The sequence below is a fragment of the Pieris rapae genome, chromosome 13, assembly GCF_905147795.1.
Source record: "Pieris rapae chromosome 13, ilPieRapa1.1, whole genome shotgun sequence".
In the NCBI taxonomy this organism is placed as follows: Eukaryota; Metazoa; Arthropoda; class Insecta; order Lepidoptera; family Pieridae; genus Pieris; species Pieris rapae.
In genome coordinates this window covers 9,045,013-9,310,307 of record NC_059521.1, presented here as the reverse complement: position 1 = coordinate 9,310,307, position 265,295 = coordinate 9,045,013, and the positions used below count along the sequence as shown (strand labels likewise).

At 32.6% G+C, this 265,295-nt stretch overlaps 1 protein-coding gene across 3 annotated transcripts; it reads left to right on the top strand.

The window, feature by feature from the left end:
- The first annotated feature begins 54,997 nt into the window (after nucleotides 1–54,997).
- LOC110995908 (semaphorin-2A) lies at nucleotides 54,998–243,951 on the top strand. Of its 3 annotated transcripts, none has more exons than XM_022263314.2 (16): nucleotides 54,998–55,030; nucleotides 95,634–95,760; nucleotides 192,690–192,777; nucleotides 193,000–193,051; nucleotides 193,524–193,586; nucleotides 196,990–197,097; nucleotides 206,857–207,127; nucleotides 208,799–209,029; nucleotides 215,542–215,800; nucleotides 217,835–217,989; nucleotides 235,733–235,833; nucleotides 236,419–236,591; nucleotides 237,545–237,736; nucleotides 239,061–239,198; nucleotides 240,109–240,217; nucleotides 241,365–243,951. In XM_022263314.2, exons 2-16 carry the CDS (start codon nucleotides 95,661–95,663, stop codon nucleotides 241,419–241,421), a joined length of 2,097 nt encoding a protein of 698 aa, XP_022119006.2. In that variant the 5' UTR covers nucleotides 54,998–55,030; nucleotides 95,634–95,660; the 3' UTR covers nucleotides 241,422–243,951. The 3 variants fall into 3 exon arrangements, with proteins under 3 accessions (XP_022119006.2, XP_022119002.1, XP_022119003.1); XM_022263310.2 differs by lacking the exons at nucleotides 54,998–55,030; nucleotides 95,634–95,760 and adding exons at nucleotides 119,689–119,851; nucleotides 126,098–126,340; XM_022263311.2 differs by lacking the exons at nucleotides 54,998–55,030; nucleotides 95,634–95,760 and adding exons at nucleotides 119,689–119,902; nucleotides 126,098–126,340.
- The last annotated feature ends 21,344 nt before the right edge of the window (nucleotides 243,952–265,295 follow it).

The following is a 265,295-nucleotide window of genomic DNA, read 5'->3' as shown; positions in this document are numbered from 1 at the left end:
AATGATAGTTAATTTTTGGAATTGCTTTAATAAGTACCACAGAGTAATACCGCGCTCTTCTCCCCGTTTGCCACCACTTGTTTTCTTTTTACACTTGAATAGCTCTCACTGAGTATGGACCGAAGTGGCGTTGGGTGTAAATTGAAACACTTGCAAATTTACCCCATACATTATTCATGCACGAAACACCCACGCCCGGGTTTTAGTTCACGCACGAATTCTACGATCTGTATTGAGAACTTCCAAATAAAGTCAACACATGCTCTCGACTAAACAAAACCATATTGTTATAAATAAAAAATATACATGCACCGTTCTCTGCTTCTGTTCTTGGCAAAGCTAATCATGATTCGTCTTTTGTTTTGGTAGAAGATAGGTACTAATGAAATGAAAAGAAAAATAAAGAGAAAGCGATAAAAAAGTGGTCCGTGGGGACAGAGAGTCTAGTGGCTTCAGTGTACGACTCTCATACCTGAGGTAGGTTTGATCCTCGGCTGTGCACCAATGGACTTTCTCTCTATGTGCACATTTAACATTTGCTCGAACGGTGAAGGAAAACATCGTGAGGAAACCGACATGTCATGGACCCAAAAAGTCAATGACGTGTGTCAGGCACTGGAGGCTGATCACCAACTTGATTAGATTTAAAAAAGGATGATCGTGAAACAGATTCAGAAACCAAAGGCCAAGGACCTAAGAAGGTTGTAGCGCCACTGATTTATTTATTTATTTAAGTGGGGACATAGAAATAACTTGGGCTATTATATTAAACTATTCGCGAAGTCAGTCTTTTTTGTCTAACCACTCTATAATGCTATATACATTTATAAAACTGTGCACCTCTGTTACGAAATTTAATGCTTGATTAATCAACGACTTTTAATAAGGTTCTGGGGTGTGAGAGACCGACGAAGCTTGCTCTTTGAATCTCAAATACTTATTTAAGTCAACTATTACAAATAAACAAATAACTGCTAATTTTTCTGAGTACGGCTAAAAGTATATTAATGTGTTTTTTATAAATAATTTTAAATAGCCAAGGTTACTTAACTTTGAGTCAGAGATTGGCAACAAAAAGAAAAAATCAAATACAAGAAAATATCAATTACATTAGAACTTAAGCAATATATCAAAGAAAAAAGTTAAACAGTTACTTCTTCGTGCAATAGAAAAAAAAATAAAAAAGCTATTTTTCAAGAACATTAAAATTGTTACTGTTACCACTTAGTGTAATTTACAGTCATCACTATTCTTATAATAAAACCAATTTCTAACATAAAATAGACGAGTTGATTACTGAATTCCATTAATTTCTTGGCATTCTTAGAACCTTCCAATCGATAGGGGAGAATCGTGATCAGTGTGAAAAATGCGGCTTTGGTACGCGGCAATTAGAAGAAACGGGGACCAAGGGGAAAAGAAAAGTCATGTATGGAAAATACGTATATGCTGAAATTGCGAGTATTGTAGTATATTGTAATTTTAAAATCATTTCCGGGTCTGATCAGGTTCTGGGTATTGGTATCCAATTGTGTTGTGTTGTGTATTTGTAACCAAAATAAGTTTGTAGACACAGTATTGAACTAAGAAAAAGAATCTCTCGGCTCTGCCTATATATAACAATCACACTGCTCCCTTCCATCTGATATTATATATAAAAAAAATATTAATTTCCCGTTTCAAGGATTATTGTATCATATGGGTTTTCGGTAATTCATAATGTTATTCCAATTAATACATTTATTTTTGAGCCTTCTTTATTTTATTACAAATTATCGAGGTTTAATTTTAAAATATTCCCACTTTTTTTACGAATTTAAGTCAAATAACCGTTGGTTACACAAAGGTTGCACAACGGATGGGCGTCTTAGTGTCCACACTTCATATTACAAAAATCAAAAATAATTTTTTATTAATTCCAAGTTTTAAAGGTGAAAATATTTCTATGACTGTTACAATAATATTAAATTCGCACACAAATTTGTGGCCGTCATTTCCGCAATCTATTCAATGAGAATAAAATTTGTCGTGCCAAATGAAAATTGTGAAAATATTTTAGCGGTGTTGTAACGAACGGTTTGAAACACTTCACTGCTCCAATAGTGGTGTTTTAGTACTGAAAAGGCTTTCAATTTTGTACTATTTTGAAGTGAAAATCGTTTTATCGGCGTATATTGCAGTTGCCCGCTCCGCGTGTGAGATCGCTGCCGCTCATGAAAATCGGTTGGATCGTCCGAGCTATTGAATTTTCCGGTCAGTTCGTCCGATACACGCTTGCAATTTTGGTGAAAGCCCAGAGCTAGATTTTTAGTTGTAGCTTTTTGGTAACAATATTTAATTCAGAAGTTTCTTGGATTTATTGTTAGTACTTGCAGCAACTTTGTGGATACAATCGTAAAGGAAGTGCATTGTTGCAGTTCCAGATCGCACTTTACATAAGTTAATATTATATAGATTAAACCTGCCAATCAAAAAAATAAATATCTTTGGATTTCCAAGTATATAATATTAATTTGTTTATGACTTTTATTTGTACAGACTTACACTAGGGACATCCTTGTGTTGTGGTTGTCTAGATACTCTTCTGTAGTACATGCTAAACAAGAGTTTCAAATAAACCAATTTTATACAAAAGCATGTAAAATATTAATAATTTTTTATTAATATTTTAATAAATCTATTCTTGCACAGAACACTGTTGATATGATTTACAAATCAATGGCTCACAGTCTAGTTTTAAAATATATTCAACAATAAAACTTATAAAGCTTCGAATTCTTACAAGTCTTTGAAAAGACACGTTTCTTTGAGACCGTGTGAAGAGTGAACACAAACAAAGTCTAATAGCTATGTAATGTAGGTAGTGCAGAAACTCTGACTTGGGATTTAGAAATACGCCACTTGTATATGTTATGACTGGCTTTATGACACTGGTAAGGATTTTCTGGAGAACCACATTTAAGCACTTTCCAGTAACAAAGAAAGATATTTTAAAATTGTTTTAATAATATTATATTATTTTTTAACGACTAACAAGTAATAGGCGTAAGTGTACTAAATGTTCAGATTTCATCTTTTGTACATCAACCTACTACTTACATGTGTCACATGTGTTCCAAATCTTAACAGCTAAAGAATAATTTTAAATACCTGTAATTTGAATATTGATCAACTGCTGAGACGTGGTTGTTCTTAATTTAAATAGCTGAAGGTGCGCGATTCACCAACAGCTCACTAGAATAATATCACGTATGTGTGTGTGAATAGGTGTAGTATTTAAGATATTGTCTTTGAACAATAAATTAGATTTGAATATTACTCTGTGTTATTTATTTCCTTTATTTATTATTTGTGTTATTTATTACTTTCAGCCGTTCATTATCGTGGTGTGAGCCTGCTCTGTAGCTTTGAGATTATCTCACCACCTCGAACCTATGATTCTACCCGTAGGGTTCCGTCTGTTACCTTAGGCCTCTTGGTGCAGTCATCCTGTACTTATTTATCACTATTTATGTGTTAGGGTACATCTGTAGGGCTTACGTAGGGTTGTTAGATTCTTACGTCTCACACTCTCATATATTTAGTCATCTAGTGGAGCTTGCTCAGATACTCCTGACATTCAATTAATTTTAAACACACATTTCACAGTCCATTGACTAGCAGGCTGTATAATAAATGTTATAATTGTATCTCTACGAATTTCTTGAAAACTAGAAAGTTGACAGTTTTATCAACTTTCTAGTTGCATAATTGGGCATATACCAACTTAGAAATCAAGTTCAATATTAGAACCCCGCTTGGTATTTTAACAGAAATGCGTATCCACACATTTCTATATTATATATATAATAAAGGTACTCAGTTAAATATTGACGGGTTATTGAAATATGATATACTGAATCTATGTTTCTATATGTCACAATGCCAATAAATATTACTTCTATGAATCTCTAACAGTATATAGAGACAATCATTAAGATTCATAGATACTCAAGCTAATAAATAAAGAATAATGACCACAATTTCGGTCGGAAGCTTGAATAGGTATTTCATTGCACTTATTTAATCAGTTGTTAGCTAATTGGGCTTTACCTGAGTTATGGCATACTTTAGACAAATGATTATAATCAGTTATTATACCACAAAGTTAATTACAACGTTACTCGGATAGCCGTAAATTAAATCAAATTTAATTACTGTGGATTTATAACTAGCCGAAGCAAAATTTAGTTACCGACCAAATTTGTAATAGAGAATGTATTCGTTATATGTATAAATTTATTTTATAATTTAATTAGTGTTGTTTATTTTGTATATATATTTTATATATTACGTTCTAATGAAGTAAACGTGTTTATATATGACACTGTGTTTATAGGAATACTGTAAGTTTCATATTATCTGTGCAATTTAAAAAAAAAAAATATTTGCACCACAGCTTTTCTATGTCTGAGAGTCAGATTCAATATCTGTTTCATGATCGAATGTTAATCTAATAGGCAAGTAGGTGATCAACCTGTGACTGACACACGGCACCGACTTTTTGGATCTAAGGCAAGCCGGTTTTGCCACAATATTTCCCTTTCCGTTCGAGCGAATGTTAAATGCGCACATAGAAAGTCTGTGTTCCGGGAACTGCCGGGGATCGAACCTGTGACTCTGGGAATGATAGTCGCACTGTTATAATACTCTGTACAGAAATATGCTGAGTGTTGAAATCTGAAATTTTCGCCAGATCATCAATTTATAATAAAATCTCGTCGTTATAACACATTGTTTGGTTTAATTACAATCAAAATTTGAAATAAATTCATTTTTGTTTATCCTTTAAATAAAGTGTAGTTCTAACAGCACAGCCACAAGGCCACTATTTGGAATTCACCATAATTAAAAGCTCAAAGTAAATTAAAACCTGATTACAAACATTATTTCTTTATAAAGGGTTTATAAATCTTAATGAAATTTATGGCACCTTACTGCAATAATGAACAATATCAACCAAGATAAGTAGACATGAAATTAATCTCACATGTTCGTAGTTATTAATGGCCACAGTAATTATCTCCTCAAGGCTCAGGCCCCCATTAAACAACGAATAAGATTCTAAATACGTATTTGAATTTACGATTTATCATCATTAAAACTTTGACATGTTAATGAAATATGCTCTCGAGGGCAATACATTTAGTCGAATTGAGTTTATTATGAGTTTGTATGATTGTGAAATATTACTATAATTCGGATAACGTGATTAAGTATCGTTTCGCGTTTGTATATTGTTAATAGCATTACATTCTAATTATATTCAATAGATTTTTTTTAATGTTATAATTTTGGATACGGATTCCTCAGTTCTGTATCAGAACTGGATATAATTGATAAAATGTTATTATATAGTAAGTATTACGAAATTTTGTTACTAGTTTAAGGTAGAATGTAAGTTAGGATCTAACATGTAATTTATGTAAAGAAACAATTATATTTCCTATAGTTAAAATTTGACTGACAGGCCAAAACTAGCTTTCTTTTACTTTCTTTTCAAACACTTTTTTTTTCACACTTTGACTACCTTTTGTCATCTTTACGTTATTCCTATTTGTTTCTGTCTTAATTATAGCAGTTTCAGTATTATTATATATATATTTTATACAAAAGCTACACATTAGCTACACTACGGCGTAGCAGTTTTTATTTCGCCGTAGCACTCCTTTTTCCCGTAGCCACGGCCTACGGCCTAGCTTTAATACTCCAAAATTAAAATCATCAAAAATTTAAGAGTCCCCGTTCGGTTTGTTGCGTTTCAATAGCTGAATACGTGTCAATCAGACCGACAGACGGCCTAACGAGGCTACCCTGGGGCAATTAAAGTCTGCTCGCAGAACGGTCCAACGTTTGAAAACAAATAGTCCCTGTGTTATACAAGGGATTTCCTTGTACTGTTTTAGTTAACAACTGATTTTACTGATACTGATAACGCTTGGTTTAACCCAAATATCAATTTATATAGTTAATGTTACTATGCGTAAATATGGACCACACATATCTACGGGTATTATATGTATTAGTTCTTTTATTTATTTAATAGTTTCAAAATATACTATCTCTGTCGGAGTATTGGTGCCGGCATCTGAGAGACATTATTCAATTATAATTTAATAACATCAAAGTCATCATAGTTTAAAAACATGATATAGTTTATTTTATTTCTCAATCTTAATAGATCTACATTTTAACGACTATTTGATAAGTCTGTAGTAATTGAATAGTCTTTATTAATGTTAAAGTATTGATGCAAATGTCAGCTGACACTGTGGTGTTATTATCCACCATTAAATAATTGTTAATTTATATATCTAGCAACATTGACTTATTAAATAAACTATTCGTTTATTTAAACAAACGGTTTTGAATTAATTTGACTTTGATGTTATTAAATTATAATAAAGATGCGCTGATACCAGCGCCATTGTACCGACATATCGTATTAGAAAAACGCTATAGTTATGCCCATTCGTTGTTCATATTCTTGGTGCGTTCTAGAAGACTAATAAATCAAGGCATCATTTTGTTTTACTACATTTAAATACAATGTGAAATTCCAATTATATGATTTATTTACTCATCAGTATTCCGTCAGCTTGTCATAAAACAATATCCAAACAATTACATTATACACAAAAGCTAAAAACGGAATACAAATTCAAAGAAATTTATATATACATATATTACAAATTTATTCATTTCAATTCATTACAAATAAGAGTTTTTTTAATATTATTTTAGTTACATTAAATATATTTTCTAGTATTTGTCTTAAAATCTAAAGTTCTACGATACATGACTGAGTTACGTAAATAGTTTTAGACTGAGGAATTTGAAATAGTTGGGTAGTTGTCTTGTATTGTATAAAGGAGTGGTGTAAATAAGTAAAAGCGACAATAAGTCAGATCAGTCAATTAAATCGTTGCAAATAGTGCGCAGAAACATAAAAAAATCTATTAAAAACTTATTTGTTTAGCTATGAACAAAAGAATTCAGATTGAGGCCTCCCTATTAAGTCAGAGACCTGGGACAGGGAAGATTCGCTGTTCTTTAAATTTACAAAGTTTCAACAAGGGCAACAAACACCATTAGATTTAAAAATATTAAATATATGAATAATGATGACTGAGTAATTGTGTGTGTGTGAAAGACAAAACAAATCTAAGTGAAAGTGTGAAGGAAAAGATGAGTTAAGGAAAAATTTATATTAGAGGATTTAACAATGATAACATCAGGTCGAGAATGTAAGTGCGTGCTCCTATTTCACCATGCCTCCTACTGATAGACAATCTGAGATAAATCTTTGTTTTTCATTTATATTATTATTATTTATTCCTAAAGATGTCATATGGAAAATAGTATAATGGTTGCAGTTGCTTACAAATGTTCTGTAAAACAAAAAAACTTGACGATTAAAAAGAGTGGCGGAGAATTTATTGCCAGTTCTTCTTTTCCGTTCTGCGCCCTTCATTTGAGAACTGGCAGTAAATATTCAATTTGACGTTCTTGAGTGTACATTGTGTTACCTACATGAATAAATAACTTAGAATTTGAATTTGAATTTGGTCGTATTATAAAAAACCTAAAAGTAAAAACAAACTGGTTTAAATGTTCACTTACAGGCAAGTATACAAGCATTAATAAAAATACACCGTACTTTGACATTCATACACCTCGGCCACGTGTGAGAGGTTTTTACGCTCATCTTTCCTCCATAAATCTTCTCTGTCACGCGCTAGACAAACGTATCATAACTCACATACAGAGACGAGCCATAAACAAGCCAAGATACGTCGCGTGACGTCATAGCTGTACAGCGGGTGACGCAAAACACACGGTTCGCGATCCCGTGACGTCATTTGTCACTGTCACTTGTAACGGCCGGCTGAATCGCACTCCGGGTGCGTTTTGAAAACGGCTTCAATGTTATCCTCATAAAGCATGCAAAGAAATATTTTTTTTTTAATTTAAACGACGCACATTAATCCTTGTACTTTAATGTCAGATTATTGAAGTAAAATCGGAACAAGTGGATAAATTTGTGTACTTAGGGTCATTGTTGACTCCGGATGGATATGACGATATATTGAACGACGCCTATATTCCTGTATACTGGGAATAGGGTAAATGGATTGTTTCTAATGTGTAGCTAAGAAATCTCAAACGAAACTTGACTGGAGGTGCTTATCCCGATGTTAACATACGAAAGTGAATCTTGGGTTTAGCATAAAAAGAATGAGAGTAGAATTAATACCGTGAATATGAAAACGGTAAGAAGTAGGTTTGGAGCATTGCGTGATGGGATAAGTAATAGTGATATGTGACTGTGTAATACAAGACGGACGTAATGATAAGGATACGAGAGGGAACGCTTAGGTGGTTTGACCATGTACAAGAGGTGTTCAATATATAGAGAACCTAACAAAGAAAACACTATTTTTGTCCGAATAACTATTAATTCTTCAACATAGTTTTAGCTCTACACACTTAGTCCAACGATTTTCCAACTTTTCTTTGCCCTTTGAATAGTACGATTTTAGAAGAATCTCCAAATGTATATCATTCGACATTCAAGCTCTTCATTCGTCGCAAATCTCTGTCCCTGGAGCCATATTTTTAAGTTTGGAAACAGATAATAGTCGCTTGGAAATAGATAGTATACTGGATGCTTGAGAAGCGGTTAATAGGTGAGAAGAGAATAGAAGGAACCGTCGATGGTGATGTTAGTATGGGTCGGCTTTGTCGTATATAGACCAAATCCAGAGGGTACTAGAGAACGAACAAAATTCGGGAAAAAGTTGTGAGGATATAAATAAAATAAATAATGTAACTTTAATATTACATTATTTGAATTTAATTTTTTTTTACAATTTTTAAATTATAGATAAGTTATAAATTAATTGTTAACATGCTCCAATTTAAAACAAATGCATACAGATAGGTATTTAATCGAGATTAATTTATTACTTGAAATTCATACAGATTTTATACTGTTGATTCTAGTCAATCTTCGTTAAGACTAAATTAACTAAAAAGAGCGGTAATGTTGCTTCTCAAGATTAATTTTAGATTAAAATAAGACGCTAATTTCGTAACAGAATATTCTAATAACGCAACGTTGTGCAAACTTAATAATCTGTATAATATTGGGAATTGAATATTAATCTTCTTTAAAGTACTAAGACAATGTTGTAACGTCTTCTAATTCTATTTTACCTCCACAATTGAGTTTCCTAGTGGGAGTGCGATGCTGTTGCTTTCGGGGCTTCAGCCAAATAGGTAGGCATCACAGGGGCAATACCAGTACCTGTCTCTAAGAAAGCCGGTGTGAAGTGATATAATAGATTCATTTCTCTCCTCCCTTGAGTCCATCACGATCGAAAAAAGTATGAAAGTGCGATTTGAACAGAGATTCCCTAGGTACCACACATATCCGTTATGAAGAAACCTCTGGGCGTCCATCATCAGAATAGTCACACGAAAGATACCCTAGAATACTGTTCTTAGTTTTCATGTTTTTATATTCTGGAGCTATTGAGTACCTACATGTTAGATGCAGATACTTGCCTTATTAGAATTCTTAGGCTTTTGTAAAAAAGCGTTCATACTTAGGAGTTAGTTAGAACATTTGAAGCCTGGTTATGGATAAATTAATTTCTGGCTTGTTCTTATTTCACGTTAAACATTGTGAGAAAATCGATGTAGAATTAATGAAAATTTATTATTAAAGTTTTGCGTTTTTAGCGCAATATTTTACCGTTATGAGTTTTAACTCGCTTTAAATCAACTTCAGCTCCTTGTAAAAACGTTAAATGCACCCTAACGGTATGCAGATTGCATCTACGTGATTTGAAAGTCTATCACTATCAGTGACAAGCCGATTAGCAGCTTATAGGAGTCGAGGGGCTGTCCACATTGCGTCACGTTTGCATATCTAGTAAAGTCAACAGCTTTTTCGCTAAAAATGAAGGCTCGACTGTAAAACTTTGCCGTATCGTTTTTTGAGTAAGAATTTCACAGTTTTGGTTATGATTTTGAATATAATTAGTCTCTAGTAAGTCTCTTGGTCTTTTGATGCACTAATGAAATTAAACAATAAATAAATCAGTGGCGCTAAAACCTTTTTAAGTTGGGCCTGGCGTCAGGTTTCTGCCTCTGTTACATGGTTGGTCAATCGGGTTGGCAAGTTGGTTAATCAGCCTGATTACATATCGGCCTTTTCGGTGTAAGGAAAGCCGACTCACGATATTTTCCTTCACTTCCTTCTTATCCAGCGAATTTTAAATGCGCACATTTAAAGAAAGTCTATTGGTACATAAAGAACCTCAGGGAGAAGATAACGCTGACACTAGGCTGATACTCACTAATGAAATAACACAATAAAATACTTCGAAAATACCGTCAGCATGATTTAATAAACATATAAATAAAGAAAAAAGTAATTGTGTGTGCAAAGTACTTGGTTTCAAATTCAAACGCTATATTGTGTTTGATAAGTGGCATATAGGTACCAAAACTATTTGTAAAGTGAACTTTCTATAGTGTAAGAAGATCTTAAATATATTTTATATATCAATACAAAATGCCACTCCGATCCCTGAGTGTTTTGAAACCATTTTTGCCACCACTTTAAGGTTTTTTCGAACCAATTTGAATTGAGGTCCTTTAAGAAAAGAGCGAACCGATGCTTAAAACCAGCAACGCAGCAGCTTTCGGTCAGTATATGTCCATGGACATATCATTTAAAGTCAAATTAATCTTCATATTCTATCGTTAATTCAAATTTTTTTACACATTAATTCATTATAAAAATATTAAATGAAATTTTAATATTTGTAAAATTAAAATAAGACAACCATATTTTAAAACACCACATTAGGTATTACAATTTCAGTAAAATTCTAAAATAGCAACATCATTGTGCAATAACGTAATTTAATACGTAAACGTAGTAGTTAGAAACAAATCAGCTAACAATTCGTCGTTGTAGAATGCATAATAATAGGCAATATTGTGCGGCGGTGACACGATTTAATTGAAATCTATGGTGGAAAACGCCATATGTTCGAGGCTTTAATTAAGGAGCTAAATGTACTGTCAGCCAAATATCCGATGCGAAAGTTGTGATTGATGACTCCGAATAGCGATGGGTATTCGTTGGAAATGACAATTTCATCTTTATTTCCGTATGTGAACATTGAATTAGTATGAAGTACTCAATTAAACTAGCATTCTTATGAAGTGATATTCAACCTTAATAAATTGTATGTAGGTTAATACCTATAATAGTTCTAAATTCTCTTACATTCACACACATTGAATTAGTATGAAGTACTCAATTAAACTAGCATTCTTATGAAGTGATATTCAACCTTAATAAATTGTATGTAGGTATTAAATAGTTCTAAATTCTCTTACATTCACACACACAAACGCACTCATAAACTGCTTGTTTTGATCATAAATTTGATTAATCTTAAAGGTTACTTTATCTCACGATAAATTCTTATCTGTGACTTAAAACGTCTAAGGGTGGTGGACTCAGTTTCCGCACTTAAACTCTCATAAGTTCCGTTGTGCGTAAAGTCCTCGCTACCTAAGCCATCCCAGCTCCTTCCAGAACCACAGAAGTATGGGCACTGCCTTTATTCAGCAACCTCACTCTAAGAATTTCTGTACGTTGGTTAGCCACAGTAACGCTTCCTACGACTACGTGGTTGTGGCTAAAAATATTTTTTGTTTTTTTTTTTTACGGGCAAAAGGGCAGGAGTCTCATCTGATGCTAAGTGATACGCTCTTTTCTTGAAGCAGGATCTTTTTTTTATTTATGTTAACTATTATAATTCGTATTAAATAATTATTAAAAATTTAATTTGGTAAAACAATAAACTTGGCGATTAAAAAGAGTGGCGGAGAGTTTATTGCCAGTTCTTATCTTCCGTTCTACGGTTATGATAACAAGCAGTAAAAGATAAGAAGCAATATGTGTTTCTTTTTTGACGTTCATAAGTGGACATTGTACCTATATGAATCAATGATTTTGATTATAATTTTTGTTTTTGAGTGTCGAACAAAATGGCCGTTCATATCATGTAATAAAATGTATGTTTCTAGGACAGATACAAAAAGGCTGGGCAGAGTCATCATTATATTGATGTTATTAATTACTCTACACTATATGTAGTCGTGACAATTCCGAGCGATGTTTGTATGATTTAATTAAAGTATACAATTCCGTATAACTCGTAATTAAATAAACAATTGACCCCAATTTTTACCGAAATAGAAACAACTTTATGCACAAGGAAAGTTCTTCAATTAGGAAAAACGTAATGAAGCTGGAAATACATATTATAAGAGACATTCAATTAAGCCGGAAAACTCACCTTCATTAAGAGCACGAAGTAATTTGTTAAACATATAATATAAAGTGTCTGATGTAGTGTTTTTAGTCATTATACATTTTTAGATACATTGATATCATATCTTCTAAGATATTAATAAAAATAAAATCATAAGTTTTTTATTCAATCAGTCCACATGTTTATTATCGTGTCAATCACAATATTCTAATAAATATTATATTAGTATGTATTTTGTATGCAGTACAAGATATTTTAAGCATACTACATATTACATCTATAAAACTAGATTTCACACACGTTTAGTTTTTTTGGACATAGTCTCTGTTAGCGTCCAAGATTCTATGCCGTAGACCAGAAGCCAAACAAAGGCATATCAAAACATAAATAGAATAAACATATTCTATACAACGGAGGTATACCTAGGAAACTATATATATTATATAACTATTATACAGATTTAAGGCCCTAACACGAAATGCTGTTTCAGTGCTGAGAGCTGAGGCGCTCCGGTTCGTAATAAAATTAAGTTATGTAAAACATTAAATTAATGTAATTTTAAGCAATTTCAGAATCATGTTCTCTATAAAATTTCATCATAAAACGAATTCAAATTGTCAAAAATTGTCTTGATTTTATTCTATCAAGCGAAGTTATTTAAATCGTTTATCGATCTTTCAAAATGTATACATCAACAACTTAACTCCACCATAAACTTTTTCCATTGCCCAACGTTCAGAAACGATGACAAAAAATAGAAAGAAACAATGTACTTTTTTAAATAGGGCGATCGGCTAGGTCTTTAAGCTTTGACATAGGAAGCCCTTACAAAGTCGCTTCTTGCCGTCTGTTAGTCTTTGTCTTAAACTACACACTGTTACCACGCGCGTAGCTATTGCTCATAAAGCTAAATTGACTCTAAAAAGTTCCCATCCTGTAAATGACCCATTTATAAAACTATTTTCTTAATAAGTTGTTAAGCCGGAAACACTTAAGGCGAGGCACGTAATAGGAAATAATTACCTTTCTCTGCTACGTGTACCTTCGATGCACTTCCGAGATTTATACTGAGTTTTAGTATTGCACAAAGAAAATCCTTTAGTTTTCGGGAAATGTTTTATTCAGGAGATTTGGATTACTCTCTACGTTAAAGTTTGAACCCTTTTTAGATTTCAGATAGCTGATGCACGGATCTGTAGAGTTTTTGGATTGATAGTGATAGAGGATTTTCAATGTTTTGGGTAATTCTACCTGCTTTTATTTACACAAGTAGTACCTATATTATATATTTAATTAGTATATATATATTAAATATTTATAATAATAAGTATTTAATTAAATTACAACTGGAGTAAAGGTATAATTGATTTATATAAAACTAGCGGATCCGACAGACATTGTCCTGTCTACACGTCTTTAATTTCAAAATTTCAATTTTTAATAAGCCATTTTGATGAAAATTATAATTCAAATGTTATGACAATATCTAACGATCCAGCACATGGTCACACACGATATAACACAATGATAACAAAACTTTTTTTAAATTTCGGGACAGACTAAAATTAAAATTCGAATATTATTTAAAATTTGACACTGCGATGGTAGCGCCGTCTGTCGGATCCAATGTAAAACATTCCAAAATCAACAACAACTAATAAATTGAAAATTAATTAAAAAAACATTGTCCAGCGGACAAAATTGTGAATCTAAACCATTCCCAGATCCCCTTGAACACACACAAAAAATTTCGTCTAAATCGGTCCAGTCGTTTAGGAGGAGTTCAGTCACATACACACGCACACAAGAAATATATATATTAAGATTACTAGCTGCCCCGGCGAACTTCGTTTCTTCTTAACGTATATAACCTAACCTACCTTTTTAGTACATACCAACATGGAACATTTTGCTATGCTACCCGAGAGACTGTTCGGTTTTCCGGAATGATAACTTTTTCTGAAAAGTTATCATTCCGTGAAGTTGTTCTGTGAATTCTATATAAACCTAAGATAACAAAAAAAAACAACAAAAATTGTTTGGCCTAAGCGTGCTTGGTATTTTGCTTATCGCTTAGGGGTTTGAAAGATAGATAGTAGCCGATTGTCAGACCAACTGAATATGCATAATAAATTTCATACAAATCGGTCGAGTCGTTTCAGATCAGTATGGTAACTAACATTGCAACACGAGAATTTTATATATAGAGAACATGACACAATAATAATATAAGCAATTTTTTCGCATTTTTATAAGTCAGGTTTTTATTAATGTTCTATGTATGAAATCAATAGAAACGTAAGTAATTTATAGATAACATACATTTTCTCAATTGTACGAATACCGCGCGTGATTTTCATTTAAATGCATCGTATCAATTATTGCCGTAGCAAGCCTTAATATCTCTAAATATTACAGAACTCAAATTAGGGATGTTTTCAGTTAAATAGCTAATGACCAGCTTAAGTGAGTTATGTGTAATTCATGAGCACATAGTTGACCCTAATGACGTACTCATGTTAGTAATTCAGCGCATCTAGCTTTGCATTACTCGTAGATTTGGACTGATTAAATTTCCACATTCTGAGCATTCATCGAGAGAGTTTACGATTGCAATTTAGCGTAACTAATGTTTAAATATATAATGAACTTTTCTCCCATAGATACCAAATGCCAAATGGTAGTTCACCAGTGTACTAAAGGCCAGCAACACACCCGTAAAGTCTAGGTGGTTAACAGTTTATTTTAGAAGGATAAATGACACACCCATAATTGATTTTCAAGAAGTGACCTGGATGCTGTCTTTACCAACATATCCACTAAAGACTTACTTTCAAACGCATTGTATCCTGAAGTTGACAAGCGGCCTATTTAATCCGTAGTTATTGAACTTAGACTAGAAAAATATTACCATTGTTTGCATGACCTTTCGTTCATCTAACAACAGATGGCGCCTAACATTAACATTATCTGCATTATCAGTATGTATTATTATGTTATCAATAGACTGCCGGGTAACAATATTTCATGTATTATATGAAAATAAAAATACATACTTAGTGTGCATAAACTAAATTCATCTATGTCATCATCTTTGTCTCTTATGACAAATAAAACAAATCTTATTCCACGCATAGGCTAAATATAAAAAGCATCTATTAAATTAGATGGTTTTAACAAAACCATCTATCCATCATTCATTCATGATTGTGTGTGTCTTAATATAGTAGACGAAGGATAAAGTGCAATAGATAAAGACAAAGTTGTGTAAAATACTGAACACGTTCAATCTCTGGCTGAAAAAAAGATTATCGAAATGTGCAAATACAAATCGCTTATTTGGAAAAGAAATATTTAAAGACAAGCATCTAGATAAGGATGATTCTGAAGGGTTACATTAACTACAGAATAAGTTTAAAAGGCAACGCAGTCTTTCCCAATTTGTGTCACTTCTTATGAATGTCACATACAAAATTGTTAATATCTAAACTTGGTTTGCCCAGTTTAGAATCTTAAGTGATAGGTTTTAGGAAGAAATTTGTTAAAAATTGTAAGCGAAACCCAGCGAAAACATTTTAAAATATAAAATGAAAAACTGAAATTACAAATAATTACTTAAACAATAAATTTTCGTAAAGATGCCCTTAACAATCACATTGGGAAACTCTACTATAATAAAATTGAAAACCCACATTATAACCCTTAGTTTTGCAACAAAACTGTCCATGGGGGTTTTAATATTAGTTGGGATTGGCTTTAGGGTCCTAAACAAACATGTAGCGGACAAAATTTAGTGAACATCATATTAATTCAGAATGCACGATGACGATAAGAAAAGTTTTGTTTCCCTCATACGTACGCTACGAATGACAACTGAAACATCACGGGCCACTTGGAATACGTAGCACGAAATTATATTATTTAATTGCTAAATGTTTTATACAAGTAGCAAGTATTTTTTTCTCACGTTTCTTAACCAAAAAGTGTTCAAAAAAAATCGTAACCAAATTAATTAGTGGGAAGGGTGTTCAGATAACTACTCCAATATCAACCAGGGTTACTGAAAAAGCATAGTGGCTGAGAATAAGAAGTAATTAATTAAACTTTAAATGGATTATGAACTGAATTATTTTGTGTTCCTTCACTATACCTTCCAAATCCCTATTAAAATAACCCAAAAAATAACATTCAAGAATCGTTAACAAGATTTTAGGTTCTATACTTTACAGATTATGTTAATTTACAAATACTCAAGGTTATTTCTATTTTTTATTATTTATTTTATAATCAAGTGGTGCGTAACGTGTTCATGCAACGGAATGCTACGGTACGAAAATCCACGAATGTTTATGTTATGCTGATAAAAATGTTTTAGAGTCAAATATACCTTGAAATAGTTTTAAGTTAATTAAAGAACAAAAAATTATTTGTTGAAAAATCAGAAGCGGAAGAATATTAAGGTAAAACTGTATAAGCTTTAGGTAGCTACAAACCTACTTATGTCAAAAACAAATATTTTTGTGAATAGCGCCACCTAGTGTTGGTGGTAAATCAAATAATTTTGTTGAAACATAATCCGCGAATGTTCAGTAAACGTAGTTCGCGATAACACAATTTCAGTAGGCTGTCACTAGGTGGCGCTTATCTCAAATTGTTATTGTTTTATATAATTCACAGCAAATAATTTTCCTTGACTCTTAGGGCCTGTTTCACAATGTCCGGATAAGTTCCAAATAAGCTATTTATTACTTATTGGTATGATAAATAGTATTTTTGCGTTTCACGACTGTCAGATAGCGATATACGTCATGAAATTCGAAGTATCTTATTTGGAACTTTTATCTTTCGAATAATTTATGTGTTGCATAGCTATTTGGCACTTTATCCATACATTGTGAAACAGGCCCTTATTATTATTATTTAAGTTAATTGTATGAAAGTTTTATAAAAGCACGTAGAACAAGTTTTAACAAAAAAAAACAATTTTTCATATATGGTCAGATCTTATAACTTATCAAAATAAAAATAAAAGATTTATTTCTTATATTTGTTACAATAATTATTTTCGGCACTTAAAACGTCCGTACCATGAAGTCCTAACAATATTTAAGATATTATTATAATTAATAATAATTAAATAAATTTTTATCTATTTTGTTGACATTTGATTGACATTAATTTTACGTCACGCTGTGATGCGTGCTACCAACCTACTTATGCCGCCGCTTTTTTTTTATTAAAAATAAAATAAAATCAATTTGAGTAGAACGCAGTAACGATCATGTAATGTAGTGCCAGAAATATATTTGTCCAATGTTTTGAATTTCACTTTCAATTTTATTATAAAACATACATATTATATGTTTAACGTGAAAAATACGAGATGAGCAGCAAAATGTGTCTGCCCTGTACTCTACTGCTTATTATTTAACTTGAATAATTACACAGTACTGAGCCATCAGTGATAAAGTTATTCAGGCAATTAATTGCACGACCAACGAATCGTAGCCAAATTATTCATGCAAAGTGGTATTTAAGGCTTATAATTATGTGTTTATTTTACGGTTTGGATAATGGTTAATTGTCAAATTTAGCTTTAATTGACATCTCGGCGACGTTAGACATTACTCACATAATAAAGTGTACAAGCAGCAATTGTATAAGCAACATTTAGCCGCTGATTTTTTTACGAAAGGAAATTTCTAATTAGGAACAATTTCATTTAGATTATTTATATTTCAGTGAAACGAGATTGGAGTATTTTCTTAGTAAGAAAGTTGAAGAGGTTGCGTTATTAATAATTAATTCAATATTAATATAAAATTCTTATGCAATATTTCTAGCGACACGTTAATCTATAATCTTTGCCTACTAATCACACAACTACGAAACTCGCAAGTTATTTCATCCTCTAAGGATATTTTCAACCTTCGACTGTAGCCAGTGGAGTCTGAGGGCTGACTAGTCAGTGGTCAGAGTCAGAGTAAAGTTGAAGGAAACTAACCTTCCTTCACATATTTTTTTTTAATTGCTTTGATTGCAATTCTAACGTAGTCTTTTTGTAAAGCATGCTCATGATGGCGTGGTCTTGCTGACAGATGCAAGCTGAATACATATTTTTGATTGAATAACGTTTAAGTTTTAGCTCGTTAAAACGATAAATAATTAGTGTTGTTATTCGTTTCTTTCGTTAACTTTATGATACTAGCATACATAAAATACGTAATATGACAAACTGGGTTGCCACATTCTAGCAACTTAATCTACCATTAAAATTGCACTACAAACATTACTTAAAATTACCCTGCATTTGTATAATGATATTTCTACTCGTATTATCGTCACGTAAAGGCTGTGCCGGCTACTAGACGCCGTACGCCACGAAAACCGAACAATTATTTGATATACATCAGACATGATTACATTTGACATGCTATTTATATTTCCATTTGTCATACGTATAAATACGATTATTTGAAAGCTATATTGGGCCTAGCTTTTTATTAACCTTCATCCCTGGGTCGTAGGTACGAACCCCGGCTGTATTCGAACCCATGAACTATATTTTTCATGTGAACATTTAATACTTGCACAGTGAAGGAAATCATCAGTGAGGTGATTAGGCTCAAAAAATTAAACGGCAATGTGGCAGGCATAGAAGTCTGACAACCTCCTCACGTAGTAAAAATGGTAAGATAATTTTAAAAAGAAAAAAAGTTGGTTTGATTAAAATAATCTCACTAATAAATATTATTAAAATTTTTTCATAAGAAATAAATATGGCATATTTGTTTTTGCGATTATCAAAATTACACTCGCATTTAAATTATTTTGTTAAGTCTATTTTAGATATTATTACAAACAATGCGACGTACTAGTTTATAATATGCTTAATTTAATCCCAATTCAAACAATTTGTATGACTCAAAACTTAGCGATTAAAAAAAGTGGCGGAATGTTTCTTGCCTTTCTCGCCCTTGACTTGCTTAGTTAATGTAAATTTACATTTTTTGACGTTCATAAGTGTACTTGTTTACCTGTTTGTTTGTTTAAAGATATTTTGAGTTTGATTTTAATATTGAAACTACTGGCTCGCGGATTCGCTCGTAGCTGGGTTTACAGAAATATTAAATTTTACCAATAGTGTCTAAACTATACTATTACTATAGTTTTTCATTGATACAAACAAAAAGAATTTCAGTTTGTGGGGAAAGTTCATCAATGAGTGGAAAATTATGTCTCCTGCTAAAATACTTGTCGAAATTAATTTTTATATTAAGTTGAAGCACAGAAAATGTCTCTAGCGAAAATTCAATTTTCACGGGTTGACTTTGACGAAGAGAAATAAAGTAAAAGTTCATTATTTTGATTCAGATTTTGATGGCGTGTGAATTTGTCTTGAGATAGGTAAGGTTTTGAAATAATCATAAACTATTTGGTTCAATATTAATAAAAAAATGTTACTATTTATAAATAAATTGGGTAATTAATAAGTATGGTTATAACTTGATAACACCCGAGCAGGCTCATTCTTTGACTAATGAGGTATATCATGGTTTTATTAAAGTTATAACACTATTGAATCTCAAAGGTTGACTCTAAGAAACTCGGTGATAAAGCGAAAATTTGGCCCCACATGGAGTACTGTTCCTACGGGGCTCTTAGCAGGCGCTCCCCTGTACCAGCTCCTTCCGCTTTACCGTACTCAATAAAGAGCTATTCGAATCGAAAAAAATATTAAAGACTATCTGCTTCTTATGTTATGTACTATGCCCAAACTAAAATACTACGTTCTTGGCGTTGCCTAGAGATGTGGGATTTCACTGCATCTTCTACCGCATTTACCATGGAGATTTTTCAGAGGAGTTGTTCGAACCTGCAGCTCAGTTTCATGACCGGTCGTCGGGGCAGAATACGAAATTCCACCCGTAACACCTCGGCTTCGTTCCACAACTGAGTGATTCTTGAGGCACTTTCTTCATGTTGAACCAGCTGTCCACTGAAGTATTTTCTAACCAATTCGATTTAGAGCCCTCATGAAAAGATCGTACCAATTCGCGCTTAGGCAGTCCGTGTGTCCATGGGCGGTATCACTTAACATCAGATGAGCCTCCTGTCTTGTAACATTAACATTAAAAAAAATATAAAAAGTATTTGTTTAACGCGGTTCCAATGCCTCAGTAACTTAATAATTCCGCTAAGAAGTATCTAATTTCACACTACAATTTCTTAAAAAGGCTTTATGATATATATTTCTCAAGTTAATTATACCACCTTGAGGTGCACAACTCCTTCTCAAGGAAGCCTGTCACATATATTATAAGGTTATATTTCCTCACGTATCGTGTGCACAATTATTGTCTCTAATTACTGAGAATTGTAAAGGTCTCCTTTTGAAAGGTTTAGGTTCAAAGCAGGCACCTTGAAAGGGGAATAATTATCGATGTAAGACGCTGTTCAAAATGGCGTGAAATAATAATAATCACTTAGTTTAACCACATTTAAATATAATTATTTAAGACATAAAACTGTACTGTTAATATACGTATATGTTACTAGCGATTATATTATATTGTTTGTAACGAAATTAACTATTCCATATTATATTTTTGTGTCGATTCGGTTCACTCTGTGATTAAGACTATGGGTGGGCACTTATAAAATTAATCACGTTCACATTTATATATTCAATATTTGCAAACTTTAAGCAAATTAAAAAAAAAACAAAATACAGTAACAAATTTTAGAAGTAATTAAATACACAAATAATTACACGCTATGATAAAAAGCAAACAATTAATATAAATCAAATAATTTCGCTAAAGCGTTAATATACGTTCGTTATAATTTAAATACATTTATCAAACACGCCCGCAGGAAAACAAATAATTTCAAAATGTGTCACAGGTTTGACAATGTTTTAATCTCTGTTATATTATTAACATATCAGCGCATAATGAAATTCAGAGAATAAATCAACAGCGACACGTACGTAAGCCAGATCGCGTTCAGCTTAATATTTAATTATGTCACATGCGGCGTGATTGCATTTTCAATAATAAGCTTCGTTTATAATGAGAGAGCAGTTAATAAGGTATATTTATATAAAACGTAAGTGATTGCTTAAAAAAGATTATTAACGATTGGAATGATAACTATCACGAAATTAGAGAACTATCACTAAATAAATTCAAAGCCCTTTTTAAAAGTAAATTAATTAATAAAGCCTTTTATAAATGTGACGAATACTTAAATGACCCTAATCCTTGGGATTCATTTGCTCCAGTTCAAACAATTTGTATTAAAAACCTGGCGATTGAAAAGAGTGGCGGAAAGTTTCTTGCCAGTTCTTCTTACCCGCTCTACGTCCTTGACTTGCGAACTGGTTGTAAATGTAAATTGACAATTAATTTAATTTGTTTTTCTTGTCGTTCATAAGTGTACATGTTTACCTATATGAATAAAGATTTGATTTACTTGGTAAATAGTAATTTTCTAAGCCTTGTTACTACTGGAAGAAGTTCCTAATCATCCAACAGTAAAGAACCTTACCTTACGGTAACAGCATTTATTGATATAGGTGTAACACAATGTACACTTATGATCAATATAAGATTTTTTTTATAGAACAGGGGCAAACGGGCAGGAGGCTCACCATGGACACTCGATGCAAGAGGACTCGCGAGTGCGTTTCCGGCCTTTTAATAATGGTGTAATGCTTCTAATTTTAAATTTACTGCAAGTTCTTAAATCAAGTGCGTAGAGCAGAAGAGAAGAACTGGCAATAAACTGTACTGAAAATATATTACTTTCCCATTAATATCATAATATATTAAGTTACTGCCGTTTAAACATCATTTCCCAATGGTGCCGTATTTTGTTTGAAGTCGTATAGGATCGAATTCAGTCGCTATAAAAACAAATTGGATTTTAAATTTTTATTGGGACTGTTAAATGCAATTTAAGCTGAGTCAAAAAGTATGGAAACTGTTTTATCCTTAACCTCTACCTCTACATATTATATAATTATTGTATAAAAAATGTATTATCCCGGCGTCGGGACGTGACGACCCCATCGCCCGCTGATGAAGTAACCTGTAACAAAGGTAATTTCATCAGCGCAATCAGTCTCCCGCTTCCTAGTGGGGTCACCATGCTGTTCCTACCTCACCTTTGGTCTTCAGCCAAATGGGCAGACACCACTGGGGTAGTACCATTGTCTTTCAGAAAACTGACATGAAGTGATGCAAAAGGTTCGCCTTCTTGACTGGCGTTTCGTGCTGTGATTCCCGGAGACCATTAGAAATATGAAGGTGCAGAAAAACAAAAACTACTCCGAGCGTCCTCCACTGGGACATTTAGCAACCGGTAGTGGACGCACAGACTGCCCTTCGTATTCTGGGCAATTCTGCGCTCGTAAACGGAGCAATCCAAATGACTGAAATGTTACGGAGCTCAATTCCAATATCCACGCTGTCCACTACCATTTAGAGACTGCGAAGCCAGCCCTGCTCTTTCTTACCGAGACTCAGATATCCTCCTCGACGGCAGGACTGATCACCAATTTGCCTGATTTACAAATGATCATGATAGATTCATAAATCTGAGATCCAGACCTGAAAAGATTGTAGCACCATTGTTTTATTTTTTTGGAATGTGGTGAAAAATATCTGTGGTTATTTATTCCAGTACATAAGTTAAAGATTTATATAACAAGTTCTTGTCAATGAAAGTGCCAATAAGCTGTGTAGCACAAATTGTTATTCGCTAACAACCAAGCAATTTATAGTCATTTTCTCGGTACTACGTGGAAATTATCCAAGTTTTTCATAATAAAATTATGATGTCATGCAATTTTTCAATATTCAGAATGTGAAGGCTTCATATTGACTCCAGTTGGCAGCTGCCGAAGTTTGTTGAAGTCGGTCCGTGTCACGCGGTTCACTGCTTCGAAATTATTACGGAATTTGTTGGCGAACTTTTATCCGAAGAGATTTTTAAGGCACAGTATGGATTTAAACAGAAGGGATTTTTTTAGAGTAACAAGTATTTTAAATGTGGTTCTTTTATAAAACAAAGTTGCATTGTTATACATATATTAATTATTTTGCGTTTTTCGTAGAAAAATTGAAAATTACAAAAAAAAAATTGTAAACTTACAGTATTAACATGAATTTTTACCAGCATCATTTTACATCATGACTGTACAATTGTTACTTTGGCACAAGTTCAATGGCGGTAGTTGAAGGGATGTTCCAATATATTTTTAATGAAACTCTTTGTATGAATCCTGGGGTTAACTGACATTCATCTTTTACAATAAGATCAAATTGAATAAATAAATAAATTTAGTTGAACTAAATATTATCTTATTATTTCCTATAAGATACCGGTTTCTTGATCTTCTTGATTTTTAGCATAGACCTTTTAATATCATCTTCCAATCTACGATGTTGTTGATCTAGGGCACCATTAGTACACCCCACGGACCAAGGGTCTCGGCACCATAACTTCTTTGGTCTATTTTTGCTGTATTAATTCTTATCAAATGCCCAAATTAAGACCTTATAACTAATATTAATTGCGACGCTGGATTAACAAAGAACTTTTAAAGGGTTCTTAAATCTAAGTGTCACTTCTGTTATCTATAAAGAAAAGTGTAGACGACTTATTGGATATTATCGGAAACATTAATGTTTTATAAGAAAGGGCTCATTTTTGCAACAAGTTTGCGTTGTTTTCTGTATTTAGTTTACTTCTAATTAATAACTAAAAAATATATATGTAACTTTACTATTGTTAAGTTACAAAATTTAGGTTACCTAGTTCTAATTGATAAATAGCCATTTTAAAGTTCTCCGAAACAGCTTGACCGACTTCTTATGAAGTATTCTTTAAACTCTTAATTAAAAAAGTAATGGGGAACTTGAATTTTTATTTCAATCTAAAAATGCAAACTTAAAATAATTTATTCATTTAGATAACATAATGGTTACTTATAAACGTCACTAAAAATTAGATATTAAATGCTAATTGCTTGTAATTTTACATTTATTTATTACTGAAAGATATATAATATATTAAATAAATAAAATAAATATATATGTACTCAGAAAATTCCACAAAAAACTATAGAATCTATTAAGATTCTTCATTTAATAGTATTAATTGAATCCATGTATGTCCATTAAACTTAATTCATTTAATTTAGCATTTGGATTTGAAAAAATACATAGATTTTTTTTGCCAATGCGGGTTACTGCAAAAATAAAAGTATCACTGTTTCTACCAAATCTGTGCTCAGGTGCATCGATCGAGTGAACCCTCTCTAACTTCGTACCGATTCAAATATTTTCACAGAGAACAGATCAACAAGGGCACTCTCAAAGCTAAAGACTAGATTCTTGTGCGATTTTTCGGATATAAAAACCATTCGCGTATGAAGTCAAAGCGTTCGTTATCGTTTATTGACATTAACTTAACGAAGTACTTATGTTTGACTTCAATCATCTTTTATTTGGGCTTTATAAAGGGACTGCTTATATTTTATACTAAACGTTAATAATAAAACATTGAATATGAAAGTAAGACTTACTTGAATAATTTAATATCAATATTACATTAATTAAGCAACGTTAAAATAACATTATTTAAATCTAAACCTAAAAACCATCAATTTATTATATAATACCTTAAATATATTGTTTGGAGTCCCTTTAGGCAAGGTTCGGAAGATACTGACGGCGTTTCCCCTTTGAATAGTTAGACTCATTCTTTGTCCGAGGTAGCTGCCAGCTTTGCGGTCTTCTGTGATGTCCACTAACCTTTAAGCTATTTTTTTTTGCTGGTATGGGATGCAACCTGTTGTAACCTAACCTACATCACACCGCTGGCGCAGAGTCCTAAAGTTATCCTTGGCCTCAAAAACTTGAGAACGCCACCGCTTTTTAATCGCCCACAGGTCAATCTGGCACATGAAGCTGGCGGCTGCTCTACGGCGTGTTTCTTGCTGTATATGGGTCGACGGGTTGGTACATGGTCAGCATTTTGAGATATGACACACACCGATCTTCTCACTATCGCGAGATGATGTGTCCAACGGAGTATTTGAGCTTCCTAAATTATATTTGTCTATCAGGTCCTCGATCTCTTTGTTTATCCTCACTCTTCAACTTCTATTCTTCCTTTTTCTCGCCTTAGACTACCTAAATATGTTTTTTTTTGTAATCCAGTTTATTTTTTACGTTTAAGTTATTTATTTTTCATTGTAATGTTCCCCTTAAAATGTTGTGCATGCATATGCATGTATCTTGTTTTTGTATATCATGTATTTTCTGGTGCTTCGTTAGTGTGCCTTTTGAATTATTTAATGTCAAATTTTTCTAGAAAATTCTCATCTGTATTGAATTGTTGTTGATCATACGTATGCTTACATTAGCTATTCCTACAAGTATAAAGTGTACACTGCAGCAGCTAGTTTAGAAGTTGTGAGTAAACCTTTGTACCGTTTAATTAAAGCGATAATAATAGCGCGAGAATAATTATTAAAGATATTAAAACAGATAAAGTTTGCGCGTCAGCTGCTAAGTGTCGAGAACAATTCTTTTATTTAATGTCGCTTCGACGTGAAACTTGGAATTAGGGTTGAAGGCAGCTTTACTTCAACCACAGTTATTATAACTACCAATTATTATAATTTGAAAACTTTTAAATGTTATACTTAACTTGCTACAATTTGGACTTGCTTCTATTTTTATTAACACCCCATATTAGAATAGATAATTTTATAATATGTAGATGTAGCTAGTTAATAATTGTTTAAAGAACTTTATTTCTCTTTACAAAAAAAAAATATTTTATTTACATGAGAAACTTATACATATTAATATGTATATATACGACCGAAATACTAAATGATTTTTCGCCATGATTTTTTTCCTGACATTATTGTATTAGCATAGTCTGTAATAATAATGAATGCATTTCAGTATAACGTTAAAATCATTCAAACCTTCCCGAAAATTAGCTATCAACATATCGTAAGTAAAATATTATCGTAAGAATAATAAAAAAGTCGACCACAGTGAGTCTCCATCAGCCAGGTTTGCCTAAAACGTCCGGCTTCCGCTTTTCATGTTCCAATCACGCAATGCTTGAGAATATGATCGGATCCAATTGGAGTACAAGTGTGTGTTTAGCGTTTATACAAAACAGTTGCTGCCGAATATTTTAGATAATTTAAATTTGTGTGAAACAATTGCTAATATCAAATCTATATTGGGTGCTTGATTAAAGAAAGGGTAATTGAATATCGCTCAGTTTGTTTAGTCAAATGACACTACAGAAGACGTTATGTGGTGTGTAAGTGCGGTTGTAACTGCAGATGGCCCATAAACGTCTCAATGTTTAAACTTGTTCAACTTACAAGCTGGTCTCCTGGGGTGCAGTTGTAAACTAGCTCTGGCCTGCGGTTTCTCCTGCGTTATAAGGTCGTGTTGTTATAATATTGATTAATAAACCTTTTCGTAACATTTTCTATAAATGCTTCAATTGAGGTTTTATAGCCTATAATAATGTAGCTATAGATTGTTTTATTAAGAAGATATAGTATAATAAGTATGTATTAACTATTTATTACTTTGTACGCTATCAAAATAGTATCACGTATTTAAGCTCTAACACAACGTGTAGGCCAAAAATATGCAAGAAAATATGACATCACAATTTTAACACACACACAAATTATTTTAGAACATAAGTGAGTTAGCGAGGGAGAAAATCAAACAAGAATCCACAAAAAAAAAATTAAACTAAATAGAATCTTAAATATCATTAGTAGTTACACAAAGTTACGGTAAGTTGGAAGATTGTTGTTAATTATATAAATATTTTCATCAATTACTAATTATATTGTAAAAGCCCTGGACCATTAAAGGTAGCAGATAAGCGAGACAAAGAGACGTATAGAAGACTTGAAGTGTAGCAACTCTAAGATTACAAAGAACGGTTTTTTTAACAACTATGTAAGTACCTGATAATTAGGTGGATTGTTGAAAGAATTTTTGAAACTTTTTTGAAACTAAACTAAAAGTTTTAGTACATCCTATGATAATTTACGATGTTCTTTCATAAAAGTATGAAAATATTTCAAAAAAGCAGTCTATTATTATGAATGTAACTTCAAAAATCTCAATAAAAGATAAATGGCTTTTAAACGATAAAATTTAACGCCATTTCCATTTTAATTATTCTTAGTTTACGTCCCTTTTATGTCGTAATTTTTTGAGACAATTTGAGCATCGTAAATGGATATTTTACGGATTTGAGACGCCGTTAATTAATACCGTCCATTAGCATCACTTGCTTCAGAGCTCTATCCCTCTAAATGCAATTAGTTGAGACGCTGCGACCCTGTTGCCTTATTACTGATATTCACGCAGCATCTAGGTTTTACAATCGTCAGATGTACATATTTCACTAAAAAATATGTCAAACTACTGTAAAAAATTTCTGTCTGATTTTAGAAGTTATACTTCTCTTGGCGCGTTAGGGAAAATGGTGAGAGTAAATTGTTATGATGCGCGCACACCATCACAAAAAACCGACACCCTGAAGTTAGCAATAGTGAAAATTTTTAGTTTTTTATACAAACGCACTATTCACACTTCTCAATATTACACTTCTACCGTGTGTACGTAAGTACACCTGCGTTTTTTGTCTTTAGAAGTTGAGTGTTCTTTAAACATTCAATCGCAAGCTACACAATTTAATAACGCCTGTCTAGACTAGATCTGGCATTGTTTTCTTTTTAATATGTAGTAATAAAAAAGATTATAGTGTACCTTACCATTGGAACTACAACACAAACGACTACAGAAAAGATTAGTTATGAGCGTTTAACGAGCGGATATTGTCGCTAATAATAAAAGAAACACGGCTAAATCGTGCAAGTAGTATTCGTTATATATACGAAATAGCCCGCCATAGTACCACTGTACGCTGAGCACTTATTCTTGTTCTGATATGATTATTTCGCGAGAGACGAATATTATTTATTTAAAATCTGAAGAACTATTTTTTCTGAATTTTAAATATTTAATATAAATAACATTTATTATAAAAAAAAACAAAAAATAAATGACTAAATTGACCATAAAAAACCTATATTAAGTAATGTAATTATTGAAGACGATATATTCGAGACAGGATTATTAGGTTATTATCAGTAAAACAAGGTTGTTGTAATGTGAACACGCAAATGTAATATCAGTATTACAATGTTTTTCCCATGAGAATGTCTGTGCTTGCTCCTATTTCACCATGCCTACTGCTGATCCTATATCAGCAGTAGGCATGGTGAATCTTCGTTTTTAATTACTAACAAACTATTTATAACATAAGAGATCACTTTGTGTAATGGTTGCAGCTAATTACACACATTGTGAAAAACAAAAAACTTTGTAATTAAAAAGAGTAGCGGAGAGTTTATTGACAGTTCTTATCTTCCGTCCTACGACTTTGATGAGCTTGATGACCTTGAGAACTGGCAGTAAATGTAAAATTAGAAGCATTCAATGTATATTTATTGTTTGACGTTCATAAGTGTACATTGTGTTACCTAAATAAGTAAATGATTTTGAACTGATTTACAGTCGTCTTACGCGTTCAAGACTAATTCCACATTTTATATTCCGTTTTACACTTGGCAAGTTTTTCTTCAGAAAACCTTATCAGGAAATTTATTTGAGGAACTTATTAAGTGTACTTTGAACCTAACAAGATTAATTGTTTATACATATGATTTTTAAACTGCACGTGTTAGTGATAAGTAAAAAATGTGTGCGTATACTAGTACACATGTAAGAAGTAAAACTTCTTTATGCCATTATTTTTCGAAAAATGATTTACTGTAAGCAACTTTACAAAAATTGGTTAAATAAATTTAAAAAAAAAGGCTTTTATTATCATAGACATGAATACATACATACACTTATTTCATTTTCCTTATAACTACTAAGATTATTACAGAATTTCATTAATTGTAATAGAATTATTACTATCATATATCATTTGTATCATTGTCATACATTTTTGTTATTAATGGCTTATGGTAACTGAAATATGAAGTATATTGCTTAAGATGCCGCGTAACGGAAAAATGTGACGCGTAACCGAAAAATAACGGTATTTTTTTTCCAACGCCGATAAAGAAGTTTTACTTCAAATATATATTTTAAAGATAACACATCATTTGCACTAAGATATTTTTAATGTGTTAATTGTATTAACTGTATAAGCCTAAAATGGGATACCTATTATGCGTGTGTTTTATTGGTATAAGAAATAGTCTTTGTCTCTCAGATTTTTGGATATGTTTCGTGATATATTTCTTGTGACAAAGTACTCGTGCCTTCTGTGTCTGACACATGTCGACGACTTTTTGGGTCTAAGGCATGCCGGTTTCCTCACGATGTTTTCCTTCGCCATTTTCAATGACACAATGTAACAGCGCGAATCAAACGTGTTTACAAAACCTTTATCTTTTTTTACTTATTCAAAATTAATACAAAAAATTATGAGGTCGATGGATATACATTAATGTATACACTTTTTTTAATAATATCGTGAAAGATAGAAATTAAGATAATATATCACTACAACATAGTATAAAACAAAGTCGCTTTCTCTGTCCATATGTCCCTTTGTATGCTTAAATCTTTGAAACTACGCAACGGATTTTGATGCGGTTTTTTTAATAGATAGATTTAGGAAGGTTTATATGTATAATAACATCCATTAAATAGTGGAGAAGTACTGTTATTTTTGAGGTTTCTAATGTGATGTCGTAAATAATTACATTTTTTCCGCTTACATTGCAAACGCAGGCTGAACCCTACGAGTTTTATCAAAATATTGTACTAAGTATTGTACACATTGAAAAGGTCTACAGAAAAGTCCGTGATGGTATATTTCTATATGGTATATGTCGCGTATATTATCGGAGCTTTCCAGGGACGGAAATAACAATACATAATAAAAACCTGCTATTCATCAGCATTGCACCCGTGCGAAGCTGGGGCGGGTCACTAGTAAAATTTAAATACATTCACAACTTTAATATTTTATAGATCTGACTACACTAAATTAATCTAAAATAAATTGCTTTTCTTTGGTCTGGCCAAAACTTGAAAATGACTACCAATTTGGCTATGATCATGGAATATTTGTGAATGTTCAGGGAAGGTTTTAAAGGTGGAAACATAATTAGGTGGACCATTAGGTCTGGGAAAGACATGTCTGTGTAGAAATAGAATCTCAAATTTTCAAAATTATGAATGTCATATTTAGTATGCATGATTCATGTTTTAAATATGTTTATTAAGTTTTCACACTAATATAATATACGTAGGCGATACGAAGTTCACCGGGATTTGTAAATTATTCGTTTCTACCATAGAAACTGTTTAGGAAACTGTACTACTTCTGTTTAGGAAATGAATCAACTTGAAAGAAAAATAATACAATTGAAACACATCAGATACAGATCACAAAATATATATAATATATGGTCGTGTAAAGTTGTTATTGTATTATCATTTTATATAAAACTTAATATAAATGTGTAGTATTTTGTACGTTTTGCGAAGTCTTAACTTAGGTGAAAATAACATTAGGCTATCAAAGGCTCGTTGTACTGATACCACGAGTCTCCAACGCAAATTATTAGTGCCCCTCCCTTTAGACGCGCTCTGTGAAAACTCAATAGATTCATTAAGACTCTAACGAGATCTCCTAAAGAGAATTACGGGTGCTTTGTTTCGTTAAACGCGATTTTGTTCTATTTATTACAATATTTCGTGTTTCCCTCTGATACAGCTTTGTTTCATGTTTTCATAATTCAATTCTTGCAGACTGTCATTGATTTCATTATTTTCCAACGATTTAATAGTATTAGGCTTTTCTACAAAGTTTTCTTCGTCTTTAATTTAACACGATATTATGACTTCTCTCCTAAACTGCATTACTTTTCTTATATTTTACAGAATAATATAATAAAATCATTCATTAGAAAGTTCATCATGTTCATTAGAAAGCCACTGTGGTTTGTATAAATGAAACCTTGGCAATCTCGTCAGCGCGACCAATGCAAATAAAAATTAAATGAGTGTGCTTATTACTACACGACTGAAGTGAAACTTCTTTACCCACGCTTGACTTGGGGAGTAAGATGGCGAACGCGTGACTTAAGCGTTACGATAAGTGTTATCGGACAAGGCGAACGGAAGTTGGCCCGTAAGGCTTTCACTTAGAACATATATTTGCTAGCCTTACTATATATATAGTAAGGCTAGCAAATATATGTTCTCTTGCCAGGAACGATGTTTGCTTTCGATGTATAGATCCTTAAGCAGCAAAATTCTTTGTAACTTTATGAACATTTAATAATATCATTCTCGTGAATTTAAGTTATTACAATATTTAACAGAATCGCTGTAGCATTAAACGTAAATGGATTGGAAGTGTCGACTTTGGATTCGCGAATTCGGCGAAAGGTATTTTTCACGCCGACTGCAACGGGGCGATAAGGCTCTGCGAAAATGTGACCGAATTTCAATCGAAGTTATGACTTATAATGATTATAGGACCTTTATCGTTGCGCCGCATAAAATTTGCAATTTGAAAAGGTGTAACCTGCCGTAACAAATTCGGCAATCGTGGGCGATAACGATTCAGAAGATTAATCTCGAAATAAAAACTTAATGTTCGAAGGGGAATGACAATGACAATTAATATAATTTTGAAGAGTATTTTGACAGATAATCCGTTAGATAATTTTATTTGAAATTAATTTAATACTGTGTATTATTTAAATATAAGTTCAAAATAACTTTATTCATATAGGTAACCTAGTAGGTACACTTATGAATGTCAACATAAAAGATGTAACATTGATTCTAGATGTACATTTAGTACGACAGTTCACAACTCAAGGGCGTAGAACGGGCAAGAGGAACTGGCAAGAAACTCTCCGCCACTCTTTTTAATCACCAAGTTTTGAGTCATACAAGCTGTTTGAACTGAAGCAAATAAATCCTAAAGATTAGGATGATTCAAAGAATTGTCAAATTTATAAAACGCTTTATTGATTTATTTTGTTTTACGAGAGTTTTGAGTTTTGTCTTTTTAATTATTAAATTGTAAGGTTAGTTATTAGGTATATTTTTATGTATTGTGTTATTTGTTTTGAATAAATGTTATTATATGTATTTAAATATAGATTTATGACATGACATGATTATAAAAGTAAGAAGGGTTTTAACTCTCAATTTTGGTGCATAGATAGTTAAAATTTGTATCAAGTTTCTTTAATTTTAACACACTATGTAGTTGTATGTGTACGAATCGGCTTTAATATTTCAATATTCAATATTATCAGTAAACCTCCCGGCATACAATCTTTACATGAATATATAACAGTCTGTTTGCCTTATCGACAGAGCCTTATAAAGACAAAAACGTATGTTTTGTGATCGTATAATCAGAGGACATCGTATTTGTTTTATTTATTTATTATTTATTAACACTTCGTTTCATTATATAAAAAGAAAATATTAAACATAACATTTTACATTGTCAATACCATGCACTTTCAACGTCACCTGCAATCTGCAGCTGCTTTCATTAGGATGATATATTCTGAATCACGCTAACAAAATTATTTTGACCCCTAAGCATATAAAATTCGCCCTAAGCCACTAGGGACTTCAAGCCGGCCAGTCGATGGTTAGACTTTTCGAAGATTCTCCGTTTAGCTTGCAGGTCCTTCCACAGACCGTATTAAACGTGGATCAATGTGTGTATTCAAGTATCATAGAAAAACACAACTGCATCGATTCATTTCAAATGTTTTGTTACACAATAAAGATCGATAGTATTTTATAGGAAATAATTTAAAAACTTAAAGTACTTAGCAAGAGTCACAGAGAGAGTGTTCTCAATCCGGGGTGGGTGGACCGCTCGCAGCGATTGAAATTTAAAATATTGTACCCTTTGCCATTATGCGCGCTTATTCACCCTTGAAATATCCCTCGGGGCACCAGGTATTGGGGAAAATATTTTACACTTGTTACTAAAGATGTCGATTTACCTACCTTAATTTGTTTTTATCTTTATTCGCTTAGAGTCGAGATTCCCATATTAAAACCGCTTAATTAGTGTGTCGAGAATGAAAAATTGTTATTGAAACCGAGTTGATTGAACTGGCGTTTGTTAACTATGTCATTTTGTATACGACGCTAATGAAAACATGATTAATCATTGCTCATCAACGCTTTTAGTGAATCGTGATTTTGCACTTTAGGTACTGGCGACAAATATTTTGTCTTCGAACAATTTTACGTTTCATTTAATGTAATTAATTGATTTTTAAAGTTTAATTAAATAGGCTTTAAATTTAAATTTTCGAACAATGGCGATCAGCATGGATTTTTTAATTTTATTTGCCGCGTGTCTGAAGAATGACTTGGTGACAAAACCACTGTCTCTTCAACCAATACATGCGTCTGCGGCCAGGTCTTCAGGGGCAGTTCGACTGTTACGTAAGCCCTATAGGGGAAGGGGGGATCTTTGTTTATTATTGAAAATGTAATGCATAGTCGATGATTCCTACAAAAAATGAATACGTTTATGTTCTATTATTTTTGAGAGGTTTGTTTACTTTTGCTGACAAGTAGAAGGAGGGTGCATTGCAGTCTGCTTAAGTCATATTTAAACGGCCTGCTATCTGCTTACCTACCCTAAATAGGGTATATAAATTTATTCGCTGGGAAACGAACACTGGTCTTTGCTTTGATCAATTTGCATTGAAATTTAGAACTAATGCCGTAAATATGGTAATTCTCATATACAGTATAAACACACTATGGATCTGATACAATCAAGTTATACGTCAAACATTTTTAAATAATTTAGACGCAGTATAACGACGTCGATGCATCAATGGATCAAACCCCTAACAAACTGTGTCTAAGATAGGTCCCTTCTTGCCTATGATCAAAGAAACATCTATAACATTGTAGGGTTGAGCGCAACTGTTATTTATTTAAACATCGATAGTCACTGTTAGAATTCTGTTTCGATTAAATTATACGTATAAATTTACTAAGCGGTAATTAAGCAAATACCTTCACTCATTACCGCGTTACTGGCGCCCGCATTACTACACATTACTTGCAGCCCAGTGGGCAGAAGTCCGCCGTTTACTTGATAAAATAAATTTGTACAAAACAAACGCATGCAATATGAATCTTCTGAAGTCGTGCTAAGCGGCATGGAAGTGGAAAAACGGGAGCCACCCCGAGCTAATATGTGAATACTTCGCATACCTGATGATGAGCCATCGCTGACGCTACCTAAGCCTTTGTTTAAATTGCGTACGTGATTCGAAGGTATTTGTGGAAAATATAAATTCAATATTGGTTATAATTAACACTATATGGTTTAATATGATATATAAAAAAAAAACACTACATATATATTTATGATATAATATTTCTGACATAGTTTTATGCAAGTGCAAATAATTATACAGGCTGCCCCCGAGAAATTTGATTTACCTTAATATTTTTAGGTAGCCTACCTTTTTATTAGCTACGTACAACATATGCAACATTTGCATATGTTGCAGCAGTGCTCCAAAGAAGAATGACAATTATTGTATATGTTTTTGTGAGAAATAAAATAAATATATTATTATTATTATATTATATTATTTGCTATACTATCTTTTATAGACTATAAGACAGAATAAAAACCTTAATAATAAATTAAATGAAATTTTTAATTTTTTTTAAATATTTTTTTCTGCATAAAAACATCGACAAACTTCAAGGAATATTTGATAAAAAATCTTGAATTGGACCAGCCGCATTCGAGTTATGCGCTTAGCAAAATATTTTGCGATTCATTTTTATTTATGTAGATCCATGATTTCGCTATTGCTATGAATAATAATAAAAATGTATGATTACTCATATTTCTGCAACTGTTTTGTTAATATGTTTATTTATATATCTGACACAAATCATATTTTCTAATTAGCATATAGAAAAATAGTTTATACGTTTTTGAGATTAAATATTCAAAGCCTTGTTGACTTTTGTTAATATTTAATTGCCCTAAGACCAGTTGGCCTAGTGGCTTCATGTGCGACTCTCATCCCTGAGGCCGTAGCTTCAACCCTTGGCTATGCACCAATGGACTTTGGATTTTATGATAACGAAAATTAGATTGATTAAAATGAAAGATGAGGCTCAAACCGTGATACGGATACGGATACAATACGTGATACGGATTCTAAAGTTTATATTTTTCAACATTTTTTAATTGTAAAAATAAATCGAAATCTAATTTTAAACCTCAAGGCTTAGGAATATTTCGTCCCTATCACTGCTGTATATAAAAATGAGACAAGTACATATCACGAACCCAACTCAATCATTTTCCCAAACTTTTTTGTAACCACATTTCATGCTGTCGTACAGATGGACGTATTCATTAACAATGCTATGAAACCCTCAAAACCTGTTAGAAATTTGAATTTCTAACTAAATTTAAGCCGAATTGAAGTGTCAAGTATAACGAGTACCTCGATTCGCGATGGGGGGCATTCGTTAGTATAACTCTTTTGGTAAGTCGACCCCAGTTTAAGCCGACTGCAATGTTAACATTCTTTTTAATAAGGGGTTCTAGTTTTATTGGATTTTTTGTTACATCTACATATGAATAGGACCGGCTAACTGTTGAGCGGTCTTTATAAAAGTTTCTATTGTATTTTGGAATTGTTGGTTTGTGTTGTGTCTAATTAATAATATTTTATTTCCTTGGTTTGATTAATTACATTTGATTATCATAATTAATCTATACTCTCAGCTGTCAGTATTAGATGCTCTGAAAAGTTCGTAAAAAAATCAGTGGCGCTACAACCTCATTAGGCCCTGGTCTCAGATTTCTGAATCTGTTTCATGATCATTTTTAAATCTAATAGACAAGTAGGTGATCAGCCTCCAGTGACACATGTCGTCGACTTTTTGGGTCTTAGACAAGTCGGTTTCCTCACGATGTCTTCCATTGATGCACAACCCGGGATCGAACCTACGACCTCAGGTATGAGAGTCGCACGCGGAAGCCACTAGGCCAACACTGCTCAAAAGTTCGTAAGCTGACATAAAATTGCGCTCCTAGTACTAGATTAATATTCATAGTTAAAACGAGGAATAATATTTTTAATGGAGGATTAAAGGAAGGTTAAAAATATGGGTAAAAAGGCATTTCATGTGTTAATTGTGAATTTCCCATTTTTTTGGCGAAATTAAATACACTTACATTTGTACCTAAACATTACACTTTTCTAAAAAATCCTCTTTAATAGACGTAAACGCGAATTTAATATGTACAAAATTTCACCATTGAAAATAACACAAAGAAATATCAATTACAAAAACATTTTTTATTAATATCGAATCAAACTTGTGAGACAGTAGTAGTTTTATCCTTTAAATTCGACTCCAAGTATTTCCTGTCTTAAATATACTTTAAAGTTTAAAGTAACACGCATGTTGGTCGCTTTAATAAGTGCACTGCATGATAAATCGGATCAACAACTTCCCGTCCCTCTCTTATTTGAGGAAATCGGCGCTACACATCCCTGTCTTGCAGTTAAGGGTAGATTAAGTGGGACGCTCGTCGAGTAAACTTAATGAAAGTGTGGCTCAAACTCGTCATTATTGACGGCTTAGTCGAAGATAAAAAGACTTAAACATGAAACGTATGCCAACTTAAGCTGTAATTTTGAGTTGTTCTTTGTATGTACACATACGCTAACTACACTAATAAGTAAAAGGGACTTTAATGCGCTTCTTTTTCTTGCTTGTAATTTTAAGATTCTGATCAGAAAATTCTGCTGCTGCTGCATTAATTAAAAAACACTTAACAAAAAAATTGAGCGGGTACTATTGTACACACGTAAGGAGTGAAACTTCTTTATGACCTTATATTTCTAAAAAAACTACATCTATATTCTACTAAAATATATTATATATTTTTTATAAGAATTAGAATTTCATGAATTGTAATAGAATGATTACTATCAGTATTATTATATATTTTTGTTTTTAATGAATTTGAATCTCCTCGAATCAACCGTGGTAGGGACAAAAAAGATGGCGCGTAACCGAAAAATGTGACGGTAAATTTTTGTCCAACGCCGATAAAGTTTCAGTTCAAGAATGTCTATACACACATTATTTTATGTAAAATACACAGGCTATATAATACATATTCTCCATTAACCCCTGACCCCCAACTCTAATCATGCGAAGTCAAAACCAAATTTGTCTGCCCAAATCAGTCGTCTGAATTCTATGGACTGTATAAAACAAAGTACGGAAAACCAATGGTATTATTGTACTAATGTGTTGAACCCCACTCGAAATGTATTGATGAGATCACTATGTCTTTGTCAAGTTTGTTGCTTCGAAAACCAACTTCAGACCTTTTAAACGATTTCTAATACGTTACAACGGTTATCGCATTAATTACATTAAATGGTAATTGTTCTTCTAAAATGAACACTAATTACCTAAAATTGATTTAACTGCAGTTTATAGTGCAAATGTTATGGATGTATGAATATTTTAATGTTTATTATACTGATATTATTTTTGATGATTTAAGATTTGCTCGAACGGTGAAGAACATCGTGAGGAAACCGACATGTCATAGACCCAAAAAGTCGATGACGTGTGTCAGGCACTGGAGTCTGATCACCTACTTGCCTATTAGATTTAAAAATTGATCATGAAACAGATTCAAAATTGTGAGGCCAAGACCTAAAGAGGTTGTAGTGCCACTGATTTATTTATTTTATACTGATATTGGCTTGTCATTTATTAGTTCACGATTGTGATTTTTCCAGTTTAGTACCTAACCTATCCTATGCTGGTACAAAAAATATTCTTATCGTCAGAGGAACTTTATATAACAAATTTAATTCGTTTTATAAGAAAAAAACAATGAAGTAACAATTTATCCCGTAAATCCAGTTTCAAGGTATATTTGGCGCTGAATTATGTCAGAGTATAAACAAGTAAGGGTGGTAACATTAGTTCCGCACACATGCCCAATATTAATAAGTAGTACTATGGCAACACAGGCCATATGCAGTGTAATTTAATTCGGATCACGGAATAATAAGGCTAGATAATTTGCCAAAACTTTGGGCTAGAATCAATGTCCCTTTGACTGTCAATATAACATACACTATGTCCAAAGTTTAGCTTGTGGATTTCGTGTATATTGGCAAGATTTCGTCCACGGTGATAACTGTTATAGTTACTCAATTTACATACAAATTGTAATAGTAAAAACAAATTTGTATGTGTCAAAATATAGCGATTATATGGGGTGGTGAAGAGTTTTTTTGCCAGTTCTTCTTGAGTGCCATACGCTCTTGACTTGCTAGCTGGTAGTAAATGTAAATTTAGAATTATTTCAACTTTCTTTTTGACGGTCATAAGTGTACTTGTTTATATATGTAAATAGTTAAAGTTATTTGGATTTTGACTTGGGGATTCATAGGGATTTTTGAAATAAATAACAAATTAAATTTATAAAAAAATCAGTCTCCGATTAAGTAATTCATTTATTTTAAAAAAAGTTACCGTACAGGAGAGATATAGATGATTCTAATGCGTAAATGTAAATTTACATCACATACAAAACACACGTAGAAAAATGAGCATGCGATGGAAGACATTTTATAGGCATTTTTTTACACCTTGATAGAAAAGTAGAAATATTAATAAGTGATTAATTGAATATACATTATAATTATTTCTATATATACAAGAATTTTAAAAATCGGTCCAGTACTAATTGAGGCAATTTACTACAAACATACTTAAATAAAACTCTTTCCTCTTTATAATGTTTGTATAGCTTTACAAAACCGTGCCAACGCTTGGCAAGGCGCCCTGAACATTGGTACCAGAGAAAAAATAAATTCAACATTTAATAACCTAATGCAAAAATATATCGATTCTTTTTTTCATGTGAGCCCATGGACTTACATTTCCAGAAGGCTCGTTAGTGCGTTGCCGGGCTTTTAAGAAACTATATTAGCATGTAAAGGAAAATATGGTTCATAATTTTTTACGGTTTTACTTTTGTAGATATGATTTTTGTGTTCATTTCTACAAAAGTAAATATAAGTAATAGACACATTCAATGCAAAACGTTTTAATCAGTGTTTATATATGATAAATAAAATGATTCGATATTCACAAAAGCGACAACGTTGATTTCAATCAAAACTAAATTCAACCGATACATAAAATCGCATTGTTTGTTTGGTTGAATTTACTTCAAACTAACCATTGTTCTACCGTTATCAGTAATTGTGTTCTGTACGGAACATGTTTACTGTTACTCCGAATGTTTGGTTATGTCATTAGATTAAAATCTATGTAACAAAAGATCCTTTGAACAATATTTCTCTTTATTTTAGTAAATTTAAATAAGTATAATTTTATTTATTCAACTAAACATAACAATCAAATAATATAGAGTATTTATTTTCTTAGCCTACAAATTAATAATAAAAAGAAAATTAAGGTTTAACGCTGGCTGTACTGCGATACTTGTTGAGCGAGGAAACTGGTACTATCTTCCAGGCGCCGACTTAAATCTGTAATTAGTGCCTGTGCACTTGAAATCCATGGCCTAAGTGTGTACTCCAAAGAGGAGAAAATCGATGCTCTAGGGAAGACTTTTATATTAGAGTTATTAGTCGTTTATTATTCAAAGGGCCGTTAATGATAATAAATTAACCAATTTACTTTGGTGTCATATTTAAAATTTTGGCTGACCAGACTCATCCAAGAACATAGGACAATAATTGTGTACTTAAAAATATACCGTCAACAAAATAAAATTGCGTGAATGTGTGTGTATGCAAGCTTGCGCGTGAATGATATGGAAATGGCTCTATCAACATCGGCTCAATCCTGTCTCACCTCAAACCACGACAAGTAATAATTCTATTGCACCGAGATCAAGTACGGATAGCAAGAACCTCGTCGTTTTGGTATAATTTCTCAATAGTTTAAGCAAATTTGAGAGGCCAGCAACGCACTTGCGAGCCCTTTGACGATGTGAGTATCCATGGACTTAACAATAGGTGAGCCTCCGACCCATTTGCCTCCTATTACATTAAAAAAACCTCTTCGGGATTAATTCATATTCACTAGGGGGCGCTCCAAACTGGTGCTCCATCATCGCCATTTGGTGATGAAATAATAGCTGAGCGCAAGTCTCCAAAATTGTATCTATGTTTTCCTACCACGACTGACGATGACATAAGAGTTTTTTGAACTACTTATGAGTAGTTTTTCTGTTTGAGAACCATACTTCTCTAAACAGTGAGACAATTTACAAGCAAATTAGTTTGTTTTATTTATTTATATATTCCGCTGTTTTCACGAAGGGGTAGACAGATACCACGGGTCTCCACTTGCTACGGGTCCTGACATACCTCTATCGCTTCATCCGCTTTCATGACATTCACCATGCTCGTCGCTTATACTTTAACTTATTTTTTGTTAAATTAATTAAAAAATACATTATGGATACATACTTAAAATAAAACAAAAAGTTGGCGATTAAAAAAAGTGGCAGAGAGTTAATTGCCAGTTCTTCTCTTCCATTCTATACCCTTGATTTCAGAACTGGCAGTAAAGCATTTTATATATATTTCATTTTTTGACGTTCAAAAGTGTACATTGTGTCACCTATATGTATAAATGATTTAAATTTGAATTTAAATGCAGATATAAATTTGTGTTACTATAAGATATACAATAACTTTAAACAATTGTACAAATTACAATTTTCAAACATAAAAATAAATTGTCATGGTACTGTTACTGAGATTTTTTACCGAGAACACTTGCTATCATAAAATCTTCAAGTTAATTACGGTTAAGTGACTGAGGGAAATTTTAAAAGAAATCTTCCAGCTTAAATATTAAAATTACCCGGAAATATTATTAATTATAATTAAGAAAATTGCTTACCCGAAGACGATCTCTTTACTTTTCGTGTTCCACAAAAAGTTATATTATTGCTGCTTGTATATTAAATTAATAGATTCTTCGGAATGAAAATATATTCCAGCCTACAGTGGATTGGTGTTTCTGAATAAGGTCCAGATTCCTCACTCAATTGGTACTTTATAACAAAACTCTTATTTTATGTATTTTTTCAAAATCCAATTTCAATATAATTCTCCAATTTCGATTTCCAATATAGAAAAATCAAACACATTTCTTTGATCTTAATAATGTATCTTTAGCTGCCATATTTCTTATAGAACAGTTGTAAACGGGCAGTAAGCTCACCTGATGTTATATGATACCGCCGCCAATGGACACTCTTAATAACACAGAGCTTTCGAATTGGTTCGAAAATACTTCATTATGTTTAAAGAACTTTATTTCTCATTACAAAAAAAAATATTTACATGAGAAACTTAATATAATGTATATAAACGAGCGAGATACACGTCGCCATAAGCCGTCTTAATTTCAGTTAACTGTGTTCATTCTAACATGCATCTTTTTTTGAATTTGTCAAACACTCCAATATGTCATTAGACAGCTGGTTCCACATAGCTGTGGTGCACTGCAACAACTGTCTTAGAAAACACTGTGTTATGGAACGACGGAGTCACACATCATTATTTACTAGAAACTTCGTTAAATAAACAGGCTTTTTATTAAAATGTGTTATAACGAAATGTGAGTCTCTTAACCACTGAACCACTACTTATCTCCGGATAGTATGAATAGGTAATTGGTTCCTTCCCGTAAATATTAGAGACAAAGCCCGTTCTCCGGAAGTTTTACGACCAGTCTGAATTAATAAGTAAGGTGCGCTAAGCGTGAACTGTTCACATGAAACGTGTGTCACTCAATTTACTAGTTTTTTTCAGTTTATTTATATAAAAGCAAAAAAATAATCGTACCATCGAGTTTACAGTGTTAAGTTATTAAATAAAAATGTGTGCATATACTAGTGTACACACGTAAGAGGTGAAGCTTCTTTATGTCCTTTTTTTAATTGAAATTGGTTGAATAAAGTAACTTTATAAAGTATATAGTAATAATGTTACTTAAAGTTTAATAGTACCTTCAAGATATCTTAATAATTTAATTGCTTCTCCTGTAAAGTAATGAAATTGCATTTATCACATTCTGACCTACGGCCCCAGATTTATATGAAGTGTTTAAAAAAAAATAAAAAAAATACTTCGTTGCACTACCTTTTTAGGGGTGGCCGTCAGTTTTCTGAATGTGTTTCATGAACATTAAACACTAATTACATATATTAAATTGTATACTTAAGTGCCAGCGTGCGACCTGATGTTAGAACCCTAGCTGTAATGGCCTGTGTGCGTATCTATTAGTCACTTGTTTGGTAAAGGAACATATCGTCAGAAAACCGTCTTCAAAGAAAGCATATATCACGTACTTGAGTATTAGGAAAATTTGCCGCCGTTCCACAACTGCGCGTTTTTTCAAGGCATTTTTTGCCGCACACCGCCACTTTGTGGAACCAGCTGCCCACTAATGTATTAACGAACCGATTCAACTTAGCGTCCTTCAAGAAAAGAGCGTACCAAATCTTTGCCCTCTGTCATTGAGAGTGTCCATGGGCGGCGGTATCACTTAACATCAGGTGAGCCTCCTGCCCATTTGCCCCTGTTCTATAAAAAAAATTATCACTAAAGACGACGGGTTATATTGCCACTATTATGTTTATAACTCACATTTGAATCTCAAGTAGAATTTGAATATCAAGTAGTTTAACTAAATACAATTTGTTTGATCTAAACACATTTCATATAGCCAAATAACTCATTAAAAAAGTTAATCTGAAAATTATAAATCTTACGACGAACTTTTACATTCACATTAAATATTTCATTATACATTTATTTATTAACATAATGAACTTTTCTATCAGCCTTTCTACTTAGAGGTGTTTAAAAATTTAGCAGCAGACTCGACCAGTACACCCTCCAACGCTTCACTCTTAATTATTACTTTGGGAAAATTAAGAGTGTCGTTTAGCAAGAGTGCCCAAGTGAAGGCGCCTCTTCCATTTATCTAAATGTATTTTATCTTCCGAGGGTTCGGGCCCAAACTCTTGTTGGCTATCTACTCGATAATAAATGAGTAGGTATGTACGAGTGTATTCCTTTATCTAAATATCTATGAATACATTAACAAAATACAATAGAAACACATTGTCTTACTTTTGTTAGGGTATTTTTGTATCCTATCCTAGCTCCATTATTTTTATTAAACTCCCTATAGGATATATACATCTCAAGCGAATCGAATGGATTCAGTAGAAATCAGGTCGCTCTGAACTTTTCTACCCACGACGTAAGGCCTTGCCCATCAGGCATTGCTGTGTCAGTGCCTCTGGGAGGACTGCGGTGTGCAATGGAGAGCTGAAGCACTGAGGCGCGCCAGCCCATAATAACAATTAGTTATGTAAATCATTAATGAACTACTCAATTCTACCATATATTTCTTCCATTTGCCCTTTTTTAAGAAACGATGACATAAAAGGGTAAGAGAAACAAAGTTATACTTTTTTGGAGATTGGCGACCGGATAGATAGAAACTGATTGCAAAAGTAAGGCTCTTCTGCGTACGCGAAGTGGACGCCAGACCACGAAATAGCTATCAAAAAATCCCCACTCGTCACCCACTGAACGCTAACATTCCCCTCCCGCCAGCCCCGCGGTTTACTGAGAAATTTGTGTTACAGTTAAAAATCGGCACTGAACCTTTAAATACAGTGATATATTCAATTGGTACGGTTCCTGAAGGTTCCTGGGGTTCTTTAAATAGAGGATATTATTTACACTATAATAATTATACTCGTAAAAAATAATAAATGCGGTTAATGCTAAAAAGAACTTCTGTCATTTGCTAATCAATGCTAAAGAGAATGCCTATGTCTAGCGACACTAACGTGACGGAACTTCCACGATTTTATTAATCGCCACGCAACAAATAAAAAACCCAAGTGAGCCTTTGCTTTAGCTTTCTGCGTTATAAAAAGTATTATCAGTAAATACATTTTGAAATAGGTAAGATCACACGAGTTACTTTAAACGATCTCGAGGGTTGAAAATGCATTGAGATTATATCGCAGGTCACAATTTAACCCAAACATTGTGAAGATTCGCTAGCTTTTTAAAGCTTTGGGGGCAGATACTTGAATATATGCAGTTTATCGTTTCCGCTAAAGGTTATTTTACACCCCATTTAGATAGTTGAACGTTGAAACGATATTTATGCGGGTTTTACAGGGGCGAATAAAAATGCATAACATATATTAATATAAAATATTAAAATAAATAATGTACTTTTAAATAAAAATCAAAATTTAATCTTAAATGTTAAAAGACGCATCAATAAAATAATTTGGAACCAAATAAGTCTGCTATCGAATATTATATTGACGCATAAGTTAGTTCCAACATTGGTTCAAACTAATTGAAATAACAAAAACATTACCTTTGCATTGCTCCAATCAAATTCTTAACAACATTGATGAAGATCACAATGTACAATTGTAATATATTTAATCGTGTCGCATTATCTAACAAGTATAGCAGTTTCATTGTCGTTTTGAACAGAGACTGGGATCAGAACTTGTATTGTAGCGTGTTCAAAGTAATGACGTGAGGCACTAGAGTTAAGCACATTATCTATTGTAAGGTTCTTTGAGGCGTTGAGAAACCCCTTACAACCCCGCTAATAGGTGAAAGCGGCTGCATTATATCTTATAGCCTATTTCAATGACATAGACAACTTTAGACTTTCACATAATACCTGTTTAAATGTAAGTAGATAAAAATTATTTGACATTCTTAAGTCTAAGACGATCACATTGCGATGTTACTGTTTACTGTACAAGTTTTTTTGGCTTGAAAAATTAAATAGCATACTGCTGGGGTTCAAATAAACGGTTAAGAAATATTATAAACATAATAATAATAATAACCTTTATTTCCAAAAAAACCTTAAAGTTTAGGAATAATCTTTTAGTTAGGTTGTGGTTTGTCCACGGTTGGACATAGGCCTCCTCCATCCGGTTCCACTCGCGTCTGTCGCGGGCCAGGCGTGGCCAGGTGACCACGGCGACGGCTATGATGTCATCTGACCAGCATCGGTGCGGGCGGCCTACCTATATATAATATTAAACTAATAACTAGAATTAATTAATCGTCATCATCGTCAAAGGCTATACAGCCCCTTGTGGGCCAGCCTCATGAAGTACACTTCGCCATCGCAACCTATCCAGCTTTTCCCGCGTCAAACTTCGAACCCCTTTTGTTTCGAGGTCCTTGCCAACCCCATCCCAGCAGCCTCAGTTTTCTCTTGCCACCGGGTTGTGAGTTCAGTAAACACATTCAGAACGTCCAATATCTATTGGACGATGTTGGCGTCGTCATGGATGTCATAAAGTTCTTCATTGTAGCGAATAAGCCAAAATACCGGGGTCTATGAAAGATTCTACGAAGAATCATAAGTGAGCAATGGTCGCTGCAGTCTTGTTTTGTAGGCTTGGTATACTGAGATTGCGATATGAAATATCTACGATGTCTAAAGTAGCAGTGATTTGCTAAGCGTCTACTTACTAATCTCTTAGCTGGGATTATTTGAGCTCAAGTAAACAACACAAAAAATAATTATTAAAATTTTGTTGTGATATCGTTGAATAGAAAAACGTATTTTTAACTCTATTCATAGTAATTATTATGATGATAATAACTAATTTTCTATTTCATTTTATCTGTATAAAATTTGCGGATTGCTTCAAAGTACTATCATATTACAGCTCATTATTCTTGATAACTTTGACAGAAAGGCACGTAGTTGTATTAGGATAAGTTTTCTCTTTGATTTGGTTTATTAAATTAAAGTTAAAATATGTACCAGTAAACTTATTTAACATAAGCCTTTACACCAATACTCATTGCATAATATCATCGCAATTACGAACATAACAACATTGTATACTTGAACAGATTAATTTAAATCACCAATTTTAACACAATTATAATCAATGTCACAAACAGTATAATGTAACATACTTTAATTTTGTATTGTGTTAAAGCTCAAAAAACAATTCACAAATTAATGGTAAACCAATTTAGCAAAGATTTCATTTGCACTGCCAAAATTTGTGGTTGGCATTTTCATTTGGAAATTGTAGATTTTAATTTGATGAAGGGCCAAACACAGGGTATTTTTGAGATTTATTTTACTTCGTTTTGGGTGACCCAGGCAATGAACTTATAGCAATATTATTTATATTAATATAAATTTTTTGTTGTTGATAAATTTATTTAGAGAAATACAGACATTATCGTTACAGCCATATGCCAATGCGATGTCGAGAAAAAATAAAATATAAAATAGTATGATAATATTAAGAACGTACAATTAACAATATCGCTACTGTGAATTCACTATCGCCCAAACCCAATAACCTATCTTAATCAATTTTAGACTAACCAAGATAGACCGACCAAGATATCTTAATCCAAATATCGATAAAAGTGTGCCAATAACCAATGACGGATTGTAATAGCCATGTGTCGATACAAGCTATTCATGTTCTATGTGGATATACCTTTGTATGAAAATGACATTTCAACTGTGCAACAATAGAATATTGGCACAGTTGAAATGTCATTTTCTAAAGATTTTTATCTAAAGATTTTAATTTACACCAGTTTTTTAAATAATTAAAAAGCTATTTGATATGTTTCAAACATAGACATGTATATTATACATATAATATTTATTTGTACGGTTTTATTTGCTTTATTTGGTTTATATTGATTATCAAATATGAGTGTAAAGAGCGAAGAGATTGCATTCTATCTGTCGCCAAAAATGGATTGTCCTTGCAGGGTTTGGTTATTGGGATGCAGATAGGAGAAAGATGGACTGTCTTGGTCTAATCTGATTTATATATATATATATATATATAGTAGATAGTCAGAGGCATCATTCAGTAGGCGCTTTTAGTCTCACTACTAGTTAAATCAATGTAGTTCTTTGACTTCGTAATTTTACTCAAACAGAATATTTTCCAAAATCTTTTATAGCTATTATACAGCCTGTTTCCGCAGTAATGAATTACCTATTATTCCAGACAATTTCAGCGAACCCTCTTTAAAATACACGGAGTGACTACTACTATGTTTTCTATGTCTTTTTACAAATCAGCCTGCGCATTTAACAATAATCATACGTCTTGGACTTCATCATACATATTTTCAAACATTCATGTTTACTTAATCAAATTGCCATATTAAGTTTTGGTTTCCGGCTATTACTAACTACTACTAAGTTTTTTCTTAAGTTGTAATAGTACAATTTGAATTAATTACAATATTAAGAAGTAAAAATATACAGACTTGACCACTGATTTATAAAATAAGTTTAATAAAGATATTATCAAATACAAGATTCGTGTACACTCTGAATCACAAATTGGACAAATACAAGCAAATAGACAAAAGGAATGAAAAATAGTGTTTTCATGAACATTTCTCTTGATACCGTCGGACCCCTACGATTTACTCGTTGGCGCTGCATCTTTAATTAAGCCAGTTTTATTGCAAGATCCTCGTCCCTATTAATTAGAAACTTGGACCAATATATTCAGCTCCCAACTGATGTAATTACATTGTAACAAATTTTTGTTCCTTTTCGTTGTTGTTGCACATTTGTCGAGATATGTTGACTGTTGTTAAAATTGAAATATTATGATTTATTTATTTATGCAAATAGATAAACTACAATAATCCTGCAGCTGAGTTTCACATCAGAAGTCAAGCCAGAATACAATAATTTACACTTATCACTTCGACGTCCGTTGTTTCCCCGCTAAGACAGTTTTTCCGCGCACCACCACCAGGGCTCTAGATAGTTCTAGAACCAGCTGCCGACTGCAGTATTTCGGAACAATTTCGACTCAGTCTTTTAAGAATAGAACGAATATTCTAGAAATGTATATCACTAACATTCAGGGGGCCTGCACGTTTCTCCTCTGTCATATAAAATAAATATGAGAAATATTATGATTAATTTTCTTGTGATTTTGAACCTAATCCAGCAAATTATTTAGTTTTTATTTATGCTTTGAAGCTTGTTTACATTTGAAATATGGATATAGTTTAATCTAAACATCTATATAATACGTAACAGTAAATAGTGATGTTTTTTTTTATAGAACAAAGATGATGAGATTTATAGTAGAAAACAAGGGGGCAAACGGGCAGGAAGGTCACCTGATGTTAAGTGATACCGCCGCCCATGGACACTCAATGCCAGAGAGCTCGCGAGTACGTTGCAGGGCTTTCAATAACTGGTACGCTCTTTTCTCGAAGGACCCTAAGTCGAATTGGTTCGGAAATACTACAGTAGGCAGGTTCCACAAACTCTTTTTTTTATTCAATGATTCAAGTACTAACTTCTTCTTCTCATAAAATGGCTATATAAACGTCGCAACAAATCATTATTATTTCTGAAGAATAAATGAAATTCTTTAAAGAGTACTTAGCTAAAGATTTACTTTTATTTCTTGTACGGAAGATCCCAAATTTTTATTACAGGACCGCTCAAGTTTCAAACAATAAAATGGGCTATATAAACTGACCACTCGTAAACCGAAATTACTTTTTCAACAAATTAAGCAAGTTTTCGAACCAGGTGTTGAGATAAAGTGATGTGTAGCGACTCTCTTGTGTATCGTGGAAATTATAAGAAGTGTCTAAAAACAATGACATATTTCTTGTACTTTGGAAATAAACTTTTTATAACTATGTGAATTGAATATGAACATTCTGGTCACTTAGAGTAAAAATTATAACTTCCAAGTTGTAATGAAACAACTACTAACTAGGTATAACTCGCTTGAAAAATTATATTTTATTCATCATAAATTAAATAAAATAATAAATTATAAATTATTCATAATATTAAAGGTATCCAATTATAAATAAAAATCAACAAAGCTGATACACAAGTCATTATCGCCCTATTAACAAACTCCGAGTTCCTAAAGTTACAAATACCCCTGTAGGCTGTAGAATATTATCCATCTCCAATTATTGAAATATAAGAACCATAAATTTCTCAATGATTTAAAGTTATAAGCCTCCCTATATTCCTATATTAAAAAACCCTAAAAACGATTATTTGCTTCCAATCTTATGTACTAAGTTCACACTAAAATCCTACGTTCTTGGCGTTGCGTTGAGATGTGTGGTCTCTCTGCATTTTGTACCGCATTAACCATGGAATTGTTCCAAACATGGAATACCCGCAGATGACTTTCATCATCATGTCAGGGCAGAATACAAAATAGCATCCGTATCACCACCAATTTTTGGAATATGTTCGCCGTCCTGGTGGACAGAAAAACTGTGTCCAGGGTATGTTTCCACTACACCAACTTGTATTATACACCAAGTGTTATTTCCGAACCAATTCGACTTTTGTTCTTTCAAGAATAGTGCTCAACTCAACTCATAAAAGGCCGGCAAAGCACTTACGAGCCTTCTTGCAATGTGAGTGTCCATGGGCGGCGGTATCACTTAATATCAGGTGAGCCTCCTCAACACAAAAATAAATTCTAACTAAGTATCTATTGTACGTTTTAAGCAGTCAAATATTAATTATTTTCTAAAGTTTAACCCAACATTGTTTTGTTTCTCTTTTCGTTTCAATTTGCATTTATAGTCCGCGATCTCTATGCTTAAACTTTGCATATAAAATCAATAACGGACCCTCTCAAATCCATTTATGATACAACCCATAAATAAGACTTTATTTATTCTTAGTAGACACAAGACAGAAAGATCAAATAGCCTTTGTCCTTCCTCCTTACTTATTCAAACAAAATTACATATGCCGCTTCTAGATCGCCATTGCCCGAAATTTTACGCGTTGGAGATAGTGTCATGAATATAAATCTATCGTAAAGGAAGCCACCGAAAGGCCAAGAGTTTATAGTACGCTCACTTTGCATTCTTTGTGCGAGGATCCTTTATGGTCGGTTTATGGAGTCAGGTCCTTTGCATAAAGCCTCCAGTCTAAAGTTTGGATGCTCTTAAGAATCATTGATATGTTACGCCCGCAATTTCATGATCGCACATGGTGAGTCAGCGAGTTTCATTATTCACATATGCAAAATTATTATTTCTTAAATATTTATTTAGGCTACTATTGTCTTTTATTAACATAGCTTTTACACATTTAAAGAAAACACTTTTTTGTAATGAAGCTATGTATTATTAAACTTATAACTAGTTAACATAATTATATTTTTTTTCTCCGAGGTTTTGCGTGCTTTACAGCATGCGTGGTCACGGTGACTGAAGACGTGTTGAAAAGGTGTTCATGATAACTTTCAACGTTTTTAACATTAATCATACAGCCAAATGGCCGGTCCAGCCTTAAATTCCTTATCGAAATACCAATAGATCTAATATTTCATTTCTAAAGATCGACGAAGTACATTGCAAATGTGTGAACTCTCTGGGAGTCAAGGCGGAACTGATACAAAAAACCGTCATAATGCATCTTATCACGTCATATCAATGTGAACAGTACCCATCACGACAGAGAGCATCACAACACAACACGTCAGATAAATATAAATACGGCTTTTGACGTAGAAATCGGCAAACAGTACTGACAGAACTGAATAGGCCGATTTCTATATAAACACCGTAAAAGAACACAGGTGGATAAATGTATAACCTTTTGAATATGCCTTATAGAAGTTTCACATTATTAGAGCAGTAAGTAAAGTACTATTTATCGATCTTAATAGGCATTTAGAAACAATACAACAGTGGTTTCCGACTATCTGTTAAAACTCTTGGAAATAAATGAACTCTAAAAAACCAGTATTTAGCTGCTATTTTAAGTGTTAAAGTGGATATTTAGCGCGTTGGGGAATCTCTGTTAACTATTAATCCCATTTTCTTTTGCAGAGATAACGAAACTCATTTAAGATATCTCGCGACTGCCTTTCAAGCGTTTTAGGGTGCAGCCGTCTAAGAACTGTGAATGGGATGAAGTCGTTGTGCCTTATTCAAAATTATTAATAATAGTGCATGTGAACGGCATTAATTGTAATAATGAAAAAATTGCAGTGATAAATTTTTCGGCTAACCCACATGAATTTTTAAACCTATCGATTTTTTTTACATTTTTGTGGTAGCCTCATATTTAAACAACATTTAAGATATTAAATAAATATATTATTGAGCTTATTAGCCGAAATACATATTACACACACAATAATTTGAAATATTATTTGTGTTAGCATCCCATGTCAACTCCATAACAGCTGTTTTTTCATTGCTCCAATGATATCTATGTTCCTTAAAACGGGCTACGTATTTCGTCTAAGGAGACCAAAGGTTTCTCTTTACGTCTAATAAAATTTTCTTCAGAGATTCTTAATTGAAAATTCAAATTTATGCATAAGCTCCGATTGTAGCGATGGTTAAGACACGTTTTCAGAACATTTATGACTTAATCTTGTTATTTTAGGCATGGCTTTAATTTTTGTTTCAACGACGATACTTTAATTAATACCAATATTTTAGTTATATAAAAAAATCTGTCAGAGATAATATAATAAGAGAAGACTTATTATTAAATTATAAATATATACTAGTGGATCCGACAGACGTTGTCCTGTCTACGCGTCTTTAATTTCAAAATTTCAATTTTTAATAAGCCATTTTGATGAAAATTATTATTCAAATGTTATGACAATATCGGGACAGACTAAAATTAAAATTCGAATATTATTTAAAATTTGACACTGCGATGGTAGCCCCGTCTGTCGGATCCAATGTAAAACATTCCAAAATCAACAACAACTAATAAATTGAAAATTAATTAAAAAAACATTGTCCAGCGGACAAAATTGTGAATCTAAACCATTCCCAGATCCCCTTGAACACACACAAAAAATTTCGTCTAAATCGGTCCAGTCGTTTAGGAGGAGTTCAGTCACATACACACGCACACAAGAAATATTTATATTAAGATGAATGAATTATGTCAAAAGAGTTATAAATTAACAACTTTTAATAGTACTGTATATCTGTATTATCTATTTCTCCATTGAGTCCTTGGTCCTACTCCGTTATTCGGGTGCTGCACTCGTTCCTACTTCTGTCTTACCTACCTACCTTCTCATAAACAGGGGGAAATAGAGAAAGCTATACAATACAAACACGACGTTCTATAATAAAGAAAGCAACTAAAGAAAGATTACATTTAGAATACTATTTTGTTTGAAATATATGTTTAAAAAAATTCCGAGGGATTTCAAAATATATTCTATGAGTCATTAGCAAAAAATATCTACACCAATAAATCTCCACCATTTTAATTTCCAAATTAGTGAACAATTTCCAAGTAATAAGAAAGTTTTAAGTAGGATAAAGCAATTTCTCACTCCTTAGAGTTAACTATAATTACGAACTATAAGAACTAAACTTCTGCCTGATCGAACATTGAACTAAATCGAAAGATGTCGATAACATTGTTTATTGGTTTTGATTTTAATCTTATTAAGATCTACTCGTATTCAATCATGCTTCGTCTTGAACTATTTTAATAATCAGACATTGTTGTCCTCAAAATTGTCCATAGATGTGATGCTGGTCCACTCCACACAATGTATGGATATATTCCACGACCATCACATCTTTCTTTTCCAGCTCTAGCAGCATTAGAAATTTTATTGTATTATTCCAATTTTAGTGCACAATTTATAATTTATGTTATTTTAGTTGAAATAGAAAAAAAAATTAGTAGCGATTTAACTCTCTTCTCTTCTAATCCGGTACACTCTTGACAGACGGTCGTAATCGCTATGTTGTAGTAATATTAGAAATGGCAGATGTGTAGTAGTTTTATTCTAGGAGTACATTATCTTCACATATCATTATTAAACTAATATATACAAATATATTGTAAATTCTATTTTACAAGAGTAAGTGTGAAGTTTCTTGTCCATTCTTGTCCACGCGTAACTTTTAGAAGGAGCAACTAGAATCATCTGTATATTTTATTTAACGTTCAAAAGTGCCATTTTAGGTGGCGTAATCGGAATAAATGTTTGACTTTTTGTGATGCGCTTCTCGCCGTTTCTCTACCGTTGCCTATTAGAGGTCATTCTTCACTCATCCCGTGAACGTTTTACGGCAACCTTCTCTGGTCGGCGACGGGGCCTAGTGCCTTCGACCTTTCTTTGGACGACAATACTTTCTGACTGATCACCACGCCGAGATACAAACTGAAGAATATAAAGATGCGAGATTGTACTGTTGAGAACAGACGCTACTTAATGATACTTCTTTAAGAGACGTCTGTAATAGAATATTAAAAAAATATTTTGACTTACTTTAAATTAGGCTCTATCGTAACAACGTTTGGGTCATCTATTAAGTTGGACATGTCTAAGGCAAAAGTTGGTTGAAAATAATTCCATAAAAGCCTCGCTGGGTCACGTAAGAGGTCATTTGGGGGAAATTACATTTTGCCTAGCGCCCGTCGGCGACATGGGAGCCCGGTACGATTCAGCATCCTCAAATTTCATATTTCATTAAATGTGTCATAGAACATTTAAAAACGACGCCCTCATATATTTACCAATAATTTATTATAAAATGTCTACGATAATAAATCCGGTACAAATTCTTTTTTTAAACAGTTCGTTGAATCTTCAGAGTTCTATCACAATGACATAGCTTCGATTAAATTTCAGCAATATATAGATAATAAGATTAAGTTTTTTGATTAAAATTGTTACAATAGTGGATTTTCTTTTGGGTAATAAATGGGTTTTGGACTACAACGAACTGTCTATTATTATTTCACAGAGCAAAGAGAGCGGTGTAGCTAACAGTCATGGAGGCGCTAAATTTAGATAGTATTTAGATAATAAATAAAAAATTATGTAGGTATTTAGATAAATTATAGACAACTGATATTTTTATAAAAATATTATACATCGGTTAAAAGTTTACAAAAATGTATATAAAAATATAAGATACATATACAAGATTTCTATGTTATTGTCTTAAAATTTTTGCGATTACTTTCTATAGGAAATTAATATCGTGTGCTTGATAAATTAGATTTTAAAAACTATGTATACAGATTTTCTCATGGCGATATTCTTGATTGCTAACTCACTGAAAATACATAACTATCGAACACTCGAATGCTAAGTAATCCGTCACTAGGCTATACAGAACGAAATGTAATATCCAATTTAATATGAAATAAATTTCAAGTCGCAAATTATAATTTGTTAAACATCCCCGTACAATTTCGGTCGCGTGCTCCAACTTTTTATTACAATTTCATTGTTATTTAGATGTGTTTGTTTCTTGTTTCAGATTAGATTGCCGGCTTTAAAGGAACGCTAATGTGAGTTCGAGTTTTTACATTAAATCTGGACAAATTTTACACTAAAGTTTCGGGTCCAGTCCATCAACCTGTGTACCACTCAGACAGGTAGGCCTAATGGAAAACTAACCTAGTGGTCAGCGAAACTTTTGAAAGAGAAATTTTGACCAGCGGAATTATGTGCTAAAGTCAAGCTAATTTCGTCTTTTCCCATTTTCACCTAATTTTACCGCCAAATGTCGAGGTGGGTTGAACTTGGTCGGGCATCATAAATTTATTTAACGGCCCGAAGGCAATAAGAGGTAAAGTGTAAAGAGAAAAATACGATACCAACGTGCCTAGCTGTTATTGCAATTAAACAGAGGAAGTAAATCTTTCAATACGAGCCAGCGTTCGCCTCCCGTTTCCCGCCTTAATTTATCGCTTTGTTTTAGTCAGTGCCGCCAATTGACGGATTGCAATGTGTTTGATTAAAAAACTCCGCTTAGTCTTTAGCCAGAGACAGGTACTTGATGTGATAAAAAGATTCAGACCGCTATCAATGGTAATTGAAGGGAATTTATATAGTCTTTGGTATACGTGTTTTGTGTTTCAAATAAAGCTTTTTTTGACGTTTGACATTTGACTCTCGCTGTTGGGTATTTGGCAGTTAATAAGAAATCGAAAAAATAAAAGCACATAATCGTATTAATTTTAAACGGTATCCTGAAAAGTCATTTAGTATTAAACGTACAAATATATATGTATGTGCAAAAAAGTAAATAATTACTGTTGGAGTAATCACCAAATAAGAAAATCAAAAACCCCCCTTTCCCCTAAAGGGCTTACGTAATACTTAAACGGCTTGTCACCAACAAACATGGTTCTAAATAATAATGCTCTATGAAGGTGGGGGTAAGGTAGTACTGTTGGTGGATTAGTTATTTTAAGGCTTTAATGACACATCAGGGTTTGCAGTTTCTGAGGTCTATCGCTACCCCATTTTAAAGCAAGTAAATTGTACAATTTCTGCGGTAACAGGAAAATGAGGGACGAGTGTTAACATCAAATTGCTTAATGGCTCGCAAGCAAGCATTTCATTTTCCATTCGAATTGCTGCGTAATTTAGAAGTGCGTAAACGAGTGTTGCCTATTGTTTGTTCGGCTTAAAAATATTCCCTCGTGAAAAAATATTTTTTTTTCAAAACGCCCCGGAAATACCCGGCAAAATATTTCATAACGGGTCCTTTGTATAGCTTTACGAAATTAATTACTCACGCATTTACGCTGATTTTAAATTGCTGTTTGGGTATTTTTTTTAATTTATAGTGAGGGTTTAGACACAACATTTCAAACATCCGTGTGTATGGGCCTTATATTACATAGGAAAGTGTCTGCCTGCTATGGGTTCCGATTCCGCCCCGATTTACCTCATTGGAGGGTTTTGGAAATTCAAATAATATTTTAGGCAGTTTTATCGTATGCTGCAATAACGATGGAACCCGTCTGCTGTCTACAAATTCCTTTCAAATACTATATCAGCACTTTAAAATAGCGTACCAACTCCTTTCTGGTATATAAGTTCTCATTAGCTTTTTTATGTAAATGAACTATTTAACTTTAAATTATGCGCTTACATGTTTTGGTATTCTACGACTAAATCGGTGAATGCTGCAAGAAGTAGCCAGTCTCTACCTGTCGCTCAGAATCTATTTCCAGTTTAATTTTTAGGATATTTTGATAATGTTATTAATGGAATCTCGCTTTTAGCTTTAAGCGCCTTTAGCCAGCTCGGGGTGCTATGGTTAACGTAGGTCTGGTCTGGGCTTTTTCCCGCACAAGTCTCCTGCAAGATTCAGACTTTGGCTTGCGCCATCGCGACAGTGTTAGCCTCGCCCTTGTTTAGGTGATGTGAAAACAGGCTTAACTCGAAATTCGGCATGTGTATTGCATGGAACATGAGATCTTGTGTTAGTATTATATATTATAATATATATATAACTAAATTTAACCGTCGGAAAAAAGCCTATTATTATGGCTATACGCGACTATTTCAATTAGACAGGTCCGATGGTGCGGACGAACTCAAACGCTTCAAATATTCATAGCTTGCTGTATCGATTGACGCCAGTCATGAATACACCCCATTCAAAGATGTTATCGGTCACCGCGCCTATGTTATTACGGTTGCGATGAAAACAACCTGAATTCGAACGTGTAATTTGACACTTGGTGAATAGGGACAATTGCACGTCAATTATGCCAGTTTATTTATTTCTGATCATACTTATTTGATATAAGACCTGACGTATAACCGAAACTGCAAGTTATGGAACGCGCGATTTGAAGTATTGATTGATGAAATTGAAGGCAGTTTCAATCGACACTTTTCTGCAGGTAGTCTTAAAAAACACAGTATTAAATTCTAGGCTCTAGTATGTTGACTTGAGACAATTATCAAGCATGGCGGGTACGATGAAATTTATTTTTTAGGTCACAGAAAAATGATTAGGTATACAAACAATTATGAATTCCACACGGTTTCGTCATGCCATTCAGTAGTTGATTGAATGCTTATATTTTTACTACCCTCATTTTAATGTACCTACCCATTTGACGGCTTTCAACGACTCTATAATCGTCGAGGAGGAGTCTGTATCTGATTAGCTTAATATTTAAGCTTTGCATAGAGATGTAGATGCCCTAGGCATCTTCGATCGCAGTTATCATGAACTACATTATTTCGTCGCCTGCCATTTGACTTTCTGTCGCCCACCCTTTGTTAGTGGAACCAGCTGGCAGTAGACGTATTGTCAAACTGATACAACTTAGAGACCTTCAAGACTACTCAGGGCTTAGATTTATATATATTTTATAAGATACAATGCAAATACAAAATAAAAATTTCATAAATGTCAATCGTAATTACACTGATATCTACAGCGATGTAATGTAATGATGTAATGATCGTAATTTGACTGTATTATTCCTTTGTTGACCTATCCATTTCACGTTATTTACTTTGAAATCGGGTCCCCTAGCGTAGTTTGTTGATTCACTGGTTTACGGAGAGATATAAAGTTCTTTCTTGGAAGTCATGTGATTAAACTTACAAAATATAGAACCTTTTTAAAACACGTAGTAAGTATTGTTTTTGTTACTATGGTTACAAAACTATTAACTATAACTAGTATCCAACAAACATAAACAGTTTTCTTGTTTATTTGATTTTCTTATTTAATTGTATTATGTCAATTCAGTTTTATTAAGATTTATCATGCAACACTCATTTCGATATTTATAAACATAATTTTCAAATTTTAACTGTGCAAATTGTAAGTAAGTTAAACTAAAAAGCTTTTGATTGCACAAAAGTTGCAATTGTTTCCTATACCTAGCTGCCTTCAACTGGTTAGCATATTAGTCTGCAGAACTGCTGACGCTATCATCAAGCGAATATTTTTTTTATGAAATAGGAGGCAAACGGGCAGAAAGCTCATCTGATGTTAAGTTATCCTACATTACATTGCCGCATCGACACCCACATTACAAGAAGGCTCGTAAATGCGTTGCTGGCCCATAACGCTTCTTTCTTGAAGGAGTCTGACCCAAAGTCGAATCGGTTCCAAAATACTTTTCATATTATCCTCCAATGTCTCAATGGTATTATTATATTATTTTAAGTACCAAGGAGTTACCTACTAAAAAATTTAAGCATATTATATAATATTTTGTACCGTAAAAGGGTTGGTAAACATAGCTAATTACTAAGTTTTAATAATCCACTAAAATTTGAAACAAAAGCGATGAAAAAGGAAGTTACTTGGGGAAATAGTACTTAACTCTATGAATACGTCACGTCCCTTTTGGTGTAAAACTGTAAGCTTTTAACTTGTTAAAATAATTATTCTGTAAATGCTTTTAGTTGAAATCTCAATTATGTACTTTAAATTTTACCTGCATAAATACATGAATATATAAAACAATTCACACGCGATTTTAAAGCCCACTTTGTAAATTATAAATTCGGTTTTTACGAATCTGTTCTTTATTATATTTATTTTTTAATTAACTTTACGTACACACAATAATAGATTAAAGAGTTTGACTTGGTATTTTTATAGTTTAAATTCCTCATGATTAGTAAACGCGTCGTTTTGTTTTACATTCAAAACTTAATGTAAAAGTATCTTAAAATCCAAAATTTACAGAATTACTACCGCACCATAAATGTAATCATTTTACATTTATGGCAGTTTTGTCGTGTCCTGCAAAAGAGGTCTAAGTTACAGTCTTCTGTCTACTAGTATTTCCGTAAAAATACTTTTATTATCCTCAAAATAGCGTACCAATACCTTCCTGGTATAACCTATACAAATTAAATGTTTTTTTTTATACAATACATTTACATTTGGTACGTAATTGCAACATAGGCGTCTTAGGATAGAGCTAATTTGCAAAGCAATTTTGCGTTTATTTTATTTTGTAACCCATTTTACACGAGAACTAATGAAACTGATAAAATCGCAATTTATAAATTAAATATATTATTCTGAGAGTTCGTCATCACACTTTTATATCCATTAGTTATTGTAATTTTCAATAACTATTGTAAACTAATGTGATTGCAATAGCCTAAATCAAGCTAATGTAACCGCTCTATCAGATAGCTTCAACTCAATTACAATGCACTATTATGATTTGATGTAGTTAATACTGCCGCTTCTCACGTGATCTCCGCCTATCTTAATTAATTTGATTATTATTATCCAATGTAATAATCATGCGTTTGACACGATTTTGATATTCGGCCGTACTCAGAGTCGCTAATTATGAGTTAACAATTGCTTAATTCGGCTAAAGATTATATCAAGTTTACATTTAATCGGAACCGTTTCTTATAGCTCCTTCAAGCAGTTTCTAACCAAACAGCCAATTAGGTTTTATGGCTAAGTTATGAACAGTTAATAGTATGGTAAAATTTATCTATTTCCCTAACTAGTTTACATATAACTTAATAAACTGAACGGACACAAATTTAACAATTTTTTCCCGCTATACCTTTTATACCATCTTCGAAAGTTTCTCGTGGGCGTCCCTTCTTTTTCCTACTAACTGGGCCATTTCCACTTTGGTGTATGTTACTACGTCTTTTACCTTCTAAGATTCTTCTCGTTATCAGGATAAGCATCTTCCTTTATACTTTGTATTTTATTAATGCTAACATCAAACATGTTAATGAGGACTAAAGCTACTAAAAGTAAAATTTTCAAGATCTTCGCAACATTTCAAGCATACAATAAGCGATTGTATTGTCAATAGAATCTATCACGTTTATCACTTAATGTTATTAATTCATGTATTGTTATGAACTTAACATGTAAGAGCGGCAATGTACGATGCACAGGTGTTTGTTGTTTGTCTAACTGATTTAATAACTGGGCTCATAGCCAATCGAATCAGGCCCGGTTTGTATGCAGAATATCAATGGTCTACAGCGGAATAGATAGCGCAAACAGCATGGATTTAGAACCCCATAAATTGCGGAAAGATCCGTGAATATTATATTAGGAGCAGATTTTAGAGAGCAATTTAAAATGTTTTAACCTCTTCGTTGTCGAAGACTTTGAATAATGGGAAATCCTTGTAAAATATAGCTTTAGTACGTGGAATTGGAATAAGATAAGGTTATAGTTTTCTATTGTTAATATTTTTAATTTTTTTGTTGTTGAATTCAATGAAATGAATTACACATTATTAAAAAGAATAAAATATTTTTTTAAATAAATTGAGCTAATAAAAGTCAGTAGGGCTTCAAAACATGTTTCGTAATCATTATTTCTAATAAGCAAGTAAGTGATCATCACGTTTTTAACGCTGCTTTATTTAAATCAAAATGCTGGCGACTTTATTGATTATCGATCTTTAATTAACTGTCTAGAGATTCAATTAACTCTGATTCAAGTACTTCACTGTGACATTTATACAAACAGAATTCGAAGCTACGATCAGGAATGAGATTCCGCACTGTCACTATACCGATTCTTTCTCCATGTTTCATTTTATAACCAGATTATATATAGAGTAATAATAGAAGATACACAACAACTGTATATTATCTATCATCTCGCTATAGACATTAACATGACTGGGTCTGGTCCATGATCCATCCCGGCGCTGATAAGGCAAGGGCGCACGCATGAATGCGTCCAGGTACCTAAGGGTTGACTTCGACATGATTAATGATGGCGTAATGATAATGATTCAGACTGCATTCAAATCAATACCAAAGCCGAGTTATTATCTTACATGGTAATGAAACTAAATGATTAGGGAACTGAAATCTTTAGAAATTATTTTTTTATATGGGATTAGTTTGTCTAACCTTTGGCCCTCGTTAAATGTAGAGGTAAGAAAGTAGTAGAAAAAAAAATCATAATTATTAATGTATTAAATGTGTCTATACTGTGAGAGTTAACTAACATCGATCCAGCCGATCTTGAGTTATAAGTGGTGTAATTAACACGACTTGTTTTTATATATTAGATTATACTACTTTATTTTAAAAAAATCAGTGTCGCTACAACCTCTTTAGGTCTTGGCCTCAGATTTTTTGAATCTGTTTCATTTTTAAATCTAATAGGCAAGTAGGTGATCAGCCTCCAGCGCCTGACACATGTCGTCGACTTTTTGGGTCTAAGAGATGTCGGTTTCCTCACGATGTTTTCCTTCACCTTTCGAGCTAATGTTAAATGCGCACATAGAAAGAAATTCTATTGGTGTACAGCCGGGGATAGAACCTACGACCTCAGGTATGAGAGTTGCATGCTGAAGCCACTAGGCCAACACTGCTCATTACTTTATTATCTGAGATAATATCAGAACTTGATGTACCAAAAACCTTTCAACTCTTTCACAAAGTATTTATTTTTTAATAGAACAGGAGGCTCACCTGATGTTAAGTGATACCACCGCCCATGGACACTCTCGATGCTAGAGGGCTCGCGAGTGCGTTGCCGGCCTTTTAAGAATTTGTACGCTCTTTTCCTGAAGGACCCAAAGCCTAACCTTCGCAAGGAGATGGCACTATTATTATAGTAAAGATAATGCATAATCGGAAGTGGATTTTAAATTTATCTTATAATTTGTGCTGTGCATTACTTGCATCAATGCACAGCAATGCGTCCACTTTGCGTCTGTAATGAGAGAACTTGGCTCCTAGTTAGTTTGTAATTGAATGTGAATTGCAATAGTACCTTGTTAGTGGCGACGCGAGTCGTTTGAAAGCGTTTTCATTTCTTTAGTAACCTTATGTCGGATGGTTCTCACGCTTTATGAGTTGAATCCGCCGCAGAAATAATTATTTCATAAACTGAATGCCCTAGCCGCTGCGTACTTGAGAGACAAATAAAAAAAATGTCTGGCCTCGGATTTATGTTTCATTATCATTTGTCAATCTAATAGGCCTTCTGTGCCTGACACGTGCCGTCGACTTTTTCAGTCTAAGTACATCAAGTCATCAGCTATATTAAAACTATTTTTTCTTCCGATAAATGAATCTAACATTATGGGTACTCATTTTTTATGATTCGTAACATTTGAGCCAAATATCTTTTCGTACATAAATAACTTTAAATAGTGATTTTTTTAAATAAAAAATATTAAACTCATTAGTAGGGACTAACAGCTAAATTGTTTTACTCTTGTTTTGTTTTACTGTGATATAAACTAATTAAGTATTATTATTATGTTTTTAAGAGAGAAAATGATAAAAATAAATAAAATGTGATAAATGAGTATTTATCATATTTTTACGTACCAAAGAAAATGTATATATCGAAGCTACTTTTGAATAAAAATACTCAGTTTGCGAATGCTTCTACTTTATCATAGTTACGTCTGAATGCGTTCCCATTGAAAATAAACCAAATAAAAACCTTTCTTTTCGAAATCTTTTGACTGTCCTTTACCAATAGTATTTTATTATAGATTATTTACGTTTTACGTCATATTAACTAAACACGTAAAATAATTTGAGCATAATACTTGGAGCACGCCGTAATCAAATGTGTAACACTAAGTGCCCGTTTCACACTGTATGGATAAAGTACTAAATAGCTATGCAACACACTAATTAATTATATGATACTTCGCATTTCATGACAAATAGCGCTATCTAACAGTCCTACCAATAAGTAAAAAAAAGCTTATTTCGAACTTATCCGGACATTGTGAAACAGGCCCTAAATATAACCATAAAACTTATTCGTACTTAAACAATCTAGACTACGAGGCAGTCCACCGAGAAAGTTAAAGTTCACGTGCCATAAGTCAGCTCACTGCTGGATAAGCTAACTAAATCACTGAGCGGTGAATGCGAGACTTTGGTGCGGGTTGATAACGATTAAATATGGTGCGAACGTTCATACACTGTACTTATCACTCGAAATGGCGTAGAGTCGTTGATTTATCGATATTGTAACTAGGGTTGGTTAACGTTTCCAACAATTGTCAAAGTTTAGTTCTTCTATTGATTTTATATACCAGCTCTAGAAGGACGCCTCATTTCTCGCTTGAAAACGTGGTGATGAATTATTCGCCTAATAAATTTCATCTCCAAGGGTACAGAGATACTAGGTACTATGAATAAATAAAACAAAGCTAGTGAAAGAAAGCGTTCATTTTACATTCATAAATTATTTATATTTTTATTGGAATTTCGGTTTTATTTTCTGTAGATACCAAAGCAGTGTTGGCCTAGTGGTAGTAGTCATCATTTCTTGTATAATGCATTATGCAAACTTTATTTTTAGAACTTACAAATAAATCACTTGCAAAGCACGTCTAATAAATTTGCGTTAATGAATTACGAATTACTATTTAGGAATTGGTAACACAATTCGTAATCGGCGCACATTTGTATAAATGAATTGGACCTAAATATAATTAGTCCTATCGTTTACATTTCCAAACACGATTAGTATAAATAAATGTGGTATTGATAAATAGGTATGTTGTACTAACTGCTAAATAGCGTGTGACTAATGACAAGGTATCGCGAACAATGGTACCCTTTATTCGTAACAAACTATGGTGTAAAACATTTTATATACTTTTGAAATTGATACCGTGATTACTTATGCATGATATTAGATAATTAGCATCTCATTTTCTCAATAAATCTATCTAGACAACATTACAAGTTTAATAAACATTGTACGTACAATATTTATTAAACAGTAGTACCGGAAATAAAAGCTATATAGTTTTGAAACGTAGAAATGTCGATCTTTCTATACATATAATAAAACGAATGTCCCCGGCCGCATCAGTCTTTGAACGCGATAATCTCGGCTACGAAAGGGGTTTTATTGGGTTTTCAGCTTCCTGAGGGTTTTGCTTATAAGTTCAAACTCAAAATATCTTTATTCATATAGGTAAACATGTACACTTATGAACGTCAAAAAAAAACAAATTAAATTTAAAAATTACAACCAGTTCGCAAGTCAAGGGCGTAGAGCGGGTAAGAAGAACTGGCAAGAAACTTTCCGCCACTCTTTTCAATCGCCAAGTTTTTAATACAAATTGTTTGAACTGGAGCAAATCAATCCCAAGGATTAGGACCAATTAAGTATTCGCCACATTTGTAAAAGGCTTTATTAATTAATTTACTTTTAACAAGGGCTTTGAATTTATTTACTGATAGGTTAGCAGTTACTATGGTTTTATGTATATTGAATGAAATATAACAATGAATGTCGAAGACGTCGTAAATATCTTGTTAAATTACGCAAGACACGGGCAATCTTTATTTGTTTTTATAAAAAAATGATTCTTAAAAAGGAGGATAACTTAGTAATATTACTTAGATTTTTTTTAAATTGTATTTGTATTATTATAATAAATATTAAAATAATTACAATCAGTACTACTACTAAGTACACATACTACCATTATGTTCTTCTTCATGTTCAACATATATTAACCTATGTACATTATTATCTAAATAGTTAATTGTCATTATGATTAACTTTACCACAATCAAATCTGTCATAGTAATTAATGTAGCAATGTCTCGTAATTAGTCCACGTAATTAATTTAAATCGTAAAACTTTACAATATTTCTTTTAATATCGGTAGACGGTCTTCCGTCCCACATCCGGTAAGAACCGAATCCGTCTAATGAAAAAAGACAGAGCCGAAAAATCTCCATTTATTGACGCTCTTATAAAGGTAATTTTTCAATAGAAATAAACTCATAATTACTTGCACATATACAAAGATAGTCCATGTTGTGTGTAGTTCAGTGTAGTATTTCCGAAGCATACCAATTCTTGAAAGGCCGGCAACGCCCTTGCAATGTGAGTGTCCATGGTCGGTATCACTTATCATCAGATGAGCCTCCTGCCTGTGCCATAAATTCAGTGTTGTGAGACGCACGCTTACTCAAACTTAGACTGCTGAAAATAAAGGTACTCATTAGCCAACTTTAATCAAAGTCATTATTATTTTCTGTATACTCTTGGTTATAACTGGTAAGTTTTCATATTAAACTTGTCTGCCCTTATAGCATTTTTGCATGCAAGACTGTTTACCGTAGATTAGTAGCTAAGTTTTTGATTAATAGTGTAGTTAATAAAAAACTAAAGTCTAGACATGGCACAGGTTGAAGTGTTGAATGACCTTACTTTTAATACACTTTAGACAAATTTCATAATCATTATGATGTAACTATTAAATTAATCTGTAAAAATATTTTAAATTTATTCCTCAATTTTTTATTACAGAGCCTTGCACAGACTGAAACGAATTCAAAACGTCGGATTTTGTTAAACAAGTTTTAATGTCACGTTAAAAAAAACTTGGCGATTAAAAAGAGTGGCGGAGAGTTCATTGCCAGTTCTTCTCTTCCGCTCTACGCCCTTAATTTGAGAACTGGCAGTAAATGTAAAATTTGAAGCATTTATTGTATATTTCTTTATTGACGTTCAAAGGTGTACATTGTGACCTACCTACCCGTGTGCCTACCTACCTACTACATACCTATATGTGTGAATTTTGACTTTGTTTATGTTGGCTTACGAAATTTTATTTGAATATGTAGTATTAACTAAGCCGTACAATATTGTATTTCCACTCAATTTATATATTTCTACGATATAAATATTAAAGAAAAATTACTTAAAGGATAAATAAATATTCAAATTATTTTATATAAAGTTCACCCGTGATGCTATTGGCATTTGAAACAGTATTCAAAACCAATTTCCCATTTGATTGGCAATAATGATGGGGTTGCTTTGAACGTAAACCGGAAACATGCACGCAACCTCACTGTATAACTTTAATTACTTATCACTTGAATGGATATCGAGCGATTGAAATTATAATGCATAAAAGTTATATACAAATGTACTAAATGTATTGCGCATTCCGCTAGACCACGATTATTTCTATGTCGAAAAACTTTTTCCGTTATTTTTGTTTAGATATTATCATTATTATTTTAATCGAGTGGTCAATTATTATTGATGAAACGAAATCTATAAAAAATGGTTAAGTATAGGAGGAATCGAATAATTATATTTTAATTGTACTAACAAATGTAAATTGTACTTTTTAAGGCAATAGTTTTAACTGTAGCTTTTGAACTCGCTGCTGCTCAACCAAACTATTATACTTTGTCATTATGAAAAAACTATCCATTATAAGTAAATAAATGTGTTTTTTAATAAAACGGAGTTTTGAATTTATATAGAATAATATGTTTGTATACAATAATATTATATGTTACTTCTTCTACTTACTTCTACCACTTCTATGTTACTCCAGCTCCCAGTAAGGTCAAAACAGATTTCTTTAAAAAAAATGTGATAAAAACCAGTTTAACTGAAAAGTCAGGTCAAAAAAATACTTATTAAAGTATTGTATTGCCTTTTTTAAGTTAGTAATGGTAATAATTTTTGGCGCAATGTACTGAAAAAGATTTTACTCAATTTGTACCACTACAAAGTTTGCAGACATAGGTACATAGATTAAACGATAAATCCAACAGTTCTAAACTAACAATGTACAAACTAGGAACTCGGTGTAAGTAATCTAATTAGCCAATACACACAGATGCTACAATACTCCGAGAAAAAGGTTATACTGGACTAACTCAGGTTTTCCACACTGTGCGAATATTGTTTGTTTCGCAAAAATTTATATCAAATAAAGTAATTCTTCATGTCGTCTTTGGAAGAAATATTCTTCTTAATTATGGTGTATTTCGAACACAAGTTACAATGATAAAATTCGATGAACGAAATGTTTTCTATATGTTCCAGCACAGACGCATTACTTAAAACGTATCTGGTTCTTAAAAAATATGTTTCTACTTCTTTTTTCCCTTTGATTATGGTTTTTTGTGTGTTTCTGTGTGAGCGGTGATATTAGTTGTTTATACTACGTATTTGCGTGTTGTTCTCGCGAGTATGTAAGTGCGTGCTCCTATTTTACCATGCCTCCTGCTGATAGAGGACAAATCTTTGTTTTTAATTTATTTTATTATTCTTTCTGACTCAAGATGTCATACGGACCATGGTGTAATGGATGCAGCTCCTTACATTCGTTGTGTAAAAAAACTTGGCGATTAAAAAGAGTGGCGGAGAGTTAATTGCCAGTTCTTCTCTTCCGTTCTACGCCCTTGATTGAACTGGCAGTAAATGTAAAATGAGATTAATTTAATATTTCTTTTTTTTGACGTTCATAAGTGTACATTATGTTACCTATATGAATAAATGATTTCTTGATTTGATTTTATTTGTATTTTGTTAGTAATAAATGTTATGCTGTCTATTATTACAAATCACTATTAGATCTAACTCAATCCAACAGCGTTGGTCTCAACAGAAGTCTCTCGACTCTTTGCGCTCTTGTCGAAGCGATGGGCGACTTGATCTTCCGTCCCAATTTATTTTTATTCAAAAAATATTCCTTAAATAATTTAATTCTTCCACCTAACATGTTTATATTTTAAGTATAGAACTCAGTACATTAACAAAATAACGCTTTACAAAATTCAACCACAAATGTAAATAATGACGCGTATGTCAAAATTGAATTAATTAAATCGTTTCTAAACACACAGTGGATTTGCAAATACATGACCGCCATCACCCACACTGTAGGCACTGTACACGCCACAATATCGATAAATTTAATTGAATCCGCCACATAATGGACTACGTTGATAAATAGCACTAAAATCAACGTATACCTAGGTAACAATAAAAATGTTTAGAACTGGCCAGTTAGAAACATTGCTAGTGAAAACTTTTCTTAATATCTCTATAGCTTATACGTAAAGCTGAAACCACGGTTGAGCAAGAATGTCACTTTAAATAAGGGTATATTAACTAATTAAATTAGTGTTACTGAATGCCTTGAAAAACCGTAACTGATTCAACGTTTTTCTGCCTTCACACCACTCTATCCTCAGCTGTGCTGCAGCAGTGATGTTGAGACAATTAGTCTTTATTTGGTCAAACCAACGGGTAGACGACCCCGTATTTTCCTGCTACTCCTCCGTACCATTACCAGCTTGTCAAAACTATTCAGTTCTCTCCTCTCAATATGGGTAAAGTGGCTAAGCACCCGTTTGTATTTTTTAAATTTTTATAGAACAGGGGGATACCGCTCATGGACAATCTCAATGCCAGAGGGCTCGTGCGTAGCCGGCCTTTAATGAATTGGTTCGCTCTTTTCTTAAAGAACCCTCAGTCGAATTGCTTCGGAAATACTTCAAAGGGAAGCTGGTTCCACATAGCGGTATATGCTAAGGAAGTTTTGCCACGCTCAGTTGTGAAACGGCGGACGGCGAGGTGATACGAGTGGAATTTTGTATTCTTCCTCGACGTCCGATTATGAAACTCAGCAGAGATAGTCACCAGTCTTATGGTGATCTTTAGTTGGTTAAGAATAGACTTATTCATCTTGCTTTTGCAGTCTATGGTATTTGCAACATTCTCCTCCACATCTCGAATGCATGTATCTTATTCGGTCCGGTTTACGAATTTTTCTGGACTCTAGTCCTTACTTAGAGACTTAAAACAATTAAACTATTAACAAGGCCTTAGTCTTAGTACAACGTTACTTTGTGTTGTTTATATATTCAAATAACGTGACCGTAAAAAACATCTAAGCTTCAACAAAATCATACGCGTTTATACAGTACAAAGAAAGAAAAGAGCAAGTATACAAAATGCGAATCGATTGCAATGCAACCCCTTATCTCGGCGATGCGCACGTGTGAACTCGTTCAATTTTAATTTCATGCTCAAACAATGACGACATCAACCCGTCTATTATTTTGTATAGAGGGTTCAGTTCTAAATCCGAAAGATAAGCGAAGTTTTGTCGACGGCTAATTCAAGAGTGCACTCAATGAGGAGATTTTGAATAATTATGAAATCTGATATTATTAATCTGTAGCTATGTTGACAGAATATTTTGATAACGAATTGAGAACAATGGGAGAGTTGTTATTGTTTTGATTTTATTTTTAGGTTTGCCAATGTGCGTTATAGTAGAACATCTAGAACCAAACAAAAATATTAATTAATTGCATTATATTTGTAAATTATATGACATAATAAGATTAATATCAGGAATATTTATGGCGGAATATACGCATTTTTATAATTAATGTATCTAATTGTACCACTTTCATATCAAATAAACGATTTCATTTCATATTTAATAATTATTACTTATAGAATTCTTAAATATTATAATATAATTTATAAAAATCGAAAAACAATATATTTGCAAAAGATTCCAAACTGTGAGAAAATTAATTGGAGTAATAGAAATGTCATTTATTTCTATTTAATGTTGGATTTAAATGTTTAACTAACAAAAACTTTAATCGATTGATCGATAATTATTTTACATAGCATGACACCATCCACAAATCATAGCTGTCATATCGAGATCAGCTCCAGTTAAATCGGGACGTGCTCTCAAACCATGATTTCCCGAGGCCGATATGATTCACCCTCTGTCTGTGTTTATCAAAACACTTAACGATTTAATATGTTCGCTAACCCTCCCTGATACATGATAATTCCTTAACTACCCGGGTGACCTGTTTGGGAGAATGATTGATACACACACATACACATAAAGTTTGGATATCATTATTTCACTAGGTGTGCATCACGATTACACCCGTGATGTTTCCAATACGGGATAATTCAGTTTCGACCATTAACGCAAAGAATGTACCTAATAAAATATAAATACAGGAATTACACAGTCGAATTAGGTATATGGTAATTTCTTTTTTTTTGTATGTTCCATCTTGTATATATTACATCTTTGGCTATACATTATATTACGAAATAAATAAATGATTTCTATTTTATATCAAGTAGAAGTCTCAGCCGTGTTAATCAGAAAAATACACAGACTTAAATATAAAGCATTATAAAACCAGTTATGTTATTCTAAATATAATAAAATGAATGAATAAATTTTAATAACACAAGGTACCTATAGATTAACTAACTCAATTTGATTTTAATTAACTATTGAAGCCCGAGATTAGTGAGGGGCTGAATTGGTTATAACTCTGATGTTTCAAATGTTTGGCTTACATATAAAATGTATATAAAAATATGATTCCTTATTTTACTATTGTGCTATGTTGTTTTATAAGCGGTTGTATATGTGATTCTGATTTATTTTTGAAAAGTGATATACACTAATACTTAACCGCCATCGTGATTAAGTTAATGCTCTTTATTTTATTTAAAATACAAATTTGAGAGGTAGTTCTTTAAAACTTAAGACCACTCAATATAAGACAAATTCCCTAAAGAACTTTCTCCCAAACCGGGTAGTGGCCGACTGGAATAGGCTTTCGGTAAGTGTAATCAGTTCACCATCATTGAACTCTTTAAAAAATAGATTAGATTTTTTATCCATGTCTCAAAATACGCGTCAGCTTATTAAGCTGCTAGTGTGTTTAAATACATAATAATAATAATAATAGTTTTCGCTGTACGAAATTAAAAAAAATCTATCTTAAGTACCGCGATCAAACAAATAAGAAGAAGAGACTAGAAATAAAACAAACTTCAATCAATCAATAAATTTTGTATAAAATGTCCAACTTATGTCTTTATTCTACAACTACATACAGTTAATTTCTGATAAACTATGATGATTTTATTACCTATCACTTTGTTTTGTAAATAAATCTCATAGTAACTACAAAGTTCCACAAAATTTATTCCACGTAACCGTCCGAGAAAGCTTTACTACAATATTAAACTAGAATAACTGTTATATGAGACATGAGCGTCTTGCTTTGATTTTTCCATCAAGATAAAGTACGTAGCGGAGTCGTAATAGAGGAAGTTCTAATAAGAAAACTTCTAATCGACCATTTGGAAGTAGGATCGCAATGATATCCGACTAATGTACTCGCGCTCGACTCTGTAATAAGCACGCAATCTGCTGTACAGGCGAGATTTCATGTACTTTATTTAATAGTAATATTGTTATTCAAATTTTAAAGGCTTTACAGGAGGGGTACTTTCTTTAAGGATTGTTATAAATGTCCCGTGAGTGAAGAAAAATTTCATAAGAGAACTTGCCTCTTATCGTCATTAATATCTCTGCATATTCTACCGTACCTACGGACTAGCAGCTGAATTTTATCATTGGCATCATGGCATCGTCATGGCAGAGTTAGAAAAACCATCCAAATCACCTCAATGTTCGTCGATCCACTACTGAGCGTTTCTCTTGGCATTGTTTGCTGCGCACCACCAAATCGACATAGGATCTTTCAAGAAAAGAGCCTATCTATTCTTGAAATGCCGGCAACGCACTTGGACCCGTCTGGCAATGTGAGTATCTATAGGCAGCGGTATCACTCAACATCAGTTAAGACTGCTATCGTTTGTTGTTGGTTTGATTTCTGTAATTTTTACTATAATTACTAAACTAATAGATTATCAGAAATATAATATTTAGGTTTAAATAATTAGTTCCAAAGTTTAGATTTTCGTACATTTAGTTACAAATAGAACAATGGTAATTAAGTACTCCGGACATGAAAATGCGGAAAAAAATAAATATAATAAAAACAGGATAATTTGTAAATAAACCATAAAGTATAAACGTACATTGTAATATTCAATTATCAGTGTTACACAGAAGGTCACAGCAGTTATTCGCAGACTAAGCGTAATAAACGCCCACAAATCATTGCGATGGGTCTACAAATACAAATTAATTTCAGCTGAAAGCTTGAACAAACTTTGCTGGCGTACACAACCCATTCAAATTACAGTTGAAATAGAATAAGATTCACGATTTGATTTTTTACCGCATTATATTGGTTATAACTGTAATCTATTATTACAGCCAATATAATCGTTAACTGTTGGTGAACTCAGTTTCCGCACTTAGACTAGCATCAGGTCTGTTGTGCGTAAAGTCTTGGCTAAGTAAGCCAGCCTCACGCCTTCCGGAAGCTCATAATTCTTCTGGGTAATCTCACTGCTCCGAGAATTTCTGTACGTGGGTGACTGATTCCTCTGCACTGACACAGCATCTGCTCATAGGACTGCCTGTCGCGCCTAGAAATAAAAGATGATTATTGAGATGACATTGGCCCTATAATATAATCCCACACGTAGTTTGGAATTAAATTAATAATTATGATCAACACAATATGGGTGCAGACGAAACCTGTATTGCTGGTAAAAGTTAAGTCAATCTCAATTAAGTCGACGTTTTGTTTGATTTCAGAACAAGGCACTTTGAGAATTTGTTTATTTCATAGCGGTAAAATGATTATTTGCATTTCATTAGGGCTATTTATTTTAATTAAGAGGTATTTGTTAAAAATATAAGTAGTATGTATGATTATTGTACTTTGAACGGTATATTTGTGAAATTACTGTCATCAGTAAAAAAAATTAACTGTTTTATCAGACGCGTAAATGTAATTTGACGGAATAACACAACGTGTTTTAGTCAAAATAATAACAGTTAAATTCATCAACCATTCTCTATAATGAATTAGAAATAAGACAGGGCTTAGAGTTCACCTACTAAATGCTTTAAGTTTTACGGGGGTGTGAACAACACAACAACAATATGTGACTGCGAAAGCCAAGGTTGTTTGCGATACCAAGGACCAGATCTGTATGCATTGATCGACATCTTTAATTTTTTTTTATAGAACAGGGGGCAAATGGGCAGGAAGCTCAATTGTTTGCAGTGTGAGTTCACAGTATTGTATATTATGTGTTTAATATTAATTTTTATTTTTCGACATTACAGTACAGGCTTAGTACTGTAACGATAGTGTATGTATTTTTGTAAATAAATAAATATGTCGGAAGCTACCTTGTAAGCTACGAAACATAACATAAGCGAAGGTACATAGATGTGCGCCGTAGCACTATGCGTAGCATACAGTAGTATTTAAAATGCAATTCGAAGCAGGAAATAAAAGTTTTCTAGCTTTCGTTTACTACACATTTTACTTCTAAAAATAATTTGCATTACAAGTGCCTGCAACGTTACGTTTCCTAGGTATTAATACTAATATGACTAAAGTTATACATTTTCATTTTAGGTTATGTTGAAAATTAAAAATTATAAACAATCTAGTAGTTATACATCCATAATCACAAACTTTAAAATCAATAATATTAAAAACTAGAATTTTTTAAATATTTCTCTTTTTTTTAAAGAACAGGGGGCAGGAGGCTCACCTGATGTTAAGTGATACCGCCGCCCATGGACACTCTCAATGCCAGCTTTTAAGAATTTGTTTGTTAAATTGTATATGAAGTATTTTCTAATCACTTCAAACTAGATTTTGTTTGATAATAAACTATAGATTATGAACACAATTGTATAATCACCGTAGAGAACCATAATTGAATCTCAATTCAATCAGAAGCGCAAAGTGGCCAACCCGCTAAGAATAGTGTCCGGCCGGCCGATCAGAGTCGTTAATTGAAATCAAATAGAGATTAACCGTCGATTGAGAGGATCACTCGTTTGAGATCTCGGTTTAAAATAGCTTGGAATTATGAGAAGTGTTTCTATGGGAGAATTTGAGTATTAGGTTTATGATAATTTGACTAAAAATTGGCCAATGGGGCAATCTAAAGCCTTTTGTTTCTTATAACTTATATTTTATTATAATTGTAACTAAAATGTACTCTGCAATAGGTTAATAAGCTGTAACTTAAGTGTGTTCGAGCCAGTAAAGTATTTAATAAAATACAACAGAATGAAAAAAAATTGTACACAATGTAATCGTCTCTAATCTATGTAAATAAAAATGAATCGCAAAACTGAAAGACGGCAGGGTCAATTATTACAATATTACAATATTTTGTTATTATTTATTCCTTGAACCCAATTGCACGGAAAACCTAAAAAGCCTGTTTTATTTTTCTGTAATTGTGAACGCAACACTTTTCCGGGTTTTACTATGGGTGTTTTTGTTATAGTTTTGCCCGTAAAACTATTATAAAAACAGCGTAAAAACAAACCCTTTCTTCTTCCTCAAAAAGAATGTGTTTCAAGACTTAGGTCTTTACCAAATACTCATAATTATTAATAGATTAATAAATAAAATGTCTAATCGTAACTATTCAATTCCCCTCCGTTGAGCCATATACATGAAAGCCCAACTTTATACAGCATTAAATACAACCCCAATAAAAGCTATGTAATAAACACGCGTTTTAAACCAATTACCTGCTCATTTGCATAACGCAGAGTGCAGACAAAAATAGAAATTTTGTGTACATGCGTAAATGAAATTGCAAATTATTCGTTTCCATTTTGGCAGCCTGTACATTCTAAATGCGAATTTACGTGTAATTACCATTATTAAAACCAAATAAATATTCCTAACTTATGGTTGAGTTCAGCAAATGTATAAAATCCCCTTTATTATCTTCGGGTTAATCTATAAGGGAAATAATTTTACACGATTTTACCATGATCGTGTTTGGGTTGTAAAATAGCTTAAATCTAGTGTTGCCCAAAATCGGTCTTGGTCTTGCAGTCTTGGTCTTGTTCTTGCATTTTTGCAAGACCAATACCAATACCAAGACCGCCTTATCGTAGCAAGACCAATACCAAGACTGAAGCCTGCAAGACTTGAGCAAGACAATACTTAAGTCTGCAATACTCTTGCGTCTTGCAGTTAGGACAAACTGAGATTTGGGCGTTATCAAATTTTTTTAACAGATTTTCAACTTTATCGATAGAGAATTAAGGTTCAAGGTTGATTGGGAAAATGTGACGTTTTGCGAATAAACTATTGGTCGGTCGGTGTAATATATACCTACATTTGATAATTTACCGACAAAGACGCCGCGGTTTGCAACAAGTGTATCACAGCATTTGACACTGTTTGAGCGCCGCATTCGCCGACAAAGAGTACGTACAGAGGCACACAAAATTGTTACCTATTTTGGTAGGGTTGGTACAGGAGGATAAAATTAAATGACCGTAAGTAGGTATAAATTGAATGCTCTGAGTTTCTTGTACAAATTCATTCTCACACTGGCTGTCGGGCGAGATGATAATTAATAACTAAGTAGGTATTGCATCTATTGAATTGCGAATATTTTGATTTCGAAATAATCATTATTAATATCGGTAAATGATAGATAGTGAGTGATATACCTAGGTACTAAAGTGTGAGCAGCAAGATTGAAAATTGTATATGCCATGTCAGTGCTTTCGTTTTATTAACTTTAAAACGTTTAAGTTTATTTTAAAAAAGCTCTCAAGTAAGATTTAGAGTTTACTATTCAATTACGCACAATAAATTACTGAAAAACAAAAAATTATGAAAAATATATTAAGACTTAGGGAATTAGTAGAAAAAATATTCTATCGTGGATACCTAGTTATAAAAAAAGTGATAAACGTTGTGTTTACTTAATTTTATTTTTCTGTGCTAATACCAACATTGACAACCGTACCAAAATAGCTAAAAATTTAGTCCTAGACTTTGTGTTGCCGCCGTCGCTTTCATGTCAAAGGTCGCCGCCATTGCCTATGGTTCCAAAGAATAAAATAGGTTTTCGGGTGCTCAGAACGGACGTAGATTATGTTGTCCTCGCAAGGAAGATTGTAGTCGTAGGGATATTATAAAAAATTTAGTTATAATAATATACCTAGTTTATATTATTATTAAGTAATACCTATTATACCTTTTTGAAGGACATTGTACTGCAAATTTGGAAGTGGGTGATTTAAACAAACTTGAAACGTGGAAAAACTCCAAATATGAGCGACGTCATATTGCTTTACGCATTTGGTTTTAAAATCACACATTTCCAAAAAGCCGAGATTTGCAGTGTCGGTTTATCAACTTCTATCGTATCTACTCTAGTAGCTAGTAACCTCCATAAAAACAGCAGGCAACGTATAGTTCCAATAAAAAAGGAACATAATAAACAATATTATTTGCATAATTATCTACACTTTATTTTTGCGTAGGCACAAAACCTATCTGATTTTGATTCTGATACTTCTGTTTTTTAATCTTTTAAAGATTTATTCTATCTATCAAAGAATGCCGCATTTTTCTTTGTCGGTAAATAAATATGAGTTTTTATTTCAATTTCAGTCATTTCCAATTCAGTTTTGCTTCGAGTCTATCTTATTTATTATTCTCGCCCATTTACCTAGCTAGATACTCTAAATTCTTATTGCTTTCGGAGTGAATGTTTACAATTTGACATGAGTGACGAATAAATAGCAATAGGCTGATAGGTATTTACAAGTCTTGCGAGACTTGCGAGACTCTTGCTGCAAGATCAAGACCAAGACCAAGACTGAGAGCGCAATACCAATACCAAGATCAAGACCAGGTATATTGACGCAAGACCAATACCAAGACTGGTCTAAGTCTCGTCTTGGTCTTGCATTTGGGCAACACTACTTAAATCTAATAAACTAAACATTCAAAAGCAACAATAAAGCCGACCTATTATGGATTCACTCTATTTAAATGCGTTATTATTCCTTGGATACATTCTGTGTAATATTAATCTGTAGATTAATATACATTTTCTGTAGTTTTTTTATTCATAAGGGATTGTTATACGAGAAATTTTAATACATAGAAAGTATGATTCATTGGACACAGCTGTGGTTTTAAAGCTACGGATATAAAACACACGTTTAACCACTTAACTACCCTTTGAAAAAAACAATATACGTTGTATTCGGATGTAAACAGTGTTTTTTAATTACAATATACATGTGATGCAGCAATGAGAACTATGTAAAAAGCGATTCTGAATCAGACTGCTTATCACGAAAACTTTGTAGACAGCAACAAAGAACAGAACGCAGTTAGCGTTCACTCTATTTGTATCTAACACTAGTGTACATAAAACATTTAACCTTTTTAATATAACATACAATTATTACAACGAGTACATTATATACTATTGAATAGAACAAATAAAATAAAATAAAATCAGTGGCGCTACGACCTCTTTTACTAAAAACAACTGTTAATGTCCTAACTCTTACATGTATAAGTATATATTGTGTCGTTGTCATGTTTTGTTTTGTTTGTCTATATAGTTATATTGGTGAAACCTATTGTGGATACATCCAATGTGTTTATTTTTATCTTTATTTTTATTGTGATGTATCTGTTTTGTTTCCAAATAAATTATGTTACCTATATGAATAAATGATGTTTGATTTGATTGATTTGCTACTGATTTGTATAATACTTTTAAATCTGTCTAGTAATTCAAATAAGACATTTTGAACGAACTCAAGTGCTTGAAACCGAACAATGCTACTTCAATAATGCCGATCACGTTTTGTCGCCTTAAAAATACGGAGCTTAAATCCATAAAGTACCAGAAGTATTACTATTCCTTCTCAGTACTTCCTTTGAATAGTACAATATTGTATTATTAGATTTTCCCCTTGATATATGATAATTTTATTCAAAACTTTTTCTTTTATTTTAATAGTCGATTATCTTAATGGCTATTGATTTTTAAAATATGATTAATTAACTAACAATTATTTTATATATTATATGAATTTAAAATTAGAATTATACTAATAACAACTGAATTATATGATATTATTAATACATACTCTAATAAACTTCAAGCATCGTACGCTCTCGAGTATGTTAGTTACATATTTTAATGAATTTATCATTAACACGGTAATTGATTTTGATTACCAACAGTATGAAATATGAAACAGAATCTCATACCGAAGTAATGAATAGACTAAAACCTCTAATGCATTACGTCTGAAAAACGGAAAATGAATACCCTTAGGGCGGAAGAGTGGATGAGTACAGCCACATACCCATTAGCAGATATTATGATAATAAGGGAATGAGTTTGACAGAATTATGCTTGACTAATTCGCGGCTTTATTTATAAAATAGTCATAGTCTGTGATCAAAGAGGACCTGAAATCTATAGCTTACATACATAGTACGTAAATCAAAGGTAGCGTAACGATTTTTTAACGATAGTTTATTATCTATCAAGTTTGTTTTACTGCTTATTGTAAACAATATTTCCAGATGATGATTTTTGTTTCTTAGTATTAGTGACCTAGCCTATCAGAAAAAGACGTTTTTTATATAATTTGAAGTTTTTATTTATTTATTTTTATGTATTAAACAGTTTAGTAAATATCAAAACAGTTATTAGAACGCGATGGAGACTCACTGTGAACACCCCACCTAGGGGTTATAGGACATTAACTAACTAAAACAGTTATTAAAACAGTTACATATCTATTTTTTATTCACTAGGATAACCCTTGTTATAAATATGAAAAAGCCTTTAACACAGCAATCAAGTAGTGATTTCTGGAAATATTTCTGGAAATCATAAAATAAATATTGTAATGTATCTTAAATTGAAAAACAATAACTCTGATGGAACAACTATTGTTCTTACATGCCCCCTCCTGAACGGTTTGGAAAATTCGAATAATCTCATTAATCACCCATAAATTCATTGACACGTTAGCTATTACATTCCACAGATTTTAGGTTTCAATTTCTATGCCGATGAAATTGTTTGAATAACGCAACTTGGGCATTCAGGCATTCAGACAAGCTGGTATGCACAATTGATGGTCTTGCTTTATTCATTGATGTAAACATTGTGTATTGTTTTAGAATTAATAACTGACTAATAATATTTTGAGAATAATACTCTCGGTTTAATGTTCTGTAATAAATCCCAATTATTATTATTGTGCAACAAAAGTTAGTGCGTTTCGTTTGTAATTTGTTCATGTCAATATATTATTAACATTTCGAATTTTATATATATGTAGTTATATATCTATAGTAACTCAATAGTTGCTCATACTTTGAAAACGATCTTCCTCTAGTTTTTATAATTTTATTTTTCATTTTTGGTAATACTGGCGGGAGGATAGATAAAAAAACAAAGATAGTGATTTTATAAATATTTCGTCCTATTTTTTAAAATAGTAGTTCAATTTATGTGATGCTATAAAATATTCAAGTTTTTGAATTTACAGTTCTTTTACCGCGGTACAAAAATTATAAGACTATTTTTAACCACAATGCGCGCGTTTTCACACATTCACAAAAACAACGACAACGTGAAGTTAGGTAAGGTCAACATTTTAGTTTTTCACATAGTTTTTAAACATTAAAAAAAAACACTTTTTAACGGATTGAAAACATTGATTGATTGGATTGAAACGACGCGTCGGTTAAATTTAAAATTATGTTTAAATAATTATAAGTTATTTAGTTTAATACATAACTTCAATCCGTTAAAAAGTGTTTTCTTTAGATTTTTATCTTACTACGCCATTTGCTAGAAGTATAACTTCTAACGCGTACTTTATCACATTTTGTATTTTTTCATTCCGTAAAACTATTTTTATTTTTTCTTCTACAGAAAGCATCTTTGATGCATATATTTGATGTATAACAGTATAGTTAAGATAAGTAACTTTATATATATTCGTTAAAATGTAATACAAATCACAATAAAACGAAAGATTGATAAATTACGTTGTATATTTTGTTCTGACATTTTAGGAACAACCTTATTTCACACTTTATGCACAAACAGCGTTCAACGTATTAGCTTTCTGCATGTTTTCTGAATAATATAAAATCCACACTAATTTTACATGGATTTATATGATAAAAATCTTGATGTTTAGCCAATTTCTCAAAAGTTCTGAATACAAATTAGGCAAATTGCAGTGTTTTGTTTTCTTTAATATTCCTTTGTACCTGTATGGCATTAAGATTTGTGTGTGTTTCTATGGTTACGATATTCTTCAATGTATGTGGTAACCATGGTAATAAAATCTTTGATCCATGCTTTATGATAAGGATTATCTTGTCTTCTATGTCGTCTCTAGAAAATCTAACGAAGAGTTAAATAGAACTAGATTTTAAAATCATATAATAGAACAAAGTATCCTTACTTTAACAGAAGCTTAGGCCTCGTGGCAGGTTGCGACTGTAATCAGTACCAATCCGTATCGAACGTAGGTTCCATCTCCGGCTGTGCACCAATACATTTTCTATCTATGTGTGCATTTACCATCCTCTCAAGTGGTGAAGGAAAACATCGTGAGGAGACTTTTATAGCTTAGATCAAGGTGTGTGTGGGAGGTAGCTGATAACCTCCTTAGATTGACAAATTATCATGAACCAGGTACAGAAATCTAAGGCCCAGAGCTATAAAAGTTTAGCCACAGGTTATTGTCATTATGTTTATCTTTAATTTATTTACATGAGAAACTTAATATTATGTATATACGAGCGAGATAAACGTCGCCATTAGCTTTCCCAATTTTAGTCCACTATGTTCACTCTAACATACATCTTTAATGCCTTTTTGGATTTGTCATTGTTGTGTCATTATCATTATTTATTGGTGATATTGCGAATTTTACACGGTAAATGATTAAATAATTGCACACCCTCATACCTAATAGACTTCTTCAAATAATTTGTCCGCGGCTTCGGCAAAATAAACCAACTTGCTAGAAGAGTATTGCGTGTATATGATAAGCTAGTATAGACAGAATTATTATTATTATTTTAAATTAAGATACAGGTGCTATAAGTATATAGTTCTTTAATCGTCATTTTGATTACTGGGTAGATTTTATTAGTCTGTGTTAAAAAATTGTATCTAAATAATGCTTTTATTAAATTATTTTGTAATGTATGTAAGTTAGAAAAGTTATGCCTACTTTAATGTTAACACTAATGTTCCTTTGGTCACGAATCAGATAAAATGCATTGAACAAACATTGACCGTTCGCTTTTAGAATGACATCACCTTTGGTTAAAATAAACTATCACATTGAAAGGGGTACCACCCTAAATTGTTATCTGTAAATTTCCAAAGTTTTCTCATTCACTCATCCTCATATCATCTCTTCAAAGTGAAAAACCATGTTCTGAGGGGTGTGTGACAAAGATCACCTACGTCAAAGTGGGTTTGAAATTAGGCCATTATTCACGAACAGCGAGTCAGATTTTATGATAGTACTTGTTTGCCTGCTGCGATGTTTTCGTATTTATTTAAACCAAAATATTGTTTATTTTTATAACACATTTATTTTAACATCGCCAAAATGTAGCTAAATTCTGATTTAGCTATATTTTGTTTCTTTATTCTTGCTTATATTATTATATTTTTATGCTTATTTATTTTTTTTTATTTTTTTTTTTTTGATCTATTGAATAACAAGACTAGTTATTAAATCTTACATTTAGAAAAATATATTTGAATTACCTATTACGAAATTACTGTCTAAGTTCTCAAACTAACTGCGTAGAACTGCCGAATAGAACTGTGATAAGTTCTGAAACTGAATTGGAGCAATTAATAGAACACAAATATTAAGGCACTTTTTGTTCTGTATTTATGTTATATGTTTAACTAGTTATTTTAAATTTACTTAGCGTTTTAGAGGTTAGTTAACTGGAAAATAAATTAACCTCTAATAAAAGATGTTTGATAAGAGAATATGTTTATTATTTAACGTAAAAATATTAATTATCATTTCAGAAAGTATCATTTTAATATTACTTCAATAACGATTTGCATTTTTCGAAGAACTCAGTCAAAGTTTGCCCTCGAACTAATTTCCCTTCAGCCTGTACCTATTAAAAATTAAAATTGTTCTAGAATTTTCCGAACGTTGGCTTTAAATTCTTCGTATAAATACGTCTCGAAGTTTCAGAATTTCTCATATTATGTTGAAAGTCACTTCAGGTCGCATACTCGGCGCCTCTAACTCTATATTTCATACCTGGACGAGGAATGTCTGGCATTCAACATTACCTATTGGTCAGTTCTAGCATCTATGAATTATGTATAGCTTTGTTATTTGATGGACAGAGTTCCATTTTCAAAATTTCTAGAACTACTAGAATCCGGATATTTATTTCTATATATGTTTTGATATACGATTATGAATTAATTTAAAAATCCGGATTTTTTTTTATTAAATTCAATTGTTTTTCTAGGATATTTTAATTAAGATTTCTCTAGATGATTTTATAATACTAACTTAGAACTTTTAGTCATATGAGTGCACACCAACACATACAAACACTCCCGCAAGTTTAGTCTTACAATTCATAAGTGAATTATATTTATATAAACATTTGCTATTTGGAAACCATATTGCTATATCTTAATCTTTGTAATTGTTATTAGCTAAAGTTAAGTATAGTGTAAAACCGATTTCAAATAAATAAAAAAATAAAAAAAAACAATATATCATTATTAGGATAAGGATAAAATCAAAGTAGAAAAACAAATGCAACTCGTTTTCATTAAGGGTCCTTCAAGAAAAGAGCGTACCAATTCTTAAATGGCCGGCCGGCAACGCACTTGCGAGCCCTCTGGCATTGAGAGTGTCCATGGGCGGCGGTATCACTTATCATCAGGTAAGCCTCCTGCCCGTTTGCCCCCTGTTCTATAAAAAAAAGTAATTTTTTAACCGATGGACACTGAAATTTACATATGAAGTTTTAAAATAATACACGAGCGATGCAGCTGCTAAAATCCATTCTATTTTTGGACATTACAAAACTCCAGTCGAGGCGAGCGACGTTTAATTTTATTGTGACGCAACACAGCAATTAATATTTACACATGCATGATTCTTTTGTACCGTGTTATTATAAAAGTGTGAAAAGAAAGGGTTCTCTTGTTCAAGGTGTGAAACGAGTCTCGTATTACCAATAGACAAAACGATATGACAGCGAAAATATGCCTTTGTAATAAGTCCGTCATTTACCGCACATCTTTCGTACCTTTGGCATGAATTTAAAGTGCGTTTTCGTAAGAGAAAAAAGCGAGTTGTGACCTATCAAATTCCGTTCAATCAGTACTCGCAAGACCGAGAATAGACAAAGTCGTTCGCGGATTAAAGTCAGCGTAGAATACTGAACTTTATCACAAGGTGTTAAAGACTCTGGCTTTGGAAAACATCGTAACAGAAATAGGCGTAAGTGAACGCGTCAAAGTGTAAAATGAGGGGTTTTGCGCCGTGTCAGTGAAAGTCATTAGGAAAGGAATGGATGGAAATTGCGTGCATATTTACGTCTCTAAGTTAATATGAACGATGTGATGAAATGAAAATCTTCCGTTTTTTGTCTTTGCCTTTGTCACGAGTCTCATTAAAATTCGATGAGGGATTCCCCAAATTTATAAAGCGCTCGTTTATTGATTTCGAAGCGTTTAGATAAATCTGTTGGACGAAATATTTATAGGTTTCCCTCGGGAAAAATTAAGTTAAATGCCTTGTATAGTGTTAATACCTCGTTTGCCCCGCTATTATATAAAAAAATATTCTTTTTTTTGCGACTGAGGCGCAAACTAGCTTATGTGGTCTCTGGCAGAATGACCAGCACTGTGGCACAGCCACAGCACACACACATTACATACTTGAGATGAACCGAATGGTTTATTTTCAATTCAATACTCTCATTATATATTTTTTTTTTTCTATTTAATTATTTTTATTTATTGTGTTTATGTGTGTGTGATTTTTTTGTTATAAATGTCTATGTATAATTTGGATAACAATACATAATATTTATAGATAATTTTATCAGCATAAACTTTTATAGAAAATATTTCACTATCTTTTGAGTTTTGCAATATAGTTATATAGTACCGCAACCTTCTAACGGAGCAATGGGCAGCCATTTTGCATCTGATAATATTTCTTTTAGAATAATCATGGACGCATGCATACTTCCATGTCATATGGATGCCCAATGTGAATTTTCAATAAGACTCTAATAAAGAAGATACAGTACATCTAAGAGCTATCTATGCAGCTATTAAAGATAAGTTAAAAACTGTGTGATATATAATATATACAAACATAAAAAACCTCGTAAAATAACGAGTTAAAGTGCAATTGTGATGGCAGATAGGGCAAGAAGACCCTTACTTGGTAGAAAAGAAGAGGACCACGAGAAACTTAGAAAGAAACAATAAAAGGAATAGCGGAACAGATTTGGCAAAATTGTCACGAGGAAACAATTGGAAGAATTTGGAGGGGGCCTTCACTCCGTCCGAGGTCGACTACTAGTGTAAAACATTATCGACTTAGTGTAGTTTAGTGTAGTGCACAATAAATCGAATGGATTAAAGGCTATATATGTCTGTATTCCATCACTATTTTTTCATCTCCCGTACTTAACGCACATAGTAAAAATGACTATTGCTTCCAGAGTTCAAATGTATCTACCTAACTCATAATCTCCAATATTCAATCCTCAATCTAACAATAGCAGGTATCAGACGATACTTCAAACTAGATACTTGATCGTACATTTAAAATCCACTATCAGTCTCGTACTACAATGTGGGCATAATCAATGTCATAAACAGACAATGCTATCGGGGAACAAAGCCAGGCATCTGATTGTCTACAAATGCCTTTAAAATAACTGGAGAGTTGATCGATACATTGCCTGAATTCTAAAATCAAAGAATGAGCCCAAAGTTGGAAGCAAATACCTATATCGCATCTGTTAGAAACTTCCAAATAGTTTTGGTCTAGAACTATTATTCTGTTGTTCACTGTTATTGCGCATCTATCTATCTGTCATATGAGAATGAGGGAACACATTTGGTTGTTGGTGCTTCTCTTGTTTTTGCTTAATGCGAATACTTCAGATTTAAATAAAATTGATTAAAGTTCCTTTTATACATTTATCACTTTATACATATTAGCGGCGAGTCCAGGCTTCACATGAGTGCACATTTATTTTTAAAACGTAGATATTGAACTGTTCTTTAATATTGTGGATTTTTTTATATCATCTAAAGCAGCGCATGCGATGAAAGATATTTAATAGGCATTTTGTACATGTTGTGTAACATTATTTTGATTTTAGTAGGCATCCTAATTTTAAAGTGCAATTAAATTAGCCTACATTAATCAGTGATAACGTAGCATTCAAATAGTGAAAGAATTTTAAAAATCAGTACAGTACTTATTGAGCCAATTCGTTGCAAACATACTTACATACAAATCTTTCCTTTTTATAATATGAATATAGATGTATTTCGTAAACTTGTTATATGACATGAAATAATATTGGAACTCTTATAGATTCGGCTTTAAATCTATAAAATGTTCAATAAGCAGTTTGTGTTACAGTTTTGTTCGTTAAAACTCACGTTTATCATCAATAAAAATGACATAAGTTCTGTTTAAATTTACGAGTAATTGTTATAATTTTTACATTACAGAAAATATATTAATGCATAGACATGATGTAGAAATATGATTCAAAATGTTCCAGATCTTTCAATGTTCAGTTCATATAACTCCAATGAAGTGAGAGAATCGTTTTTTAAAAATGTTTTATAATCGCTTAAAAAAATCAGTGGCGTCTTGGCCTCAGCTTTCTGAATCTGTTTCATGATCATTTTTAAATCTAATAGGCAAGTATAGGTGATTAGCTTCCAGTGATTGAAACACGTCGTCGACTTTTTGGTTCTAAGGCATGTCGGTTTCCTCACGATGTTTTCCTTCACCGTTCGAGCAAATGTTAAATGCGCACATAGAAAGACAGTCCATTGGTGCACAGCCGGAGATCGAACCTACAACCTCATGGACGAGAGTCGTATGCTGAAGCCACTAGGCCAACACTGCTATATCATTTTATAAACGCTTATCAAGCATATATATTACTTTGTCTACACTCAAACTTTACAAAATTATAGTACTAAGTTTAAACTCAGGAGATCTAAGTTTGACACTATATCTTAAACATAATAAAGCCGAAGACACGAGAACTTCCACCGACGATTAATTGTTCATTAAATGATAATCTAGATATTCAAATACTGTTCAGTGTACTAGCCAGTGGACTGTAAAATGTGTGTTTAATATTTATATGTATTTAATGTCAGGAGTATATGTATAGTATATGTAATGTATGTATGAGCAAGCTACACCAACTTAATATATGAGAGGGTGAGATGTAACAACCTAACATCTCCATAGGGTTGTTAAAATATAAATAACTACGAGATGTCTGCACCAAGAGACCTAAAGTAACAGACGTAGCCCTACGGGTAGGATCAAAGGTTCGAGGTGGTGAGATAATCTCAAAGCTACAGGGCAGGCTCACACCACTACACTGAACGGGTTAAAGTAATAAATAACACAAATAATAAATAAAATAAATAAATAACACAAAGTAATATTCAAATCTAATTTATTGTTCAAAGACAATATCTTAAATACTACACCTATTCACACATACGTGATATTATTCTAGTGAGCTGTTGGTGAATCGCGCACCTTCAGCTATTTAAATTTAGAACAACCACGTCTAAGCAGTTGCTCAATATTCAAAATTCGAAGCTGAACAAATAATATAGTATATAGTATTAACAATATTCTGGAGTCACCGGTAATAGTACCACAGGATAGCTATCATCAATTGAAACCCTGGACCCAAGCGCCTTCTCCAATGGCAACAAAATTCCCATCACATTATTAAAGGGCATTCCATCCGGCCCTATCCAGTCCAATATGGCTGAAACAAGATATGTAAATATTTAATATTGTGTACGTTTTAAAACAAGAAACCTTCCATGACTGCTCACTAAAAAGAATTTACCATAGATATATGTGTGCTATGAATGTATCACGAAATAAAGCTTACAAAGCCACCAGTCTTATCATATAGTGCAAAATATTCGAAAAAATTTAGTATAAAAATAGTTTTAAGATGTCTTTTTATTTTCTAAATTGTATTCCAAGCTGTTTTGCCCTTGTCTATTTAGAATATTTAAGGTGAATAAACTCAATGTTAGAGGTGAAAATAGAAACGTCTAGGTGAGACCTACTTTATTTCAAAGAACTATAATCGGATTATTTTTTTATAGCAAAGATTTATTGTTGAACTTGTATATATAGCTTATGTACTTTTCAGCGGCCGATTTAAACATTTATTGTTCCACTGGAATAAATTACTTCGGGATATATGTGGGTTAACTAATGCACAAGCCAACGAAATGTTTTTTTAAATCAAATCAATATTATGTTTTCAACTATTCACAATTGAGTTTCAACCTTCATATATAATTTATATTAAACCAAAACATAGAACATCTTATGTCAAATAAACATTGATATACTTTCAGAAAGAAATTATTTTTTTTTTCTTCTCTAGGCCGCTTCTCTACGCCCTACGTCTCCTCTTTCAAAAGCCGGTAACGCAAAATTTAATAATCAAAACAAAACTAGTCGAACTAAGCAGAAAATTGAAAACCAATTACCCAATTGCATCCCGTTTCCTTTCGCTTAAATTTAGTTCGCTGTAACTCATATTAATCCGTACGACCATACGTTGGTCAGCCCTCCCTTATCGTTCAGGCCAAATGGATTTATTTCCATTTGATTGGTTATTCCATGTGTTCCTTCAGAAACCAGCTTAATATTGCATACATTTACCCTCCCCAACAGAATTAAATTACAACGTATCGTTTTAAGATAAGCATCTAATATTAATTTAATATTATTAAGCAATTTAATACATTCGTAATTCAAACCGATAGCATTGCAGTGCTAAAGATGTAATGAGGAGCATTCAGAAACTTTTTTTTTATAGAACCGGGGGCAAACGGGCAGGAGGCTCACCTGATGTTCAGTGATACCGGCTATGGACACTCTCGATGCCAAAGGGCTAGCGAGTGCGTTGCCGGCCTATTAAGAATTTGTACGCTCTTTTCTTGAAGGACCCTAAGTCGAATTAGATCGGAAATACTTCAGTAGGCAGCTGGTTCCATAAAATGGTGGTGCGCGGCAAGAACTGCCTTGAAAAATGCGCAGATGTGGAACCGCGGAATTAAAATCTAGCCTAAATTGATGACAAACAGCTTAAACTAAGGTAACGTTCATTAACAGTATTAGTTTAATACAATATTTTGACATGAAATCGCATTAAAAAATATTGTACAAAAAAATAAGTAATTTAAAAATATTATTAATTTTTGACTTATCTACCTGGTTTCAATAAAATACATGATATTTTGATGCTCGCTAAGCTCTCAACACTGAGAATCTTGACTGTACATCAATAGCGTTTCCACTGTGAACACAATCCAATCCATTGTGTGGTTCCAGTGTACGCAATTCACTCGTTTGTTGAAGAAAATCGGTATGTATCAAACCACACATCGACCAAGTCTCGTCATTGAAGTTTAGTTCTCAGTCATCGGGCAATCAATTTAGTTTAAGCTTGAATTTAGTTACATATTTTATATAGTGGCAAGTAGAGTTGTGTCTTCAAACATGGATAAAAAACAAGTTGGAATTACATTAAAAACACTATTTCCTTATTTTCAGAGCAGACGGTAAAGTTTAAAACCATAAGAAAGTAGTTTGTTACTGTCCAATCTAAAAACTACTCAACGGGCTATAATGAGCTTTAGTATTGAAATGTAGCTTTGAGAAATATATCTTACTCTCTCACTGTTTTTATCGTAATTTAATGCCGGGAAGGTATTTCAAAAAAGGACGATTGTTCCATTAACAGTGCCTCCAGGGGAATATGAAAGAAACACTTTATTAATATAACTAAGGTAGCCGTAACTAATACATATTTACTTCGCGGTTGTCCGCCTTTAAGATCGCAAACTCCTTCGACATGTGCCCCAATAGTTTTTTTGTATAATATGTCCTTAAATAACACTATGATATCCTATATATTTATATATATTAATATAGCATTGTGTGTCAGCCAGCAAATACAGGGGTCTTGGCTCCGAAGATGATTTTGTCCCATCCGGTACAAGACCCTTGGTCTGAGGAGCCTAGCGCTAATAAGGCTTCTTGGGGAAATATAAAAAAGGTTAGTCGACATCACTGGAGACCGCTTGAAGCTGGCAGCTACCTCGGACAAAGAATTAGTCTAGCTATTCAAAGGGGGAACGCTGCCAGCATCTTTGCAACCTTGCCTATATAGACTCCTTTTAATAATATATTTTAGTTATTACATTTTAAGTATTAATTTTTTAGTTTTTCTATTAAAATAACACTTGGATGTACGGCGAAATCAATTTTAGGTTTCCCTGAAACAAAACATTGTGTTCATAGAAGCTGGTCATTCAAAGAAAAAATTACATTATTTGCAGGAATTTATGGCCAAATAACCGATAAGCTATAAGGCGACCAAATTAGGAGTTACCACTCTACGCCTTGTTTGAACTTGCGAAAAAAGAGTATGACGTCCATAATCGAACAAAATTACCTACATAATATTTTGGATGAAAATGCAATGACACTAAATAAAGTACAACAATTGCATGTGATACTTTTGCATGATTTACGTGTAGAAAATATAATTTCTTTTATTTTAACGCTTCAAAAGCAGTTTACAGTCCAAATACAGCGTATAAGACTACTTTGATGTCAAGTGCAGTTCCAATGAATTTCTTTGTACAAAAGACCACATCGCCCTACCTTCATACACAGGTTTACTAATAAAATAGTTAGTACTTATAAATTCCATATAACCTGGAGTAATTCTTAGAATTTCATTTTAAAGAGGGTTTAAACTTATTTACAATATCAAGTTTAATCTAGACGGAGAAAACAAAACATTATAAAATACTGTTAGTCTTATTTAAAACGTTGTTGCTTTTTATAATTGGTTTATAATGTATATTTTTTTGGTTATAGCTATTGGCGCGTTAGGGGAAAAATGGTTAGAATAAATATTTACGATATTTATGTATGCGCATACCGTCACAAAAATCCGATCCCCTAGCATAGTCAACATTTTAAAATAAAAAAAATTGTATAGATTTCAGTCGAACATTCACAGTTTTTCCATCGATTGTTTGTTCCAATGAACCTAAAAGAGTCACGAGATGAATTCTTACATTTAAGAAAATCATCAAAACATTGTGGCTACGCAGTTCATGCTAAGAAATATCTCTATTCTAGGAAATCTACATTAACAGAAAATCCCCTAGAAACCAGAAGTAATTCACACAAGCTAATAGTTATGGTCTCAGTCAAGAGACTTCTTGCCACTCAAGATTAATATTAAACCAGTACCTATTCATTAATGTCTTAAAATCATCACTACTCATTTTTTATTTTTTATGGTATAGAAAATCTATTAAGACCTGGATAGCACCTCGAACACACAGATACAAAAAATGTAATCAGTAGGTACCGAGAACGTAGTCCTAAACATGATAATGTTAGAGCAAAATTTTTTACACTCCATATAAAAACTAAAAGTAGTTCGTATAGTTTAAATTACCTTATTATACGTTATTATTTCAACTTCGCAGGTGCTAAGTATGTAACATACTGCGGCATTAACGAGTATTCTCTAACTATTGTTAATGACTCTGTTGAGAGTGTAATTGCATTTTTTCAGCTCACTAATGACCTCGTCTTGTTATAAAAAAGTAACGCACTTTTCTAATTTCCATCTTTATTCTTCGTTTAATTCTTTTATACATTGTGTGAAATAATTGCTTCCTAAATTAAACACAGTAATTAGAGGTTTTGTAACAAATGTATTATTGAGGTAAAATATATATATATGCAATTTATGTTTATTTACACATTAAACATATAAACAGGTTATAGAAATTATAAGGCAACGAACTTTATCGCTAGCCAGTGAATTCTTCCAGGCAACTCTAGTATAGAAAAAAAAAACACCTAAAGGAGCAAGTGCATAAATTATTAACAAAAAAACACTAAAAATCTAAACTTAAACTAAACTAAAATCTAAAAAAATATTTTATCATTAAGATAAATGTAAAAGCTAATCTTCGTGTTAATGAATCACAATAAATATATAAGTAGCTTATTACGAGGCAGAAGATAAACAGTCAAAAAGAAGAATTTCAAATAAATTTAAAGACTGAGCTCGTCTGATAAAAAGAGGTCCAAAGCAGGAAGCTATATACCAGTGCTCTTCAGAAAACTTCAAGAGCCGTAGATTTTACGACTGGTTGTTTGCTTATAGAATGAAAATTAAAGTATACGAAACTTGTAGCTCCTTTGGTGAGGTTTTTGGTATTTTAGTTTAAACACAGAAGTCTTAAAAAGTCTTCAGTTAAAGGCAATGCTTCAGACTGACAGACAGTTTATATAGCAATTATGAATGTCCAAGATACTTAGAGTATCTTTTTTTATAGATCAGGGGGCAAACGGGCAGGAGTTAATCACTTTCTATGCCAGAGGTGCTCGCGAGTGCATGGTGTGGCAAAAACTGCCATAAAAATCGCTGGTCGACGAACATCGAGATGATACGGGTGGAATTTCATATTCTGCCTCGATGTCCGATGATGAAACTCACCTACGGTGTTAATCCGAACAATCTTTCTCAAGTCCATTATGAATTATAACAATACTTTTTATTTAAAAAAATATTCCATCTTGGTTTTTAACAGTTAGCAAATCTCTAAGGGTTTATTTATTACAAAGTAGACTATGAATTTCAGACACATACAGAATAGATACAAACTATATATTTTTACAAATTACATGTATCTACTGAAATTAGGTCCCCTCTATTTACCCCTATAATCCAGAATGTTTCCAACTTTTAAAATAAATATAAATAAGTACAAACAACTTCTCGTACACTAAATCGCATCTGGCCGCGGCAAAAGGCAAGTCAAGATATCTTGACCAACTTCTGAGCTATGTAAATACAACTTGGGGTGAATGTAGGTGAGTTTCGTATACATACTTTATAAACTTCGTGGTCTTGAACTATATTTAAATCAGAAATAATTTACAGTTTAGATTTTTAGTCCATTGAAATGTTTACAATTTGAGGGCCAAACTGAACATTTGTTAGAGAACGCAATTTTATTTATGGGACATTTAGGGGGGTCATTATAAGCTTAACCTCAAGTTTGTGGATGCGCCTTTGTCCCCCGGCCGCAAAGTTGGAAAAGGGGGTAAAAACATGCTTTTGCCCTTTTTTTTCATATCTTCTAAACTATCTAGCAGCAAATCGCTGTGCCTACAATTCTGTTTATGTGATTTTTTATCATAAATCCAATATTATAAGTAAAAATGTGAAAAAAAATCCTATTTTGCTTAATAACTTTTTTTTCTTTAGATTTTATCAAACAACTTAGAACAAAGAGGATCTTTTCTGAAGATGTTCCTATGTATTTTTTTTTTATTTTGTAAATTGGAATCGTAACAGCGCTCCAAAGTTGACAGGCACAATGCTTAAAAGCCGGATAAAACAACATATTTGCCTAACTTTTATGACACTTCGTTACATTACAATATAAAAATTGAACATAATTAATTGAAAAGGAGGGCAACTGGTTTATTTTAAGTATAAGTATTACATTTATAAAACAACTTTGTTATTTATCTTATAATACTAATGAAATTGCGTTCTCTATCAAATGTAACATTTTAATAGACTATTTATGTTTTCAAATTTTCGTTTCTGGCTAAAATTTAAAGCAAAGATTTTGCAATAATAATAATCAATAAAATAAATGTATCGCTACACTATTTTCTTAAAGGACCTTCGTTAGAATTGATTCCTATATATATTATTGAGCCGCTGGTTCCACATAATACATAAATTCTAACGCGGTGCGCACTTACTATATACTGTATACCGTATCGGATTTTCTTGGATCGATTGTTGGATTCCTTATTTTATTATACAACCAATCCAGAGCATAATATTTTTCAGAGGAAATCATCCTTCAGTTTCCAAATACCGACAGAGCAAACCACAATCAAATATGCCACTTTCTTAACTATTTTACTGAAAAAAAATATACCAGAGGCTTAAGAGAAAATGATGTGATTTATTTCGTTAGAATGAGAATACCACGTAATATCATAGACATCTAAAAGGTTGTGCATTTGCTCTGTGATTAACGCCTGCGCTAGATGTGCGTATTGACCTTGTGTTTAAAAATTAAAAAAAAAACGGACTGCGACACATATATATTAAAATTATAAAGCAATCTTAAAGTACTTCAAAATAATTCTTATTTATTTCAAACTTTAAATAATGTTAAAACGTTACATTCGACAATCAATGACCCTTTTCCAATATTTTAAAGCACTTTACATAGAACCGACTTCAAAGAAACATTTGTTATTAGACCGGATTTGATGAGAAAGTGCAAAACCACGAAAACTGTGGTTTACCTGCGAACATTGGAATTTCCTTGAATTTTAATTAATTTAGATTAGGAAATGGTATTAACTATTTAAAACGTCTCTGTGGTTAAAATAACACTTGGGGCTTCGTAAGTTTCTCGTGTTTGGGGGCCGTTCTAAGTAATTATTTACTTTTACACATATTACCCACGCGTTGTCTTAGCTTGAAAACGAAATGCATTTTCGAGCATCCCTAAAAAAAATAATGCCTATAATAATAAGAGATTAGACCTTTCCTTTATTTTCTTGACAAGAGGGGGGGGGGATAAGATGCAGTAAATACTTGAATGGACCCCCCACTTCATTGAATACCCCTTCACTGATTATTATGTAAAATATGTATTATTTTGATTTACAATGTTTGCCATATTACACATGACTAAATACATATACTCATATTTGATACACAGTGTGAAAACTTTAACAACATAATTTTTGTAGTGATTTTACAAAAACTGTATTGAAATAACACTGATAACATCAGTGAAATTTAATTATTGATGCCCTGGTCTACAACACTCTTCGGCGTCGTTTTTTCTTTATCTCTATGAGGTCGCCTGTAAGCAGTGGTTGTCGCATTCATCAATCAATATTCTAGCCCAAGAAAAATAAATTATTAATGAATTCCTAGTCTTATAACACAACTGCAGAATGAGCCGAGTAATTATCACGGACTTTCGGCTCCTTGACGCTTTAATCAGCTGTGGTGACAGACAGGCCACGCCTGCGCCAGTAATTAGAACGCCGCTCTGTTGCCTTTCACCTACAAATGATGAGCTAAATTATTTTGCGTCAATATCTTCTTAGGCTGAGGGAATAGTAGTTTTCAAAGAGATAATCTTCGGTCATGTTTATATATTTAAATTTTGTAAAGATCTAGGACTAAACGTTATTTCTTTTCACTGTGATGAAATGTCGAATTAATCAATTGTAATATATAGAAGCAGGGTTGGCCTAATAACTTCAACGTGAGACTCTCAACCCTGAAGTCGTAGGTTCGATCCCCGGCTGTGCACTTTCTTTTTATGTGCGCATTTAAGATTAATTAGGATTTGTATGTAAGTATGTTTATAACGAAAAAGCTTAAAAAGTACTGTACCGATATTAACAATTCTTATACAATTTCAATGCTACATTATCACTGATTAATATAGGTATAAACAACATGGTATCTTATTAAAACTACAATGTTAGCGGAAACTATTGGATGATAGAACAAAAAAAAGTTCCACTATGTTAAAAAACATATTCTAAAAAAATGTTTAAAAAATAGATGTCCAACCAAGCGAAGCCGGGTAAAGCTGCTAGTTTTATTATAAAACTTAAAGTGTGTGAAACTCGGTGTTGGAGAGGCAAAGTACTCAAAGCCTTCTTAACTTTCCCTCAAAGTATAAACAAAAGAAAGGCAGTATTTTTCTTTGACGTATTATACTTACTGTAATATCGGAATGAAAGCGGATTTGCGACTCTAACTTTTTCAGTTATTATTCATAAATGCAAATCCGTCTACACAAACTCGTCTTTAAAGTTGAGGGATTGGCTTAAACATATAATTGATTCTGTTCAATATTTATTTCATTTATTGATAAAATATTCTCTTTTCAATTATTCATTGTCAGCTAATTAAATTGAAGTAATATTGAATATTGCAAGATTTGGTAGAAATTTAGTTTGGTAAGAAACATATCATTTATATGAAACTTTTTATTGAGAACTGAATAAAGCATAATACAAATTCAAGTATCCTTTAGTATCACATTAGGCAAAAAGCAAATATTTGTTAGGTTCTTTATATTTCCAATTAAATAGATCATTTCTTATAAGTATTACTGTTAATAACATATATGTTTTTTACAGGTTGACCGCGTGACTAATGCACCTAAAATGGACGAAGTAGGAATAACAACCATGATATTCCTTTGGTTCGTCTCCAGTTTCATCTCTGTTAATTCTGTGAAAATTGTCATAGAACCACTCCCCAAAGGTAAGTGCCTTGTTAATCCTATTAAAAAAATATTAAAAGCCCTTATATATAAACTCGTTTTTAATTTACGAACTAAAACTGGTTGTCTATGGACTGCGATGTCGATAGACGCTTAAATAAAAAAACTCTCCAACACATTTAACATAGTTAGTTTAATACTGATTTGCCTATAACACTTAATTTATACTAAACATGTTGCCATAATCAAACTTATAGAGATGATTTTCTCTTCTCTTGCGCTATTTTTTATCTGTTTTCGGTGGCTTTGTTTTCAATATAAATTCTCGGCAAGGTGCAGATTTCTAAGGAGTTTTTATCTGCCTTCTTTCTTTTCAAAGAGCTCCTATTAATATTAATTAAAAGTTTGAATAATTGAATGAATTCCAAATTGTTCCGTTGTTGGGTTTCTCTGGAAGTGAGTCGCGGCAATAATTAAAAGTTGAGCAAAATGGGTTCGAGTCTATTATTTGTATAAGACAGGTTTTGTCTCAAAAAATTTGACAAGTCTATAGCTTGATGGATTGTATCTGTTTAAACGGGGGTGACATTTAAAAGGGACATCCAAGTCAAAGTTTAACCAAACGTAATTAATTACCCTCGTTTGAGTCCCTCATGGAAAATATTTTCCACTAGCAGCCAGATACTTCGTTTCACCTTAATGTTTTTTTAGTTAGCCTACCTTTAGTAGCAATATATGAAACATTTTGTAGTGCTTAGAGACTGTTCCGAAGTAAAAATTAAAGTACTAAATGAAAACAAGTTTTTAAAAACATATTTTAATTCTTTTTCTCCATAAATACATTCATCAGAGTTCAAAAAATTAATTATAAAACAAATAGTTAAATTGGACCAACCGCCTTCGAGTTTCGCGCTTAGTAACGTATTTTGCGATCATTCTTGAATCATTTGTGACTCCGACCTATAGCAACTATAAACTGAAAACAAATAACAAAAATATATGTTATACGTGCTCAACTATAATATGTAAAGTATATAATACAATAACCATTGTAAATTAAAAAAATATATTTGAAAAAAACTTTTTTTTTCCTTTAAATGTTTAATTTAAAAGTTTTAACGATTATATTATTCAGCTAAAATCCTTACTCGTATTTTCATGAACTGTGTCTTTTTAAGTATGCACTAGCGAAAATGTAACGAAAAAATCGTTGATAGTTAGAAACGAAATTCCCCATCGTTTTATTAGTAAAAATATATGATTAGAACTTGCGGACTGTAAATAAGGAAAAATACAGGAATATTTTTAGTCAAATAATCCGCAAAATACTGTAATAAAATTATCAAATTATAACGCCTGGTTAGCATTACAATAGTGACAAGTAATCGGCTTTCTTAATTGAATTAATAGCGTCGCGTTGAAATGTAATCTTTTAAGGCGTGTGTAATCCCTTAACGAAGTGTGTTGCCAGTCACCTTTACAAGTAATATTACCCGAAAGTTATTCTAACCTCACGGCATTCAAGGTTCAATACATTAGCATTAATATTTTCTTACTGGTTTTACTTTTTGTGTCCTTAAATAAGATTATATATGAACTTTGCAAACAAAACGGCGATTATAGCATCGGTTAAAAAACATCTGGAAGAGATCGCTCAAAAGCGATAAGGCCGCCAGTTTCCTCCTGTTCATTTTTTATATTGTAATGTAACGAAGTGTTAATAAATAAATAAATTATGATTTGTATATGTACGAAAGTATTTACGAATTAAAATATGTAGTATAATCTCTTGATTCTTGTTGTTATTATATTTTTTGTTAGCCTAGTTGCTGTGACTCGGCTAGACTTAGGCTATACTAGACTTTCTATGTGCGCATTTAACATCTGCTCGAACGGTGAATGTTTTGACCGAAAATGTCGATGGTGTATCAGGTACGGCTGATCACCTATTTGCCAGTTAGATTAACAAATGATCATGAAACGGATACAGAAATCTGAAGCCCATACATAAAAAGGTTATTGTTTTCTTTATTTTTTAGTAGTAAATATACTGTACTATGCATTTTCCGGAAGTAACAGTTTTTTTTAAAACGATCTGTTTTTATAAAGGATGTTTGCATTTAATATTGTTCGTTGTTCTATGTTGATCGTTTTTAAACAAACATCCGTTTGAAAAATAACAGGATATAACAATGTTAAAGTGTAGGTACAATTTTATATCAATTTATCAGATTAAAAAAAAATGCAAACCTAGATTCAAAAATATTTCCTGGCTAAGCTAAGCCCGCGGGAACTCATAACACTTATAATTTTTATATACGTTGCTTGCTGTTCGTTTAGAAACGTATGTATTTTAAAATCCCTTCTTTATCTCGAGTTATGGGATAGATTTAAGGAATCCAAAATAAAAAAAAGCTTAAACCTGTAAATTTATCTGTTATGGGCTAAATACAAAATCAGAGTGTTTTTTTTGGTTATTATAAATAATATAGTATAAATTAAAGGTTAGTCGATATCACAGGAGAACGAAGAGCTGGCGGCTACCTCGCACAAAGAATTAGTCAAGCTATTCAAAGGGGAAACGCTGCCAGTATCTTCGGAACCTTGCCTAAAGGGACTGCTTTTAATAATATATTTTATTTATTAAATTTTAAGGTTAGTTATTAGGTATATTAGAATTACTATTAATCATTTAATTTGTAAGATTTTTGTTCATTCAATAAAGATTATAGTTTAAATTATTGTTGTTTACTAATCTCGCCGGTGTCTCAGGTGACAGAAATAATTTAAATTAAATATAAATTAAAACGGATATTATAAATAAATTCCTTTAGATTAAGAAGCAATATTAAGTAGCAGTTAAACTTAAAAAACTGTCTTTAGTTAAACCAGTGTAATTCTGTCGGAACTTTTTGTCATGGCACATTGATCGTCAGTTGTTTTGAGCGATTCCCCAGCAAATATTTCAACGAAACGAATTGCATGTCAACATGTCTGGTCGGATCTATCGCCAATTAAAAGTATAGATGGCAGCAGGACAGAAACAAATAGCACTTCATATACTGGCGTGTATTGACGACGATTCGTCACTTTCAGTTCTGGTACATTTTGGACGATAGCTTCTGCAAATGAACAGTTTTTACAGAATTGTGAATTATTATACGACTAATTATTGTCCTAACTAAAATTTCAACTTGATTATAAAGTTTTAAACAGTGTGTGTGCGAATGATGTGTATTTGCAAGTAGAAAAGTTTAGACATTTAAAGATCTATATGTATGTAAATATGTATATAAATATAGATTCGATTCGATTACTTAACAAGTTGTTTTATCTATTGTCGTACGACATTTTAATTTAAATTTTAAAGCACGGTCAGTGCCCGCGTCTAGCACAGACGCCGATCAGAGAGCAAATGAAATTAATGAACGATTCAACATGCATGCATTACTGACAAATTGACTGTGACACATTGACAATTTACAATCTGTAGATTGTCTATGACATTGCGTGGTGTTCCCATTTTAATTAAAGAACTTATTGCATATTCTCTGACATAAATACAATTGTGCTACGTGACACCATACATTTTCGAGGTGCAAATACTTGGATAGACGGACAATACCCACTAAATCTATATCAGTTTGTTCCTAGAAGACCGCAGCAGAGGACCCAGTATCATTTTCATCTTCAACCGTGGACTCAATAAAGGATCTAGTTAGGAAGTGAATAAATAACACTTTTGAAACATTTTACCATCAAATTAGATACTTGAGACATCTCGTTGGCCTAAAAACTTTACTAAAAAATCCGTCACGAAAACTTTGAAGCTCGTTACTAAAATTGAATTCAACTGCCAATTTTTATATTTGTATATCAAATTGAAATTTACAAGCTATTTCGGAATATTGAAATTGTTTTGCTAGTTGAATAAGATTCATAGTAACTTCCAAACTTTTATATAAGAAGCATTTTATTTCGCAAAGTAATGTCGCCCATATCTTGTAAAAAGAGTTTCTAATGTCATGAGCAACTCTTGATGTCGTGGGTTTGATTCACAGCAAAACCATGGACTTTTCTATGGGCGTGTTAATTGCGCATGTCAAGCAACTAAGCAACAAACTAAGTTGTACGCCATTAGTATGTATTGCTTTGATTTCAGAAAGATTTAGGTATGTCCTCTAAAGTACTGAAACCGAAGATTAAATCAATGAATATATGATGAGGTACTCTATGACGATTTCGATTGTTTCATAATTAAATGTAAGTTTAGTAAATAAAGCAGAGAGGCCTTTGTGTCTTAAGCGTGCGACTCTCTTCGCTGAGGCCGTAGGTTCGATCCTCAACTGTGCACCAATGGACTTTCTTTCTATGTGCGCTCGAACGTTGAAGGAAAACATCGTGAGGACACCGGCTAGCCTTAGACCTGAAAAGTTCACGGCGTATTTTGGCGGTGGCAACAGTTGACAGGAGAGAGATCGCCTGACTTCTTATTTACCTATTAGATTGACAGATGATAATGAATACAGACATCTGAGGCCTAGATCCAAGAAGATTGTAGAGCTGCTGTTTTTTTATCAATAAATAAAGTGAAACGAATATCTAGTTCGGTAGAACCATTGCTAGGTTTCAGACTGCTGTACAACTAACTGACACTGGTTTCGCTAGTGGGTTGCTGGCATTTATTTAAATTAATCAGATGTGATAATAAGCAAAACTAAGGTTAATAATATATATATCTCATTTCATCGTAGTATCATTGATATAGTAAATATGATAATATTTACTATATAAAAAAAAATGTTGGTTCCTATTCCCAAAAAGTGTTAAAATATTACAGTTGACTTCAACTTAGATTTTTCGCGATTGTCATTTGTTATTCGTAGCTCATGACGTCGATCCATTAAATATAAAAGACAAAAGTCCCAAAGTCAATTGTTGTAATATATGAAGCAAACATTTTTGTTCTAAGGAATAATGAGAGAAAAATAAGACCACAAATGAAGGCTTTGTGGGCGGAATTTCCCAGGAGATAATAGAAGTATCTCCTACATGTAAACCTGCCTTAATTAAGTTCCTTTTGCGTTCTATTTATAGTATTATTTTTCAAAAACAGAACTTATTAGTTATAACCTCATTTGTCAAATGTGTTACAGCAGTTGTGGTCCGCAAGGTTTTCATAATAGTTAAATTTTTTTAAACACAACAAAATGACTCTAATTTTAAATTGACTGCCAGTTCTCAAATCAAGGGCGTAAAACGGAAGAGAAGAACTGGCAATAAATATTTCTTTATTGACGTTCATTTGGGTACATTCTGTTCTATATTATTAAATTATTTTTGAAATGTCATTAAGACTGGATCAAAGACAGTGTGATTACCAACGGGGCCCAAGCTTATAAACAATAAAACAGTAACTTATTTTCATGTGAAGTGGTCCTTTGCCCAAATAACAAGAGATACTATAGTATAAAGTTTAAAAATAAATATAATAGTGTTGAGTAAAAATCCCGTTAATATTAACAAATTTAAACCAATACAAAACAATAGGATAAGATCTCATTTCATGCCGTAATACATTTCCGATATTCAATAACATGCTCCAAACGAGTTCACGCGAAATTTCGCGATAAATTATAATAGGCTTTTTAATCCCATATTTTGCGAGCAAAAATATCATCAATTACAATTTTTTTATTATTAAAACAATATAACAAAAACAAGTCAAACATTTCGTATGACAATCTACTTGTAGATTGTATTTTAAAAATGCTGTAATTTTTTTTGTTGTTAACAAATGAATTGTTGAATCGATTAGCAGTGTTATAATGATATATATATATATATATATATGTTTTATACCCGTGCTCCTACAGTAAGGGCAAACATCGTGACGTAGCCAAGACACCGCGATTTCCGTCATTTCACAATTGAGCGTTATTCAAGGCAGTTTTTGCCGCGCACCACCACTATGTAGAACCAGCCTACCCGGACTAATTTGACTTATACTTCAAGAAATGAGCGTACCAATTCTTACATTCGCAACGCACCCGCTAGCCCACTGAAATTAAGAGTCAATACATTCGCATAATAGCATATAAGTGAAATAAGAAGTTTATTGCTATGAAAATGAATAAAAATGAATTCAATGTAACAATTGAAAAGAGTGCCTACATCTGTACCTATACACGCGGAGCGTAACTCGCACGATTTAGGAAATCACCATGCTTAATACTAAGAAAGCCGGAGTTAGCAAAATGTACAACATACAAACAACTATAATAGTGTGTATAGCAGTGAGTAATTTGCTATGTAGCAAATCAGTACAATTTTTTCAGAATAATTAATAACACATGTGATTTCATTCTACCTTCTCTAAGCTTCCGTTTACAGTTTTCCAAACACAGAATGTGAAATTCAATATTTCGCTCGAAATGTTGAAATATAATCAGTTATCGGAAGACTTAGTAAATATGCCGAGTTCCAAGGAATTTATTTGTGATATAGGCACATGAAATGCGATATAACATAAGCGTTTTATTTTTCGTTTTTATCTCAGGAAAATAATTTTCTTTGGAACTTTTACACGTGTAAAATGTTTGGTATGCAATGGCTGCCTAGTTCTCGATAGATATCTCTGGGCTACCTTAAAATTTAATGTATGTAATAGCAAGAACAGGTGACAAATTAAATACTCTAACTACTTAATTCACTTCTTTCTTGATTCACTTAAGTTAAACGAAAAATGCTCTCGCATTTTTTTATGGAATATCGCTGTTGGCCTGAATGGCCTTGATGATCAGGTCGTGTAATGGCGAGATTAGACCGGCCGGAATGGGTGCCCATATCTACTCATGTGCCATGACATAATGTTTTGTGACAATAACTGTCATAAAATTTTGCAAATGACCGCCTTCTAAAAAAATTAATATATAGATAATTTAATCTATGGATACGTTAAATTTATAGATTAAACCTGCCACTCCTAGTCCATTAAAAGTCACGACTGTAAGTGGGAATTTCGATTTCCCCTAAGTCCGACATATCTTCTGTATTCTGAACGGGAGTCTGGCTTTTCAATATCCTGCGGCACCGGACAGAAGTCGTTTGTGTGGAAAAAGAAATCTATTACCCTTGTTTACCTAAAGATAAAGTTTCGTCTCTCTACTTAAAGCCAATCACATTTTAACTTTATAAGAACAACGACTAGAATACCAAAACTTGTTCGATATTCCTGATCTAAAAATTTTATTATTTGGCGAAAAATCTTACCGAATTTTCTTAAAAATAGTTAAAGCGAAATTTAGCAAATTAATGATCTTATTAAAACAATTTTAGAGCAGTGTTGTGCTAGGGTCGTTGGTTCGATCCCCGGAATGCACCAGTAGTTACGTCTATGTACGCATGAAACACTCCGGTGAAGAAAAACATCGCGAGGCAGGCAGGATGATTGTTCTTGACTGTTACAAACACATGTACGTGTACTTGGAACATGTACACGCGATGGAAGTTATACTTCTTCGGCGTAGATAACCTTTACCATTACCTTCCGCGTCATTTTACGTTTGTAGAAAATACGACACTAACAATAGAATTTTTTTTTAAATCCATTATAGATTATTTTACGAACGAATATAATGTAATGTATTAATCTGCAAAATTATACTTATTACTTTATTAACATAACCTTTACACATTAAAAAAACACTTTTTAACGGATTGCAGATATGTATTAATATAAACTTATTTGACGTAATTTCAATTTCTTTTCTCCTAATTTATTTGTTTCGCGTGCTTTAGAGCTTGCGTGGTCACTTCTTGTGAAATAAAGTCTTTCAATCTAAATCAATCACAACAACAGACTGAGGCTGCAGTCTTCTATGTTTTTCTGTACAGTATATAACTAAAAAGAATCTCAATTTCTGCTGATGGACGTTTTTCTCACAATATTTGACTGGTGCTGTCTTGTTTATATAAATGTAATGTAAATTTACATCATGTCTACGATCCTAAAGAGAAAGATTAAATTCTGTATTTACATAAACGAGTCTGGTAAAAATATCATTTGGCATTAAGTGTAATTCGCTCTGAAGAAAGGTTGGTTTACGACTTTATTTTGCGTCTTTAATGAGTTTTGTATCTGCCTCACTTATTTTTATAAAGACTATTAATTTTATTACATTATTATTATTTATAGACGACCCGGTGAACTTACGTGAAAGATGTCAATATGTCAAAGTCAATTTGTTAGTAGTGCGTAGAATATACATTGACTTTGAGTTCAGTTCCTCATCAAGAGCATGATGAGTAAGGATACAGTCACTCGGCAGACTATTGTAAAACACATCAATCGTAATTAATCTGCGACACATAAATATATATATTGATAATTTGCTTGATGCTCAAGTATTAAAATTGCCTTACTCCCAAATATAATTTAGAGTCTATACAAGTCATAATCAAGTCAAATCAAACATCACTCTTCATATACATATATATATATATATATATTCTCACTCTTCAAGTATGACGTAGCAAAATCACTGTGGATTAACAGCGACGCTGCTTATAAAATGTATCTATTCCTAAGATTCAGATTCGAGGCTATCATATCTACGACAATTTATTTATATTATTATAAAATTAAAGGTAAGCCTTTTTGATAAATCTCTTTGCTAAACATCGAAACATTTAAAGCGTATACATATATCTTCATACTTATAGATATAAGGAATAGAAAGTATTTGTTTATGATCTATTCTTTACTTTCCTCGTCGACATACTTAGCGCTAATTCTTATCTCGAAATCTCACAAAAAAAACAGAAATGTCTCCCTTTTAAAATTATTTAAATGTTTGCTATTTGGTTAAAGGAATCGCTAAGCCTGGTAGCTACACAATTTTTTCGTTAGTAAATAATATAATAATAATAATAAAGCTTTGTAAAATGTATATACATATTAGGTACATAAAAGTGTGAAATACTAAAAAAGTTATCACTAAAAATAAAAAATAAAGTTACATAATATTGAACCCTATTATATGTATATATAATACACCTGTTCAGAAATGTATCCAAAAACCTTCCCTTCGAATTTTTCTATCATATAAACATTTTGAATATAGTTTGGTCCTAGAAATACTTCGGCTACCAACCCGTGTTTGGGTAATCTTGTCACTTTGAATTTGGCTTTATCAAAGATGTTACCTTTTCTGCGTTAGCTATGTTTTCCGAACTTTATGTGCTACAAATAAAATCCCTTTCACAACTTCACATATTTTTATGTAAAAGCTTTGTGATATTTGTAGAGAACTTATTTGAGGCAAATTGTGTGATTCATGATTGAATAACTCGTAGACGATTTATATTAATGTAATAATTGTCACGAATCGGCCTTTTATATTAAGGAAATTGTAAATACTGTAATTGCTATGATTACTTAAAAAACATATTTTAACACACAAACTTTTATATACAAATAAAAATACGACTTATAAGTAAGTTAATTTGATGAAAAATTTATACATTCTCATTAACGTACGATCTATATCATATATCTTTAAACGAACAATTCTTGTATATATAATTGGAATCTTGGAATCGGCACCAACGATTTTCATGAAATTTAGTAAACGGGGGGTTTCGGGGGCGATAAATCAATCTAGCTAGAAATCATTTCTAGAAAATATCATTTTATTCGTATTTAATCAACTTAAACATAGAACATCAAGTCATAGTCAGTCAAATAAAAACTTAAATATTATGAATATAATCTTTATCCATAATTTTATTCATATTTCATCAAAAACACAATTTATAAAAAAAACGAGCAACGCTCGGCCATCCAGGTCATTTATAATAGAAACTATTCTATTTTTGAATTCTTAAGGTGTCGTAACAAGTTGTATTTATACTCTGTGACAGAGATGCGATATAAAACTGTGTATCGTATGACTGGGCTCAGTCTGTGGAGACCGATATGATCCCACGTGCCCCAAGGGATGAACCTAATTGGACGTGGCCTTTGGGTCGCCGATTATTTAATCTTTAATACCGGTGTCTCTACGTTATTTAAGACTAAATATCGTTGACATTTTTCTTCCTTTTAACGTTTATTTACTGTATTTAATTTAGAAGAAGTTTGTATAATTTTATTCGGCGATATTTTTTGTAAAATGTTTGGATAGACTGTACGAATTTATGAATTAGTAACTTATAATTTATTGTATGCAATGTAAGAAATAATTAGTTAGTTGTACTGCCATAATCACTATAACAGACGCAATAATAATTGGCATATCCCGCATGTAGCATTTATTATTCGTATTAAGGGTTGACATCGAAATTGTATAAATTAATCAAAATCAAATGGTATAAATGACAACATAGACTAGATGATCCGGTCAACTTCGTATCACCTACGTAGTACGTATACTTGCGTCAAACCATACATATGAACCTAATTTGTCCAAAGGCTAAATCTATAGTAATAACCAACCAAGTGACCATTTTATATTTATGTAAAGACAAAAGACATCTTTTACACGCTTTATATTGAAAACGTCGTTTTTACAATTTTTCTTTGCTTGTCATTTATGTTTCCCGTCGTAAACCTTCTCTGAACTGAAAAATAATTCAACACCAAAATTTGCCAAATCGGTCCAGCCGTTCTCGAGTTTTAGCGACACTAATGAACAGCAATCATTTTTATATATAGGCGGATTAAAGCTAATAATAATACTTATAATTATTGCAACATAATTTTAAATTTATCCGACGTTTCGCGTTTTCACATCGTGCGTGGTCACGGTGACAATAATACATAGCTGCAATCCGGTAAAAAGTGTTTTCTTTAATATGTAAAAGCTATATTAATAAAAGACAATATATATACACACTTCGCGTTTACCTTTATATCAATGTATATGTAAATAAATAATAAAACAATTATATGTCTTTTGAATTATTCCTATCGTTTAATAAACGTTATCTATTGCGAAGTACGAAAACTTTATACTAAAGATTGCTTTCTGGAGGTATGGCTTATTGGGAGACGAAACCTTAATGAAGTGCTGAAAACGTATTTGTGTTAAAACAATTTTGCCTTATATCCATTGTCTTGTCGGGGCCTATTGTAATAGGACAATACGTCATGCCAATTCGTCCGGGCAATCTTAGATCTGTCTATTAGGCCCTGTCACCCGTCTCGCAGTCAATTGCACGTGACAAATGTGTCTTCATATCAGAAAGACAATATAGCGCCCTCTCTTGGTAATTTTAATCAACATTTCAGCTGAATTATTAACAGGAAATTATTTCCATTCTAGTGTAGTCCAAGTTCCTGGGTCTGTTTGCAAATTGGCGTGCTAGGATAACAAGCTGCGATATACTATTTTAATATAGTATTTAATATATGCTTTTCGAAAGACAAAACTTATGTAATACACAAATAACTAAACATAGATCCACAACTCTAAATGAGTAGAATAAATACGAAGGATTAATCACTTGTATACTACCTATACTAACATATGAATCTGAAAATTGGGCCCCCAGAAGAAAAGAAAAGAATATACAAAATAAAGAATACAGCTCTAAGACAACTAAGGTAACAGATGTTACAATAAAATTTATAAACTTAAGTGGTGACAAAGGAACTGCAGACGATAAAGAGGGAGACAACGTAGAAGTTGGATAAGCCAAATTAAAGAAACAGAAGGTGGTACATGTTATATGGGTGTACATGGTGGTACGTGGCACATTGCGACAAACACATTAAAAGAAGAAATAGAAACGTGTGTAATGTATCTGAATTAGAGGCTATTTTTATTTATCACAATTAGCAATCTATACATTTCCCAACATAAACACAAATAATGCTAAACCAATGCCAGTTCAGAGAACTTTGTCTATCGTTGCATTGGATTAACAAGTCAGACTTCAAGATCATTCCGCCCCAATATTCAATTTAACTTTGACGCTTCGTCCGTCCACAAACCCGCTTTTTGCGTGAATTATACGCGTCAATTTTTGTTGGAGCCAAGTTTGAATCTCTTTGGAATTAACTTTTGAAGCATTAAAAAGTATTCAGTCATTAGCTGTAATTGAATTTTCTTGGAGAATTATTTGTTTCCAAATCTTTGGAGTTATATAATTCTAATGTGTCTATGATTTTTGGATGTAATGCTGGTTTTCTCACTGTTTTTGCCAGCTATGTGTTAAATGTGCAGATAGATACAAATAAAGATTAATTCACAAATGCGCGTGAAAGTATAAAACACTGGGACACTCATGAATGTAATAAATGAAAAAATAATAGTGGTAATTTTTATAGTCTCTAATTTTTGTCGAATATAAAATGGAATAAGTAGTAACAATGATACAAGTAAAGAGGGTTTTAAAAAAAAATCAGTAGCGCACCAAACTTTTAAGATCTGGGCATAAGATTTTGTATCTGTTTTACCATCATTTTTCAACCTAAAGGGCAAGTAGGTCCTGAGCCTGACAAATGTCGACTATTTGAGTCTAAGGCATGCCGGTTTCCTCACGATGTTCATCTTAACCGTTCGAGCGAATGTTAACTGTTCGAATTTCGAATTTATAATGAATTTCGAATGTATACCTAAACATAGTGTTATATCAATTTCAGTATCAGCATAAAAAATTAGTTTAAATTGCTTTGTACAACTTTAACTGTCTAGACGAAGGTAAAAACGAAATAACTGTACATCTTAAAGTCATGATAATATAGATAGACCTATATCTGATGGGCTCTTTGTCAGAAGTATCAATTTTATACTCCAAGGCCGCACAGCTACCGGCGGTTTATAAACGCTTGATTTACAAAAACAGTTGTAGCGAAGTTATGTTTTCCTGCTACTTGTAAAGGTATAATTAACAAATATAAGTAACATAAATCATATGACAAAAAACAATAATTAATCTTAAAATATAGTTACTAAAATATATTATTAAAAGGATTTTCTATAGGCAAGGTTCCGAAGATACTGGCAGCGTTCCAGCTTTGTCAACATCACAGGAGACTTACGAGCTTCTACCTCCAACAAAGACTTCTATTCTAGCTAATTAAAAAATACCTAAAACCCCCTTTTTACCTCTTGTTTTATACCCATACGCAAGACAAGAAAAGACAAACATAGTTGGATACATAGGTACAATGGGTACACTCCATACAACCATGTATATGTTTCTGGTAAATTTATTTTTTACAATTAAAGAACAATTTTTTTATGGTGCCCAAATCATAGTTACCAATTGCACTATACAATTGAAATTGAAATCATAGACCAAAACATCATTCATAGCAGGTCACAAGTCGCAGTGCGGCCACTTAAAAGCTGATTGAAAAGCTCATAACGTATTTCAGGCTTGTGTGCAAGTTAGACTATCGTGCTAACAAGAATAATCATAAGCATGTTCAGTCGAGTGTTCCACAACTCCTTGGTAACAATTTGTGAACTCTAACAATCCTTTATGAGACTTCGAACATAAAGGAATATTACGTAATCGATTTTAACAATGCCTTTGAAATTACTTGAGGCTCTATTGAAATACTTGATTGATACATTCACAGAAACATAGAAATAAAAATACACTTAAGATCACACTTATCACACACAACAGGGAAGGATTGGAAATCTTGTTTTAATCTCCATTTGGGAAAGAGTGTATATTTAACATAACGCTAAATATTTAAATGTGTGGTATCCTTTTTTTCCCAAAATTATCACGTCTATTTGTTTTTATGGTGGGCCCTTTTTCAAGTTTTAACTGACAAATATAATTTGTATTTTTATTATATGTCAGGGGGCACACCATTGGCATTACAAAAACACTCACAAGTGCGTTAATCTTTTCTGGTTAATTGGAATTAGTTCTTCTCAGCTGTATTAATCCGAACAACTCTTCTCAACGCACTTTTTGATAAATGCGGTAGAATATTATGTAAGGAGACGCCACATCTCCACGGCAAGAGATAATGCTGCTCAGAAAGTGACTGGTCGTAGACTATTCGAATCGCTCTTCATTGAATACGGTCAAGTGGAAGGAACTGGTGCACTGGGGCGGACTGTCCAACGCCGAATTTGCGCTATATAGAGTTGCATTCGGTGGCCCGGAAGTATCGTCTCTTCTTGAAAACTATTGATTAATGAATTTATTTTGGATTCGAAATATATTAAATGAAATTGAAATTTTCTGTTGCAAAATGTAACACTTTATTTTATACATAGTAATAAACAAGTAGGATACAGATAACACAAAATTACATTATTAAAAGTGGGCAGCACTGAAAGATCACCAACACATGTTATTTTAATTTGTTAAATAAAATTATTGATTTGCGCCAATAAATATGATTTAAAAGATTGAAAATATCTATTAAATATTTAGTAGGTAGTTAATTATTTTTACTTTTAAAATAACAAACGAGGATTATTTTTCTGATTGTAGCTAAACAACTTAGACCCAAGCATGTGAAAATATGAACATTTTTCACAAACATTCTTCTATCCTTTGACCAAGCGTTAGTGTATCTGACAGGTAATTTCCTACTTTATAATTAAGTGTATAATTCTTTAGATGTAAAAATGTTTATAGGGTTAATATTTCAAGCACTAAGAAGTTATTTCTTTTCGAGTTACTCAAATTTATAATAAAACACAAGAGGTTTACAAAAAATTCAGTCTCTGCAAAACCAATACAGATTTATATAATTGCATACATAAAGTCAAAAAAAACCGCAAAGCAAGTCAGGACCCCAAGGTCTTTCTAGTTCTTTAATATCCGTAACTTTTTTTTTATGGTGACTTGGCCACTAATTAGAATCGCTATCGCTGGAAGAACGTAGAAACCATACAAGACAGTGATTTTTTTTTGAACTACTACTAAATTATTACTTCATACTTTATTTTTCGAAAAATACAAATAATTATTGAAATAGGAGCATATTTAAAAGGAATATAACATTGCATAAGAAATTGATAAAAATCACTTAAATTCATGACACAATTTCACATAGCAACTGTATAGAGATTTATTATGAGCACAAATGTTTATCACTATACGACCAATTTTCCAAATGGCTTTCCTCACGTAAAATCTAAAAGATAATCTCTTTATAAGTACTGTCCATTTATATATTATTAAAGCAGACTGCGGGAAGCTAAGGTTTTAAACTATGCAATATTATTTATGTAAAAAATCTAAGAATCCTTTATAAAAAAAATTACCAGTAATATGCCCTTTGAAATAACGTTTTCATTTAGTATTTTAATAGGGTTCTGAAGCGTTATAAGCTATATCGTTACGTTCATTTTAATCTCAATTAAATGAGATAAAGGCCGGGCCTGACCGCAAAGGGTCTGTTTAAAGGGTGCACTCTAAATGGAAAAATCTAACATTTTCTTTAGGCGTAACCGCCCAAATACGCAAACTTTTATACGACTTTCATTTAATTAATATTGTTCGATGAGATGAGATATTTTTGTTAATAAAATTTTGTTTTTACTTTAAAAGTAATTTGTTATGTTTTTAGGTATCGAATAGCATATATCGTAATTTATCTACGTACATTTTTTTATTTAAATTGTTATATCAACCGTTGGTGCCTACCAACCCGGAAATAATATTATTTCGCCGGAACTCAAACCTATAATATAATCATACATTGACCAAGTGATTCACAAAAGATTTTTTCGTCTTACCAACAGTTGTAACTTATCACAAGAGTTTAGTACCTACAGCAATTTACCAATGTCACCAATACATACCATAGACTTTATAAAAAGAAATAAATCTGTGGCGCTACAACCTATTTTTGTCTTGGCTCCAGATTTCTGAATCTGTTACATGATCATTTTTAAATCTAATAGGCATGTAGGTGATCAGCCTCCAGTGCCTGACACACGTCATCGACTTTTTGAGTCTAAGACATGTCGGTTTCTTCACGATAATTTTCCTTCACCGTTCGAGCAAATGTTAAATGCGCACATAGAAAGAAAATCCATTGTTGTACAGCCGGGGATCGAACCTATGACCTCAGGTAAGAGAGTCGCACGCTGAAGCCACTAGGCCAACACTGCTCTTATCATACCTCTAGTTTATCTCCATAAACTTTAAGATATACTATATAATTATGTCACAATAATACGTCGCAACGATCATAATAATCATTACTAAAATATTTGTGCAAAAGTACATAGGTCTCCTAAAGCAGGCATTCATAGAAACTCTTCACTACTGAAGCAAAATATATCTCTGCGACAGAAATCTGACATTTGTACTTTTGGTTTTGTGATTTCATTGCTATTAGGGCAGCCGAACGATTCCACGTTTATTGTCCAAGATACGAGTGGATTTGTGGAAGCAATTTCCTTTATACATTTTGTTTTGTCCTTTTTCTTGCAGTTTGATGGTCCATTTCGTGAGTTGTAGTCGAGTTCGATTTAACAGAACTCCCTCGACTGTAGCGATACGCATCTCGAGTCGTGACCGGCGAGAAAGGAAAAATGCAATTATTCAATCAAAGCACGTACTTACGATGGAACGAAAACTAATTTTGAAAGTTTTGCTGGCCGATAAAAATTCGTGATCTAACACTGAAAACTGTAGGTTAAGTTTTTTTCCTATCTAACATTTTAAAGAAGTTCCGTAACTTATACAAACGTTAATTGATAAAATTATTGATGATAATAATTACACCTAATTCTAGAAGCATACATCTTTACAAAAGATACTCACAATTAAATTTTCTATCTATCCAATAAAGAGTATATACCTCCAACTGGCTCCATCTGGATTCTTCAAACAATAAACAAATATTTGCAATAAAATAAAATTGCGACTTTAATTAAAGATAGCTATCCTATCTCTTAAGTTGGACCAGACTACTCACGGTGTGCCAATTTAATTTAAAATCGGTTAAGTAGTTAAGGAGTCGCGGACAAACAGCGTGACAGGAGATTTACATATATTAAGATAAACTACTATTTACGCAATATCACATTTAAACGAATACAAAGTACAGGAATAAATTGCGTTTAAATCTCCATTATATTATATATAAACGCTTCTATTTTGTTATAAAGCAAAGAAAAATAATGCATATGGTAAAATGTGTTTTATTCAATAAAGTGTATTTCCTTTTAAGCTCCCCTCTTAAAGTAAATATACTATGACATCACCATTACCTCCTTTGTACGCCAACTTTTTGTATCAGCTAGAATTTATTGGATTTCTACAAAATAAAGGTAGTATTTACATTTTAACACGCGTAGCCATGAACGTTCAACCTTATAAATTGGCTGGAAGATATATTAAGTGCCAAGACACGGAAAAGTTACCTGTTCTTGTAGCCTCAGTACCCCAGCCTCCACTTGAATAAGGAATCTACTTCTGCCAATGTAAAAGTCAATTTCTAAAGATAAGGTCGCATATATGTATAATTAATAATAGCACAAAAAATCTTAGGAGAAAAAATTATTCTTAAACTTAAATATTTTTTTTATTAACTTAAACCAATCATAGAAGCTACACGTAGATGGTAGTTTGTGTTTTTTTTTTCGGTTATTTAATGTTAATAGTTGTAGTCACAATCATTGGTACTACATAGAACTGAGCATTTAAATACATTAAATACATTTTACGTGTAAGCGTTTATTTCACAGCAATTGATGAAAAAAGAAAAAGCATGATGCAATTGTTTTATAATGGTTGGTGTATCCACAGCGTCTAATAAAGCTAACTCCTAACAATGTTTCAATACGAATAAAGTGAGCAGAGAATCGATGCCATTTGAGAAATCAATCAAACGTTCGCACAATCGGCGTGCGTGGGCCGGACGAGCTAATCAATGTAATGGGTCGGCCCGCGTACCTCAACAAATCACAACAATGCTTGATTTATCACATTGATTTTTAGATATTATCAGCAAATCAGTTTTAATACCAACGATCGTGGAATAAGTAAGTTCGTATCAAAAGTAATATTTAATGTTTAAAGAACTTTATTTCTGATAACAAAAATATATATATATTATTTACATGAGAAACTTAATATTAATATGTATATATACGAGCGAGATACACGTCGCCATTAGCCGTAACAATTTTAGTCAGCTATGTTCATTCTAACATGCATCTTTACTGCCTTTTTGAATTTGTCAAACACTCCAATATTACAAATTTGAGATGGTAATTGATTAACTAAGATAATTAAGAGTTAATTAACCGAACAGTTTGGCTTAAGATTCTTTTATTTAGTTCGTAACAGCTAATTCAGCTGTGTTGTATGTTGGTGTAAAAGTCAGGATATGTTAAGGGTGTGTATCTGGAGTATGCTTATGATGCAGGTGATTATGTGCAATGGATATTCTTAATAATACTTTTAAGAATATTATATATACATATATAGCTATAACTTGAACCCACAATTTTAATCAAAGCATTGGCGTACTTCTGTCTTTTATTTAACTCAATTGGAGCCATACAAGAAGAAATAATTAATTAAAAACCAGCCCAAATCACTTATTTAAACAAACTTTAACGAAATACTTGCATTAGATCGGTTAATTGTAATCAAAGGCCGGCAACGCACTCGCGCGCCCTCTGACATTCAGAGTGTTCGTGTGCGGTACCATTTAACATCACTGAGCTTCCTGCCCGTTTGCCCCGTGTTCTATAAAAAAAAATATGTCCCTCAGTATACGCTCAATAACTGTAACGAGTAAAAAACTTAGACTTCCAAAAATATATAAGTTAGCAATGGTTACTTAGCTAAATCGAAATAAATATAGAATCCACTATACATTTATACTCGGCAATGTCAGGCCGGCGTCGTGTTAGCGTCAGAATGGGGTTTTTCAAAGGAAGCACATGAAAAAAATTCATTTGGAAATAGAAAAGTATATAAAATGGATGTTATTATTTGAGATTCTTAACATTTTCTTGAATCTTTATCTGCTTAACTAAAGTAATCACATACACTATTTCATTATCATTCGTCAGATTTAATGAATATTGTGGGTTTCAACGCATTATGAACTCGCCTGTTAAGAAATATTATCAGTGAAAAAAGTACACAAGCTATCAATGATGAATTTAGATATTGAAGCAACTAGCTAAGTTATAAAAAGATTTCGCTCAGCTAATATAGCCTTATTAACAAGTTATAAGTACGAATGTTTCCTGATCATCTAACAGGCAGTGATCAGCCGTCTACTTTTTGATGTTTTCCTTCAGCGCTCGAGCGAATGTTAAATGCACATATAGAAGTTCATTGATTCACCGGGGATCGAACCTCACTCTCGGCCTACACTGCTCATCGAGTACGAACTATTACACGTAACAAACGTGTTCGAAAATCAAAAGAAAAAAAAAATGGCCGTACTGAACTAACCCAAACAATACGAGCGACTTTTAGTATTCACCTGTCAACTAAGGCTATTACTGGACGTATATTCCGCGTGTCATTCACGAGCCAGACTCGCGTATACAATACAAAGGCACTCATCTTTTTACGTAGCGAAAATCAAAATCAATGGTTAGTTCGCTTTGTTATTGCATCCATTATTTGACCATTGGCACAATTCACGGCACTTTGACTATCCTCGCTCGACGATTGCTCGTGGTTTGCACATAAAAATTCATAGAAATACGTGAATAACGCGATACCACTATCTCATGCGTCCGGCTTTATATTTTGTTCGATTTTCTCGCACTTTAAATTCATGGACGTTTTATAGGACAGCTATAAAATGCGAAACGGCTCCTTGGTTAACTTATACGGTATTCTAAATACTTGAGAAATATTCAGCATAGCATATCGTCTAAACAAGCTGCTAAGAACGAGTACTATTAACGACTCCATAGCTTTATAACACTCCAAGTATTAAGATTTCCGTTTGTTTGTTTTTTGATAGCTATTTCATTCATTTTGGAACTCACGGGGTTTGAATACTCCAAATACATGCTTTAAAAACAAAAGAATATCCTTCAAAGAGTTTATAGGTTAGAAATTCGTTTCACTAAACATCGTATAAGCTACAGTTTAAGACAGGTGTACCTAAGAATATTATTACGCAGCTTAAAAAGAAAGCTGGTTATTCTGACAACAAAGACACAATGTTACCCAGAAATATAATAGCGACTTGTGTGATTCTTAGAAGGCACAAGGCCGCATTAATGCCCTTACCGCCAGAGTTTTCACTCCATTTTCATGTGAACGACATGTAATGTTAAAATAATTAAGGGCTTACGAATTTTCACTGCGCCTAAATGAATGTTCGAGTTTATGCTATTGAAATGTTTGATTAAAAATGTTACAAGAAAATTACTTTTTATTTAACTAGTATAAAATGTATCTGACAGTATTTTCAATTTCCTACATAATAAATTAAAAAGTAAATTATAACAAACTTTAATAAATTTGCTTTTCCTTTGTATTGCGATATGCGATTGAGCGAAGACGCGCTAGTCGATACTTGTTAGATGTTAAATTTTGAAGCCTACAATCAGTGCTTATAAATTACTGCGATGGCTTTATACCCTGAAACGCGCTAACGAAGGTTTTTCGTGTACATAAAACTTCTCCACGTTAGTCACTAGTCACGAAGATTAAAAAAAAGCCTTTGAGATTTTAGGATTTTTTTTTGTTTTTTTAATAAATCAAAGAAATTCCTTGCTATTAAAATATAAACACATTAAAATTTTCGACAATTTTTAGACACACATGTTCAGTCGCTTGGGAGTAAGTACAATAAAGTTTAAATATTTTTGATTGTGTAAATTGTTATTTACACAAGATAGTGATAATATAAAAAAAATATGAGTAATATCATAGTCAATTCTCATATTATTTCCTCACTTCATCATGACATTATTAAAATATAATATTACGTTATCAAATTAAAATGTTGTATTGTTTAATTATTAAACAAAACACTTTTTAACGGATTGAAAGTATGTATTATTATAAAATAAATACATCTATACTAATATTATAAAGAGGAAAGGTTTGATTTTTTGTTTGTTTGTATGAATTGAATAGGCTCCGAAACTACTTGGCAGATTTGAAAAATTCTTTCACTGTTGGAAAGCTACATCATTCCTGAGTGACATAGGCTATATTTCATTTTCAAAAAAAATAGGCATCCTTACTAAAATTACGATAACATTAGCATTTGTTTATTATTTGATACAATTCTAACAGATGGCGCTGAGTTAAAGGTAGTTTAGTTTAGGTCCGTGTCGTGGTACCAACGTTTCACATAAGTTCTCCTACGGTTTCCCTTGATTAATTTACTACTATGTAATATAACAAAAACCTTAGCCACAGCAACGCTTGGCCGAGTCTGCTAGTATAATATAATCACTACAGCTGTGATACTTTTTGACATTCAACACTTTTTGTCTTCAGTCACCGTGACCACGCACGCTGTAAAGCACGCGAAACGTCGGGAAACGTAAAATTTTAAAATTATGCAAAATAATTATAAGTTTATAATTGGTGCAATCCGTAAAAAAGTTTTTTTTTAAATTAATATGTATGTACCAATCTAGCATCATTCGTTTCACCGAAATCAAACCCCTTATAAGCCTTAACCACAAGGCACGGAGGTGTTCAAAGTCTAACTTTATAAACGCTTATAAATAATATCTTAATATGTAAGTTGCATGTTTAGGAACTCGTCTAGAAATAAGATTAATGAAGTGTAGGAACACTTAACCCGTGTCAACCTGTCAAAAGCACGTCATATTTATTTTTTGCGTATTTTAGCGTCAGCTCCGATAAGCGTAACCCGATCTTGATGACGGATTCCCAAATACTGCTTTGGCCGTCGCTAGACAAAAAGGTGTCATAATAATAATTTTAGATGCTTTAAAATTAATTTTAAATTTTTATCATGTAATTTTTTTTTAGATATCTGTGTGTTCTTTTGGGAAAGGCCTCATCCAAATCCCATCATTCCTGTCTGCTGTATGCACCACGTGCTGTTTTCTTAATATGATCCCTTCCTATCTTCTCAATTGTCTTCAATCTCTTCTGTCGATTATTGTACACGTACGAAGTCGGGAATTCGCACGGGTGGATATTTAATTTTAAACGTGTTGGCATAAACGTAAAGTATGCGGATATACCTAAATAATACTGTATTTAGCAATAGTGTATCGCTGGCTCCCATTGTGTAGAGGACTTGATGAAAATAAAATGATAACAGAATAAGTAAGAAAATAATTATTAATCAGTGATAAAGTATCATTCGAATGTTGAAAGAATTTTAAAGTTTGTAAGGAACTGTTACTTTTTGAGCCAATTCCTTACAAACATACATACATTCAAAATCTTCTTAATAATATTAGATTGGACTCAAGTTTAATACTTCCTAGTTTCACTTTTCTGATTCTCCACGTAGTAATTCCTCCTATCTATTATTTACTTACATCAACAGAGGTGTAAACATAATACTAATTCGTGAGTCGGTTACGTGGAAACATATTGTATATTTTGATAGGGTGTCCTGATGCGTTAGTGTCAGGCCGCCCCGCGCCCGGCTCCAATTTCGCAGAAGTGTCTCGCTTAACGCTTGATACAGAAGGTTCGTTAAAAAGATTTCAAGAATCATGCGGGGTATTATTTTCACGACAACCTTTTTTTCGTTGTTCGATGTTTTGACTTTATCGCGTCAGTAATACGGGTAGCTGTTCCGAGCTAATTTGGTATCTTGATTTGAGTTAAGATGAATGCAATAATACCACTTGTGCATTGATTGACATCAGCATACGTACAAAGAGCTGTGATTGAACAAAAAGTCTTCTAAGGAAGGCAAAAAAATTACCAAAAAATTGCAGCCCGTTTGACGCAAAGTATGCCTTGCACCACAACTACCTGCTATTTTGTGAATTGTAACATCTTAGGGCAGGGGTGGCACTTTCTTGTTTTTTATGTATAACATTTACTTGACGTCAAAAATCAAATATGTAGTTAAGCGTAGAGGTGGAAAATGGGTATAAAACAAAATTATTAAATTCAAATAAGTATTTTTAATCTTTAATTTTACTTATTATGAGTGTAACAAGAATTTAGTTGGGTGGTTACGATAGCATAATGTTGTCCTAATGACTTTCGCATGTCAGATACAGATGGCTGATAAACCTACTTATCTATTGAAAGAAAAAAAAATAATTTAAGACACTTATTATATTGACATGCGACTACGAAATTTTTGTTTTCATGAGCATTTTACTAACTAAATATTTACATCGATTTAACATTACTCAGCAAAAAATGTCCAAGTTTTCATGAAAAAGTTAGTTACCTCGCAAAAAAAAACAAACACGTTAAACATAAACTTAATTTATTAAAAGTCTAAAAAAAGTATTTGATGCGTGAAGGTAACATAAGAGTTTTGCATAATATACTAGTTGATATTCAGTTAACAGAAACAGAGTTAATTAACGCTGAGTTAAAGTGACAACCCTAAAAGCTTCATCAGCCACTTGAACGATCGAAAGGTACGACGTCGCGCCGGTATCAGGAAGGAATGTACAGCGGGTGACACGAACAGTTCCTGTCCCATTCCCGCACAACGCGCTTCGCTTAGCTAAATTTGTGCGCCATCCCACTCATACACACCAACATTTTCAATACTTACCTGCGTGAAATGATATACATCTGTTTAGTAGTGAAGTCTCCCTTACGCTCGAACGCGGTAATGCATTGTTGATATTGCCGTCCCTCTCGAACGTCTCACGGACAGGGGGTAGACGTTGTTCGTACGCGGCTGCGTTTGTGTTCGTTTATTTAGTGAACTTGGAAGCTCGCTTCGTGTTTGTGAATAGGGTGTCGGGTAAGGCTGTGTGTGTGAATTGTAGAGGCGCGACATAGCTTTGCCGTCTCCATGACTTAAAAGTTTTGTATGGAATGAAAGCACCTAGTTAGTTCTGCGCCGGCCGGCACACGCGACGGATGTGTGAGCTGTGATCGTTTCAACTTTCTTCGAGTCTTCGATCATAAAATATACTGACTCCTATTTTGTAAAATCAAAGTTATTTTTGATATCAGTGATTTGGTTATAATATCGAAATCAAAGTGACCGTTGAGTTTTTACATGAGGTAGTGTTTATTTTTTGTGTATCTTCAACGTGTTTGGTTCAACGGACGGAGGTTGGTCGTTACACCATGCCAGTACAGAATGTTTCCAACCAAAACTCCGACATATTTTAGATTTCAATCAACTTTAATCTCTAAAGAGTCGGCTAAAATAGCTGTCTTGGATTTTGCATCAAATGCAGTTTGATTTATATGTATATTGTTAAAAATATTATATATTATTGTAAAAAATATTAAAATCAAGAGATCTAACCAATTAGTATTAAAAATATAAGCGTAACTTGAAGTTGACTCTACATCGATGTTATTCTCGAATATAGTGCTATCCAAGAGGATTTATCAAAGTTTCGATAAACTCAAAATATACATATCAACAATACAACATTTATTTGGTCAATACATTATATTAACAGATAATTAGGGATATTAAAGTAAAGTTTGATTTATGTGAGATGTTTAGCGTTGAAAGATCGATTTATACTAACCCAAATACTCATTAGGAGTTGAATAACCCATACCGAAAATAGATCTAACAGACGAACACTCAACGATCCCCTTCATAAATCTATTACGGCAAAAAGTCGACTACCTGCTAAGGTAAACGAATTCTGCAAATTGCATTTTAAATACAGAATTTTTTTTGAGTTTAGTAAGTACTATACAAGAAAAATGCTTGCTTGTATCAACACAAGTATTGCTATTTTGAAATATTTAATCATCGTTATAAAATTTTTATAAAGCTTATGAGTGTGTATAAAACGCGACTATCACATACTAAATAGTTCAAAAATATTTTTATGTAAGAGATAATATATAATTACATTTATAATAATTACATATCTATCTACATCTGAACTATCTATCATAGCGATAGATATTTCAGATGAGATCTTTGTTATTTTTAATTATTTTAGTAGATTAAGAATATTGTAAATACTTTATTATCTTTATTGTGACTGTGGATTTTAACGTTATAATTTAAATTTATATGTTAGTATTTTGTAATTTAAATAGGAAGTTACATATTACCGGTGGAATAACTATTAACGGCGTCAGCCACATAGGTATCTGTTTAAAAGCTATTTACAAAATGAGACAGTGTCCTAATGCTTTGATAATATTTATTTATTTAAATAAATAGATAACTAAACAGATTCCCTTGATACTTCAATAGTTTATTTTCACAAACAACAACAAACAACGATAAGGAACAATAAATAAAATGAAAAACCTTTTTCGTCTAAATATAGAATACTTACTAGTCCAATATCTTTACTAAAGTGTTTATACACGACAGTGTTCTTATAACGAAAACAATAAATAAACCACAATAAAATAACTAACTCAATATTACTGGTTACGTAACTGATACAATAACAACTACACATAAGCTTGTCTTGTTACATTCGCTACCCTAATCCTAAACAGAATTTGTTATATTGTTATACCTACGTCCAAAACAATTGATATCTCTATTTGTATCAATAATAGGAAGACAGACGGTTTTGTACGTGGGTTGAATGTAGTACCAGCTACCCTAAGTAACGCGGGACTAGCATTTATTGATAATGTTTCCTATAAAAGATTTCGCTTCTCTTTGTTCAACGTTGAAGTACTCAGTCTGATGCTCTATTGAGGATATGTTTTCGAGTCTTTATAACCAGCATTAGTTTAGTAGTAAATGCATTCAGTTTGAATAGTCACAATACATTTTCATTATGTGCAGAACAAATTGAAACATTCATATTTTATCTCCCATTAAAATATACAAGCATTAATAAACACTCAAATAAACAAGCTAGTACCAAACCTTTGTGAATGCTTTGCAGTAATTAATTGTTTAAAATATACAAGTGAAGAATTTAATAATGTACACATTATAATAATGTCTGTTGTTGTCTTCAATCTGCTAGGATTTCTTGAGGTTGCGGTGGGGATCCAATAGCTCCGTTTGTAACATTTAATTGATTTTGAGCTTCTGAAACTAATTAGACTTTGAGGTTTATGCAACCGAACAGTATTAATAACTTATCATATCTTAGTCTTCACCCCAATCTTCGCTGATCTAATGTTATGGTTAGCGGATGAATATAATTACAGCGAAAATGTTTTACATTCAGCTAACGATATTTGTGTAGTTTAGCTAAGTATATATATTTAATCTCAATCAATATTTATATGACGAAAATAAGTCATATGATAATCAATATTTACTCCACCTCTTTCCCAAAATATTCTAAAGTTAAAAAATCCAGCTACCAATATTGCACGTATTTAAGGTAATTAATTGGCTTTAAAAAAGTAACCGATACAGATTTATCTCATTTAAGCAGATTCGGATAAAGGTTTATCACAATTCCGTTAATGTTATTTCAGGCGTCGCTATTGAAAAACTATTCATTAACAGGGACTACACGGTGTTATTCTGTTTTGGTCTGAGGACTATCAGTATCTACAATATTTATTCAGGTCTTAGTAAGGAGCTTACGATTCCCTCTACGGTATTGTATTAATAATTCAAAACGTATATCCGACCCGCACAGTATCTCTTCTGCCCAGGCAATTAACTTGTCTGGATATATTTACAGAATCATAAAAGTGCACTGAATAAGCTAGCCGATTGGATTTCTATAGAGCGGTCAGTATTTGCTTCATAAAGTGCTTCCAATTTAATTTGTTGTGTCGATCATTCAATCGTAAAGTATAAAATCGCTTCCTTAGATGTAGTCCCTTTCGCTAAACTGAGATGTGGCCAATATTTTTATTCGGTTTAATGATGTGATATGGATACGAGTCGGGAAGGAAACATCGTGTATTGTGTTACGGGCTCAGTGGTCTTTATCGACGCGAAATTTCATTATAATCATACCCCTATTCCACCTACCATTCATTTGGAACACCTTAGCACAATTGGAAGGGCTGCTTCAATGGGCTGTCGGATGAAATTTCTTAAAATTCTTCGGCCATAATGAGAAGGATGTCGTCCAATGGACAGCAGTAACGGTGTAATTATGGAATAAAATAAGATTGACAGATATGAAAGGAGATTAAAATCCGTTTAATGAACTCGTATAAAGTAATGCGCACGGAGCGCTTTGAATTTCTGCGATGAAATTATTTTGAATTTTCGTTGGAACTTTTTATTTTATTAACGCTTTGGTCGCTGGATGGTTTCATAAGCTGAATTTCAAGACAATGTAATTAGGGATTCACTCAAATCATTTTGAATGTTAATCCAAAGTAAGGCGAAGAACCGCAATTATTTACAAATTCTGTATTAAATTTAGTTGCAAATGATTAAAACTAACCTATACAAGAACTCCACAGTTCCAGATAACATTCGAATTTTCTATTACTACTTCTACCAAATTCCTTTATTACTAATCTGCAGAGTCTATTTGATTCCTTGGTACAGAAAATATGATAAATTTGTATTTACTATTGATAGCACATATCATAAGGCAGTCTGAAGATTCATCTGATCCTTGTAAAATTTGAATGAAAATTAAACAAAATCAGTGAAGCAAAAAATCTTATACCAGTATAATATGAAGTGGTCTGTTGGGAATCAGTAATGAAGACATCATTATGAAACCGGTTTCAATACTGAGAATCACCGGACAGGATGTGCGCGAGGCTTTTTGAGTCAAACTTTTTGTTAGTTAATTCTTGAGTTAATAATTCCGGTACTGTGCTTTGGATAGGCTGTCTTTTATAAATCAAATTATTTTATTGAATTGAAACTTCTTTATCGGCGTTGGATATATATATTTCACCATTTTCTGTAAAGTTGCATTATAGTAGATTATCAAGGTTATAAAGAAGTTTCACTTCTTATGTGTGTACAGTAGTACAGGCACACATTTTTTATCCTTTAAAATATTGTTACAGTTGCCCAAGTATATTTATTATGATAAGATGAAACCATTGGTTTGCATTGATCTCCATTTTATTATCAAAATAATATAATGTTATTTATAAAAACTGTTTGCCTAAACTTCCTGTACGGTCCAATGCACACAGCCTGCCCCTGGTTGACATTTGCTCTTGGATTTTTTACAACTGTTTAACGACGGATACGTTTAACTATTAAGTAATATAATGACAAATATATTATAATGTTTGGCTTATATTAAAGCAGTGTATTAACATTTTCAACTACCAGTAGACGTCACGTGAATTTGATCCCAAAGGATATAAACAAAATGAAAAATCCGCCCTCGAAATCAATGATTCGTTGGGGAGATCCAAATCATTAAATCATTCATGAAGTTGAAAACCATTAATCATTGAATGTAGTTAGCTTAAAAAATATCTCTGATATGTTATTTATTCTTAAAACCAGACATTGTAAATATAAGTTTATGTTTACAGCAAATTAATTCAGTAATGCGAATCATATGGTATTGTCAGTTTCTCGGACTTTATCGTTTCATGATATTAAAATTAAAGGAATGTTGGATTCTGATTTTTAATTCAAATATGGAATTTCAAATTTTCCCTTGTTTGAATTTAATATAAACTTGCGGTTCATTTCTATCATATATAATATGCCCCTATTATTTCAGCCAACAATACTAAATATTATTCGAATTTAGTGTGTTGGATTCAGATTTTTTTCAAATATGAAATTCTCATTTTAATTTTACGTTTCAAAATTTTCATATTTAGATGCTTGTATTCTTAAATCTGAACTTTAACTATTTTTATAAATATCCAGAAGGTTCTATATTTGAGCATTTATTAAATACCAAGATACATCGTAATCGCACGTCTGTGACACCCTTTCAATATCCCTTTTTTGAAGCTTATCTATTTAATTCATCTCAACACTCTTTCATAGGACCCTGACCGCATTCAAAGATACACATGACGAAGGACCGAAGATTCGGGTTAAATTTACCAGAAGACATTTATTTATTGAATACTCGTGATTATAATCTCTTTGAGAAGATGGATTACTGATACGCTTAAGATGAGATGTAATGAATTGGAAAATGTGAATTTCAACTGATAAGTCGTTATAAGTGTGTCCCACTTTTCAACGAATGGTTATGTATTTTGATACATAACTCATTTAACAACAAATATTATAAAAATACGTTTTTTTTTATTTAAAGACTAATTCTAAAACTCGCAACGCATTCGCTGGCCCACACTGTATCACTGAACGTGACATTACCCCTGTTAAATAAAAAAAAAACTACTTTTTTTCATCTTTAAAATGCTTTCGACAACACAATGCCAACAGACATTATCATAATGATATTTTAAACCATTAACTATCCCTGGCTTTTTTACGAAGTTGCACAAAAGGGCGTACTGTGGTTTTTTTATTCTATTATTTTATTTATTGGTTACAGAATTGGATATTTGCGTTCGCGTGATCGCTCAGTATAAATCACAGCCAATAAATAACAGTTTACGTTTATATTGTTTGGCATCGGTATTATTGGATTTACCAGTTATCTGGGTATATCATTGATTATTTGATTAATATTTCGATTATAAACTCTAAATTGGTATTTTAATGTGTAATTTTTATTTTAATTATAATTAAAGCATATTTCATTTCCAAATCCTTTATTGATATCTCTAGTAGTATTGTTAATATTTTCTTATAGCTATATTTTAGTAGTAAAATGTGAGGTGTCTGTGAATGGACTTCTTCTGTCCACTGATGACCTGATGACTCATTCAAGATGGCTATATTTTTGAAAATGGTCTGCCAGTCTGTTCATGTTATTTGTAACTTAAGACATATATAATGTTTTTAATTATTAATATTAAAAGTACAGAGAACACAAATTCACTAAGGGGTTTAACAGAGTTAAAGATTAAAATAAAACAAACAGAAAGAAACAAAATAATAATCTAAGAATACTATTCTAAGTATATTTTGAGTCGATACCAAGATTAGGTTATGTAAAAATATTTTGACACGTCAAACTTATTGGGATAAGACATCTCAATTGTTCGTTTTTGATTAAATTGTTTTCGTATGTAGAAATGAAGGAAAATGTAACAAATTAAACAACTCTTTCCTACAAAATATTTAACTCATGGAAACATGGCACGAACATATTTTTAAATATCTTTTGTTGTAAAAATCATAGCCGTCGCATATCTTGCTGTCATGTTTAGGCCTACACTTACCGCTTTGATGCAAATACTAACTTCCAACATTAAAAAATTACATATTAACACAATATAAAATATGTCGGAGATTTATTAGTATTTCTTCTACAGGTTCGATGATGTTATAGTGTCATAGTGCAGTGTTGTGAATGTGTCATTTAGTACGGACTATGGGGGCTATTTCCCTTACTGTTAGATGGCTGGCCGTAGTGCTCATCGGCGCTGAGTGGCAGGTCCATTCCCAGCTTATACAGCCTACATCAGAAATTGAGAGTTCTTATAATTATTACTATGAACAGCCGTGTTGTACTGGACCAGTGACTAAGAGCAAATATCACGTGAGACACAGAAGAGGTGAGTCATTTTTTGGAATCGTATAAACCGTTTTATATAATTTTATTGCATCTGATTAAGTTTATGTACCTATTAAGTACATGATTCGTATAATAATTATATTATTAAATAATCTCAATAACTAATAATAATAATGCTCATAATACATTGTCTATCATTCGCGTTATTGGAAGCTAAAAAATTTAAAAACCATTTCTGGGAATCATCTTTCAAGATCCTCGCACACAAACAAGTATTTGTATCAATTTGTGTGTGTACTACGTGTGTGTGCGTGACTACTACATCCACCCTTTACACCTTATTCAACGCATTCAAGGGTATCATGAAAAGAGACAGATGTATATTTTCGTTTGGGTGTGGCGAGACAAAATAATTCTTTTGTTTCATTGCCCTCACCTATAAATTCCGGGTGGCGTTATAGTAGCAATTTCATATACATGATATCCTAATTAATTACCTGATAAAATATATTTGGATATTTTCTATTAAGTAAACACTATTTTATTCATTTCAAGCACTAAAAATAATAAAAATCATTTGCGGCAAGTTTCGATTGTGTCTAACATTCATTTATAATCTTTAAGCTCAATATAAGTAGGTATTTAAAAATAGTTGCGCCTGAATTCTATTATATTGAGTAGGTTCTTAATAACAACGCCATCGACTGTTACGACTATCGCTTTTTACGACCAAACAATGAGTGTGGTAAAAACTATAAGCCTCTTTTTGACAGACAGATATAACATTTATTACTAACAAATAACACACACATAAGCACACAAAATGCCAATAATAAATAATTTAGCTTCAAGTGCATACTTACATTTCGTTTACGCTTTTAATAATTTACTTAAATAAGTTTAGTAAATTAACTAAACATCAAACTATAGTGTCGCATTTAACCAGTATTAACTATCGTTTCTCTTAGTCGTGCATTGAAACAATTCACTTACAGCATATTAAATGCGCTCGAATAATTATACCTTGTTCTCTATGAAAATACACTAATTATAGCTTTACTAAGCATTGGTTATGAATCAGTATGAAATAGACGATAATTTCTAGTTGATAAATAGACGCAAATAAGTTATGCCCCAAGGGGTTACGGGTTTACAAAACAAAAGCATCCAAATAATATATTCTGTCTGTGTTGTCAGTCAGTCGAAAAGTCTATGGCCTCCGATTTCGTAAGTTTGGGTGCTATTTAGTAAATACGTCCTATAGAAAGACCCTTTTTTCTTTTATTGATCAGTGTCGCTTAGAAACTGGTATGACGATTTTAGTTCTTGTACTTGTCAGTTTACTCACTAAAAGGTAAATTTTTACCCTAAGTCTTGCGTTACTGTATATACGAAGAAATAAAGCAAGGTATATACAATTTCAATTAACACAGCTCTACATATATTTTACACTAGCTGGCCCCGCGAATCTAGTTTCGCCTTAGTCAAATCAAAATACCTTTATTCAGTTTAGATGCGTCTTAGCATGCTTAATGTCAAAAACGTTTGCAAAATTCGTGAAAGAACAATAACTACCAGGCGGCCTTGTTCTGAGAAGAACGGGCAAGAAACCCAGCGAGTTTTACCCATTCTTACATTTTTTTAAAGGAAAATATAATTTTTCAATTTGCGTACGTTTCTAGTATCTGCCCTCATAGAAACTGTTTTCTAGGAGAAAACCTTAGTACTAAATACAACAATTTTTTTCTCTCCTTAAAAACCTTCCTCTGAGTTGAAGCAATAAAAAAAAAACTTCGAGTTTTTCCGTTAGCAACATATTTGCGATTTTTATTTATACATAGATTCGCAGCTGTTTATATATAGTAAATTTAAATCTGATCCTTTGAATGCAAAGCTGTGAACTTGGGGAGTTGGGTTCAGTTGAAACGTCATCGAAAGTGTCAATCACCGAGGTTTTGGAATAGCAAAACCGATTATCGGGCATATTAAGTCTGTTATTGTTATCGACAGGGCCCCGACCAGCGGACCGTGAAGTAGATTAGGGACATCATATTATGCCGTACTTTTGGCGTCAGCTGCACGCATCGCATGCATCAGGGCTTTTTGCAGAAGATTCTTAGAAATGTTTTGTTGTTTGGTGAGGAAATTTGAATTTGGAATTTGCGTTCAACTCAATTTAAATCACACATTGACATGACACGTGACATTTAAATTGAGTGATATCCTGAATGTGGTAAGAAAATATTTTAAGTACTTCATAGAGTGTTGGCCTTGTGGCATCAGCGTGCGATCGTTAGAGGTCGTGGTTCGATCCCAGGCTGTATCGATAGATTTTCCGTCTTTATATGCGAATTTAACACTTGAATGGTAAAAGAAAACATCGTAAGTAAACCTGCATGTCTTAAACCCAGCATTTCATTTACAAAACGCTGACCTACGTTCCTTTTAGAAAAAACAAATGAACTCGAAACAGATACATAAATGTGAGGCCTAAGTCTAAAAGCTACTGTTTCAACTAAAGAACTATTCTCTCCTTTCGCAATGTAATTACTCTTTTCTTCTAATAGTTAAACCACACACACCAGTTAATCATACGAAATTAGTTTAGACGAAAATTTTAATATACAAGACATAGCTGTTGTTAATACTTAGCATATTTAATATTATACGTACACAATTTATCAAACGTACCTAGTATTTTAAGATAAGTTCTATCATTAGCAAGGAAAATGTTTCAGCAAGTTCCCGACAACCGGACATTACCCTAGTTGAATAGCGTTTAATGAATGGCTCATACATTAACCACTATGCACTATTGCTGACCAAAACATGTTCCCTAATAGCACTCTATCGCTGGTAATGTGCTCTTCGAAATTTGAATATAAAAATATCCTGAGTGATTGCGATTCATGAATCGCTCAATTTGTGTGAAAAGATGAAATAATCCAAAAATTCTTTTTTTAAACTCATGTAAACATGTTCACTGTATAAGCATGAACGTGCAAATACCTTTCATTCACCAGATCGTTCATCATTCTTTCATCTTATCCTGACTAGAAACAAATTTGCCATATGTCCCAGTACTTTGTAAAGTACGCGCAAATCCCCGTACAAAGCCAAAGGAGTTATACCTGCAAGCAGGCCACATGTGGACCTCATCTGTAGTCTGTGGAAAGACTTAGAAAGAAGCAGGTGAACCATAAACGGGACACAATTTGTACTTTTAAATCGTCTCGTCTAGTCAATATACCATGTAATATGTCAAAATGTATATAAAAACATAATTCAAATTTTATTTAATAAGACGGCCTTTTCATACCTAAGAGACGGTTTTTAGTATTGTTTTATATATAAAATATATCATTATATTCTATGACTTCAGTATCATATAATGTATTTCAACTCTCTTTGAATTCTTCGCAATTTTAACAGCGGATTTCGCGGATTAAATAGTACTACGCCGAATTTGTATATATTCGGTAGTGGGCCGATCGGTTTTAAAGAAAGCATTGTTTCGCTGCGAATTTTTATTTTCTGCTTAACAAAAATTTTCTGGTATTTTTACTGTATTTTTATTTTAACTTGTATGTATTTTCAGTGTATTTTATTGTACTTACCATTAATGTTAACCTAAATTGTCATACATTTTAGATAAAATAGTTTATAACATATACCATAGATTAAGTCCTACTATGTATTATATAGTAAACTTTAATAAAATAATTTAACTCAAGAGGGAAAATATAAAAATCAAATGTTTCATAGGTATTTTTACATTACCTACGTTTTAGGTTCTTTTGTGAATAAATACTTGAATTGTATTCCAAATTTGAAAAAAAACTTGGCTTTTACGAAACTGATTCGTAAGTTTAACAAAATAGGTTCGTTAGTGCCGTGGCGAATATGCACGCTAGTTGCAAGTAAACAGTGTCATAGAAACTTAAAAACGCACTCAGCCTGGCGGAGTGTAATAAACTACTAAGGGGTGGGGTAAGGGACTTTTAGAAGCGCTTGACCACTGGTTGCACTTATAAAAAGCATTACACTTTAATATACTAAATTTACGATTTGAATTACTCTTGCACACATCTCATTTTAATTCTTGATTCTAGTATCATGTGAAGTCAGCTTGTAAGTTGTTAGCGGACATCATCTTGGAGCAGAAACCTATAATTTAATTCACATATAGATCTATATAAAGACTATAATTAGGGTTAAAAATATTCGAGTGATTATTAAACACTCCACTAGCTTACATATAATAAAAGCTCACATTATTATTAGTGATTTTTTTGTAATAAAATTAAATTTATTACAAATATATGGCGCCCAACAAAAGTACACTTCAATCGAGCTTTTTAACGGATTTGTCATAGAAAACAAAATATATTTAATATGATAGTGTTCATAAATAAAAAATCTTTTTACGGCCATTATATTTGCTGCCAGAGTGACATTACGTATTTCGGATAACACAAAACATTTTGTTCAAAATTTGGTCACGTAAACAAGAAAGGGTGGCCTATATTGTCTGGGAAGCATGCGACTGCCCATTGTATTCTCACGAGAACAAAGGCCTACCGTCGTCAACTGCTGGTACTAATCGGTATTTGCAAGTGATCACCAGAATTTTATCTTAAAATTCGCTTCAGTGATCACGCACTCTCAAAATCCAATATATGAAGTATACATTTGGAATAATAATAATAAATCGTATATGTGGTGGTACAATGGTTCAATAAGCCATAAAATATTCATGCAAATATCATATTAATTATCATAAGATAAGTTAAGTAATTTATAATTGTTGTAAGCGTATGGTCTAAATTCTCTCCTACACTATAAAATCACATTGCCTTTAAAAAGTTAATCACTTTTCCCTCGAAAGCATTCAATGTTAAATTGAATATCAGCGATAACTATTTCTGTACATATCTTCTTTAATTTCGAAGATCGTCAAACAATTTCTTCCATACTTGGGTGAGCCTCCAATATCATATTATATTTAGAATTATTTTATATAGCTTTTTCAAAGGTGAACTTTAACACACCCAATAAAGTTTATTAGAGCCACTTTTCAGGTTTCTTTGGCCGTATCTCTAATATAAGAAGAGATCAATGAAACCTCTGTCTAGTTTATGCATAAAATAAATCTTTAAATTCAAAATCATTTATTTATTAAGGTAACACAATGTACACTTATGAACGTGGATAAAGTTATACATATTAAATGCCTATAATTTTACATTTTCATCCTCCTTCCTTTTAGATCCATCCGATTAGAATCAAGGGCGTAGAACGGACGGTAAGAATTGGCAAAATTCTCCGGCACTCTTATTAATCTGCAATTTTTTTTTACAAAATGTTTGTAAGGGGCTGCAATTACACCACGTTCCACATGATATACCTAAGGTAATTAATTGTCCATGACAAAAAATAAAACACAGATTTTTAAATATTATATACTTTCAATAGACAAACTGTAAACGTAAAACGAATATTGCTAATTTACTGCAAATGCGCCGATGAGGTATACAATTTGATTCGCTTAACCAGCGACACAATTGCCGCGAGCGAAATTACGACAAATAACTCTGGCTCATGCGACTTACCATCAGATTAATTAATATAATTATATTCATTAAACATACCCAAACATCGGCGTGTTATTGAATCGCAATTTATTTCATATGAATGTTTAATCTGTTTATAAATAATCAGCGTAATTACAATAATTGGATCTAGCTGAATCATGTTCCTTATATTTAATTTTACAAAATATTTAGGACATCGTAAATGTCTTCTAGTCGAGCGCTTTCTTCGAGTTGACATAAACTAGTGGAGCATGACGTACAGACTAGAGCAGTAACGCAAGTTCGGCTCTGTACATCGAGAGCAAACAATGTATATGGCGAGAGAACGAGGTATTTGCTACCGCGGCTAATAAATGGTCTACCTAGATATTAGATAGCCTAACGCTAACCAACATAAACAGTTTATTAAATAACTACTTTTATATGCATTTGTTGCGCTTCTTAACATTGATGGTTACATACAATCTACCGAACCACAGCGGTTTTCGAATGAAAAATATTATGATTATAATAAATTATTTTGTATTATAAAGAAATTTATAAAAAAAACGTTTCTTTATCGTGTATACACAATAAAAGTGAAGAAATATTATTTATTAAATGAGATTTAAAAGACGTTCACATTTTTAGCGATTTCTTTTAATTTTGTGAAAATAATATATGACACTTAATGTTTTTTTCTCTTTACGTGAATAGAATAAGCATAGAGTAAAAGCATTCGGTGGCAATACTTAATAAACTTATAAGGAAGCATTCGTTTATTTCATCATCCTTCATAACTTCTTTGAGTGCTGTAAGAAGATGTTTAAATTCCAAAATAAATACTTACTGAAGCAAAAGCTTAAATCAAGCAAGAATTCAGTTTTTGGAATGTTTCATCAGATTTGAGTTTCAATCAACTTTGTCTATGAAAATGAAATATGTTTATAGTCAATGTATAAACTACTGTATAAATGTATAATATCCAATCATTAGACACTTGAAAATCAATTATTTCGTCCGTATTCTTTAATAATACAGTCAAAATCTGCTATAATGACTTCGGGGCTTCTCATATTTGGTCGTTAAAACCAATAGTCACAACAGTCGATGTCGATGTTATTAAGTACCTAAGACAATAGAATTCAGCCGGGGCCTTTGATTTTGGTCAATATAACCGGTATTTTGTAAACGATGTCGTCGTAAATGGTTTTGGTAACAAAGGTTAAGTGTAACAGATACAAAATAAAATCAATACCATTTTCTACTGCATGTCACGAAAGTTGACCAGATAAATTAGATAAGACCTCGTTGTTAGCTGTTACAATGAAAACCGTCATTAGTCAATTCGTTATACAAAGACAATATTATTTAAAATACTGCCAGAACTCATTTAGTTCAGAGCCTCAGATTTGTTGCCTCTGTTTCTTGGTAATTTTTAATAGTCCGTCAAAATTTTGGACTTAGCTATTATACAGTTTTAATTATACTGAAAACGCGAACATATATTCAAATAAGCTACAGTTGCAGTAGAAGCCTGGAAGTATTAAAAAATATCGTTCCAACATTATATGTTACCTTAGTATGTTAATAGTCCCATATCAAGCGACGAAATTTACATATAGGTAACATTCTAAAGTAGTACATTTTCGTTTTAATCCAGACTGTCTTACTAAAACGGACAATGTATTTTACATTTTACTCAACGTACTAGAAATTTGCATTGTTAATTCTATTTTATTTTAAAAAGAGCACTGTTTTTGAGCGAGTATGTTAATAAAATTTGTCATAAAACCTAGAATACACTTTCTATTTTAGATTCTGTTTTAATTAAGTAATTACAATTAAAAATATTATCTTACATTAAAAATAATTAAATACAATTAGTTGCTTTGTGATTTTTCATATCTTGTTTATATATAAACATGTTATATAATCTAAAAATTATCGATTTTATTCAATAATTGTGAGAGATTTATTTTTGTGTGTTATGTGGTGTAAAAATTCTAAAAACACTCTGCTATTAGTGAGACAGTATCCACGAAAAGACCCATCTGAAATCGATTTCAAACTTCGCATTTAAATCAGATCGCTTAGTTCATTTGACTCTACCAAAGAGAAATCCCAAACCCTTTACTGTTCACACTCCCGTACAAAGAAACACGCGGTCTTTCGATCAATAGTACAGTCTATTCGAATGCAATCCTCACGTCAAAGGTAATTCGATACCCGGCCTGGATCGCGCTTTTTGTTTTGGCACTTATATGCCTTTAGTTTATTTTCTCTGTAACTCTACACGACGCCGGTCGCGTTACTATTGACACGTCCAACCAAAACATTTAACCGATCAAATAAATCGAATTATTGAAAGCGAAAGCCGCACACGGGAATTTCAAATCATTGATTCATGCTCCTCGCAATGTCACCTAGTATGTACAGGTTTAGGAACAGGTAATGAGGGAGTTAAAATATTGTATGCGAGAGTCAATAAACAATAATAATCAAAAATCATTATATATATTTATAAACATGAATAAAAAAGAAATATACATTAAATGCTTCTAATTTTACATTTACTGCAAGTTCTCAAATTAAGGGCGTAAAACGGAAGAGAAGAACTGACAATGAACTCTCCGCCACTCATTTTAATTGAAAGTTGTTTTTTTTGTTTTACACACCGTTTTTAAGGAGGTACAATCATTACACCATGTTCTACTTGACATTTTAAGTAATAAATAATATAAATTAAAAACAAAGTCTTAGCTTGTCAAAGATCTTCTATCAGCAGGAGGCATGGAGAAATAGGAGCATACACTTACAATACAATACAATCTCGTTTGAACAACACGCAAAGATGTTATAGTCGAAATAACTTACATCACCGCATACACGAATTCAAGTATACAATAACGACCAGTTAAATACATTTTAAACAATTAGTACAATTATTTATTAATAATAAAACTTTATGCATGACAGAACTACGGTGGTCACAAAATTGATCCAATGCTACCACACTAGCTGACCGGTAGCATTTATGTTTAATTTAAAGTTATAAAAACAACTGAAAAAAGGACACAATAGAGGTTTAGAACTCAACGTGTATTAATTAACGTTGCAAGCGTTTAACAAAATCCCATTTCTTTTATACCTATGTTTGACTGTATTAACGAACCGATATAAATCGAATACCATAAACCTTGGAATTAACGATTGACATCGGTTTTATAAATTAACCAAATGATGCCAATTTCCCTAATGACATTGTAAAAGGCAAGCTAACGGTTTTCGTATAACGCGAGTTAAACATCGATTTTAACGCTGCAGTGCGATTGGCGTATTCGATTCTGATAGCACAAAATAATTGATAGCACTTTGTCTCGAAATTAATTATAGATTGTCTCAGCCAGGTGCGCCGTAAGGCAGATCCTTGTCTAAATTATTTAAAGTTTACAAATTGCTACTTTAACAGAAATTTTGGCAAACCTAATTAAACTTTAGGCAACTTGTAATAACTCTGTCTTTTAAATTCAAATATAACTTTTATATTGAAAGCTTTTCGTTTATTATACCACCGTATTGTTTAAAGTTCTATGGTAGTTCCGAAAAGGTTTTAACAAGGCTATGGTGATAACTTCATGTTGATAGGTTTTTTCTTTAATATGATAGGGGTGCAAACGATCCTGCGGGACGCCCAAAAAGGCAGTCGTCGAAGCCCATAGACACACATTTTTAGACTAAACTGACACGAGTGAAAAATAATAATACACTTTACAGACGAAACACAAAAAAACAATGATACAAAATAAAAAATATGTACAATAAACTAACTACTTAACTAACTGTAGGAACTAACATACGTTACTATATACATTAGATGTCATACGTCAGTTAGGTCTGTCTATTTCCTAACAAACTTTTCCTTCCATATAACCAAGTGTTTATTCTGATCGAATAAAACATAGATGTTACAGTTAAGTTATAAGCACCTCATACGTGTAGTTATTTTTTATATTGAAAGCTTTTTGATTTAAAAATCGATCGTATAGTTCCGAAAAGCTTTTTAACAGAGCTAAAGCCACCACGACCGAACAGAAGTAAAATACGATTAAATAATCTGCGCTTACTCAGTCAAGAAGAGTCTGTGTAAGCCTTCTTTCTATCTTAAAAAAAATCAGTAACGCTACTGATTTTTTTTTTAATCAGTAGCGTCACTGATTTTTATGCAACCTCATAGGACCTCAGATATCTGCATCTGTTTCCTCGTTATTTGTTCTTCTCATTGGCAAGTACGTGAACTGCCTTGTGTGTCTGTCATCTACCGTCGACTTTTTGGGGGAAGGCACCAATCGGTTTCTTCGCGATGTATTCCTTCCCCGGACGGGCGAGTGTTAAAAGGCGCACATAGACAGAAAGTCCATTGGTGCAGAGTCGAACCTACAACCTCCGAGATAACTACTCAATGTCAAAAATAAGTAAAATCAATTAACTGTCCGACCTTAACATTAAATATGAACATGCAACGCCCGCATTTTTTCGCGTAACAGTTGTATCAATAATCGATCAGAAATTCCTTATTAAATTAGCCCCTCGAATAGCGAATACCCGTCATTGGTCCTAAATTATATTACTTTATTGTTATTTTTTTTCCCTCGTTTTGTAATTGGCTTGGGAGCAACTATAAACTGCGTTAGTGATATTGCTTTGGCTATGAAAGACCGATCTTTTATTGTATTTCACATTGCCTGCCCAATGTCTCAATTATTCCTTTAACATAAATGGATTAAGGGTGCAAATATTTTGTATTTCGATTTACTGATAATTTACAAAAAATAATTTATTAAATTTATATGGGAACATGAGGCGTCTACAATAGAGACTCCATTGCGCTTGGTCTTTGGAGTCATATTTTACCTATCTCCAAGTATTTCCAGTATTTCTTTGCCTCATCTGCTGTACGTGGCCAGGTTTGCTTGGGCCGGCCATACTTCCGCTTTCCTTGCGGTTTTCAATCTAGCGGCTGCTTCAAGATATTTGGACTGTATGGCCTGTCAATTTCCACTTGCATCGCTTCACCTGCTGCATAATTAGGGTATATATTGGTCATTCTACGCAATATGTGAAGCAAAATTGTGGAAATAACAATTTCACTTCCTACTAAATTCATATGATAGATTTATTCTAAACATAATATCTCGCACTTTAATCAAAACGTTTCTAAGAAGCCTCGCTTTGGACAGACCAGAAAACATTCATTGATACTTTTGAAGTCATACTTCTTTTGGTGCGATGGAGAAAAATGATGAGGGTGTATTTTTACAATACGCGCGCACACCAACACCTAAATTCGACATCGTAAACTTAGGTCTAGGTGACATGGAAATCGATAACTACGTTCAAGTTGTATATTCTAGTATTTATATTTAGAACACGTGTTTCGTAACAGTACAATTAAACAGTGTGAATAAATAAATATTATTTTGGTGTTTTTAAATCAATTTAATATACGACGGTGATAGTATTTACTAATAATTTATTTATTTAAATAAAATCTTTTTGATTAATTTTAATATTTATCGTAAATCACTTCTGCAGTTAAGTTACTTTTCTATCCATACGCCAAAGAAGTATAACTTCTAACGCGTAACATACACTCTTTTTTTTACTACTTAATAAGCTTTAGATGTAACCCGAAATAATTATACCAATCGCTTCGTCAACTGTCCTCTTAATTTCATCCTTCGTCATAATAAATCATTTCTAAAACCTCTCGGCTCCTCAATTAAACAATATAGACTAGATGTCTGCGTTGGACAGCGATTACAAGTACGCACTAGTGATACGTGCGAACGTACAAACCAGTCGAGGGCCCTTACCTCCACTCGATAATCGAATCGCAAATCGCAATCGGCATCGGTTATCCAATCGAATAGGGGCACAATTCGACCCTCGAGTTATTTGTGTTAGTGATATCCGTTACCTGGTTCATGTTTAGATGTTATTTAAATTACTGTTTTATAGATATTTTGCTAACCTTTCAAATGTATGTAAAATAACGAAATATATAAGACTATATAATTGTCTCTCTCTATATAATAATATCTAAATAATTATTATCTCTGAGCAATGTTGGCTTAGTGGCTTTGACGTGTGACTCTCGTTCGTGACGTGTTCGTAGGTTCGATCGCTTTTGAACTAATAGACTCGATCGATATCTGTCGTTCCACAACAGAGCTTTTCTTCAGGCAAATTCTGCCGCGCACCACAACTATACAAACCAGTAGCCCACTTAACTGTTTTCTAACCAATTCGAATTAGATAAGAAAGGAGCATACCAAATTTTAAAAGGCCAGCTACGCATCCGCGTGCTCTTTGACATTGAGTGTCACTTAACAACAGAGGAGCCTCCTGCCTTTGCTATTATTCTATAAAAACATTTAACCACTTTCGTATGTTATTTCTTAAATTCCTGAATCTATATATTTATATAGATAACTTAAACGAATAGCAATATTAACGCAAGGTATATTCGCAAAACAAAACACGATAAATAGTTGTTAAAGCAGTTAGGAATGTGGTTAGCGGCCGACAGATTGTTTAGATAATCGCGTGAGATCCAATTGGCTTGAACATCGCATTAACACGATCGCAGCTGACGTTGTTAAAGCCTCTGGTGACCTTTGACCTTTAGTATTACTAATTTTATTATAACAATAACCAATATAGGAACTAAACAAACTTCAAAATAGACATAGATAATAAATTAAGTATATTTATACAACATGTTAACACCACGAAAGGGAAGTTTGAAAAGGACAAAATTATTGAATTAGTGTATGTAAACGTTAGTCTTAAGTGCTCAACTGTGTAAAAAATAGTACACAAAAACAGAGTGTCTTCCTTTTAATAGACTGTAAGTTAAATATCTTTTTTAGTAAATTAGGTTAGACTTATATTACTTATAAGTTATAGGACTGATCGTCATTTTTAAATGATGTCTTGGTACAGACTGTTTTAAAAAAAAACATTTTCTACATTTCATACTAGTAATATAAGCTTAACATATACAACATTATTTTTAATACTATGTAGTGCAGTATGTATTCTTCCGGTGCTACATAATAAAACGGATAGTAAATACATTATTGGCGTGTACCTATAATATTTTTTTATAGGAATCATAGAACCTTAGGTTCCGAGACATACAGGCAATGAAAGAATGTTATTAAATAAAATTATTTATATTAATTAATTTATTAGTAATCTTACAGCTAACATACATATTATTAAACAAAATGCGTAGATAATACACAAAGACAAAATTAATAAACATAAGTAATATTTCAAAGAAAAAACTAATTATATTTAATTAAAGATAAAAGTCAAAATCGTCCCGCCTCTTCAAATACATATTTCCTCACATTCTCTTTGGTGAGGTGGAAACTGAACATCTTCCTAATTAATGTCATAGTTTAACATTTTAGAGCATAGTTTAATTTTGAAAATATTATTTTAGGATCAAGGAAAATTTTATCCTGAAGATTATTAAAAATCAAACAAGCAATGTACCGTTCGCATGAAACAATTTACAAGTAGCAAAAGAAGCCTTTTAAATATAATTCCCGCATGTTAATGTAATTGGATGAGTAAGTCATTTTGCTGAATTACAAACACAAAAGAACCTTTACATCAACCAAACGCTTATCCAAGATTAATAAATATAATTTCCTAATTCCTTCCTGTTCCCAACCCACAGTCAATTACAAAGCTTAAGAAATATCTTTGGTTATTATCTTGGTATTTAAAAGCAATCCTTTAAGCCTAAGACTCCAATACAAAAAAATATTTTTAAGAGCGGATTGTAAGCCCGAATATTTTAGTTATTCTGTTAATAGCGAAATCCGTCTTTAAGCTCGGACTTGAGGAAAGACTTTCACTGTTAACAGTTTCATGATTAATGACTGGAAACTCTTTGATGGGTTTTTAATTAGAGTTAAAACGGGGTACGGCGTACAGAAGGTTGCGGCGTTTCATACGGGGGTGCGGTTTAAAATTTGCAACGCTAAATTATATCTAGTCCTTTCGCATTGGATTTCGGATTACAGAGGTCTAAAGTTCAGATACGTCCAAAAAGATAAAATAGGAATCAATCCATTGTCAGCCTAAAACTAAAAGCAATGTTTAGTTTCATTTGTTAACGCTAAAAAAGTTCTAAATAATTTGTTAAATCATTTTGGGTGGGGGCAAAATAAAATGCCCTTACAATGGATCCCATAAGTGTTATGAAGTTTAAAATCCCAGTTTCAAAAATTATTAAGCTCTATTGAAATCAATTTATATTGACTGGCCAAAAAGAAAGTCTCGACTTATAAAAAACTAAGATAAAATGGAATTTTTTTGAATATTGCTCCCCAAACTCATCTATAAACACTCTTATTAATAAAAAATAAGTTATAAACCCTTCATTGAAACTTTATAAATGATTTTTAAAAACAAACTTTCATTGTCCTTTGAAATATCGCTTTGTGGTCGCTAACATTTACTTACATTATAGAATTTCTCATTTTGAATCACTGGTCCCCTAGGCGCCTATTTGATATTTCTATTCTTCAATTCCGATTAATATTCAATATGAACAGCCTATTTGAATGATTGTTTCTGCACGGATCTGTTTCGGCTTTGTTTTACCGGCATTCAATTCGAGAAACAAATGTTTAATTTGTTATGAAATATTAACCTTTAGCTTTGGATTAATAGTCGCTTCCATTATGGTAATGAAATTGTACCCAAAAGGCAATTTGGTTTTACTAGTAATATTATGCTGAATAATTCCAATATAAAATACTTTAACTGGCATTAATGTTTATTATTACACGAATTAAAAATGTTTTATTGAGCTTTAGCATACATCAATTAAATATCTATAAATATCTCTGTTTGTGCATGAATGTCAAAAAATTTTGATGAACAATTTTTATTCAATTAAATATTAGTACAACTAAAAAGTTTTACATGTCTAATGCATCACAATATTGTCAATAAATAAATATTATGTCAGAAACACAATGAAATTACTCCATAGCTCTAAAGTGTCCACTGCTATCCGCTAAGCTTTAAAGATATCAATAAAAGCCTATTGTATGTTATTCTATGAACACTAATAATAGAATATACAGACAATACTTAACTGTGCATTTCCTATGAGCACCTTGACTGTTCTTAAATTAACATACTATATTTGAAAATAAACAGTGAAAAGTGGCGTTAGAACGCTTGGTTATATTATTGTTTCTAATAAGCAAGTAGTTACTTGCTAACTTTTACAATTTTTTTCTTCATATTAAGTAGTATATTCTTATTATTTTTGCAACTGAGGCTCAAACTAGCTGCTGTGTTCTCTGGCAGAATTACTAGCGGTGTAGAAAACTCTTCTCCTCAATGTTAGCAGTTGTAATAAATGTAATGTTTATGATGTATGTATATACCATTCTGATAAACGAAGCTGTGTCTGGGTAATCAGAAATGCTCCACTAATCAATTTATTTTTATAATCACATTATATTATATTTTTTTATTGTACCAATGTATTAGTGTGCGTAGCGTCGGAAAGCATTTCTTAATAAATATGTACAAGCCCTTAAACAATCCAAAGACGCATAATAACGTTATTAAAGAATGTAAAACAAACGAGGCCCTTGAAGCGCCTGCCGTTTTTACAAAGTCACGAATTTCAGCGGGGTTGCCATCGGAAAAATTCCTAAATTACCCCGAATGTTGGCACGTCGAAAACAATGACTTGCACGAACACAGCTAAGCAGCACTCTAAGCAATTAGGATAAACAAAATATTTTTATGTTGACTGTAGCGTCTCGCAATTTTGAGACCTCTATTCTACGTATATATTGTTATTTAATTATAGTATTAAGTTACGTGAATCGCTAACGTATTATTACATTTAATGGATTTTATATGAAGATGCAATTCACATACTTCATTTAAAAACAATTAAACAAAAATTTGTGTGGGACGTTCTTCTTGAATCGCGTTTTCTATTGGGTGCATAGCTGTCTTCGACAGGCTTTAGGTCTACAGGCCTGTAAGGACCATAACAGACTCGGTTCAGCGAGAAAGGGATTGGTTCTCGGTGCTGCATCTTCCACTTCATCATCTTCTTCGGTCATCAAAAGTGCTGTTACAAGTTATAGATAAAATCTAAAAAAAGTAAATTTCAGCACGAACCGAATTTTAAAAGCATGAGAGTAACGCAGGTCAATAATCAAATAAATAATAATATAAGTAAAACATTCACCTAAAAAGTAGACAAGACTTTAATGTTGTAATTCTTTGTGAGGCATTATTCACACAAAGTTATAATTTCCTCCTAATCCTCTTGATGTATTGTTTTCGTATTTTAAGAACTCATAAATTACATCATGAGATGCAAATAACTTGGAAACTGGAGGAAATTTATTGCAGGTGCCAGTTAAATATTCGTAAATTATTTTTAATTCCTAGGAGCGGTTTAGAGATATTCTTATAAATGAAATTGCTTAAAATTCATGATTTAAAGAAAAAAATATACTTATAAAAACTTATAGTATCCAAAATTATTATTTTCTACTTGAGGTGGTATTGAGTTTCAGAGTGCCTAGAGTCGAGTCACACATCTATCTTTCTCTGCCCTGTGGCTTTTGGTACAGTGTATCCGGAAATGCATTTATACCTTAAATTAAGTACTAAGTATTGTATTGTGTTCAGAGTAATTAAGTATGTTCCGACTTGTTCCAAAACAAGTCAAAATCCTTCACAAATATTCATATTGTATTTTCTATACAAATATTATAAACAGTATATATTTATCTAGTATGTTTGTAACGAATTGGCTCAAAAAGTACTGGACCGATTTGAAAAATTATTTTACCAATTTAATGTTACATTATCAGTGATCATGTTTATGTGTGTAGTGATTTTGGCTAGTTTACATAAAAAAGAATATACCTATTAACATGTCTACACAAAATAAGTAACTTATTAAGATAATTCAATTAGGATTCACCTAGGCATTCTTTATTCCTTCATTACTCAGCATTAATTTCCTTTCTATAGACATTCCTTATGACTTGCCAGTCAGATATTAATAGAGCTCGAATAATAGTTTGGGAATAAATGAAGTCAGTGTAGATCGACTCTCATTTGTTTGTAACTCATGAGCTTTATATTAAAGATAAATAAGCGTTGTTAAACATGGTTACGTTCGAGAACTCATTTTATCTAGTATTACTAAATAAAATAAAAATAGCCTGCATTAGAGTACTACATAAGAATGATTACATAAGTCCACAACCTCCGTTGGAGTGGAGGCATCCTCCAAATACTTCTATTTTTCCAATTCTTCCCCACTCAAAATCAAACTCAAATCATTTATTCCAATTTGACCTAAAATGTCACTTTTGAACGTTAAATAAAATTTAAAAATGATTCTAATGGATTCCAAAAGATGAAGAAGAATGGGCAAGAAACTCCACACATACTCTTTTAAGATATGTTTTACAATATTTTGTATACATTATATTATTATATGTGAAGACAATGTACTACTAAAATAGGCACAAAGTATTACTTACAAATTAAGCAATGGATCGGTCAATTATTGTATTGTTAGTATACATGTTCTTCACATATTTACATACATTGAAATAAATATATAGGGACCATTGGTCAAACCTTCCTAATGTTGACAGCTGTAAATAGTTGACTAAATATCCAAGAAACAGAAATTATGCCTGCTAACTTAAACAACAAACTATTAGTTAAAGCGAAACTTAACTAACGAGTAACACAAACAAAACGCTTCATAATTCCCCTATTTACAGCTAAAGAATAACAAAACAGCAATTAAACTCACATTAACACATAAAATATGTATTGGCGTTGCAATTTGCCTAAGCTGAGCAAATATTTTCCTTCACACAAATTCCCGGAGTCCTGGAGTAAGTTTGGGACTAACAATAGTTACCCACGCAACAAAGTAAGTTCGGTCCAGACCCTGTCCATTTGTTTTGTGTTCGGTATTTCTCACTCTATTTCCGATGCACTTTAATTATTTCACTTCGAGACCTCACTTGTATTTACAACAGATGGAATGTTTGTCAGTTCTGATAGAAAATTGTTGCTTCGATGTGAGACTGTAATTTTCAGCTCAGATTTATTTTATTTATTCATACTTCGTTGGACCTCTCGTAAGCTTCCTTAATCTTAAGCTTACCTTAACCTTTATTTTGCGAACTCGGTATATTTATAGTACCGAGTTTATATATCCTTCGAGCAGTTATGCCTTTAAAAAAGCATCCCAAATTATTCATTTTTTTCAAAGAAACTGTGGTATATACATGGATCTAACACGGCTGTGGGTACCTGAAGGTTATAGATCACTGACGTGCAATTCTTTCAAGGGGAAGGTGATTAAATTTGTAAAGGCAAATTGTTATTTTAACATGAAAGAATATCTAGATTATAAGTTTAATACAGATATTAAATACCTAAGTTAACTTCGCCTATTTTTGTTATACATGACATTATAAAATAAGATGACATTTGCATGCCTATTTATATGTGGCGGATTTTTGTAATTTATGTACTAATTGTACCACTTTTCTAGCAAATAACCAATTTGATTTCATTTGAACAACATAATAAAAATCACAAAATTAATAGAAAGGCAACTGGCGGCCTTATCGAGCGTTCTCTTCCAGGCAACCACTGTTGAAAAATATAAATGTATTGATATATATATATAAACAATCTAAACAAAAAAATCTAAACTAAAAAATATATGTAAAAAAGGTTTAACATTGAAATTCAGCTAAAGTTAAAAACCATTGCGAAACGGTAAACACTCAAATGTAATTCGAAGGAAGATTCGCTTCCACGTACGGGCCCAAGGTGATTTATCTGAGGGTATGAGGCGTGAAGCAAATGAACTGCTCGCATTCCAAGATATACGGTGGCATTCCCTAACTACACCGCTGTGATGTCGGTCTTATATCAAGACGATAATAAGATCCTTACACCGCACATTCTTAGTAGAAAATTCAGTTTAATCTTCAAAATCGTGTCAAATGTCGTATGAGTCATCAATATCAACACACAACTATTAATTAGGCAAACTTTAGATTATTGTTTATCAACATTTACACGACAGAAACCAATTTACTGACGCAGCAGAAGTCCTGAACATGCGCCAACAAATCAGAATGTACTTGCGTAAATTGAAATTCGAATTTCGAGAGCTAATACTTGCGGTTAACAAGTTATAGTCGAATCTCGGCTGTCATCGCCGACCAGCGATTAGTCAAGCTAAGTGCTACTCCTTTTTTTCCACAACCCGTCGGGAACTGTAATTTATGCGACTTTACGAAATTCGCAATCGGTTGAAACCGAAGGTTTATTTATGGGTACCGAGTTAACTCAGAAACTTTCACGTTGCAGTTGAAACTAACCTTTTTGGTTTAGTTCTATTTTCAAATAGATGCAGTCCAAAAATAAGGAAGCGGAAATGAATATATTCAAGAGGAGTATTTTTATTTATCTACTTATACATATTTGAATCTTAGGGAACTATATTGAACTGTATAAACATTTAGCTTATTTGTGAAACCTAAGTTTTTAGGATCATTTGGCTCTTGATTACGGTATTTTTGTGCATTGATAAACTCACAATTTGCTTTTTCATCAGATTAAATTTATTGTATTACATATAACGTATTATAATATTAAAACAAAAACAAATTATAGGGTACACTATTAAGTATTAATACAAAAATAACATAGTACTGCTAACATAAATTAATATAACAAAAAACAATAACTTACCATAAAATATATAATTAAAAGAAGTCTCTTTAGGCAAGGTTCCGAAGATACTGGCAGCGTCCCCTCGAAGATAGAAATATCGATAAATGTTATCAATATTTAACAACGCAATTCGATAATAAAATAAAACATGTCAAACAGTACCTAAAGTAAAGCAGAAACTTCCAACTCAGTTAAGGCGTACATGACTTGAGTATTTGAGTAAACATCTTAAACTATGTCCTCGCTTACACAAACTTAATATAAAAAGTCAACAAGCCGAAGTGACAAGCACAAAATATATAAAAGAAAATTGCAAGGTATCCTTTCTGTCCGTTTACATTGCTTATTGACAGCCAATCCTTAACAGTATACAAACATCAAGTTGGCCAAGCTGTGATTGCGAGGGAGGAAGTCAAACTTGAGCCTTTGATCAGCTCCTGATTTTTATAAGCCCCAAATACTGATTTAATTAATGATTCGTAGTTTGTTTATTGCAAAGAACATTCTTAATTTGAATTGCAAATTACATAATAATACCGATATAGACTTATTGTACAAATAGAGTGTTTAATTTTCCTGGATTCCTGGTGAAAGACTTTCCATAATGAAAAGGCAACGACCAACACTTATATACATATGTGTAGTAAGTCTCTCTGTATAGATGCAATCAGTGACTGGTGGTCACTTGGTGAGATAAATATAAAAAATGTTCTATTCTATTGAGGCTTTTATGAGTGTTTTGTATTAAAAAATACGTAAGCAAATTATAAATTATCCTATGGGCATTGTGATTTCTGTTAAAAAATACTTAATGGTCAACTATAGAATGCAGTGGACTCTACGTGCGCTGGGATGGTGAAGAAAATTCTTGAAAAGACCACCAAACTCTAAACCCAAAGAGTTGACAGCGTGTGTCAAGAAGGCTGTCACCAACTTGCTTATTGATAAATGATCACAAAATATATGTGAAGCGCCACTGGTTTTGTAAACTATAGAATTGTGTTTAATTTCAATTGTAATTTATTTATTCATAAGTTCTAATACAATATATATAAAACTATACAAAAAAATATGACAACACACATGTGTAATATTAATTATATTAGAACATAAACAAGCTAGCAAGGGAAACAATTAACAAGCAACCACAAAATAAAAATTAATAATAATAACTAAAACTAAATCGAAACTTTAACCTCATTATGATAAAGTTACAATAAGTTTTCATCAATGTTAGTAATGGCGCAAACGAGCTGGTGTGGTCTCTGGCAGAATGACCAACGCTGTGAAACATTCTGCTCCTCAGAATAATGATGAGCCAGGGCCAATTACAACAGCACACACTTATTACACACTTAAAACGTACCGCGTACTTTAAAAAATAGTGTCTTTTTATTTCTTTGATTATTGATATTTTGTGTATTCCTGTGTGTGTATTTTGTTAGTAATAAATGTTATGTGTATGTCTAATGAAGTATTAACAGCGAGATAGTCTATTCACTGGACAATTAAAAGCAGCAGATAAGTGTGCCCTAGGTTCGTATAGAAGACTAGTTAGTTCTACTAACTCTAGGATTACAAATAAAGGAACATTTTATAAACTGTCTCGTTACAACGTTTTAAAGTGTATTTACAATTATTGTTATTTTAAAAACGGCTAGTATTGTTTCGTTTGAGTTGATCCACATAATATTGTAAAGTAGATTAAGCCTTATCTAGTTCGCATAAACGCCTGTAATTTATGTAATAGAGAAAGAATGTAAATTGTTACTTATTCGTTTCCGCTTTTCGCCGCTTCGTTTTGAAGTTATTTTTCATTTTTCTGCTAAAACAATCATTAAAGTCGTGTTGTTGGTACGTTATTGTAAGTCGGCACGCAAGTTTAATATTCTTCAAGAAATAAAATACATTTTGCAGTAGCGAATTATTTAGTTTACGTGGTATAAAATATCTACTAAATACTGATAAACGTATATGCTTTAATCAGTTAAATAATCTTGTGTCGTAACTTGCACACTGTTTGAGGTTTTTACAAGCAATGAACCTATTGTTTTATAATTATATGGACCTAAAATCCGAAAGCTTTTATGACAGCTATACTTAGCTTACATACTTTTCAGGTTCAAATTTAATAACGTGGAATAAGTGATACCTTGATGATCTTATGTTAGAAAATAAACGTATTTTTTTATACTTACATATTTCGGTACGGATTAGAATACTTACTTAAAAAAAATTACAAAAACTATATAGGTTGTAAATTGACAATCTATTGTGACAAGATCCTAAAACAACATTTTAGAAATGATTTCCTTTAGTCTAGTTAAAATCATTGTATGGGTTAAAGAGCTTCGCAAATAGATAATATTCTACAAATGACGGAGCCATAGACAATGTCGTCGCAGCACTTGCTTCCGCCCTTTGATTTATAACGGACGGCCATAGTATTGAGAGTTTCGTAGAAGGTATTGAGAATAAGTATATTATAGCGAACGTTTTCGACTTCCATTCATAAGATCTCTAATTTTTTTACCAGTACGGTAAATGTGTTTCTAAGTAATATTTAGCTGTCTGTACTGGCGTTGTCGCCCAGTCATTTTAGACATTAAGTAACAACGATTTTTTTAGTTTTTAAGTTTTAATTTTTATTTCATTCATATATTTAATCAATATGAAACAGAAAACATATGTACAAGTAAGTACAAAGAAAACTGAAATATAATAAATATTTCATTTCATATAAGTACCAGAAACAAAAGACAATTAAAACTTAATATTTCAAAGAAAACACTTAATCGTTACTGTAATTGCCTCTTTAAATATTTCCTCACATCCTCTTTGGTGAAGTGGAAATAAGGTTTTTAATACAGTTATGTCTATATAAAGTCTGTGGCTAGATTTGCAAGATTGCAACTTAGAAATACGGTTTTTGTAAGACTGTAAGTAGTCTTGCATGACTGATTTATCAAAATAACTATTTGATACATTTTTGTAGATATTAAGAATCTGTTATTTACAAACAATTCTTCCCTTTATTAAATCGTTGTAACCTTTGAGTGATATTTTTATAAGGGGTCATATCGCCCCGCAGGAGTATTTTATTACATCTTGTAATTGTAATGTCCTGATTCAGCGAAAAAATATTAATAACAACTTTCCTTTTATGTCATTAAAATTATTAAATCAGTGCTAGTTTTTAGAGGAAATTTGTTCTATTAAGATATATATTTAAGCGTAACACGGAGAACTATGACAATTACTTTAAAAGTTCGCTATGTTCCAACAACTCCGTAGTTTAGGCATAAAGTAGTGACAAACTAACCTACATTTGAATGTAAATTTAATTAGGGTTACGAAAGGGCTATTCAGGCGTTGTATTCTTCGCATTATTTAAATTGCAAATACATTTTGAAAATCATACATTATACAATTGACTTGTAATATACAATATAAATATGATTTTGAGATTTCTCAAAAGCTCTTGGTTACATCTAACTGTTGCAAGAAGTAAACTTATGCATTTATGTCATCAAATTTACTTATTAACAACGAAATCGTTTTGTACCTATTAAAATTTGTAACTGTTACATTAAAATACTTAAATAAATGTAAAAGTCTACTTCTTGCAACAGCTAACAGAATTTCTCGCTATTACATTTATTAATATATTTAAAAGGTGATAGAGGTCAAAAATAAAATAAGGAACCTTAACATTGCGTATTTTACTTCAGTGTATACGTGTGCATTATCATTGTAATGGAAAGGAAACACCACGAATTCCCCTTTCTTGAAAGCTCATTTGGTTTTAAAAATGGCGGCTCAATATAGGCATAGTTTTCCCCGAATCTTAAGTGATACTTGATATATAAAATCCGGGGCTTAGATCCTCCCACCTCTCAGGGGCAACAATTAAAACAATAAGTGCGTAGGGAGAGAAGGGTGTGCCTACTGAGTGGAAATGATGTCTCCAATGTACTATCGCAGAATCGGTGTATCGATCATAATAATATTCAAATTTAAAGTACTTAGTTTTAATTTTATTTAAATTAAAATTTTATAGTATTCAACCTTTTTATACAGGTGCTTCTAATAAATTTATAGTAATTCAATTCTAAGCGCTCAATATGATTTTTATGCATTGAAAACCACTAAAATACTTACACATAATTTTTAATGATATAAATAATTATTTTAATCATTAATTCGAGTATTTTATAGATATTTTAAAACACGTAATTTGTTAATCATATCCTACGAATAATAAGATGCACTGTTTTATATAAGATGAGCCATACTTATATCTATGTCTACTAAGTTTTTTGACATATAAGTAGTATACACGATCATATTTTTAGTAACCCTTTTTTCACTAGAAGGTACATAGGTTTTATTAGTTTATTCAATAGATTAAAAGATTAAATATGTATTAGTAAATCATAATTTACGATTGTTTGAACACATATAATATGTTATAAGTTTTAAAGTTATAAAAAAAAAAATAGGTAAATTGGTTTTAGAAATGTAATTTAAATCAACTGGCAGTTCCTAAATTTAGGGCGTGACGCGGAAGAGAACTGGCATGAAAGTCTTAACCATTATACAGAATTCATATTTATTGGTTTGTCGGCCTTCGTGTAAATGTTGGCAGGTCGACACAAGTGAATTATTTAAATCTAAATTATGTACTAATAATATGGTAATGTCATTGATGAAATCTATTGTCGATTATGTAAAATAGATAGGTATTTAATGCAATTAGCCGTTAGAGAATTAGCAAATATATTTATTCGACCAAGGAAATAAGAGGGCTGGAAATACCCACTTCTACAAAACTACCTACTAATTCCCGTTTTGGTGTTGTAAATTCACTTAAAATTTAAATATTATTTATCTTAAACATTTTAGCTATGTAATAAGAAAGCAATCGTAGGAAAACTTAAGTGATTTCTATTCATTCATTAAACCAATACTAAAATTAGGTAACTGGAAAACATAGTTAATCTAAACAATATGTCATAACTTTCACAGAAATTAACTGGTTTTAATTTTTCTATTATCCTAGTTAAATGAATCATGTAAGTGTCCTTTTGGTAATCACAATATAACGATTCTAATAAGACGAAAAAAATACCAAGAAGGAGTCCTTAGAACCACTTTCAAGCCATTAATACGTTTCTCGAAAGTAATTAAAAATCTTTTATATATTAAGTTGAAGCACTTTGACTGCGGCTGTTGGGCCGGTCGGATTACATGTCGGGGTACGTTGACAACACATTGCACTTATGTACCTCACTCTAAAACAATAGATGCAATGTATGTAAAACGAAGGGGTGTCGACATCTCATGACCCAACGGTGTGGAAGAAAGCCGTATGCGTTTTTCAAAATGGCCGCTTGTCAGATTGACGCGCGAACCAATAAACAAGATGGCGGATTGTTTAAAAAATGTTGCCCATTGTTATATTTAAATTTCACGTATTATTGCACTTTAAATTTTTTTATTCACAATAAATATAAGACATGTGCATTTACCGTAATATTATGTAAGCACCAAATGGCCGTTTGTATCGCTAACAATCCTTCAACGATACCAATTTAGAAAAAGGCATTTGCATTAAATGCTTTCTGCCTACTTTAATACTCAAACACCATTTAAGTTTGCCTTTGATTTCATCTGACCTTTCTTACAGGGGTTTCTGTATGTCAAATGTCTTTCTAAATTTAACTGAAGTACCTCTTTAGCAGCGGGCAGGGCAATATGAAACACGACTGCTCTCCAAAGGGCCAAATCTCAGATGTGTAGAGGCCATTCGCGGGTCCCAGCCACTCCCCCCACTCAAGTCGCACATAAGCATTTGGACCTTTTTATTATGTACGGCGACGAGTTTTTCAATTTTAATTTTCTCCAACACTCGTCCCGACACTTGACAAAGTTCTCCTGACACTTAAGTTTATAACTCATTCCGTCCATAGCGAGATTGCTATCATTGATACCAATCAAGATTTCAATATTTGTTGTGAAAATTGAATTTGTATTGAAAATTTAAACTTGTTCTGTTATTTAATTTATTTAAATTAAACTTTTTGATTTTATAATGTATTTAATATACTAACTATGTACTTAGTTAGTTCCTAAAGTGCCTTCCGCTGTGGTCTAAGTCCGTATCAAATTGTCTTATGTACCACTGAAATATTTCCTAACCAATTCGACATAGGGCTCCTTAAGAAAGACCACACCAAAAAGAAAAAACCGTACAAGTTCATGAAAATGCCCGGCAACGCACTCGCGAGCCGTCTGGGAATGTTAGTGTTCATGGGTTGTATCACTTGGGTTGGTTGGGAGGCTGCCGTTTGTCTCTTGTTAAAAAAAATAGATGTCAATTTTGTAGTTATCTGTTTACAAGTAATACACAATTTAATTTCATTATTAGGCTCCGAATGTGATTTTGTCCCACTCTGTGTCGAGACCCTTGCTCCGACCCTTGGGTCCTGGCGCTATAAAGCTTTTTAGGGAAATATCAAAAAGATTAGTCGACATCACAGGAGAACGAAGAGCTGACAGCCACCTCAGACAAAGAATTAGTCTAGCTATTCAAAGGGGGAACGCTGCCAGTATCTTCGGAACCATGCCTAAATAAAGGGGCTCCTTTTAATAATATATTTTAGTTATACTGTAATTACCGTATCGAATAAACTTTTTAATATCACCACTGAACTAGACGTACAAATCCTTATTATATTTGTTAGTAAGGTTTCTTATTACACATTTATATACCTAAAACATTCGAAGAAGCACCTACTCATCAAAATACGGCTTTTACCCACCCCCAAACTACGTATGGCTTCTTTGCAATATGGCCGAAAAACTAATCTCATTCGGCTTGAGGTTAAGATAATTTGACGTAGAAGTTAACCCAAAAGTTTCATTAAATGGACAGTGGTCACATCTTTGACTGTAACAATTCAACTAATGTCTGGTCACGGCTCGTAAAATACCGCATCTACCCCACTTGTCCATCTCGAGTCTTGGCCAAACTTGAAACTACCGATTCTCCTAATTTATTTCATTAAATTCTAAACTGAGAAGGCTGGGAATTCGGTCAGGCAAATGAGTTGAACTTCACGAGTATCCCCAAATTAATCTTAAGGGAGTTTCGATGTTATCCGCCTAATCTCTAAGTAGGTACTTTAATTAGTACATTTACAATATATTGCAACAGATATTCGAGATGTACATTTCAAATAGATGTGGTTGAATTGTTAGTTAAATGAAAATAAAATGTTTTAAATATTAATAAAAGCTAGCACGCATGAAACAATTAATTTAGTTTACAACAACACAAACTAACTGAAGCAATATGTATTGTGTATATACATCTATTTTGAGATTAAACATTCAAACTAAAGTTTATGTAATTAACTTTATCGGTTACTAAAGCTATCAGATCTATTTTTTAAATATAGTATTTATTTCCAACACACAAATATAGAGTAAAAATTAATAAATAAAAAATGAAAACAAACTAAAAAAGGTTGGTCCCTGTGGCACACCCTTTAACACTGGAGATATTATTCGTTGAACGAAGAAAGCACCAGCTTTGGGTTCTATCTACCAGACGACAACTAAAATATTTAATTAGGGACTGTGCACTTGAAGCCCACGACCCTAGAATCTCTACTCCAAAAGGAACAAAATCTATCTCATATATCTAATCTATGTTTTACCCTTTAATAATTTTAAATGTAAAAATGTATCTGAATAAAGGCTATTATTAATTTTAAATAAATACATTTTTTCAAAAAATTTTCCAAACAATTAATATTTGCTCTTAATGCTTTTTTATAGTAATATTCTCGTGTTTTATATTTATTGAAATATATATTAATGAAATGTTTTTTTTCTTTCCAGGTAATGAACAACGTAAGAAGGAAGAGTACGTCTTTTGCTGCGCTATTTTAATCTAGTTCAAACATAGCCTCAATTTTCAAACTCAGTCGCAGTTCAAAGGCTGGCCTCTCGCGATGTTTTCAATTACTGCAGTGTATTTTTTAGTTTTATAAAAGCCTAGAAAAGTTTAACCTATATACATGAATAAGGTCACTCGTGTTTGCATACTGAACTATCGCAAACATTCGAATTTGTACGGAGATTGATCTACAATAGCTTTTGAGATAGGCAATTAAAAAAAAATACAAAGAACGTCCAAAATTTTTGGAGTCGATAAGAAATTATGGTATTAGTTTCAAAAATCGTCATTTGAAATTGGTATTCGATTCAGATTCTAATAAATATCTAAAAAAACATTACTTAATACAAAAAATTAACAAATATTTTATAAACTTTGTTTAGTTAATGACAAATTTTTAGAGCTTTAATAATCAAATCAAATCAATTCAAAATTTATTTATTCAATTTAGATGCGATTTAAGGCATGCTTATGAATGTCAAAAACGTTTATAAAATTCGCGAAAGAGCAAAACTACGCCATCCGTTCGCAAAACTACCAGGAGGTCTTGTTCTGAGAAGAACGGGCAAGAAACTCAGCAAATTTTATCTTCCCTCTACATACAATAATTCAAAGGCAAATGTCATAAACCACAACGTCATTTAATTTACATAAGTAAAAAATAAAATATATTCTGATATATTCCGCAGTTAGCTTATCGAAACATGAGTTTAGAGATATGTTGTGTAGGTATGGAAGATATCATAATTTGTCTAACCGATTTCATATTACAAGGAATTTTAACAAATGAACATCAACTAACGAAGTAAAATCCACGTACCAAAAGAAAAACGTATTAACTCCATTAACATGTGACTGACAAGTCTATTAGGGGAAACTAATAGTGAGTAATGAAGGACATATGAAATTGAGCTTATTTAAGAATGTTTTAATCAAACTTTTTCAACAAGCACTGCATCGCAATGCATGTAAATTGAACTTCATAATTACAACGGCTAAACGTCTATTAAAATTTGTGAAATGAGTCGTCCCTTCATTTGCATATTTTCGGCACTAGCTCGGTTAATTTTCTAGATGTCCCAGGACGGTCATATAACTCACGCTTTGGCTTCTACGTTATGGAATTAAATGTTGATTAATTTCGTGCTTTTAGGGCCGAGATATTCAGGTGCTCAAATTAGAGCCACTTCGTAACTACAAACTAGTTACTAGTTAGAATGCAGCTGAGCACGCTTATAAATATGTCATAGGTAACACTCGCTATAACTCTATCGATATTGTAAGGACAATTTATATGAACGAAGTTGTAACCAATTAGGGTTAAGAACCGTACTATACAGTTTGTATCTTTGTAACAGTATCTAATGTACAGATTATATTACTGTCTATTATTTATGTGAGTATCATAGACAAAAATACACTCAACCGTTTATCTTTTCTGTCGTTATTTTATGTCCGTTTTATGGTTAATCAAGTTGTTACAAAGAAATGTTATGTAATTTTTTTTAACTATTGACGCACTAAAACATTTTTAGTTCTAGACCTTAGATATCAGTTTTATGATCATTTGTGTATGATGGTGATCAGCCCCCTGTGCCTGAAACATGCCGTTAACACTTGGGTTTAAAGCAAGTTTGTTTTCTCACAATGTTAATGATTTTAAATGGGCTCATAATGAGAAAGTATTGTTACACAGCCGGGGATGAACCTACGACCTCAAGGATGAGAATCGCACATTAATTCCACTAGGTGAACACTGTTGAAATATTGACGAAGATAAGATTAATATGAATTATAATCTTTATTAAGTATATATTAATAATTTTTTCCATTTTCAAACCACTAACTGTTATACCAGAGAGTTGAATAATAAAGCAAATTTTTTATACATGAAAAATTCATCGCACAAAAAGAGCATTCAGATAATTCTACTAATGTTTCGATGCATCGAGGGACCGCTACTGTCAATCACTCACCCACTAGTCCACAATGGATCCTATAAAATATTTACAAACGTAATTCTGAGTGGCCGCGAATGCATTGCCTTTTATAATTCTCCCTATCATATTGCCGTGGGGCTGTCTAATAAGACGCGACTAACAAACGTTTATGGACATTTTCCGATATTCTATTTCAAACATTTACGTTTAATTCAGATAATTTGTCTATGGATTTTTTTGTGAAATTACGTGTGTCAATTTTTATTAAAATAAGGATGGAGGATAATTGGAAATAAATTTGAGTTTAAAGAAAGTTACTCGAAGTAATTGGCTTGATATACATATATACATAGTTCATATTTTATTCACTGTATGGAAAGAATAACCTCGCTTGCTATTTATTTATTTATTCGGAAACCAAACAGAAACATCCTTATAATAAAAAAATAGTCAAAAATAAAACAAAAGAAATAAGGATTACAGTGTTAATTGTCATTGTTTAAAATTTATTTATTTTTAAAAAGTAATCTTTTTCAGAAACTATTTTTATGTAGTTCGGATATCGACAATATGTTTTTCTCATCCTTTTTTACATTTTACTTATGTAACCTACAAAATCACATAAATATGGAACGTTTAATTAATCTACTGCCCCCATTTGTCACCTAAAACCAGAGAAGCCGAAAATCTTTGCAGTTTTCGAGGGAACTGCCCCGATCATTTCATCATAGATCATTGTCAAATGTAATTGATGTTGACAAAATGATGTCACCGCCGTCTTGAATAACTTAGAAGCTTTTAAACTATAATTAATATCCTACAGACTGACAATATTAAGAAGTAGCAATTTTTACTAAAAAGGTAAGTTAACGAATTACATAGGTTTGTTGAACTTTCAATAGTTTTATTATTTGTTGCCTATAGTAGCTAGTTAAATTATTGTATGTTATATTACTTATAATGAAATTTGTTTTTCCTAATTAATTTCTGGCAAACATTTTTCGCATTCCGTTTTAACGTCCGATCATAAAACTCAGCTGCAGGTATTTGAGCATCTCTTGTAACTGTAAGATAAAGTATATTGTAATATCTTATCTAAATATTGTTTCGTGATTATAATAACCATCGGTTTCATGTGATATAGTTCAGTGGTAAGTTTTACCCCCTTACCTGTTTAACTTGTTAAGATTACAAAATAAATAAATGAGTATCGCTAACCTTGGTTGGCCTGGGTCTCAGATTTCTCTACCCATTTCATGATGTTTTGTCAAGTACCCAATTTAATAGTCAAATACGCACAGATCGTCAAATTTTTGGATCCAAGCTATCAGTTTCCTCGCGATGTTTTCCTTCACCATTCAAATGAATGATAAATGCGCTCAGAATACAATCGATAGCGTATAGCCAGGGAATCTTTGAGCTCAGGTATGCGAGTCACACGCTGAAGCCACTAGTCCAATACTGCTCATTAAAGGACCTATTCTGAACTAAACGTTGCACTATAGAGTAAATTGTCATTTAGTTACATTTACATCGCCGCCGACGTCAAACAGCTTAATCTAATGAAAGGTTATGTTTTTTTTAGTACTGAGACGGATTTACTTTTATAAGCTATAACACCAGTTTAATGTATTTATTTAATATTAAAGTATTGCTCAATATAATATTTAAAATATCTAAGTCTTCTCATTCACTGAGTCTCTTATTATAGTATTAAATTAAATCAAACCTTGTTTACGAACCCAAAAATATTCGATTATGCTGATATGATAGAGTTTCTATTTAATTTCGACACCTTTGCAGCTTGAGAGATCCAAACGATTAAAATTTTCATAAAAATCCTTATTAATCTTAATAAATTTATCGTCGGCTAAAAATGCTGAATAACTCAGACTAATAAAACTTTAGATTTAACTTTCATCATCTTGGTTATTATCCACCTGACACCTTGTCGTGATGCCGCTTTCTTTACGAGGGAACAAACCCAATTCATTTCTTATTACTTTTATATCACGTTTTTCAAAAGCTCGTTGATGAGACGAGCTTTATAAAGGATTTTTATACAGATTTTGTTATTCTTGTATCTTAAGTATACCACTTCTTATATAACATTAACCCAGAATACATGATTAATGTAATTTGTTAATTCAGTTTAGATATATAACCTAAAATAACACTTTCACATTTTTATTAGCTAATTACTATGATTTTTAAGTTTTTATTGATAAAGATATTTCCAATTATTAAATTGATTTTCTTATTTAAACTTCAATATAAATATGACTTTAATTAATATTTTTCCACTTCCACAAACTTAAACCAAAAAAGAGTTAAAAAAAACATATATTCCATACGTCAATTATACCCGGTACTTATTTTAAAAACCTCTGAGCATGTACATGACCCTTTTCAATTTACTTTAAGCTCAAGAAAAGTCTATTTTATCCCGAAAATCCTTCGCCCCTAATCTCAAAGTTCTTTGCCAGCAAATGTCGTGCTATCAGCGCTCCTCAGAGTAAATAACGAGTTGAAAAATGACAGTAATAACTATCGGTTGTAATGAGTAGGGCGGGAATGCCCCCAGGAATACACGGGGTGCCTGAGTACACCAAATGTTGCTGCACTGTATAAACAAACAGAATGCAATCTTTGCTTGATTTAAGCCAACGCTGAGAGATATTAATGCTGCATAATATTAACAATGCAATTTTAAATCATTAACATTAACTATAACTAGAATAAGGTAAGTTTGGCTTTATTAAATATAAAATAATATCTAGAATTAAGAGTATATAACATACTAAAAATATAATTTTATACGCGATTAATACAGCGCCAATCTACTTGGATTTGAAAACAACTTGAAAATCTTCGCGCGTGTTTTTTTACAATTATTAACAATATGTTGGAATTAAAAGACATACTATGAATTAAAAAAACATTCAAATAGTTTATATACACTTTTTTAATAAGTAATCTACTTTGCTAAAAGAAGTGAATGAAACCGATTCAAAATACATAGTTCAACATACAAAGAAAATTATTCCGTATGCCGTAAGATACGATATGATAATATTATTAAAATATATTATGATAGATACATATATGTATATGGCACGGACATCAAGTTTTCCTATCTTGACGGCTCATTTCCTCTCTAATCAATTCCCCGTCTCACAAAAGAAGGAAGCTTTTTGAAAAAAAGCTCAAAATTATATGCGTGTCCATTATGAGAATCGTGTGTTATTCCATTAGAAGCAGATTGTCAGAATTGGTGCTTGACAATAATGACGTCATCAGGCATCAGAATAATGACACTTTTTGATGGCGCTTCCGAGACTACAAAAGTCACCATGGCTACAGTCTGAAGGAGATTTTCAAATGATGATGAGATTTTCTTTGTCAAACAAAATTCATATCTGCCGCTTAAACGTTTCAAATGAAAAATCACAATACAAATTAATATCGTGAAGCCGCCGGAATATTAAAATCTCTCTAAAGATATTAGGGAGAAATAGTTATACAACGCGTAAACAAAAATGTCTTCAAAGAATCATTAAATATAAGTAACGAACGCTTGACATCCCCCTGAAAAATATATAATTCCTTATTTCCATCTCAGAAGTTTAAAGAGACACGAAAAACCCAATTAAAATTCATTTGCGAATGGCTGGGTAAACGGGGCAAAAATTTCTACAACGCAAATAAGAAGGTAAGCTCCTTCTCAATTTAGCTTCATAATAAGATATTCATAAAGACGGGACAAAAAGAAAGCTGTCTAACTCTAACTGCTAAATGTATAATAGAAGCACCGGCTTATCCGCTACAATGAATCCCTAGACACCAAATCTGTTATTTATGAATAAACCGAGGATCATATAATATCTGAAACTCGAAGGCTCTTTAAGTATAAACTTAGTTAATCGTATGGCTTAATGCGTTTAATATTAACAATATCGTATATATGTTTCAAATTTAAACAAATAAATTTTAATAATTTAAACAAATTGTACATATAGTAATTCTAATATACCTAATAACTAACCTTAAAATTTCATAATTAAAATATATTATTAAAAGGAGTCCCTTTAGGTTTCGAAGATACTGGCAGCATTCCCCCTTTGAATAGCTAGTCTAATTCTTTGTGCGAGGTAGCTGCCAGCTCTTCATTCTGTTTCAAATTGACGTTCGTCGTTCTACAACTGAACGTTTTTAAGGTAATTTCTGACTGGAACCAGCCCACTGAACTATTCCGACCAATTCGACTTCTTGACTTCAACAGCTTTACTTCCTTTCAGTGTTAGTTATTTCGACTTGTGCGTGGTGTTCCCACGAAATATAAGTGCGTGCTCCTATATCACCATGCCTCCTGCTGATAGAGGACAAATCTTAGTTTTTAATTTTAAAATCACTGTTAATTACGTAAGATGTCATGTGGAAGAGTGGCGGAGAGTTAATTGCCAGTTCTTCTCTTCCGTTCTACGCCCTTGATTTGAGAACTGGAATTAAATGAAAATTAGAAGCATTTCGCATTTAATATATATTTATTTCTGACGTTCATAAGTATACATTATGTTATCTTAATGAAAAATTGATTTTGATTTGATTTCGAGAAAAGAACATACTAATTCTTAAAAGGATGCCAGCTTGTTTGCGAGCCTTTTGGCAGTGCGAGTGTCCATGGGCAGGGATATCAATTAACATCAGATGACATTCCTAACACGCTTGCTTCCGGTAACATAAAAAAATGTTACTAAGGAATAAATCGGAATAGTGACGAATAGCTATGACAAAACTATCTTTAACAAAAGTGACAAATATAAAATCAATGCCATAAATCTAATACGTTTTTCGTTTAGTCATGACCTCTATAAATGAGGCAGCGACATGAAGATCCCACTCATTTGTCAGATTCTCCCTATCACATCGTGCACGATGATGTTAGTGGCTATTTTATTATATATACTGCGTAAGATGGAATTTTAATGTAAGAATAATTTATTATTTAACTTAAAACAAATCGATTACTTACCCAAAAATAATATTTAAAGAATTATTCTTACATTCAAAGTACTAAATAACTTAGACTTCAGTTACATAACCAAAGCTTTTAAAAATTTACAACCATATTAAAATAAGGAAATAGTTGTTTTTTATTTCTTTATTTTGTAATCCTACGGCTAACTAAATCAATTATACTTAAGATAGCGCCTAAGATGGAATGTATAATATATACAAAAAGGTTCAGACATTTACAAAACTTAGAAAAGGATTACTTAATTCGGGTGTAATGAAATCAGCTGATTTAGCGCTGTGTATATTCTTAATACTCTTAACCATATTCCGCGAGTCAAGGCTACATAAAATTGGCATAGAACGACTACTCGTTGTATGCTTTCTAAATTATATTAGTGATTTAAGAACTATATTAAATCTTTTAATAAATCTACATGGAATTAAAAAGTATCGCATGTGTGTGAATTTGGTAATAAAGCGATTTTAAAAAATATACCAGTATTGTTTTGTTAACTTGGTGATTGAGTTGTTTGGATTAATACCTGCAGCTATGTTTCAAAGACGGACATCAAGGCAGAATACGATATACCACCCGTATCACGTCGACGTCTGTTATTCCATAACTGATTAAAGCCAGTTTTTACCGCCAATTATACTATGTGTGCAACTGAAGTAATTCAATCAATTTCACTTAGAGTCCTTGAAGAAAATAGCGTACCGATTCTTAACAGGACGGCAACACACTCGCGAGGCCTCTGGGATTGAGATCGCGACGATGAAGCGGCGATATCACTAGACATCAGATGATCCTTCTGCTCTAAAAAAAATCAACAAAGAACGTTTTGACGCAACTTAATAAAAAAAGGATGGATGGATAAAACCTAAAAGGTTATACGAGGTAAAGGAGTTTAATTTAATTTAAAGTAGGTAATAAGGTTTAGAATCGTCGTCGATTTCAATCAACTGCCGTGAACACTGCTTTACCGACCATTTCTTCCCTTACGTATTAATATAATCGCAAGCTTTATTTTATACTCCCCGGCTCCCTAAGATGTATGACAGTTATAAGTCAGACGAATTAATCCCTATCACTTGACAATATACAACTATCTCAAGAAGTTAATACAAATTTATTACTGTCACGGTTATCAGATTTGTGATGGAGACATCGTAAAATTACTTCATTTCTTCTTTTATGAGCCACTTTTCATACATTTGATTTCCCAATACGAATGTTGTTTTGTACCGCACATAGTCTACATTGTCGTTGGATCGAATGCGGTTACACATATGGTGCACGTATGGACTTGATAGGCACAAAACTGTATTATTAAAAGTATTCATTTTTAAAATAAATGCAAAATGTTTTTTCTCTATATCCAATTTGAGATCTATGGTATTTTAAACGCGTAGACCACACGTTGAACGTTTAACGCGTATCGTAGTCTTAAGATCTACTATTTAACGTCCGACTCTCATCCATGAGGTCGTTGGTTCGATCCCGGTCTGTGCATGAATGAACTTGGGTTACAGCTCCTTGCGTACGTTGTGTAAAACAAAAAACGTGGCGACTATTAATAGTGGCGGAGAATTTATTGCAAGTTCTTCTCTTCCTGCCTTTTGCATTGAACAGACGCTTACAATTGAAACTCTTTTAATTTGATCTTACATTTTAATAAATTAAATAGTTTAATCAATTTGCGTATCAAATATCATCAAATCATAATTCGAATTACAATATCGATTGCGCCTGTAATACAACTATCCTAACGAAATCGCTAATTCAGTTGAAATCCCATCAAGCAAAGTCAAATTATTTTCCGCTATTCCGCCTCCTTATTGCCCGTTGCATCGCGGACCACATTTCAAAACAAATTGAAAATCAATTTGAGAAAAGGGGCCCTAAATAGAACTTAGGGGCGAATATATCACCTTAAGGCGGGAAGATTCATATCAGACGGGAAATTCGAGTCAAGCTTGAAGAAGTGGATTTTTAAGGAAACGAAGCCGCAACCTCGTTTACACATGCTCCTGATATAAGTTATTGAAAAATGGGGGTATTATTTAAAATCGTATATTTTAAATTTCTATTCGAATTTTGAATGTGGCAAAACGACTGTAGGGTGTGTATTATTGGTTTAGCTTATCGATATTAGTGTACAGAGAGAGATCTATAAGTAAGATTTTTTTGCAAAAGCAATTATAGTGTTCATCTGTGTATATATAAAAACACTGAAGCTAAAATCCTAAGTAATAAATATTGTAAAATTATGGTATGTTAGTGGAAGTCATATAATGAATTAGAAATGTAACTTATAATAGACCAACAAAAGTAAAAACAATTCTAATACAATAACCAACCCTAAAATTTATTAACTAAAATATATTATTAAAAGGAGTCCCTTTAGGCTAGGTTCCGTAGATACTAGCAGCGTTCCCTCTTTGAATAGCTAGACTATTTCTTTGTCCGAGGTATCTGCCAGCTCTTCGGTCTATTTTGTCAAATAAGATTTTGCTGCTTGACTATAGATTCATAGTGTTATTGATGAATTTAGTTAAGTTAAGTTTTAAATCAAATACCTAACTAATAATCCTAAAACAAAAGCAGACAACAATTATATTTTCAATTAAAATGAATTTGCCTATCTTGCACATCCCAAAGACTCCATTCAAAGTGACTATACAGAATAATTTGTTATGAATAATAAATACACAAAGGGAGGAGTGAATAATACAGCCGATATAACTCAATTTTCCGCATAAGAATTGGCATTCTTTTGAAACATTCGTTGATTGAAGCACCCTACGATACCTAGAGCGATTATTATTACATTCGAAAACCCATCAAAGTTACAATTGAAAAGTTAAAGTATTCCGGGGGATTCCCCTCTACATTGGCGATTCTTTGTATACATATCCATACTTAATTATAAATTGAGAGTACAATAGGACTTCTTTGATTAACACGACAGCGCAGCGCTTTGTGATATTTAGCGGCTCTTAATTGGTAATAAATATATACGTATATACTAGTATATTATCATAGCTATACTCGAGTACTATGAACTCCAACAACGCGAATAAACCTTCCTGGTGCAGAGTCCGAATAATGTTTATCAAGCAAATTCTGTCTTCAATTGTTTTTTTTTTTGCCAAAAAGCAATGCTTTATTAACATACGAATTTTTTTTTTAAATAAAAGTCCCTTCACTTCAAAATACTATATCTCCCAACCTTATACTACGATAGTTGTCAAATACTATGATAACTAAAATATATATTTCAGTCCACCTACTTTTACATCATCATATAGCGACGTATCCCAGCAAAACTCCAATCAAAATTAATTTACCTACTTTATAATCCGTTACAGTTTTAAAACTGGATTTAATTATAATATTTGGATTAATTTTTCGATTGATTAATAGTTGTTATTAGATAGAGAGAGGGAGAAATAGATTTTTTAAAATTATATTAGAGATAATCAAGTTGATATTCTGTATTATATTTAATTAAGGATGTATATACAAACAAATTTATTTATCCAGGAGACCCTATTCATTAACAAAAAAATATGATTTGGATTCAAATCCTTACAAAATCAATAAAACTGTTCAAATAGTTGAATTGTACGCAATTACTATAATATCATCCGTCGCTAATACATAAAACCTTATAAAGTAAATACTTGTTGATGATTTTTGCACCGCAAAACCATTGAATTGGAGAGAAAAATCAAAATAAACAAGCGCTGTTTACCAACAGAGTTTGACATCGAATCGATGGGTTGTTCAACTAACAACTCGTACAGTTCTATTAAACTTTTCTCCGCACTCGAGTCAAGCAAGGCCCTTCTTCATTCCTCAAATTACTCTTGCACCTTAAAACACCGCCCTGAATAATTAATACAATGGAAAGTGTCAGTCCCCCAAGTTTTTAAACGCGGTCGCACCAGTCTGGACTCTAAGGGGTGTTTATTTAATTTCGTTTTATTAGAATTGACAATGATTTGCTAGAACTCGTTCTACGTCCCAAAGTGCGGGGCCTTTGATCCTGATTGACAAATTCACCCCGTAAATATATTTTTTTGCTAATGTTGAAAAAACAAGGGGCTAGGCTTTTGTGTGCAACTTTTGCTATCTGCTTAGACTGTTTTAGACTATTTCAATATCACACTGATTTATGAGATGTATTTTTTTAGGTTCTAACATAATCAATCTGATCAAAATTATAGGAATGTATTTAAACTTGAAAGTGCAATTTATAATGCTGCCTTTTCCTTTAATAAAACAGTCTATATTTTTTTCCAAAACGTCAAAACTAATGATATTCATGATTGAAGATATAAAAAACTGCGCAAGTAAACAAACGAATTAAGGATAAACATAATGCGAACATACTCATATGATAAGGCTATTCTAATAATCGTTTTATTCATTAGAAGACACGTGTCCAATATCAGATAGTATTTACAAAGTTCGATTGCAAATATGTTGTTTTTTATAGCGATGCCCTTTAAACCTCGGCAATAATTTCCCCTGGGATCCGGGTTGGCCTTTGACAGGGGTTTTCGTGGGCAGGGAAGAAGTCGGCTAAAGGTAGTTGGGGTCACTTCTACCCGTTCATTGTTCCTTGACGTTTATGGTCAGCAAAGGGCAAGATAAAGGTCGCGTGGACCCGAGACAGGTAATTTTGCAATTAATATTGTAGGATCCTTTAAACTTTACATATGCTAATTTCACATACAAGTACCGTATGTGTGAATAATTTCTTCCGTGTTTAATATAAGTTTTTATATACTTAATTATAAGTCTAAAGGTTAGTTAGTTAGTTATAAGTGCCGCGGGTGTTCTTATCGCTAAGCAATCAAGGTTAGGCTTTCTCTCCCGAGTTTTCAGGCACCTGAGAGTTGGCAACAAGAAGTAGGTATGAAATAGAAATAGCAAAACCCTTTTTCAAACGATACCAACTATTTTATATATAGAGATAGAGATAATGTGTATAGATTTATTTTTGCCTTTTTTGTTTCAAACTCCCGCGTATGCAAATTAATAGCTATAAACTTGAGACAAATATTATCCTACTTGCATGAAATGCAAATACAATTTTAAAAGTTGCATTCCTAGAGAAACACTGTGCGCCTAGTTTAATGCATGTTATTATGACTATGATAGCTTTAACTTAAATATTCTTTTAGAAATTGCTAAAAGCATGTTTTAAACTAACCGCAATGGATTTTAAATTCATCTTTCGCTTGTGATTTCAGATTAGCCTAGTTTATTTCTTATTTACGTTCGGATCCTAGAACGTACGAACGAAACGTACAGAACTTTACAAACTATTGGATAAGCTTATATAAATTGCAAATATATTTTTAGTTAATTAAGCTTTTGATCAAACCTTTCAGAGATAAACTCTGACCTGAAACTAACCGTAATTTTTTGACCAAAATGGTGGACTGATTCCCCAATAAATAAGTAATTGCTTTGGATTTAAAGTAAAATAAATTAATGCACGCTCTCCTAACTCGACCAACATTGCGCCATTTGCATTCCTTTAAAGCCTTAATAATACCTTCGCTGTTGTCTGCATCTCATCGTTGGGCGATTCTTGTCATCATTCTTCAGTTCATCAGCTCTTGTCTATGGTTATTAAATGGCCCCCTCTCCATATCAGCGAGTATATTTCACATTAATACATAAACGATTTTTTCAAAAAGCTATTTAATAACTAAAAAAGCGTATTATAATCGAAAAATAACTTTGATCTCTGCTCCCATTACGTTCGAATCTATTAAATGAGGATTAATATTCGTGTAGCGTCAAAGAATGAGCTAAGGCAATATAAAACAAACTTTACTAGCGCCGAGTAAAATAAGGATTCATAATTCAAATCGAAAAAACTTTCTCGGGCACGGTAATTTTTCCCATCTTTATAGCAACTTTTGCCAGAGGGGTCGCGGGACTTTCGAAGAAAATCTAACCGGGGTTTACATTTTTAGCCTTTCGTGTCCTCCACTTTATATCGTCTTTTGATTACTCTCTCAACAAGTTATGCATATTGTAGGAATCTTCAACGGTGTCGGTGAGAATTTCGGCTTTTATGCCACGTCTTTTTGGCGACGGCGTCTCATTTCTGATGCTTTTTATCACTCCGCTGTCTTTATTATGAATTTCGTGAACTAATGACATCGTTTTTACGACACCTTGGACTATTTGAAAATGTTTCGTAATTACAGTCTACAGAATATTTTATATACTGAATAATGAAAGATACTAAACTACTAAATTTAATTACACCTTTACTAAATAACCTTACAAACGAGTAGTGAGAGCAGGCTGCAGGGTTGTTCTCATCCCTGCCGTCGGTTCGACCTTCAGAAATTTGAAGCCCAGATTTAAAATGGTAGCAACACTGGTTTATTTTAATTAGCTTTACTAAAGCGGGCTTGAGATTATTCGGAAAGAAATACCCAAAATTATATTTTTTTTAATAATTATAAAGACACGATCTTAGAGTTTCAAGTAACGTATTCTTTAAAGCAATGCTAACATTGTTATTGCCTATGCACCGTTAAGCCCCTTTAAGGCTCGAACAACCCTAATTGTTATCGGTCTACCCTTAATGTCGTTTCTAACGCTGGCATCGCACTGGGCTTAAACCTCTGCGATTTTATATTGCACTAGTGATCTGACAACTGTATTCAAATACGTCGATTACATTGGTAGTATCTTAGAACGATAACATGATACAAAACTTGAACTTTGGAGGTAAACCTACTAGAATTCTTTTGTGCGCGTTATGGAAAAATTATGAGAGTATATTTTTACGATGCGCGCGCACACCGTCACAAAAAACTGACACCCTAATTAATTAACTCTTACACTGAGGGCTATTGTATTTTTTAATAAAAGTATTATATATAATTTGCTGTTTATTATTTAAATCAGTAAATAATAAGATAACTCTTAACCTATATCAATATTTAATTTGATGATTTGCGGTTTTTAATTAAACTCGTAAACGCGTTTCTCGCGCGGCATTTAATCGCAGTGCGACTAGTCTTGTAAGGCGAACCCCAATTATTATCGGTCTGGTCGACCCTTAATGTCGTTTCTAATGCGACTAATGTATTTTTGGGACATTCTGCAGTGACCCCGCGGCCATTTTTCTCTTTTCATGAGCAATGCATTTCCCCTGTTAGAAGCGGGTAACAGTATTATGTTCAAATATGTTTCCAATTTCCATTGTCCGGCAATGTGCTAGTGGGGTGGATGGACATAAATAGAAAATATAGCTTTTATATAATAATTATATAAAAGTAAGCAATACTAAATATTAAATGAAACAGAACGAGGTCATCATCAATTTAATTCAGTAATTATTTCAATTTTTTATTGATTTATTTCAGAACTTTTGGGATAAAAACGAATGCAATTTTATTAAAGTGCAGGCCATTATAAATTTATGCTATACATAATTTAGTATGACTATTCAGATATAATTAGACACGAAACGAACGTAAAATTGAAAAGCATTTAGCAATTTTTCGTTATTCTTCGATATTCTAGAGGTTTATACTTATAGGTATATTTTATTAATATTATTAACTAGTATACAATATATTATATAGATAAATATAAATAGTTATTCTAGCGATTAAAAATTCGTATATTCGTTATAGAACAGGGGGCAAACAGGGCTCATCTGATGTTCAGTGATACTGCCGCCCATGGACATGGATTTCAGAGAGCTCGTGAGTACGTTGCCGGACTTTGGCATTCATGTCACAAACAAGTTGTGAAAAGTCTTATTAGTAAAAATCTCGTGCGATTCATAAGTACATAATCGCATTTAAGAATGCACCAAGCCAGATCTTTAACGCATTGGGGATTTGTTTGGAAAAGTATAATATTTATATTTTGACGAGTGATACTCAAATGTATTGCTGAAATAATCATATACTTATTCTAAGTTATATAAACAGAAACCTTAAAAATTATCAATTAAAAACAATTACTTTAAAAAAATTGCTTTAAAATAAAAAAAATTACACCAAAATCTCTTCTAGGAAAAGTTAAAATGACTAAAACCAAAATAAAATGAAACATCAGTTGACAGATAAAAATAATCTAAAGAATCTCATCTTAAAAAAATCTAATCTAAGACATATAATTATTTCCTTACATATATATAAATATTCAAAAGCCAAATTACCACAGACATACCACAGACAAAATCTATTAAAATAGATCAAAAAGTCAACAGTAAACGAATCGGCTGTAATCGTAAAACAACGTTCCCCTTAAACGCAAAGCGGTAAATTAGATTTTATTTTATTTCTTAAGCAATTTGTGGTCAGCAGACAAAGGGCACGTAGGTCCGATGCAGTGGTCAGCAGAACAAAGGTTTATACGTTATTAGTAGAGTCGTACAAAAATTGTTTGTCGATATTTTACGACATCCACTCTTAGTTTTTGTGAGATTTCTTCATATATACCTTTTTTTAAACATTATGATATGTTATCGCTTTTGAATAGCATTACATACAACATAATAACTTGATTTTTTTTGTATTATGATATCTTATTTTATGTTTGTTATAGATTATTTTTTTATTTTTTATTAAGATAGATATTTTTTATTAGGGCAGCAACGGGCAGCCTTATGGATAATAAGGTATCTCTTCCAGGCAACCCTAGTAAGGAAAGAAAGCAAAAAAAAGAAATATGATGGGTAAAGAGCAAAAAGTGCATATCCAAATCTATAAAAATATTATAGAATCAACCTAAATTAATACAAAACAAATTACTAAAATCTAAAGAGTGTCTCACGGATTCATAAATTGCGATTTTATATTTCATTCTAGGATTTTATTAATCGTGCGTGAACATAACCTACTGTGGTAAAGGACGGGAATCTTTATTGCGTCTGATTTACTGAATAATAAAATATTTCATCACAAATCTAACCTTCACTTGGGTTAAACGTCTACAAAACCTGCAAAGGTCGTTTGACGTTTACCGATATATAGTAATTTAATAACTATATTTCGTTAATCGATATCTCTGAGGGCAGGCCTATAATTGACCAGTGGTCCCACAATGACCTTGTTCCCATTAAAACGCACTTAAAATTCTTCATTGTTTCATCCGAATAAATGTCCCGCAATTGGGGAATGTTAGTACAATTGCCGTTAAAATCGCCCTTTATTAACGAATTTTGCGTTTTGATGAAATTTTAATGAGTGCAAAGGGTCAGTAATTGCAAAAGGCGAAAAAAATGTAAAGCGACCCGATCAATGCTAGACAATGAATTTGATTAAATCATTTCCGGTCAGAGTTTTAAAGGTATAATAAAGTTTTATTAAACATTTCTATACTAGTTATTTCAATATTGACGAGAATATATTTGGTTTACACGAATACTACAATTTAAATATTTTTAACGGTTTTAAATGAACATTTAGGAGTGCAGTAGCTGGCAGTACTGGCCTAGCGGCTTCAGCCGGCAACTCTCATCCCTGAAGTCGTAGGTTCGATCCCGGATGTGCAATGTGCGATGATTTTCTTTCTACGTGCGCATTTAATATTTGCTTCAACGGCGAAGAAAAAAGCATCGCTAGGAAACCGCCTTAGACCCAATTAGTCGACGATGTGTCAGTCACAGGAGGCTGATTTACCGACTTGTCTGTTAGATGACAAATGATCATGATACAGAAACCTGAGGCCAGGACCTAATGAGGTTGTAGCGACTGATTTTGTTTATAGTATTTTAAATATTTATTCTTTGCATCAGTCACACATCCGCGACCGCGAAAAGCAGTTTTTTTTTAACAATCAGCTGTGTACCAGTGACCGCGCCATCTGCCGGAAGCGAGGAAAACACTCGCTGACAACCGCAATAGTAATGGCGCAGTCACAAACAATATTCGAACCATTCCATCCATTGTTCCACATGGAAGCGTGTAGTCATAGTCATATCTTTATTCATTTAGGTAAACATGTACACTTATGAACGTCAAGAAAAACAAATTAAATTAATCGTAAATTTACATTTACCACCAGTTCGCAAGTCAAGGGCGTAGAGCGGTAGTGTATCTAGTGCATCTAGTATGTAATAAATATCAATTCGTTTATCTTTAAAATTAAAGGCTTTTTTTATTATTTCTTTATTTGACTCGTTAAGGAATACTCATAATTATAATCGTCAATATTACACAGGAAAATTCAGAAACCTAAACAGCACTGATTAAGCGATAGAACATAAATACACGCATCCAACTTTTCACCCCTTCCCGTACTTGATTGAACTAAATCCCGTTATCCATAGCCTCAAGGGTTAAGCTGTACTTTAAACATTAACAGTTTCAAATGCTCTATAGGAACCTTTACAGTGAAATAAATGATATTTTCAATTGTGCGTTAATAGAGTGACTTCAATAAAGGAATATATGATTATTATCTTTTTTAAGGTTGTATTATAAGTGATATTTAGTTAGAAAATGTCGTATAAGCTAAAAAACAATCTTGAAAAATAATGCCCCAAACTTTTTTTGTTTTACTTTTACTTTTACTAGAACTACACGTAAAATGTACTACTATTGGCCATTACTGCATTTCATCCGTATTTTAATAGATTATTACGATTTTCATCTTTTGATACAACATAGGACAAACGGGCTGGAAATTCAACTGCTGTTAAGTGCCCATGGACACGCTCGATGCTAGAAGGTTAGCGAGTGCATTGCCGGATTTTTCAGAATTGCTTATTCTTTTTTGATGGATCCTTAGTCGATTTTTTCGGAAATATAATTGAAATCTACAATTCTCAGATTGAACTATATTTTTAATAATCTGTATATACGTAAATTCAACTAATTATAATAAGCTGAAACGTCTAAAAATACATACAAACTTCCATAAATATTTAACCTTAATTTAAGATTAAATAGACAGAAAAAGCAGTAATCCCTATCAGTGTGACTTTCAGACGAGGCAATACAAATCTGCAATAGACCGCGGATCCATTTGATGCTCTCCAATTTGAAGGAACAATGTTATAAAACATTCAGGATCCAAAATGGGGGAAATACAAAATCAGATTGTCTCTAAATCACACGAGTGACGCCGTAACGTGAAGCTTCGCATTTATAATTCAGGGGATAGTGGGTTCGCGGTGCGCGATTTTCTCTCAAAGTTGTTTTGTCGATAAAATAGCTCTTTTTTACTGTAGATTAAACTTACCATATATTATGTGAATAATAACAAGAGCAGTGTTGGCCTAGTGGCTTCGGCCTGAGACTCTCATACCTGAGAGCGTAGGTTCAATCCCCGGCTGTGCAGCTATTGAATTTCTTTATATGTGCACATTTAACATTTGCTCGAAAACATCGTGAGGAAACCGACATGTCTTAGACCCAAAAAGTCTACGACGTGTGTTAGGCACTGGAGGCTATTCACCTACTTGCCTATTAGATAAAAATGATCATGAAACAGATTCAAAAATCTGAGGCCAAGACCTGAAGAGGTTGTAGCGCCACTGATTTATTTTTTATTTTATATGTTATGTGTATAATGATCTATATTGTTATATTGGTGATGAAATATGATTAGAAAAATGGCTTAAAATCGTTAAAATAAGAAATTAAAAGTTCTACAGATCGATGAAAATATTCAAATGTAAAAGTATTTTTATATATCAGTGATATTTCATTAATAACATATTTAAATATATTAGTGGTAGAACTCTCTCTGGTATTTTCAGATTCCTCCTCAGATTTCTTTATCCGTTACGTGATATTTTATTTAAAAGCCTTGTGAGCCTGACACATCACGGACTTATTGGCATGAAGGTTTTGGTTTCCTCCCGCCGTTTTCCTTCGCCTTAAGAGCTAGTGTTAAATGAAAAAAGAAAGAATAGATGATTGCACAGCCGAAATTCGAACCGACTACCTCATGACATAGCAAAATCATATTTTTTTAAATAGGTTTGCTGCAACGAAAAAGAGGAATTTCGTAAATATGTTTCATACAAAGCCATAAATACGGTTAATGTCTTGTTACAAAATTATTTTCGTATAACAAGCTTCGGGCTACAAACCATTACGGCTTATGGTTTTTAAACATGAACTCAGCATATTATTTGTTTCCGTAATAACATAAGATAACCCTTTATATACTACTAATTTTAGGGCAGATTTCTGTATATTTTTGTTTGATTATTTTTTATATACAAAAACTATTAGTTTTTATACAAAAAAAACACAGTTGTTTATATACAAAAAAAACATATGTGCAATTCACACATGGTAAAAGTGAAACCTTTAAAAGCAAAGTTTTTATAATTAATCAAATATAAATTAATCATTTTCCACTAACTAAATGTGTGTGTTCTATAAAAACAGTATATTTTAATGATACATTTTAATTTATAAGTTTAATATAAATCTTTAGTTTGGCAAAAACTAAAACAACGAAAGTTTGAAATTCGATCAAATAAAAAAGCGGCAGTAAAGAGAGGCTGTATAATGCCTCCTATCTCATTTTCTCCCACGTTAAATCTTATGAATTTATGTTTCTGTCTCTCTTTACCGCTGCATCCGGTTTGAAATCACGACGATTCTAAAGAAGTTTATCTATCTCATTTTCTCCCACGTTAAATCATATGAATTAATGTTTCTGTCTCTTTTTACTGTCGCTTTTCCGTTGCATCCGGTTTGAAATCACAACGATTCTAAAGAAGTCTCACTTCAAAAATCAGTTTTTATATACAAAAAATCAATTTTTATATACAAAAATCAGTTTTTATACAAAAAATCAGTCGGTTTATATACAAAAAAATCATTTTTTTATATTCAAAGAAATCAGTTTTTTATACAAAAAAGGTTTTTAGCCTTTTTAGGTTTGGGCTTCAGATATCTTTATCATTTGTCAATCTCTTAGGCAAGTAGGTGATTAACATCCTGTGCCATGCCGTGACTTTTTGGGTAAAGCAAGCCGGTTTCCTCACGATGATTTTTCCTTCACCGGAAAGAACAGAAAAAGAAAGTCTAGTCATAGAAAGAGTGCCTGCACCAATACGCTTGAGAGTCGCAATCTGAAGTCAATGCTGCCAACACTGCTAGATTCATACAAGTGGGAGAACTTTTTTGAACTTTAGACCACGCATATATAATGGAGGTAAATATCATGAGGAAACCGGCTTATCACAGACCCCATGTCAAATAGAGTATCAGAAAAATAATCTGCTAGGATATAGTTTTGTCCGCAATTAGTCTGCTAAACTATATAGCAGTGTTCAGAATTAACAAGCAGTTCACACTTCAGTAATTATCGGCGGCAAAGTTTTCAACTGCAAGTCGAAATCGAAAGGGAGCGATTCTAGCAACGTTCGAGTCGTAACTTCCGCTGTTGATCTTATCTTTGTTCGAAGTTTCCCTAATGCTAATCGAATGTTTGTGTTTCAAATATAAAAGAGCCTTTGATATAAAATAAAAACTACATTTTGCACTGCAAATGTTTTTGCTTTTAAGAGTTCAGACAAACATGAAAATGATTCTTCACAAAGTCACAAATGATTCTTTTAAATGCAAAATTATATTACACTAATAAAAAAGTTTCATTATCGGATGTCGAGGCAGATGATACAAAGTTCCGACCGTATCATCTCGGCGTTTGATATTTGACGTCATGACAACTGAGCGCTTTTCTAGGCAGTTTTTACTGCGCACTATTACTATGTGAAACCTATCCAGTGAAGTATTTCCGAACTTGGCTTAGGGTCCGTCCGTCCACGAACAAATTCTTAAAAGGCCGTTAACGCACTTGCGATTCCTATGGCATTGAGCCTCCTTCCCGTTTCTTGTACACTACTTACTTTCTGTCCTGTAGACTAGCGGAAAAGTTTTGTAGTACACATTAAATTACGTCCTTTTAATAAAATAATCGTTCTGCTCCAGTTGACAGATCCAACACCATTTTGCCATATAAGGGTTTCTTAGCGTCGGCACTGATCTTACTATTTCAACTTCACCAACTAGAACATCGCCGTAAAACCAACAGTTTAAGTTTGAACTGTTTTATTCACAACGGAATTGATAAGAATATTTCAAGGCGAGTTACTGGGGAGTTTTTAAATGTTTTTTCGACACCAACTTATGAGTAGGCAGCGGGTTCGACCCTATGCAGTCTTTCCCTAATTAATTGTACAATTTTAATCATGCAACTGGCATGGCGTAGCAAAATTATTATGGACCGTTTAATTTCCTTGCCCTACGCCCTTTGGCGTCTTACCGCGCTAATGTGATAGCAAAATTTTAATCAAGGGTGTATATTTAATTATGCAAGCTGTCGTGTGCATTCCGAGTACATAAATATTACTTTCGACTAGCTATTCGAAAGCCTCTTCTCAAATGTTACAACGCTTGTGTATAAACTGCAGTCTTTTTAATAGCTCTCCATTAGACCGGAAATTCACAAGTATTTTTATATGTAATAGGAGGCAAGCGGGGAGGAATGTATATAATAAAGCTACACTGAAATCTAGGCTAAGAATTTTCTCAAAAGTTACATTCTATCCATTTTCAGTTCCAAATCATATGTTATCTAAATCAAAATAAAATAAAAATGCTATTTATAAATTTCTTGATTCTTGCATTGATTACGATCCAACAGAAACAGGTACAAAGTTTTGAGTATTACCTTTTGAGGTAGGCTTTAAATTAAATTCTTTCTCATTTAATTTACACATTCTTACACATATTCATACACCAACAACCAACAGTATATATTTACGTATATGTTACGTATATTATATATTTTCTATCCACGATAAAAGGATGGTGACCACAGGACCCGGACCTTACAAAGATGGTTGGTATCTGTAAAATGCAATAATGTTTAGAGGCAAAAAACTATTATTAAATCATTTTATCCCTATTATATATTGTCCTGTAAGTAGAGCAACGCAGTTCTTTTTAATTAACCTCCGATCATATAATCTGGTTTATTATGTATGTGTAAGAGTGTGAAACAAAGATCCCACTGACATAAGCTTCGATCTAGTTACATGATTTGGCACTTAAACTAATTCGCCACTTATCCAAGTCAAAAAGAAGCAAACACCAATAAAGTTGCCATACTGTATGTAGTTTTACTTCGAATAAACTTTACGTTCGGTGCTTACGACTTAGATTTAAGTGATGCCGTGTCTTCAATATTTTTCAGAAGTATACGATATATATAATGAAGAAATCAGTGGCGCTACAACCTTTTTAAGTCTTGGCCTCAGATTTTTGTTTCTATTTTATGATCATTTATCAATCTATTAGTCAAGTAGGTGATCAGCCTCCTGTGCTTGACACAAGCCGGTTTCCTCGCGATGAAGGTTTCCTTCACCGTTCGAGTGAATGTTAAATGCGCACATAGAAAGATAGTCCATTGGTGCACAGCCGGGTATCGAACCTACGACCTCTGTTTGAGAGTCGCATGCCAAAGCCACTAGGCCAACACTTCTCTATAAGCGTTACATATGAAATATTAAAGAAAACCTAAATCAATACCAGATAGCCGTCTGAAATAAGCCAGAATAGCAAATGAATTCACCAAATTTGGCTCCGTCTCGGGCCGACTTCAAATAATTTCGCGAATTGAACCCTGCGCACATTTAATTAACTCAACCCCTATTAAACTGCACAAGAATTCTCCAGTTAAACAACATTAGCATTGGTATTATTCGTGCGATATTAAAAATATTTACACTGAATCACGTGTGCCGTTAACGATAGGGAAAGTAATTAATTTTTATTCCATCGCTAGACAATTTAATCACCGAGTGATGCATTCATAGAAAACTGTTTGTTGCGGTTATAAAAAATTGAAAATCGAAACTTTCAATTGTTTTCTGAAAATATTTTGATTGCCCTTGTGATGAACCGATGGGTTTAATAATCTTTTTTGACCTATATGAATGAGACGTATACATATAGACATATATTCAATACTAAGTGAGTCGGATGGTAGACTTGACAGCAGGAGAACTTTACTGAGGCATATGGTTTTTTAAACCTATTCTTAATTTATTTGACGGGAATTTTACTCGAATCAGTCGGAAACTTCAACCAATAATGGGTTTAATTAACAGTGTACCAGGAGGCATTGCTACTAGTTCGTTTAGTATAAAGAACCGCATTTCCAAAGACAAAACAGCTGTTAGTAGCAATTACGACTCATTAAAATATAGAAACCATTGGAACAGTTTGATTTAATCGCGGTACCATTTAACAGTTAAACATTAAGTCTACCTAAGGAAAACGAAATGAAAATCTCACGTGAATTCGGTGATAATAAATATGCATAGCGCGTCTATCTCACATCCTCTGTGATTAGTAGGTGGGGGAGCGGTGATAGGGCTAGGTGAGTGATATGGGGGGGTAAGGTGCCCCCCAGCTAATAATGGAACGTGTCTCTGTATCGCAGGAATGTCTTGGATATTGCCAATATAGGGTGTTCACGTGAGCGTGCTTTTGTTTCTGTCGTTGTTACGACTACTAAGTAATAGATTTTTACCTTCGATTAGTATAAGAACAGTAAAAAAATTGAAGTAAATAGAAACATTCTCGCCTTTGCCTTGCCATAACATTAACAAATACTTTAGCTTTCTTTTGCTAATAAGATCAAAATCCTGACGAACAAGAGTTGTATGTACTGTACGTGTTTAATTTTGGAATACAATTTCAGAATCTTTTCTTTAAGTTAATTCAAAGAATGTGAGAAGCTAGTATAGCTCTAGAGGGACAATGTGAGGTATAACAAATGATTCCCTGGGTAAGAGTGTTGCCCTCTCATACATACATATACATAGTTTGAAAAAGAACAAAAAAGGTTTTTATCTATCTGATTCTAGATCAGATATGAAATACTTAAAAACAACAAAAATATTGGAAAATTTATCGCTTCCATAGTTATGTTTCTTTAAAGAATAAAGGGCAAACGGGCAGAAGGGTATAAAGTATTAACCTTAATAGTCTCACAATGCCTCGCGGATGTATTGTCGGCCTTTGAAAATTTGGCATGCTCTTGGCCTATTGTTTAATATGTAATAAAATAATCCTTTTAGTGACCTACTTGGGAATTCAATGAATATAAGTATCGAGACATTCATATTTTTCCTATGAAAATATATGTTTCCGTATTCCACTAAAATTTAAATTCTAAAAAACAATTCTTCATCCACCCGAAATTCTATAAAAATATCGAAATATTTCAATTTCCAATCTACAAAATAGTCGATTCGCTAAAATAATACAAACAAATATTAAAACCACTTTCACGCACGCTTAATCAATCAGAAATAAAACAGTTACCTTTAGCTAATACATATTTATTGTTATAGCGATACCACAATCGAATTAGATGCCAGACCTAAACAAATTTCAATTTCCAATTATGACCCCGCACAAGTGTGCCCTTTGCGCAATATAACTCTACTATAAACATTATAGTTTCTTTACTAAATATTGTAAACCACCTTGACATTTTGTACCATATTCGTGCAATGAATAAATTATTATTATTATTATTATTATAAAACTTTAGTGACGATGTCTGCGTGAAATTTGTTCGAATAAATTCCACTTTAACATAAAATGGTATGAATAAATAAAAAAACTTAGGTGAAAATGGATTTTTAAATTTATTGCTACACCAAAGTGGACCAAGAAAGTATTAAACTGGTGCCCAAGGTAGCAACGCAAAAGAGTTTAGAAGGAAGGAAAACTCAGACACAAAACAGACTGGAAACTGGAAAGGTGGGATTTTCAGGAGCCCTTTGACAAAAAGGCCACGCAGATATCTAAAAATAATGAGATGATAGAAATAGAAATGTTTTTATGTGTAAAGTGTCAGAAATTTATAAAAAAAACAAAATATAAAATTTATTTATTTATTCCACTACATTAGTCTACCTTAACAGTTACCGTGTCCATGGGCGGCGGTATCACTTAACATCAGGTGAGCCTCCTGCTCGTTTGCCTCCTGTTCTATATATAAAAAAATACTAATAATTCGATAGAACAACAAAAATTACCCATTTATTTATGTGGTGAACTTTAATTAATAAATAAATTCTTAAAAGAAATATTCGCCTCGTATAAATATCCAAGATTAATTGAAACATACAACGATTGCACCGTCACGGGGCTTATTGATTTCGTACGCCAATAAAAGAATCCGGCCTTCCCCATACACTTTTGCCAGTTCAATGAGCATAAATTGCAATGGGATTCCTCGCGGTCGGTGATTTCGTATTTTTCTTAGAAACTACCCTTGTCATTCGACAAAGGTGTAAAGATTTATTTACCTGAAGGCCTTACCGAAATCGTCGATCACATGAATCGGACTTAAGACATCTTATGAATTCACAAGACAACTTATTTATATGTTGTATTATTGTCGTAACAAACAAAAGCTCTAAGTTCATTATTAATGTTTTTTTTATATAGAACAGGGAGCAAATGGGCAGGAGGATCACCTGTTTACCAAGCCAAAGGGCTCGCGAGTGCGTTACCGGTATTTTATATGTCTATTTAGTATTTTATATGTCTATATAGCCTTTTATTTAATGTTATAACATTCTAACATAACTGGTGATTATCTTGCATTTTATTGTCACAAATGCTTTCTGTAGGTAATTTATCTTTTGTTCTGAAACACTAAGCCGAGCTTGTCAGCTCACAGTTCAGTGGATAAAAACCTAATAATTCAATATTACCTTAGTAAAATCACGATCGGAAATTAGATTTCTTTCGTTAAATTGAATGCAAATCATAAACAACAGATTTCCAATAGAACTCGATTACAGAATTTTACAAATAGAAAGCGTTGGACTTTGAGGCGGGCGGGAAATATCGACATTTCAAATCGAGTGTGCGAAATGGATTTATATAATAGAAAACATACAAAAAGTAATAAATGAAAACGAGTATTTGTACAACTCTTGTATTTTATGGTGGCCTGGTACAAACCTGCAAAAGTTTTTAACGCAATGTTAAAAGTCGAATTCTCAAATCTGCCCAAAAATACCTGACCTATCAATTACTGTACTGATGAAACATTTCATTTAAAGAAAGAAGTGCACAAATTAGTGTTAAAATATTAAATTTATAAATTTCAATATATGTATATAAAATCCCAGTGAGAGACTTTTTAACTATAATTAAAAAAGTTTTATTAATAATTTGTGAAAGCACAAAATAAAACAGGCGAGACTAATAAAAATTTAAAAAGCTTTAGTACATCGCCACTAGACTAGAAGATGCGATCCTGTAATTGATGTTTACTCAATCCACTGCGTTTACTTAAGATTTTATGTAAATTATTCTGCGACGGCTTGAGAGGCGACGAGACATCAATATACAATTTTTAAATAGATGTTTAAGAAAAACAAATATGGGATTTAAATCGCTTTTAGCTGAAGGTGTGAATTTAAAATTTTGTAAAACTATACTTGATAGATTTATACCATAGGCAAATTGCACAATTGATTTCAATACAGTTTCTTATTATTTATATATATATATATTAGATTGCATCAATTTCTTTGATTCGATTTTTATTATAGAAAATAGGTGGTGCTAGGATAGGATAGGTCTAGGATGCCAATTTTTTTTAAAGACTGTATATTGGATGCTAGATTAAAGGGTTGAAAGTCACTGCTCATAAATATAGTATATCAATAATTACAATTAGTGCCGCCATATTATTTAAAGCACGAATACTTTGTACGTGACTGAAAACGATTAAAATGTGTTTTTTGATGAATACTTGATACGCCTGAAGGTTGACGTCTATTTAGCGAAAATATTTTCTAAATGAAGAAACAAGTCTTATACGTTCCTTTGAACTTTATGATTAAAATCTTCAAACAAATAGGCTAGTTGGAAAATATATTTAAAATAAAAATTTCTTAAGTTTTATTAAAGCGTTGATAAAGGGACTCAGTATTCATGAAAAATAATCATTAAAATAAATTTCATTTCGCTTATATAATATACCTATAAAATTAGCAGTACACCATCACACATCGGTGATTAGATAGTTACGTTCTAGCACAAACCCGAATGCGTATAGTTCTATTCAAATTCAAATTCAAAAATCATTTATTCATATATGTAACAAAATACAAAATACACTTATGATCGTCAAAAAAGAAAAATACATGAAATGCTTTTAATTTTACATTTACAGCCAGTTCTCAAATCAAGGACGTAGAACGAAGAGAACTGGCAATAAACTCTCCGCCCATATTCCCTACGAGACAAAGATTCAGATGGCCTTCTTAATTAATAAATCTATTTCACCAGCATTGCAATCATTAACCCTCACATATAGAGATTAGATTTGACTAAGTGTAACTTCCATATGTCAAAAACGAATTGTATTAGACTTACGAGAGTTATACCTTTAAGAACAATGAATCGTCATTTGTTATTAGTTCGAACGAGATCATTTGTTTTGTCTTAGAGAGACAGAATTTGTTTCTAAGTAGAGAGATTATTTTAACAAAATGATTGGAGCTATCATTCAACCGATATTTTATCCGTACAACAAGAAAAGCTTTGAACAGAGCTCTGTCACAAATTCGCTTAGAAATTTAATAAAGTATAAGCAATACACGCGGTGCAGTAAGTAGGCAATTCACTTTTTGTACTGTAATCTACAGCGGTGACAAGACACGGTATCAATATTGTGAACATGTCTATATTGTATAGTGTAGGGGACGAACGTGCTTCTGCGAGATTGGAACCGATTACTGCGCACAATCGTTGTATATATAAGCTATTCTTTGCGTCTATTTGGTAGATATAGTGCAGGTTTGGGGGTGAGTTACGATTTTATGATATTTATCTGTTTGATATACATATACCTTTTAAAACTTAATCAGTTTAATTGCACGCTCTCATATATAAGTTATTATTTAATTCTAGGTTTTCGTTTAAAATGCGTGTATAGTATCATCCTTATAATTCCCTAAATAAATGAATGGCGTGCTTGAGTAACTCGAATCTTAAACAAAATTAATTTTTCATTACGATAGGTTTTAATTAGTATGTAATATTAACTAAGTAAGACTTCGGTTGCTCTGTATGCTCCCTGGTATATTCACAATCACGACCTCCATCGGGACCTTAATGTAGAGGACGTCGCCACATTAATAAAAAAGACTGCTGGCGCACAGGAACATAGGCTCCACCATCACGGGTATTCAACTCCTTGATACCACGGGCCTAGAAGACTGAAAGGGACGAAACCATTTGAACTAGTGAAATAGTGTTAGTGTACGTTAATATTACAATAAATGAGAAAGCAAATTGAACACAAGACCAGAGTGTCTTCCCCTTAATAGAGACTGTAAGTAGTGTTATAGGACACTTACTACCGTTAAAAATCTTTTTTAGTGAATAAGGTTAGACTTACTTAAATTACTTATTAGTCTTAAGTTAGGTTGCATCGTAATGTTCCATGATGTCACAGTGAAGACACGTGTATATAAAAATATAGAGTAAAACTTCGGTGAATTAAAAATCGCTGCAATACTCTTAACTATAAAACTTAAATAACCGTGCTCAAAATTAACAAAGTAAAATGTCTTAAAACGGTATACAACTGTAATCTACCCAAGCTTTAAAATTAATCGTAAAACTATGCGGGTAAGTTCATATGAATAATTACCGTAATAAAGTAGGGAACAAATAAACCACAGGTAAACTTTAAAATTGATAGCCACATAAAGTAACTTGAACAATTTAATGTTCTTAAGTTAATAAGCATTGTCTCGACTGACCTGAATTTTGAGGTAAGTTTGTATAAATATTAACGTTATATGGCATAAATATGATAGTCGACTTCTACCGTCTTCGATCAAAAGATGTCATAGATTTTTATAATAGACGATATAGTTCAAAAGTAGTGTTAAAAATCTTAGTAATTTTAAATACATTTTAAAGTCAATATTTGTATTATAAATAAGTTATAATAAACCTACTTGTTCTCAAGAAAACTGTTTTAAACATGTACCATGTGCCATTGGCATGGAGTCTCCTTGTGAACGCTCTCTGCCCCATCTAGGGGTAATAGAACTCAATGTTCTCATAACTAGATGACAATTAGTCATTGGTCATCATGTACCAATGGCTAATTGTCATCTAGTTACTGTCTACACAGAGACTCCCTAGGGGACTAGCGATCGTTGAATTTTGTCACAACCGATTCTTCATGAAAATTGTAATTTATTATTTTATTATTATTATTATAAAAACAGTGCTTATAACTAATGCTAAAAAATTGATACCTTTATTATAAGTTACATTCACAAACCCACTTCACGGATATAAATATAATACGATTCCTTATTAGGATACAAACGCGGCATCAAAAGAGAAGCCTCGAGGGTAAAAAACGGCGACGGCGAACACAAAATGTTTATAGAGAACTGTACGGTGTAATGTGCCTAATAAAATTTTATATACCTTAATATTTCGCTGAGCGATGAGTTGAGGTGTGTGTGAAATTATATACCGGCATTGTGCCAAAATTACGGCTTTCATCTCTTATTTTAGGTATATGAAACTGGGGCCACACTGTCGTTGCACACAAATTAATTCATTAATATGTTCTACTGCAGAACATTATAAGTTCCATTGAAATCACGTGAGAAAAATTAAATCCGCTTTTGCGTCTAAAAAAAAATATCAATTAACGGTTTTAACAGCCCAATGTCCCAATGATTCAGTTATGAACACACACACTTTGCACTATAATATCGTCTGCATAAATAGTCTCAGTAGAATGGTACTGACGTGGCACAATCTACACAAGACTGTCTTTGTATATATTTTCGATTAAATGTTGAAACACTTTAATTAATTCTAAAAGCTTCAAGAAAATTGATCCCGATGGACGGAAGCGAGGTGTTACGTAAACAAGCGTAGACTAGTCCCGTGACGGAGACAACGTTTCCTACAGGATAATTTATGTTAATGAAATTCACATTACCCTATTTTCTACTTGAAATCCTGTCTACTAAAACTGATAAGTTTTGATAGAATTTATTGCGTCTCCGTTCTTAACGTTAAGGTAGGTTTTCATTTAAAATAATACCCAATTTCATTATATTATTATAAACGTATATGTTATATTGTGTAATAAAATATATGTTATACGAATAAATTATGTGAATATTTTTTTTATTCACTTCAAGTTAGGATATATAGTAAATAAAGGAAGTGGCATCACGAACATAAAATTGTTACTCTCCAGATAAATATCCAAAATAATAAAAACTGACAATAGAAAATATATATATAATAATAGACAATAGAAATATAGAAAATAGCACAAAAATCCTCCACCAAATCATTAACATTCTAGTAATGTATAGCTTTCATATCGTCAATATAAAATATTCTGGTCGTAAAACAAAACCGTAAATCAGTAAACATATTGCAATCGAAGCAAAACTAAAGATTCTAAAGTTTTTAGAGCGTTTGTGAAAATTACGGTGTCGCAAAAGTTTACTTATTAGTTCCCCCTTTAATCTGGCCAGGCGTGTCCCAATGTCTTTATGGCGAATTTTCAATCCGAGTCTGGGTGGAAGCCAATAAGAAATCAACAATTTGTGCCTTGATTCCCGTGCATCGATTCGAGGGGGCGATTCTTTACGGCTTCTTTTACGATTGGAGGTGCATTCGAAATTAGACCGCGTTCGAGAAAGCCTTTTCGTGTCTGCGAAGATGAATGGTAAAAGGATTACAATGACTAACAGGCTGGATTTCTTTATTAGGATATCAAGTTTTTGTTTGAAAGATCCGTTCCCTTTGCGGACATAAAATGAATCGAATTTTAGTAAGGAGGTTTTCTTTGACTCGTTACGTTTCCGTTTAAGTATATATAGGCTTTAAAAAAGTTAGGACATAAATGTTAATTTTACGTTTCAATACATCTATAATTACGGTGAGATTAGCGATATTAAAAATATAAGATTCTCTAATGATATTTTATAAAATAAGGTGCCTAAAAATGTTCTTTATTAGTTATTATTAACAAATATTGTTATAAAACTGTAATCAGAAAGTTTCTACTAATATTCAAATAAACTTGTCAAATTTTAGTTTAACCACTAAATATAATTAAAGTTGAGTTATTCGTAACATTAACGCAAATTTTTCCTCTTAACAATGATATAAATTTACATTATTCAAATGTCACAGAGGCAATGTTAATATGTTAGTGTAATGGTACACTTCTCACGAGCTCTCATTACTCATATTAATAAAGTTAATATGCTGTAAGGATGGAATTCAGGTAATCTGTCTGTTTCACGTGAGGCTGCGTAAATAACACGCTAGATATCTCTACGTCAAATTAATATTCACTCCAACTTATTAATGCAGTAGGTTAATGTACTCCTAAGGTTATTAGTGTCACATATCAGAACGTGTGTTTTGATAATGGTTCTTGCGACATAGTTCTCTTCACTAATTGGCATATTCTGTGTAACGCGTCCGCGCTAAGACAAAAGAAAACGAGGAAGCTAAATAAGAAGATGGGAAGATGATGTGCAAAGAGCTGCTGGCCCCATACAGTGGCTATGTTAAGCTGGAAACAGAGAAGAGTGGAAGCTCTTAGAAGAAAAATGTGTCTAAGGAAAAACTGTATAACGGAAAGTAACGGGCTTGCCGATTAATTATTAGTGTTTATATCTTATTTTCTGTGTTAATTAGTGCTTCCCATTTTTATGTACTAGTATGTATAAGTAATTACAGCAACAAATGCTTTATTATTATTATGGGTGTTACTATATAAATTTTATAAGAATGAGAATTTAAACGCAACTATGTAAATAAGTAGTGATACGGATAAATTTATTGAAACTTTGTTGGCCTAGCTAAAAATAAATAATTGATTCATGTTTCATGATTATTTATCAATCTAATGGGCAATTATCAGCCTCCTATGTCTGACACACACATGATTTTATGGGTTTAAGGCAAGCCGGTTCCTCACGACATTTTCCTTCACCGAATCTTAAATGTGCATAGAAAGAAAGTCCATTGGTGCATAGCCGTGGATTGGGCCTCCGACCCCAGCATGAGCCATGCCACTAGATTACATTGTTGGTCTACCTAGGTTATGTTAGAAGTAATATCCTCTATAAGGTGGCATTTATTCTTTTGTTTCATTGATAATATTTTATACTGAGAAACCGACCGCTTCCCTTTGATCTGTAAGTAACAAAGGGGATCCACTAAGCCAGGTTGATTCATTCTAACATAGTATTTCTTTAGACTTCTAAGAACGATTTTCGTCTGTCACTTTTGAACATCCCTCTCTCCTGTTAATAACAGATATTATATATATTTTATATCCATATCTTCTCAACACTTAAACCATAAAGTCTAGCGTCGAGAGCTAACACTTTATTAGAGTTTCTAAGGCTCCATGTTCCATTTTACGACGTTTTTAATCGCGTCTCAGTGTCTACGACCTTAATCTAACTTAAAGTGTGAAAAGTTTATTATTTAACATGCTTATGCTTGCCAGTCTGTCGTATAATACGTATTAAAGTGTAATTTTATGACGACCTATTTCAAGTACGTAACATCGATGTTGTATAAAATAGTTGCAATATTTGAGAATCATCTATCTATGTATATCTGCTGCATTGTTTTTTATAACATGTTGCAATTTTTTTTATTTCAGTACAGTAGTATTTTTTTATTCTAGATATATGGTCTTCACATATAAAATAACCAAATACTTACTTTTATAAACAAAATTTTACATAATTTTTTGTGAATACTATTTTAAAAAAAAATTAAAATAGTATTTACAAAAAATTGTAAAAACTATGTATTTTAAAATAGTAGGTATGGAGTTTAGAAACAAACCTTTTGGAAAGGAAAAATTGACTTTAAAAAAATTAAAAATATTGACATTCAAGAATATCTTTATAAAAGGCCTAATTGAAAAAAAAAATATATGAGTATAATATATTTATAACACTAACACGAAAAACAATCTTACATATATATAAAATAGTTATGTGTAACAATACTTTGATATTATATCAATTTAAAAGCCAATTAAAAATATAATTTTAAACTAAATTGCTTCCCAAAACTAACAGAAACAAAATACCTAATCTCTTAATTAAAATAAGCCCTAACCAAGTGGCATGTTAAACCCGCAGGCCGATAAAATAAACAAACATAAATCAAAACAAAGCAAATGGTTGAAGTTTTCATGTAAGCCAATTGCTTTAATCTAATCGCTGCCTTGTTATATTTTGATATAACAATTGCCAAATGAAAAATACGAGGATTTCCTGTTCGTCGTAATCGCCGTGTAATCCATCAAAAACGACATTCAACCATTTGCTTGCAAACGCACCGTTTACTTATTGTCACAATTTTATGTGAGTGATTGATATTTTACGAAGCTGCCAATTATTTATCGTGTTCTGTTTTTAAATTGGAATTCAATTTTTAGTGCCACTGTGCGATGTATTTTAACTTTGAAAATGGGTGTTCGAAATTTGAAAATATAACGCTATTGCTTAGAACAGTAATTCTAGAATTTCAAATGTTAATTCAATATTAAACCTTTCTTATATGTTAATCTCTTAGTTTCTATAAATAAAATACGATTCGTATTTCCAACGAGTCAATTGGAACTATGTTATCGATTGAAAAGGAACAATATTCCCATTTCACACTGCTATAGTCAGTATGTATATTAGCTTATATATTAGTCATCATTGTATATAATGTAGTAGTACCTAGTTATAAACGTGACAAAGGACCTTTACCTACATACATGTTCAGTACGAGCTATTTATTATATGAATAACCAGGTATTATTCGTCGACTAATTAGAAGTTATAGCTATTCGTAGCCTATAAGATTAAAATTAAAATTCTGTTATGATATCCTTGACCAAAATAGAGCGATAGGATCTCGGTAGAATGTTCCTACGGTTATAGCCCGCTCCCCGCTGACCACGGATCATGCGATAAAACAATTACCCCAATGAAACTTTACGTGAAAACGAAAATTTTTAATGAGCCTTCGTTAAAAAGCAAATATTAGAGCTTGTTTTTATTATAATTTATCGTTTCGATTTTGTTTTTCATAGGAAGTTTTAGAATTAATTGATGGATTCATATTGATAAGAAACGATGGTTTTGTTAGATAAAAATGACGCACAAACTGATTCCTTCAGCGTTCAAATAAGGCTCTAGAAGTACGCTGGAGTTTCATCCCATGGTTGTTGCCAGATGCAGCACTACATGATTTGGTCATTTATTATAAAAAAATAGCAAAGGAATTGCAGTCTTTGACCCTTTCATCTCTATACAGTACAATATGGTACATTTTAATAAATAGGTATTTCCTGGAAAGGCGAGACCAGTAATAGGCCACATCTACTTTAACATCAGGTGGGATTGGTTTGTCCAGATCTGATAATAAAATAAAGTATCACAGAAGGATTTGCGCTAGATTAAAATCTATAACTTCAATTTATATTTGTTCCCAATTTAGAATAATCAATAACCCATATCCCATCTTAGGCTAAGTAAAAATGTCGTGTAAAGCATTGCGTGTCCATCTTGATATAACATTTACTGACGATAATTATAGTTACGCTTTGAAATATACACCAAGATATTCAATTTATACATTTGTTTACGGCGGCCAGTATGGACGAAGGTTCTAAGCCTTTAAAATATTCTTTAAATAATTTTCACGAGTCCTATTGAAAATCAAGATGGCGGAGGCTTACAATCAGCAGTGTCATTTGTTAAAATATAAAAACTTTGAATATATTAAAGTGCGCGTGATTTAAAATATACTAGTCTCAGAAACTTATTGAATTCTTTGTTGGAGAAGGTGAAATAAAGTTTTGTTAGTTGACGCCCACGTAATGCGTAGACTATCTGTCGTAGGTTCGATCCCTGGGGATTCTACACCAATGAATTTTCTTTCTATTTGATCATTTAACATTCGCTCGAACAGTGAAGGAATACATCGTGAGGAAACCGGCTTGCCTTAGACCCGAAAAAAGTCGGCGGCGTGTGTCTGGCACACGAGGCACATACTTGCCTATTCAATCGACAAATGAACTTGAAAAAGACCTGAAAAGGTTGTATCGCCCCTGATATTTTGTATTATCAATTTATATCATTCCATAGAGAATGGTTAAATAAATAAAATTGTATTCGTACAAAAAGCGCGTTCTATCGTCTATTTTCAAGAGACTTTTTCCATTAACTTATTGAGTTTAGAGATAACTCAATGTGGTTTGAGAGAATATTAATTGTTTATTTATCTGTTAGAAGGCATTCATATATGTTCAATAAGGACATATATAGATAGACATAATAATCAGTTTTGTCTTCCTTTTTTTTCGGCCTCTCCTACTGGAGGTTAGCCGTCAGTATCGTGAAGAGTGTCTTTTCCTTTGCGAGATGCAGCAACTCGTCCGCAGACACAATACCCCTCCATTTCCTGACTATAAGACACTGTTCCAAAAAGATTTTACATTAGTTCTAGTAACGTATGGCCTTGATACACAATGCTTAAGATATAATATAATAAAAATATTAGACCTAATAAAAGAACTCCGTGAGGTAAATAACCTAAATAACCTTTAATCAGCAGCAGCCTACAGATAGCAAATTCTAGCGACTGTTGAGAGAAGCATTATTCTCTTATGTACCAATTAATACAAAGTAATTCACATACATTACTTTTGGAAAAAATGTACCATTCAATAAATGATTATTTGTGTGAGACATTGTAATTTATACAAATTTAATAAAGTATGATATATACGATACTGTATAAGAATTGACTCTAACTAATAATGTAAAATGTAAAGTAAGACAAATTTGCGCGCCACTGTGTGTGGCAGAATATGCGAACGACTTACGATTGTACCAGCTTAACATGTTGTACCATATTCTTGCAATAAATAAATTATTGTTATTATTATTATAAAACAAACCATCGGCAAAATCTTTGAAAAAGTAAAGGTTCTATAACTCGCATAAAACTCCAACACTCCCAATCAACGTGTCAGAACACTTTTACAGGCTGCGAAACTTTAAACTCACGTATGTAAATTGGTGATACAACAAGGTTGCAGCGAAGTCCCAACGGCGTCTCTCTGCAATACTGATTTCTGAATTCGCACCTGCACTATTCCCACGTCTGCATCACATACTCTATTCAAACTTCATTTACATCGAAACATTGTCAACGCTGCTATTTTTTATTTGGTAAGCTTATAACCCCGTTATTATTAAGGAGTCTGCGTCTTCCAGTACTGATATTCGGTTTACGCTTTATTGAAGCGTAGTATTATTCTAAACATTTTACATATTTCCTTTAAGAATAAGGTATTTGAGAGATATATAATTTCAAGGCGGTGCAATAGAAATATTTGCATCCGGACTAAATTTAGAAAAAAGCTTTATTATCAATCGTAAATGATACATTATTTTATAGGATTTTAGGTTGTTCTAAGAAGTATATAGTACATTAGTTTAAACTCTATATAACGACACACATGGTACTGTGCAATTTTTGACGTTACAAAGAAAAGGTTATTTTAGACTAGTGTTAGTAATTCTCCAGAATTCGTATTCGAACGCTATTGTGTATACACACACATTTATAACAACTTTTTTGGCTGCACCAGAAATTATGTTGCATTTTGTTACTTATTTTATTTATATCGATATTGAGGCATACCAATACGCAGGCAATACCGTATACATAAAATGATAATTCAATCTTTCTTTCTTAAAACACACATTTGACGAAATCTATTTCATTGTATCAGTGTTACAATAAAATATTAACCGATATTTAAAAAAAGGGTATAAAAACCATAACATCAGAAATAACTCCCCGTTTTCATATTGCTTTTAGTGAATATATTCAAGAACCGTCTACTAGAGACAGTGACGGCTGCCTTCGTGAAAAATGTATTCTCGAGACGCAAATAGGTGAACACATTGAAAAGTCTTCCGCCCGAAGACGTCTTATGCCGTGTCAGTGTTTGGTTTTTTTAAACTTCACACTCCAAAGAGTATTTACAAAGAACATTCGCTACTGTAAACACAATTTTCACTTGACTTATTTCGATGTTATTTAGTTGAACACGAAAGTATTTTTAATGTTGTTTCATATGTAGTAAATGTGATTGTGAAATTATTTTCAGTTATATATCCTTATTTAGGTTAAAAATATCTGCAAGACAAAAGTACCCATCAAACTGTATCTCGTTTATTAAAATTTGATAATCAAGTATTTACAAATTTTCCAACTTTCATAGTAATAACAATAAAAAAATAATTAAACTGAAAATTAATATAAATTTAAGAAGTTAGGTCTCTGGCGGTGACATCTCTCTCTCGCTATATCAACGCTGGCAGTATTTTATCTAATGCGATACATAATCGTTGAGCCAAGAAAGTACCAGCTCTGAGGTCACCGGTATATATACCTAGCGCCAACATAATCTGTAATTAGCGCCTGTGCACATGAACCCAATAGCCCAAGAGTATCTGCTCCAAAGGGAACATCGAAATTCCAGCAAAGACTAATATTTAAACCGTTTCTGATTTTCCGTTATTATCTACTGACTTGCACTTGAATTATCTGATCAAATCGTTTTTATTATATGCGTTTAATTGCACAATAACTAAGTAAATTCTGTGGCAATAAACTTCCTGATATAACAGGAACAAGGCGCCCAAAGAGAATTAAATCTTTTGTTTTAATCAACCTAGTGTAGTGAATAAGTGCAAGTTATCTATCTCAGATAGACGAACATTAAAACATTACAGAACACTGAAACTGTTGATGATCGTTACCTTAGCTAAAGCTATTCTCAAGAATTGTAGAAACATAATATTACTAATTAGCCATAAATATTGTATCGGCTAGATTGCACAATGGGAGTCCCTATGTCGAGCCTTTTTTTTATTTATAAAGTTTGTCAACTCTCGGCACACTGATACATTGGTAAAAACAAACACAAAATACAATTTTTAATTTGACAAGCAATTAGAGGCAAACATGACATTCATTTAGAGCACATACAAATATCAATCGAAACAATTTTTAAAGCCTTGCCTAATGAATGATTAACTAAATCTTTATTGACGTTATATTTTTGTTACACCTACTTGATAGTCTACAAAAACGTTGCATCCCGCAGTTTATCAATATTTAAAGTCTTTCAATCAAGTTGTTTTTGCGCGTACGTTAGCGGGGAAATATTTATGGCCGAGTCACGTACATTTGCAGTTCGTAGTTATTCGTTCGCTTTTCGTTTTAGTCGGTTTGTCGTGATTGTTATTGCTTGCAAACGTAGCTGATGCATAGTGGATATCGTGCGTGACTTTATACGTGGCAATAAAAAAATGATATCAAAACTGTAAACGTTGTAACAAATTGACTTTTAACTTTTGTGAATGCATTAAATGGTACATGAATGAAATGATATGAATTTGCATTTCTGTTTGAATTGGAAACATTGAGGTGTGATTTAAATGATCATATTGAATGTTGAATTGAGATCAAAATAAAATGGGGTTTTGTTTATTATTTTGATTGATCGTTATCTGTATCATGATTGTTTTTTCTTAATAGATATATAGACACACGCCGTTTATTATTTAATCTAAGGAAATCTGGTTTCATCTGATTTCTTTCATCGTTAGAGCGAATGTTAATTGCAAATGGAAAGACAGCACAAGCCTGACCAACTCTGCTTTCAGACAATATTTTTTCTCAAACACATATTGATAAGTAAATAATAATATACACTTAAATACGTAGACTTACAGAACATATACGACTTCATAAAAATGTATAGACTTGAAACCTGAAATCAAATATCAGTGTTAATGTTAAATACGCCCAGCACCTTTTTTACAAATTAATAAAATACTTTATTTTTGTCCACAGATCATGTACGCGAATTCTCATGTGGGACTCTTTACTACAGAACTTTGTTTGTCGACACAAAGCGTGATGCGCTCTACGTTGGTGCGATGTAAGTTTAATCACATATTTATACAGTAACAATGAAAAATACTATGATACTAAATACTTTAAAACTGTACATTTAGATATAAAATTAATTGCGTTAGATAACTTTGACACCTTGAATTCCAATTTTAACAGTAAATTAAGTATTGATCTGTATGAGGAGGGTTTTCTAGCAGTTTTAGAGACTTTTCAACGATAGAGTATTTATATTGCCTATTTGTTTCAGGGACCGATTGTATCGACTTAACATGAACAACATTAGCGCATCTCATTGTGAGGTATGTGTATAATTAATGTTATTAATAATAAATAAATTAAATTATATTCACGTAGGTATCATTCTTATAACAGTTAATGCTGATAACAAAAAGACGTAGAACAAACAAGAAGAATTGGCAGTAAAACTCCGCTAATCAAATGCTAAAGACGTTCAAAATCTGTTATAACGACATCGAATGGACTACACTTTGGTCGTAAAAACCGATAGTCGTAACAGGCGATGACATTGTTATTAATACCCACCATAGAATTCAACCGGGAACTTTGATTTAGGTCCATATAACCGGTATGTTGTTCTAAACTATATCGTCGTAAATGGTTTTGACTGTAAATTTCAAAGTTTCCTAACTCTCTATTTACTGTATATGTTTCTTGCATGTTTTATATATCCATTTCCTAATAATAAGTTCTCCTATTAGAATTAACTTGCTAGTTTAATTACTTCTTAACAACAAACCCTGCTTGTTTCAGAGAGACGCGATAAATTTGGAGCCCAGTAACGTGGCGCAGTGTGTGTCAAAAGGGAAATCGGAGGTAATTAGAAATTTAACACTACATTTATAAACACTTTAAGTTAACCAAATGAAGTATCTATTTTTGTAATTGTATTAAGTAGTTAAGTTTAATTTGTATGTGTTTTAAGGTTGTCTTTTATTTAGTTTTTAAATTTATATCTTTACATCTTATCTAGTCTTGAAGAAACTACTATTACACAAGATCCCTTGTCTTTTATTCTCTCTCTCCTCTTATTATTATTTAATAGGAGGCAAGCCGGCAGGAGGCTCATCTGACGTTAAACGATACCGCCGCCCATGGACATTCACATTGCCAGAAGGCTCGCAAGTGCGTTGCCGGCCTTTCAGGGCTACGCTCTTTTCTTTAAGGACCCCAAGTCAAATTGGTTCAGAAATACTTCAGTGGTTCCACAAACTATTCTTGTGCTATTGTTGAAGAAAATGTTTAGAATAAAATAAAGTGATATAAAAAAGATTTACAAATACTAAGAAAAAACCAAGAACAAAGTTATTCGTTCAATTAGGCGCATATTCGGTAAATTGCACATAACTAACACTATTTCCATCAAGATTTAATCTCATTTTTAACGGTGAGCGGCGGGAGGCGCATATTTCATTGCGGGAGCTTAAAGCTCTACTCGCTATATTAAGGCCGTTAATTTTGATTTACAATCGCGACGTAGGAGCAATATTTGTTTTATTTCTGTTACACCCTGGTTCTGGAGATTGGGTGGACGTGGGTACCACGACCTATGAGTTATTGTTCTTGCTAATTCTTTTATTGCCAGCTCTTGCCTGCACACATTTAGCCGCAGTTTTAAAGTTATATCCGTATTATGACGGAATGAAATTTGTGTTATATTAAGAATCTATTAATTATGAAATTGAACTAATTGATTGTTATCTCTTGCCTTACAATTCACGTATTTAAAATACTAATTAAAAATACAAATGGCGATTAGCGATTTTCTTTTGAAATATATAATTTTTTATTATATAATCCATTTCAGGGGATTATCAATACTTTTATTTGCTATATATATTTATCATTCAGTTTGTTGTGAACTAAAATAAAATTCATTTAAAATCACCAAATAAAACTTTTCTAAATCTGTTCTATGGTTTCCAATAAAAACGGTCCGCAACACAAATTCGGGATAAAACTAAAGGCAACTTCAAACATCCACAAAATATAGCCGAAAGCAAATAAAAGTCGAAACTTTTCTATTGCAAGAAAAGCTATAGACCACATGCTACTCGCTCGATTCGGGACGAAAAAATAAATTCTTTTATTAGTATAAAAGTGGGTTGTAAAAAAGAATTATACCCGAGTATCTCACCTCGATCGCGAAAACATCCACTCCTTGAAAGCTATAATCAAAGTTTCGCTGTCTACGAGTTTTCCCTTCTCTAAACACGATGTAACATGAAAAAGGCTGGGAAACGCCGTCGGCGAATTCTGTTGGCCGTTCGACACTCGTCTTGTTGTTTTTAGTCATTGCTCTTTGTGATCGTATCTGGGAAAATCGTGGGATAAAAGGCTTCATTAAAAGCCTTTTGCGTCAAGGATCTTTAAAATTTTAATATCAATTACATTCGCTTCGTACTTGTACTTGTACTTTATACATTGTATGATATTATAATACACTTCTATTATCGTTTAATTAATTATTCTAAAGATGTTCTTAAATATTATACGCGATTATGTGTCTTTCTTGTTAAATAGTCGGTACATACATTTACTATCACATTAACAATTTAACCATTTTAAAGGTATCCTTAAAGGCATTATGGATATTTTATTTCGACTTAAAAACCACTCAGTAAAAAAGAGAAGAAGCATAGTCGTAAATCGACTTACAAAGTGGCGAATAATTAACAAAATGGACCAATCCAAAGCATTAGTTCGAAGTTATGCGAGCGCCCGGCTAAGTACCGTTAAAAGAAACTCCGACGTGAGCCTTTGATTGTTCTCTTAATTCTGATTGTTTCCGAACGTAAAACACTATTGTGCGCGTCAGTACAACGAATCGCTTCGACTATATTAATCCGATAATTACTTTAGAACAATCTCTCGCAAAGTTACCTCCGCTAGGCTGAAAGTGTGGCGCAAGTTTTTACGAGCGAACAAAGAAGCCGGCCTAATTGTTTATTTTCACACGAACGGGAAAACTACTAACTGGGATTACGTTTCGCGAACTGAGAATTGGCTATACTTTTGTGGAGCATTATGCTGATGTGACAATCCAGCGCGATAAAACGCCGTAATGAAGGAACCGCACATATTCGATGCATCGAAAATTTTATTGGAATAATAGTAATTCAGAAGAGTGGGCGAACGCTCACTGGCCGTGATTATGTAAATTTGCGTTCAACATAAATATTGAACGGGACATTAATATTCCGTGTGACAGGAGTGTGCGTTGTTCGTTTTAGTGAACAAAATGATGCTTAAATAATTTCAATATATAAGTGAATTTACGTATGAATATTCAGTTTCCTTGTTTAACGGCCGTCTTATGTAAACAAGATTGAACAGTCAGTCATAATGTTAAGCGCATTCAGAAAGAGATTGTTAAAACAATATAACATATTTGTTTTTGAAGTGAAACTTCTTTAGGCGCGTGAGGGTAAAATGTTTACGGATCGTTACGAGGATTTGCAGGGTTTTTGTCAAGGAAAAAGAGCGATTGAGAGCGATTGAGAGAGAGAGTGAGAAAAGGAGATAGAGAAAAAATACACGCTAGTGGTTTATGTATTCGTTTAACAGTTACATATTAGAAATTTAGATGGCAATGGGTGGTCGCATAACGTCTTGTGCAGTAAACTTTTTTTTTTATTATATATATAATTTGCACGTATACAGTGTATAAACAGTGTGAATATACAAATACATGGAGTGATCATATACTGGTACATGATCATCTATTGGGGCTTGTACCTTAGTAATAATTAATTTACAAAGAAGTTTCACTTGTGACATGTGTACTTTGTACGCACGCATATTTTTATTTTGTTTGGCTGTATTTTGCGATATTTCAAAAGCAACATACTATCCAATAGAATGTGGTTGTTGCGGTTGGACGAGAGATTGAAACTAATTTTCTCCGTCAGTCAACACACAGGTTCAATTGTGATTGGATGAAAGTAGTAGGTATTAGTAATCTAATTAAAATTATAATTGCCTCTGGGTAATGAGATCATTGCTCTCAAAAATATTTTATATTCTCTTTCTACCCCCACCCAAATGTTTGTTCACAACACAAACATTTAATTGTTAATTTTACTATGTGTTTAATATATTTAAAAGTAATAAACTCATCTATAAGCAACTTTTATCACAACTTATAAACACAATTTGCAATGAAAAGTATAACAGTAGAAAACAATATCTTATTCATTAATATTTTATGTATTTGCAGCATTTCGACTGTCGGAATCATATCCGTGTGATCCAACCAATGGGTGATGGGTCCCGACTCTACATCTGCGGCACCAATGCACATAGCCCAAAGGACTGGGTACTTTACGTAAGTAGAAAAATTCTATCAAAATAATAAAACTCGCTTCCGTGAGGTCCATTCAGAGGTTTCTTAAATGTATCGCTCATATACTCTCATACTGTCGTTCCAATAGAACATCATTATGAACTTACATAAATTAAATCTGTACCTACACACTAAGCTCACAGCATACACTATACGACACTTATATAGATCTCTATAGGACCCACCAACCATAGGTAGACTGTAAGTACTTGACACAGCCACAGGCCAACTACACCATAGACCTGTGGATATAATGTAACATATGAACTAGGGAAATAAACATCTTTCTAATTCTATTTTTGTCATACGAATAAGTTACTCACAATCGTCTATTATCTCTAGTGCTAACAAAACGAAGACATCATTCGTAGGGAAAGATATTTTAGCTGAATAATTGTGTGTATTTGTTTAAAACAAATTGTATTGATTGGTGAAATAAATGCCATATGTGCACGCTAAATACATATACACTTACCCCACTTCTGCTAACTTTTTTATCGCCCAAGAATAAGACAGCGAAGATTTATAGCTATTATCTAGGAAGTACTTAAACTGATCAATTTCATTGGACACTCGCCAAAGATCTCAACAGGTTACATATGCTACAAACTAAAAGGGATGGTATCGGATTGTAAGCATAATATCAGAAAATGTTGACTACTGAATAAATAAAGCTTGCAAGAAATATTCTAAAAGAACTTAGCTACTTACTTAACTTCTTATAATAATTAGGTTGTACACGGGGTTACATTATCTTAAGAAAACTAATGCAAGACTACACGCAATTGGCAAAAAAAAATATTATTAGGCTAGACCTCAGATTTCTGTATTATGGCCATTTGTCAATCTAATATGCAAGTAAGTGATCAGCCTGACACACGCCGGCTACTTTTTGGGTTTAAGACAAGCTGGTTTCTTTCAATTTTCCTTCATAATTTGAGCGAATGTTAAATACGCACGCGGAAAGAAAGTATTTTTCCACAACCGGGAATCGAGCCTACGACCTCAGGGATTAGAGTCACACGCTGAACCAACACTGAATTTGATAGTTATAATTTAACCACTTTAGCGAAATAAATAAAATCAGCCTAAATATTTTGCAACAGTTTTTCTTGCAGGTTTTAATATTATTAATCAATTTTATTAGATATTTCAGTCACAAAAAATATATTATCTTTACTTGTTTCGCGTATTTCCATATACGCTCCGACGCTTCCGCGTTTTATGTTCGCATTTCCATCCATTCCCATATATCATCACAAATAACAATACGTCAAACGAAAATCCTCGTTTATAACGCATCACGTCTCGCAGTTCCTTTAGATGCATCCTAGTAAAGTAACTTCACGCTGGCAACCGCGACAAATTTCACGGATACTGGTTCCAAATGACGCCGTAAGACGAGAACAGATTTTTCCCAGCGCTGCAAAAGGTATTTCTAACTGAACGACTCCGTAAAGACGCTATCCAATGACAATTTTATGTTACCTATTTCGTATCTCTAAAAATTTTAATAGAAATAAATTTTAAATAGAGAATTCGTTTAGGACTTAAATCCCTTTTTTAAAAGTCCCAGCTGTTCATAACTTAATACTTAATTCCAAGTTTTTTTGGAATAATCTCTTCAATTTTATAATAAAGAAAAATGTTAACTGTTCTGAATTGAAACTTGTCAAAAAATCTTTAACTAAGAGCAGTCTAAAAAGTATACCGAATATTTGCAAAATTGTAAATTTCGTTTAAATCGATTTTAGTAATTAAAGATTCTTTGCATTTTTCATATTGCAAATTTCTATTTATTGTAATTAAGGCATATTATATATTTGGTATCGATACATATATAATTTATAATACAGTATTTACATTTTCTTAACCTTTAAAGTAATAATAAAAAATGTATTAAAAGTATATACATACCTATACAAAATCTAACAAACATATATATATATATATAGATTTCGCTAAAATTTTACAAGCTTTTATATTAAGAACTTAAATAGTCTCACTAATAAAGCGTTTCAAGCGATAAAGTTGATTTTTCACAATGGCTATCGAGAACACACGGCAATAAATTTCTGTGCCCTGTTCACCTCTCAGTTCCCTGCGTTTGACTTTCATATAATTTTATGATGTATCGTTAAGACCCTCAGCAAATTTTATCGCCTTTGACCCTTCGTTTAATTTAAAATAATTTAAGAATCCGAAAATTGAGAAATAAATAATGTTTTAGTCATTCTTTAAACTCTAGGCTTTTAGTATTAAATAAACTTACAAAATAATAAATTTAAAAAGTTTTTTTTTTAATTCTTTTATATAATTTTCCCATGACAAATTTTCATAAAGTTTTTCTTTTAAATGTGTGTTATGTGTGGGGATATGTGTTAATTATTATATAGGACAAAAACTTGAGATTTAAACTCAAATCCTCAAGTGAAAAATAGTTTCGATTAATAAACAAATTCAATAAACGCATACCCAAAGCTACATTTGAAAGAGAAATGATGGAATGACACGATAACAGACACGACGAAGAAAGAGTCGAAAAACTGTAAAAGTTTTATGAAAAATGATTTCACTTACAACAACCGCAATTCCAAATCAATAACAGTTATTACACGGTACATAAAAATACAGTTTTGTGACGATAAATCGTATTAAAAGTCAAAAACCGAGAGCGGAAACGTTGAAAATTGAAAATATATTACGTTTGTGGGGAAGGAAGTATTGAATACGATTGACGATACTAGCCGACCACAGAGCAAATATTACAGAGAACACAGTATTTATTCCATGTGGTATCTGTTTAAATGGTTACGTCTTTTAACGAAGTGTTCTTAGAAGTAACAGACCTCATAGAATCACTTTCCATTGATGAGCTTTTTAAAGGCAATGTGCGCCTAGATGGGAGTTCTTGTGCTAAAGATTTTGACATATGTTATGACATACCGGTATTATAAATAGTTAAAGTTTTGTTAAATCGTTTTGTCATTGCATGGTTATTTACATACAAGCTTGTTTAGTTTCTTTGTAATTTTATTATCTTTCAAAGATATCATTTTCATGGCAAAGAAAAACCTTTTTATGAAGTAAGTAAGCACTAGCAGACATTTGACATGCCTATCGAATACGAAAAAAAATAGCAAAATTAACGATATAAATATATAAAAAATAACCAATATTTATTTTAATTTTTATAAAGTTATATTTTCAAATGTGGCTTTCCATATGATTGAGCATAAAAATAATGTTGGGTTGCAATAATTGTAACGTAAAACTCCAGACATGATCAATGTTTCGTATTATTTCTGTCGTTTGAGTAATGCGCCCCTCCCTGCGGTGAGGGCGCGTCAGTTTCAAAAATTGAGTGAAATCACATGTATGCAATTGATAGGGTCCTGGGACACTGTGATACAAACCAAAATGTCATCTTTCGTGCCACCATCCATTTCGTTCCTAACAGCCTCATTGCTAACATCCGACGTAAATAAAATTCAGTTAAATTACACTTTAGATGACCTATTAAATCATTATAAGATTTTTAATATAAATAACGTAATTAACAAAGACTTATATTACTTTTAAAACCAATCATTTACATTTATTTGCTGCTAGCTTCATTACTGCGACAGTCTTGCCCCATCGAGTTTCTTTTGCTTCCATTCTACGAGAATTCATTCACATAGTGAAATATTTGATTGCATTTTTATTTACACTGTAAATTCACCTGCAACGGTTATTAAAAATCAACAATAGACAATGGACGCGGAGCTTATCGAAGTGAGAAAGAGCAATAAAAGGAAAGTGATTGTATCGAATGAAACAAAGGTATTTGTAACAGGTCGCGCATAACAATAGGACAATTTGTATAGCAGATTTAAAATACATCGCATTTATCCCGCCCGAATGAATGTGATAAGCCCCGCTTATTGATTGTACCCATTTAAATTGAAACCTGTTTCGTCACACGTAACCAATGAATTATGACAATGTTCTTATGTTGCCTCATTTTACACAATATGGGCTTTTGTTTCTACGCAATTCGTAGTTTTGAAAAATATATTTGGTACATTTTCTGTCAATTTTAATACATTCAATTGTTATTTAATATGCAGCCAATGTATGTTTTTTCAATATACACACATTTCCAATATTCCTTACTTATATATAATAATAATAAGAAGAAAGGAATAAGAAATTTAAAAGTTTGGTCCTTGTGGCAAGTGAAGTAGAGTGAAGTATTAAAATACTAGCAGCGGCCTTTTCGTCACTTTATTACGACACTTATTCGTTGAGCGAGGAAAGCACTGGCTTTGGGTTCACTGGTACTATAATTTAATATTACATAATATAACAATAAAAAATAAATTTGTGGCACTGCAACCTCATTAAGTCTTGGCCTCAGATTTCTGAATCTGTTTATGATCAATTTTTAAATCTAATAGGCAAGTAGGTGATCAGCCTCAAGTGCCTGACACACGTCGTCGACTTTTTTGGGTCTAAGACATGTCGGTTTCCTCTCGATTTTTCCTTCACCGTTCGATGCGCATGTTAAATGCGCACATAGAGAGAAAGTCCATTGATGCACAGCCGGGGATCGAACCTACAACCTCAGGTATGAGAGTCGCACGCTGAAGCCAACACTGCTCTTCTCTGCATAATATAACAATATTGCGTTTATTTTTTAAATTAATAATGAAATGAATAGCAAAAAAATTTATCAACTCAATTCGTAAAACACAATTTATACTAACAAATGCATTTACTTAAATATAATAGTTATTATGGGTTAGAAATACTTTTTATTTATTTACAATAGTCGATAGTAATCGAAGGAAAAATAAAATAAAAATCACATTTGGTTCGCTTATCGCTTAATGAATATGGACTTAAATTAATCCCCTTAATACTTATGAAATACTGATTTTTACCTCAATTCTGTGTTCATACAATGCCTTTAAAATTGTATACGGAAATTGCAGTTACAAGTAATGCAATAACACGATTATCCTGAGCCCTCTAGGCGCGATACAGCGCACGAGTGTGAACATTACCGTAATTATAACGCGAGCCTGGACGAGAGAACACTTCACAAAATCACTTTATAAGCCATACAGAATTTCACTGTGTGCTTTAAGCTGCATTCACGCGATACATAAATGTTATTTTGACGAAACTTTGTCCACAGATGATGTAACCGCGAAATCATTTTGCATTCCATATTTTGCAAACATCTGTGGTGTGGTGTGGATTATAAATGTTTCTTAAGCATTTTAATTCGATAAAATTCAAGCTTGTATATTGGTAGTAAAAATATGTAAGTTTCAAACCGGCAGAATTTTACATTTCCGTCTGCAAAAACCAACCTAGGAGTTCAGGCACCTCTTCTTCGATTTTTACGCGAAATTAACATAATAAACATTACTTATCCAGGGCATGACATATTCGGTCGTGGGCTCATCAATTAAAAAAATATTCGTAACTGTTCTATGATAACCTAATTCGTTATTATTAAGTAGAAAGTTACTAGTCAATTCTTTATTATGTTCATGACAAAACAGAACCGTTTGCCATAAAAATAAAGAGAAATCTCTACCTGGTGTCACATGTAATACTTAATATTTCATTTCTAGATTTTTAAATAATGTTAATTCATTTCCCCTTAGACTCTCACGACTAAATTATAATCGCAAAAACGTTAAATTTAACTAAGAATTAATTTTAAATATGCGTGTGTGATATATATACACTATTTGATATCAATCGAATGTTGTTGTGTGTTAAATATCCCGCCCTAGGCACTTACTGCCTCAAAATTATCAATGAAACAGACTGAATTTGTCTTGTGAAATTGGTTCACGGGATACGCATAAACGTACCTAAATAAGTGTTTAAACTTTACACACAGATTTCTGCCCTAATAACCTCATTAACATTCAGAAAGGTGCACATGAGTTTATGACGAAAACTTGTGTGCGATGTTTTCTTATATCTACGAAGGAACGCTCAAGAGACCTAGTTGATATGCGAAACGCAAACCAAAGTTTATATGGAAGCGGGTGAATTGAAGTTTTTTCTGAAACAAAACGAAATTCTCTAAGATAACTTAGCTTTGAGTTTTGTATAGCATAAATTAATTAAGCTTTTATCATTACTATGGTGCTAGTGGATAGCTCAGTTTATTCCTTTTAAGATTAACTATTAGTTACTACTTTATTATTTAGGAAGTTACGTTTTAAACGGTGAAGTTGAAGTAAAAACTAAAAATACGACGAAAATCAAAAGCGCTGGTAATGGGTGGAGCATATAGGGGTGCAGATAAAAGATAAACCGTAAGGACAGACTAAATTTTTTTAATCTATTAATGTACTTAATTGACTAAACATCTATCAATGGCCATATTTCTGGCCATTGATAGATGTTGAGGAAGGTCTTCTCTGTGAAATGCATCTCTTTATAGGATTTCTTAGAAATACCTTTTCAAGAAGACATGATAAATGTATATAATAAATTTAAATATCTTTTAACATTTGTAAAAATTAGATAAGAAAAAAAACAAAAAACGGGCTTCATCGTTTTCATCATTCTAAACAGCAGAACCAGGCTGTATTTTAATGTCTCATGAAATATGAGATTAGTCCTAAAAAACTTAGCAATACTATTCTACCAGTTTCCGTATCCAGCACTAACCGTACCAAATACACGGCACATCATCATCACATCAACAAGCTGTCTAACTCTAGTATAACATTATATTATATGCCATATCAGCAAAATAATTGAAAAACTAACAAAAGTCATAACATTGGTAGAACCGAGTACCAATCGATTCGCGTACATCAGACAGCGAGCACAGGTGTGGTTTCGGTCCCATTCAAAATTAGGATCCAATATCTTCGCTCGAATAGCTTCAGTTTGTTCTGTGATAATAAAACTACGGCAAAGTTGACGTTACGTTTAAAACTTGCTTTCGTCATAAGTATATTAAGCAGTTTAGCAACATATTTGTTTTTTCTTAGCTTGCAATTAAAAGCTCAATTCAAAAAAATTACAGCTTTAGAGATTGTCTATGTTTTCTCTGTTTGACCAGGTTAAATAGTTTCTGTTATTAATGTAGGTACTCTAAGAAGAAATCATTGAACCTGGTCCTAGGAACTAAAAACCTATTATCTGTGATAGAGTAGTCATCGAGTAGGCATATATGCATATGAAACCAAACGTGGAACGGTTTTTTTAATGTTTCATTCTTTTGCATAAACTTGGGTTACAATATATTTATTTATACATTCAAAAACAACATTCATAAAATTATTACAAGAAATAGGACATTACAAATTTAACACACATATTAGAACATAGGCACCTAGTGTGCAAGTGCAAGGGGAAAAAATAAACAAACAACCGCAAAATGTAAATATAAAAAAAAGGAATAATAACTGAACTTAAAAATAATGATAATAGTTAATAGACTTTCTATTTAAAGCCCCTCAATGTCTATAATAATTAATGCGTTAATGAGTGATAATATATTCTACAAATACTTGTTGTTGTTACCACATATATTTTATACATAAAATAATATTCTATTATATATATATATATTTTATCCATATTTATTTGCCGTATCCTATAAAATACTGATTTCTAACATCTTGTTCAAAGTCTAACTATTGTACTCTTGTGTAATTGCCGCTTATTTAAGACGGGGACAAAGTTCAAAGTCTAAGTTATGCAAAATCTTTTGCAAATAGCTGCTACGATATCCTCTTAGCATAATGTACAAACTGTCTTACACTATTTTAACTGTCTACAATATTATTCTAGATAAGCTGTTACATAGTTAAAAATTTCGCTTAATTAACGAAAAATTTACAGGTAGGTTAACGAATAATCAAACTGAGTAACAAATTTAGATTACATACATATGAACTACGTCTGTGCACAGTCACGCCAAATCTAATAGAGAGTTGCAACGCCACTGAGAAAATTAGTATTTTCGAATTACATTATAAACAAATAATAGGTACGTCTTTGAAAGCAAACTTTTGTTTTTATTTATTTTGCCGGATCTCCTAGAACTCTTGTAAAGAATATTTAGTAATTCAAGGTCTTAAATAATGTATTTTTATCAAAGCGCAAGATTTATAGCTAATGAACACATCCTTAAGATATCGATTGTTAATCACATGACAATATCAGATCGGCCTTTAATCATTGGCTGATAGTGACACGCTTTCCAAACTTTACCCCGCCTTGCAATTTAGCCTTTGTGTGCTCGAAAGCTAGGGGTACGAATATAATTTACGAAATGTATTAAGTTTCAATTTGCATTTTTGACATCAAAGTAAATGATCTTGTACGCTCAAACGCTTTTAACATGGTAGTTTAGACACCTGATTCTTTGATCTCAAGTTAATATTTCAGACGCTAGTAAATACTAGACTTATTTATTGCAGTGAACCAATTGTCAAAATTTACAATTTTTATAGGTCAATGTAATAGGTTACTTTAAATTAGAAAGAATCTTCAAATGACACATTCAAGTCCAGAAGATGAATTGTATGATATATTTTCTGCACAAAAATTTTGAAATGTTCAATCAAGGAGTTTATACCACAATATTTAAATAAGGGTACAGAGATGTAAGTCCTCAGGCCAACTTTCACTCAATGCGTAATCATTACCGGCACCGGACGCCTCATTCCGTCACTGAAAAGCTTTAAAGATGGTAATTTCGTAAACAAACAAAGCAAGGGTCTAATGAAGGTTGCGGGGTGTCCACAAAGTTTCTTATTCTACTGGGGAAGACCCCGAGCTTTTCCGTCCGATCCATTTGCTTGTTTATTCTGGCCTTTCTTTGCCCTCGACGTAAAATAATGTACCTACTTACCATCTTGTTTGCAAGCCTTGTAACAATTGTCACTTTCACACCCTTTAAAAAATTCTCAAGACCTCAATGCACCCTTTTTAAATGGAATTACCGAATAAGATGTTTCGTGAGCTTAGAATTGGGTTAAACGCTATTGTATGGCGTGTCGACATGCTAAATCGTTTGTATAAGATCTTTCTTGATCTTTAACTTACTTGAATGAGGGAAAGCCCGGAGCGCCCAGCGGGCGGTAACAGCGGGTGCCTCCTCCAGCCTAATTTAATCCTCGGCTTATTGAAATAAAAACGACATAGGTTTTCGTCAGGTGAAGTGAGGGGAGGGGTGTGCGGGTCACAGGTGCCTACGATGGTCGCGGCATCGTTAAAATTTACATAAAGTCTCAATCCACGCCGGGGAACCTCACTGCCCACCCCACGTTTATGCTACATTTAGTAATTTTATGATAATTTTGAAAACGGTCCCGCCACCCATCGCATTATACTAATAGAGGAGACCGCAGGACCGCCGTCCATGTTGAAAAATATTCAAGCGTCTTTTTAAATACGCTTCGGTCAATAAATCGTTCGGACGTGAAACGGACATGGAGTTTTAAGTAAAATTAATAGCGAATGTGTTTTCAAGTGCGAGGCCAGTTACGGCAGACACATAAATCCACTCGTTAGATGTGTTTTTCAAAACGCCTTTGATTAATAGCGCATAAAGATCGAAGTGTTTGCGCGTAAAAATTTTTTAATATTTAACTTTTTACGGTTGTTTCAGAACGAGGGTTGGAAAGCGATTCCATGCAAATGGCTATTTACGTTATACAGGTATTCGGAGCGTCGATAAAAATAAACGGTATTGTTTTGTTGTAGTCGAACCTGACGCACCTGCCGCGACATGAGTACGTGCCGGGGATCGGTATGGGCGTCGCAAAGTGCCCCTACGACCCGGCGGACAACTCCACGGCGCTGTGGGTGGAAAGGGGCAACCCTGGCTCCCTGCCTGCTTTGTACTCCGGCACCAACGCCGAGTTCACAAAGGCTGACACGGTCATTTTTAGAACCGACCTACACAACCTTACTACAGGCAGGCGGGAGTTCTCCTTCAAGCGAACCCTCAAATACGACTCCAAATGGCTAGACAGTAAGTATACGTTGAAAATTTCGTTACACAACTGTGAGCTTACGTTCATTAAAGTATTTCCAAACTTGACTTCGGGTCCTTTAAGAAAACGCAAGCATGATAGTGTCACGGCAAAATCAGTTTAACATCAGGTAGTTAAAAAGGTACCATATATATCACATAGATCACAAAACCACAGAAATAAATTTTCATAATGTTCTTGTTCAAAATTACAGACACGAATTATATAATTACTTCATAAATGATTGAAATAATCAATTCCAGAACCCGTAACCTAATTACATAGCGAAAGCATTAATTTCTCCATTTCATTAGAGCAAGTGTTGAATGCTACTAATTTACGTCAAATTAATTGATAATCATTAAAGTCAGCTTGTATTGGGAGCTAACCACGAGTCCTTATCATTAGAACAATAATTGTTCCAGTCATGGGTATTATACGAATTAAACAGAAATTGTTCCATGTTCCGCTAAACAATCGAAATTAGACCGTTTTCGCTCTAATGAACGGTTATATGCCTCCAATCTTTCGTTAATTTGTTTTTCCTGAGTATTCCGTATAGAAATTATGGGACGGTAAATTTCGGATTGCTGAGTATCGTGTTATTTGTATTTTTATTGCTGCTCTTGTAATTAATATAATGAGTGCATAATAAAATTACTGTTCGTGATATTATTTGCGTGTGTGAATTGAAATGTGCAAACTATTTATGTTAATTATTTCAGTTGAAGTTATATTATTGAGGTTTTATTAACACATTACTTGTTTTCATACAGTTTCCAACTGACCGGTGCTTCAATAATTACTATTATTATTTTTCATTATAATATAATTCATACAATCTGACACGATATATTTTACAATGATTATATTTTATCAGCAATTCTAACCTAACCATTCTACGCACTCAAAACTTAAGATTGCTTTGAGAAATCTAAGTGATTTTTTCGGATCTACACAGAGGCATTTGAATATTTTAAACGAGGCTATTTGGAACCCATGCTAATTACGACTCCCAATAATTTATAGCTACTAATATTCCAAAGCTTATTGGGATGTAATTCTCGCATTTAATTTCACTGGTGGGAACCTACTATTGCATAGAAATAGCTTGTATTTAATCCTTAACACGTGTCGATTTCATTCCGAGCCGTCAAATGAGTGCTTATTATGAACGCCCTCTATCGGGTATAATGGAGACATGGCTTCATCTAATATTTATTGCATATCACGGAATAATAGAAATTTGATACAACGGTCGGACAACTTTATTACCACTTATGATAAAATTAATATATTTTTTATTTGATTTTAATCCCACATTTAGCTTGGGTGATTTTCTAATAGACAATGTTATGTATTTAAATATAAATATATATAAAAGTAAAGGTTCTTCTATATTTAAGCATAAAAATTACTTTGTTTGCTCATAAATCATAGTAAAATATAATATATACTCGTAAATCAAAGATATGATCTACCTTATTTCTGACTCCTTCATTTTAGCTTTATTATATTATATTATATATTACAGAAATAGTTTAATAAAAACAAAGATTACAAACAACAGTAGCGAAATAATCGAAACTACAAATCATTATTAATCAATATTAAATCATAATATAGGAGATTGATTCATAGCAGAACTAATAGTATACTTCTTTTTCTAGAACCGAATTTCGTTGGATCCTTCGACGTTGGCGAATACGTCTTATTCTTCTTTCGAGAGACAGCGGTAGAATACATAAACTGTGGAAAGGCAGTCTACTCCCGAGTAGCAAGAGTCTGCAAACGTGATACTGGAGGCAAGAATATACTCAGCCAAAACTGGGCGACTTATCTCAAAGCCAGACTCAACTGCAGTATTCCTGGAGAGTTTCCATTCTACTTTAATGAGATACGTAAGTATTATTATTTTATTTATAATATAAAGCCAAAAAAACTGTAGTACCGTTTTGCGTAAACCTTGGACAATCGATTTTTAAAGCAGGATGCCTGCTGATTCTTACTGCGTCATACGAACGAGTAATTCTTTCGAACCTCCAACTCAGTTATGAATGGAATGTTAACCCTTGTTATTGTTATTTTCTCTATTTAAATTTTAGCGAGCGTATATTTTTTTTTAATAGAACAGGGGGCAAACGGGCGGGAGGCTCACCTGATGTTAAGTGATACCGCCGCCCATGGACACTCTCAATGCCAGAGGGCTCGCGAGTGCGTTGCCGGCCTTTTAAGAATTTAGCGTGTATTTATATATGCCGTTTAATCATTATTACAAAGACATAATAACGCCTTAGAAAGACCGGAACAACTTGTGCTCAACTTAATACATTTTTTGGATATAGGTCTTGAATTCAAGCCGGTCAGATTTGGATTTTATGAGATTAAATGCTTATATAAAACCCAATAAAATATGATTATTTTGAGTGCATTTTAATTTCCATTTAACTGCTGAATTCAATATGGAGAATTTATATTTGCGTTCTAAAGATTCACCAATAACGATTGCTAAATATAGGCTTCGATTATTCGATATCACCTCGACCTCCTTCTACAACTGAGGGTTTTTAAGGTATATTTTGCCGCTCACCACCACAATGTGGAAACAGCTGGAACACGACTTAGGGTAATTAAGAAAAGAGGGTGTTTATTCATCAAATGCTGGCAAAGGGCTCGCGTGTCATGGGTATTGAGTATCCATGGGCGGCAGTACCGCCTACCATCAGATGAACATCTTGCCCGCTTAGCCTCTGTTAGTGCTGAAGTATATATTGCTCTGCTTAACCGTAATTGCAACATAATACCCAAAAATTAAATAGTCTATTAAGTAAGAATTTCTGTTTCTTTTAGATGTGCATATTTTAAAATGATTTCTAAAATTCTCTTTGTCTTTTATTAGCATTCAAGTTAATGTCTCTAATATAATTACTTAAACGATAGCACATTTTTATATAGACATTCGTTTTTCGTACAAAATAAATCTGTATTTACAATATAACATTCGGAAACTCAAAAATCAATATACGCTCACAAAAGTCAACAAGTTTGTCCGACTTAAGCGATCTTAAACATTCACAGATTTAAATTTAACTACACTCCCCTTCGGCAATGCAAATATTGATTGTCAATCCCGTACAAATACGGAGTTTCAATGGTGCATAGAGATTTAAGCACGGCCAATTCTGGATTCCCATCTTCATATAATATTAACGTGCTTCTAACGCTGTACCCTGCACTCCGTGAATAACTTATGAGGCTGTAATAGGAGGTTCTTCACTCAATTAAGCTAAATAAATTGTAATGTAAAAAAGTTTTAAATGACAACAAAAGGTTAGACGAACTTAGTAGTAATTATTTCATTTAAAAACTTTCGACGTTTTATACGATTTAACATTACTATATATAATTACTAGCAGACTCGGCCAAGCGTTGCTGTGGCTAAGGTTTTTGTTATATTACATAGTAGTAAGCTATTTAAGGGAAACTGTAGGAGAACTGATGTGAAAGGATAGCTTATGTGAAACGTTGGTACTTTTAACACAGCGCCATCTGTTAGAATTGTATCAAATAACAAACAAATAATTTGCAATAAAACAATATTGCGACTATAATTAAAGATCTAAGCTATCCTTTCCCTTAAGTTGGACCAGACTGCTCACGGTGTGCCAATTTAATTTAAAATCGGTTAAGTAGTTTAAGAGTCCATCGCGGACTAACATCGTGACAGGAGATGTATATATATTGAAACAATAAAGCATGTTTTTATTAATTATGCCAAATTGTCAAACACCCAGATTTTCGATCATTAAATTGTTAGCGACAAATTATAAATATTATAAGTAGCAATATAGTTTTCTTGACACATTAAAGCTATTCGGACAGATTAATGAGTATACAAAACGAGACCTAAATGGACTTGGGATCAGATTCAGAGTCGAAACTTAGCTTAATCAGTCATATGTCAAAACTCTTTACGATTTCAACACTATGCTTAGCGGATTCGGCATCTTTAGATTTAAAGTTACAATTTGCATTTAAAGGAAGGATTTTTATTCACGAACGATAATAACGACCTAGATTCAGACATAATGGGTATGATATAAATAGACTATTATAGGTGGAAAAAACTAGAACACGTACATTAAACGAAAGGTAATTATGAATATGCGTGATTTTGAAGCATTTTCCATTTGAATAATTCACTTTAAAGCACTAGTTTTTATTGCATAATAAACCTGTTATTGTGAATACAGAGCAAGGCTATTTTTGATGTATCAGTTCTTTTACTGACCAATTTCATCAAAAGTTGACCGAGTGGCTTTAGTCGCAACTCTAATTCTGAGGTCGTAGGTTAAATCCCCGGCTGTGCAATAATAGACTTTCTTCCTATGCGCGCATTTAACATTCGCTCGTATGGTGAAAGAAAACATCGTGAGGAAACCGGCTTAAATATTGACGGCGTGGGCATACGAGGCTGATCACCGATTTCTTGCCTATTAGATTGACAATTGATCATGAAACAGATACAGAAATCTGAGGCATATAATAGGAGAACTAAAAAAGTTGCAACTCCACTGATTTTTTCAAGGAAAGATACTTCAGATACAAAGTTTTCACATCCATCTGTGCCACATTCCAAATGTCCTGACTGTATCTGTAGTTCTGTATTTCTTAATATTTATATTATAAATATTATATATAGATTATAACTATGCTTTGTAATATTTATTTACTGGTAAGCTAATGAATATTATCTAATACAAATAACATTATCCCATTTAACAAAAATAGCGTAGATAAGAATTAAAAAGAATTATATTTGTAGTCGACACGCGCTAAGCTTTCGTTTTGACAACTGTTTCGTGTTATGTTTGTAAAATATATTCCCGCCTTTTCCCAAAACATCGTTTACGCCTTTCTCATTTTAATACGAATGTTATTTATGACCATTCGTGGCAAATGTATTTTTTCTTAATGTAATTTAAAACATTTTATTATCAAATACGTTTTACGCAACATCATAACGTGTATAAACGCTAAATTGTTTTATATTTTATGTCGAAGTGTTTTTGTGTCATAGTAATCAGAGTCTCCATGACGACATAATTAAACAAAATTTCTTCAACTTTAAAGAATTATTTTAATAAAAAGTTAGCACTCTCTATATTATTTCTAACCTACTTATATGGTTGACAGCCTTGACGTAGTAAAACTAAGGTGAAAAATTTAATCATAAACTGATGAGAAAACTTTTAATATTCTAAAATTAAACAAAATTTGTGCCCTTTATTCTTAAATTAAATCCAGATATAAGTTTGTTGTTATAAAGTCTAGTCAAAGTCAATGTCAAAATTTATTTATTCATATAGGTAAAATAATGTACACTTATGAACGTTAAAAAAAAAGAAATATTAAATTAATCTAATTTTACATTTACTGCCAGTTCTCAAATCAAGGGCGTAGAACGGAAGAGAAGAACTTGCAATAAACTCTCCGCCACTCTTTTTAATCGCCAAATTTTTTTACACAATGTTTTCCAATTTCAACATGTTCCATGTGACATCTTGAGTAATAAAGAATAATAAATTAAATTAAAAACAAAGATTTGTCCTCTATGCTGATAGCAGCAGGAGGCATGGTGACACGTGTACAGGGATTCATTATTTTAAAGAAATAGGTATTTCACGCTTTAAAGCTTAGGTTAATCGAACAACCCTCAGATCGTGTTTTCAAATCACGAATTCTTTCTACATTTATGTTGTATTAAATTTAAATAAAAAAATGATTACATAAATCAAACAATTATAAGTTATTCATCACAAAAACCAGACATCGTCATTAATTAACTAAATATTTTCGACGTCCTGGTGGACAGAAAAACTGTGTCCAGTTTGTGTTTTCACCACACCAACTTCTTTCTATTAAAGGCTATGCATTCAATAAATAAGTAAAATGTATATGAAGAAAATTTGGATCCAAAACTTAAAGACGGTTGAACACAGAAGGCTGATCTACTATAAATAAATTAAACTCATTTATAAATCTCAGATGTTCTGAGTCTAAGTTTCACCCAAATATCAATGTACGATATTGATCCCAGAGCATATAGTATGTGTCAAATTAAGCCCGCCTTGATACCAATATTATTCAAACATTGTACGCTTAAGCGACATCCACTATCTTAGAACTAATCATAGTAACTTTCGAGTGAAGTTTGACAGCCGCAATAGTTAAAATTAATTGGATCGCAAACTGACGTACAGAATAATTGTTATTGGGTTTGTAATAAATTAGATTACGTATATTGTACAATTGTATACCTTGATGAACGCTTTTATAAGGCAAGGCATTTTGCTTACTCAACCTTTCTTAGTTTTATAAGCGATGGCGATTTCCTAAATCGTTGAATTACGCCCCAAAAGTATAGCCAAACGTAATTCACATTTCATTATTTTGCTTTTATTCTATTGTTGTACGCAAGTGGTTAATATAGAGTAAAAAAAAATCCTCTATTATTTAAAACACCCCAATGACCCAGGAACCGTACAGTGACTAATTCTAAATGTTTAAATGGCAAAACTACTAATGAATAAACGTTCAAAATATAATTTAAATATAACGAATCCTTATGAACTTCAGTAAAATAATTAAGTTCTTAATTTGAATTTACTGCCAGTTCATCACAGGCGTAGAACAAGAGAAATTAAATTCTCCGTCACTCTTTTAAATCATCAAGATAACCTGCAACTGCAACCATTACATCATGCGCCTGATCACATTTTAAAGCTCTCACAACTGGTAATTAACTTAATCTACAATTAACACGAAAAGATTATAACCATGCTTTGTAGTCATTATTAACTGGAAAACTTATCTATCTAATATGAATTACGTTATCCCATCTAATAAAATGTTTAAATGGAGTATGGCAGAGAGCGGCACAGTGCTGAAGGTATGATGGGATTTGGAGGAGGCCTTTGACAAAAAGCGCACATAGATTTTGATAGATAGATATATAATATGTTAGAAAAAGTGTTAAAGTGTATCTGTAATAAAAGGTTATTATTACAATTATGGTTGGTTACTGTTTACAATATTGAATGAATCAATCCTGTTGCACGCGGGCGTAAACCAAGTGAATATAGTTTTTATGGTTTATTCTTGCGTATGTCATATAACTGCTTTTTTATGGATGATATAAATGGATTTTGGGAGGTCTCACAAATTTATTCTTGTTTTTGTTATTACTATTATTAATCTTTAAATAGCTATGTTGGCCGAGTGGCTTCAGCGTGGGACTCTTATCCCTGAGGTTGTAGGTTCGATCCCCGGTAGTGCACCAATGGACTTTCTTTCTATGTGCGCATTTAACATTCGATCTAACGGTGAAAGAAAACATCGTGAGGAAACCGGCTAGCCTTAGATCCAAAGTCGACGGTGAGTGTCAGGCAGATATGGCCATACATACTAGCCTATTATATTGACAAATGATCATGAAACAGATACAGAAATTTGAGGCCCTAAGAAGATTGTAGCGTCACTGATTAAATTATTTTATTTAATCTTTAAACACTAAACAGGCTTTGGTTTATTATATGTAGCTCTCATAGAAGCTTTGTTAACATTTCTATATTTCAGTATTTCTCCGATCTATAATTTTCTATAAAATAATAACCACTTGACGCATTTTATAAATTTCAATACATTTTCAAACGAAATTCACCATTTATATTGACATTTTAGTCTCGATATTGACAGAAAACCATTTATACTGTAACACTATTAAGTATTAATTTAAAATAACGAGAATTATAAATACAAAACATTCTATGAGGCTTCAACACTCATTAATATTGAATCACATCAAGTACATAGACAAATATATCCCTCCATTAATAATACAAAACAATAGAAAATCAATTAAACCCGAGTAAGGATTCCTTTAACTAATATAACGCCTAATCCGCAGCCGAGTACGCTTTCTGAATTTCAGCCCGACTCCCGCGGGACACATTAAATGCGAAACAGGACCTGAATAGAATACCCCATCTGTTTTATGTTTGCCGTTACGTTTAAGAGCAAATTTAATTTCTGCTCCGATAATAAAATAAATAAAATCTTTATTAACCTATTTGAGTTTACAATGTGTTTGGGGCGCGAACTTCCGCTTATCCGCCCGCATTATTGTGAAGAAACTTCTCGAATTTACTGTTTGCCAATTATAATTTTCCTTATTAATCAAATAAATTTGTATTATAATGTGTCTTTTTCATTCAACGTAACCATAATGAGACAAAAAGAGACAGCCAGCGTATTAAGAGCTGGGCCACAAATCATGCTAAAAAAAAACGATTGGTTATGTTTCTGAATAAAAATGTGCTACAGTTTAATAAACATTTATCTTTGTCCACAGAGAGTATATACAAAGTACCTGGTGACGATAACCGCTTCTATGGAGTCTTCACCACCGCATCCACTGGTCTGATGGGATCCGCAATTTGCACTTTTACAATAGGAGACATCCAAAAAGCCTTTGAGGGTAAATTCAAGGAACAAGCCACATCAAGCTCCGCCTGGTTGCCAGTTATTAGCAGCAAAGTACCAGAACCCAGGCCTGGCACCTGCGTCAATGACACCTCGTCCTTGCCTGATACTGTTCTTAACTTTATACGGTAAGAATTTTAGAATTATATATTTACTAGTATATTTTTAAAGCAGATTTGTATTTAAGCAACCTCCTATACCTTTGTTAAAATGTAAACATTGTAAAAACCATCACTGCACTGCGTTAACATGCATATAATCCTTAAGTAAATAAAGTTTTATTTTTGTGTTTGCCACATGTAAATTTAAAGTACGTATATAAGGAGCCCAACCTGAAGCTAATTTCGTAAAAATATATATTACAGACCATATACAGTTCTCTATGTTAACTTGACAGTTAAAAAATTAGATGCTTCATCGAAAACAAAGTACACAAACTCAACTGTTTTGCAGTTGTATTTGAAAAAAAAATCCCAAGATGTGATGAGTCGGGGAAGACCATGTTAACGTCCTGTAAGTATAATGCGTGTGTATCTTTTGTAAAGTGAATGTTTAGAGGAATCAAGGAGGCTTAGTTATTATTACTAAATATTGTTTCCGTATTTATTGTTAATATATAACCAGTTTTTATATATAATAAATTATATATAAACAATAAATACGGAACATTGTACATCTCTTTAACACATTAAGTGCTCTTTTCTCGGATCTCAGCGGCACCGCAATTATGGCCCCGCTCCACTCGGATCCGTGTGAGAGTCCCTTCATTGTTTAAAGCATTGTCATCTCTGGCTCTCGGATCCGAGTATTCGTCACTTGACAACAATGTACATATACATACATGTTAAAAATATCACACAAGTGCCTGCTTACTAATGAAAGCCATCAAAACAATCTCTTGTATTACATGTGTAAAGGATCATTTTCGCGTCTGGCAATTACAATCTGTCTCAAGACACGTACAGCGCATTACGGGTGACGTACATAAACAAAGTTCGCGATCGCATACAGTGTTGCCAGTTGGCAGACACTTGAGCCTCACTTTTATCTAGCGACACGTCCTCTTAATTACCGCACTCACGCCGAGCGTTCAATTATTTTTTTCCACACTTTACGTGGAAACGCTGAGATTTTTACACTTCACTTGAAACATGGGAATAACAATTCAGTGGAAATTTTAATTAAATAAGTGGGATTGTTGAAAGGGTTTAATAATGTCCGCGTCGGATTGCGTTTGACATTATCGCATAACGCAGGCAATTTACGTAAATACGTATGAAGTGTTAAATCATATTTCAGTACGAAATACCTTTAAATATAGTCTTAGAGAGCTGGTGATCTTTGATAGTTAGGATTGAGGAGGTTTACTATGTGTGAAATACTAGAACTATTTCAAACATTATTTGCATTACACATAATTAAAAATATTTATTTCAAAATATTCATTCACTGAGCGGTATCTTACAAGTAACCAGCATTAAGACACAACTTATAAACGATAAATACCTACCATAATAATTAAGCCTCATTGATTCCTTGAAACATTCACTTTACAAAAGATACACACATTATACATACAGGACGTATTGTCTTCCCTGACTACTTCCCATCTTGGATTTTTTTTCCAATTTCCGAAAAAAAGAACCTAAGAGTTCGACCTCTCTTTCGAATTTTTCGTGCATATAACGGATTAAACAGCCCTAGAGCTAGATGTATTCGGTACTGGGCAATCAATTATAAAAAAAGCATTGCTACAGTGCCCATCTTGTACTTAATCCGCTGTTTTGCGGGGATTTTTTTTGCTTAACAAAAATATCTGGAATTTCATTTAATCTCGTATATACATATTTTGTTTTGTAACATTTATGTTTACCTTGATTGCTATACATTTTAGATATAGAAGTATATAACATATACCGTAGATATTATGTAGCATGTGATAAAATTGAATAAATAAATAAACGTATCTTTTTAAAGGGCCTTTTATAGAGACCTCCAACTGCATCCCTCTCTATCTTGAGCAATCAAGTAGATGTATTGTTACATATGATCTATTAGGTATCAATACGATAAATAAAAAGAAAATATTGAAAATAGTTATAAGAATATATTAACAAAAAACCAGATAAAGTAGAGATATATCAAGATCACTGTTATTTCAGATCCCACCCATTGATGGATAGTGCTGTGTCTCATGAACACGAAAAGCCGATTTACTACAAACGAGACCTGTTCTTCACGAGGCTAGTGGTGGACCGCGTCAAGGTAGACATGATGGGCCACCAATTGGAGTACACAGTGTACTATGCTGGAACAAGTAAGTTATATTTAAGTTATTCTAGTCTTTTACTTGCTGACATATCCAACTCAAACCTCAGAGCAGTGCAGTGTTAGCCTAGTCTTCAGCGTGTGACTATCATCCCTGAGGTCGTAGGTTCGATCCCCGGCTGTGCACCAATGAACTTTCTTTCTAAGAGAGCATTTGACATTTGCTCGAGCGGTGAAGGAAAATATAGTGAAAAACCAGCATGCCTTAGACCCAAAAGTCGACGGCGTGTGTCAGTCACGGAAGGCTTGGCTATGCTATGCTTGGCACTTGGCTATTTGATTGACAAATGAACTTAAAACAGATAAAAAAATATGAGGTCCAAACCTTAAGAGGTGCCACTCATTTATTTATTTATTATATTCTTTAATAATATTATATTCCTTATTTGAATATTATATTATTAAATTCAACTCAAGTTGAGATTCACTGCCGAATAGTCATAGTCTGAAGCCTCGAATTATTACAAAATTCAGTTACGTATATTTAACATGAAATATACACAAAATGACATTAATATATCGTAAATTAGATTTATTAAGAAACTATTACCAGACACCTATAGTAGGACGAAACCTTTAAATCTGATTCACCCCTACCTATCAAATAATATAGCACTTATCTAAAATTAAGTACACTTCAAAGTGTCTTAAGTGCACATCACCATCGAAATTGAATTAATAATTTTGACTTGAGTGATACGGTAATTGAATAACGCTTCACGCCAAGGGTCGGGTCACGAATATTCGACCCGCCAAGATTTATTTTGGCAGCTGTCAATGGATTATGATTTGTTAACATGAATATTCCATGTTAATTGTCACGGACACGATATATTCGATTTTAGAAAATTGATGGAAGGATACGGGTGTGATATTTTACATAAATGACACATCTATTCGTTAACCATAAAACTTGAAATTCTTATTTTAAAAATAGGTATAGATGGCTTTATATTCGAAATTTAAAATATAAAATTTTACTTTTAAATGCATTGCTAAGTTTAAACACGTACTTTATTTTAACCATGGATCTGGACATTCTTATTTTGAAAATCGGTAGTGCGCCTGTATATTCCAAATTTAAAATATTAAACTTTACAATGCTTTGCAAAGTGTGAAACGGGCAAAATTAAACACAGAATCGTAAATACAGATTATATCCTTGCTCTGTGCACATGAATACTTTTGATTGACTACGTTCACCATTCCGTGCATGCAACTGTTTGAATAAAGGTACTCCGACATTAGCGTCCGCTTCCATTCATGGCGGGACATGCTAGACATGAAAAACCGTTTATACTATTTGTATGCACACAACACCTCCTTAACACTTTGTCAACTTGCTATTTATTAACTTTTAAAAGCACTAAAGCTTTTAAGCCGCACACTTGAACTGTATTCCGTTTTTCTCGCAAGTAGAAAAAAGTGCATTTCTCTTTAAGCCTTTTTGAAAGTCGCGTTTCATTTCCACAGTTTTTCTTTCTCCTAAGGGGTTGTGCGATCTCGAAAGTATAATGTGAACGAGTTTATTAATAACTCCGACACTTTCTGTCATTGCATCACTGAAAAGTAATTTCTTTCCCTTTCAATTCACAATAGAAATTAGCTATTTAAATATAAATAAAAGGTATTCAAATATTTATAAATAGTGTAATAAGCCTCACATATTTAGGCTTTAGCGTGTGACTCTCATACCTGAGGTCGTAGATTTAATCGCCGAACGGTGAAAGAAAACATCGTGAGGAAACTAACTTGCCTTAGACCCAAGTCGACGGTATTTGTCAGGCACACCAGTCGGATCACTTACCTGCTAGTTAGGTTTTTTTATAGAACAGGGGGCAAACGGGCAGGAGGAGGCTCATCTGATGTTAAGTGATACTGCCGCCCATGGACACTCGATTTTAGAAGGCTCGCGAGTGCGTTGCCGGCCTTTTAAGAATTTAATAGATTGACAAATGACTATGAAACAGATATAAAAAGTCCCAGTCCTAAAAAGGTTGTAAAGCCAAATTTTTTTAAGTAGCAAATTTATATCACTTTTGTGAGTAATGTTTTATATCCATAAATAACATATGCTATACGGCGCTTGTCAGACAAACATAGAATTGCACTCAGTACAAATATATGCACCTCGAGATTGTGGCAGACCACTGTACGTCACGCAAGATGTCGTCGCGGTGAAAATTCCCTTCGCTATAAACAACGCTTTCAAGTGGTAATAGCCTGCGGTATTGCAATTTTCAGCAGTCTTCCTCAAAATCGTTTTCTAAACCCGTTCTCAGAATGAATTAAACTCACGTAGGTAGCTAACGAAGGGGGAGTTTACGGAACTTCTAAAAAGAAGAGCCACATTCGAGTTGGTGTTTGAAATGCTCGTGTGGAATATTAAATTGTTTAAGCGTTACCTTTGACGTCCCCTTCTGCTTTACCCACGTACCGCGATAATTACTGTTGCTTAATTTCCATAATGCTATTTTATGCCTTCGAATAGTCGAATCTCTTCGAGCGTCAAAGAGAACGTTGACAACATTCTGAGGCAAATTAGAACGCAATTAAATGCTTAAACATTAATTATTTTATGTATTTATAAAAAAACACTTCTGCCTGCCTGTGACCCAAAATTGACACAATTGTTTATTTACTAACTAACTGTAGGAACTCAAAAATAGTATTACTGTTATAGTTAAGACTCTTCCAATACCGTAAATAGCCTGGAAATTCTGCCAGCTCTTATATTAAACTCATGGAAATAAGTTGTACGTTTAACTAGCGCTTGAGGCTTCTGAAAAAGGACAGTTTACACTTTCAATAAAGAGTGCGCTGTCTGCCGTGATATTACGTTCCCGCTTCACCCCATTTCGAGTGCTTACAGCGTTATAATATGCATTAAACTGCGCTAGCCGGCGGAAAGTTGTAGCGGCGCTCGAGGTGCCGGCAGACAATGAGAAATGAGTGTATGATGTTCCCGCAATGCGGGCTCGTTCGTTCCATTTGTTTTATCATGCCTAAATCACTGTTGCCATACAACTTCTGAACGTATAGGTTGATAAAACTTTGACAGCAACTGTCGTGCACACACCCCTGTTTGTCAATGGAAGGGGGCTGAGTATCAAAGACATTAAGAGTATTTAGAAGTTAACGAAGTTAATTAAATTCCTTGAGACATCACTAAGAGTAAGGGCGTCTTTGTAAACACAATAATAATGTAAACGTATCAAAGACAGCACGCGTTAATAATTACAAAACTTAATTAGGGAATGTTATAACCAAAAATTAACTTAGAATTGAAGTGCTAGAATAGAATATAAGTAAGCGCTGTGAAACACTTCCTCTTCAGCATTATGCTGAGTCAGAGCTAATTACAACCACAGCACACGCATTACGCCGCATTAAACCGTATCTGGTTCCTTAAAAAAAATGTTGTGTGGTTTTATGAAACCACGGTGAAAGTGAAACTTTTTTTCACATTAAAGACATTTAACTAAAAAATTTTGGAATAATATTCCATTAAGGGTGGGTATAAAATCGCTTTATCAGTCTTAATTTTATACTTGGAAAATTGGAATAATAATGGGACTTATAGAAATAGACTAAGTCTCCAACTAATATTTTTATAGAATTCTGTGTCTTAGAGAGTACGACATACATAATACTTAACAATTATTTAGATTATATACACATATTAAAAAAGCGTGGAGCACTGGCACAAGTGAATAGTCTACACTACACGGTCAGCCGCTGCGAACTATGTGCGCCGCCATATTGGCCTTAGCTGCTATGACGAGCGCCTTACACATTATCCCTACTCCGCGGCCAACCGTCACGCGACATGCGCCACACAGACCAAAAACATTGACACGATGTAATAAAAGTTTCACTGTAACATAATTTTTAATATTTTGTGGTTACTCTTATTTTGTGTGTTTCTGTGTGTGTTTTGTTAGTAATAAATGCTATGTCTATGTCTAAGTCAGTAATTTGGTTAAACTTTGACGAGAGCTCTAGATCCGAGCAGTTATTAAAGCGATTTAAAATGCACAGTCAGCTGAGCCGGGCGGCGGTCAGCGAATATATCGTGGCCATCGTGATATAATTACGTGAACTCCAAGTCACAAAACGCTTAGCCCTTTGAGGTTTGGAATTCAGTTAGAGTTAGCGCACTGGCCAGACAGATTTAATAGCTTTTAGTACGCGAATAAATGTCGCGAAAAGTTCACTTCTCTTCCTATTTTGTCTGCGATGTCAACATGTGTCTGCAGTTTATTAAGCCACTAGTGTATTTAGGATGTTATTCCTTTGAGATAGCTTTATTTTCAAATAATAGTGTGCAAATATTTTGTAACAAATGTTTTATGCATAGAGATAAAGAGGAACGATTCGTAAATATTTGATTACCTTTTTTTTATAAATGTTATTTAGATAATTCCCCGACTTTGTAGTCGTCGTAGGTATTGAATAGCTAACGTAAATGGTATTAATAAACCGGTTTATAAAACACTACTACCTATTTCTTTTAACTACTTTTTGTATGACCTTTACAGCAAATCCCAAAAAGATGCCTCTTAACCTTATGTTACCTTAATGTTGAACCAGTAACTTTATAAAATGTTATAAAAAATGACAAGCTAAAGCTTTAACAGGTCGCCAGTATAGTATAGATATAAAGAAAAAAACAAACGAACAAAAATATCTTTATTCATATAGGTAAACAAGTACACTTATGAATGTCAAAAAAATTAAATCAATTGTGAATTTACATCTACAGTTATCAAGGGCGTAGAACGGAAGAGAAGAACTGGCAATAAACGATAATAAAGATAGTATAAAATAGTTAGCAAGCTATACGTTTCTGTAAAACTCTTGAATATTATACTCGCATAAACTTGAATTTATTAAATTATTTCTATGACAATTCAAATGCCTGTCAGCCATGTTTGTTAGCGAAAGTCTTTTGTTATATTCTACAACCTTTTAGAACACAACAGAAACTTGTAAGTAGTAATATATACATCGCAGCCCTGCAATATTCTGAAGATCATAAAAAATTGTTTCTTAAATATTAACAGGCTCGTAACAATTTACACCGTCCATATAATATAGGTAATGATACACTGATATTGCTCTCAAAGTATCGGAAAGCCATTTGCCTAAGTGCATGAAGTCAAAGTTTTGCCGTAAACATGAATTGCGATCAAAGGAAATGATATGTGTAGGTGCATTAACTGTACTTTAACGTATTATGGACTCTTGAGACTTATTACAGTTGGTCGGTGAGCCCTTGTATGCAAATAACGTGAAAGCATCTTAACCTTTTTATGGTTTAGCTTTTCAATGAACAAAAAATAATCTAATCAATACTATATATGTAAAGATACGTTTAGCTTTTGTTATAAATGCTGCATTATTGATAAATATGTAGCTAAAGCAGTTATCCCATAACGGGGTTTATAAAAATTACTAAACATTATTAACTTATTTAATAAAACTAATTTAATTAATTTAATTTAAGTTCCACTTTGTGGAACCAGCTGCCCACTGAACTATTTCCGAACTAATTCGACTTAGGGTCCTTCAAGAAAAGAATACAAATTCTTAAAAGGCCGGAAACTCACTCGCGAGCCCTCTGGCATCGAGAGTGTCCATGGGCGGATCACTTAACACCAGCTGAGCCTACTGCCCGTTTAAATTAGAAGATTATATCTGAGAGTATGGCTATATTTATTTGAAAATATTGAAATATCCAGCTCAAATAACCCGGTTGCGTTATTTATTTTCGAATGTATTAAAAATTATAATATAACAGAAGTGTTTATTCTCAGATTAAATAGGTTTTTGTCATAAGCATCTACTTGTATCATTGCTAGCTTTGTCTTTTGCTAGCCATTGGTGCCTGACATTGATTATAAAAACTGACACGTTTTTGCTAACTCTGCCTTTATTTGACTATTTTTGACAACTATTATACAAATATAATTTATAACACCGAAATAGTTGAATCATTAAAAATATCTTTGTCTAATTTGATATAAACGCGAATACAATTTTAAAACGACAGAAGACGCTGTTGACGATGTTTTAAAATGGTGGGTGAGCTAAAAATTTCAGCGAAACATTTCAGCTTTCGTTAAATCTATTTCATAACTGGAACAATATTTAGTAAGGAAACAATATATTTTAAAAACATCAAACAACTCGAGGACTGTGCGGTAAAGCTATTGCGTAACATTTGTATCAATGCAATTAGAATTATTTATTTATTTTTTATTTATGCAGTATTTTTTTAGCTACTGCCCCAGTCGCGCTTACGCTACGTCAGTGACGTAGCGTAAACGCGACGAGTTGGGTGACGTAACGTCACCCATCTCGTCAGAGAGAATAAGCTGTATGCGTTCTGTCCCACTCTAAGTCACCCATCACGCCATACCAATGTAAGACACAGTAACGCTCCCCGCTCTAATGCGTATTGGCTGTACCTATATAACGACATCGTTTGTTAGGTTTATTTTCGTTACGGATTTTCTTGATTCGGTCGCCGCGCTCAAAGCCCGCGACAAAATCTAAGCCTCATGGACAAACATATATATAATTTATATTATCGATCACAGTTAATTAATATAGTCTTTAAACAATTCAAAACTGAAATAGACGGTCGATTTGTTTTATGTATGTAGTTTCTCCGTCCGTGGACCGATCCAAATTCAGAGCGATTAGCCCAGAGATATCCTTAGAGATTTGGTGATAAAAACGAATTAAAGTTTCACACATTTTATTGTCTTATAAGCCTAATCAAAATAATTATTCTCGCTTGCAACCTGTTCAACCGTTTAGGTCTGATCGTATATTTCAGTGTCTATTCCGTGATCATTTCTAATAGGCAAGTCGGTGATCTGACAGTACGAATGGACTTTCTTTCGTTCGTACTTCGGCAACAGTCTAGGACCGAACCTATAACCAATCGATGAGGCATTAAAACCACTTGGTTTATCACTGCTGTTTAAACTTATTAAAATTTGTATTGCAAAATTCGTGTTTTAAAATATTATTTATCAAAACGCTTGATGGTTTTAGACCTGATAGTTTTATCCATAACCAAAGCGTCATCACTGCACTGGCCACACGAAAATGAACGATATTTATTGCTGAGCTCGATACGGTATTGGAGCGGAAATTCCTAAGTAATTTATAGTAGACTGTTACCTTAGCTTACATTGTGTCCACTATTTTGAGTTAGCTCCAAGCTTTGAGTCAGTGCTTAGATCCGATATCGTTTATAATTTCAAAATGTTTTTAATCTCGACGATTACATAAAGAATAAATTTGTTTTTCCTATCAACGATGCCTTGGAAGACATTTTGATTTGAGTAGATTATATATAAATAATTTACATACACATACAAAACAAATTTAATAGATATATATGTGGCCCATTCACACACAACCACAGCCTTTCTATACACAATACACACCCACCAGCAGACTACAACAAAACATTGTGCATTGGGCTTTGAGTCAGTGCTTAGATATCCGATATCATTTATAATTTCAAAATGTTTTTAATCTCGACGATTACATAAAGAATAAATTTGTTTTTCCTATCAACGATGCCATGGAAGACATTTTGATTTGAGTAGATTATATATAAATAATTTACATACACATACAAAACAAATTTAATAGATATATATGTGGCCCATTCACACACAACCACAGCCTTTCTATACAGAATACACACCCACCAGCAGACTACAACAAAACATTGTTTTTTTTTTTCAATTTGTTTACGATATATCCCAACATATGTGAATTGGTAAGAAATAAATAAACGCATATCGATAGTACTGTAAAGATTTATTATAATAAAGATATTTTTTGTTATTATTATGCCTTAAATAAACTTTTAAAAAATGTATAGCCAAAGATGCAATACATAATACATACAAAAAGGTTTTAACATTTACAAAAAAAAAACAATAATTTTGTAACAAACACACCTGATTACATAAATTTACACTACTTTTTAATAACCTAATATCGTAATCTAAACAGATGACTTCCGCCTTTATAATTCCTCACACCCGGCACAATTAGGTAGACCCGTAATTAAAATTCAAATCGCGTCCGCCGAACATAAACATTGATTTTTATTCCCCAAAACTGAAGTGCCACGAACAGGCGTAGGAATACTAATGTGTTCACTTTTGAGCATTTACTCTTGCCGGTTCAACGTTTTTTGCATAAAACATCTCATCAAAGGATTGCCTAAGCGCCACAGTATATTGAATATCAAAAGGTGTACGAGAAAGTTTGAGGGTGGCGCGGTGGCGGCATCCCTAATGCCAGGACCACCGTGAAAGCCTTCTTTAAAAATACACCTTTGGAACGTGTTCGGAATAACTGGCCGCTTAATACAAAATACAAAATAACGAGACACGGCTGCAACCCTTCTCAAATATAATATTCATTGGTCCAAATATTTTAGACTGCGGATGTATATGCCATCCATTTTACAATGTTATTTGAGATTTTACCTTAATATATTTTCATGCGCACTAATTGAAATTTATTTAATTTACCTTAAGTTAAATTCAATTTATTTATACGTTCTAAAACAATGGGTATGCTTAATATAATTCAAGAAAATATGATACACAAATTTAACACACATATACTGATGTTATATCATTATGTGTAAATGTGTATATACATATGACATCAGTCATCTATCAAAGGAAAAAATATATATAAACAAACACAAAAAAATAATAACTAAGAATAACATAATTTAATAATAATAATAACCTACATTAATAGAGAAGTTAAACCTCACTAAGAGCATGATCAACAAGGTACCTTGGCAGACTGTTGTTAAACACATCAATCTTTTCATTGATGTTAGTAATCAATCTGTAAGAGCGAGATAGACCATTCCAAGTAGCAGATAGCAATCAAATTTAGTACACTTCAAATATTGACCGACAAAAAGGACCAAAAAATATAAAATAACTATATTATTTCTTTCTTGTGTTGGTCGTGTTGGTTTGGTGTGAGCTTGCGACTTCCTTGGTCGATGTTCGATCCTCGCTAAACCAACAAGATGCTGTTCACCTGCCTACTAGATAAACAAATGATCACGAAACAGATACAGAAGCCCAGTTAAGCCCATTAATACGAAAGTTACACTGTCATATTAAAGTATAATAAAGTTTGTTCAATAATAATTACGACGCTTGAATTGTTTTCCTTGATATCAAACAGACATTAACACTGAAGCACGCCCAATCAACTAGGTCACATTATAATGAACCTATTGATTTCTCTAGCTGCTGCTATTAGCTTTCAAAGTCTGATATGTTATTCGAGAAGTAATTTATCATAACGAAAATAGTATTAAATACATCGATGGCTCCGCAATAGTCACATAAAATTTCTAGCGTTTCTCATAAAAGTAGCTCCACTGCTCGCTGGAAAACGTTTAAAAGCCAAGTTCTTCGATTTACGGCGTCTATAAAATACATATTGCGATCTCTGATAAAAGTTCGTGCCGAATTTGTTCATATTGTCAATCTGGAGATTTATTCGATTTACGAAACAAATCAAGGATTATACAAGGAAATCAAAATCGGCATTCCATATTTGAATTTCATGTCTATGGAGAACAGATAGCAAACGGTATCAGATAATAGATAACATTATATTATACTTTGAATTATTGATTAGAATCGAGTTAAGAAATCCAAATAATAACTATATTTGGTTGTACCTTCAATGGGATTTTTATTTATTATATAATAATTGATTAATAACGATCGCAATCTTTTTACCATTTGACTGAAGGCCAAAGACAACACATAGACAAAGAGAGGAGATGCTTTGTCTCGTTCACACTTGTACATTGCTACTATAAGTTGTTAGTTTTATTTGAACTTAAACCATATTATACCAATATACTTATACTATATCCAACCAATATACTACTAATAATACCAATATATATTTATTATTCTAATTAATTCTGAATTTAATGTCCCATAGCAATACCACTCACCACATTGGGTAATGTTCTCGTCTATAGGCAGTATATAGTATATAATAAATATTATAAAACAAAGTCGCTTTCTCTGTCCCTATGTCCCTTTGTATGCTTAAATCTTTAAAACTACGCAACGGATTTTGATGCGGTTTTTTTTAATACATAGAGTGATTCAAGAAGGAAGGTTTATATGGATAATAACATCCATTAAATAGTGAAGAAGTACTGTTATTTTTGAGGCTTCTAATGTGTTGTCGTAAATAATTACATTTTTTCCGCTTACATTGCAAACGCAGGCTGAACCCTACGAGTTTTATCAAAATAATGCACTAAGTATTGTACACATTGAAAAGGTCTACAGAAAAGTCCGTGACGGTATATGTCTATCTCTTATGGATAACCCACATTTTTATATACAACGTTCACAGATTTTCTGTAGTGTATTTAGTATCAACATTGCACCCGTGCGAAGCCGAGGCGGGTCGCTAGTATAGTATAACTGATATTTTCTTTAACAGTAAATTGGGAAGGATAGTATATATAATATTAACGTTACCGATAACATCAGAGCTATCTTCAACCTTCGATCCTTTACACGAGCGTTAGGGAGAGGATTCCAATAATCGTAAGTTAAAACTCGGCCGATTCGATTGGTTACTTTTTTATGAAAAGCAATAAAGATGTTAGAGCTACTTTGTGCTGGTGAATTTATTCTCGAAGGATAAAACTTATATCGGAAGATCGGGAAAAAGTTTTCACTTAGGCATGTCTGAAGATCTTTATGGTGGGTAATTTTTCGGAGGGTGTTCACTGAATGGGAAAATGTGCAGTCATAATTATAAATACTAATGCAATCATAATAATAATTAGATATATATAGAGATAGCGTAATTAAACATATTATATAGTTTATTTTATTGATTAGCAGTTATATTTAAGCTTAACAAGGTAATTATAACTAGGAATATAAATATTACATTTTATATAATATGTACACACACACACTACGGCAACCCTATTATGAAAAAATAATAAATAAACACCTGTGGCAGGTAAAGTACAAGAAGTGCATAAATTAACAAAACAGAACACAAAATAACATATGCCACTAATGATTACTAAAATAAAGTAAAATCTAAAACAAAAAATTAAAAACCGTGCTTAAATTTCAAAAACAATTGTAGACGTATTCAATATAATATAGCGTATTCTCTTGAAAAGCCGGCAACGTACTCGCTTTTCAATGTCCTCGGAAATACACATTAAGCCTCCTTTTCATATTATTTCTTATATATTATTACGGCTGTATTTGAAAGTAGTTTCGTCGATATACTTTTGCCCATTGGGATTTCAGGCCTGATAAGAACCAATGTTTAATTATTTCGTTACCCTCATTCGTGATCAGAATTAATGACATGATAGACATTGTGTATCTGGATTATTGAGAACAGCGTCGGCATCTCCTAAAGCTAATTACGATATTCGTAAAATTTATCAAATGTCTAAGTATTGTGTTCAGCAAGGAAACATCTGGACCGGATTATCTGTTACCACCAGTTTTTGTCCAATACATCTTTTACAGTATACAGTTTTGAGGACTATGAGACTTGATCGGTCCATTTAGTAGGTGAACGGCCACGTGATTTCCAAGATTCCAGCACCACAATTGTGTCATGATAAAAGACCTAATAATAAGTCCTACAGCAAACTTTGAAAGCTAACATCGTCTAAAATAGAACCTTATTGTCATAACAATATTTAAAAAGCGATTTGCTCAACGAGAGCCTATAAAATAAAATAATAAGTTATAAATCTATTTAAAGTGTAATCACGTACCAGAGACAATATAAAGCATCCTCCGTAAATAAAATGCAGAGGAAAATCTTGCCAGTATTAAAAAATAAGTATATAAAAAAACAATTTGAAAAGGTGTTCATTTAGTCCGTATCGTCAAAGAAATCTCAACAAATGAGCGAAAAAGTAATTTCAAACTCCTCTTACCCCTAACGTTACGTGACGTCACGTCTTAAAGCTTAAAAACGGGGTTGCCATAAACAGATTTCAGTTTTGCCCCCCGGATCCGCTGTAAGTGAATGGTTTCCCTTGTTCTTGCTATTATCGCATCAGATGAAACACTGTCAAAATTTAAAAGCCTCTAATGTCGGATGAGACATCGACTTCAATTTGTGTACGTGTGTCTATGGTATACACATTATGTTCAAAGTAATATTGAATATAATATATTTATTTCCCTCGATTTTGGGCAACAAAATACTTTTTTTTGTTCAAGAGAACAAACTATGAAGTTATTGTTTCGATACTAGTTATGTTATATTATGCTTTTATACATTGAGATCGATCGTTATAATTCAATCACGAATAAGTATCGCAAAAAGCGAGGAAATTCTGCCAGCGTTAAAACTTAAAAGTTCACCGTCACAGGGACCAGGCTTTTTAAATTTGTTTTAATTATTTTTACAATTTAATTGTAAATTAAGTAAATAATTATTATCCTGTATCACTTAACATCAGGTGAGCCTCCTGCCCGTTTGCCCCCTGTTCTATATAAAAAAAAAAAAAAAAATTAAGTAAATAAACAATTCAATAAAAGTGTCATTGGGTCACCCCTAACAATCTCAGATCATAAAAACTGCATTCGTATAGACTATAGAAATTAATCCTTTCCTAGCAATAGCAATAAGAAACTCCTTGGTAATTTCTTTTTTACCTCGATATTCTGTGTAAAAAGTACGACGATACTAATTCAAAACACCGAAATAGGACAGGAAACGGTCATTAAGTTAGTATACTTTGCCCATACATGATGCCATATCAGGTTCGGTCGGAAACCATTCCCTTTTCACTCATAACAGCAAAAATAATCGTTCTAGCCAACATATTATTGGGCTAACGATAGCAGTTTCCATAACGCAACCTTACGCCAACACGATTGCCCTAAAATGTAACTCATTATCCTTTATTACACTTTGAATGTTGATCACACTATTTTTTATTATATCTAATAACAGAAATTACGTAGCAAATAACTATTTAATGAACGTGTGCTTTTACCCATTTCTAATGAAGATTAAGTAACATTTACATGTCTTTATAATAACATCGAAGGGACTTTTCATATTTGGTCATAAAAACCGATAGTCGTAAAAGCCGATGACATTTTTATTAGGTAGTACAATAGAATTCAGTCGGGATTTTGGTCGAAAAAACCGGAATGTTGTTATAAACGATGTCGACTCTATTTATAAAATATATATGTAAGCTTGCATGGTTACGGAATTAATACTAATAATACCACAAGTAGAATAAGACACTAAATAAACAATAGTTTTATTCTCACCTTCAAATCATACAAGGCAGGAAGATGATTGGAAGACGTAATTTTTATTGAAGAATGTTTTGATCAAAGCATCGTAATGTTCGCTATCTTTCAGACAAGAAGACGTCTTTTTACTTTGGTAATGTATAACAATAATATTCTCAGTCCTCAAGAGAATGCTCACTGTACAATAAATTTGTGCTGATACATAGGAAATCGCCGAAACTGAAGCCTATATTGCGGCTAAATACAAATTGTTGTATAAAAATTGTATCAAAAAATTGTATAACAGCGAAATCGTTGTATCTCTCTCTCGAACGCAACTATATTGTATACTTAAATCAAATTCTATAAAAAATAGATTTTAGCCTATCTAAAATGTGGAAACAGTGGTAGAACATACGTGGTTTTTATTTCCAACACATTTCTGCTAGATTACTTCTCATGTAAACTATGAAATTTAGCTTTTGATTTGATTTTCGTCTACTCCCTTGTCATACACCATATTAATGTTTTAGCCATTGAAAATAACCGTAAAACTCTTTTTAGCTTGAACACCACCCACATTGCCTTTTCACTTCACCACGCATTTTATTATAAAGCTTTGAGTAAATAACATAACGCAATTGACATACCTAATACAAAATTCAAATTTTTACTTTTTTGTGTTTGTGAACTTTCCCATACTAACCTTGTATGGGAATTTAAGAACCAGTACCACTTTTCTTCGTTAATATAGACTGGAAAGCCGGAGCAAATTATAAATGTGCATTTATATATATATATTTAATCATCACTATTTTTACTTAAACACTGCTATCACAAGTAAAATATCGTTTTTATAAAGTGTCGAGAGAATATTATCTGCCCACTATACATCAATATACATTTTCAAAGCAATTAAACAATGTTTTCTGTGATGGAAGCATAACAACAAACATAATTATATTCTGTCACAGATCTAAGGCTTACAATACATACCTATGAATTTACAAACCCATTAAGGTGTAATACACACGAACGGGAATTAACAATCCTCGAACTGTAATACATGTATTTAATAAAGAAACGTCTGGAATACTTATTTTGTATCGCGTTTTAAATAACAATAAATAGAATATAAGTTTAACTTCGAATCACAGGCAGCGCATTTTAAACCACTCCAAAATTATTCGATACCAACTCCGGGGAAATAAATACAGCTAATACAACATTTTCTACAGCTGTGATACTTTTTTGAAATTCAACACATTTTGTCTTCAGTCACCGTGACCACGCACGCTGTAAAGCACGCGAAACGTCGGTTAAATTTTAAAGTTATGTTTAAATAATTATAAGTTTACATAATAATACATAACTTCAATCCGTTAAATAAGTGTTTTTCTTTAAATGTGTAAAAGTTATGTTAATAAAAGACAATACTAAAATTATTATTTTCGGTGTCTCCACATTTAATAGTTAGTTTCTATAATTTATTAAATGTTAGCAACGAGCCTAAAGGGCAGAGTTCATGCGATATTCATCGTACGTAATTATCCACGCCTGTTTGCGTCAATCAGGTGCCACGCGGCTGTCGCGAAAACTAATGGCCTATGATGTCGGGCTATATTATTCAGGAATAATACAAAATTGATATTGAATTGGCTTTTCCATATGTCTTATGAAAGTTATATCCAATATCCAAAAGTTAATAGAGGCATTTGATTGGCATATTTTATTTTATCATATTGCTTCGCTCGTCACTTCTCTGTTATTTAGTTCTCATATCTGGTATTGAATTGTTTTTTGAAGTTAAACTTCTTTATGCACAATAGAGTAAATTTACGCATGTAACGTCACGAAGATGTGCAGCGTTTATGTGGAAGAAAAGGGAGAGAGCGACTGAGACCGATTGAGAGAGAGAGAGAGAAAGGGAGATGGAGAAAAGTATACACTATTGGTTGATGTATTCGTTTACTAGTTACATATTATAAATAAAGTTGCTCATTTGTTTGCTCTAATTTGGGTCGCATGTCTTGTGCAGTAAACGCAATTTTTTTATTTATATACCATTAGCATGTATACAGTATGTAAACAGTGTGAATACAGGTATAAATATACATGGTGATCATGTACATGGTACATGATCATCTAATGGGGCTTTTACCTAAGTAATAATTAATTTACATAGAAGTTTCACTTCTCACATGTTTACCCAAAGACTTTTTTGTATTTCAAGATACAGTGTAGAGTCTTAATAAACATGTCATTGTGGTAAAACTTAGTAATGTATTTCTTGGCTTCGATATTATCATAATAATTCCAATTGTGAACTATATTGTAAGAAAAAAAATTCGTATGAAGTCGGTTAGTATGAATAAGTATTAAACGATTTAGTCATAATATTAAATGTTATGCGGGTGTAAGACGCCAGCAACACGTTCCATCCACTCTGTAACCCAGTTAGGTAATTTTGGTACATGCCTTAATCCAATTAGCTATTAAGATCCGTGGACCGAATATTAATCCGCTCCTGAATTGATTCGTTCTGTAAGGAACTTGTGACCTTATGTACGATTTAACGAAATATCCCGTCGTCACGTCCCTGATGCGATTGTTACACTTGTATATAGAAACATTTTTGATGTGAAACATCTATAGCCGCACGTAAAACCGATTTCTGGCGTGGCGACGCATGCCGTGGCGACGCATCGCCACGCTATATGATTTACAGTCTAAATGCAGTAGTAAATTTCACATTAAAAATATTTAATGAAAATAATGTTTATTCAACAAATAGTCATCGTTATCTGGAAAAAAATCGTAATATTTGATTTTATCATTATGACATATTTAGTTTCTATCACAATCTGTTCTTCTCTGCATATTACTTTTACAAAATAATGTCGATGTTTCACATCTGCCAGGCGTCCCGTGACAGCTCTAATTTTTTTTTATAGAACAGGGGGCAAACGGGCACGAGGCTCACATGATGTTAAGCGATACCGCCGCCCATGGACACTCTCAATCTCGGCTCGCGAGTGCGTTGCCGTCCTTTTAATTTGATTCCGGAGCGTGTCAACTATATTTTCCTACAATATAGAAATCCGTTTAAAGTTTTGATCATTTTCGAGATCACCGAACATAATGAAATGGAGTCGAAGTTCAGGGCCTGTCACGGGAGACAGCTTAAATTAATTGAGGCGTCGCTCTGGACGTCTTTCTAATTTATCATTTTATTAGACAAGCTATTTATTAATGCACACAGTTCTGATTTGTTATTATCATGTCACTGTTGACTATTAAATCGCACTCATTTATTGCATGGACTTATTTTTTGAAGTTTTAAGATTTTGGCGCGTTAGGGAAAAATTATGAGGAAAATTTTTTACGATGCATCGTCACAAAAACCCGACACCCTGAAGTTTGCTATATTTAACATTTTAGATATTTTTTGTCATATTTAAATGAACTTTATTTAATTAGAAAATATGTTAAAAACAAAACAAAGGATTATTATTTTTATTACCGCAAAAATTTTCCAATCTTTTAAAACGATTTGAATACTTGGTAATCAAATCGAGCGGCGAACGACTTTCTATAATTGTTTTATGTACATAAGCGAGTAAATATTTGACTTTAAATAGTTATAATGATTTGTGCAGTGAAAAGACAATGTAACAGGTAATAGGGAAAATAAACAGCGCGATTCAAAGTCAACTTCATAGTGAACTGATTTTTCGCTAACTCAAATAATCAACACAATAAACAGAGAAGCCCGGGGTCCCTAGTCCTTCACTAATTGATCCTGAACGTAACGAACCATTATAATTTCTCCTTATGGCTAGACGTTGCTGGAACAATTAACGAAAACCTAATTACGAAAGCAACTCAACTTTATGGAGAATATAAAAATAAAATATGGCTTTATATAAAGGCTAGCGAAACAATATATTTTCTGCTTTCTGCTTCGTGTTTATTTAATAATCAATTTCATTTAACAGTGACTTTAAAATAAAAATTTATTACGTTTCTATATTAGAAGTAGTTTTATTTATCTATATTAATCATTACTATTTAAAATAAACAGTACTGCAACCTTTAAAATTACCTAGGATTTCTGTATCTATTGTGTCTTAGTTTGTTTTTATTACAAGAAGGTGATAAGCCTTATGTGCCTGACTGTGACTTTTTGGATCTCAAGTACGCCGGTTTCCATATGATCGTAGTTTGAACCTACGACCTCATCCAACACTGCGCTTATTTTTAATTGAGAGCCAGTATTAAAAAATATTCATTTTAATTTCAGAGTAAAGTAATGTTTTTTATCATAGCTGTGAGTTTGCCTGAAATTCTTCACATCCAATATATATTTGATTGTTACAGATGAAGGGAAAATTCATAAAATCGTTCAGTGGACTCGCAACGGCGACAGCCAGTCAGCTTTACTTGACATATTCGACATTACTCCCGGAGAACCTATTCAGGTATGTACTGATATTTAACTCTTGTTAGCACTCTGATATTTTTATATAATAACTCATGAGTTAAAACAAATGTATATAAAATTACTTGAAAGTTTTTCTAATATATTCTCGTCTCATAACTTGCTAAATATTAACATAGTTGGGAAATTCGTGCATATATTTGTTGAAAGAAATACCTAAAAAGTTCTTCTTATCTTAGTCCAATTCGTTAATATATATTGAAATACTGGATGACCCGGTAAAGTTTAGTAACATCTGGTGAAACCTTAATATGTACAATGTTTTATTTTTTATTTATTTTTTTTTATTTACATTTATACACTCAATAAATTGAAAGCTTTCTGATAACGTAATTTTTTGTTTCTTCTGCGGTGTGTAAATTTATTTTGGATTATATATTACACATGTTAAAACCTTCTCTGAACTTCCACAAATATTCCAATATCAAAATAAGCCAAATCAGTCCAGTCATTTTAAAGTTCTTGCAAGACAAACAAATAGCAACTCTATCAATATTTTTTTATATAGTAATAACAATCCTACTTAATTTCGTAGATCGATCGTAACTTTGTTCATATTTCGTAGGCGATGGCTCTGTCGCGCACTCATGGCTCGCTCTACGCAGCGTCTGACCGGCGAGTGCTACAGCTACGCTTGGCGTTATGTGCACGCCGCTACGATGCATGCGTGCGTTGCGCAAGAGATCCGTACTGCGGTTGGGACCGCGACGCTGGCGTATGCAGAGAATACATGCCTGGGTATGTTTTATAAGTAATTACGATTTGGTGTATTAGTTATACCTATATCACCTATGTTAGACGCAGAAGACTGATGACCTGACTACATATAAGTATAAAAGATTCGTTTATTAAAGGAATGAATAATTATTTTGTAACGTGAAAACGAATTGCAATTTTCGAGAATTTCTACAAAAAATTTATACGTTTATCTACAATATTTTTGAGGTCTTATTACTTTTTCTACTAAGAGGAGGGGAAGGGGGGGTAAATTGAAGTAAATCTGCTTACGTGATAGTTAAACGGCCCCAAAATGGTTGAGAACCGATGGTATAAGTAAAGAAGAATGTGTTTAATTATGAATTAGTATTATTTATTTGATGAATGTACAATATTACTTTTCTACTTTGTCCCGTAATACAGCTATTATCAAACATAATTTATATGGATTATTATCTAGCGAACACCAAAAGGCCGTAAACTAAATTCAAATTTGTTTACCATGATTGTTACCTGTGTTGAATTTAGTATGATTTCATAAGTTTTCCCTTCCATTGATTGCACGGCTTTCACATTTAATAACCCAGTTCTATTTACTAACTTTCGAATCAATACTATCGATAACATTAAATCGTTTGTTAATTATACACTGGCCGCCTATCCATTGTGTATGGAAATAATCACACGAGAACAAATAACTCGAATTTCAAATGCTATACCTATGATACAAAGTTAAATAATCAACAATACTGCTCTATTTGTTACTGTGTAAATATAATTATCATAATGACATTATTACAGCCAAAACAAATGACTGTGAGGCATAACATTGTTTAAGAGCATCGTTGGCCTAGTGTTAGTACGGTGAAGAAAAACATCTTGAGGAAACCAGCATACTTTAGACCAAGTATAAGACGAGATTCTTGTTTAAGCATTATGATTATATCGTTTTTAATAAGCATGTTTTATACCAGATTAATCCAAGACGTGGCGAACGAAACAGCTGATATTTGTGACTCGTCCATATCACGAAAAAGCGTGTCTGCTACGTGGGGTCAAAGTCTGCACCTGGGAAGCTTTGTCAAGATGCCCGAGGTACTCCAGCCGTTATCCGTCACCTGGTATCATTACTCGAAGGAGAAGGGACGTCATACTATTACATTCAAGTAAGTTTACATTGGCAATATGTATATCGCAGTAAAGTAGTTAAATCAGTGAGTTATTTGAATCTCTAGACAGTTAGGTTGTTAAAGATCGATATTTAATAAACTCCCTAAAGTTCTGTCAGATACGTGACTGAACGAAATGTTTGACGAGTTTCCTTAACGATCGTAGTCAACAAGACTAACCTAACCTAACCATTAACAATAAAACAAAACACGGAATATCCAAGATTCATCATGATCACACCGAAATAACTATATCAAATTAAATAATCGGGACCCTTTTTTTACATTATTAATCAACACGCTGGCTTTCGGTCAGACAGATAGTTAAACGTTACCGACGCCTCATTATTTAAATCAAATTGCTAGCGACTTGGTGGAATATCGATCATTTTTAATTTTTAATTAACTATCTAGAGATTACATTAACTCACTGATTTATCTACTTTACTGCGACATATACATTAATCAATAGCAACAGTATTTGTTATTATTGTAAACAAGTTTCGACACTTTTCACTTGAATCGCAATGTATTGCAAAGATAAATAACACTTTAAAATCTCTTCGTACTGTTGACTCACTATAAAAGTAAGCTTTAAATACTACCAAAGTTAACAGTATAAAATAACATGAAAAGCAATAACTTCTCTTTGTAAATACTATAAAAACTAAGCAAGGGAGCGAGTGCACGCGTGCAACAAGATTAATTAAAGTGTTTCCAAATCCACCGCTATCTACTTCCGCGGGCATAATTAAAACGCGGGGGAAACTCTTGTATCGCTTTTCCGTTCTCTCTCATTTTCTTTTATCCGACCGTTAACACCTTGCAATATAGCTGTGTTATTTTAATGAGTTGTACGGGAGCTATGCCAAAATAATTTCGTATCGCTTTCTTATATCGACTATTCGTTGAATGGGTCTACTATGAACTTAATTGTCTACTGGCATTGAGAGTGTCCATGGGCGGCGATATTATTTAACATCTGGTGAGACTCCTGCCTGTTTGTTCTATAAAAAAAAACAGAAATTATGTAACTTTTTAAGAAATCTCACCAACTAAGTAGTATTTCATCATTAATCCTCTATTATTAGGATATGTGAAGTGTGAAATCTCAACTAAACTCCAAAATTATTAAGCAAACTACTTCTAACAATAAGACAAAACATTAAAAAATACCTTCTTATCGTCTAATATTTTTGGCGACATTAATTCAGCCGCTTTGTTTATAAGTATTAACAAAAATCTTCTTTAAAAGATAAAGATTGTCCTGTAATCGTATTAATTTCAGTGGCATTGCAATATAAGCCTCTTTTGTTTTCAGTAAACCCGAGAAATATATTGAGACGTCGGAACATGGACTACTAATTATATCTGTGAGCGAGTCAGATGCCGGACGTTATGATTGCTGGCTCGGTGGATCACTGTTATGCTCCTACAACATCACTGTCGACACGCACAGGTAAGAATACATTAAATAAAAGTGTTAAGAAGTGTTAAGAATAATGTTGTAAGGAGTAATGTTGGCTTTCCTTGAGCAGGGTTTCTTTTAATGGATTTTTACCTTCATTTACGCTTCTTCTTTGTTTTTTTTATATCTAGCAACGGTATCAAAGCTTATTAAAATGTAAGTTAGATAGTGTTAATAATAATAATAAAGTTTAGTTGCCTCTTCACAAAATTGCATTTTACGATGCACACTGCAGTTAATGTTGACTTGGCTTGAGCGTGTGACTTTTAATCCTGAAGTCATGCGCTCAAATCACGGCTCATCACCGATGGACATAGATCTCGGAATCGACAGGCTTAAGAGTCAAAAATTTACAGATTATGACATTTAGAAAGGTTATGTTAGGGAAAAAATTATTCAAAACTAGGGTTGTAGCGCCAGTGTTTTTTATTATTATTAGGAAATGATTGTTATGAGAACTTTTATCTTGTACTTTCTCTAGTACACGTACGTTAATAACTTGTTTATTTTTTTTAATCAATTTCACGTTCTTAAATTAATTTTCGGCTGAAACTGAACGGAAGAACATCATCAGATTTAATATAAAGATGATTCTACTTGCCCCTCCAAAGTGTCATTTGGAGAAGAATGGGCAAGAATCTCCACACTTACTTTTTGAAAATAGAATTTACAATATTTGTATACATTACTTAAATAGTTATTGTGAGGACAATGTCCCAAAACAAAATTACTACACAGGTGTATTATTGCATTAGTATACATGTTCCTCAATTTATAAATATCGGAACCGTAGTATATTAAACATTAGAGAAAGAGAAAAATCTAAAGCAAGATCCTCTTTTGTTTTAAATTTTCACCCCCCGAAAATGTTTCACGATTTCCAATATTGTATATTTTTTAGATGTTCACCGCCAGAGAAAAGCAACGAATACCAGAAGATTTACTCGAACTGGTGTCACGAATTTGAGAAATATAAAACTGCGATGAAAACGTGGGAAAGGAAACAAGAGGTAAGCCGAAGTGAGCGCTAAGATAAACAGTTTTAAAGTAAGCTGCTTGGGTTCATGTAAATGTGGCCCGAGGGTTTCTTTTAATGGATTTTTAACTTTATTCACGCTATGATTGACAGATTACTTCTTACGTATTTTTATATTTAGAATCGATGAGGTATCAAAGCTTATTTTTATATTAGATAGTGTTAATAATAATAATAAACTTTAGTTGCCTCTTAACAATATTGCATTTAACGATGCAGTTATAAACCATCTTTGTGGGAGACAATAGGCGTACTATAGAATTCCTGTGGTAATAGGTCAGATTTCACCGCGGCCAGAATATGTACTATATACTTACTATGACTAAACTAAAGTTAGAAAAATAATGATACTAAAGCATGTGTGGTTGTGGGTTTGTGTATTTGTGTAAGAGTGTGTGAAAGATTTTAATTTAAAGTCTTGTCTAAAAGTGAATAAAATGTGTATCGACTGTTTAAGACATCTAGTATTCAAAATAATTTATTGACACATTTAAAACATAAAAGTACAAAAATATTTACATTATTAAAAATATTATTAGAATTATAAGTTGTTTAAAGAGTGTGGATTAAAGGAATAAAATGTTTGTGATATGTGAATTGTGAAATTCAATTTAATCCCCAACATTAGTATGTTACTAGTATTGTACTAATTATATTATATATCTGGCATAAGACAAAACAAACATTTTGACAGATTAAGAAGGCTTTAATTTATATATCATACACCTATTATACATATATAATATGTGTAAGTGTATGATATTTAATATATAGTATAATTAATGTTTCCAGTTGTACAGCCTGACACTTTGATCACCTAATTGCTCGTTGTGATTAAAGTAATCGCTTTCATGGCTTAGTGATCAAACGGTGACTATTTCGGGTATATATATACCAACCTGAAATAGTCGTATATAGGCTACTCTACTTACCCCATATAAAATTTATGACGCAAAATATTTTTCATATTGTAAAGTATCATATGTCAAATTGTCAAACTGGCAAGTCCCGATGTACTTTAAACGACTTATGTCAAGTAATTTGTGTCATATAAGATTAATACTTAGCGTGTCTCGATTCTAAAGTTATATGCAGTGTCTAACGTATATTTTTCTTTTCAGCAATGCGCTCGACAAAACGACTCAAATCAAAACACACATCCGAATGAGATTGTGTGATAGCTTCTGAATATCGCCTATCTCATGTTTCAATCCGTGTCCTCCTACGGGATAATTCCTGTGCCGTACGTGAAAGCCGCTCTTAAATACTTTAACATCCTCACCTAAGTTAATCTAAGTGATTAAATGTTATATTTTCATACATGAGAAGGTGATTCAAAATTTATGGACAATTTTTATAATGAAAACTAGAGTTGTGCTTCGTTGGTGGCGTGAGCTGGTAGGAAAATTGTTAGTAGGTTTTCGTACGTGTTTGCTTACGCGTTATGTCAAATCTTGCCATTTAGACGCGGTGATATCATTTGAAGTTTAGCCCGTGTCTTGCTCATATGGAATCCGTTTGCTAGCCAAACATATCTTTGTTTTTGTGTTAAATTATACAAAACCTGGAGGGGGATACATTCAATAATACGTTTTTTTAAAAGCTCAAAGCTGTAGTAGTTAGAAGTAGATTGGGTAATATAAAATTCACTTCAGGTATCAATGAGCTTTCTAACTGACTAAAACAAGTGGAAACCAATCAAATCAAAACTTATCCAAATTCAGTAAATATATCTATAGTTTTGTATCTTTTTAAAATTAAAATCCACTCCATGTTTTGTTGACAGTTTTATAAAACAAAAACAAATAATTTGTTAGGTTCACAGATTATCAACGGATTATAATTACAATGTATTTTCTTATTTCGCTTAGATCTATGATATCCGAAGCCGCTTGAAACGTTAAAATAAAACAGCCAAACATTTTGACCCTATCCTTAATTATGTTTGTTAAAATGATCAAACTCGTTGCCTTTTTACTAATGAGTGAATACGTTCTGTAATTTGAAATCTCCAAGGGTTGTGGGTTTGCCTCATTATTTTGCCCTTTATTCATGTAAATAGTTACCTAATTTTCTCTAAGTGTACGTATAGAATGCACGTCCCTAAATAATGTATATTTAAGCCTGTGATATATAAGGGAAGCTCCACACATGACACGGTCAGCACATGTGTGTAGCACGCCCGAAAGATTTGTTTAGCGTGATGCGATGGCGTTTAACTTGAATGCTTGTTTTGAAGAATTCCTTGTTAAGAGTACATGACATATACTGCCGCAAAGTTAATATGCAATCATTTACTTAATTTAAAGACCATACAAAAGATACAATGCTTTCAACTGTTAGCGGTACTTAGAGTCGTCAATTAAGTGATCTTTACTAAAGGTGGAAGACACAAATGTTATGCGTGATTAATGATCGATTTAAGAATGCATAAAGAAGTAAAAGATCTTCGATCGAGTAAAGTACTTTCCGTTTTGATCTATATTTATTATTTATCCTTAATGGACGACTCTAAGTTGCTGTATTAACTTATCAATTGGTAAGGCTATTAAAATTTGCACTTAATTAGAAGAAAACTCAGTAAAATCCTACCAGTATGATTGATTACTCTGAAATGATTATTTATTTAATAGAATATATCAAAAACAATTGTATGCTTTTGCGATTATATGTTAAGTAGAAACTTTGTGAAATTATTTAAAAATGAAAACTCAGCAATAATATTATATAACTGAATACAAAAGCTTGCTCACTAAATAAAATATATCTCGGAACAGGTATGCATACTTCGCTAGATGAGAGATTTTCATATATTTTTGAATTTTAAACGTAAATTTAAAATAAAGAAACATCTCTCTCATTTTACAAAGATGGCAACATCATATGATGTTTATGTCAAAGTAATCTGGAAATTGTCTATGATTCCGATTTTGTATCTACTTCATCCTCTGTTTTAGTAATAAAATATTATTCTGTTTCTTAATATGTTGAAGGGCAGCCCTGTTCCGATGTATTGGTTAATATTATACGTATAAAATATATTAGTAAATAAATTTAGATGTTTTAGAAAATAATTCTGCATATTTTTGTACAAAGAATTGTTCGTAAGTAACTAGAGGTTTCGTCTTGTAATATCATACTCACGGGTACCTTTTAACACTTCGATTCCATATCATAAATATAGCTTGTATTATAATGTACCTACACCATATTGAATTTGAAAGACAAAACTGTTTTAAATGAAATTGTAAAAATATTTTTTCTAGATATCTACGTTATAGAAATGTATTGTTCTTTCAAAAACGTTTCTTTTCTTCATCTTCACGACTCACATTGAAACCGGCCATTTAAAAATATATTTTAATATTCTGTAGACATTCATTCACTAACAAATTTTATGAATAGGTGCTTCAAATATATTTAATTTTAGCAAAAGCGTAAGATTTTCAAATTTCTCATATCATATGTAAATATATTGACCGAAATAGATATAATTTAGGTATAAATCTGAGCTTTTAAAATTTAAACACTTAAGATCCCAGTACTTAAGTATTTTAGTGATTTCTGACTAAGGTACGGATAGGACGTCTTGCGCAATAATTATAGCTAAATACTTACTACGTATGGTGTACATTTTACAATATGTTACTATTATAAGTTAAAATTCAAAGTAGATTAAGAATTTATATAATAAATCTATAAAATGTATCTCGCAGTTGGTGTTTTATTTTACACACTCATAACTTGTATTTGAACCTAAAGGGTCATGGAGCAGACATATTTTCGTTTTATAGAATTTTGCCACCGGAATATACGGTTTTTACATTTATCAATATGCATTACATTCTTCGAAAGTTATCATTAATTATATTTTTTTTCATAGAACAGGGACATATGCATATGGGCAGGAAGATCACCTGATGTTCAGTGACATGACCGCCGCCCATGGACACTCACAATGTTCGCGGGCGAGGGATCGCGAGTGTGTTGCCGGCTCTTTCATATTGATATTTCATGTAACCTCTAGACCTTAGGCATCCCATCATTCCATTTGTCTTTCTCTCCTTTCCAAAGAATGTATGGTCAAACGTTACTGATATCCAGATTGAATTGAGTATTCTGATAAAAGGATAATTCTGGATAACAATAGTTACTACTTTAAAACTACGAATTTTGTTTAGTTTTTGTAATTTTAATTATATTATGTATTATTTTTCGTGTGTCAGGTTTGCCTATACGTGTATCTTACAATAACAATTGTATAATGTGGTTCTTTGACCAATGTATCAGTCGGTGGTTCACGTCAAGCTTTTTTTAAAAAAAATGTCTATGCTCGGAATATTGTTTTACAATAGCCCAAAATTAAACATTATTTGAAATACACCGATTGACATTTGCCACTTATCTTCCTGAATGGGCACGATAGTCGCTTGTTTCCAAGGTAAACAGCATTTTAAAGAGTGTCAATTCATCAAGTCGCAGACCGGGTTGACGTTTTCGTCATAACAACCGTCATCCGGGGGGACGCACCCTTCGTCCGTCAACCGAGGGCTATAAAAGGGCGCGTAATTATATAGTGCCACTAAACTAATTTCACGATACATTGCCGACGAAATCTGTGCTTGGCACCGCCTTACGAAATACGATTTTTCTATAATAAACCGATTACCGTTGTAACATGCTATTTGCTATGAATTGCTAATAGCAACGTTGGAAATAATGTCCCGCGCAGCTGACTAATTTCGACTTGCGTTCGCGCGTTGACAGGATATTATAATTATATGCAATGCAGCTTTAAACCGAGTTGGTTTAAATAGTGAATACGTTTATAGCAGATATTATACTCTATTAACATACATGCTTATCTCTGTTTTGTAAATAAACATTGAACACTAAAATAGTATACAGTACAATATAAAAATCAAATCAAAAGCCATCTGCCAATGAACGATCCACATACATAACTGTGGCTGACTTTGAACTTGCCAAAGCATTTTTTATTTGAGTAAAACAGCACAATACGATGAATAAAAATACAATTTTCATTATGTACATAGTAATTAATATTGATAAGATAATTTAAAAAATATAAAAGTTGCTATAACACGTTTAGTTAAATACAAAAATTACGTTTCTATATGAAATTTAGTTTAAGATTGCATGTTTTGATAACTTTCCTTATGGTCAAGTGGGTGGCCGTCTAAACCTAACGAGATGTATGAGAAATAAGAAGGAATCTCTTGGTGCTCAGCCAAGATTGAATTCAGGACCTTACAATTCAGAGTCACTAATGGGCCGTCACTGCCTGTTTCTATGGAAAATTAAACCTATTATTTATTACAATTATAGTTTCATACTGGTGCTGAACATTAACAAGAAACATTTATGGTAAGATGTAGATCAGCACTGGCAACATGAGTGCAACTTTTGAAATTTGTCACACGTTACCTAGTTTCGAACTAATACAACAATCTCCATAATGTTGGGAAACTTAAGAGAATCACAAGTTGGTAACAACACAACGCCCTACTTTGAAGAAATCACACTTTACTTTATGTGAGCTAAATAAATCCTTATAGTCGTCCTAGGTTCGATTTTTGCTAGAAAATAATTTGTTTAGTTTAACTGCTCACCTAAAAACGCAAGACATTTAAGACACGCATCTCGGCCCTGTTCATTCCTTATTCGTTGTTTATAAGTAAATATATTAATTTATAGATGTAAATCATTCTCTTTGATAGCCTCACCTATCCAAAACTAACTTTGAATACCGAAAAATATTGAAATCGTAGGCAATATCTCGCTCAGAAATTTATAAAGAAAATTGTTCATTTATAAAAGCTAATTAATTTTAATTGAACAAAGGAAAACAATACTTTACAAATATATATAGTATGTTAGTGAAAACGACACTCTTTAAAGTTTTATACATACCTTATTTAGTCAAAGTAGTTTTTATCACTTTTTTATATATGGTTGCCTGGAAGAAATCGCTCCAAAGCGATAAGGCCGCCAGTTGCCTTTCATCAAATTATATTTAATATTTTTCCTTTTATGTAATGCAACGAAGTGTTAATAAATAAATAATAAATATATAAAATGAAAAAGTCAAATCATACGTAGACATACATTAGTATTTTGGAAATAAATAGACCCTATTAATCTAGCGTTCAATCTTTTGGTAGAAACAATCAGAAACAGTTTCATTTTTATAGTATTATAGATACTTGAAGCTAAACGATTATATATAAGTATCTTTTACCCTTGTTCAGTCATACGTCTATCAATGGGATAATCTAGCACAAAAGGTAAATTGGAGCGTTTAATTCCTAATTTTACGGATAACCTATGTGAGTGCACTTAATACAGAAAAGGGGAATCTATGATTTGGTTTCTGGTACATTTATTTTTATGCATCATACTATAAAAAATACAACAAATTACAGACTACAACGTGTGTTAGGTTTAGGTGTTTAAATAACCGCAAACATATTATTTTTTAAGCTTAAATAAGCTAGTATTACATTTACATCACATACAAAACAATATATACATATATAAAAAGCAACAACATTAAACAAAAATAGATTTATATTTTTTTGACTTTGATTATTTCGTAGACAATTAGGTAAGTGAGAGTGGCACGTGTTTTTGGGTTTAAGGCATACCAGTTTCCTATTACAATGTTCGTCGTAAGTCGTACGTGCAAGAACATAGCGCCTAAACAAAGAATTGAGTACTGGTAGCGAGTTAAACCGACCTTATGTTTGACATTGGTTAACCTTTAAACCGACAATTCGACAGTTTTATATACTAAAATTATAATTAACACTAAAACTCAAAATAATTTCATTCATATTGGTAACCATGTACACTTATGACGGTCAACAGAAAAGATGTTAACATGATATAAATTTTAAAGTTTGCAAATCAAGGGCGTAGATCGGGCAAGAAGAACTGGATCTCTCCGCTACTCTTTTTAATCGCCAAGTTTAGTGTCATACAAATTTGTAATGCAGAGCAGCCATAATAATATATATATATACAGGCTGGCCAAAAAGTCGTGGATCAAACGCAACTAGCAATAATTGAGGTCATCAGTAGCAAAAAATTGTTCTACGGGAGGTCCTTAAAGTCAATCCCTGCAGAGTTATAATTTATTTTGCGTTTTTATAAGAAAATCGACTTTTCTTAGTAATTATTATTGAAATTCGAAAAAACATAAACCTGTTTCTTTTTTACAGTACCCACTAGATTAGTACTGATAAGACCCATTTATGGTTGTTTATGTGGTGTCTTGAAAATAATATAAATTTTTACGAAATATTTTTTTTTTTTTCAAATCATAACTTTTTGTTTACTTCGGACCTCATTGTGAAAAAAACTTTACCGAAAAGTGACCGTGTATTACAAGTTTTGGCGCAATTAATAGGAATTCTGAATGACATTATACATGGCCACGAGCAGCTCTAATATCTTTCTAGGAGGAAGAAACATTTAAGGAGTGGTTTATCATCTGGAGCCTGGTTGGTCGTAAGCTTAGATTTGTTATATTCCCAGTATTATACAGGGGTTATTTGTTGAGTGTGTATGTAGAAAAAATACTTTTACTTAAAACTCTATTGTATAGAATATTACAATTTATACAAGATATTCATGGCATCTATATATATATTCCTCTATAACAAGTGTATAGGTGTTAACTTCGCGGTCACGTGAAGCGTGTAATCCTTTATCCCAGCTTGCATGGAGTCCCTCGGTAAGCGCATTATACGAATTAACAATTAGTCATGCCTACATATACCAAGTTTGCACAAATTTACATAACAATAAGCCCTTCGGAATATTGGCTGCGGGTTGCGGTGATTTTTTAAAATTAATTGGATCCTGAACCGTGTCTAAATACTCCCCCTATGTGGTCAGTTGTGGGAGCACAAATCCTTTTATGTCTAGTGATTGATTTTAGTTTAAAGATGTTTTAGACCTTAAAATATTGTATTTAAAATGTATATAGATATATAGTATAAGATAGAGAAGGCTATTATATACATTAATTGACTATTTCTTAAGAGTAGAAATTAAATAAGGATCCTAAAAATACTAATGTGATGCTATATGAATACATCTATTATTTCAGTCTTTCAGTCCTTTCTCACTACGTCTTTACTATGATTAAAAAACTGAATTTAACATTAATTGTTACGTTAGGTTAGTTTTTATTTTAACAAAAATTTAATAAAAAGTTGTATTTATTTGTTTTCATGTTACTAAATATTATTTTAATTCAATAAAATATACAATGTTATCGTAGCTGCTACGCAGATCGCTTCGTAGCAGCGTCCTTTGTTCAGGCAACAAATCTATAAAGAACAATACATATATGTATAACCGTGGAAAAATCATCGAAGCGAGCAAGCGGCGCCGCCCGCCCACCATTCAAATGGGCAGCGATAAAAGCTCAAAACTAAATCGAAAGCCGAATGAACAAGAACAATGGGACGCTTAAATTGTAGCATTGTGAACGGATGGCAACACGTCCACGAAGAATAGAGTCATTTGCCTCTAACAACATTAATGCCTGCGTGACCCTCATACCATCAGTTTTTGTTTGTTAATCTACAGAAAAGGGCGTAACTCATTTTGTCAACTTGTAATTTAATTTCACTGAACCCCGCCAGCACCATGCGAGAACCTTCCTCCGGGCATCGGACAAGATGTTCTTATTAATTAAATATTAAATGTTTACATCCCGAAGCGAAATATTAATTAACATGATTGTTATGTTAACAAAAGACTAATACATGTCAATTAATAAATTTATTCTATGAAATATTTAAGGAATTTATTCCCATTGAATAGAGACATAAATTTATAATAATAAATCTATAAACTATAGGCGTATAGAAAATATGTCAGCCATTCAAAAATTTTAATGTCCCTTATTTTAGACCCTTGCAACATGCCGACCAAAGGTGAGGTATTCCCTGTTGAAATATGCTTAAAATGCAATTTTTATGACTCTATTTTATTTATGGTCCCCAAAATGCAAAGATTTTATTGCAAGGCTTTATGAAATAGAAGAACAAACAATGTTTTTATGCTAAAACGGGGACTGTTTTTTTAGGGAGTATGTTGACATCTTTGCAAAAACAAATTTGAGCGTTTATAATATTATCTTATATTATTATATTGTTTCCGATGTATATTCTATAGAGGAAACTTTTTTACTAAATAAGTAATTTATATAACTTCAAACCAGAATTAAAACACTCGTTCATGCCTCAATTCACTCTATATATGTTCCTATTTTATGCACATTTTTTAATTTGACTAAAGAAGTAAAACATAGGCAGTTTACGATTACCTAATCTCCATAATATATCATCTAAAAGCTAATTACTTATATAATTCTAAGAAAAAATACATTACCCTAATGAAAAAATAGTGTAAACAGAGCTCGCCCTTTGAAAGGAAGATTCAAATAACTGATAAATTTGATTATTCAACAAAGAGATTTAATTTTGATAAATTCACTCGTATTGTTATAGAGGTTTATTTTATTCGCTTAGCCCTTTGAATTCTGAAGCAATGAATGTTTCAAACATCTCAATCAAATTGAATTATATTTATAGCATATACAATAATTAATCTTTATATAGACTAAGACTTACACTAGGCCTTAGAGTAAGTAATCCATAGTTTAATTAGTTATCTTCAACGAGGTTTTTTAAATTGACTCAAACAAATGACTATCACCAGTAAGATTTCTTGATTATTCTTGAAGTATATTAATATATTGATCGTAGCCTTGTTGAAGCATTTGAGGGCCAAAGTCGCGTAAAAACTGCCCCATTTGAAGAAGATTCTCAGACCTCAAGAGAATCGTCGCCGACCAATCTCTCTCCGAGCGGCTTGATCCTTTGGTGTTGGTAAAGATGTGGGTTCACTCTGCATCTTCTACCATGGAGAGTGTTCAGAGGAGTTGGTCGGATTGATACCTGCAGCTGAGTTTCATCATCGGACGTCGAGGCAGAATACGAAATTCCACCCGTATCACCTTGACGTCCGCCGTTCCATAACTGAGCTGTTTTCAAGGCAGTGCTTCAAGAAAAGAGCGTACCAATTCTTAAAAGGCCGGCAAAGCACTCGCTATCCCTCTGACATTGAACGTCTCCATGGGTGGCGGTATCAGTTAACATCAGATGAGCCTCCTGCCCGTTTGCCCCTGTTCTATAAAAAAATGTTCGCCGGACAGAAATTTTGCGCTGATGAAGAAGTACTCGCCGAATATCGCCTTTTTAGGCAAATTGTATGTACTATTCAAATTTTATGACCGCTATATTTGTTGCATCACTCTCCAAGACAAGAATAATTTGATAATTTCTTTCAAATTAGGGCGACGTCTGACTAAACATAAAATATGCAAAATTTTAATAAGCATTGCCGAGATTACCTTATGCTCGTCTATTTTTAATGTGGAGGCGGAAAATGGGACATTTTTATTGCCCCGGGGTTCTAGATTAGTTTTGTTCTGTGAATTTGATGCATATAAAATGAACTCGATTATTCAACGCCCTGCATGACTTGCTTACCATTGTTATATGAATTTGAAATGAAGTATTATCTTTCTTCCTTAGGTAACGATGGGGCTGCGCTTGTTATAAAGTTTGATTAAGTTACATCACATAACATTTTTTTATATACGTATATTTGTTATTGATACAAATTAAACGAACAGAAAACACAACACTATAGGTTTAAGCTTAGTGCCTAAAGTGCATACAGTAGTTTTAAATTCCTTATAAACAAAAATATATATACACTAGCGGATCCGACAGACGTTGTCCTGTCTATACGTCTTTAATTAGAAAATTACAAACTTTTTTTAATAAGCTAAAACATTCTGGACCATTTTGATGAAAATTATTATTAAAATGTTATGACAATATCTAACGATCCAGCACATGGTCTACAATAACACAAATATATAACAAAACTTTTTTTTTAATTTGATCGCAGCGCTAACTGTCGGGACAGACTAAAATTAAAATTCGAATATTATTTAAAATTTGACAGTGCGATGGTAGCGCCGTCTGTCGGATCCAATGTAAAAACTTCCAAAATCAAAAACTACTAATTAATTAAAAAAAACATTGTCCAGCGGACAAAATTGTGAATCTAAACCATTCTCGAATCTCCACGAACACACACAAAAAATTTCATCAAAATTGGTCCAGTCGTTTAGGAGGAGTTCAGTCACATACACACGCACACAAGAAATATATATATATGTATTAAGATATACACAACAAACAAACAGAAATATAAAAACGAAATTTTTTCGTCATTATCTCTATCTTATATTTTAGACATACGAAGTCTTGCATCGGCTAATCAATTAGTTAAATTTTATGCATAACATTTAACTTAAGGTTATCAATCTAAAGTTAAGTGTCAAGCTATCAATAGACAAATCCAAAAAGTTTTTATAACATACTTTCCGCGCGAATTAAGTCACAAAATGCAGCAAGCAAATTGCATAGCAAAAAATTCAATTTCAATTTTCGAATTTGCGATTACGCAATGGCGCGTTTCTATTCGCTTGTAAAAATTAACAAGAACCGATTTAAATTTGTAATTCCAAGTTCCATTCGATTCAATCGCATCTCGCGACATTCTGTATCGAATGAACAAAAGTGAAAATATGAACATGTGCAAAAAATATCTTTCGTATGCATTTGGGAATTTCGCGTGACAGAGAATTTAATACGAGGGGAGTCGAATATTAAACCTCAGGGAGCCATCACTTTTAATATTTGGCCAGCGTCCTAGAGGGTATCTAAATTATTTACCAAATGGAAAGGTAATGGCCGCGGAAGAGTGCGAATGAAGGTATGCAAATTTTATAAACATGTATTGTCGGCTATAAAACCAGTTAGAGTGTAATGAAGAATGCTCGTGTATGTCCCTCTGTGAGTGAATTTCGTCGTACTCTCTAATTATGACTTACTAAATACAGCTTTTATATTCGTATCAAGTACATTAAGTACGAAAGTGCATGAGCTCGTACAAAAAGATTAAACATGAAACCCGGACCGAAGTCAACACAAAGCTTTTCAAAATAATTCCATTTTTAAAACTAGACTTGCTCAAGGAAATAAAGCTATCTATATTATTAAGATATATCTTGAGAAATTTTGTGTTTCAGCACGACAAAATGACTACTTGTGATTATTTCTATAATTCTAGTTTAAATTGTAAATGGCTTAAATTTATGAAGAGCCTTCAACTTCTATTTTGTTCAATGTGCACAATTAAAGTTTTAAGTTGGCACCTGGTAGATAGAACCGTTAGCCTCAGAGCTGGTGCCTCCCTCGCTCAACGAATAAGTATCGCAATATAGCGAAGACCAAATTTTTAACCTATTAAAAATTTGGACCAAAATATTTAAATGTGTTTTAATTGTTTAATAATTAAATTTTTAATTATTTTTATTATTAATATGTAGGTTAAGAAAATTGTATGTATATTTGATTCTTATGATTACTAATAAAAAAATAATTAGCGTTACAACCTCTTTAGTTCCAGGCCTCAGATTTCTGAATCTGTTTCATGATCATTTTTCAATCTAATAGGCAAAAAGTGAGAGCTGCCTCCAGTACCTGACACAAACCGACGACTTTTTAGGTCTAACACATGTTGGTTTCCTCAAGATGTTTTCCTTCACCGTTCGAACGAATGTTAAATGCGCACATAGACAGTCCATCGGTGCACAGCCGGGGATCGAACCTCGAACTCAGGGATTAGAGCCGCACACTGAAGCCACTAGGCGAACACTGCTGTATTTATTTCATTTTATTTACTAATAAACGTTAATAAAAGTGTGGGCTTACGTCTTGAAACAATTGTATTACTGACTACTACTAAAAATAATTCAGTGCACAATCTCTTATCTTACTTCGGGAATAAAATAAAACATATTTTGCTTGCTTCAAAGTTTTGCCTATCCCCTTCATATTTTCGTGTAATGCAATACAAGCATGTATTAATTATGAATATATTAATATTTTATAATCCTGTGGCACAGCAACCCCACATATCCCGGCCTCAGATTGCATGTGCTTCTTTTATCATTATAATAGATACAGATATATAAGTAATTTAAAATTAAAAGTAGTTTCCCCTCTGTGCTTGATTTTTGAGTCGAAAACACAGTGGACTCCTACGAGTAAGTATTTATTTGTGCCTACGGAACGCCCAAGAAGGGAAAGATGGCAGCCCATGCAAACTAATTTTTAGTAGGTGCGATTCCGGCCTTTGAGAGTATATACACTCTAACTATAAAAGGTAATCTTGGAGGTTCTAATCTCTCAGGGAAGATCGGAAGAGAAGAACTAGCAATAAACTCTCCGCCACTCTTTTTAATCGCAATTGGATACACCTTATATAGGATATTGACAATACGACAAGCAACAGTTAAAAGCACAAATAAATAGTAATGCACAACCGAAATTTGAACCTTCGATACCTGAGTTGAAATTTACATGCTTTACCTAAAAAATTGCGTACTCAGTATTTTTTTTTCCTAATATCAAATCAAATGAACAAGGCAATTTCAGTGCAAGTCATTCCTTACCAAATCTGTCACTGTGCTACGATTCACCAAATGAAACATTTGGTTCATTAAATAAAAATTCTGCATTAATCCCTACACGTGTCTGCGTTTAGGGGAGAAAGGGGTGAACCGGACACGGAGCATGAACAGTCACGCATCGCGGACGACGGCTAATGCCGGCTGGATCGCTTACTCTGGGAAAATCACAATTACTCAATCCATAATATTATCTAGGCCTACTTGGCTATGGCTTTTTTTTCTTTATATAACACTCGCTGTACAAAATATATGGAACGGTGTTTGTCTCTCTGAGGAAACTTCTGGTTCGAATCGCGGTATATTGTCGAAGAGGTTTTCTGTAACTTAAATATTTAAATATGCAAGCCCGACGATGCCGAAACAAAAGAGTTCTTGATCAATTACACAGACTCGAGTTTCATCTGAGATCGTTCCACAAAAACGCTTTTTAAGGTATGTGTTACAGCTCACTCCCAATACGTGGAACCAGCTGATCACCGAAGTATTGCCGAACCAATTCGACTTAGTGGCACCAACTAATAAAATTCCAACAACTCACTGGCGAGGTCTATGGCATTGAGAGTGTCCATGGGCATCACAGAGGCGAGCCTTCCTCGCAAGGAAAGCTTTATAATATACGAGTTAATGGAAATTATTTTTTTACTAATTAGCGCTGATAACCCTTAGACCCGAACAATAAAACAAAGGCGGATATAAAACCAAATACAATAATTCAATTATGTTACATTGTGCTATGGAATTTGTTAATCAGCGCACCGAAACAGGAACGTTAGGGTTGTCACATCTGTGAAAATATTTATCATACCTTAAAGGAAAATATTATATGGCTAAAGTGCACTACTGATACTTTACTATAGCCTGCAATGATTGAACTAAAATACAATTCTAAGCCAGAGATATTTTTCTAAGAAGCAATAAATGTCTGCCATAAGAACTTTAATATTTAGCTAATAATTGACCTACATACTCCATATTTATTGAATTTATACTTCTATTGGCGCTTAAAGGAAAATTTAAGGGAGTAAATTAGATGCGCGCCCCGTCACAAAAAACCGACACCCTGAAGTTAGCTTTAGTCCTCATTTTAGTTTCTTCTATTGGTAATATCGTTTTTTCTAGAATCGTAGATATAAGGCAAAATATACAATTTTTAAAAATACTATTTCCTTGTTACGCCAAAGAAGTATAACCTCTAGCGTGTATAGGATCACACGTTTTTTTTTTCATATTAATTTCATTTTTCGTAATGTACAGCCCTAAAAGAAAGGTTCAATTTTATTTCGCCGTTCACACCGATTTACAGCGAGGTGCTCCGACCGTGTCTGAGGGAACATTTTGATTAGCCTCTATACCCTATAACGTAGCGAAGTTATATCCACTTAAAGTTAAATTATTTTGCATCAATTTAATCGTCCGAGTATACCTTTACATGCTTCAGGTCGTTTTTGAGACGCCAACAATAATAAATAAAATCAGTGGCACTGATTTACTACTACATTTTAGAACTAGCTATAAATCGAACCTACGGCTTCAGGGATGACAGTTGAACGTTAAACCTACTAGACCAACACTGCTGAACACTTATAGGCCATTTTAAAATACGCACAGATCTTAAAAACATCAGAATCGTTCCTTGCTCTTAGACCAACTATTTACGAAACTCGGTTATGTATCGTATACCTACAGATTACAAGTAAATTACCAGCAAATCGATATTTTACTAATAATGGCTTTGTTTGTTCCTTCATATTAAATATATATTATAATCTATCAATCAATCAATCTTAGAACTGTGCTTTGTAAAACTATGCTTTACCTTTCTGTTTCAATGTGTGGCTTTTGTGTGTAATGTAATTGTTTGAATATTGTTAAGTGATTTGCTAAAGGAATACTTAAATAAAAGAAATAAATAAAATAGTATATTAAACGATTTAAAAACATTTATGCCTGCTTAAAATCTTCAAAAAAAACGCATATCTGGCTTTCTATACAAAAATCGTAGTTAAAATAATGGTGTCGATAGTAGGCTAATCTACTTGCCTTCTACGTCTAGACTTTCGAATTAGAGACCGTAAACCTAAAATGGCTTGACCTAGTTTTATTGTATAAAATATTAAACTAATACTCATACGTTCTTGCAAAATTTTCCTTTCTTTGTAATCTTAGAGTTACTAAAAGTAAAAGTTTTCTATACGTACCTACGGCTCGCTTATCTGCTGCTTAATACTCCAGTGAATAGGTTCGCTCTTACAATTGAATCACTAACATCAATAAAATATTAATATATTTCACAACAATCTTCCTATTTACTTGTATTTATTTGTAGTGTCATATAATTTGTTTTAGGGTTTTATAATAAATAAATACTAAAATTATAAACTCTCGCAAGCCTCCAATAACCCATCTAGACTCAAAGTATAAAATGTATATTACTCACATTTGACAATATATCCTACATCCCAAGCCACAGGCTTCCTCCACTGAAGAAACTTCAAAGACACGTCAAAGAAGCTCTTCGTACGAGTTTCCAGGTAGTTATTACAAGCTATATTAAAATAGTTTTACCCTGTGTATGAGTACACTTATTTACTAAACATATATGTATCAAAACCACATCCATAAGTCTGCAGTCATAGGTGAATAGAACTTAATGACCTGTGTGAAGCTGGGGTTAAATTTCGATCGTAACTATATTTTGGTAGCTATTAATTACAGCCAATGATTTTATTGTTCGTACAAACCCATAGTAATTTTTGGGTATATCATTTATTCCATATAAATACGATTCTTTGACTATCTACATCCTGATGGTTATATAATTATTCGTAAGTATTGCCTGAAGCGCGTACTTATTGCACTTTAAAAGTTATAATAGATTTATCCCGTAATCATTATTTTTACATACACTAATAATATTTAAGCCAAACAATTGAAATCGTAAACAACCAATGCATTGAAATTGTATAATTTCGAATTCAAATATAAAGCTTTAATCCAATTAAAGGTTTTTAAAATATTTGTATAAGTGTAATAATTTTGTCGACACAAATGAAGTACAGAAAAAAGTCATGAATCTAATCTAAAGAGACCCTCGACTAGTCTAATGCCCATCAATGGGTGATATCGAAATCTTGGGTACGTTGGGAAAAAGCTGCAGAAAAAAAATACAAATTCATTCTCTCTCTGATGTAAGTCAAACGCTGCGGATTAGGCCGCATTTTGCCCATCTTCTCCTTATTCAGATGGAAAGAGGTTTTGAAATCTAGATTATAGTTAGGTTTAGCATGCATGGCTTGCAAGTGATGTCCCTGGACATGTGTTTGGTTACGAATGCGGTCACTGAGCGATGCTGGGTTACAGACCGCAGCAGCAATGTCTCTGATCTCTTCACCTGTTGCTACACGACTACAATACGATACGACGAGTTAATTACAGTTGCCTAATAATCATAAAGTTAATAGTGTTATTGTTTTTTTTAAAGCTGTTATTATTATTAGTATTATTAATTATATCAGTCACTCTAGTACTAGTAGTGTACTTTTTTCATCAAATCTGTCATACGGCAAATACATTGTTCGGTGACAGATGTTTTAGACATTAGTATTTATTAACCGCCTTTATTTAATTTCTAAATAACACAATCATAATTTAAAGAACGAAAGAATAAAGTAACTAAAATAACGAAGGTCGAAGGAACGAAGGTAGAAGGAACGAAGGTCGAAGGAACGAAAGAAATGGGCACATTACGTAAAGAACCTTTGGCGAATAGGGACAAAAGGAACGAAGGCTAATTACCAGGTGTCGAACTCCGTATGTGGACAGTTGGATGTATGGCGTGGGGATATGTGTGGGGATGTCTTAGTGGAAATTTAGGGGACTTGGCTATGTCGAGCATTGGACGTGAGGTTAAAACGAAATAACGCTTTGTCTAATATATTCTACGAATAAATGAATGCAAAATCGTATGATATAAACATTACACATTCTTAGAACTACCGCGCTAATGAAACGCATTCTGAATCAATGCCATTCGGCCACCCTCACGACATTAGTTCTAGATCCTTGCTATAAATCGAGAACTTGTCCTTAGAAGACTGTACTTAAGGCAAAAAGAGACTTTTTTATACGTGTAATGTAGTGTAGTGTATATGTTGACTACTAATAACTTAAAGAATTTTATAAGAAACAAAAGTAAACAAACAACAAAATATAATAGCGCCCAGAAAAGGAAATAAAATTTGATCTGCACTAAAAGCTTGTGCATAGGCTACATTTTGAGCGAGGTATTAAAAAGCATTTGGAAATGTTTGCTAATTCTCCGACAGAAAAGAACAATCGCGGTGTGAGTGCTATGTGTTGTGCATTACCGCTTTCCATGGTACGAAGGCTGAACTTCTAGCGATTTCAACATGTCAAGTCAAAAATTAAATTCTATCCGTAGAAAACTGTGCTCTATTAGAAGATTTCTGAATTTTTATCGCATATAACACTTTGATAGCAACTGCTAAGTACAGTATAACACGGTACCCTTTTAACGCTAATCCAACGCGTTTTCAGACCCTCGTATAACAAGCGTATAGCTCCATATAACGCGGGATTTTAACCGTTTTATTTCTGTCATTAATAGTGCTCTGATTTCTTTCATAAATATTTTTTTCTTAATATTCGATTTAATGTAAGTCTCAAGTTTGTTCATAACGCGGTATATGGGGCCATTCAGCGCGTTATGCGGAACAAATACTTGAGAAGAATGTATGAATTTCGACAATTATCATTATTATTATATTACATTACGTTAGAGAACACGAACCAATAAACAAATGACGTTCGTTGCGTAACCATTTGGTAAGGAATTAATTCCACCTGGTCTTGATTGATAATGCTTTATTCGAGTTATAAATATTTAATTGAGTATCTATGAAAATGTATGTAACATATTCTGTTGCCTGAATGTTACGCCCTATCATTTGAACCACCGCAAAAATGTTTATTCCTTGGCCCAAAACAATTGTACAATAGAGATTAGAGTGAAGAGACTAGTAGGTACACAAACATGAGCCGGGCTTTCCACCACAGCTTTGTTTATTAACTTCCACTATACCTGCATTTAAGATTTTATTTTTCTACCTCGCGAATATATAGTAAGTGCCTACATTTAAGTTAGTATTTCTGGGTGAATTTAAACTCATTATTGCACAGAGCATTCTCTCAATTTGGCGATTTTCTTCACAGCTATTAAACAGGAAACGGTATACTGGCGCAAAACATTGTCTAAATTCGATTTCAAAATCAATTATTTATTTAGGTAACACACTTATGAATGTTAATAAAGAAATACATATTAAATGTTTCTTATTATTATACATTTACTGCCATTTCTCAAATCAAGGGTATAGATCGGACGAAAAACATTGTCCGATTATCAATAACACACTTTATGCAATTATTTTATTTTATCTCATTATCAACAATAAATTATCTGCAATCATGGTGATTTAATATTTAATAGTGTTAATCAGAACGATACTATAAACGATAATTTTATTAGCATTTAAAATTATTGATATGTTTATTCGTAACTACATGCCCACAACTTCGTTTCGCCTTATTTTAATTTTTTTTACGAGACTGGTTTCGTGCAATTTTTCTCTCTATAAAAACTTTCTTGAGAGTTCAAGCAATAATAAATAATCTGCTTTAAGAATTAATTTAACAACTTTAAATAAAACTAAAGATGCACTCCGCACTTAAAGTTATTAACTATATATTCTAATTAATTCGCTATATTTGTTTTAAAAGAGTACCGAGAGTTTTTCACGCCGGCTTTTTCTCTCGGCCTATACCCTCTGTCTTCTTTGCTGATGGGTAGGGATGCCTACAGGTTCAGATTTAATGACGTGGAATAAGTGATACCTGTATATCTTATTATCCATAATAATCGTATTTTATTTTATTTTAACGGCTTTAGAATCTTCAGTTATTTGAATATCACTTGATATACACTTAATAACAAAAGAATGAAGAATCTAAGATTCCCAAAATATAAGGGCGCAATTTTATTAGAACCAAACTGTCAATACGATTAGACGTCATGACAAGTGCCTATTCAGAAAATTCGTGAAGCCGCATCACAGAGTGCAGCGAGGCGTTGGTCAAATCTCGATCCCCTATCTGCCCATCCGTCCATCGTGTTTACAATGCGAGATAACCGTGGCCATAGCAGCCCCACTACGGAAGTACCACAGATCACAAACACCAGATAAGCCTACAGATAATATGATATCTGAAAAGATTTTTAAATTTATAAGAATTTGTCTAATCGGCTATAAATTATACAGAAGATGTAAAGAAATCTTATTTCTATGCATTTTTATAGCGCTTTCTTCGATCGTGAGAAAGAAAGAAGTATATTGTTTAACGATTTGTGTTAGGCACGTAATGCCTAATACCCAATGCACACGATCCAATCCTTGCGGAGATAAAATGAAATACCGAGAAAGCACATGCGAAATGTCTTTATGAAATGATTTTTGAAACAACTTGCTTTTTGTTTGTTTCGTTAGACATTTCTTATTAAGCACATTACAAAATTCACTTACATTATATAATATTATATTAACAAATTATCGTTTTTTAATTTATTTATTATTATAATAGTCAAAGTAATAACAGCACGCAAGAAACAAAAAACTAATTAGTTGAAAATACAGCAATTATAATTTTTGTATAACAACTAATTAATTACTAAACTAATGTCCCTTATATGGAACACGTTTTATCTTGTATGTGAAACTGTACGTCACCAGGTTTGCTTAAGTGTATTATGACTAATGTCTTGATGTATCTGAAAAGCTTATCTAAAATAGTCAGAAACTACAACATATTTTAAACTATTAGAAAAAGAAATTATTTATGATTTACCTCCTCCAAAATTTACGTGTTTGACTCATCACAGGGTGACCATTACTCATGGAAAATTATCGTGCACTAAGTGGCGTTTCGCGTTGTAACCGCTCATGCGGACACCCTGTATCGATAAAAATATATGAATAAAATTCAAACATGCATTTTACTTTCGCCAAAACGCCTAAAAGGTGTTGCAATATATCAAATCGTTTATTTTAACTGAATTTGATCCAGGATTTACCAAATATGTTGGCGTGTTAAAAATATACCCACAATTTTTCGATCTCGTATTTATACTATGTAAATACGATAAAATGCTTTAAATTTCGCGAATAATATATACATATACAATAAATATTTTTTATTGATAATGTCAAGGAAGTAATCACCTTATACGCTCAAACACAGACGAATTGAGTTTAAGCCACGGACTTTCTCAAAATGTGTCTCTTATCTTAGTTGGCACATAAGTAGAAAATTTAATTGGTCCAAAATCAGCGTTCGATCCCACATCAGTCGCAAGTCGCACGCTCAACCACTGGGCTACTGCAGAGTTTTATACCATTGTTACTTTATTTATAAAACAAATGGGCAGGAGAATCGCCTAATATAGAAGTCACTCTCAGTGCCGGAGGGCCTGCGAGTGCGTTGCCGACTTTTTAAACATACTATTATTACTACCAATTTTATATAAACATTATAGAAGAGTCAACAAAAGACACCTTCTATTACTTGTTTCACAGATAAATTGGAGAAATTATCTTTTGAGTTGCGAGTTTTGCACCTATATGTATGATGTTATATATATATATAATATTCAATGTATTTGATACATAATTCAGATGAGACAGATAATTAATTTACACTTTGACAATTATTATTGTTTAATAAACCTATCAAATTATCTACACACCTGTTCAGATGAAATAGAGTCATATATCTTCATTCATTTGAACCCCCGATGGATGTGGTCTCTTGAGAGCAGATTCAGCAAAGGGTTAAACTTATCCTCGCAACTAATATCGATTAATTATAATTTCACCCCTCTTTAAGAGATCTCTGAAGATAATGTACTGTTAATCTTTATTGAAAAGGAATATACGGTCGACCTTTTAATAAGTTTAAATAACAGAAATTTTTGCAGGATTTTGTCTATTCCCATTGCAGACATTGAAAAAATAAATTGATAATGACTGAAACTTCAATCATAGGAATTCTCAAGAGCACACAATAGAAGGTGAGCAAAAAACTATAAATCCTTCAGAAGAACAAAACATCTTAATATGTTTATACGCTCTTGGGATGGAAGAGAAGAAATGAGAAGATAAGACTTGTCCTTAAAGGCCGGCATCGCACTTACCAGCCTTCTGGCAATGTGTCCATGAGTGGTGTTCAGCACTTAACAAGAAATGAGCCTGCTATCCCTGTTACATAAAAACACATTGGGAAATTAAAAAAATGTGTGCCGTCACGGGACGCCTAGCAGATGTTATTATTACATTATTTTGTAAAAGTAATATGCAGAAAAGAACAGACTGTGATAGGAACTAAATATGTCATAATGATGAAATTTGATAAAATATTACGATTTTTTTCCAGATAATGATGACTATTTGTTGAATAAACATTATTTTCATTAAATATTTTTAATGTGAAATTTACTACTGCATTTAGACTGTATATTATATAGATATAATATACAGTCTAAATGACAAAAAAACCGATTTCTGGCGTGGCGACGCATGCCGTGGCGACGCGTCGCCACGCCAGAAATCGGTTTTACGTGCGGCTATAGATGTTTCACATCAAAAAACTTGTGGATAAAGAAAACACTCATCTGCGGCCGTCACACGAAATATTATTCCAGTTATAACTATATTTAGACTATTAAAGTGTAGTGCAAACTCAATATACGCACATTTGTTTATTATGTTTTCACATTTAGTTTTCTAGTTATTAATTAGTTAATACTAATACAATAGAAAACTACTTATTGTAAATATTAGAATTAAGGAAATAAATAAATAAATTTGGTCTGACTATGCATGTGTATTACACAATCGACTTATTATTAATGCTAAAAATTAATAATAAGTCGTTCAAACCAAGTAGCTTTGGGAGCCTTAACTTTCCTTTTAGTTCCATTGTGGATCAAGTAAAATTGGAAATCTCAGGGGACACGGTATCATCTTTAGGGATAACTATCTATGACGTCGGTAATTTATAAGCTTGACTTCGTCTACGTTGAATCCTCAGCAATATAGAAAGCGAAAAAGTTTTCTCTATTATATTTTCACATGAGGACGACTTGAAATATTTGTACCTAACAATAGTTTAAAGTTTAATCTACAAAATAAAGAAATTATTTATAGTAAAATAACTAACTTTAAAATGTAATAACTAAAATATATTATTAAAAGGAGTCCCTTTAGGCAAGTTTCCGAAGATACTGGCAACGTTCCCCTTTGAATAGCTAGACTAATTCTTTGTCCGAGGTAGCTCAGCTCTTCGGTCTCCTGTGATGTCGACTAACCTTTTTGATATTTCCCTAAAAAGCCTTATAGCGTTTGGACCCCGAATGTATAAGGGTCTTGATACCGAATGGGACAAAATCATATTCGGAGCCTACACCCCTATGCAGGTTTTAGCTTTTCAGCCGCATCACAAGCCGTACCAGCTCTGTTGTTGGTTCCATGTAGATGGGACGGGGCCAGTGTGTCTGAACAGGTTTCATCCCATACCAACACCAGGCCCATCTTCCACTTAAAGTTACATTAAATTAATTTTTAATGTTTAGGAGCCTACTTTAGTTACTGACTGTGAGACCAGACCACTCTTGAACTCAAGAGAATGCTCGCTAGACAAAAATTTTGCGCTGCTGATAAGGCAATCGCCGAAACTGAAGCTATTTTTTAGGCAAAACATAAATGATATCGCCCGATCATAAAACGTAACGCTGTCGAATAATTAAATTAAATTCTAAAAAACATATAAAAAATGTCACATAATTTTGCATTAATTTTACGAACAAATGTAATTTTTTGCATAACATTATTATATTTATTGTTTGCTATCGTTGTTTTCTTCTAGTAATATATGTTATATTAAAAAATATATATATTCAGTCAAAATTTTTTACAAATCAAATTTCATGTACCCTCTAGATACCCTAGCATCCCATCATTCCATTGTTTCCTGATTTCCGAAGAACGCGTTTTGGAAAACCTCACTGATATCCAGTTTACCATAGGTATATACAACATAATTGTTCTCACACTTTAAAATCAATCTCTTCATGTATGTTATGTTTGTATGTAATCTATCAGGCGAGCGATAGCAAGCTTTTATTTATTTATTAATTGAGTTTACGACATCATACATAATACTAAGTCTACTGATTATTTTACAAAACTTCCATCTAAAATGTATACATACATACAATAAATAAAACATATATAAGATAAGCACACAATAAAATAAAATTAGCAGAAAAAATATCACCAGCAAAACAGCAAATTCGGTCAAATCACCCAACAATGCTTTCTCAAAAACCTTTAGCTTAATAAATAAAGCAGCATAGTTTGATTCCTTAGTGAGTGATACATTTATAATTTAATATGGTTTTATATAAATTGACTGAAATACAACAATTATTGTCGAGACCGCAAAAACATGTCAAAATACACGAAGGCGAACCTTCTGAAATATAATGAAACATTTAAAACAGACGAGATTTAAAAATGTGTAATGTTAGCACTCTAATCCATTTACATTTTCCCGGCTCGAGCGCAGATTAATATAGGATAGTTCACAAGCCCTTGACTTATCTTTTAGCTACAACAGCTTAACTTTCAACCACGTCCTCTAATTACCTGAAGCTTTAAGTTTTTTCCACAGAAAAAAAATCTGACGATTATTGTTTATGACGCTTGGAGGCTTTTAATTCACGTAAGATTAAAGTAAATAGAATATTCTTAGCCTACATATTTATACAAAAAACCCTCTCAGTCCCTGTAGTAGTGTAAATTAAATGCTGGCAACATTGAAATGTAATACTAAATTCAAATCGATTTGAATTTAGAATTATCCTGCATATTGGCTGTTCAAACTTTCAGTGATTCCCTGACTATGAACACAACTTTTTCATTCTCCTTGTCGGTTATACTGTTTCTTAAATTTTATAATTTATGGACGATGCCAAAATCCAAATTTGGCATACAAATTGCGCCATAAATTCATTGAGTGCATGTCACCATCGTTCCATATCCATTAGAGCTTTTTTTGCGCCACTCAGCTTAAACATTCCATGTAAAGATTTATTGAAGTTAAAATGTAAACCAGACGACATTACTACTGTTTTGTATATATGTGTATTTATTAAAGGCATACTAACATAACACACACGATATACAAAAACACAATACATGCATGTGCATCACGTTTAGTTGAATTAAGAAATACAGATATGCATTTTAAAAATTAAATACATCTT

Coding starts and splice junctions, on each gene's coding strand:
- LOC110995908 (XM_022263310.2), top strand. CDS start 126,136: ATGTGTCATTTAGTACGGACTATGGGGGCTATTTCCCTTACTGTTAGA. Junction 215,801..217,834: donor ACTGTTCTTAACTTTATACG/GTAAGAATTTTA, acceptor CTGTTATTTCAG/ATCCCACCCATTGATGGATA. Junction 237,737..239,060: donor CGTCATACTATTACATTCAA/GTAAGTTTACAT, acceptor TTTTGTTTTCAG/TAAACCCGAGAAATATATTG.